The sequence below is a fragment of the Mus musculus genome, chromosome 16 (assembly GCF_000001635.26).
Source record: "Mus musculus strain C57BL/6J chromosome 16, GRCm38.p6 C57BL/6J".
Taxonomy (NCBI): domain Eukaryota; kingdom Metazoa; phylum Chordata; class Mammalia; order Rodentia; family Muridae; genus Mus; species Mus musculus.
The window spans coordinates 16389085-16677442 of record NC_000082.6 but is presented as its reverse complement, the minus strand read 5'-3'; the positions used below and the strand labels follow the sequence as shown (position 1 = coordinate 16677442).

The following is a 288358-nucleotide window of genomic DNA, read 5'->3' as shown; positions in this document are numbered from 1 at the left end:
ATTAAATAACATAATGGTTGAGTCAAAGAAGAAATCCAGAAAGGAATATAAAGATTCCTGTAAGTAAACTAAAGTGCAAACTACATAACAAAACCTCTGCCACAAAAACAGTTCTAAGAGGGAAATATAGCACTATATGCCTAAACTAAAAAATAATAAGGGCACAAATAGGTATTCTAATGATACAACTCAAGACTTTGGAAAAACAAGAACAAACTAAATCCAAATAGAATAAACAGAAAGGAAAAGCAAAAATAATAGGAAAACATTAAAACATAGAAATAAAGATAACACAAAGAACCACAGATCTAAGATCTGGTTCTTTGAAATGACCAATAAAATCAATGACCTCTGACATAATGTTATTTCATTTAGTTTCATAAGTCTAATATTAGTCCTCATGGTTGTGTATGTTTTCTTTAAATATTTTCAGTAGTGGTGACTTAAGTGTGATTAATTTCTTGTGTTTCTGAACATATCAGTTCTTTATTGATTTGAAATATAGTAATTTCCATCACATTAATTTCCATGCCATATATCTAACTCTTTGCCTGCTTTGTTTGAGCTTTGTGACTATAGTGAAAAGTTTTGAGTGCTTCCTCTTCTATAATATTATAATTGTTTTTTTAAAGGGAATTGTAGTGATTATGATTTGGAAAAAAAAGCGCAGGTGACCCCCTTCTTTTTAGGCAAGAATAATAAAATTTGTGGAGGTACTAAAAACTGTATACCCAGATCAAGTCAAGGCTTTGGAGGACTCATGAGACCTATTCATGTAATAGATACAAAACAAACATGAAGCAAGGAGTAGGCCAGAGTGATGTTGTGCTTTTACTTTTGAAAGGTAGACTAATACATAGAGATGAATAAATGAAGTCTGGTTTGCCTAACATTTAATCAGATGTCTTGGGAACAGAGACTCCACAAGAAACACATATTTCAATGAAAAGCAAAGTCCCATAGGAAAATTATGTAATCAGGTCTGGAGATGACAAGAGGGAAATATACATAATATGCAGATACACAGACCTTTAAGTACCTCCCCTGTCTTTGTCTCCACGTATGCAACACTGCTGTGGACAGAACATTTCCGTTTTCTTAAGGGTGTTCAGCTATCTTGGAAGCTGATTCATGACCCCTTCCTGCTGTCTTCGAACTATTTTCAGTCCTTATATTCAACTATCCAGGGGAAAGATTAGATTTCCAACAAGGGTCTTTTCATCCAGCAGCCCTATCCAGGTGAGTCTGAGGGCTCTGCAGGTGTGACAGAAGAGAGACCAAAACCAGAAACACTTACAAGGTCACCTGGCCAGGAGCTTACAGTTGTCAGCAGCAACTTACATACTTAACTGATTAATCCATTGATACAGCCATCTGAAGATAATGGGTGTTGTTAGGGTCTTAATAATTAATTTGATGATATGGAGTATTTCATTAAATGGGGAGGAACACACAATAAAGTGAGATGATCCACATCTCTGAGATGAAACAACAGTTTGATTAGCTTATACTTAACCTATGCCACATAGATTTTAGTTTAGGCTTTTTCTATTTTGTTGAATATGTCCCTCTTCTTACTATTGAGTTTTTGCAGCATTGCAGATAATTTTGTTCATGAAATCTACATGTAGATATTTTTAAATGTTCTTTCAGAATGTATGATTTGTTTTCAAAGAGTTTTTACTTCAGCTTGTAATATGTCTGCTAGAGAACCGATATTATCTTACTTTAGATTGAATCATATATCCAAGTAGTCATTTAAGTGCACTGAGACTCAATTCTCAATTAATTTAATAAATAGTTACTATGCACCACAATGTTTAAGAAACATTATGATATTCAATTATTTTTAGATCACTTCAACTTCAGTTTTCAATTCCTCTTGAAAACATTAGAGGAACTATGGGGACTACATATGCTCTTTCAATCAATGTTACTATTCTACTTAATTTTGTTTAGCACAAATGATTTAGAGTAAATTAGTTAAATCTGACCTTACTCCACTGCAATTACTTTTATTATATAATACCTCATTTTAAAAGCCTTATTCCATATAATACAAACATATTTCTCTAACTGTGAAAATAGAAATGAGAACAAAACAGAATACTTCTCACTTGGATATTTAGTTACAATTTCAATACGAAGTACACTGTTGTAAATGTGCATATGATGCAATGCCCTCAGGGATTAGGCATATTCAGTGGTTTGTTCTGATGGGTACACAGAATCTTATATAAGATCATGTGGAGATGCTTTGAGACTTTGATGATACCTGGCACAATTATAATGCTTCAATATTGTTTATCCAAATAGACAAACTTTGAAAGTCCACAATAAGACAGAAAATATCTCTATGGGGAAATCGGGGTCTAACCTGCTATTGTCTTCCTATAATCTTGGTGCACTCCACAGAATCATGCACACTAATGTTTCACTGTGGAACCTAACACATTTTAATTACAGAAGTTGAGTAAACTACTAGTTTTCAGAGGTTGAGGAGTGGGAGTTGAGGGGTAGGAAGCTTGAGTAGTATGTTAGAAAGTCACAGCAAGACATGAGAAGATCATGCCCTATTTTGTACACAGGGATAACTGTAGCTAATGAATCATAAACTTCAAAGTATCTAGAGGGGAAATATCTTAAAGGTTTGAACTACAGGAATTCATGTTGGTAAATATATGAAGTATGTAGACTAGGTTATTATGTCATGTATACATGTATCATAGCATTGTATTGTATAATTGGACATATTGAATTATTATGTATAAGTTAAAATTCAAAGTAACCTTGAGTGGTGCGGGAAACAATTTTATATTTCATTCACATGATGTGTTCTTTTCCCTCTGCATTTTTCACCAAATGGAAGCTCAACCTGTAAGTATGTGAGCACCAAATTGATAAAATAGTTTATCTTTTTAGAAGTTTGTTTTTATGTATTATTGTTTTGTGACTCCTCAAGGGATCAGACAGGGTTTGAAATGCAGCTTGAATCAAGAAAGTTTTTCTTCCTTTCTGTCTCTCAGGAACCACTTGAGCTAATTAGAAAATATTACTCCCTGGAGACTTGGTATTTTAAAATCTGTATCTATCATTGTTTGTGGAACTAATGTATTATGTTTAGTTAATCACTAGATAGAAATGATCATAGTAAAATATAATCTCAGGAGTATATATAGAGCACAACCAATATTAAATTGTATTTCCAACTATAACAAAGAATCCATTAAGAACATATATAATACAAGTCTTCTGGGGTAAGGGTTATAGTGAGATGATAGTTCTAAATAAGTCATACCACAGAATGCCCTAAAAAGCAGTACACTCATACACAAAACAGGAGTTACTGTCCTAACAATATGGTATAAACTACAGTTTTTCTGTCAGGTTAATGTTGCATAATGTTTTATTTAATAATGGAATTACATCAGGTTCCTTTCTCCTTTTTAGGTTTATTAGCTATATGGAGTTGAAAAATGACACACAAATTTCAAAATTTATTCTCCTGGGAATTTCAGAGGATCCTCTATGGCAACCTTTCCTTTTTGGACTATTTTTGTTCATGTACTTGGTCACTCTGCTTGGGAACCTTCTCATTATCATTGCCACCATTACAGATTCCCATCTTCACACACCCATGTACTTCTTCCTTTCCAACCTGTCCTTTGCAGACATCTGCTTTACTTCTGCTAGCATCCCAAAGATGCTAGTGAATATACAGACAAAGAACAAGGTGATAACCTATGAAGGTTGCATTTCTCAAGTATTCTTTTTCATACTATTTGGAGTTTTAGATAACTTTCTTCTAGCTGTGATGGCCTATGACCGATATGTGGCAATCTGTCACCCTCTGCACTATATGGTCATCATGAACTGCCGCCTCTGTGGATTTTTAGTTTTGGGGTCTTGGGTCACAACAGCATTGAATTCCTTGCTGCAGAGTTCAATGGCACTGCGGCTGTCCTTTTGTACAGACTTGAAAATTCCCCACTTTGTTTGTGAGCTTAATCAACTGGTACTACTTGCCTGTAATGACACCTTTCCTAATGACATGGTGATGTACTTTGCAGCTATACTGCTGGGTGGTGGTCCTCTTGCTGGCATCCTTTACTCTTATTCTAAGATAGTTTCCTCCATACGTGCAATCTCATCATCACAGGGGAAGTACAAAGCATTCTCCACCTGTGCATCCCACCTCTCAGTTGTTTCATTATTCTATTCTACACTCTTGGGTGTGTATCTTAGTTCTTCTTTTACACAAAACTCACACTCAACTGCACGAGCATCTGTTATGTACAGTGTGGTCACCCCCATGTTGAACCCATTCATCTATAGTTTGAGGAATAAGGACCTAATGGGAGCTCTGAGAAGACTCTTAAGAAGGAAGTCATGAGAGACACATTTATCAAGAACTGCCTATAGTCTGGGTAGCAGAACTGGCATTGTAACTCTTTAATCAAATTAAAAAAGAGAGGATTTCATCTTTCCACTTACTTCCTAGAGTTTTGATCTCTTTCAAATGCTTTACTAATTTTTCTGTAACATCATTAGTGTTTTTTTTCTTTTCTTGTACACAATGCTTTCCAATTTTCCAGTATTCTTCCCAGTATCATATCAGAAGCAATTTGTAGATTCTCATTTATTTTACATAAGCACGGCATGTGCTAATACTATGGAATCAACTATACTTAATGAAGTCCATTATGTAATCTTAATATAGAAGAATTTCTACAACTGTTTTTTTGCTGGTTTTATATTTTTGTGTTAACTATTCTTACAGTCTAGACTTCAATGTCACAGTAATTTGTATTTGTGTAAGTTCATAATCTTGATTAGGACAATATTTCTATATTCAATTTCTTATTCATAAGCCCATTCTGCTCTTTGGTTCAGAATACTAGTGTACTAATATAAAATATGCCTTGCATGTGTACTGGTGCCATTTGCCTGCCATGGTACCTGTTTTAATGATATTGTGATGTACTTTGCAGATGTCCTGATGAGTAGTTGTCCTGTTGTTGCTATAATTTACTATTATTCTAGAATAGTTTTATTGTTCATAAAATCTTTGTGTACAGAAACATAAATTTGCAAAAATTAATTGTCTTAATGTGGTTTCCAAGTCAGAAAAGACCTTCCATATAGAAATATTTAATCATACATTAAAATTTCAGTAATTTGCTTTCAATAAAATATCCAGTATGATATATGTCTGGTTGTCTAAATGTTAAATGTCAGTATCAAACATAAAGACATTTATTAAATAACCTGAAATATCAGATACATGTAAAATGGTCTCACTTTTTTATTTTAACAATTTTAACTGCTGGGCTGGAGAGATGAATCAGTGGTTAAGACAACTGGCTGTTCTTCCAGAGAACCTGGTTCAATTAACAGCACTCAAGTGGTGGCTCACAACCACTTGTAACTCCAGTTTCAGGGAATCTGACACTTTTCTGGCCATCACAGGCAATGCACTCATATGATGCACATACATACACACAGGAAAATAATACTATTTGTAAAATAAAAGCATGCAAATCTTTTAAAAACCTTTGAGAGCTTCCTATAAATTTCTTCCTTGCTTTAAATCAATAATATTTCCCTTTAAATATTTCCTCATAAACATGTTCTGTGAGTGAAAATATCTTTAAGCATTATTTTCATTTTGTCTCTTATGTTCTGAAATCTTTTCAGTGTACATGAGGAAAAAAAAAGGCCTACATAAAAACGTTATTTAGATTACACTATACTCACTTGTAACAATGAGGTGGGACAGAGGTTTTCTCTAAATAAACAATCTATATTTAAATTTCTGCAGAATAATTAAAATAGAAACCAAACAACAGTCAATTAAAAAAATTATTACATGAAAGCTGGTTGTTGGGGTTCCTTCTGGTTGGCATCAGCACTAGGCCACCTTGGGCCCGAACTCAGCAGACAGTCCCACAGTCTCCAGAGGACACTCCACCCCACAGGATCCCTAGAACGCCCAGGATCCTAGGATCACTGGTGAGTTGAACACAACATCTGTTCCAACAGAACCAGGTATTCGTAGGGCCAGCTAGAGCACAGACACAGGAACCCCGCCTGACTAGCGGCTCAGTTTCCTTAAGGTTGGCTCTGGTCTACCTTGGTTTCAAACTCAGTGGACATTCCCAGAGTCCCTAGAGAAGGCACCACTTCCAGGCTCGCTAACACACCCAGGATCTTAGGATCCCAGGATCCTGGATTGAAGGATCACAAGAACTTGCTCACACCAGGATCTCAGGGTCTCAGAGGAAGCTTGACTGCCAAGAACATACCCACAATCTCAGCATCACAGGACCCCAGAATCACAGGATCACAAAGAAAGCTGGACTGTAAGAAGTTCTGACTTAACTGGGATTACAAGAAGGGCAGGTTCCAATCAGATATATTGAGGGCAGGGAGCACTTGAGATAACCAGATGGCAGGAAACAAGCATAAGAACAGAAGCAACAGAAGCCAAGGTTACTTGGCATTATCAGAACCCAACTATCCCACCATAACAAGTCCTGGATACACCATCACACCAGAAAAGCAAGATATGGATCTAAAGTCACTTCTCATGATGATGATGGAGTACAATAGAGGACATAAATAATGCCTTAAAGAAATACATAAAACACATCTAAACAGGTGAAAGAATTGAACAAAACAATCTAGGATCTAAAAATGGAAGTAGAAACAATAAAGAAATCACAAAAGGAGACAACCCTGGAAAGAGAAAATGTAGGAAAGAAGTCAGGAGTCATAGATGCAAGCTTAATAAACAGAATACAAGAGATAGAAGAAGTGAAGAAGATACCATAGAAAACATTGACACAACAATCAGAGAAAATGTGAAAGGCAAAAAGTTCCTAACCCAAAAGAATCAGGTAATCCAGGACAAAATGAGAAGACCAAACCTAAGGATAATAGGTATAGACAAAAAGGAAGATTTCCAACTTAAAGGGCCAGTAAATGTCTTCAACAAAATTATAGAAGAGGGGCCAACTTGGGCGCAAACTCAGCTGATGGTCCCATGGTCCCCAGAGAACTCTTCACACTGCAGGCGCCCTAGCACACCCAGGATCTTGGGATCACTGGTGAATGGAACACAACATGTTTTCCAAAACAACCAGAAGGGGCCTGTGCCAGCAGGAACAGGGACAGAGGAAACCCTCCTGACCAGACTAGCTGCTGGAGTTCTTCTGATTGGCGCCAGCACCACACCACCTTGGGTGCAAACTCAGCGGACAGTCCCACAGTCCCCAGAGGACTCTTCACTACACAGGTGCTCTAGAACACCCAGGATCTTAGGATCACCGAGGAGACTCGGCTTCCAGAGAGGGCTCTGACCCCGGGACTCAGGTGAGAGCTCCATCTTGTATCCCAGGTCTCTTAGAGTCCAGTCTTCCCAGGACAGCATGCAGGTCACAGAAACAACAGAGCTTCTAGGACAGGGTCCCTTTGGGCCTTGATCCTAAGTCAGGAGGCAGAGATGAGACCCAGACCTCTGGGCACCTTCACTGCAACAGAAGAGCTTGCCTGCAGAGAGCGCTCTGACCACTGGGACTCAGGAGAGAGTTGAACTCCCAGGAGTGCTGACAGAGGTGAACCAAATCACAGGAGGAACAAGCTCCATCCAGAGACAGCTAGAACACCTAACACCAGAGATTACCAGATGGCAAAAGACAAATGTAAGTATCTTACTAACAGAAACCAAGAACACTGGGCATCATCAGAAACCAGTACTCTGACCACAGCATGACCTGGATACCCCAACACACCTGAAAAGCAAGATTCAGATTTAAAATCATATCTCATGATGCTGGTAGAGAATTTTAAGAAGGGCATTATTTTTTTTTTTTAAGTAAATAAGTACAATTTTATTTTTTTTATTTTTTTTTATAGTTCTTTTTTTTTTCTTTCCATTTTTTATTAGGTATTTAGCTCATTTACATTTCCAATGCTATACCAAAAGTCCCCCATACCCACCCACCCCCACTCCCCTACCCGCCCACTCCCCCTTTTTGGCCCTGGCGTTCCCCTGTTCTGGGGCATATAAAGTTTGTGTGTCCAATGGGCCTCTCTTTCCAGTGATGGCCGACTAGGCCATCTTTTGATACATACGCAGCTAGAGTCAAGAGCTCCGGGGTACTGGTTAGTTCATAATGTTGATCCACCTATAGGGTTGCAGATCCCTTTAGCTCCTTGGGTACTTTCTCTAGCTCCTCCATTGGGAGCCCTGTGATCCATCCATTAGCTGAGTGTGGGCATCCACTTCTGTGTTTGCTAGGCCCCAGCATAGTCTCACAAGAGACAGCTACATCTGGGTCCTTTCGATAAAATCTTGCTAGTGTATGCAATGGTGTCAGCGTTTGGATGCTGATTATGGGGTGGATCCCTGGATAAGGCAGTCTCTACATGGTCCATCCTTTCATCTCAGCTCCAAACTTTGTCTCTGTAACTCCTTCCAAGGGTGTTTTGTTCCCACTTCTAAGGAGGGGCATAGTGTCCACACTTCAGTCTTCATTTTTCTTGAGTTTCATGTGTTTAGGAAATTGTATCTTATATCTTGGGTATCCTAGGTTTTGGGCTAATATCCACTTATCAGTGAGTACATATTGTGTGAGTTCCTTTGTGAATGTGTTACCTCACTCAGGATGATGCCCTCCAGGTCCATCCATTTGGCTAGGAATTTCATAAATTCATTCTTTTTAATAGCTGAGTAGTACTCCATTGTGTAGATGTACCACATTTTCTGTATCCATTCCTCTGTTGAGGGGCATCTGGGTTCTTTCCAGCTTCTGGCTATTATAAATAAGGCTGCTATGAACATAGTGGAGCATGTGTCCTTCTTACCAGTTGGGGCATCTTCTGGATATATGCCCAGGAGAGGTATTGCTGGATCCTCCGGTAGTACTATGTCCAATTTTCTGAGGAACCGCCAGACGGATTTCCAGAGTGGTTGTACAAGCCTGCAATCCCACCAACAATGGAGGAGTGTTCCTCTTTCTCCACATCCTCGCCAGCATCTGCTGTCACCTGAATTTTTGATCTTAGACATTCTGACTGGTGTGAGGTGGAATCTCAGGGTTGTTTTGATTTGCATTTCCCTGATGATTAAGGATGTTGAACATTTTTTCAGGTGCTTCTCTGCCATTCGGTATTCCTCAGGTGAGAATTCTTTGTTCAGTTCTGAGCCCCATTTTTTAATGGGGTTGTTTAAGAAGGGCATTATTAACTCACTTAAAGAGATATAGGAGAACACTGCTAAACAGGTAGAAGACCTTAAAGAGGAAGCACAAAAATCCCTCAAAGAATTACAGGAAAACACTTCTAAACAGATAGAAGACCTTAAAGAGGAAAGACAAAAATCCCTTAAAGAATTACAGAAAAACACAACCAAACCTGTGATAAAATTGAACAAAAACATCCAAGATCTAAAAATAGAAGTAGAAAGAAAACCCAAAGGGAGACAACTCTGGATATAGAAACCTAGGAAAGAAATCAGGAACCACAGATGCGAGCATCGGCAACAGAATACAAGAGATGGAAGAGAGAATCTCAGGTGCAGAAGATTCCATAGAAAACATGGACACAACAATCAAAGAAAATGAAAAAATGCAAAAAGATCCTAACTCAAAACATCCAGGAAATTGAGGACACAATGAGAAGACAAAACCTTAGGATAATAGGTATAGAAAGAGTGAAGATTTTCAAATTAAAGGACCAGTAAATGTCTTCAACAAAATTATAGAAGAAAACTTCCCTAACCTAAAGAAAGAGATGCCCATGAACATACAAGAAGCCTACAGAACTCCAAGTAGACTGGACCAGAAAAGAAATTCCTCCCGACACATAATAATCAGAGCAACAAATGCACTAAATAAAGATCAAATATTAAAAGCAGTAAGGGAAAAAGGTCAAGTAACATATAAAGGCAGACCTATTAGAATTACACCAGAGTTCTCTACAGAGACTGTGAAAGCCAGAAGATCCTGGACAGAAGTTATACAGACCCTAAGAGAACATAAATGCAAGCCCAGGCTACTATACTCAGCAAACTTCTTAATTATGATATATGGAAAAAACCAAGGTATTCCATGACAAAACCAAATTCACAAAATATCTTTCCACGAATCCAGCCCTTCAAAGGATAATAAAGGGAATACTCCAACACAGGAGGGAAATTGTGCCCTAGAAAAAGCAAGAAAGTAATCCTTCAACAAACCTAAAAGAAGATATCCACATTAACAAAATCCCAAATCTAACAACAAAAGTAACGAGAAGCAACAATTACTTTTCCTTAATATCTCTTAATATCAATGGTCTCAATTCCCCCAAAAAAGACATAGAATAATAGACTGGCTACACAAACAGGAGCCGACATTTTGCTGTTTACAGAAAACCCAACTCAGGGAAAAAGACAGACACTACCTCAGAGTGAAAGGCTGGAAAACAATTTTCCAAGCAAATGGTCCAAAGAAAGAAGCTGGAGTTGCCATTCTAATATCGAATAAAATTGACTTCCAACCCAAAGTTATCAAAAATGACAAGGAGGGGCACTTCATACTCATCAAAGGTAATATCTTCCAAGAGGAACTCTCAGTTCTGAATATCTATGCTCCAAATGCAAGGGCAGCCACATTCATTAAGGAAACTTTAATAAAGCTCAAAGCACACATTTCAGCTCACACAATAATAGTGGGAGGCTTCAACACACCTCTTTCATCAATGGATAAACCCTGGAAACAAACTAAACAGAGACAAATTGAAACTAACAGAAGTTATGAAACAAATAGATTTAACAGATATCTAGAGAACATTTTATCCTAGAAGAAAAGGACATACCTTCTTCTCAGCACCTCATGGTACTTTCTCCAAAATTGACTATATAATTTCTCACAAAACAGGCCTCAACGGATACAAAAATATTGAAATTATTCCATGCATCCTATCTGATCACCACAGGCTAAGCCTGATTTTTAATAACTACATAAATAATAGAAAGCCAATATTCATGTGGAAGCTGAACAACATTCTATTCAATGATAACTTGGTCAAGGAAGATATAAAGAAAGAAATTAAAGACTTTTTAGAGATTAATGAAAATGAAGCCACAACATACACATACTTATGGGACACAATGAAAGCATTCCTGAGAGGAAAACTCATAGCTCTGAGTGCCTCCAAAAAGAAACTAGAGAGAGCATACACTAGGAGCTTGACAGAACAACTAAAAGCTCTAGAACAAAAGGAAGCAAATTCACCCAAGAGGAGTAGATGGCAGGAAATAATCAAACTCAGGGTTGTAATCCACCAAGTGGAAACAAAAAGAGCTATTCAAAGAATCAACCAAACAAGAAGCTGATTCTTTCAGAAAATCAACAAGATGGATAAACCCATAGCCAGACTCACTAGAAGGCACAGGGAAAGTTTTCTAATTAACAAAACCAGAAATGAAAAGGCAGACATAACAGAACCTGAGGAAATCCAAAGCATCATCAGATCCTACTACAAAAAGCTATACTCAACAAAACTGAAAAACCTGGATGAAATTGACAAGTTTCTAGACAGATACCAGGTACCAAAGTTAAATCAGAACCAAATTAATGATCTAAAGAGTCCCATATCCCCTAGAGAAATAGACACAGTCATTGATAGTCTCCAAACCAAAAAGAGCCCAGGACCAGATGGGCTTAGTGTAGAGTTCTATCAGGCCTTCAAAGAAGACCTAATTTCAATTCTCCTCAAACTATTCCACAAAATAGAAACAGAAGGTACTCTACCCAATTCATTCAATGAAGCCACAATTACTCTGATACCTAAACCACACAAAGATCAAACAAAGAAAGAGAACTTCAGACCAATTTCCCTTATGAATATCGATGCAAAAACAATAAAATTCTCACAAACCAAATCCAAGAACACATCAAAATGATCATCCATCATGAAGAAGTTGGCTTCATCCCAGGAATGCAGGGATAATCCACTATGTGGAAATCTATCAACATAATCCAGTATATAAACAAACTCAAAGACAAAATCACATGATCATCTCATTAGATGCTGAGAAAGCTTTTGACAAAATCTAACCCCCATTCATGATAAAAGTCTTGGAAAGATCAGGAATTCAAGGCTCATATATAAACATAACAAAGGCAATCTACAGCAAACCAGTAGCCAACATCAAACTAAATGGAGAGAAACTTAAAGCAATCATGCCACATCCACTCCAGTAGTGAACCGCATGAAAGGTCCAGAAATCTGGATGCAGTCCCAAGGTGAAAAGTTCATGGAAACTTAGTCTCCTGGAACCGTGGCCTCCTGTATAACGAATGCTTCAAATCTGTCCTTGCTTTAGTGAGAAAACGGATCTGTGTGCTTTCCCTCAATATTCTTTTATTATAATTGCCTTTAAGGATTGATTTTGACATATAACTGAGCCTCAGCTAGTGTTCCAATGTCCTAGAAAGCCCTTGAAGCTGACCCTGAGCTTGGAATTCAGTAAGAATGTTACCTCTTCTGTAACATTCAAATTTACTTCTAGTAGAGACAGTGAAACTAATTAGGCATCACAATTTACTTGAATAGAACTAGAAAAGCTCAGGGCTAGTCTGCATAGTAATTAGTTAGAACAATAGGGGAGTCACACCCATAAACAGGAATACACAATGGACTAGGAAATAGGTGAGTTGTAGAATTATTCATGAAAGGATTAGTAGAATGGAATTCCCCTGGTGCAGGTTTTTCACTAGGCCCAGAGGAATAGTATAATTAGGCATTTACTAAAGGACCCCTGGTGGTGGGTTTAACAATAGACTAGCATTGCATCAGAGCATTCACCTGCCTCCTGTGTTTAGCTGATCTTAAGGGTTGTTCCTATTCTCAGCTGTAAACATGGCCTGGCTCCCATCATCTTTTTATGTATGCATTTTCTTTGTTTTGTGTTAAGAAACAATGTACCTTAGCAAATGCATTTGCCTAGCCTTCTTGCTTTTCTTCTGTATTATAAGACTGGTGCTTGCTTTGAGAAAATACATCCAGATATGGCACTCCCTTGTGTTCGTATTTGTTTAACATTTCTTGCCAACTCCTTGTCCACCTGTCCAGAAGCCTGATTTTTCCACGGATTGAGGAAGGCAGACAGAGCCCAGTCCATTGCACAATTCCACTAAAATCAGGGGCTAGAGAAGGCTGCCCACTCTCTCCCTACCTATTCAATATAGTACTTGAAGTTCTAGCCAGAGCAATTCGACAACAAAAGGACATCAAGGGGATACAAATTGGAAAGGAAGAAGTCAAAATATCACTATTTGCAGATGATATGATAGTATATATAAGTGACCCCAAAAATTCCACCAGAGAACTCCTAAACCTGATAAACAGCTTCAGTGCAGTAGGTGGATATAAAATTAACTCAAATAAATCAATGGCCTTTCTCTACACAAAGGATAAACAGGCTGAAAAAGAAATGAGTGAAACAACAACCTTCAAAATAGTCACAAATAATATAAAATACCTTGGTGTGACTCTAAGGAAGTGAAATATCTGTATGATAAGAACTTCAACTCTCTGAAGAAAGAAATTGAAGAAGATCTCAGAAGGTGGAAAGATCTCCCATGCTTATAGATTGGCAGGATTAATATAGTAAAAATGGCTATCTTGCCAAAGCAATCTACAGATTTAATGCAAATCTCCATCAAAATTCCAACTCAATTCTTCACTGAGATAGAAAGGGCAATTTTCAAATTCATCTGGAATAACAAAAAACCTAGGATAGCAAAAACTATTCTCAACAATAAAAGAACCTCTGCTGGAATCACCATGCCTGACCCCAAGCTGTACTACAGAGCAATTGTGATAAAAACTGCATGGTACTGGTACAGCGACAGACATCGATCAATGGAATAGAAGTGAAGACCCAGAAATGAACCCACACACCAATGGCAACTTGATCTTTGACAAAGGAGCTAAAACCATCCAGTGGAAAGAAGACAGCATTACAGCATTTTCAACAAATGGTGCTGGGTCAAGAAGAATGTGAATTGATCCATTCTTATCTCCTTGTTCAAAGCTCAAGTCTAAGTGTATCAAGGAACGCCACATAAAACCAGAAACACTGAAACTTATAGAGGAAAAATGGGGGGAAAGCCTTGAAGATATGAGCACAGAGGAATAATTCCTGAACAGAACAGCAATGGCCTGTGCTGTAAGCTGAAGTATCGACAAATGGGACCTCATAAAATTGCAAAGCTTCTGTAAGACAAAGGACACTATCAATAAGACAAAATAGAAACCAGCAGATTGGGAAAAGATCTTTACCAATCCTAAATCTGATAGTGGGCTAATATCCAATATATATAAAGAAGTCAAACATGTGGACTACAAAAAACGAAATAATTCTATTAAATATTGAATAGAACTAAACAAAGAATTCTCAACCGAGGAATACCGAATGGCTAAGAAGCACATAAAAATTTTTTTCAACATCCTTAATCATCAGGGAAATGCAAACCAAAACAATCCTGAGATTCTACCTCATTCCAATCAGAATGGCTAAGATCAAAAACTCAGGTGACAGCAGATGTTAGCAAGGATGTGGGGAAAGAGGAACACTCCTCTATTGCTGGTGGGATTGCAAGCTGGTACAACCACTCTGGAAATCAGTTTGGCAGTTCCTCAGAAAATTGGATATAGTTCTACTGGACGATCTAGCAATACCACTCCTGGGTATATACCCAGAAGATGTTCCAACTTGTAATAAGGACACATGCTCCACTATGCTCATCGTAGCCTTATTTATAACAGTAAGAAGCTGGAAAGAATCCAGATGTCCCTCAACAGAGGAATGGATACAGAAAATGTGGTACATTTACACAACGGAGTACTACTCAGCTATTAAAAACAAATGAATTTATGAAATTCTTAGACAAATGGATGGATCTGGAGGATATTATGTTAAGTGAGCTAACCCAATCACAAAAGAATACGCCTGATATGGACTCATTGATAAGTGGATATTAGCCCAGAATCTCAGAATACCCATGATACAATTTGCAAATCACATGAAACTTAAGAAGGAAAACCAAAGTGTGGATTCTTCGAACCTTCTTAGAAGGGGGAACAAAATACCTATGGAAAGAGTTACAGAGGCAAATTTCGGAGCAGATACTGAAGGCATGAACATCCAATGACTGCCCCACCTCGGGCAATAATATCTCTCAAGAACAATGGATTCAGTTCCCCAGTAAAAAGTGTGAAATCAGGACCCATCATTCTGTTGCATACACGAAACACACTGTAGCAATATATATAGACATTACCTCAGAATAAAGGACTATAAAAAAGTTTTCCAGTAGGCTGCCTTGTTTGGCCTAAGTGGGAGAAGATGTACCTAGCACTGCAAAGACTTGATGTGCCAGTGTTAGGGGATACCCATGGGGACTCCACCATCTCAGAGAAGAATGGAGGGATAATGGGGGGAAGGGTTGTGGGAGGGGGTGACTGGAATGTTAAGTGAAAAAATAAAACATACATACATGCATACATACATACATACATACATACCTACACACATATATAAAATGAAGCTCAGGCTATGATTATTTTGTTTGGCTTTGACAATTATTGGGGGATAACCTTTAATCTACTTGTCTAACTGCTTGCCTGGTTACCTCTCCAAACACTTGCTGTTTGTCCTGGCCCCATGCTCATAGCACTTCTTTTTTGTGGTAGTCTCTTTCCTCTCTTCCTTCTCCACTCCCAACAAGGTAACTCAAAACCCATCTACCTCTAATCTCTCCAGTAATTTGCTATAGTCAATTTTATTTAACCAATAGTTTTAAATTAAGGAGCAAGGTTTGCACAACAAAAGTTTGTAAATGTGAGAATTCTCTCATAGACCTCAACCTTCCTGGTATAGCAATTTAGCATGATAATACATAGCAATAGACAGAACCTCAATAGGCAGGCTGCTTCCACAGGGACACATGTTTGGTTCCCTAAACCCCATATTGGATGTCTCTTGTCAGAACAGGATAGATCTTGAGGCGATGTCTCTGCCAAAGAACAAATGATAAGTAAATATCACAATTATTATTGAGAGACAGAATACACTACCAGTGGTCTGCCATATATGATAATGGAAGTCTGACTATGGTGGCAGCCAGTCACCCTTACCATGCCATGGTACCTGTGGCACCTGTTTTAAACAGATGGGACATTCAATGTCAGTATCTCCTAGCCCCTATATAAGACATACTATGACAAAGAAAGCATAAATCATGGCCCAGTGTGGACTACCATGGTGTTTTCAATGAACTCCTTGGGTTGGCAAAGTCTCTTAAGCAATGAAAGACTTTCACAGCCATCCTTGGAATCAAGGCCTTGGAAGTGGTATAAATGGCCAATCTGGGAAAATCATCACATCTTTATCTATTTTCTGTCATGGTAAAATGGCATTGGGGACCAGGATATTCAGACTGAGGATTTTGGAAGCAGAGAACTTGAGGAATATGTCTGCCCATCTCCCCTCAGTGACTGACTAAGCTGAGGCAATGTGAGGGGAATGTGTTCCTATGTGACTAGGTAACAATCCATTAAGGCCACCATCCAATAGGCCAGGCCAGTTCCTTTCAGCAGCTATAAGGAACCAGGCACCCTTTGCCTTGGGGACTTTGATCAGCAAAGGGCATGATCACCTGGGTGGCCCTGTGAGCCAGCAAATCCACATTGTAGTTGTTAATACAATTCATTCTATATCTTCTTAAGCTAACTTCCCAGATTCCATAGGCTACTTACCATGACAGAAAATTAGTAATAACCAAAGTCTTCCTCATTATGTAGGTTCCAGAAATATCTACAAACTATACAAGGAATATACTCAATCTCCAACTGCTCATAGTTCTGTACAGAGTTATGTGCAACAAATGATTGACCATCACAGAGGTCTATTATTGGTATACTCTCTGAACTATTAAATGCTCATGAGAGAGAATCTACCCATCAAAACTTCCCTTCTTTTGGAAGACATGGGAGCTCACTAAACTAAATAATTGTTCTGATGGCTGGCGAGATGGCTCAGTGGGTAAGAGCACTGACTGCTCTTCCAAAGGTCCTGAGTTCAAATCCCAGCAATCACATTGTGGCTTCCATTCCCTCTTCTGGAATGTCTGAAGACAGCTACAGTGTACTTACATATAATAAATAAATAAATCTTAAATAATCGTTCTAAAAACCTGAGGAGATGATCTCAGATCTATAAATAGAAGCCTTGCATGGCAATGTGACCTATACTATCATGCCTGTGCTGATAGGAGATTGACGATATCTGTGAGCACCCACTTCTGTATTTGCCAGGCACTGGCATCCCTGGGTGGGGTAGTCTCTGGATAGTCCATACTTTCGTCTTAGCTCCAAACATTGTCTCTGTAACTCCTTTCATGGGTATTTTGTTCCCTATTCTAAGGAGGAATGAAGTATCCACCCATTGGTCTTCCTCTTCTTGATTTTCTTGTATTTTGCAAATTGTATCTTGGGTGTTCTATGTTTCTGGGCTAATATCCACTTATCAGTGAGTGCATATTTAATGACTTCTTTTGTGATTAGGTTACCTCACTAAGGATGATATCCTCCAGATACATCCATTTGTACAATAATTTCATAAATTCATTGTTTTTAATAGCTGAGTAGTACTCCATTGTGTGAATGTACCACATTTTCTGTATCCATTCTTCTGTTGAGGGACATCTGGGTTCTTTCCAGCTTCTTACTATTATAAATAAGGCTGCTATGAACATAGAGGAGCATGTGTTCTTGTTACCAGTTGGAACTTTTTCTGGGTATATGTCCACAAGAGGTATTGCTGTATCTTCCCATAGTATTATGTCCAATTTTCTGAGGAAACTCCCGACTGACTTCCAGAGTGGTTGTACAAGCTTGCAATCCCGCCAGCAGTGGAGGAGTGTTCTTCTTTCTTCACATCCTCACCAGCATCTGCTGTCACCTGAATTTTTGATCTTAGCCATTCTGACTGTTGTGAGATGGAATCTTGGGATTGTTTTGATTTGCATTTCCCTGATGATTAAGGATGTTGAACATTTTTTCAGGTGCTTCACAGCCATTTGGTATTCCTCAATTGAGAATTTTTTTTAACTTTGATCTCATTTACTTTAATATTTTTATGAGAAAAAAATAGATGCAAAAACACTGGACAATAGAGTGAATAGCTCTGTTCTAACAATTATCTCTTTTTAACATTTGTTAATTTCAGTCTGATAAGATGGTTCAGTGGATTGAAAACCGTTGCCAGGCAAGCTGATCATCTGATTTAGATCATCATACCTGGAGGAAAGAGAAACCAACTCTAGAGCTGTTTTTTACCACTACACATGTGCCCTAGAACCCATATTCACAATCAGTCTGATCCCATCGCACCAATCTACTCTTCCATGGCTCAAAGTCTCACATTGTGACACATAAATATTTGTCTTTTTTAAAATTTTTAATATTTTTATTAGGTATTTTCCTCAATCACATTTCCAATGCTATTGCAAAAGTCCCCCATACCCACCCCCCCCCCCACTTCCCTACCCACCCATTCCCATTTTGGCACTGGCATTCCCCTGTACTGGGGCATATAAAGTTTGTGTGTCCAATGGGCCTCTCTTTCCAGTGATGGCCAACTAGGCCATTTTTGATACATATGCAGCTAGAGTTAAGAGCTTCGGGGTACTGGTTAGTTCATAATGTTGTTCCACCTATAGGGTTGCAGATCCCTTTAGCTCCTTGGGTAATTTCTCTAGCTCCTCCATTGGAGGCCCTGTGATCCATCCCATAGCTGACTGTGAGAATCCACTTCTGTGTTTGCTAGGCCCCGGCATAGTCTCACAAGAGACAGCTATATCTGGGTCCTTTCAGCAAAATCTTGCTAGTGTATGCAATGGTGTCAGCATTATGGGTTGGACCCCTGGATATGGCAGTCTCTAGATGGTCGATCTTTTCATCACAGCTCCAAACTTTGTCTCTGTAACTCCTTCCATGGGTGTTTTGTTCCCAATTCTAAGAAGGGGCACAGTGTCCACACTTTGGTCTTCATTCTTCTTGAGTTTCATGCGTTTAGCAAACTCTATCTTATATCTTGGGTATCCTAAGTTTTGGGCTAACATCCACTTATCAGTGAATACACATTGTGTGAGTTCCTTTGTGATTGTGTTTCCTCACTCAGGATGATGCCCTCCAGGTCCATCCATTTGGCTAAGAATCTCATAAATTCATTCTTTTTAATAGCTGAGTAGTACTCCATTGTGTAAATGTACCACATTTTCTGTATCCATTCCTCTGTTGAGGGGCATCTGGGTTCTTTCCAGCTTCTGGCTATTATAAATAAGGCTGCTATGAACATAGTGGAGCATGTGCCCTTCTTACCGGATGGGACATCTTTTGGATATATGCCCAGGAGAGATATTGCTGGATCCTCCGGTAGTACTATGTCCAATTTTCTAAGAAACCACCAGACTGATTTCCAGAGTGGTTGTACAAGCTTGCAATCCCACCAACAATGGAGGAGTATTCCTCTTTTTCCACATCATCGCCAGCATCTGCTATCACCTGAATTTTTGATCTTAGCCATTCTGACTGGTGTGAGGTGGAATCTCAGGGTTGTTTTGATTTGCATTTCCCTGATGATTAAGGATGTTGAACATTTTTTCAGGTGTTTCTCTGCCATTCGGTATTCCTCAGGTGAGAATTCTTTGTTCAGTTCTGAGCCCCATTTTTTAATGGGGTTATTTGATTTTCTGGAGTCCACCTTCTTGAGTTCTTTATATATATATTGGATATTAGTCCCCTATCTGATTTAGGATAGGTAAAGATCCTTTTCCAATCTGTTGGTGGTCTTTTTGTCTTATTGACGGTGTCTTTTGCCTTGCAGAAGCTTTGCAGTTTCATGAGGTCCCATTTGTCAATTCTCAATCTTACAGCACAAGCCATTGCTGTTCTGTTCAGGAATTTTTCCCCTGTGCCCATATCTTCGAGGCTTTTCCCCACTTTCTCCTCTATAAGTGTCAGTGTCTCTAGTTTTATGTGAAGTTTCTTGATCCACTTAGATTTGACCTTAGTACAAGGAGATAGGAATGGATCGATTCCCATTCTTCTACATGATAACAACCAGTTGTGCCAGCACCACTTGTTAAAAATGCTGTCTTTTTTCCACTGGATGGTTTTAGCTCCCTTGTCGAAGATCAAGTGACCATAGGTGTGTGGGTTCATTTCTGGGTCTTCAAGTCTATTCCATTGGTCTACTTGTCTGTCAGGATACCAGTACCATGCAGTTTTTATCACAATTGCTCTGTAGTAAAGCTTTAGGTCAGGCATGGTGATTCCACCAGAGGTTCTTTTATCCTTGAGAAGAGTTTTTGCTATCCTAGGTTTTTTGTTATTCCAGATGAATTGGCAGATTGCTCTTTCTAATTCGTTGAAGAATTGAGTTGGAATTTTGATGGGGATTGCATTGAATCTGTAGATTGCTTTTGGCAAGATAGTCATTTTTACTATATTGATCCTGCCTATCCATGAGCATGGGAGATCTTTCCATCTTCTGAGATCTCCTTTAATTTCTTTGTTCAGAGACTTGAAGATTTTATCAAACAGATCTTTCACTTCCTTAGTTAGAGTCACACCAAGATATTTTATGTTATTTGTGACTACTGAGAAGGGTGTTGTTTCCCTAATTTCTTTCTCAGCCTGTTTATTCTTTGTGTAGAGAAAGGCCATTGACTTATTTGAGTTAATTTTATATCCAGCTACTTCACTGAAGCTGTTTATCAGTTTTAGGAGTGCTTTGATGGAATTTTTAGAGTCACTTATATATACTATCATATCACCTGCAAAATGATATTTTGACATCATCCTTTCCAATTTGTATCCCCTTAATCTCCTTTTGTTGTCGAATTGCTCTGGCTAGGACTTCAAGTACAATGTTGAATAGGTATGGAGAGAGTGGGCAGCCTTGTCTATCCCTGATTTTAGTGGGATTGCTTCAAGTTTCTCACCATTTACTTTGATGTTGGCTACTGGTTTGCTGTAGATTGCTTTTATCGTGGTCAGATATGGGCCTTGAATTCCTGATCTTTCCAAAACTTTTATCATGAATGGGTGTTGGATCTTGTTGAATGCTTTTTCAGCATCTAACGAGATGATCATGTGGTTTTTGTCTTTGAGTTTGTTTATATAATGGATTACATTGATGGATTTCCGTATATTAAACCATCCCTGCATCCCTGGAATAAAACCTACTTGGTCAGGATGGATGATTGCTTTAATGTGTTCTTGGATTCGGTTAGCGAGAATTTTATTGAGGATTTTTTTTCATCTATATTCATAAGGGAAATTGGTCTGAAGTTCTCTATCTTTGTTGGATATTTCTGTGGTTTAGGTATCAGAGTAATGTGGCTTCAGAGAATGAGTTGGGTTGAGTTCCTTCTACTTCTATTTTGTGGAATAGTTTGTGCAGAATTGGAATTAGATCTTCTTTGAAGGTCTGGTAGAACTCTGCACTAAACCCATCTGGTCCTGAGCTTTTTTTTTTGGCTGGGAGACTATTAATGACTGCTTCTATTTCTTTAGGGGATATGGGACTGTTTAGATAATTAATTTGATCCTGATTTAACTTTGGTACCTGGTATCTGTCTAGAAATTTGTCCATTTCATCCAGGTTTTCCAGTTTTGTTGAGTATAGCCTTTTGTAGAAGGATCTGATGGTGTTTTGGATTTCTTCAGGATCTGTTGTTATGTCTCCCTTTTCATTTCTGATTTTGTTAATTAGGATGTTGTCCCTGTGCCCTCTAGTGAGTCTAGCTAAGGGTTTATCTATCTTGTTAATTTTCTCAAAGAACCAACTCCACGTTTGGTTAATTCTTTGGATAGTTCTTCTGTTTCCACTTGGTTGATTTCACCCCTGAGTTTGATTATTTCCTTCCATCTACTCCTCTTGGGTGAATTTTCTTTCTTTTTTTCTAGAGCTTTTAGATGTGTTGTGAAGCTGCTACTGTGTGCTCTCTCTAGTTTCTTTTTGGAGGCACTCAGAGCTATGAGTTTCCCTCTTAGAAATGCTTTCATTGTGTCCCATAGGTTTGGGTATGTTGTGGCTCCATTTTAATTAAACTCTAAAAAGTCTTTAATTTCTTTCTTTATTCCTTCCTTGACCAAGGTATCATTGAGAAGAGTGTTGTTCAGTTTCCACGTGAATGTTGGCTTTCCATTATTTATGTTGTTATTGAAGATCAGCCTTAGTCCATGGTGGTCTGATAGGATGCATGGGACAATTTCAATATTTTTGTATCTATTGAGGCCTGTTTTGTGACCAATTATATGGTCAATTTTGGAGAAGGTCCCGTGAGGTGCTAAGAAGAAGAAGGTATATCCTTTTGTTTTAGGATAAAATGTACTGTAGATATCTGTTAAGTCCATTTGTTTCATAACTTCCGTTAGTTTGACTGTGTCCCTGTTTAGTTTCTGTTTCCACGATCTGTCCATTGATGAAAGTGGTGTGTTGAAGTCTCCCACTATTATTGTTTGAGGTGCAATGTGTGCTTTGATCTTTACTAAAGTGTCTTTAATGAACGTGGCTGCCCTTGCATTTGGAGCATAGATATTCTGAATTGATAGTTCCTCTTGGAGGATTTTACCTTTGATGAGTATGAAGTGTCCCTCCTTGTTTTTTTGATAACTTTGGGTTGGAAGTCGATTTTATTCGATATTAGAATGGCTACTCCAGCTTGTTTCTTCAGACCATTTGCTTGGAAAATAGTTTTCCAGCCTTTTACTCTGAGGTAGTGTCTGTCTTTTTCGCTGAGATGGCTTTCCTGTAAGCAGCAGTATGTTGGGTCGTGTTTGTGTAGCCAGTCTGTTAGTCTATGTCTTTTTATTGGGGAATTGAATCCACTGATATTAAGAGATATTAAGGAAAAGTAATTTTTGCTTCCTTTTATTTTTGTTGTTAGAGCTGGCATTTTGTTCTTGTGGCTGTCTTCTTTTTGGTTTGTTGAGGGATTACTTTCTTGCTTTGTCTAGGGCATGATTTCCATCCTTGTATTGGTTTTTTTCTGTTATTTTCCTTTGAAGGGCTGGATTCATGGAGATATAATTGGTGAATTTGGTTTTGTCCTGGAATACTTTGGTTTCTCCATCTATGGTAATTGAGAGTTTGGCCGGGTATAGTAGCCTGGGCTGGCATTTATGTTCTCTTAGTGTCTGTATAACATCTGTCCAGGCTCTTCTGGCTTTCATAGTCTCTGGTGAAAAATCTGGTGTAATTCTGATAGGCCTGCCTTTATATGTTACTTGACCTTTCTCCCTTACTGCTTTTAATATTCTATCTTTATTTAGTGCATTTTTTGTTCTGATTATTATGTGCCAGGAGGATTTTTTTTTTTTTCTGGTCCAGTCTATTTGGAGTTCTCTAGGCTTCTTGTATGTTCATGGGCATCTCTTTCTTTAGGTTTGGGAAGGTTTCTTCTATAATTTTGTTGAAGATATTTGCTGGCCCTTTAAGTTGAAAATCTTCATTCTCATCCACTCCTATTATCCGTAGGTTTGGTCTTCTCATTGTGTCCTGTATTTCCTGGATGTTTTGAGTTAGGATCCTTTTGCGTTTTGTGTTTTCTGGATTGGTGTGCCGATGTTCTCCTGGAATCTTCTGCACCATCTCTTGTATTCTGTTGCTGATGCTCGCATCTATGGTTCCAGACTTCATTCCTAGGTTTTCTATCTCCAGCGTTGCCTCACTTTGGATTTTCTTTATTGTGTCTACTTCCCTTTTTAGGTCTAGTATGGTTTTATTCATTTCCATCACCTGTTTGGATGTGTTTTCCTGTTTTTCTTTAAGGACTTCTAACTGTTTGGTTGTGTTTTCCTGTTTTTCTTTAAGGACTTGTAACTCTTTAGCAGTGTTCTCCTGTATTTCTTTAAGTGAGTTATTAAAGTCCTTCTTGATGTCCTCTACCATCATCATGAGATATGCTTTTAAATCCAGGTCTAGCTTTTCAGGTGTTGGGGTGCCCAGGACTAGGTGGGGTGGGAGTACTGCGTTCTGATGATGGTGAGTGGTCTTGATTTCTGTTAGTAGGATTCTTATGTTTGCCTTTCGCCATCTGGTAATCTCTGGAGCTAGTTGTTTAGTTGTCTCTGGTTAGAGCTTGTTTCTCAGGTGATTCTGTTAGCCTCTATCAGCAGACCTGGGAGACTAGATCTCTCCCCTGAGTTTCAGTTGTCAGAGCACTCTCTGCAGGCAAGCTCTCCTCTTACAGGATAGGTGCACAGATATCTGGCCTTAGGACCTCCCTCCTGACCGAAGACGAAGGCCCAAAACAGGACCTGTCCCGAAGCTGAGTTGCTTTGGCCTGTCCCAGAAGCTGTTAGCTTCTGTATTCTACACTCTCACCTGTGCAGAATACTCTCGGAGGTGTCCTGGAACCAAGATGTCTGTAGCTGATGCTCAGTCCAAGCGCTCCCGGCCTGGGTGGACCCCTTTCTTCTGGCCGGATGTCTGGGGCCTGTGCAGAATACTCTCGGCTAGGTCCCGGAACTAAGATGTCTGCTGCCTATGCTCAGGCAAAGCACTCCTGCACTGGGCAGACACCTTTCCTCTGGTCGGATGTCTGGGGCCTGTGCAGAATACTCTCGGCTGGGTCCTGGAACCAAGATGTCTGCTGCCGATGCTCAGGCAAAGAGCTCCCGGGCCAGGCAGATCCCTATCCTCTGGCCGGGAAAGTGGCCAGCTGTCTGGGGCCCGAAAAGGGGACTGCCTTAGAAGCTCTGTGGCTCCCGCCTGTCCCAGAAGCTTTTAGCTTCTGTGTTCTGTACTCTCACCTGTGCAGAACACTCTCGGCTGGGTCCCGGAACCAAGATGTCTGCTGCCGATGCTCAGGCTTGTCTCTTTTTTTGCATAGTTTTTTTTTATTTAATATTTTTTATTAGACATTTTCCTCATTTACATTTCCAATGCTATCCCAAAAGTCCCCCATACCCTCCCCCCCACTCCCCTACTTACCCAGTCCCACTTTTTGGCCCTGGCGTTCCCCTGTACTGGGGCATATAAAGTTTGCAAGTCCAATGAGCCTCTCTTTCCAGTGATGGCCAACTAGGCCATCTTTTGATACATATGCAGCTAGAGTCAAGAGCTTCGGGGTACTGGTTAGTTCATAATGTTGTTCCACCTATAGGGTTGCAGATCCCTTTAGTTCCTTGGGTACTTTCTCTAGCTTCTCCATTGGGGTCCCTGTGATCCATCCAATAGCTGACTCTGAGCATCCACTTCTGTGTTTGCTAGGCCCCGGCATAGTCTCATAAGAGACAGCTATATCTGGGTCCTTTCAGCAAAATCTTGCTAGTGTATGCAATGGTGTCAGCTTTTGGAAGCTGATTATGGGAGAATTCTTTGTTTAACTCTGAACTCCAGGTTTTAATGGGGTTATTTGAATTTCTGGAGTCCAGCATCTTGAGCTCTTTGTATATATTGGATATTAGTCCCCTATCAGACTTAGGATTGCTAAAAATCCCTTCCCAATCTATTGGTGGCCTTTTTGTCTTATTGACAGTGTCTTTTGCCTTACAGAAGCTTTGCAATTTTATGAGGTCCCATTTGTCAATTCTTGATCTTACAGCAAAAGCTATTGCTGTTCTGTTTAGGAATTTTACCCCTGTGCCCATATATTCAAGGTTTCCCCCCACTTTCTCCTCTATTAATTTCAGTGTCTCTGGTCTTATGTGGAGGTCTTTAATCCACTTAGACTTGAGCTTTGTACAAGGAGATAAGAATGGCTCAATTCTCATTCTTCTACATGATAACTGCCAGATGTGCCAGCATCATTTGTTGAAAATGCTGTCTTTTTTTCCACTGGATGGTTTTAGCTCCCTTGTCAAAGATCAAGTGACCATAGGTGTGTGGATTCATTTCTGGGTCCTCAAGTCTATTCCATTGATCTATCTGTCTGTCACTGTACCAGTACCATGCAGTTTTGTTTTTTTTTTTATCACAATTGCTCTGTAGTACAGCTTAATGTCAGGCATGATGATTCCACTAGATGTTCTTTTATTGTTGGGAATAGTTTTTGCTATCGCAGGTTTTTTATTTTTCCAGATAAATTTGCAAATTGCCCTTTCTATCTCAGTGAAGAATTGAGTTGGAATTTTGATGGGGATTGCATTCAATATGTAGATTGCTTTTGGCAGCATAGCCGTTTTGACTGTATTAATCCTGCCAATCCATGAGCATGGGAGATCTTTCCATCTTCTGAGATCTTAAATCTCTTTCTTCAGAGACTTGAAGTTCTTATCATACAGATCTTTCACTTCCTTAGTTAGAGTCACACCAAGGTATTTTATATTATTTGTGACTATTGTGAAAGGTGTTGTTTCCCTAATTTCTTTCTCAGTCCATTTATCATTTGTGTAGAGAAAGGCCATTGATTTATTTGAGCTAATTTGATATCCAGCTACTGCACTGAAGCTGTTTATCAGGTTTAGGAGTTCTCTGGTGGAATTTTTGGGGTCACTTATATATACTATCATATCATCTGCAAATAGTGATGATTTGACTTCTTCCTTTCCAATTTGTATCCTCTTGACATCCTTTTGTTGTCGAATTGCTCTGGCTGTGACTTCAAGTACTATATTGAATAGGTAGGGAGAGAGTGGGCAGCCTTGTCTAGTCCCTGGTTTTCGTGGGATTGTTTCAAACTTTTCTCCATTTACTTTGATGTTGGCTACTTGTTTGCTGTAGATTGCTTTTATTATGTTTAGGCATGGATCTTAAATTCCTGATTTTTCCAAAACTTTTATAATGAAGTGGTGTTGGATATTGTCAAATGCTTTCTCTGAATTTAATGAGATGATCATGGGGTTTTTGTCCTTGAGTTTCTTTTTATATAGTGGATTACATTTGATGGACTTCCTTATATTAAACCATCCTTGCATCCCCGGGATGAAGCCTACTTGGTCATGGTGGATGATAGTTTTGATGTGTTCTTGGATTCGGGTTGCAAGGATTTTATTGAGTATTTTTGCATCGATATTCATAAGGGAAATTGGTCTGAAGTTCTCTTTCTTTGTTGGATCTTTGTGTGGTTTAGATATCAGAGTAATTGTGGCTTCATAGAATGAATTGGGTAGAGTACCTTCTGTTTCTATTTTTTGGAATAGTTTGAGAGAGTTGGAATTAGGTCTTCTTTGAAGGTCTGATCGAACTCTGCACTAAACCCATCTGGTCCTGGGCTTTTTTTTGTTTGGGAGATGATTGATGACTGCTTCTATTTCTTTAGGGGAAATGGGACTGTTTAGATCGTTAATCTGATCCTGATTTAACTTTGGTACCTGGTATCTGTCTAGGAAGTTGTCCATTTCATCCAGGTTTTCTAGTTTTGTTGAATATAGCATTTTGTAGTAGGATCTGATGATGTTTTGGATTTCCTCAGGTTCTGTTGTTATGTCTCCTTTTTCATTTTTGATTTTGTTAACTACTGTCCCTGTGCCCTCTAGTTAGTCTGCCTAAGGGTTTATCTATCTTGTTGATTTTCTCAAAGAACAAACTCTTGGTTTGGTTGATTCTTTGAATAGTTCTTTTTGTTTCCACTTGGTTGGTTTCAGCCCTGAGTTTGATTATTTCCTGCTGTCTACTCCTCTTGGGTGAATTTGCTTCTTTTAGTTCTAGAGCTTCTAGGTGTGCTGTCAGCCTGCTAGTGTATCCTCTCTCCAGTTTCTTTTTGGAGGCACTCACGGCTATGAGTTTTTCTCTTAGGACTGCCATCATTGTGTCCCATAAATTTGGGTAGCTTGTGGCTTAATTTTCATTAAACTCTAAAATGTCTTTAATTTCTTTCTTTAGTTCATCCTTGATCAAGGAATCATTGATTAGAGTGTTGTTCAGTTTCCACCTGAATGTTGGCTTTCTATTATTTATGTTGTTATTGAAGATCAGCCTTAGTCCGTGGTGATCAGATAGGATGCATGGGACAATTTCAATATTTTTGTATCTGTTAAGGCCTGTTTTGTGACCAATTATATGGTCAAATTTAGAGGAGGTCCCATGTGATGCTGAGAATAAGGTATATCCTTTTGTTTTAGGATAAAATGTTCTGTAGATAACTGCTAAATCCATTTGTTCCATAACTTCTGTTAGTTTCACTGTGTCCCTGTTTAGTTTCTGTTTCCAGGATCTGTTCATTGATGAGAGTAGGGTGTTGAAGTCTCCCACTATTATTGTGTGTGGTGAAATGTGTGCTTTGAGCTTTATTAAAGTTTCCTTAATGAATGTGGCTGCCCTTGTATGTGGAGCATAGATATTCAGAATTGAGAGTTTATCTTCGAAGATTTTACCTTTGATGAGTATGAAGTGCCCCTCCTTGTCTTTTTTGATAACTTTGGGTTGGAAGCCAATTTTATTCTATATTAGAATGGCTTCTCCAGCTTGTTTCTTTGGACCATTTGCTGGGAAAATTGTTATCCAGCCTTTCACTCTGAGGTAGTGTCTGTCCTTTTCCCTGAGATGGGTTTCCTGTAAGCAGTAAAATGTTGGGTCCTCATCTTGAGACTGCCACACCTGGGGATCCATCCCATAATCAGCCTCCAAACAATGACATCATTGCATACACTAGCAAGATTTTGCTGATAGGACCCTGATATAGCTGTCTCTTGTGAGGCTATGTCGGTGCCTGGAAAACACAAAAGTGAATGCTCACGGTCAGCTATTGGATGGAACACAGGGCCCCCAGTGGAGGAGCTAGAGAAAGTACCAAAGGAGCTAAAGGGATCTGCAACCCTATAGGTGGAACAACATTATGAACTAACCAGTACCCCGGATCACGTGTCTCTAGTTGTATATGTAGCAGAAGATGTCCTAGTTGGCCATCATTGGGCAGACAGGCCCTTTGAGGAGCTGGATTTGTGGAAAAATATTGTGTGAATTTGGTTTTATCATGGAAACTTTGGTTTCTCCATCTATGGCAACTGAGAGTTTTGCTGGATATAGTAGCCTGGGCTGGTATTTGTCTTCTCTTAGGGTCTGCATAACATCTGTCCAGGATCTTCTGGCTTTAATAGTCTCTGGTGAGAACTCTGGAGTAATTCTGATAGGCCTGCCTTTATATGTTACTTAACCTTTTTCCCTTACTGCTTTTAATATTTTATCTTTATTTAGTGCATTTGTTGCTCTGATTATTATGTGCCAGGAGGAATTTCTTTCTGGTCCAGTCTATTTGGAGTTCTGTAGGCTTCTTGTATGTTCATGGGTATCTCTTTCTTTAGGTTTCAGAAGTTTTATTATATAATTTTGTTGAAGATATTTGCTGGCTCTTTAAGTTGAGAATCTTTATCCTCATCTACTCCTATTATCCGTAGGTTTCATCTTCTCAATGTTTCCTGGATTTCCTGGATGTTTTGAGTTAGGATCTTTTTGCATTTTGCATTTTCTTTGATTCTTGTGTCCATGTTCTCTATGGAATCTTCTGTAACTGAGCTTCTCTCTTCCATTTCTTGTATTCTGTTGCTGATGCTCGTACCTATGGTTCCCGATTTCTTTCCTAGGTTTCTATCTCCAGTGTTGTCTCACTTTGGGTTTTCTTTATTGTTTCTACTTCCCTTTTTAGGTCTTGGATGGTTTTGTTCAATTTCATCACCTGTTTGGTTGTGTTTTCCTGTATTTCTTTAAGGACTTTTACCTCTTTAGCAGTGTTCTCCTGTATTTCTTTAAGTGAGTTATTAAAGTCCTTCTTGATGTCCTCTATCAGCATCATGAGATATGTTTTTAAATATGAATCTTGCTTTTCAGGTGTGTTGGGGTATCCAGGAAGGGCTGAGGTGGGAGTGCTGGGTTCTGATGATGGTAAGTGGTCTTGGTTTCTGTTAGTAAGATTCTTACATTTGCCTTTCGCCATCTGGTAATCTCTAGAGTTAGTTATTATAGTTGTCTCTGGTTGGAGCTTGTTCCTCCTATGATTCTGTTATCCTCTGTCAGCAGACCTGGGAGTCTAGCTCTCTTCTGAGTCTCAGTGGTCAGAGGACTCTCTGCAGGCAATTTCTCCTCTTGCCAGGAAGGTGTACCAATATCTGGCATTTGGATCTGCCTTCTGGCTGAAGATCAAGGCCCTGTTTGGGGCCTGTCCCAGAGGCTGTGTTGCTTCTGCCTGTCCCAGAAGCTGTGTAGCTTCTGTAGTCCGCACTCTCACCTGTGCAGACTATTCTCTGAGGGATCTGGAACCCAAGATGGCTCCCCCACCTGCTCAGTGGCAGAGCCCTCCCAGGCAAACACCTCTCCTCTGGCGGGGAAGGTGACCAGATGTCTGGAGCCTGAAACGGGGTCTGTCCCAGAAGCTGTGTCACTTCTGCCCATCCCAGAAGCTGTGTAGCTTCTGAGGTCTGCACTCTCACCTGCACAGACTAGTCTCTGAGGGATCCGGGACCTAAGATGACTCTCCTACCTGCTCTATGGCCGACCTAAAGGAATATTAAGATGCCAAGCCCAGAGGAAAATATTTACATGTCAATAAAAGAAAACAGGCCAGAGAAGGTAGGTCAGTTCATATATCCCTGCTTCAGGTCTTGTACAGTCTGAACAGACCAGCCTCAGGAAAAAGGGAGATACAGGAAGATTCAGAGAAACTGAGGAAATGTAGCAACAAAAAGCAAAGAAAGCTTGAGAGGGCCTTATCTGTAAAGTGCTCTAAGAATGATGCCTTGACTTTCATACCCACCTCCTTTAACAAGCACCTAGGTAGTCATAGGCCTGAAGCTCACCAATAGCAAGGTGGAGACCTATTGATTCCTGAATGTCATACAGTCCAGTCAGCCTAGCTGAACACTGAGACCTTGATATAGATGAGAGACCTCGTTGAAAACAAACAAATTAACCAACCAAAAGAAAAACCCACCAAGGTGAATGTGTTTGAGGAACAAACACGTCTACAAACGCATACACCAAATGAATTTATGTATACACATAGACACAGGTGCATCAATCTACATACCCAGAAACACACAGATGCGTGCACACATGCACACAAACATACATGAATTATTAGGAAAAATATAGGTCTTTTGCCCTTTTATGAAGTGATTTGTGTCCCTGGGAGCATTTTTGTTTTTGATTCTTTTGATATTGTAGATCAGTCTGAAGGTGTGCAAACCCTTTATGTATCTAAGGGTACCTCAAACTCCTGTAGCTCTTGCCTCCACCTCCTGTTTAGATTAAGTTTAATAGCCTTCCACATATTTATATAGTACTAGATCTTACTCAGAACATTGTGTATATTGGACCAGAAGTCTACATCTCAACTATACTCTGAACATATTTTCCAACTTTTATATGTAAGATATAACTCTCCTGGACTTGGGATCACTGTGGATGGTGTCAACTTACAATGTGTAGCTTAGTGCTGTCTTGGTTCTCATAGACACAGAGAGAGTCAGAAACTGAAAAAATGGTATGGCAAGATGAAGTCCAATGCTATTTCATTGAGACAGTTTCTCAATATCAACTGTACACAGAAATGGATCAATAGGTAAAACCAAATAAACACATAGACAGACAGACAGACAGACACACACACACACCAAGATAGAGGAGGGAAAGAGTGGGGAGAGGGGAGAGGAAAGAAGGGAGAGGGGAGAGGGAGAGAGAACACCATGGTAACTTGAGATTCCCAAAGCTCAAAGAGACAAGAAACAAACCCTTTTAGAGCCTCAGAGGAGACTATTCCTATTAAGAATGAGAACACCAGGATCTGTGCTGACCCCACTGAGTGAAAGATAAAGTATTCTGGTGACAGGATTTTTCTTGAGTCACCTTTGTCTTTTGTTCAGTGCAAAGGCCAAACTCACATTGACACAGATGGAATAGGTATCCCTAACCTCTTGTCTGGGGCCTTGGATATGCCCTTCTGCAGAATTCCACATTCTGAGTAACAGCCTGCTCATGAAAGTGACAGAAATAAACAATTATGGTGCATATTGATGTTAAGAAACTGGAACTAGAAGGTTGTGTTGGAGAAATGCCTAGGTTGATAAATACGTGTCAAATGAGGAACCATGTACTTATCTCCAAACCCATATGCAAAGTAGGGTACAGTAGCTCACAGTGGCAATCCCTACTCCTGAGAGATGTGAGAAGGAGATTAGTCTTCCTTCTTCTTGAGTTTCATGTGTTTTGAAAATTGTATATTGGGTATTCTAAGTTTCTGGGATAATATATGCTTATGAGTGAGTGCATATCATGTGTGTTCTTTTGTGATTGGGTTACCTCACTCAGGATGATATCCTCCAGATCCATTCATTTGTCTAAGAATTTCATAAATTCATTGTTTTTAATAGCTGAGTAGTACTCCATTTTGTCAATGTACCACATTTTCTCTATCCATTCTTCTGTTGAGGGACATCTGGGTTCTTTCCAGTTTCTGGCTATTATAAATAAGGGTGCTATGAACATAGTGGAACATGTGTCCTTATTACAAGTTGGAACATCTTCTGGGTATATGCCCAGGAGTGGTATTGCTGGATCTTCTGGTAGTATTATGTCCAATTTTCTGAGGAACCGCCAGACTGATTTCCAGAGTGGTTGTACCAGCTTGACATCCCACCAGCAATGGAGGAGTGTTCCTCTTTCTCCACATCCTCGCCAGCATGTACTGTCACCTGAATTTTTGATCTTAGCCATTCTGACTGGTGTGAGGTGGAATCTCAGAGTTGTTTTGATTTGCATTTCCCTGATGATTAAGGATGTTGAACATTTTTTCAGTGTGTGGATACTTTGTTTCTTCTTAGAATGGGGAACAAAATACCCATGGAAGGAGTTACAGAGACGTAAAAACTTCAGAGCTGAGATGGAAGGAAGGACCATCCAGAGACTGCCCCACCTGGGGATCAATCCCATATACAACCACTAAGCCCAGACACTATTGCATATGCCAGAAAGATTTTGCTGACAGGACCTTGATATAGCTATCTCTTGTGAGGTTATGTCAGTGCCTGGCAAATACAGAAGCGGATGCTCATTGTCATCTATTGAGTGGGACACAGGGCCCAAAATGAAGGATCTAGAGAGAGTACCCAAGGAGCTAGAGGGTTCTGCAACCCTATAGGAGGAACAACAATATGAACTAACCAGTACCCCCCAGAACTGTGTCTCTAGTTGCATCTGTAGCAGAGGATGGCCTAGTCAGCCATTAATAGGAGGAGAGGCTATTGGTCTTGTGAAGATCATATGCCCCAGGACAGGGGAATGCCAGGGCCAGGAAGCAGGGGTGGGTGGGTTGGGGAGCAGGGCAGGGGGAGGGTATTGGGAACTTTGGAGATAGCATTTGAAATGTAAATGAAGATATCTAATAATAATAATAAAGAATATTATATGGTAAAAAAGAGAAGATTAGGCAAATAAATAGGTGATTTTTAGAATTGGAAGGAGATAGTTTCTAAAAGACAACTACACAGAGAAATGGATCCACAGGTGAAAACACAGAGGGAGAGAGAGGGGAAGAGGGGGAGAGGGAGAGAAACAGATAGATGTTTGGAAATAGCTAGGATAAAACTGTAGCCTCCATAGGTGCTACCAACCAGCTGAACATGATGTCCATGTTCACAGTAGTTATGCATAAGGTATTTGAAGAAAGAAATTAAAGATTCAAGAAGATAGAAAGATCTTCCATGCTCATGGAAGAATTAACATAGCAATTAACATGTAAAATTATATATAATTAGCATAGTAAAAATTGCCACCCTACCAAAGGCAATCTACAGATTCAGTGCAATCTCCATCAAAATTCCAAAACACTTCTTTATACATCTTAAAATGTGACTTCTCAATTATGGAAAAACAAAACAAAACAAACAAGTAAGGAGAGAGAGAGAAAGAGAGAGAGAGAGAGAGAGAGAGAGAGAGAGAGAGAAACAGGAAAGCTAAAACAATTCTGAACAATAAAAGAACTACTGGAGGTTTTACCATCCCTGATTTCAACTTATACTACAGAGCTATAGTAATAAAAACTGCATGCTGTTGACACCAAAACAGACATGTTGATCACTGGAACCAAATTCAAGACCCAGACATAAAGTCACATACCTACGGACACCTGTTTTTTGGTTTGTTTGTTTGTTTGTCTTATAAAGAAGCCAGAAATACACACTGAAAAAAAGAAAGTATCATCAAGAAATGATGCTGGTCAAACTGGATGTCCACGTGAGAATAATGACAATAGACACATACTTTTCACCCTACATATAACTCAAGTCCAAATTGATGAAAGACCTCAACATAAAACCAGAAAAACTGAACTTGATAGAAGAAAGTGGAGAGTGGCCTTGAACTCACAAGCCCGAGAGACAACTTTCTGAACAGATCACCAATATCACAGGTAGTAAGGTTAACAGTTAATAATTAGTACCTCATGAAGCTGAACAGCTTCTGTAAGGCAAAGGATATTGTCAAGAGAACATAATGGCAGCCTATGTAATGAGAAACAATTTTTACCAATTCCATAGTCAATAGAGGTCTAATACTCAAAATATATTTTAAAAGATTAAGAATTTAGATATAGTAATCCAATTAAAACATACAGATCTAAGCAAAGAGTTCTCAATAGAGAAACCTCAAATGGCTGAGAAGCAGGTCAACATCCCTAGTCATCAGAGAAATGAAAGTCAAAACTACTTTGAGATTCTATCTTACACCTTAGTCAGAATAACTAAGATTAATAACACAAGTGAAAGCTCATACTTGAGGATAATGGAGCAAGGGGAACACTCCTCCTTTGCTTGTGGGAGTGCAAACTTGTACAGACACTATGGAAATGAATGTGACAGTCCTGCGATAATTGGGAATTGATCTACCTCAAAACCCAGTTTAGCACTCTTGGGCATATACCTAAAGTATACTCCATACTACCACAAAGACACTTGTTTACCTATGTCCATAGCAACTTTATTCATAATATTCAAAAACTGGAATCAACCTAAATGTCCCTCTACAGAAAAATGAATAAACACAATGTGGTACATTTACACAATGGAGTATTACTTGGCAGTTAAAAACCACAGCGTCATGAAAATTTCAGGCAAATGGATAGAACTAGAAAAAATCGTCCCGAGTAAGGTAACCCAGACCTAGAAAGACAACTATGGTATGTATTCACTCACAAGAGTATACTGGCTGTTAAGTAAATGATAATCAGGATATAATCCATAGTCCTAGAGAAGTTAGATAAAGAAGAGGGCTTTATGGAGGACATGTGTACCTCACTGGGAAAGGGAAATAAAATTAAATTTTACAGGTGTACTGGGAGGCAGATGTGGTTGGGAATGGGAAAGAATGGAAGGCATCAAGTAGAGATATGGAGGGAGAGAAGGTGAGGAAAGTCAGCTGGAATTGGGGAGAGTTTTGGGAGTGATGTAGAAACCTAGTACACCAGAAACTTCCTGGAATCTGTGAGGATAACCCTCATGAGGACTCCTAGTAATGGAGACTAACTATGCCATATTTTTGTAGCCTGGCAAGACTTCAAAAAGTGGGAATGAGTTACATTCAGTTGAGTTGTTGGTGTAGGGGATCCTGTGGAGATCCCTGAACAATCCAGGCTGATGCTAGAACAAAAGGTTGCTCTCTGAAAAGTGAGTGTCTCTCGAAAACCTAAAAACATGGGGATGGGGATGTTGGTCTAGTCTTAGTAGAGTTGGCTGTTTCCTGGCTGTCCTGGGTCTGTGGAGCCATCTGTAGGTAGAAGAAGCAGGTCCAGTAGAAGCTTCTGTGTCTGTGAGAATACATTGGAGCATCTGTTGAGTTGCTTCTCTGGAATCGTCCTGGATGTAGATTTTGAGTAAATGCCTGGACTTGACAAAATGCTAAACACACACACACACACACATTAGAGAACAAAGTTAAGTTCTTTGGAAGAAACATTTTTTCTTGTGTGTACATTTGACCCAATCCTAGGGAATAAGAGAGGAATCCCACCATCTGGAATAGGTAGTAGGTAGAAACATAGAGTATTGATTTCTGCTCTCTGATTCAGTTCTTTTTCTTACTCTTGCAAAACTCCAGGCCTGGGTGAACTATTCTCCTACCCTCCCTCCGGGGCTGGCCTGAGCTCAGCCACATTTTATCATGTGATAACATGATAAACATGATAACATGACAACGTGATAATCTGGTCTGGTCTCCACTATTTCTTGCCACCTAAATGGATAGATCGCTAACTTCTACTCATACAGTGGGTATCTAGTCTTCAACTGTGTCTCCAGGCTCCCTATTGGGATGCCTCCTGGTCTAATTCACAGGCTAAATTTGGTCCCATTGTCCACAAAGCATTGACTTTACATGGCTGCTTAAAGGCAATTTTACAACTCTTCACCAGTGATTCCTAGGCATTTACTCCCCCTTATTCTCTCACCACTTGCTCTCTACTCCCAGTTCCCCACCACCACACTGTCCCTCTCTATCCCTCACTCTTTTGCTGTTTGCTGCTGCTGTCTGACCAACCTCAGCTCTCCACTTTCCCCTTATTCTCTTGCTCCCTGCCTGAGCTGAATCCACAACAGCCAAGTCAGCTGACTAGAGTCCAAGAAACAAGTGTTAGACTAAATGGTGCACTCCTGGACACATCACAGCCAAGCCAGTACAGGCCTCACATGGGAGGCTTTATTAACAGAGGCACCTTTGAGGTGGGCCAGGAATTAGAGGCTTCATGTTGTTCCCTGAATTTATGGATGTCTGATTATAGCTGCTGGATTTTATTTCTCATCATTGTAGATTCATTGACATAGAGGCAGCATTCTTCTTGGAGAAACAGGCAAAGACCTCCTTCTTTAGCTAAAAGGATGTGTTGTCCACATCAGCTCTAAAGCATCACTGCTGCCAAAGAATCAATGTGTTTTTGGAGTAGAGGATGGTTTGGGTCACTTCTTGAAGACTGTTGTCAGTCTGGGAAGAGAACTTATTGTATAGGGTTATGGATGTAGTCAGCATTGCTGTTCTAGCACCAGCATCTATAGGTATTCCCACAGCAACCAGAAATGGCATGAACTGAAGTGCCCTTTTGTTATGTTGGGCAGGTATTGTGTCTACAACCAGTATTTGTAGAGGCTCTTTTCCATGGATTATTCCTAATACAGGGAAAAGAAACACCAACATTCAAACTTCTGACAAGCTGGCAGGTGCCACAGAGAATTGATGTGTTCTGAACTGCAGGGCACTGTGGCAGAGATGAGGTATCAAGTGTTCTGGTTCTATTCTAGTCTAGGGAGCTTATTGTTCCTAAAGAATATGTCCTGGATGTCTTAAAACAGTTTGCCACACCAAAAAGAGAGATAGAGAAAAGGTTATGTGGTCATGCAACATTAGAGTCGAAGCAGCTGATAAAAGGTGAGGTGAGGTTGCTTGGCAGGATCACTGGAGAAGCTGTAAGTGGAAATTGTGAGTTAGTTCTGGGGGGTACACACACCCAGCAATCTTTAAAGTGACCAGATCAGGTGATGTTAAGAAGTTGATAGGCTGAGGTCAGGGTCTGAAGCAGAAGGCAAAATGACAGGCTAGTACCATTTGTGGGGGGTGTCAAGGAAGTAAGAACCTCAGAGGAGTATTGGATTACTTTTCCTATTTTTCCAATATCTAGAGGTTGGGCAATTGAGACATATTTTCTTGCAAGATTTGTTTTACAATAGAGCTTACTAATCCCAGGTGCCTGTTTCCCACCTGGGATTCCATGGTTCTTAAATATAAAAAAGGGTCTTATGTTGTTGATACAGGTGATTGGTCTGTGATCCTAACATATATATCTGGATAGACCAATATGGGCAGCCTCCATATTTGTCTGGCCATTTTTTTTTTACATTCATCTTTTGTCTAGTCAAAGAGGAAGCAAACAAAGAGGTCATAATATTTAGATGGAATGGTGGATATAGGGATGACAGCATTTTGGATCAGCTCTTGGCATCTGGCTGTGGAGCAGTTTCCTGACCCTGTTTTGAAAGACTGTTTATATCAATAGGGGTTTCTTGAATCTCCAGATGGAAGGGCTACCCTGGATGGAAATAAACATCAGTGGGAGGATGAGAAACCCATATCTAATATAGTGGGGTGGAGCACAGCTGTTGGAGTGAGTCTCATTTTTCTGGGATTGGGGACAAGGTAGGTGGTCTCAATGTCTTCTAAGCTTAAGAAAGCAGGATCCTGTTGGGGTCGATGTGTAGGAAAAGATTAATTTTGAGGTGGAGGGGTGAAAGATTTGAGGTGAGACATATGGACCCAATGAGAGAGTCCTTTGAGTTTAGCAGCTGTAGAAGTTATGAGAATTACCTTGAAGGGGCCCTGCCATTTAGGAGAGAGAGGTGAGGGCTGATGATCTGGAGGCAAGAGAAGAATTTGATCTCCAGTGTTGATAGGAGGTGGGTATGGGAGTGTAAAGCCTGGTAGAGGGTAGTCAGCAAAGTTCCATAGGAGAGAGCAGAGGTGGCAAAGTAATGGGGTAAGATCAAGGAGGGGAGAACATTTAGGTTAAAGAATAGGAGTTAGGACTGGATGTCCATACATGAGTTCAAAAGGTAAGATATCATAGCCTAAAAAGAGTCAGGGGTAGGAGTTTTATCCAATCAAGGAAAAGTTCCTGTGACAGTTTGACAAAAGTGGTTTTTGTAGAGTATCTAGTTCTTTCTATCTTTCCTGAAGACTGGGAGTGATAGGGAATATAAAAATTCCAGGGGATAATGAGGAATTCAGATAGTTTGAGAAACTTGAGAGGTGAATTCAGAGCTATTTTCTGACTGGGGGGAGACTGGGACACCAAATGAGGGAATGATCTCTCAGAGAAGAAGACCAGAGACTGTCTGAGCCCTTTCGTTGTTAGTGGGGAATGCCTCCACCCACTCTAACATGTCCACCAAGACCAGGATGTGCTTGGCATGTTTGGCAGTGGGCATCTGGGTCAAGTCAAGTTGCCATATGGTTCCAGGAAGGGAGTATCTAGCCTGATTGGTAAGAAAAGGGGTGGAGTTGGAGTCTGACATCTGATAGATTTTGCAAGAGGCAGTGATAGATTTTAAGAAACATAAGTCCTCGGGAGTAGGCTGTAGGTGGGTTTTTAACAAAATAAGACAATGCTTGGCTGTTAGGATGAAAGAGCAAGTGAAGATAGGACCAAGTTTGATGAGTGTCAAGGTGTGAGAGAGGGGATGTGGCTTGTAGTGAAAGAGTGTCCTGGGGAGGGTGAGATGAGTCTAGGCCCCAAAGGGCCACAGCTCTAGCTACCTTGTCAGCTCAGTTGTTTCCCATGGAGACCGTAGAGTCATCCATCTGGTAGGGTCTACAGTGGACAATTCTAATAACTATGGGGAAATGGGAGGCCTTTAGCATGGCCATAATTTGGTTTATGTTAGTTATTGATCCTCCTATTGTTGTAAGTAACCCATGTTCCTTCCAGATAGCAGCGTGAGGCAGGAGGATATGGAAAACATATTTGGAGTCTTGTAGATATTTAGGGAATTGTGTGGGGAGCGGGTGTGGTGGTAGTCCCAAGATGGCGCCCAGGACTGCAGCCAAGACTTATGACTTACACCTGACTTCTTCATACACCTGAAAATAAGCCACATCCATCGTGAGAGCTGTGCAGGCGCACCATGATTTGACGAAGCCCAATGAACTGAGATTACGCGGACTGGGCTGATGGGGCATGATTAAGGGGTTATATAAGGGATTGTGATTGGGGGCTAGAGAAAGATTCCTGCTTGCATGTTGAAAGGTTCCTGAATAAACTGCTTTGAGAAGAATGCTGTGTCGTCGCTCTTTTCTGCTGGCTGGAGACAGAAGCAACAAATGATGGCCCGTACGGGGAAACTTCTCTTCCTTCAGAACTCATTGCAGTCAGGGCAGCTATCTGGTAAGGTTCTCAGTTTTGGGACGAGTTAAGTTCTCGGATTGAGACTATATGGTTCCCAGTTTTGGGACAAGTTGCACCAAGCACCATGGGAACTTGAGGTTTGCAGAGGAACAGGGGGTTTTACCAAAAGGGGTTTTGCTGCTCTGGAAGTTAGTGAGAAATTGCATAGAAGATAGAGAAAGATGTGGTGCAGAACTCCAGAGAGGTAATGAGGTGCTGAATCAGGTAAGAGAGGAGAGCTCTCAATTGGTTTGGGCGAGAGGATCTATTTGTGTGTTTCCTCAGGATCATCGACAGCTGCTGTGGGTCCCGGAGTGGTTGACCAGAGCAGTCCAAAATGAGTGGAGTGGGGATGGCATGGATGTTCCTGGTGTTGAGGATACTTCCCTTGGTGATGACTGAAGATCCACGTTGGGGAATCTTATCTGTGTTTCCCAAACCCAGGCCGTTGATGCATTCGGCACAAGTGTTCTCTCTATTTTTCACATCTAATGCTTCGCTGCAGTTACCCTTATTACCATGGGATGGGGAAATAGCGCCTGTGCAGGAACCGATGCAGCTTCAGTTGAGGGGATTGCTGTGCTTTCAAATGATTCAAAATATTTCTTAGAATAGTGGCTGCATTCAAATGTATAATCAAACAGTAGCATGGTTTGATATGCCAATTAATAGTTCTACTAAAACTAATGCCACATGGTTTCAAGGGGTGTGGCCTGCCAGTATTTCCAAAGGCAATGATACCATACCTCCCCAACCTAGATGGGCTCCCTTTTGCAAGGGTACCCGTGATTCCCTTCCGCCATGGTCTGGGTGTCAGTCTAGAAAGGCAGCTTGGGCTGTAAAGAAATATTTTATGTTTTCTCCTTATATTGGCACAGTCCATAATAGCTCATTTTCAGGATATAATTGGACCTATCAAAATCCAGCTCAAGTAGGAGCTAGTAATCCTTTTAATGTGTGGTTGTTGTGTGGTGTGAATGGTAGTTGCACAAATCTTTCTCCTCTGAGTATGCTAGTGGGAGGAGTATGGGGTAATGCAAGATTTATTGGAATGGGTCTAGTGTGTTTGAAACCTCTGTATCTCAACTTGCTGGAGAGCACAATGCTTCCTTTAAGGCCACGCCTGTTTGTTTGTGGCCTCCTTTTGTGTTTATTGTTTATAATGGTAGTTATGAGAATAATGTTGCTAATTGTAGTAGTGATATTTGTTATTATAGTATGTGCTGGAATGCATCTGAATATCATTTAACTGTTGTGATTAGGATGCCTCGCTTTGTACCTTGGCCTGTTCAAGCTCCACAAGTGAGCAGTGGTGGAGACAGGACAGTCTCCTCAAAGTGTGGCTTGGCATGCTAGAGAAGTAGTCAATGAAGGGTAAGACTCCTTGGGCGTGTCACCAACCTAAGACAGGGATCAAACCAAAGCTGTTTGTCTCCCAATGACGGGTAAGGGGCATTGCTGCAGGGGGCAACCTAAGACAGGCATTCTCTCTGCCAAAAAGGAAAAAAGGGGGAGATGTGGGGAGTGGGTGTGGTGGCAAGATGGCACCCGGGACTGCAGCCAAGTTTTATGACTTACACCTGACTTCCTCATACACCTGAAAATAAGCCACATCCATCGTGAGAGCTGCGCAGGTGCACCATGACACAAGATCAGGCCATTTGACGAAGGCCAATGAACTGAGATTACGCGGACTGGGCTGATGGGGCGTGGTTGAGGGGTTATATATGGGATTATGATTGGGGGCTAGAGAAAGATTCCAGCTTGCATGTTGAAAAGTTCCTGAATAAAATGCTTTGAGAAGAATGCTGTGTCATCGCTCTTTTCTGCTGGTCAGAGACAGAAGCAACAGAATTGTCCTTGTTCTAGTTGAAAGACACAGGTAAGGGCTGTTCAGCCTGTTCATTTGGTGGTATGAGCAGGGAGGACTTGTACCACACCTCTGTGTCTAACACTATAGCATATCCAGCTCTTCTGGACCCTTCATGTAAAAAGGAACTGCCAGCTACATACCAGGTATAGATGACCTGAGGCAATGAGCCCTCCTGTATGTGTGAAGGATGAGGTAATAGTTCCTCTAAGGTTTCAGTGCAGGAGTGAGATAAGGAATAGTTAGTATTTGGTCAAGGAAGAAGATTGAAAATATTAAGAGGCAGGCATGATTGGAAAGTAAATGTGGAGTCTTCTATTAGTGCTACCTGAAGGGAAAGAACCCTAGATTGAGTCTTAGCACCAAATGTTAGAATAAATGGCATATCCTGGAAAACCACAGCCAAGCCAGTGAAGGTCTTACATGGGAGGCTTAGTTAGCAGAGGCACCTCTGAGGTGCATGAGGGGCAAGAAATGAAGAGAAAGAACTATGGGTCAGGGTTTGCATCTTTTATCTGGGCCATGATGCAGGTGGTGCATGGACAGAGGGGTGTAAGAAGGGTGTTATGGCAATGGACGTAGGAGCAGCACTGTCACCTAGAGATGACATCGTCATTAGGTCTGGAAGCTAGCTGTAAACAGCTTCTGGCTGTTCAGGAATGCACCTGATGCTAACAGCAAGGACAGCTTGTACAGCATGCCGCTGCTGACACTTGCAATGTGGCTTGCTCACTTGCAGGCTCAATGACTGCACTCACAGGCCACGAAAGAGCTTGGACTCGTCTGCTCACTCTCGGGTCCTGCCTGGTACTCTGGTCAGCTGAGCCACTGCTTATGCTTCCTCACTCTGGTGGCCACTGCCCACCGCAAAGCCCCTCACACCCAACTTAGAACCCTCTGTATGTTTGTTTTTGCTATGCTTCTGCCATTTCATTCTAAGACACACAGTCACACTTCTGCCACTCCATTCTAAGATATAGCATGTGACTTTCCTCCAGACAGAGCTTCAGCATGATCTAGGTTTGGGGCAGACTCATGACTATCTGCCATCTTTGTTGTGGGCAGATAAGGTTTTCCTATACTATTGCTTCAGTGCCATCTTAGCTAAGGACAGTCACATGACTACCTGAGGATCTTTGTTATGGACATTTCCCGCTTCACTGCCTTTAAGAGAACAGCCTGACTTAAGGTCTCCAAAGACACTTCAATTAAGATAAAGTTGTCATAAAATTTCTATCCTGCCTTGATAATAATTTTAATATTACTTTAAAGATTTATAATAGTAAAAAGGTTAAAGACAACTGCCTTAAATATACATTTTGCCTTGTTTTTGCTACTGCTATTAAGTTACAATATACTTTATTTACTAGATATATTCTAGGACAAATAATTAAACAAACACAGGTTGTTATTAATAAGCTTAATAGATACTGGCTCTCAATCTTCTCAGAAATCTGCTAAATGTAATGTTAAATGTTTAAGCTTATGATAGACAGAGACTCCCAAATCCTGATAATTTACCACCCCCATCAAGGTCTCTGGGAAGATATGAGCACAGCAACAACAGTCAACCTATATTGTGGTATGATAACAACTGAGAAACACTGCTCCATTGCCCTGCTTGCTGCCAGGGCTTGGCCTATGCTGTGGACAAACAGAGGATATCCAGAGAGTTAAATATCTCATATTGCTTAAGACAAGGTGAGTCATTTCTTCCACATCCCTCCCCCACAGGAAAGAGCTTCTCTTATCTTCTGGGCCTGATGGCCAGATTGACTGTCTGAGTTGTGATGGAGACCACAGGGACCTGGAAACTGTTTAGGTAGTGTCTGTGGACCAATCTATGTTATTTTAATTAATGAATCTAGATTATAATTTATTCTTCCTATATTTCTGACTATATTGACAGCTAAGGTAACTGCAGCTTGACAGCTAAAAAACAGACCTCTAGCTCCTTACCCTAAGGCAATTCAAGACCTTACTAATTCATTAGTCAATTAGTTAACTAGCTGAGACTGCCAGATTTCTTATCAATAACAGACAGTTTGGCCTTACTTACAGATTTCATGATAAAATGATATACAAGTTCAGATGTAACCTTTCTTGGATGTAACCTTCTGCCACTTTATTATCTAAACTCAGTTTCTAACTAGTGACTAACTACTTCATATTTCCTCTCCTTGCTATGCCATTGTCCAAACAATATATCTTATGAATTAGCCTAACCCTAATAAAACATTCCACTATAAAATTCACTTTTATAATAACAAGTTCAAAATTTAAGTTTCCCTTGGTTATCTTCTAACTATAAACTTAAGGTGTTTCTAATGCTAAACTATATGATCAATTATCGTTATTTACAAGGTCATCAAATTTTCAAGTTTCCTTTAATTGCCTTTTAAATATATACTTAAAATTGTTTCTCATTATAATAAATTTATGTATATTCAGTCTCTTAGAAAGAAAGAAAAAGCCCACCTTCCTCCTACTCCATGAAAGGCTTGTTGTCTTCCCTAAGCTTGCTTACCTTAAGAACTGTACATACTGTTAACAAACTTATAAACTTAAGAGCTTCAAGAAACACACAGGGATCTAACACTCATGGACCAAACAGACTCCATTTGGATAAGTACACCTGCCAATTAATAGCATAAGTTCCCACTTGCTACCTATTCCAGAGGATGGGATTCCTCTCCTGTTTGCTGGGATTGGGACTTCCCTCACTCCAACCATAAAGAATTTAGGGTTTCAAATATATATCTAAGAAAAATTTTTGTCACCCAATTCTGTTTCTCTCTCTCTCTCTCTCTCTCTCTCTCTCTCTCTCTCTCTCTCTCTCTCTCTCTCTCTCTCTGTGTGTGGTGTGTGTGTGTGTGTGTGTGTGTGTGTGTGTGTGTGTGTGTGTGTTTCAGCATTTTGTCAAGTCAAGTTGTTTACTCAAAATCTCTATCCAGGATAGCTCCAGAGAAGCAACCCACAGATGCATCAATCTACTCTCACAGACACAGAAGCTTCTACTGGACCTATTCCTTCTACCTACAGATGGTTCCACAGACCCTGGACAGCAAGGAGACAGCCAACTCTTCTAAGGCTAGACCAACATCCTCACTCCCATTTTCTTAGATTTTTCCAGAGACATGTCACCCCAAAGTCAACAGGAAGTAGCTAAAGATCATGATAACCATATTACCTCTTTTTTATTAGTTATTTTCTTCATTTACATTTCAAGTGCTACCCCGAAAGTCCCAAATACCCTCCCCCTGCCCTCCTCTCCAACCCATTCACTCCCACTTACTGGCCCTGGCATTCCCCTGTACTGGGGCATATAATCTTCGCAAGATCATGGTCCTCTCTTCCCATTGATGGCCTACTAGGTAATCATCGGCTACATATGCAACTAGAGACACAAGCTCTGTGGGGTACTGGTTAGTTCATATTGTAGTTCCTCCTATAGGGTTGCAGACGCCTTTAGCTCCTTGGGTACTTTTTCTAGCTCCTTCATTGGGGGCCCTCTGTTCCATCCAATAGATGTCTATGAGCATCCACTTCTGTATTTGCAGGCACTGGCATGGCCTCACAAGAGAGAATACACAAACCATCACAGTCACTTATATATACTATCATATCATCTGCAAATAGTGATATTTTGATTTCTTCCTTTCCAATTTGTATCCCCTTGATCTCCTTTTGTTGTCGAATTGATCTGGCTAGGATTTCAAGTAGTGTATTGAATGGGCAGGGAGAAAGAAGGCAGCCTTGTCTAGTCCCTGATTTTAGTGGGATTGTTTCAAGTTTCTCTTCACTTAGTTTGATGTTGGCTACTTGTTTGCTGTAGGTGGCTTTTATTATGTTTAGGCATGGGCTGTGAATTCCTGATCTTTCCAAGAGTTTTATCATGAACAGGTGTTGGATTTTGTCAAATGCTTTCTCGGCATCTAATGAGATGATCATGTGGTTTTGTCTTTGAGTTTGTTTCTATATTGGATTACATTGATGGATTTCTGTATATTAAACCATCCCTGCATCCCTGGGATGAAGCCTACTTGGTCACGATGGATGATCATTTTGATGTGTTTTTGGATCCAGTTTTCGAGAAATTTATTGAGTATTTTTGAATCACTATTCATAAGGGAAATTGGTTGAAGTTCTCTTTCTTTCTTGGGACTTTATATGGTTTGGGTATCAGAGTAATTGTGGCTTCATAGAATGAATTGGGTAGAAAACCTTCTGTTTCTATGTTGTGAAGTAGTTTGAGGAGAATTGGAATTAGGTCCTCTTTGAAGGTCTGATAGAACTCTGCACTAAACCCATCTGGTCCTGGGCTGTTTTTGGTTGGGAGACTATCAATTACTGCTTCTATTACTTTAGGGGATATGGGACTGTTTAGATCATTAATCTGATCCCAATTTCACTTTGGTACCTGGTATCTTTCTAGGAAATTGTCCATTTCATTCAGGTTTTCCAGTTTTGTTCAGTATAGCCTTTTGTAGTAGGATCTGATGATGTTTTGGATTTCTTCATGTTCTGTTGTTCTGTCTCCCTTTTCATTTCTGATTTTGTTAATTAGGATACTGTCCCTATGCCCTCTAGTTAGTCTGGCTAAGGGTTTATCTACCTTGTTGATTTTCTCAAAGAACCAGCTCCTGGTTTGGTTGTTTCTTTGAATAGTTTTTGTTTGTTTGTTTGTTTGTTTCCATTTGGTTGATTTCAGCCTTGAGTTTGATTATTTCCTGCTACTACTCCTAGTTGGTAAATTTGCTTCCTTTTTTTCTAGAGCTTTTAGATGTGCTGTCAAGCTGCTAATGTATGCTCTCTCCAGTTTCTTCTTGGAGGCACTCAGAGCTATGAGTTTCCCTCTCAGGAATGCTTTCATTGTGTCCCATAAGTCTGGGTATGTTGTGGCTTCATTTTCATTAAACCCTAAAAAGTCTTTAATTTCTTTCTTTATTTCTTCCTTGACCAAGTTATCATTGAGTAGAGTGTTGTTTAGCTTCCACGTGAATGTTGGCTTTGTATTATTTATGTTGTTATTGAAGATAAGCCTTAGTCTGTTGTGATCTGATAGGATGCATGGGATAATTTCAATATTTTTGTATCTGTTGAGGCATGTTTGGTGGCCGATTATATGGTCAGTTTTGGAGAAGGTGCCATGAGGCTCTGAGAAGAAGGTACATCCTTTTGCTTTAGGATAAAATGTTCTGTAGATATCCGTTAAATCCATTTATTTCATAACTTTGATAGTTTCACTGTGTTTCTGTTTAGTTCCTGTTTGCAGGATCTGTTAATTGATGAGAGTTGGGTGTTGAAGTCTCCTACTATTATTGGTGAGGTGCAATGTGTGCTTTGAGCATACTAAAGTTTCTTTAATGAATGTGGCTGCCCTTGCATTTGGAGCATAGATATTCAGAATTGAGAGTTCATCCTGGGGGATTTTACCTTTGATGAGTATGAAGTGCCCCTCCTTGTCATTTTTGATAACTTTGGATTGGAAGTCGATTTTATTCAATATCAGAATGGCTACTCCAGCTTGTTTCTTTGGACCATTTGCTTGGAAAATTGTTTTCCAGCCTTTTACTCTGAGGTAATGTCTGTCTTTTCCCCTGAGGTAGGTTTCCTGTAAGCAGCAGAATGTTGGGTCCTGTTTGTGTAGCCAATCTGTTAATCTATGTCTTTTTATTGGGGAATTGAATCCATTGATATTAAGAGATATTAAGGAAAAGTAATTGTTGCTTCCTCTTATTTTTGTTGTTAGAGTTGGGATTCTGTTCTGCGGCTATCTTCTTTTAGCTATTTTGAAGGATTAGTTTCTTGCTTTTTCTAGGGCATAATTTCTGTCCTTGTGATGGTGTTTTCCCTTTATAATCCTTTGAAGGGCTGTATTTGTGGAAAGGTACTGTATGAATTTGGTTTTGTCATGGAATACTTTGGTTTCTCCCTGTATGGTAATTGAGAGTTTTGCTTGGTATAGTAGCCTGGGCTGACATTTTTGTTCTTTTATGGTCTGTATAACATCTGTCTTCTGGCTTTCATAGTCTCTGGTGAGAAGTCTGGTGTAATTCTAATTGGTTTGCCTTTATATGTTACTTGACCTTTTTCCCTTACTGCTTTTAATATTCTCTTTATTTAGTGCATTTGTTGCTCTGATTATTATGTGTCGGGAGGAATTTCTTTTCTGTTCCAGACTATTTGGAATTCTGTAGGCTTTTTGTATATTCATGGGCATCTCTTTCTTTAGGTTAAGGAAGTTTTCTTCTATAATTTTATTGGAGATATTTACTGGCCCTTTAATTTGAAAATCTTCTCTCTCATCCATACCTATTAACATTAGTTTTGGTGTTCTCATTGTGTCCTGGATTTCCTGGATGTTTTGGGTTAGGATCTTTGTGAATTTTGCATTTTCTTTTGATTGTTGTGTCCATGCTCTCTATGGAATCTTCTGCACCTGAGATTCTCTCTTCCATCTCTTTTATTCTGTTGCTGATGCTCACATCTATGGTTCCTTTCCTAGGATTTCTATCTCCAGAGTTGTCTCCCTTTGGGTTTTATTCATTGTTTGTACTTCCATTTTTAGATCTTTGATGGTTTTGTTTAATTCCATCACCCATTTCATTGTGTTTTCATGTTATTCTTTAAGGGATTTTTGTGTTTCTTCTTTAAGGACCTCTATCTATTTATCAGTGTTTTCCTGTCATTCATTTAGGGATTTTTGTGCTTCCTCTTTAAAGACGTCTATCTGGTTAGCAGTGTTTTCCTGTATTTCTTTAAGTGAGTTATTAATGTCTTTCTTAAAATCCTCAACCAGCATCATGTGATATGATTTTAAATCTGAATCTTGCTTTTCAGGTGTGTTGGGGTATCCAGGATTCACTGTGTTGGGAGTGCTGGGTTCTGATGATGCTGAGTGCTCTTGATTTCTGTTAGTGAGATTCTTACATTTGTCTTTCGCCATCTGGTAATCTCTGGCATTAGTTGTAATAGCTGTCTCTTACTGGAGCTTGTTCTTCCTGTGATTCTTCTAGCCTCTATCAGCACTCCTGGGAGTCCAACTCTCTCCTGAGTCTCCGCGGTCAGAGCCCTCTTTGCAGGCAAGCTCTCCTCTTGAAGGGAAAGTACATAGAGATCTGGAGCTCAGCTCTGTCTCCTGGCTGAAGATGAAGGCCTGACGGAATCCTGTCCTAGAAGCTATATTGCTTCTGCAGTCCATGCACTCCTGCTCAGACTGGTCTCTGAGGGACCCAGGATCCAAGATGATGTTCTCACCTGGTCCTGGGGTCAGAGCTTTCCCTGCAGGCTGACTCTCCTCTGGTGGGGAAAGTGCACTGAGGTCTGGGTATCAGCTCTGCCTCCTGCCTGAAGATGAAGGCTCGAAGGGACCCTATTGAAGAAGCTCTGTTGCTTTTGTGGTCCGTGCACTCTCCTGTGAGGACTGGTCTCTGAGTGACCCGGGATACAAGATGGTGTTCTCACCTGGTCCCAGGGTCAGAGCCCTCCCTGGAAGTTGACTCTCCTCTGTTAGGTAAAGTGTGCAAAGGTCTGGGTCTCATCTCCGATTCCTGGCTGAACATGAAGGCCCGAAGCATATATGAACTTTTGTATCATTTATCATGAATTCTGTAATAAATCTGGTAGTCTTAGCTAGTGAATGCATTTCTTAATGAGTAAATATAGTGGTGGGTTACCTTAGGGTTAGGAGGTAGGTCTGTTTTCTAGCTGTCAAGCTATAGTTACTTTACCTGTCAATGTAGTCAGAAATCTGGGGAAGAATATATTATAATCTAGGAGTCATGTATTAATTAAAAATGAGTTCATCTATAGTCCAAAGAGTTCCCAGGTTCCTGTGGACTCCATGGCAACTTGTGCGGAGTGAGTCTGGCTTTAAAGTCCAGAAGATGAAGAATTTTTTCTCTGTGGAATAGATAACACATGAAATGAGAAATGACTCACCTTGACTTAGGCAATATGAGTCACTTGACTCTTAGAGTATCCAGTCTTGTCCACAGTGTTTCTCAGTGGTTATCATACTACAGTCCAGGCAGTCTCTTTTAGTTGTGTCCATTATCTTCTCAGACATTGGGGGGCCAGCTGTTAGGCTCTGGGAGTCTCTGTCTGTCATAAATGTAAGTGTATTAACAACTAGCAGACTTGTGGCAAAATTGAGAACTGTATCTATTGGTCATCTTTGAATTAGACAACTTATGTTTGTTAAATTACTTGTTTGAGAATGTATGTAGTAAATATAGCACAGTGTAATTTAGTTGCAATAGCAAAAATCATTGACCAAGGCAGAACAGGAACAAAATCTTAATTGTTAAGTAACTTTGACAGGTTGCATAGTATAGAAAAACACATTTTGCATTAGTAGAGAAACACTTGGCTTAGAGTTGGTGTGGACCAGAATGTAAAGAAATAAGAGATCTGGCAGCAGTGGCGTGAGATCATGGTGACAGAACGTGTGTGTGTCTAGGTGGATTCAGGCCTGTGACATGAACTGAGTAGGCAGGCAGGCTGTGGGAATATGGAAACAGGCCTGGGGTGTGGGAGCATTGACCCCCTCCATTTCTGACTGCAAGAGGACAGAGTGGAGCAAGAAAGAGTGGAGGGAGCCAGCAGCCCCTTTTACGCGAGTCAGGCACACCTGGATGTTGCCAGGTAATTGGTGGGTGGAGTCTAGACAAAATGCTAACATACTGTCCAGTGGGTGTCCTGGGGTCCTAGGACTGTGTCTGGTTATCTTGAATGAGTTGATGTCCCTGGGTCTGTTGTCAGGAGCAGTCATGAGGATCCTGACTAAGCTATTTTTACTTGTCTAAAAAGAATTTTTACTATGCTCATTATAGTTCATCCCCTCGTCTTTGGGACATACACATTGCTGATGAGGACCACATGTAAGACTTATTAACAATTTTACAACAATTTGCAAATTTAGACCACAATTAGGAAAAGGAGATAGTATACAATAACTATTCTAATTACTAATAGACAAATAAATGCAGAAAACCAAATCTCAGTCACTAAACATACATTATTAGGCAAAATGTAGATCACAGAATATTGCCGTGATCTCTATGGCATATACATATTTTCCCAAATATATATTTTCTCAAGATTTTGTATGCATTAGATTTAAAATCACATTCAGAAATAAAAGATATTGTAATCACTTTCAAACAAAAATGTAAAAGAGGCATAGAAGGCTAGAGCTGTAGGACTCTGAGCTAAGCCAATCATATGGAGATCATTCTAACTTGATCATAATCAAGTAGGATGCCTTATCTCATTCTGCTTCTTCTCTGGGTATGCCTGGAGCACAACCAGCATGCCTGAACTCAGAGGGAGAATGAAGTCTGAATGGGAGTCCAGTCGGTGTTCTTCGCTGGACTGGAAGGGGAAACAGTGGTAACTGGGATGAATGCTATAGTTCCTGGTCTCCTCTCTTAGTTCCACAGCACTCCTGGTATACTGCAGGGAGTCAGGACTGGGGGTTGGGGGGTGGTAGGAAATGAGGGGTGGGTGGTGGTGGGAGTATTTTCTTCCCTGTAAAAATATTTATGGGGAATTATTCTGTGTGGTCCAGAAATATTTGGTGGTTGTTCTAGCTCTATGCCTAGTTTAATAACTTCTTTTAAGGGAGAATCTCTATTTAATTTTGGCCTTGTTAAAGCCTAGGTAAAATGTTAAGGCTTAGGTAACTGTTACCTGGCTATCTGCCATTTTGTGCTGATTCTGACATTATGAGGAAATCTTCTCAAATGTTGTTTCTGGTGTTACTAGGAAATTTTCTCATGTCCAAGTTGATTACATATTCTGTTATATTCTGTGCTCTTGGAACCCAATCAGAACAGAAGTCAGTTAGAACTGCTTTGTATATTTTGCCACAAAAGCTTGGACCTGAACCAACCACCCAGCAGCATTTTCTGCATCTGTGCATAAGCTTTTATGCTATTTGCTTTTATAAGCTTCCTCTGGGGTGGACCACAACATAAGAGAAATGCCTATACAAATATAAGAAACATCCATTTTCAGTAGGTGTCAAGAAAAGTTTACTAAAACTTCCCATGACCTCCCTAGGAAATGACATCCTACTTGGCAGAAAGAGACATGTATGTGGGTAACTGACATCCTGGATAGCAAGATAAGACATGAATATTAGACAAGGCCAGTTCTCTGCCACAGTTGCATACTGCAACCAATGGGAGTAGGGTAAGTATATAACAAAGACATGTTCCTAAGGAAATTCCCTATCCCTATCCTGATTGGTAGAGTAACTTGACAGTTTTGTTTTGTTTTGTTTTTAGATCTCAGGTGTTTGTAAATCTCAGACTTAAAAAGCCCTATAGGATCTTGACTCAATGTCATGGTTCAGCTCCCAAGTTTGACCTATGTCCCTGATTGATTGGTTTTGGGACATAAACTCAATAAACTATCCCTGTATGACTGAGATTGGTGTTCATTGTGAGTCAACTCCTGGACCCCAGTATTCTAGTATTTAGCCCATAGTATACAACTTCAATAGCTTTTCAAGAAATATCTTTGAGTTATAATAACTTGGATTTAAGCAGTTCATTTCATTTATCTATATTGCCTGATGCAGGTGGGTTATATATATGATGGCCACACCTGGGTCAGGATTTGTGCTGAATAAAGGAACTGCAGACCATTTGGGCCCCAACAAGTAGAACCTGTGGATACAGGTAAGTCTGAATTCCTGTAAGGTAAATAACCATGGAATATTGAGGCTGGATCTTCAAACAAAAGGAACTTAGGGTTGTTTTTTTTTTAATTTTTTGAATTTATTATTTTCTTTATATACATTTCAAATGCTATCCCGAAAGTTCCCTATATCGCCCCCCCCCCCCCGCCCTGCTCCCCTACACACCTACTCCCACTTCTTGGCCCTGGTATTCCCCTGCACTGGGTATATAAAGTCTGTAAGACCAAGGGGCCTCTCTGCCCAATGATGGCCAACTAGGCCATCTTCTTCTACACATGCAGCTAGAGACATGAGCTCTGGGGGTACTGGTTAGTTCATATTGTTGTTCCACCTATAAGGTTGCAGACCCCTTTAGCTCCTTGGGTACTTTCTCTAGCTCCTCCATTGGGGGCCCTGTGTTCCATTCAATAGCTGACTGTGAGCATTCACTTCTGTGTTAGCCAGGCACCGGCATAGCTTCACAAAAGACAGCTATATCAGGGTCCTTTCAGCAAAATCTTGCTGTCGCATTCAACGGTATCTGCATTTGAAGGATGATTATGGGATAGATCCCCAGGTGCATCAGTCTCTACATGGTCCATCCTTTCGTCTCAGCTCCAAACTTTGTAACTCCTTCCATGGGACTTTTGTTCCCAATTCTAAGAAGGGGCAAAGTGTCCACACTTTGGTCTTCATTCATCTTGAGTTTCATGTGTTTTGCAAAATGTATCTTGGGTATTGTACTGGCTAGTTTTGTGTCAACTTGACACAGCTGGGGTTATCACAGAGAAAGGTGCTTCAGTTGAGGAAATGCTAAGGCATTTTCTCAATTAGTGATCAAGGGGGAAAGGCCCCTTGTGGGTGGGACCATCTCTGGGCTGGTAGTCTTGGGTTCTATAAGAGAGCAGGCTGAGCAAGCCAGGGGAAGCAAGCCAGTAAAGAACATCCCTCCATGGCCTCTGTATCAGCTCCTGCTCCCTGACCTGCTTGAGTTCCAGTCCTGACTTCCTTGGTGATGAACAGCAGTATGGAAGTGTAAGCCAAATAAACCCTTTCCTCCCCAACTTGCTTCTTGGTCATGATGTTTGTGCAAGAATAGAATCCCTGACTAAGACATTGGTACCAGCAGAGTGGGGTATTCCTGTGACAACATGACCATGTTTTGGGGAGGACTGTGGAAGGACTTTGGAACTTTGGGCTTGAAGATCCATCCGTTGTTAAGAGCTCTGTCGGATGTTGTGTAGGAACTTGGAAGATAATGTTGAGAACACTGCAGAAGATGGAGGTCTGGTTTGTGAAATTTCAGAGGGAAAAATTAAAGACTCTTTTCAGGGCCATTGCTGTTTTGATTGTGAAGATTTTGTAGTTCTGGTTAGCTGGGGCTGAAGAATCAGCTGTGATTAACAAGATACCAGAACTACCAAAGCAAAAACTTTGCATTACTGGGACTATTGATGCTGGTTAGCTGGAGCTAAGAAATTAGCGGTGATTAAGAAGAGACCAGCATCATTGAGGTGACATCTTCTAGGAAGTGTTTTCTGAAAGCACAAAGAGGCTGTGTTCCAGAGATGGCCAAGGTTATACTCCTGATGCAGCAGGACTTGGAAATATGTAAGAGTCACCCAGGTGGTACTGGTTTTGAAAGCATGAAGGGATCACGCAAAGCAGCTGAGGCTTGGCACTGTGAGAGGCCATGGAAGGCCATTGGTGAAGGTGCAGCCTCAGTTGCAATTGAAGGCCCAGGACTGAAGGGGTCATGCAGTGTTTTGGAGATGCCTGTACCATGAGATGACCACCAAGAGCATCAGCAGCAGTGGAGGACAGGCATCTGGAGCCTAGAGGATGACGCATGTACTACAAAGGGCATGGCTGAAGAAGTGACCCAAGCCCTTGGAGGAGCCCAGAAGATCGTGAGTTGGATCCCAGACAGTGGACGGTTGGAGATTGACTTTTGCTTTTGATTGTGACTGTGCCCTGATATTTTCCCTCTTGAAGGAAGAAACTGTTTTAGTGGAGCCCATAGTTAAGAGACTTTTAATTGTAAAAAGACTTTGGATTTTAAAAGAGATGGATATTTTAAAGAGATTGAAATTTTAAGAATATGTAAAGACTGTGGGACTTTTAAAGTTATTTATATCTTGGGGATGAATAAGATTGTAAGGGTTGAGGCTTACTAGTGATGTGTTTGTGTGTCAAGTTGACAAGGGGTCAATTGTACTGGCTAGTTTTGTGTCAACTTGACACAGCTGGGGTTATCACAGAGAAAGGAGCTTCAGTTGAGGAAATGCTAAGGCATTTTCTCAATTAGTGATCAAGGGGGAAAGGCCCCTTGTGGGTGGGACCATCTCTGGGCTGGTAGTCTTGGGTTCTATAAGAGAGCAGGCTGAGCAAGCCAGGGGAAGCAAGCCAGTAAAGAACATCCCTCCATGGCCTCTGTATCAGCTCCTGCTCCCTGACCTGCTTGAGTTCCAGTCCTGACTTCCTTGGTGATGAACAGCAGTATGGAAGTGTAAGCCAAATAAACCCTTTCCTCCCCAACTTGCTTCTTGGTCATGATGTTTGTGCAGGAATAGAAACCCTGACTAAGACAGGTATTTTAAGTTTTTGGGATAATATCCACTTATCCATGAGTACATATTATGTCAGTTTTTTTTGTGATTGAGTTACCTCACTCAGGATGTTACCCTCCAGTGTCCCGTCCAGCAGGACTTAGTTATTCCACGGGTCGAGGAGGACCAAGGCCTGCAAGAGAAATGGGTGGAGAAAGGGAAGCGAGACCAAGCAAAGAGTTGTCAAGGTCTGTTTAATGAAGGCTAAGAGCCTAGTTATAAGCACACAATGAGAAAAAATAGGGAGGGATCGAGGGGGTATAGTAAAAACAGAGAAAGGGATGGAAATCTGGGTCAGATGCTGATTACAGGCTTCTTGCAGCTTATCTTGGAATGTCGGCCCTAGAACAGTCCCGGGCGGCCTTCAAACATTCTGCAGTTTATCTTGGAGTGCCAACCCTAACCAAACAGTCCCAGGAAGCCATCAAACATCTTGTAGCTATCTGAGAGTGCCATAAACAGTCCCAGGAACCAAACGAAGACATGGAGGAGGAGGTAAAGCCGCCTTAATCTAAGCAGTTCCAGGTGCCAAGTGGATACATGAAGAAGGGAGTGAAGCTGGCAGTCCCAGGTGCCAGGTGGAGACAATGAAGGAGGGGTGACATAATTCCCTTCAAAGGGTCAGCCAGATCTTCAGGGTGAGAGTTGCTGTGGGTCTAGTTTCCCACAGTTTGGTCTCTCACACTCCAGGTCCATCCATTTGCCTAAGAATTTCATAAATTCATTCTTTTTAATAGCTGAGTAGTACTCCATTGTGTAAATGTACCACATTTTCTGTATCCATTCCTCTGTTGAGGGACATCTGAGTTCTTTCCAGCTCCTGGCTATTATAAATAAGGCTACTATGAAGATAGTGGAACATGTGTCCTGCTTACCAGTTGGAACATCTTCTGGATATATGCCCAGGAGAGGCATTGCGGGATCCTCTGGTAGTACTATGTCCAATTTTCTGAGGAACCTCCAGACTGATTTCCAGAGTGGTTGTACAAGCTTGCACTCCCATCAACAATGGAAAAGTGTTCCTCTTTCTCCACATTCTTGTCAGCATCTGCTGTCACATTAATTTTTGATCTTAGCCATTCTGACTGGTGTGAGGTGGAATCTTAGGGTTGTTTTGATTGGCATTTCCCTGATGATTAAGGATGTTGAACTTTTTTTCAGGTGCTTCTCAGCCATTCAGTATTCCTCAGGTGAGAATTCTTTGTTTAGCTCTGAGCCCCATTTTTTAATGGGGTTAATTGATTTTCTGGAGTCCACCTTCTTGAGTTCTTTTTATATATTGGAAATTAGTCTCCTATCTGATTTAGGATTCATAACGATCCTTTCCCAATCTGTTGGTGGTCTTTTTGTCTTATTGACGGTGTCTTTTGCCTTACAGAAGCTTTGCAGTTTCATGAGGTCCCATTGATTCTCAATCTTACAGCACAACCTATTGCTGTTCTATCAGGAATTTTTCCCCTGTGCCCATATCTTCGAGGCTTTCCCCCACTTTCTCCTCTATAAGTTTCAGTGTCTCTGGTTTTATGTGGAGTTCCTTGATTTACTTAGACTTGACCTTAGTAAAAGGAGAAAAGAATGGATCAATTCACATTCTTCTACATGATAACCTCCAGCTGTGCCAGCACCATTTGTTGAAAATTCCGTCTTTTTTCAACTGGATGGTTTTAGCTCCCTTGTCAAAGATCAAGTGACCATAGGTGTGTGGATTCATCTCTGGGTCTTCAATTCTACCTGTCTGCTGCTATACCAGTACCATGCAGTTATTTTGATCACTATTGCTCTGTAATACTTCTTTAGGTCAGGCATGGTATTTCCACCAGAGGTTCTTTTCTCATTAAGAAGAGTTTTTGCTATCCTAGGTTTTTTGTTATTCCAGATGAATTTGAAAATTGCCCTTTCTAATTCGTTGAAGAATTGAGTTGGAATTTTGATGGGGATTGCATTGAATCTGTAGGTTGCTTTTGGCAAGATACCCATTTTCACTATATTGATGCTGCCAATCCATGATCATGGGAGATTTTTCCATCTTCTGAGATCTTTGATTTCTTTCTTCAGAGACTTGAAGTTCTTATCATAGAGATCTTTCACTTACTTGGCATCACACCAAGGTATTTTATATTATTTGTGACTATTGTGAAGGGTGTTGTTTCCCTAATTTCTTTCTCAGCCTGTTTATCCTTTGGTAGGGAAAAGCCAATGACTTGTTTGAGTTAATTGTATATACAGCTACTTCACTGAAGCTGTTTATCAGGTTTAGGAGTTCTCTGATGGAATTTTTAGGGTCACTTATATATACTATCATTTCATCTGCAAAAAATGATATTTTGACTTCTTCCTTTCCTATTTGTATCCCCTTGACCTCCTTTTGTTGTCGAATTGCTCTGGCTAGGATTTCAAGTACTATATTGAATAGGTAGGGAGAAAGTGGGCAGCCTTGTCTAGTCCCTGATTTTAGTGGGATTGCTTCCAGCTTCTCACCATTTACTTTGATGTTGGCTACTGGTTTGCTGTAGATTGCTTTTATCATGTTTAGGTATGGGCCTTGAATTCCTGTTCTTTCCAAGGCTTTTATCATGAATGGGTGTTGGATTTTGTCAAATGCTTTCTCAGCATCTAATGAGATGATCATGTGGTTTTTGTCTTTGAGTTTGTTTATATAGTGGATTACGTTGATGGATTTCCATATATTAAGCCATTCCTGCATCCCTTGCATGAAGTCTACTTGGCCAGGATGGATGATTGTTTTGATGTGTTCTTGGATTTGGTTAGCAAGGATTTTATTGAGTATTTTTGCATCGATATTCATAAGGGAAATTGATCTGAAGTTTTCTATCTTTGTGGGGTCTTTATGTGGTTTAGGTATCAGAGTAATTGTGGCATCTTAGAATGAACTGGGTAGAGTACCTTCTGTTTCTATTTTGTGGAATAATTTGCGAAAAACTGGAATTAGATCTTCTTTGAAGGTCTAATAGAACTCTGCACTAAACCCATGTGGTCCTGGGCTTTTTTTTTTTTTTTGGTTGGGAGATTATTAATGACTACTTCTATTTCTTTTGGGGATATAGGACTGTTTTGGTCATTCATATGATTGTGATTTAACTTTGGTACCTGGTATCTGTCTAGAAATTTGTCCATTTCATCCAGGTTTTGCAGTTTTGCCTTTTGTAGAAGGATCTGAGCGTGTTTTGGATTTCTTCAGGATCTGTTGTTATGTCTCCCTTTTCATTTCTGATTTTGTTAATTAGAATGCTTTCCCTGTGCCCTCTAGTGAGTCTGGCAAAGGGTTTATCTATCTTGCTAATTTTCTCAAAGAACCAGCTCCTCATATGGTTGATTCTCTGAATAGTTCTTTTTGTTTTCACTTGGTTAATTTTGTCCCTGAGTTTGATTATTTCCTGCTACTCCTTTTGGGTGAATTTGCTTCCTTTTGTTCTAGAACTTTTGGGTGAATTTGCTTCCTTTTGTTCTAGAACTTTTGGGTGCGTTGTGAAGCTGCTAGTGTGTGCTCTCTAGTTTCTTTTTGGTGGCACTCAGAGCTACGAGTTTTCCTCTTAGGAATGCTTTCATTGTGTCCCATAAGTTTGGGTATGTTGTGGCTTCATTTTCATTAAACTCTAAAAAGTCTTAAATTTCTTTCTTTATTCCTTCCTTGACCAAGGTATCATTGAGGAGAGTGTTGTTCAGTTTCCATGTGAATATTGCCTTTCTTTTATTTATGTTGTTATTGAAGATCAGCCTTAGTCCATGGTAATCTGATAGGATGCATTAGACAATTTCAATATTTTAGTATCTGTTGAGGCCTGTTTTGTGTCCAATTATGTGGTCAATTTTGGAGAAGGTACCATAAGGTGCTGAGAAGAAGGTATATCCTTTTGTTTTAGGATAAAAATGTTCGGTAGATATCTGTTAAATCCATTTGTTTCATAACTTCTGTTAGTTTCACTGTGTACCTGTTTAGTTTCTGTTTCCAGGATCTGTCCATTGATGAAAGTGGTGTGTTGAAGTCTCCCACTGTTATTGTGTGAGGTGCAATGTGTGTTTTGAGCTTTACTAAAGTTTCTTTAATGAATGTGGCTGCCCTTGAATTTGAAGCATAGATATTCCAAATTGAGAGTTCCTCTTGGAGGATTTTACCTTTGATGGGTATGAAGTGCCCCTCCTTGTCTTTTTTGAAAACTTTTGGGTTGGTAGTCGATTTTATTTGATATTATAATGGCTACTCCAGCTTGTTTCTTCAGACTGTTTGCGTGGAAAATTGTTTTCCAGCGTTTCATTCTGAGGTACTGTCTGTCTTTTTCCCTGAGTTGGGTTTCGTGTAAGCAGCAAAATGTTGGGTCCTGTTTGTGTAGCCAAACTGTTAGTCTATGTCTTTTTATTGGGGAATTGAGTCCATTGATATTAAGAGATATTAAGGAAAAGTAATTGTTGCTTCCTATTATTTTTGTTGTTTGAGTTGGCATTCTGTTCTTGTGGCTGTCTTCTTTTAGGTTTCTTGAAAGATTAGTTTCTTGCTTTTTCTAGGGCTTAATTTCCGTAATTGTATTTTTTTTTCTCTTTCTGTTATTATCCTTTGAAGGGCTGGATTCATGGAAAGATATTGTGTGAATTTGGTTTTGTCATGGAATACTTTGGTTACTCCGTTTATGGTAATTGAGAGTTTGGCTGAGTATAGTAGCCTGGGCTGGCATTTGTGTTCTCAGTGTCTGTGTAACAGCTGTCCAGGATCTTCTGACTTTCATAGTCTCTGGTGAGAAGTCTGGTGTAATTCTAATAGGCCTGCCTTTATATGTTACTTGACCTTTTTCCCTTGCTGCTTTTAATATTTTGTCTTTATTTAGTGCATTTTTTGTTCTGATTATTATGTGTGGGGAGGGCTTTCTTTTCTGGTCCAGTCTATTTGGAGTTCTATAGGCTTCTTGTATGTTCATGGGCATCTCTTTCTTTAGGTATCGAATGATTTCTTCTATAATTTTGTTGAAGATATTTGCTGGCCCTTTAAATTGAAAATCTTCATTCTCATGTATTATCCAAACCTATTATGTAGGTTTGGTCTTCTCATTGTGTCCTGGATTTCCTGGATGTTTTGAGTTAGGATTTTTTTTGCATTTTGCATTTTTTTTATTGTTGTGTCCATGTTCCCTATGGAATCTTCTGTATCTGAGATTCTCTCTTCCATTTCTTATATTCTGTTGCTGATGCTCGTATCTATGGTTCCTGATTTCTTTCCTAGGGTTTCTATCTCCAGAGTTCTCTCCCTTTGGGTTTTCTTTATTGTTTCTACCTCCATTTTTAGATCCTGGATGGTTTTGTTCAATTCCATCACCTGTTTGGTAGTGTTTTCCTGTAACTCTCTAAGGCATTTTTGTGTTTCCTCTTTAAAGGCTTCTAGCTGTTTACCTTTGCTTTCCTATATTTCCTTCTTAAAGTCCTCCATCCTCATCATAAGAAGTGACTTTAGATCCATGTTTTGCTTTTCTGTTGTAATGGTGTATCCAGGACTTGCTATGGTGGGAGAGTTTGGTTCTGATGATGCCAAGTAACCTTGGTTTCTGTTGCTTCTGTTCTTATGCTTGCTTCCTGCCATCTGATTATCTCAAGTATTTGCTGACCTCAATACATCTGATTGGAGCTTGTCCTTCCTCTAATCCCAGTTGATTCAGGACTCCTCAGAGTCCAGCTTTCTCTGTGATCCTTTGCTTGTGGGCTTCTGTGAACCTGAGATTCTGGGTGTGTCAGAGTTCTTGGCAGTCAAGTTCCTCTGAGATCCTGAAATACTGGTGTGACCCAGCTCCTGTTATCCTGGGATCCTGTTGTCAAAGATCCTGGGTGTGTTACAGTGCCTGGAAGTGGTGTCTCCTTTGAGGAGCATGGAGCTTTCTGGTCAGTGGTTCTAAGATCATGCGGAGAGTCCTCTAGGGACCTTGGGGTGTCTGCTGATTCTGCGCCCAAGGTGACCCAGTGCTGGTGCTGACTGGAAGGGACTTGTGCCCCTAATGCTGTCTCAGGTCCCGAGATTAAATTGGAGCAGAAGTTATGTTCCACTCACCAGACATCCTAAGATCACGTGGAGAGTCCTCTAGGAACCTTGGGGTGTCCGCCGACTCTGAGTACAAGGTGACCTGATGCTGGCCGAACTTAGAGTTGTTGACAGTTCAGGGATCTAATACTGATCCGTGTTTGAGAAGGCAGATGAGTGGTGTCTTTTAGGAATGGTTTGTCCTATCTGCAATGAGATGGAGGAGGAGCAATGGAGAAAAAAATCTTGGGTAAGCGTAGCCCTCCCACTGCCCTCATGGATGGGGGTGTCCAGTCTTTCATCAAGGAGCAGCTAGTACTGTCTAGCCTGTCCTTAGGAGAGGTTTGACTAAGTAGTGGGATCTGCTCTCAGTTTCCTTCTTCAGTAAACCACACAAGCTCTGAGAGAAACCAGAAGCTCAATGTCTATGTGATGTTCTCAGCTCTGTTCCAACCTCACATGACTCAGTGAAGAGATCCATATCCAGATGCAGAAAGCATTCAGGTGGGCTCTAGCCCATTAGTCCAGGAGCTGACACTTCCACCCATCAGTGAAGAAGTTCATGTCTAATCCCAACAGAAAAGAATCATGGCACAATTATAATCGGAAATGGATCTGTGCTCAATATCTGGGGCCTTCTCTAAATCTTCTGGGCTCTAAAGGGTCTAGGAAGCTCTACTTCTCCATCTCTGCCCTCCACAGTGCACAGCTCAAATCATAGCTCAAATCCACAACGCAGCTGCTGCTGTCCTTAGTGGTTATCCCACAACCTTGCCATTTCCAGTAGCTTTTATGCCACCCAAACCTGTGCCAAGTTAAAGACATACACATTACAAAATTTTGCTGAAAGCATGAGATGCAGCTTGGGTCTCTCTGGAGCACAGCTTTTTGTGTACTGATTGACTCTAAAGAAATAACTTAATGACACTGGTCTCTAATTAATCATAAGTGATTCATCAGCTGACCAGTATCTATTGTCCTAGTAAAGCAGAGGTTTCACTTCAGTGGTTCTGGCTTCTTCTTCATCATGGCCAATTCTTCAGCTCCGCCTGATCACATGAACAGCCTTCATGCAGTCTTTTTTTTATTTAATTTTTAAACTTTTGATTGATTCTTTGTGAGTTTCACATCATACAACCCCATTCCCAATCATTTCCCTGTCTCCTAATATCCACCCTTCACTGTTGCAACTTTGTTACCAAATAAAACACACACACACACACACACACACACCCAAAGCCTAGAAAAACATCTCATCATGGAAGCTGTAGTACATCATAATGTGTCTCACAGTATATCCCTCTGTCCACACATTTTCACTTACAAATGTTCATTGCAATGAGTCATTGTTCCGGTTCAAGAGCTCTGGCTTCTGTGACACCACCCATATTGGAACTCCATGGGGACTCCTCCTGGTTATCCTGTTGTTGCCTTGTACCATGAAGATTATCCAACTTTAGAAAAGTAGAACTGGCTCTTTTACCAATCCCTATTGTTTACAGATGATATAGATTTTAGGATGGGCCAATTCAGAGTCATCAATATGGGTCTGAGTGGTAGCTGAGTTGGTCAGCCCACTGGCTCTCTCTTATCCACATCTCCTGGGCAAGCTCTCCAGCACTGCTTCAGTTAGGCCACCCAATGCTACCATCAGCAGGAGGTAGAGTCAGCTCTCCTACTTTTATGTCCTGTGGGTCAGCTTATCCCACTATTGCCATGGTCAGTTCTGCTGTGCTTGTCCAGGCAATGTGCTGGATAGGCTCCCCTGAGTACTGAAGCTGGTGAGGAGCAGGGCTAGCTCTCCTGAGCTCATGGCCCTGTGAGTATCTTTTCTGACTGCCAGAGGTGGAGACTATCATCTCTGTGCCCATGCCACCCCACAGAAGACAAGTAGTGGGCCCAGCTCTCCTACACTCATGTCCTCAGGGTTGGCTCATCCACACCCCTGCTACTAGGAGCCAAATAAGCCAAAGAAAACCACAAAGCCCATATTATTAAGGATTGTGCCAGCAAAGTGTGGTAGTGTACATCTTTAATCCCAGCACTTGGGAAGAAGAAACAGGCAGATCTCTGAGTCTGAGTCCACCTTGGTCTACAGAGCGAGTCCCAGGGCTGCAAGGAAAAAACTCTGTCTCAAAAACAGAACAAAACCAACAAGAGTTATAACTATAAAAGTGTATAGAATGTCTAAGTTCATATTGTAAACACCAGTAGTGATTAAAGTCAAGGTGCATCATACTTGAGCATGATAAACTGGATGACAGTGAGAAGGGAAACAGAAATAATTCAAAGCAAACAATAAACTCCAGACTCCTTATGGGTAGGATGTCTATCAGTTGCAGGTAAGATTTTGTAACATCACATACATTACTTTCATTTTATAAAATTAACTGTGAAGAAGAATGTACTTGGTGCTGAATTTGTGAAGTCTGCTGTAATAGTTTCTTCAGGGTCCAGCAGCATTCCCTCAGTTTCTCATCATAATTCTGACCATCAGCATATGATCAGCTGAACAGCACTGTCAAAGCTATACCTGCTGGAACTGTAGGTGAGCCAACAAATATATGTCTTGTAAAGATCAAGTACAGAGGGCCAGAAAAGGAACCTGTTGAAACACCTAAGCACATGTGTCTATCCCTGCCAGCTGATTAATGAGTCGCTCAAAAGTTTTCAGAAAGCTGAGAAAGCAGTTCCTTGAGCTATGATGTGAGATGATGACCACTGTCAAAAAGTCCTAGAACACAGATGTGCCTGCTCACTCTGTTGAGCTCAGGTAAGGTGAAGCTCCTATTCTGTTGATGGAATACCCCTCCCCCTCAAACACAATCCTGTTATTACAATTATAAGCTACATGCCTAGATTAGACAGATATAATACTATATTAACTTATTCCACAGCTATAAGACCCCTTGCTACTTAGGGTTTTTCCTGGCCATGTGGTTCTGGTCCATTACAGCTTTCTTCTCCTCTTCCTCTGCCCTCTATCCTTCCCCTCTCACCCTCTTCTGAATCTCTACCTACCCCACTTTCAAACTTCTAGTCACACCTTTCCCCTCCACTGCCCAATCACAGGCTCTAGTCTTTATTGATCAGTTAAAATGGGGAGAAGGTTCACATGAGATCACCTGAGTATAAGATTATGGACTGTTTGTGGTGGGCAACTCTTCTTGAGGAAGCAGAACATCAGAACACAAACAGCACCAGGCCAACTCACAACACCATTCTCCCTTGCTTCTCAGTTAAGCAGTCTGTCCTTTTCCTGCTGTTCTTTCAGTCAGCACCATTGCATTGCATGGATTTGGACAAGCTGAAAGAAGTGAAGTTTTCTGACCAGAACTACTCCCTGGTGTTGACTGAAGTATCCTCTACCCCTGTCTAAAACCCAGCAGCCCATCGGCAAAGACTCTTTATCTAACTTCTTAAAACAAAAGCAACAAACCTGGTAATGCAGCAGCCATTTAAAAGCCACAGGGCAGCTGACAGTTCTTAAATCTGCAGGAAAGCTTAGCATTTGGGCCTATGTGGAATCCTGAAAAGCCAATAGGTCAAGGGAATGTTCCCATTGGACAAGTTATTTCTCCTCTTTTCTGTCATGAGCAACTCATCATTATCACATTTTTAAAAATCCCCCCAGGTCAGGGAGATATATGCCTTAATAAAATCCCATGGAATAAAGATTGCAAAAAACAAAACAAAGAGGCTGGAGAGATGGTTCAGTGGATAAGAGCACTGACTGCTCTTCCAGAGGTCCTGAGTTCAATTCTCAGCAACCACATGATGGCTCACAACCATCTGTAATGGAATCAGATGCTCTCTTCTGGTGTATCTGAAGACAGTACTCATATATATTAAACAAATAATATTAAAAAAAAACCAAAGTAGAATAACAAAAAACAAAACAAAACCAACAAGAACAAACAAACAAACAAACAAACAAGCAAGCAAGCAAACAAAAACCAAGCAAACCAACCAGCCAAGCCTTCTTGTTTGGGGAGGAAGTTCTTCAGATAGCACCATGCATGGCCAGTGGTAATATCTACAGCCCTGACTCATGTAACCGAATAGCTTCTATCAGCCGAAGCAGGGATACCCAAGAAGGAAAAACTGCTTCCCACAATTTTTTGCTGATCTTAGGACAGGATGATACCAACACAGCCCCTTCACCCCTCAATCAGATGAGCCCTAAAGACCACACTATTCAGATCTCACAGCCCTTACCCAACTAATAAGAGAAATAAAATCCATCTACCCACCCTTGCTCCCTTAACCCTCAGAGGAAACACTAAATAAGCCATCTGCTCCACCTGCTAAATAGTACATACAGAGCTAAATAGAGAAATCTTGAATAGCTGAGAAGCACTTAAAAAAATGCTCAACATACTTAGTCATCATGGAAATGCAAATCAAAATGACTCTGAGATTCCACCTCATGCCAATCAGAATGGCTAAAATGCAGATGACAGCAGATGCTGTTGAGGATGTGGAGAAAGAGGAACACTCTTCCATTGTTGGTGGGACTGCAAGCTGGTAAAGCCACTTTGGAAATCAGTCTGGCAATTCCTGAGAAAATTGGAAATAGCTCTACCTGAGGACCCAATTATACCACTCCTGGGCATATACCCAGAAGATGCTCCAATTTGTAATAAGGACACATGCTCCACTATGCTCATAGTAGCTTTATTTACAATAGCCAGAAGCTGGAAACAACCCAGATGTCCCTCACCAGAAGAATGGATACAGAAAATGTGGTACATATACACAATGGAGTACTACACCGCAATGAAAAACAATGACTTCATGAAAGTCACAGGCAGTTAGATGGAACTAGAAAATATCATCCTGAGTGAGATAACCTACACACACACACACACACACACACACACACACACACACACACACACACACACACTCACACGTGGTATGTACTAACTAATAAGTGTATATTAGCCCAAAATCTCACAATACCCATGACACAACCCACAGACCATATGGAGCATTGAAGGAAGGAAGACCAGCTTGTGGACACTTCAGTCCTGCATTGAGGAGGGAACAGGGAGGTGGGGGAAGTGGGGGACCTGGGAGGGAGAGAGTAGGAAGAGGAAATAAGGAGGGCAGTATCAGGAACTGGAGAAGATGTTAGAGAGGTACAAAGGGTCAGGAAATTGAACAAAAACATGTAGCAGGGGTGATGAGGAACTGGGGATAACCACTGGAGGGTCCCTGACACCAGGGAAACATGAGGCTCCCAGGACCCAATGGAGATGACTTTAGCTGAAATGTACAGAGAAGCAGGAGATAAAACCTGTTGAGACCACCTTCAGTAGATAGGCATGACCCCTTGTTGAAATGGCCACCCACCCATTTCAAAGTTTTTAATCCAGAAATGTTCCTGTCCAAAGGAAGAACAGGGACAAAAAATGGAACAGAGACTGAAGGAAGGGCCATCTGGAGACTGTTCCATCTGGGGATCCATTATGTCTGCAGACACCAAACCCAAAACTGTTGTAGTCAAGAGGCACTTGCTGACAGGAACCTGGTGTGGTGGTTCCTTGGGAGGTCTGGCCAGCAAATGACCAATGCATGTGTGGATGTTTCAAGCCAACCGTCAGACTGAGCTCAGGGAACCTGGTGGGGGAGCTGGTGGAAAGACTGGAGGAGTGGAGGGGAACAATATAAGCTGGCCTGACCACCTAGTTCTCCCAGTGTCTATACCACCAACCAAGGAGTGTATCTGGAGGGATCCATGGCTATATATATATATATATATGAGAGAGAGAGAGAGAGAGAGAGAGAGAGAGAGAGAGAGAGAGAGAGAGAGAGAGAGAGAGAGAGAACAAGCAGAGGATGGCCTTACCTGACAGCAATGGAAGGGGAGGCCCTTGGTCTTGGAGAGGTTTGATCCTCCAGCATAGGGGGATGCTGGAGCAGTGGGGCAGGAGTGTGGGTAGGTGGGAGAACACTCTCAACAGGCAAAGTGAAGGGGGAAGGGCAGATAGATGTGGGATGGGAGTTGGTGGATGGGGTAACCAGGAAGTGGGATATCATTTGAGATATAAATGAATGGAATAATTAATAAAAAAAGAAACAAGAAAAATAAATGAGCTTCCACTGGCCTCTCTCCCTACTCCACCTTCCCCTACCCAATGGGAGAGAGGTATCTACCACACCAAAACCTCAACCCTACCCCCAATCCCCAAGCCATGAAAGCCTACAAAACACTTAGAGAAAACCCACCAAACTTCATAGTCCTCCACCCTCAACTATCTACCACTCGACCACTTTATAATTTTCATGATTCTCTTGCAAAAACAAACCCTTTCTTCCATGCTACTCAGGACTCCTATATGGAGCTAGAATCCCCAAACACCTAAGCATTGCATGCTAATATTAACTCAAATCAAACTAAACCACTTAACTGGTATCCATTCCAAACCTCAGAACTCAGGCAGGCAGTGAAGGAAGATGGCACCCACATACTCTGGACAAAATCCTTCCTACAGAGCCATATTGCCAACCTAACCATGCCCCAAGATTGATGAGCTATTTGCCACTCCTCCCTTTCTGGTCCAATATTTTTACAGTAGCAGGCCCTATTTCAAGATGAAGGTCTTCAACAAATCAGACAAAATTGGGACTGAAGTGACACCCCATGGGGTTTTGATGAACTCTTTAGCCAGGATGACTTTTCCACTGGAGAACAGCAGGCAATGCAGCCAACAGGCTATTATGAACAGATCCGCCTCTGTGCAACTCAAGCTTGGGACAGGCTCACCCCTCCTTCAGTTTTAGAAGACCCTGTCTCCTCACTGCTCTTTCTCCTTCAAAAGCCAGGAAAACCCCTATCTGATTTTATCCTCAGAACTTGAACGAGCCTAGAAAGAAAAATCCTCAATCCCACAGACAGAGATCTTAAAAACATTGTCTAGAAAGGTATGACTTCTGAATGCAGACTAGCCTGCCAGGATCTCTACAATAGGTGGAACACTACAATAGGTGGATTATGACAACCCAGGACATAGGAACCACATAGTATCAGATTACATCTGTGGCTCAGGCACTTGTGGCAGCAATAAAAACAGAAGGAGTTTGCTTCAAATGTGGAAAGACAGGACATTGGAGGAATGAATGCCCACAAAATTCCATCCCCATAACAGATCCTAACTAAGACATTTTGTCTCTGCCAGAAATGTTTCCACTGATAAAGATATTATACTTCCCTGTATGATAAGGACAGTGAGCCACTGGAACCTTTAAACTTAAGAGAGGCAGCCCTCAGCCCTGACAGTAAGAGGGACAATTACTCCCTTAGAAGCCTTATGGGTGCCCAGCATTTCAGAAAACTCCCACCTAAAATTATCCATTAAAATAGATAACAAGTCATTTATGAGCCTTATTGATACTGGAGCAGACAAGACAATTTTAAGACAATAATTCCAACATAACAGGCAAGTGAACCCTGGGCTCCAGCTCCTAGGCATGGGGGACAGGGTACCTCTCACTCATTTATGACCAAACAGGCCTACAGGTGGGAGGACCCTGATGAAGCTACCAGCCTCATATGCCCTCTGGTAGTTCAAATAGCCACCAATCTTCTACGGAAAGATATCTTACAAGCCCTAGAGGTAGTGCTTACCACCCAACTAGAAAAAGACCACATCAAAATAGATGACAATACCTATAAAGAAAATTATGCCCAAGAAGACCCTAAAAGCCCTCCTCCAAATCACTCCGGATTCTAAAGGCCACTATTAGATTTGATACTCTCTGACTTGATTGGATCTCCAATGAAGCCATTTGGGTTCCACAGTGGCCTCTACTAAGGGGGAAGCTTAAAGCCTTCACACAACTGGTAGAAAAACAGCTTCTACTCCAACACATTCACTCCTCCCACAGTTAATGGAGCACCCCTGCATTCACTATTAAAAAAGAGCTCAGGGGAATGGAGATTATTTCAAGACTTAAGGACAATTAATAAAGCCATGTGAGTCTGGGGCCTTCCCCAAAGGCAGCTGCCCACATCTCAGCCATCCCTGCCAACGTCCCCCATTAGCAATCAAGTACATTTTTCTGTCTCTCTCCACCCCTAAGACTTTGAATGCTTTGCATTCTCAGTACTCCCATTAACAACTCTGGCCCAGCCTCACAATATGAATGGTCTGTTCACCCTTAGGAAAGAATAGACAAGGAATGGCTAACAGTCCAACCATTTGTCAGGGGGCTTTGGCCACTGCATTATAACCTTATTTAGACAAAGTACTCAATATATAACATTATATGAATGACATCTTAATATGGGGAGATTCTTCCACCTCCCCCCCCCCCCAAACTTAAAGACTAATACCTTCCCTATCTGCCCTAGGATTCAAAATAGCCCCTCACAAAATCTAACTTATTCTGCCCATTGCACTTTTAGGAAAAGAGATCTTCCCTGTCAAACCCACCTTTTCCTTCCCTCAAAAATCAATTCTTGCCTCCCTCCAGAGCTTTTTGGGTAACTTTAACTGGCTTTGACCCTGGATCCCCCACAAGCACCCTTCTCTTTAGCCTCCTAAAAGGAGATAAAAAGGCCCTCCTCCCCAAGAACACTGTCTCCTGAAACAAACCAACCTCTAAATTCTGTCAATGCAGCCCTAAAAGATATGACTCTTGCTAGGTATGACACAAAATTGCCCATACAGCTCCTTATCTTTAATTCCTCCTGTGTTGGAATTAGAGATGGTTGTGAGCCTCCGTGTAGGTACAAGGGACCTGAAACTGGGTCCTTTGCAAAAGCAGTAAATGATAACTTCTCAGCTGTAGGAAGCCAACTCTAAGACGGTGCCGGTTTCCGGTGTGCGGTTGTCATAAACAACACCACTGCGCAGGCGTTAACCCGAGATTGGCGCCAACCCCTCTAGAGCAGGTACATGCTAATTAGGTGACAGCGGTTCAACCTATCCCAGGAGGACACGAAGCCTTTCCCTGTGCTGGGGTGCATATAAGCAGACCTCCCTGGGTTCCCGGGGGTCCCCGTAGCAACATTGAGGCGTTCCTGCAATAAAGGCTGTTAAGAAGAATCCGATCGTGTTGTGTCTTCCTTGCCGGCCAAGATGGGCGCAACACTCAGCCAACTGTCCAGCATCCTCCCACAAACACATTTTAAGACAGTATCTGTCTATGTAGTTCTAGCTATCATGGAACTCACTATATAGACCAGGCTGGCCTCAAATTCAGAGATCTGCCTGCCTCTCTGTACCTCAGTGCTGGGATTAAAGGAGTATGCCACACTCCTAGCTTCCTACATACAATTTTTGTACATTAGAAAATATAAAAGTTAGGAACATGATCAATCCATAGCCTTAAAAAAAAAAACACTCCAAGTCTGACATTTTATGTTAATTCTTGAGGAAATGGCGACTTTTCTTCATTATGGTCTGCAATGTTAAAAATCCTTTGGCAATCTAACTGGAAGCTAGAAGGTCCTGTAGAATTTTCTAGCATTCTAACTGGCAGCTAGAAGGTACCATAGAATCCTCTGGCATTCTAACTGGTATCTAGCTCAGGGCTTCTTATGTTCTAAGCCACCTCTTTATTTTTTCCTTTCCTTTTTGTGAACAGAGTATTTGTATCCAGGACTGGCATTAAATTTCTAATCCTTCTGCTTCAGCCTTGTAAGTGTTGAACTGTAGGCAGGAGCGCTGACAATTGACTAAGCAAGGTTTCTCTCACTGAACTCCATCCTCATCTCTACAAGTGCAGTTTCAATGTTGTCTGTTTGCCCAAGGATAACTATTAAGAGTTTGGTTAGTATTCAGAATTGCCTCAGTCACAGAATAAGGTCTCAACATCTGTCTCTTGTGTTTGTTACTCTCTTTGATATCTAATACATTTCTCAGTCAATAGATGTTAGTGAGTTAGTGGGAAATAGCCTATTAGCTATATTAATAAAATGTTATGTTTAAACTACACAGCGAGATAATATCCAATGTTTGTTCTATCTTAGATAAATATAACTTGAAATAAAATAAAATCTGTTGATTCCATTCATTTAATGTGGTAAAACATAGTCACCAAAACGAGGTCCATTAGAAATGGTTTCTATTAGTTATGCATAGTGAGGTACTTCTCTAACCCCAGTGCTATAGAGATTCAGACAAGAGGATTTTGGCGAATTTCAGGCCAAGCTGAGCTACACAGTGAATTCAAAACCAGATGGGCCTATACAGACAATTTTGTCATAGAATATTTTACAATAAAAATAACCTCAGCAACTATGTATTGTGGTGTAAGGATGTTGTGTTAGCTCAGTTCCTGATGAAAGCTATCAAGCATTTCATGTGAAAACACAGGCATATATTGATGTGAACATATATGAGGTAAATGTGAATAACTTCTATCAAGAAACAGAATTGTGTATAATTTGAAAACCTTCAAATGAGACAGCTTGAAATTGTTGTACCAAATGCATATGTCAAACTTTCTTTTGCCCCATAGAAATGTATTTACTACAGAAAGAGAACTCTCTGCTAAGAAAAATGTTTTGTTTGACAATTTGTTCCTAAACAGAAGCTTGCCATGCCTCTTCTCACTTGAAAATAATTAAGCTATACTGCTAATGAAGTACCATAAAATACAACCAGGACTTTTTATTAAACATAGTGATATTTAACAGAAATTTGCATTTGAATTACATGTAATTTATACATATGGCAGCAAAAGATCTTTCTATATTATTTTATTCTGTTGCACTAGAGATAGTACCTAGGGTCTGAATATAGTAGGCAAGAATCCTTCCACTGAACAATATTTCTAGCCATCAAAAAAAAATCCTTTTCTGGAGACAGAATCTTAAATATTAGATAGGGTGATGATCAAGGTATTCCTATGCTGCCCAGGTTGACTCCAAGTAATCTCCGATTCCAGCTTTCCCAACAGCAAGGACTATAGGTTCTTACCATTGCAAACTACCAGATATACATTCTTTTGTGTGTGTGTGTGTGTGTGTGTGTGTGTGTGTGTGTGTGTGTGTGTGTGAAATTTAAAAGAACTTTAGTCAGGCTCCTTCTGGTCCGTGCCAGTTTACCTTGGGTGTTAACTCTGCAGCCAGTCCCACAGCACCCAGAGGAGACTCCTCCACAGGTGCTCTAGCACACCAAGGATCATAGGATGAGGAGTGAGTAGGACACAGCATCTGTTGCAACACCACTGGGAGTAACTAGAACCAGCAGGACCCAGGGAAGTAGGAACCCCGCCCGACCAAGAACACATTAAAATGATCATTCACCATGGTCAAGTAGTCTTCATCCCAGGGATGCAGGCATGGTTCAATATATGGAAATTGATCAATATAATCCAATACATAAACAAACTCAAAGAAAAAAAAAAACCACATGATTAGATGCTGAAAAAGCATTTGACAAAATTCAGCATCTCTTTATGTTAAAAGTCTTGGAAAGATCAGGAATTCAAGGCCCATACCCAAACATAGTAAAAGCAATATACAGCAAACCAGTAGCCAACATCAAGATAAATGGAGATAAACTTGAAGCAATCCCACTAAAATCAGGGACTAGACAAGGCTACCCACTCTCTTCCTACCTATTCAATATAGTACTCAAAGTCCTAGCTACAGCTATTAGACAACAAAAGGAGGTCAAAGGGATAAAAATTGGAAAAGAAGTCAATCTATCACTATTTGCAAATGATATGATAGTATACTTAAGCGACTCCAAAAATTCCATCAGAGAACTCTTAAAGCTGATAAACAACTTCAGCAAAGTGGCTGGATATAAAATTAACTCAAACAAATCAGTAGCCTTCCTCTACTCAAAAGATACTGAGAAAGAAATTAGGGAAATGACACCCTTCACAATCATCACAAATAACAGAAAATACCTCAGTGTGACTCTAACCAAGCAAGTAAAAAATCTGTATGACAAGAACTTCAAGATCTCCCATGCTCATGGATTGGCAGAATTAATATAGTACAAATGGCCAAGTTGTCAAAAGAAATCTACAGATTCAATGCAATCCTCATCAAAATTCCAAATTTTCATAGTTAGAAACAGCAATTTGCAAATTTATTTGGAATAACAAAAAACCCAGGGTAGCGAAAACTATTCTCAGTAATAAAAGAACTTCTTGGGGAATCACCATCCCCAACCTTAAGCTGTATTACAGAACAATTGTGATAAAAACTGCATGTTATTGGTACAGAGACAGGCAGGAAGATCAATGGAATAGAATTGAAGACCCAGAAATAAACCCATACACATATGGTCACTTGATATTTGACAAAGGAGCTAAAATCATTCAGTGGAAAAAAGACAGCATTTTAAACAAATGGTGCTGGTTCAACTGGTGGTCAGCATGTAGAAAAATGCAAATCGATTCATTCTTATCTCCTTGTACAAAGCTCAAGTCCAAGTGGATCAAGGACCTCCACATAAAACCAGGTACACTGAAACTTACAGAGGAGAAAGTGGGAGAAACTTACAGAGAAGAGCCTCAAACACATGGGCATAGGGGGAAAATTCCTGAACAGAACACCAATTGCTTATGCTCTAAGATCAAGAATAAACAAATTGAACCTTATAAAATTGCAAAGCTTCTGTAAGGCAAAGGACACTGTCAATAGGACAAAGAGGCCACCAACAGATTGGGAAAAGATCTTTACAAATCCTACATCCAAAAGAGAGCTAATATACAATATATAAAAAGAACTTAAGAAGTTAGCCTCCAGAGAATCAAATAACCCCATTAAAAATGGGGTACAGAGCTAAACAAATAATTTTCAACTGAGGAATATGGAATGGCTGAGAAGCACCTAAAGAAATGTTCAACATCCTTAGTCATCAGGGAAAGGCAAATCAAAACAACCCTGATATTCTACCTCACTCCAGTCACAATGGCTAAAATAAAAACTCAGGTGACAGCAGATGCTGGGGAGAATGCAGAGAAAGAGGAACACTCCTCCATTGTTGGTGGGATTGCAAGCTGGTACAACCCCTCTGGAAATCAGTCTGGTGGTTCCTCAGAAAATTGGACATAGAACTACCTGAGGACTCAGCAATACTACACCTGGGCATATAATCAGAAGATGCTCCAACATGCAGTAAGGATACATGCTCCACTATGTTCATAGCAGCCTTAATTATAATAGGAACTGGAAAGAACCCAGATGTCCCTCAACAGAGAAATGGATACAAAAAATGTGGTACATTTACACAATGGAGTACTACTCAGCAATTAAAAAAAATGAATTCATGAAATTCTTAGGCAAATGGATGGAACTAGAAAATATCATCCTGAGTGAGGTAACCCAATCACAAAAGAACACACATGATATGCACTCACTGATAAGTGGGTATTAGCCCCAAAGATCCAAATAACCAAGTTTCAATTCACAGACCACATGAAGCTCAAGAAGAAGGAAGACCAAAGTGTGGGTGCTTCTGTCTCCTTTAGAAGGAGTACAAAATACTCACAGGAGCAAATATGGAGATAAAGTATAGAGCAGAGACTGAAGGAAAGGCCATTCAGAGACTGTCTGACCTGGGGATTCATCCCATATACAGTTACCAAATTCAGACACTATTGTGGATGCCAAGAAGTGCTTGCTGATCAGAGCCTGAGGTGTCCATCTCCTGAGAGACCCTGCCAGAGCCTTACAAATACAGAGGTAGATGCTGCTGGCAGTCAACCATTGGACTGAACGTAGGGTCCCTAGTAGAAGAGTTAGAGAAGGGATTGAAGGAGTTGAAGGGGTTTGCAACCCCATAGGAAGAACAACAATATCAACCAACCAGCCCCCCCCCCAGAACTCCCAGGGACTAAGCCATCAACAAAAGGGTACACATGGCTCCAGCTGCATATGTAGCAGACGATGGCCTTGTCATGCATCAGTGGGAGAGGTCCTTGTTCCTATGAGGGCTCAGTAAATACCCCAGTGTAGGGGAATCAAGGGTGGGGAGTTGCAAGTGGGTGGGTGGGTGGGTAGAGGAACACTCACATAGAGGTGTAAGACCCCCTTTCGGGGACCCCCACTCTAGCCTCGGGAGAGAGAGAGAACCCAAAGAAACATGAGAATCCTTTCTTGTTGTAAACACATGAGGCAGTTTAATGACAGAGCTCTGGGTCAAAACGTATCTAACACAGGAGACAGTGGATTCGACCCCAAGGCTCGAAAACTAGGGGGTCTTAATGGGGTAAGGGGCTTAGGGGTGTGGAATTCAGCATAGTGACACACTATTGGCTTATTTAAACATTAACAGAAGAATTACATGTACGTGCAGGGTGTCAGAGTTCTGTGAGTTGTTGACTCAGTTCAGATAGCCTGTTATGTCCTCACATTCCTCTTTATCTTTAAGGTTAAGCTGTTCTCAGGAATGTTTTAGCTACGGGGCATACCCGGGTTTGTTTTTCTTTTTTCTCAGCCCCAGGCAGCCTCTAGGCTCACAAACAACCAGCAATTTCTGAGTACTTTATATGACTTACAGGTCTTGAAATTTCATCTTTCAGAGGCAGGGGGATAGAGGATGGAATAGGGGGGTTTCCTTTCTGGGAGGGGCGGAAACCAGGAAAGGGGATAACACTGAAATGTAAATAAAGAAAATATCCAATAAAAAAAGAAGAAAAAAAGAACTCTAAAGCACATTAGTGCATTATCACTAAATTCCTGAAGGCAGTGTTAGGAATGAGTTGCTATGGTCCATTTTCAGTATGAAGTGTGCTAAAATGTTCCTGAGCTGCAGATAAGCAGGCATCCCCAGGCTCATCTCTCTCCTCTCTAAAGGCTGGAGTCAACTTATCTCACAACTCTGTAGAGTTGGAAAATTACATGTAGTCTGTTATGCAACTAAGTCTAGATGAAAGAAGGAGGGCAATGTGAAGTCCTAAATTATTTTTTAAGTAAGGTACTATATCCTAAATCAATAAGATGGGGATTTGAGAGCAAGTCTGTTCATGAGAGAGAGAGGACAAACTTTTCTTGTATTTAGGGGACTTTAAAAGCTATTGTCGGGCTGGTGAGATGGCTCAGCGGTTAAGAGCACCCGACTGCTCTTCTGAAGGTCCTGAGTTCAAGTCCCAGCAACCATATGGTAGCTCACAACCATCCGTAAGGAGATCTGACTCCCTCTTCTGAAGTGTGTGAAGTGTCTTCTGAAGTGTCTGAAGACAGCTGCAGTGTACTTAGATATAATAAATAAATAAATCTTTAAAAAAAAAAAAAGCTATTGTCTTGAGCCAGGTAACCATGTTAGCTACTTTTGTCTTTTCTCTGTGGTCATGTCCTTTTTCTGCCGTGGAAATGTACATTGGAAACTGCTTCATATTCATAAATCTGTTGACTTTATTACTACATTATCTTTAACAGTGGTCATGATAAACTGGGTCTTGTGCTGTTCTGGAAACCAGTGTTATTCTGTGGATGAAATCTGAAGGGAATCTGTCTGCACCGACTGACTGGCTGGTTAGAACTTCAGTACTGTAGAGAGGTTAGAACGCTGCAAGCCCAGAGGCTAATTAACTTACCTTGGCCTAGCTTTAGCCCAGGGGAACAGTCATTTCTTGTCCACCTCTACTTTAAAACTAACATCCCATGACTAACAGATTAAACTAACCTTTGGAATCTATTGACTGACTTAGATGACTTCTAGCAACCACAAAGCTAAGAATGTCACGAGATAGTATCTCAAGCCTATTCAAAAACCTCCATCTTGCTGGTAACCGCCTCTCTGATATACCTACCAATGGACTTTAAACTTGCCTTGATTTACGACTTTCTTTGTTCTGTGAAACTCTAAGACTGCTTCCGCATTGGAACATGGAATTTGAGGTTGTCTAAATCTGTGTTCCTGGGCCATGGTTACTCAAAAGGGCTGCAGAAGAAACTTTTATTCCCTTTAAGGTGAGAGCTGCGCTTCCTTATTGCTTGAACAGCGCTCCCGGCAAGCTGATTCGCTTCTTCCAAGAGCCGGCGGTGCATCTGGAATTCCGGCTTCTCAGTCATTTTCAAAGCTGGGTTTCCTTACCTAAAGTTTGCAGCGCGGTAGCCTGGGAGACTTTGGCTCTTGAAAGTGTGGTGAGTAACAGCCAGACTGTTCTTCCAGCATCCCAGGGCGTGGTCGGTAAGTAAGCTGATGAGGCGTTTCTGAGGTTCAGGTGAGCCAGGCAGGTGCACTCTGCCTTCCCCTGGGCCAATGGGCGACGCCGGTCCCCCCCAAGCCTCTTCGGCGCTCGGGCGGGACCGCGCTGCACTCTGGCGATTGGCTGTGCAGCGGGGGCGGCCTGGGCCGGCCGCTGCCGGAGAGTCCGACGACGGAGTCGGAGCGCAGGCCCGGGAAGCGAGGCCTGCGCGGGGAGGGAGCGCAGGGAGTCGCGCAACCTGGACGCGCGCGGGGCAAGGCTTGCGGGAGTGACCGCAGGCCACCATGAACAGCGAGAGCGACCATAACTTCAGGCGGGTGGCCATCCGGCGGAAGTCAGGCTCCTACCTGCCGCCCGGGATCCCCCGGCCCTGGAGCAGGCCTTCGCCGCAATTGCGGCGCCTTGACCGTGTCGCGCAACCCAGCCAGGCCGCAGGTAATGCGTGGGTGAGCGGAGCGAGGGCGTGCCGCGTGTTGGGGGGCCGGCGGGGGGCGTGCCGCGCGTGTTGGGGGCGTGACGCCTGTGTTGGGGACTGGCGGAGGGCGTGCCGCGTGTTGGGGGCTTGACGGGGTGTTAGGAGTGGAGTGGGTGTGGGTGTGTGCCTTTGGCTGTTGAGGACCTGGGGGAAAGGGCTGCCTTCTGTTGTGAAAGGGATCCTCACAGGTTAGTTACCCCGCAGGACACTATTCCTAGTTAGTTTGTTCTTTCTCCCAAAGCTTCAAGAATATGGCCAGCTTGTTCTTAAAAAACTAAAGGTGTGCCCTTAGAAAAAGCTTTATTAGGAATTGTACAACCTATTTTTCAATATACTGCTGTTTAAGATTCACCAAATTCCTCTGCTCAGTTGACCTTAGTTCCCTGGCGCTCCCTTCCCGAGGGCAAAAGTCAAACACTCAGATAATGTTTATGTTTTTGAATATTTTGAATCTTAAAAAGAAATCTCACCCTTCTTTACTTTCATTTTGTAATGATTGAGCAAGCAGCTTTGTGTTTTTATCAATATGATCAATGTCGAGACTGGTAAATATGCTGTCTATTCCTTGTCCCGAAGCTATAGAAGGCACATGACAGAAAATCGTGATGGATGGTGTGTTAAGTGTGTGTTCACGTTAGATAAGTCAGGATGTGAGATGATGCATGAACTGGATCACGGAGAGTCCTCTGTAATCATTTCCTGTAGAAGTAAGAAACTGATAAAGTATTCTGGAGATCTCTTCCAGTTCTAGCTGTGATTCACCAAACTGAATGAAAATGTTATTAAGTGAAAATGGTTTGCTTTGTCATCGCATTTTGTCACCCGTTGTTTTCAGCACAGACACTGGTCTGATGCCTCTGTTATGTTACTAGATTTATTTTCAAATGCTTTGAAGAGACGATCAAAATATGAAACATCCTCTTTCAAGAGTCACAGTATAGTCTATAAATTATTTCTGCAAAGCAGCTATGCTTGTAGGAGAAAGGGTTCTGTTTGCTCTTTTATTTATTTGTGCCCTCCCCATTCCCCCACCCCCATACTGGGAGTAGAATTCAGGGCACTTGGGTAAGCAGGCTACTACTCACTATGCCCAGCTATCCTGGTTTTTTGTTTGTTTGTTTGTTTGTTTTTTGGTTTTTTTTCCATCCATTGCTGAAGTCTTCTCCTCCTAATTTTTAAATTTGGTCTTCTCCTCCTAATTTTTATTTTTATTTTTTTAAATATATATTTATTTGAGTATACTATAGCTGTCTTCAGACATACCAAAAGAGGGCATCAGATCCTATTACAGATGGCTGTGAGCCAGCCACCATGTGGTTGCAGGGAATTGAACTCAGGACCTCTGGAAGAGCAGTCAGTGCTCTTAACCACTGAGCCATTCCTCCAGCCCTCCTTCTAATTTTTAAATTCAAAGGGAATCTCTAGCAATTTCAGAAATAGAGTACCACCGGGCAGTGGTGGCGCACACCTTTAATCCTAGTACTTGGGAGGCAGAGGCAGGTGGATTTCTGAGTTTGAGGCCAGCCTGGTCTACAGAGTGAGTTCCAGGACAGCCAGGGCTATACAGAGAAACCCTTTCTCGAAAAACAAAACAAAACAAACCAACAAACAAAAACAAAACAAAAAAAGATTTATTTACAGGGATCCATACCATAATCAACCACCAAACGCAGGCACTATTGCATATGCCAGCAAGATTTTACCAACAGGACCCTGATATAGCTGTCTCTTGTGAGGCTATGCCAGTGCCTGGCAGATACAGAAGTGGATGCTCACAGTCATCTATTGGATGGAACACAGGGCCCCCAATGGAAGAGCTAGAGAAAATACCCAAGGAGCTAAAGGGGCCTGCAACCCTATAGAAGGAACAAAAACATGACCTAACCAGTACCCCCCAGAGCTGTGTCTCTAGTTACATATGTAGCAGAAGATGGCCTAGTCGGCCATCAATGGAAGGAGAGGCCCTTGGTCTTGTAAAGATTATATGCCCCAATATAGGGGAATGTCAGGGCCAGGAAGCAGGAGTGGGTGGGTTGGGGACCAGGGTGGGCAGAGGGTATAAGGGACTTTTGGGATAGCATTTGAATTGTAAATGAAGAAAATATCTAATAGAAATTTGTTTAAATAATAATAAAAAAAGAAATAGAGTACCTATGAACAGTAGAGAAGGCTCAGCAGGTAAATTAGATGCTTGCTTCCAAACGTATGACCTGAGTTCCATCCCTGGTACCTGCATGATGGAAGAAGAGAATCAGTTCTGGTGGGAGGTGCACACATGAGTGCTCCCCCATACAATGAGGAAATGCAGTTTTAAGAGAAGTAAAGAGCTTACAGCAGAGCCTTCTAGTTTTGTTATATTGTATCAGTATTGCCCTTCTAGTTTTGTTATATTGTATCAGTATTGCCCTTCCTGTGAGTCAGCCTTTTCTCGTATTATTGTCAACCTTGGGAAAGAATTACTTGTATCTGAATAGGTGTGGCTGCTCCCTTCACACAATAAAATCTGTAGCAACTGAAGGAAAAGGACCTAGTTTTCTAAAACACCTGTTGAAAGTAAAGAATGTAAGAAAAAAGTGTAGAATGTTTCTTCCTTTGAATCAAATCTGACTTTCCTTATTAAATCTCCCCAAACCATCCATTATTAAATAACTGTTTCCTTCATGGAAAAAATAAGCCAAATTAAATTCTTGGGAAGTGCCAGTTCCTTCGGGGGGAAAAATTTATATGTGGGAGCCGCACAATTGAGATGAATCAGAGTGGACAGTCTTCCAGAGGAATGTTACTTTTCTTAAGGAAGGAAGAAAGTAAAAGAAGAACAAGAACTTGGTGGAAACTCTTGTGGTTCCAGGATTTGGAAGACTGAGCAATGAAGGTTGCTGTGAAGGCCAGCATAGGCTGAGGCTCTGCCTCAAAACCAAGCAAGCAGTGACAACAAAATCAAAACAACACCACCAAGTGGACAAAAAGAGAACTCAGCTGTCACTGTTTAGCCACTGTTCTGTGGCTATGAAACTCTCTTTTAAACAGTACTCTTATTGTGTGTCAAAAATAATAAAAACAAAGTCTACAGACTGCATCTCTGCTTTTGACTAGATGTTAAGTATTCACATGAGGGAGGTGAAGTTTAAAATGTTGAAGACAGAAGTTTGGGAGTCATGTAGCACTCGTGAATCCGGTTCCATCACTAGCTATGAGATTCCCCTGCACAGTGGAAGTGGTGATACTCAATAGGACTGGGATGGTGAAAGTAAGGTTACACACATCAGTTGTCAGGAGCCATTTATTCATTCCTGTGTCTCCCCAAATCTGCCACTAAGAAATTCTTTAGTATCACTTGAACGAACAAATGACTATTCTCCCCCTACATGCTACAGTAGCTATTATCATAGAATGTCTTTTTTTTTTAAAAGAAATTTGTTGTGATACACATAAATATAGATGTACATAAATTTATTTCACAAAAATCATACTAGTAAGAGGATTGATGTACAAAGAGAGTCATTAAGTTGATTGGAGAAATTAACTGGTGATTTGGGGCCAGGATTCAAACCTGAAGGTGTCTAGCTTGAGGATGTTTACTATCCCCTTAGGCAGTGTTTTCAAGACTCCTAAGGAAGTGCTTGAGAGCACTCAGAATTAAGAGTAAGAGACTCAGGTAGTCCTTTGTCTTGGAAGGAGTATTTTGACAATTGTGGACCCACTGTTTAATTTTTAAAAGAATTTTATTTTATGTGTATTTGTGTTTTGCCTGCATGTTGATCTATGCACCATGTGCATGCCTGGTGCCCAAGGCGGCAGGAAGGCATTAGATCACCAAGTACTGGAGTCACGGACTGTTGTGAGCCACCGTGTGGGTGCTAAGAATTGACCCTCTAGTGCTCTGGAAGACCAGAGCACTTAACTGCTGAGCCATCTCTCCAGCCTCTGAATTAATGTTTTAAGATTTAGAAGACAGCCAAGCATGGTTACCTGTACCTGTAATTCTAGCATATGGACGCTGAGGCAAGAAGGTTATCATACTTTCAAAGCCCACAAGTGAGTTATTAGCTGCAGGTCAGTCTGGTCTGAAGACTGAGATTCTGTCTCAGACCAGCTCAAGAAGCCATTTGGTTACTCATGCTCTCAAGATCGATTTCTTCATGGGGAAAATTGGTCGTTGCAGAACAGTTTCTTCCCATGGATTCTAATTCGCAGCAGGAACTCAGATGACGTCTTCTCTACAGGCTTCTGGGTTGGTAGGAGGCATTCATTCACACACACCTGAAGTATTCACACCTCATACTTAAAGACATTGCTATGTTACACACAGAGGTGGACAGTGGAGGATGCTTATTGAGGGGTTAAAGACAGCCCAGGATAATTTGATTTATACATTCTAAAGAATACAGACAGTGTAAGATGAAAATGTTTTTGTTGACAGGTGAGATTTTTATCCTGTTTATATTGTAATTATTGAGTATTTATACTTTTACCATCTTATTTGGGGCTTTATCCAGCCTTTTTGTAGGCTTTCCTTTTTCCTCCTGTGGAGTGGAACATATGGAGGGCTTGGGATTGAGGCCATTGTTCCTACTCAGTGTTGTTTCTGCTAACTCAGTAGCTTATTTCTTTTCCTACCCCATTATCTCATGAAGTGCCTGCAGTGAGAACAACAGTCTGTAGAAAACGGAAGTTTGCAGGGGGAAAAAGTCTCTTGTATAGAGTTCAGCCCATGGTCGAGAGTCTACAAAGTTGATTGACTAATGAGAGTTGTAGTGTTTAGGGCCTTACGTCTAAAGAGGCTTTCCCATTGAGGGACATTGCATGAAGTGGGTAGAAAGGAGCATTGTATTCTGGAAAGCCTTTAATAACATAGTCTACATTTCTCAGCTGTCTCTCCATCTTGTTTTCTTCCCAGAAATGTGTTCTACTGGATTTAGCACTCATAGTCCAGACTGTAATTCCAGAGGTGGAAGTATGTATGGAGGCCCAGTTCAAGAAGTTTTAGAGAGAACAGTGTTTCTGTTGGTAGTGTGTGCCATTTTGGCAAAGAAAAGAATCTGTCTGTTTTTTGCCCTTGTCCTAAGAATTTACCCAAGGCTGAATTAAAAAGTAAGGGGTATCCAAAAACAAAACAAAACAAAACAAAACAAAACAAAACAACAAAAGAGCAGGGTGTGGTGGCTCACACCTTTAACCCCAGCACTTGGGAGGCAAAGGCAGGTGAATTTCTGAGTTCCAGGCCAGCCTGGTCTACAGAGTGAGTTCCAGGACAGCCAGGGCTATACAGAGAAACCTTGTCTCGAAAAGCCAAAACCAAAAAAAAAAAAAAAAAAAAAAAAAAAAAAGTAAGGGACAGGATTTTGGCAGAGAAAAAATTTAAGACTGTAAATAATGTTGAGCCTATAAAATGCTTATGCAGTTCTATAGAGCTCTTATGCAGCTCTACAGAGAAGAGCAAATGGGACTAAAAGAAATACAAAATATACAGTTTGGAGAAAAAAAAGAATGTTAAGAAGATTAATGCCTGTGGTGGTTTGAATATGTCCCAGGGAGTGGCACCATTAGAAGGTGTGGTCTTGTTGGAGTAGGTGTGGTCTTGTTGGAGGAAGTGTGCCACTGTGGGGGAGGGCTTTGAGACCCCCCCTAGCTGCCTGAGGAGTCAGTCAGTCTTCTAGCTGCCTTCTGAACAAGATGTAGCTCCTCAGCTCCTCCAGTGCCATGCCTTTCTGGACACTGCCATGCTCTCGCCTTGATGGTAATGGACTGAACCTCTGAACCTAGAAGCCAGTCCCAATTAAATGCTGTCCTTTATAAGAGTTGCCTTGGTCATTGTGTCTCTTCACAGCAATGAAACCCTAAAAAAAAAAAAAAAAAAATGCCACTAAGTGGCTATTTCCTCCTATGTACTAGAACATTGGGAAGGGTGCCTTCAGGGTAAGATCCCCTCCTGGCTAAGTTTACAACTTGTGAAAGAAGAAAGCCTAAGAGGTGGCTCATTTCTAGAAAGCAATTGCTTTAACATACAAAAACTGCTGCTAATGGAGTCAAAGAGTCTGAGAGTCCATCCTAAGTTTGCAGCCAAATTTGGCAGGATTGTTTATGTGTAACTGGCTTTGAAGGCATGAAAGATGCAAGAGAAAAGGACCTGATGGATATTTCCTGACAATTTTAGAGAGATGCTGAAGCAAGACAATACATTGCTGTGTAGTTCCTGTAAAGCAGTAGAGGCCATTGCATGAAACTGAAAGGTAAACATTTTGATGGCACCCCAAAATGTTAGATATGCCAGAGCCATAAGACTTCTGCCAGGGAGAGCTGTAGACTTGGAATAGAACCAGCCCAGGAAAGAATGTATGTTGTAGTCAAGAAAGCTGAAGGGGTGAAGCATATGAGCTGTGACACTGGGTATGGAGTTATAAGACCAATGTTTGCCCAGTTCAATTTTGGTTTTCCCACAGTCCAGTCTTTCCTCAATATGCCCTCCTTCTTCTATATTGGAATACAAGTGTACATTCTGTGTCATTATGTTTGTAATATATAATTTTTTTTATTTTACTGGAGGCTGTCTAGTAGTCTTGAAATGGTGTAGTCTAGGGGTCTTGATCAGGTTCATTTTCTCTGCCAGTTAAAAGCAGAGAATTAAAAGGCAGGAAATGTCTATAATATAAGTGGTAGCAGCAGAGAAATCACAAGCACTGCAGACAGAATCAGAGTTAAAGAATGTGTTTCCTGGGTGTGAGGAGACATATAAATGCAGCAATCACACAGAGAAAAGACCCTCTTCAAGGCAGAGTGGGGATTTGGAAAACTGACAGTCCAGTCTCTTTTACAGGCTTGGGGGGTTTCAAAGGCTCTGAAGAATTTTCTCTCCTATGTCAGGGTTGCTCTGTTTAGACACAGACTGGATGCTTGATTGGTCTGCAACTATGTGTGATATGTCTCAAACTGGCCTTGAGCCACAGGGGGCCTGCTTGTGGGAAACAAAAGCTGCTAGGCTCTTGTTTCAAGCCAGGAGGTCATCTTGTAAATTTACCACCCTTATTCCTTAGCCAGGCCTTTCCATGTGTCTTCCTACCAAGGAGTCTGTCTAACTCCTGGTTTCTCAGCCTTAGATCTCAAAAGAGACTTTGAACATTTGAACAGTATTAAGACTGTTAAAATTGTGGGACTTTTGAAGTTGGATTAAATAAGATAGCCATGAAACTATGGGAACCAGAGAATGAATGGGTGATTTGAAGGAGAAACATCCTTGTAGGCTCTGGTATTTGAACACTTGACATCCAGTTGGTGGGAATGTTTGGGAGTTTATTGACCCCTTAGGAGGTGCAGCCATGTTGTAAGTAATATAACAGTAGAGTCAAGCTTTGACAGTTTACAGATTTGACAGACTATCTGCTTCCTGGGTATGGATATGTACATTTCAGCTCTCTTCCTGTTTGGATGTATGCAGTGATGGACTTTTCTGGAGTAGTAAGTCAAAATAAACTCTTCAGCAAGTTGTTCTTGGAATTTTATCACAGCATGAAAAGTACAATGGCCAAAGAATATATAATGATCCAAAAATTTAGGTGACAGCAGATGCTGGTAAGGATGTGGAGAAAGAGGAACACTCCTCCACTGCTGGTGGGATTGCAAGCTTGTACAACCACTCTGGAAGTCAGTCTGGAGGTTCCTCAGAAAATTGGACATAATACTATGGGAAGATCCAGCAATACCTCTCCTGGACATATACCCAGAAGAAGTTCCAACTGGTAATAAGAACACATGCTCCACTATGTTCATAGCAGCCTTATTTATAATAGCCAGAAGCTGGAAAGAACCCAGATGTCCCTCAACAGAAGAATGGATACAGAAAATGTGGTACATTTACACAGTGGAGTACTACTCAGCTATTAAAAACAATAAATTTATTAAATTCTTGGACAAATGGATGTATTTGGAGGATATCATCCTTAGTGAGGTAACCCAATCACAAAAGAAGTCATTAGATATGCACTCACTAATAAGTGGATATTAGCCCAGAAACATAGAACACCCGAGATACAATTTGCAAAGCACAAGAAAATCAAGAAGAGGGAAGACCAATGAATAGGTAGATACTTCATTCCTCCTTAGAATAGGGAACAAAATACCCATGAAAGGAGTTACAGAGACAAAGTTTGGAGCTAAGACGAAAGGATGGACTATCCAGAGACTACCCCACCCGGGAATCCATCCCATAATCAGCCACCAAACCCAGACACTATTGTACATGCCAGAAAGATTTTGTTTAAGGGACCCTGTTATAGCTGTCTCTTGTGAGGCTATGCCAGTGCCTGGCAAATACAGAAGTGGATGCTCACAGTCATCTATAAGACAGAACACGGGGCCCGCAATGGAGAAGCTAGAGAAAGCACCCAAGGAGCTCAAGAGGTCTGCAACCCTATAGGTGGAACAACAATATGAACTAACCAGTACCCCCAGAGCTCGTGTCTCTAGCTGCATATGTATCAGAAGATGGCCTAGTCGGCCAACACTGGGAAGAGAGGGCCCTTGGTATTGCAAACTTTATATTCCCCAGTACAGGGGAATGCCAGGGCCAAGAAGCGGGAGTGGGTGGGTAGGGGAACAGGGTGGAGGGAGGGTATAAGAAACTTTCGGGGTAGCATTTGAAATGTATATTAAGAAAATATCTAATAAAAAAATATAATTATCCTTCCTTAGCATGTCATCTGGACTTTGTACTTTGGGCAAACTTTTTGCTATTCTTGGGTGATTTCCAATTGGAATATTTGCCCTCGTCATAGATCTTTTCTGCATTGCTGTTGTGCTTAGACCTACCATACCCTTTAATCTATGCTGATGATAATTTATATCCCATGTGTGTGCAGTGAGCTCAACTGACCTTACACTTCTGACCTGGCATTTACTCTCCGTTTTGTAGCCCTCCTCCTAATCTGGAGCACAGTGAGCAGTCTTAGCCAGCATGGGGCTTCTTCTCTCCAGTTTATGTTTTTGACACCTTTCTTGAGTTTTAGGCTACTATAGTTATATGGCTCTGTTTTTCTCCATTAATCTACATGTCAGTTTTGTGCCTGATTACTCCCTTGGTAAAGGTAATTCTTGGGGTTTTGTTTTTGTTTTGATGCTATTAATGAGATTTTTTTCCTTAATTTCTCTCTCTGCAAGTGGTTTGTACTGTAAGATCAAGAATTAACAAACGGGACCTCATAAAATTGCAAAGCTTCTATAAGGCAAAGGACATTGTCAATAAGACAAAATGGCAACCAACAGATTGGGAAAAGATTTTTACCAATCCTAAATCCGATAGTTGACTAATATCCAATATATACAAAGAAGTCAAGACGTTAGACTCCAGAGAATGAAACAACCCTATTAAAAAATGGGCTACAGAGCTAAACAAAGAATTCTCAACTGAGAAATACCAAATGGCTGAGAAGCACCTAAAAAGATGTTCAACATCCTTAGTTATCAGGGAAATGGAAATGAAAACAACCCTGAGATTCCACCTCACTCCAGTCAGAATGGCTAAGATCAAAAACTCAGGTGACAGCTGATGCTGGCATAGATGTGGAGGAAGAGGAACTCTCCTCCGTTGGTGGTGGGATTGCAAGCTAGTACAACCACTCTGGAGATCAATTTGGCAGTTCCTCAGAAAATTGGACATAGTACTACTGGAAGATCCAGCAATATCCCTCTGGGGCATATGCCCAGAAGTTGCTGCAACATGTAATAAGGATACATGCTCCACTATATTCATAGCAGCCTCTTTTACAATAGTCAGGAGCTGTAAAGAACCCAGATGTTCTTCAACAGAGGAATGGATACAGAAAATGTGGTAAATTTACATAATGGAGTACTACTCAGGTATTAAAAATGATGAATTCATGAATTTCTTAGACAAATGAATGGATGTGGAGAATATCATCCTGAGTGAGGTAACCCAATCACTAAAGGACACACTTTATATGCACTCACTGATAAGTAGATATTAGCCCAGAAACTAGGAACACCCAAGATACAATTTGTAAAACACATGAAACTCAAGAAGGAAGACTAAAGTGTGGATACTTTGTTTCTTCTTAGAAGGGGGAACACAATACCCATGGAAGTAGTTACAGAGGCAAAGTGTGAAGCAGAGACTGAAGGAATGACCACCCAGAGACTGCCCCACCTGGGGATCCATTCCATAAACAACCACCAAAACCAGACACGATTATGGATTTCAACAAGAACTTGCTGACAGGAGCCTGATATAGTTGTCTCCTGAGAGGCTCTGCAAGTGCCTGACCAATACGGAAGTGGATGCTCACAGCCATCCATTGGACGGAGCACAGGGTCCCCAATGAAGGATCTAGAGAAAGTATCCAAGGAGCTGAAGGGGTTTGCAACTCCATAGGAGGAACAGCAATATGAACTAACCAGTATCTCCCAAGCTCCCTGGGATTAAACCACGAACCAAAGAAAACACTTGGTGGGACTCGTGGTTCTAGCTGCATATATAGCAGAGGATGGCCTAGTTGGTCATCAGTGGGAGGAGAGACCCTTGGTCCTGTGAAGGTCATATGCCCCAGTATAGGGGACTGCCAGTTCTAAGAATCAGGAGTGGGTGGGTTGGTGAGTAGGGGAGGGGGAAAGGGATAGGAGGTTTTTGGAGGGTAAACTAGGAATGGGGATAACATTTGAAATGTGAATAAAGAAAATATCTAATACAAAAAAAAGGTCATTGAGGTGGGCAGCTAGCTCCAGATACCAGCATTCCCACTTCAGAAATTCATTCTTACAATTCTATTTTTCTAGAACTGCTTTGCTGACAGTTTATAGCATATGGGGGGGGTCTCTAGAGGAAGATAACCAATAAAGCAAATATATATCCAAGAAGATTTGATTGTTTTAATATGATACAGGCTGGACTGTCTAATATTGGCTGTGTTTATACTAGAGATGCTAAGAATCTGGTATCTGCTCAGTCCACAAAACGTCTCTCAGGAATGTCAATCTGATGACAAAGCCTGGAGGATTCCTGAAGGCCACTGTGCTTCCGTCCATGTTGGATGGCTGTAGTACTTGAAATGAGGATGAGTCTCATAGGCTCATATATTTTAATGCTTAGCCACTAGAGAGTAAAACTGTTTGAGAAGAATTAGAAGGATTAGGAGGTGTGGCCTTGTTAAAGCAGGTGAGGCCTTGTTGGCAGAACTGGGTTGCTTGGAGTGGGATTTGTGGTTTCAAAAGCTCACATTAGGTCCAGCGTCTCTGTCTTTATATCTCTGTCTCTCTCTCTCTCCCTCTTTCTGTTTTTCTGTTTCTCTCTGTCTGTGTGTCTGTGTTTCTCTCTTTCTGTCTACTGCCTGCAGATGAGGCTGTAAAGCTCTCAGCCACTGCTCTAGCACCATGCCTGTGAGCTTTCTGCCATGATGATGACCTGTAACAGTGTTATTTATCAAGGCTCTAGTTAAATGCTTTGCTTCATAAGAGTTGCTTTCCTCACTGTGTCTCTTCCCACCAATGGACCCGTGACTAAGACAGTCACCTAAGAAGTTGGTTTTCACTACCAGCTGCAGCAACTGTACAGTGTGAGCAAGACCAAGGATGAACTCAAGATCAGGGTAAATGAACTCACTAGTGAGACAGAGGCAGGCAGGCAGGCAGGCAGGCAGGCAGGCAAAGCATCCTCTTGTATACGGATTGTCTCCTCCAACCCTGCCCTCAAATACAGCTCCCATGTAAGATGACTCTTCCCTACATGTGAATATAGAGCAAGTTAATATATTGTATAATATTATTATAACATAATATAACAATACAGTTCATATAATAAGAAAGTGCCTCATAAACTCAGGTTAACCTAAAATAGATAGTTGCTCACAAGTAGGTCCAAAGGCCTGTCTTTTTTGCTAATTTTAAATACTGTTATTGGAATTACCCATCACACTTCCCAAGATTAGAATATATTACAAAGTCAATATTTCAGTGTAGGTCTTGTATGTTAGCTCTTTTTCATGATATATTTCTCAGATATATTAACAATGGTATTTGAAAATGCTAGTGACTAAGGTAAAGAAAACGACTGATTTTCTCTAATAAAATAACTTAAATTTTTATCATTATCATTATTGTTGAGTTTTAACATATGATTAATTGATTCTACACAAGAATCTAATGAATGTACTAGTACATATTATTTGTTCCTATGTCTGGGGTTAATAAGTTACTCATCATATTTAATATATTAATATTCCTATATTTGTTTTTGTTAGTACAATATTCAGATATAAAAAGTATTTTGGGGGAGTTAGTTTTGAACCAAATGCAAGTAGGATAACATATAAATGTTCAAGTAGCTAAAATGGCTCTTCAGTTGTGATGGAATGTGCCTGTAATCTCAGCTCTTAGAAGTCTGAGACAGAATTTTTACAGAGCATGGAGAAACTCCATTAAAAACAAAACAAAACAAACAAACAAAACAGAAAACCTGGCAAAGCTCTAAGAGCACTGTGTCTTTTTAAAGTGGATGTGTGTTCACATCATTTATAAACTGTGCTTTGTAATTGTTACTTTCTCATTGTAAAGCTTTAACTGTAGCCTTCTAAATTGTAATGCTGTTTTGGTTTATGGATATCAAATAATTTATACCAAGTTATCAGTGAGGTGTTAAATAACTGTGGTAGCAAAATATGGTGCCTTAAGGAGCCACCAGTGCTTATGCCAAGGTTTGCCATTTGGGTGCCATCAACTACAGATGTATTGTGATTTGGACACCTATTGTCTACTGCAGTTAGCAATTTTTCTTTTCTACTTTATCCTAATAGTATCTTTGTCTGGCTATCCATCGTAAACAGCAGATGCCTGTAATATGTAATCATCTTTATAGTTGGGTAGTAACATTAATGTTTAAAGTTATTTTGCACTAATATAAAATTTGACACAAAAATAAGAAAAATAATCCTGACTTCTCTTTGAATATAGCTAACCACACTTATAAATATTGACATCTTCATTCTCTGCCTTCAGGCAGTTAGCTTTCATTACCCGGTCATCTACTTGCTAAGGTTCGTGAGCCTTTTCTGCCACTGTATTCTAATGTGCTCCTATACATTAGCATTTGCTTTCTCTATTTTTCTTTCAGGAGGCAGTACTATATTCATTTACTTAAAATTAAACTCGAACCATGCATGGTTGTATACTCCTTTAATCCAGCACTCTGAGAGACAGAAGCAGAAGGATTGCTATGAATTTGAGGCTAGACTGAACTTCATATCAAGTTTCAGTCCTAAAAACAAAAACCTTTGATTTTTATCTAAGTTTCCAGATGTTAGTAAAAATAAAGAAAATTCTAGACTAGTATTAATGCAAAAATGTTTTGAATCTTCTCATTTACCCTCATCTTGGTAAGAAATCTGGTGACAGTAAGGGAGAAAATGCTACCAACATGTCCAAGAAGTACTAGTAATGGTGGATTGTGTTATCCTGATGTTGTACTCAATGAAGGTATTCTTCAGAGGCTCTGTGGAGTTATATCACAGGTGACTCAGGCAGTGGCAATCTGTACAAGATATCTGCTGTGAGGTGGTATCTTATGTACATGGTAGGGAATCTGCATTTATGAAATCTCAACAGTATGGTTGTCTGTACAACAGTAAGACCTGTAAATGGCAACACCAGTTGCCATGTCAATGTATACCGGTAGAAATCTCACAAGTCCCAATCCCTAGATAAAAACCTGTGGGCAACTAATGACTTGTTGAGAGACTGACATCATTCTTCTCAAGGGATGAACCCCTGATAGGTTTTTCAATTCCAAGTGATCAGACCTAAATGCATATACATTTTAGCAATACTAAATGACCTCAGGAAGTTGTTTTTGTAAGTTTACATGTATAATGTATTATATTACATGTAATATATATTATGTATATACACATTATAATTGAAGATATGGGGGCATGGATTTGAGCAGGAATAGGATGGCATGGGAGGAGTTGGAGGGAGGGAAGGGAGGGAAAATAATATAGAATACTCACATATAAACTTCTCAAAAAAGAAAGAAGCTATATTCAACTTGACATTTTAGTGACAATGGTTATTAGAAGTTTGAATAATTTTAAAAAGGGGCAATGGAGATGGCTCAGTGGGTAAGCATACTTGTTGTGCAAGTATAAAGTCTTAGAGTTACAATTCCCAGCACCCAAATAAGAAGCTGGGTATGGAGGACCATTGCAGCTGGCTGACCACCAGTCAGCCTCATCCTTAGTGTGAGGCTCTGTCCCTAGGAAATAATGTGGAGAATGATTGAGTTGGGCACCTGATGCCTCTGCTGGCCCTGAGTCTGCATACAAGCATGTTTACCTGCAAACCATGTGAATGCACAAAACCACAGACATACATTATAAATACAGACTAAATATTTTAAAACTATTTTCTGGATCTTTACCTAAACCAGGGCACTTCTTGTGCTAAGATAGTATTAAAGGGAAGTTTTGACACTCTTTGGGCAGTGAACTCCAAGACACATGAAGTAGTGATGAATATTGTAAAGGGATCCTGAGCATGACCTGGTTCCACTACTGCACAGGTCATGTGTTAATTCAAGCCCTCCCCAGCCCCAGAGTTATTCAGCAGAACAGCTTTGAGTCCATTGCTAGATGAAGCCACTTTCTGCTTTCAGGTTTCTTTAAAATCCTATGCACAGTGTATTTTACCATTTTTTAGTGGATGCTTCTGAATTGGAGGATTATATAGAAATGAAGTTTGTCTTCATGCAAACAAGCTTTGGAAAGATGAAGGACAAGTCCTTGTGTTTGGGCTCTGCCCTCCTTGGCTCTGGAATGCAAAGCTGATAGTAAATGTCTGTTAACAGAAGGCAGTATTTGATCTTCAGGTCTGTGAATCCTCTTGCCACCAGGTGGCAGTGGAGAGGTGACCTTCAGGCTAAGGAAGCCTGTCAGTGGCTATCAGGGTCTAGGAGGTAGAGTCACAGAACTGCATATGCAGTTAGCATTGCAATGCCTTAGCATGTGGTGCCATTTATTTGCTATTCTAAATCTCCTTGTGAAATGTGTTACTTGGGCCTTATCACTTAAAAAGCATGAATGTTAACTGTGGAAACTTGTAAATTCAAAGGAAGTCCACATGACAGGGAAGGTATCTCAGTCAGCACAGTGCTCGCCCTGCAGCACTTCAGTTCCTGGACTGACGGTTTTGGTTTGGTTTTGTGCCAGGTATTAGATGCAGGCAGATCTCTGGTGCTTGCTGACCGGCCAACCTAGCCTGCAGCCTGATTTGCGTATTAACAAGAAAACTTTTCTCAACACAAACAACAGACAAAAATGTTGAGACACAACTGATGTGAGGTTGTCCTCTGCATCCCACATGCACCTGCACATGCATGTACCTTCACCCACACCTGCACACACACACACACACACACACACACACACAGTCCTTGACAATCTTGTTGCTTGGTTTCTAGTTCATTCCAGTAGCTGTTGTCGTGCTGTTGCTCATGAGTTGTTATCTATGGAGAGGGGTTAGTGACTAGAACATGTTCTAGATCTGATTGCCCATAGTCCTTCACATAGGCTCTATATGGCTCAAGCCAGATCAACAAGTCAATATGTGTTGATAACTATACTCTCCAGTTCTCTAAATGTCAGAAAATAGGCTTTCTTACCGCACCATTCAATGTCATAGGAGCTATTGCACTAGGCTGTGTGTATTAAATAGGAGCCATATATGGAATATGTAGATGCTTTCCTTTCGTACCTGCCTACCCTTTTCCTAGTCATTCTTTTTTTTATAACTGTACTTATTTTAGTGATCTGTGTTTACAACCAAATCAAGATGAAAAACTTTTAAGATGAAAGCTTTTTAAAGCTGTCTTCCTTTTGTTTGTCATGGCAATAGATGTTTTTGCAGTAGTATAACTATAAAAATTGAATATACAATGCTTTTCTACTTGGTTGTATGAGAGCAGGCAGTCCCTTTAGAAGTAGCTTTGAAGCATTGTTCCCATAGTCTAATAGGAAGCTGTGTGTACTTGTGTTTCTAAATGTAAGTATCCTGTGAACTTCTGTATCTGCAGTAAATATATCTATTCTGTGTACCTGTGTCCAAACAAAGCAATATGAGACAAATAAGCAAGCAAGCAAACAAACCCTCCAAAAATACCATTAAATTCCTTTTGTTTTTGCTTTTTATATGCTGGATTGGGAACTAGCAGTGTAAGATTTGCAGCAGCCCTGGACTGGATGTTGGTAAAACACAGATCCCAGCAGGACTGCTAGGGATAACCATCAGTGCTAGACAAGTTGCCCCCAGTAGGGAGCTGCTATAGCAGGCTCTGCTGGGCCTTAATGCCTGAGGAGCCTTCTAGTGCTTCCTTCCCTACCCCTCCCTCCCTCCCTCCTCCTCTTCCTCCCCCCCTCTCTCTCCCCCCCCCTCCCGGCTTCCTCCCTCCCCTCCCCACTCCCTCCTTCCTTTCTTCCTTCCTTTCTTTCTTTCTTTCTTTCTTTCTTTCTTTCTTTCTTTCTTTCTTTCAAGAGTTTAAGAAGGATTGGTTTCAAAGTCTGCTAATATTCTGCTGGAAATCTGTCTGCACCTGTTTGTTTGGTTGGTTTTGAGTTGGCAGGATTTTTATTGCTGTCTTACTCTCCCTCTGTGCTGTGTCTCTGCTTAGATTGTTGGACTCTTCTTGATTTAACTTTGGCAGTTTGGATGAGTCAAGGAACTCATCCATCTCTTAGATTTTCCAACTTAATGAAGTACATGTTTTCAAAGTATCCCCTTATACCATTCTGTATTTCTTGGTGTGTGTTGCTTTCCTGTTCGTTTCTGATTATGTTAATTGGGTTTCTCTATTTACTTGGTTAGTTGGGCTAAGGATCTATTGGTCTTATTTGTCTTCTCAGAGAATAAGCTTTTCGATCATTGTTTTTTTTTTTTTTTGTATTGTTTTCATTTCTATGTCATTAATCACTGCTTTTATTTCTATTTTTTTTTCTTTTCTTTCTTTTTTTTTGCCATCTACTGTGTTTGGAATTGGCTTGTTCTATTACAGAATTTTTGTTTTGTTTTTTTCTCATTATTATTATTGTTATTGTTGTTACTTTAAATGTAGGCACTTAGAACTGTAGATTTCTATCTTAGACCTGTTTTTATGTGTAGTAGGAATTACATTGGTCTAACAAAGTGATACTAGTAGATTTTTTTCTAAGATCTGTCACCTCACTAACCCTGCGAAGCTGGCTAATATTTCTAGTCCCATACATGATTTGCCTCCTATTGAGTAGGACTTAAGCTTAATTGGATAGTTGTTACAATCAGCATGTGAGTGTCCCTTATTGTACCTTTGTGGTTATTTAGCCATGCTGATCAGTGTTTTGGTTCATAGGTATTGAGTCTGGATAATTGCTTCCCTCCTGTGGCTGCTTGTATAATATTTTCTGGAACCATGGAAACAAGACTGAAGGAAGAACATTTTCAAGTTGGATTCAGCTCATATAATCTGACTCCAGTATCTTAAGTGTGTAGTGTCTTAAGAAATACGGGCCCACCCTTAACCTCTAAAGGTAATCAAGGGCAATGGCAATTGTCTATATTATTTCAGAAATTACTTAGACTACCCTAGCCAACCATTTGAGAAGACACTTCTTGTACTGGTACTATGGCTTTTGTTAGTATAGTTTCTGTGAAGAGTATTGTAAGCTCAGAGGCATACACACATATAAATGTGTGTATATGTGTGTGTGTATATGTGTGTGTATTAATAAATTTTCCTTTATCAAACAACCCCAGCCTTTTGTTAATAATTTATGTATTTACTTTACATTCTGATCACAGCTTTCCCTCCCTCTTCTCTTTCAAATCCTTCCCTCTCAACTTACCTCCCACCCATCCACTCCTCCTCATCTCCTTAGAAAAGGGGAGGCCTACCATGGATGTCAGCCCTCCTTGGCTTATCAAATTGCAGTAGAGCTAGGCCCATCTTCTGCTATTGAGGCTAGACAAGGCAGCCCAGTTAGGCAAAGACCCCAAAGGCAGGCAACAGAGTCAGAGACAACCCCTGCTGCTGCTTTAGGAGTCCCACACAAAGACTGAGCTGCACAACTGTTACATGTCTGCACAGGGTTTAGGTCTGTCCTGTGCATGCTCTCTGGCTGGCAGTTCAGTCTCTGTGGTCCCCTAATGGCCCAGGTTAGTTGATTCTGAAGGTTTTCTTGTGGTGTCCTTGACCTCTCTGGCTCCTTCAACCCTTCCTTTCCTTCTTCCTCTTGTGGGTCTCTGCATCAGTTTCCATCAGTTGCTGGATGAAACCTCTCTGATGAGACTTATGCTAGGCTCCTGTCTGCAAGTATATCAGAATATCATAAATGGTTTTAGGGGTAGGCTCCCTCTCATGTTATGGGTCTCAAATTGGACCAGACATTGGTTAGCCTTTCCCTCAATTTCTGTGCCATCTTTATCACTGTGTATCTTATAATCAGGACAAGTTGTGGGTCTTAAGGTTTTGTGGCTGGGTTGGTGTCTCAGTCCCTTCACTGGAAGTCTTCCCAGGTTACAGGAGATGGCCGGTTTAGGTTCCATTTCCTCTACTGCTAGGAATTTTAGCTAGGGTTACTCTTAGATTCATGGGAGTTTCCACTGTCCTAGGTTTCTAGCTCTTCCCAGAGATGCCTCCTCACCCCAAATTCCAGTTGTCTCTCCCAGTATTCTCTTCTTCAGTTCTTCCTCCACTTGATACCTCCTGTTTCCATCCCTACTTCTCCCCTACACAATCCCCTCTCTTCATCCATCCCCCATGTCTATTCTATTTCCCCTTCTCAGTGAGATTCAAGTGTTCTTGCCACGGGCCCTACTAGTTACTTAGCTTTGTTGAGTCTGTGGATTGTAGCATGGATATTTTGGACTTTGTGGCTGATATCCACTTATCAGTGAGTGCATACCATGTTTGTTTTTCTAGGTCTGGGTTTCCTCACTCAATATAATATTCTCTAGTTCCATTCATTTGCCAGCAAATTTCATAATGTCATTGTTTTTAATAGCTGAATAATAAAATGTGGAAATATACCACATTTTCTTTATATAGTCTTCATTTGGAGGATATCTAGGTTGTTTCTAGTTTTTGGCTATTAGTTTTTTGGCTATTATGAGTAAATAGGCTATGAACATAGTTGAGTAGGTGTCTGCGTGGTATAATAGGGCATGTTTTGGGTATATACTGAGGAGTGTTATAGCTGGGTTTTGAGGTAGAACTATTCCCAGTTTCCTAAGAAACTGCCACATTGATTTCCAAAGTGGTTGTCCAAGTTTGCACTCCACCAGCAATGGAGGAGTGTTCCCCATGTTCTCTGTCCTCACCAGCATGTACTGTCACTTAAGGTTTTAATCTTAACCATTCTAAGCAGTGTAAGATGTCTGGGTTTTGCCTGTTTGGTTTTTTATTTGTTTTGTCATTGTTGTTGGTGTTTTGGGTTTTATTGGGGGGGGGGCTTCTATTTCCATTTTCAGGTCTTGAACAGTTTTATTCACCTCCTTCACCTGTTTAACTATATTTCCTGGATTTTTAAAGGGCATTTATTAATTTTCTCTTTAAAGATCTCTCTCTTCTTTCAAGATTGCTTTTAAGATCATTTTCTTGTGCTTTGGTTGTGTTTGGATACCCAGGGCCTGATGTAGTAGGATAGCTTTGCTCTGAAGGTGCCATATTGCCCTGGGTCCTGATTATGTTCTTACGCTGGCCTTTAGCCTTCTAATTGTCCTTGGGTATTCCTAGTGTAGCAGGTCTTGGGAAAGTAGACCTAACCTGTATGTTTCTGGTGCAGGAGGCCTCTGATGTTCAGTCTTGAGCTGGACTATGGTGCTCAGGGGGCAGTGTATGTTCAGGGCAGCTGGCCATCTACTCCTGAGCACCTGGAGGGCAGGGGCTTGGGGCAGGGGAAGGGTTTAACCTGGATGTTACTGGTTAAAATGTGTAGAGTAGTGGCTGGACAATGGAGCTTAGGGGACAGGGGGACATCAGGCAGTTCAGGGTAGCTGGGAATGTCTCAGGGGATTTGTAAGGCAGGGGATTGGGGCAGAAGACATCTAACCTGGAATTTCCTGGTACAGCAGGCCTGATGAAGGTGACAGGAGTGGTGCAGTGTATCTCTTGTATGCAGCAGAATGAAGGATCCTGCTTTCACATCCATTCTGTTACCCTATGTCTTTTTTATTGGGGAATTTAGTCCGTTGATGTTGAGAGATGTTAAAGACCAATATTTGTTAATTCTTGTTATTTTGATGCTTCCCTTATGTGGAATTCTCTTGTGTTTCACTTGTGTGGAATTATTTATTTCCTGTGTTTTCTTGGGTGTTTAACTTCCTTGAGTAGTAGTTTTCCTTTTAATATCCTCTGTAGCGCTGCTAGATTTGCAGATAGATATTGTTTAAATTTGTTTTTGTCATGGAGTATCTTGATTTTTCTTTCTATGGTGATTGAAAGTTTTTTCTGGGTTTAGAAGTCTGGACTGGCATTTGTGATTTCTTAGGGACTGTAAGGCATCTGCCCAAGCCCTTCTGGCTTTTAGAGTTTCTGTTGATGAGTGTAATTTTGATAGTTCTGCCTTTGTATGTTACTTGGTCTTTTCCCCTTTTAGCTTTTAATATCTACTTGCTCTGTTCATTTAGTGCTTTGATTATTAAGTGGCAGAACAGTTTTCTTTTCTGATCCACTCTATTTGGTGTTTTCTTTTTTTAGGTTAAGGAATTTTTCTTCTATGACATTATTGAAAATATTTTCTGAACCTTTGAGCTGGGAATCTTGTCTTCCTTGTATTCCTATTATTCTTAGTTTTGGTCTTTTCATAGTGCCCAGATTTAGTAGATGTTTTATGTCAGTAAAGTTTTAGATTTAACATTTTCTTTCACTGATGTACCCATTTCTTCTGCTATAGCTTCAATACCTGAGATTCTCCCCCATTTCTTGTATTCTGTCGGTGAAGCTTGCCTCTGCAGTTCCCGTTCAGCTTCCTATGTTTTGCATTTTTAGAATTCCTTCAGTTTGTGTTTTCTTTATTGCTTCTATTTCCATTTTCAGATTCTGAACAATTTTATTCATTTCCTTCACCTGTTTGATTGTATTTCCCTGTATTTCTTCAAGGGGTTTATTTCTTTCTTCCTTAAGGAAGAAAAGGTGAATGGTAGATGCCTCTATCATCTTTTAAGACTAGTTTTAAGGTAATTTTCTTGTGTTTCAGTTGTGTCAGGATACACAGGGTTTGATGTAGTAGGATAGCTGGGCTCTGGTGGTGCCATATTACTCTGGCTGTTGTTGATTATGTTCTTATGGTGGCCTCTGGACATCTAGGTTTTGTGGTTATTATAGGTTTAGGTGCTGAATTCTAAGTTCATCTTTAATGGATGGGGGTGGGGGTTTTATGTGTTTTCCTTTCATTTTTGTTTCCTCTCAGTCTTTGACCTGAGTGGTTTGGGGTTCTGATCACCAGTGCACTTACATGTCTAGTAGGATGTCTTCCCTGGGGTTTTGTATCCTGCGTAGCCTCTGAGTTTTGGGGTGCTAATGGTGCCTCTGGGGTCCCTAGTACTAGTGTGGCCTAGGGTTCCTGGTGCCAGAGTGGCCTCCTGGAAAGCAGGCAGGGACCTGGAGTGAGAAATGGAGTGTGGGGCACAGTTCATCACTGGAAACAATCCTAGTTTTATTTATCATTTGTCTCTCCTTTTATTTCTATATTGACTCCCCTTCTCCCTTTCCGTTGGAGACCTACTTCTCCCATTTTTCTGTTTCTCTGCTTCATATCTCCTGTACTTCATAAAATGGAGGAGGAGTGGATCTGAGGAAGAAGGAAGATGGAGTAAAACTAGAAGTGAAAGAGAAACTGGTCAGGATGCATGTATAAGAGAAGAATTTAAAAAAGAAAGAAAGAAAAAAATCATGAATTTTGCAGGTAAACCAATTGTTCCAGAAAAGATCATATGGAGTGAGATAACCAGACCCAGGAAGACAACTGTTGCATGGATTCATTCATCTGTAGTTCCTACTCCAACTCCTCTGAAGTGAGGGAATAACACAATATCTGCAAAAACAGGAAAGTATAAAGGAACCATGGGGTTGTGGAAGTTAAGAGATGGAGACTAGCAGAATACAGGTGATTTGTGTATGGGGGGGCATGGGATGGGGGTTGGTTGGTTTTTTATTCTGTACCAGGACTTGTGCATCTGGAATAGTCGGTTGGTTGAGTTTTCTTTTTTGGTTTTGTTTTCTTTTTTGTTTGGGCTACCTGCCCTCTTTCAGTGGAGATGTTTACCACATTCAGGAAAGGACTAAATCTTTGTGGGGTAGAGATGCCGTTTTCCTTTGTGGGTCTGGTGCAGGTAGTTCTGCAGCGACTAAGGTTGGCCTTAGCAAGGGAAGTCATGGTCTTCTACTTTGTGCAGAAGGCCTAGGGGGTCCTAGGAACTCTAGGCAGACTTTGTTCATGAATTAGGTGGCTAGTGCCTGGATTATGCTCCTAGTCAGTGTCACCAGGCCCAGTCAGTGGAAACAGTTGCAGAGTGCTGTGCAGGCTGGGTTCTTTGTGCAAGATGTTTCTCAGAGATGTAAATGGGGTCCTCTACATGATGTGGTAGTATGTGCTGGCTGGACTCCTGGTGGAGAAACTACATAGGTCTTGAAAAAGAGTAGTGTGTGAGGAATCACTATATCAAATGCTAAGATTTTTTTTTTAAATGTAGTTCAAAACTGGTATTGGAAGAGTGATAGGCAAATAAACAGTATAAAACCCAGAAAATAAACACCTGAAAATTGCAACAGTATTAACATCAAGGGAGGATGAAACAAAGTGTTTCCCACTAAATACTCATGGACCATGGAAAGAAGGAAGGAAGGAAAGAAGGAAGGAAAAGAAGGAAAAAACCCACTCACCTAAACTATGTGTAACCTTTTGACCTGGTGACACAATATTGTCCTCTACAAAGTCTATGCTGAGAAACCACACAATAAAGTCACCACAGTTCCTCTTGTACCAGCACAAGTTAACTGTACATTTTGCTTGTTTGAAGCTATATTCATAGCTAACCATAACCACATGTGACTGAGCCACAGGACACACATTCCTCCATGGACCTAGTACTACAGTGAGATCATAGAGATCACTGATCTAAATGTAAAACTTAAAACTGTCTTCATTTTTAGCAGGAGAGGTTTGATATATAGCCCAGACTAGGTTCAAATTCAGGATCCCTAGCTTCCTGTGTGCTTAGGTTACAGATGTATACTACCATACCTGGCTTACACTTTAAACTTTTAAAAGAAGGCATGGTAGAGGGTGCTGGCTCAGAAGTTAAGAACACAGGCTGTTCTTCCAGAGGCCCTAGCTTCAATTGCCAGCACCCACATGGCAGCTCAGAACTCTCTGTAATTCCAGTCCCAGGAGAGTTTGCACCCTCACACACATATATATGCAGGCAAAACATAAAATTAAATAAAAGAAGACATAGGAAAATATTTTTCTATGTGTGGCTTAGAAAAAACTCCTCAAACTGAAATACCAAAAGCATAATCTATAAAAGAAAATATATGATAAATTGAATCATCTAAATTAAAATTTTATACTTTATTTAAGACTATAGCTTAGTGAAAGTGTTCACTCTTAGCATATGTGAGGTTTGGGTTTAATTCCCTGGCATTAAAATAAAAGTATAAATTAAAAAAAATGAAAAATGGCCAAACAGCATAAACACATTAATTTACTCAAAAGGATAGTGGATAACATACAAAGCTAGTTAGATACATGTGTGAAAACACTCACATGTGAATGAGCATACTAATTATTTGTAATGGCCAAAGACTGTGGGCAATCATATCTTCTTTAGAATATGGTTGGTTAAGTCACTGGTGACACAGCCATACAATAGAATCCTATGTAAGAGGAAACATAGCAGTCTCATGCTCTTGATATTCTCAAAGTTCATATGTGATTCTAATTATGTAACAGTCTATAAATGACAAAATGATAGGGACAGACAGTGGAAAAGTGATTGCCAGGAGTCAGAGATTCCGAGAAGAAGGCTCCTGGTTTGAGAGAAGGTGGGATACGAGGGGAGTTCTTTGTGGAAATGCTGTCACTCTGTATATTGATTATGTTGGCTAAAAATCCACACAAGTGATAGACTGGCCTAGATTAAGTGGGTTGTGCCTATGCCAGTGGCTCCTTTTGATATCGATATTGTACTATGGTTATGTAAGATACAATCAAGAGAAAGCTGAGTGAGTCTGTGAGAACTGTCTCTGTAGCATCCTTTCAGTCTATTAAGGATTTCTAGTTAAAACTTCAGATCTTGTCATTAGACAAATCAGTCTTGTTCACCGCTCAGATGCTAACTCAGATGTTCAGTTTCAGTGCAATAAAGTAATATCTACATCAGTTCTTCAGTCTTGCAGTGACTGCCTTATTGTACAGCCAAGAGACACAGCAGCACAGTCAGCACGGCACTTATGTGCCTGTTAGTTATGTGCCTGTTACTTATGTGCCTGTTAGTTATGTGCCCTCTTTACGGCAGCAGATGGCACATGTGCTGGTGTTCACAGCCTGGAATGTGTAAGCCACGAAGAAATGGTCTTTTCCAGTAAAATTAAAGACTATAGATGCATTTGACACGTATTCTTTTCTAAGTATTGCCATTTTTAGTGGGTGACACTTAATACAGAGACTTATAGCTGGTCAAAATGCTGAGAATAAATGAACGTTAAATGTTTATCCCTAACAGAATATCAATATTTAAGTTCAGAAGATATTGCAAAAAAAAAAAAAAAAAAGTTCCACACAGATTTTAAGAGCTTAAAGATGGGAGAAGCATCCTGTGAAACACTGTTGATACAAGATTTTAAATTGTCAAAATGAAATTAAAATATTATTAACTGTTGCAATTTTGAAGGTGTTTTATATTTTAATGGGGAAGTGAATTACTTTGGTTCATGCCCCCCCAATTTTTTTTCTTTACTTACTGAAGCAGTTACACTCTTTCTCCAAATTACAACATAGCATATATGGGAGATGGGCTAAAAAGGAGAAGGAAATCAGTTTATGACCAAAATAAACTTCATTCAATGTGGAAAAAAAAAAAAAAAAGGAGAAGGTAGCAATTAGGATAAAAGGAAGTCAATTTTGAGTGTTTTTTTGTTTAATTAGATACTTTATTTGCATTTCAAATGTTGTCCCCTTTCCTGGTTTCCCCTCCAAAGCACCCCTATCCCCTCCCCCCCTGCTCCCACCCCCCACTACACCTGCTTCCTGGCCCTGGTGTTCCCCTACACTGGGGTATAGAACCTTCACAGACCTTTCCTCCCATTGATGATCAACTATGCCATCCTCTGCTACATATGCAGCTGGAGCCATTAGTCCCACCATGTGTACTCTTTGGTTGGCGATTTAGTCCCTGGGAGCTCTGGGGGTACTGGTTAGTTCATATTATTGTTCCTTCTATGGGGCTGCTAACCCCTTCAGGTCCTTGGGTCCTTTCTCTAGTTCCTTCATTGGGGACCCTGTGCTCAGTCCAATGGTAGGCTGGGAGGATCCACCTCTGTATTTGTCAGGCACTGGTGGATTCTCTCCAGAGACAGCTATAACAGGCTTCTGTCAGCAAGCACTTGTTGGCATACACACAAAAGTGTCTGGGTTTGGTGATTGTATATGGGATAGATCCCCAAGTGGGGCAGTCTCTGGATGGTCATTCCTCAGTCTCTGCTCCACACTGGCATGGTTGTGGAGAAAGAGAAACACTCCTCCACTGCTGGTGGGATTACAGTCTGGAAATCAGTTTGGCAGTTCCTCAGAAAATTGGACGTAGTACCCCCTGAGGACCTACTAGTACCACTCCTGGGCATATACCCAGAAGATGCTCCAACATGTAATAAGGACACATGCTCCACTATGTTCATTGCAGCCTTATTTATAATAGCCAGGAGCTGGAAAGAACCCAGATGTGCCTCAACTGAAGAATGGATACAGAAAATGTGGTGCATTTACACAATCAAGTACTACGCAGCTATTAAAAACAATGAATTTATGAAATTCTTAGGCAAATGGATGGAACTAGAAAATAACATCCCAAGTGAGGTAACCCAATTGCAAAAGAACACACATGATATGCACTCACTGATAAGTGGGTATTAGCCTAGAAGCTCGGAATACCCAAGATATAATTTGCAGACCAAATGAAACTCAAGAAGAAAAAAGACCAAAGAATACTTCGATCATTCTTAAATGGGAGAACAAAATACCCATGGAGTTTTTAAAATACTCTATGCTTTGTGTTGTTTGCTTTGGTGACTGACCACCCAGGGACAGCTTACCCCACAGAGGAAGTGCAAGCAAGCCTTAAGCCTAAAGTTATTTCTGGGTCAAAATGACCTTGAGGAAGTGATAATTCTCCTCTCAGTTTCCTTACAGCAAACCAGCTAATTAAGATTGAGGCAGCTCACAAGGTGGATACTGGGCTTCAAAATGCTAGAAGATGCTCCAGTTTCCCTAGGCTAGGTGTGAAACAAAATTTACAAGTAGATTAAATATGAAATGTTGAGGAATTGAGGTATGAAGAGGAGCCCATGCTTTCTAAAGCAGTTTGTCAGGCCTCAACAGTACAGCAAGAAAAACAGAATCATAGAGTCAGGAACCATCTGTGGGTAGCTCATTTCCCTTCCTGTGAAATGGGCCTGATAAGGCCTCTTAGTGAGGGCTGGAGAGATGGCTCAGCTGTTAGGAGCACTGAGCAAAGCTCTTCCAGAGGTCCTGAGTTCAATTCCCAGCAACCACATGGTGGCTCACAACCATCTGTAATGGGATCTGAATTACAGCTACAGTGTACTCACATACATAAAATAATTAAATAATGTTTTAATAAAAAAAAATCCTTCTCCTTGGAACATAACAGCAAGGTAAGACAGTGTCAGTTTATCCCCACAGTATGCTGCTATATCATCATTCTAAAGTATCCTGCCGAATACCTCAGGTACAGAGAGGGATCCAAAAATACAGACAATGTGGCTGAGCACATTGTCTCTTCTCCTACACCAGCAGTTAGTAAACCTGGATGAGGCTGGGGCCTGGAGTGGGTAAAGTTTAGAAAGCATCAGGCCCTGGCGTGGGCAGTGTGGGAGTTTGCTCTACCATCACCTCACAGAGATAAGCTTGTAAAGCTCATAATTTTAAGTGTTCACTGGCAACACATGATTGTTCTAGGTACATTGTTAACTCAAAATCTTCACCTTTTGGAAGTATTACACTGAATGAGAGAATACTTAAGAAAGGTGGGCTGTGGAGATGGCCAAGTGGAATAGCCAAGCCTAACAAGCTGATTGTCTTCCTGTAAAGACAGAAGCAGAGGACCCGTTCCACAAAGTTGTTCTCCAGCTTCTACACATTCCTGGTGCACAAGCACACTTATACCTCCCAACACAGTACACATAGACACAGTAACAATAAATATGTCTCTCACTATTCACATTGTCATGGACAATTGCAGTGAGAGAGTGTGTGAGAACCTTGAAGGGTGTACAGCTCATCTCCCTGATGTAATGTGTACTATCCGAGGTACCTTAATACAACAGAAATGTTCTAAAACGCCCCAACTGAGTTTGGATGTATTTCCCCAACTGGTCTCTTCTGTGCGCCTGCTTGCTGGTCCATAGGTTATTTTAAGTGTTCGTTTTACTGTACTCACCAAAATCCCTCAAGTACTCAAAGGTAGTATGTAATTTTTATCTTGGTCCTTTTTCAAAAGTACAGAAATTTATTGAAAAGATTATGAAACCAAACTGAGCCTATATATTATAGTTTGAATCTGATTATAACATAAAAATGTTACAAAGAAAGGGAAATTAGGATTTAGATTCTTATGTAAAAGTTGAATATATATATATATTCATATATATATATATTCATATATATATATATATATATATGAATATATATATATATATGATTACTATTTAGGTGTTCTAAGAATCCTGTATTATAAGTAACCAGAATATTCATTTTAACCAATAATATTTATTCCTAACAGGAATAGTGTTTTTGTTGTAATTCTAATGACTGTGCTATAGTTAACTCACATTAGCTAGCATCACCCTTCCTTACCCCACCCACGGTGTTCTCTCTTTCTGACCACATGTTGAAATACTCTCTTGGGATTTTGAAATATATTGTGTCCTCCTTTGGGGTAACTTCTCAACTCGGCCAGTTATGAAAGCCCTCTGTAGTTCCTGTTATTTATGTATTTGTCACATCCAATGTAAGATGCAGGCCTGCTATCTAAGACTGTAGACTGATCGAAAAATTACCTCCACATGGCCAGTGCAATTCCCTTTCCACAAGAGGCAGGAAATAATTTGATTGGAAGAGAAACAGGTGCTGCTAGCTGTTATTTGAAAAGAATCTTTAATGGGGTGCGGTGAGTACTGCCATTTTATGGCCACAGTTTCTGAACTATCTCAGGACAGAACAACAGAATTAGGGGGGTATATAGACTGAGTTGCCAGCATGTGGTTTCATTCAGTATTAGTTGATCATAACCATTTCTACTATGAGTGAAAGTTACTCTCAATCTTTATCAGGTTCTATGCCGCAGCCTTTTTTTTTTTTTTTCTTTTCAATATGTGTTACTTTTGTTTTCATTACCCAAGATCTAATAAAAGGAGCAGCAGTTTTCTCTGTGGCTTATAGTAAACAGTGCTTTCCAACAGCCATAGATATGAGTTAAAAAGACTGGAGTCTATCTGACATCCTCTTCTTCCTCCTTTTCCTCCTCCTTATCCTCCTCCCCCTGAGGCTTTCGTAAAATCACATATAATTTATCAGAATCTGACGGCTAGTTCATTTGACCAGATTTTCTCAATATTTTACTTTAGTAACCTTATATTCTCTTATATTTCACCAACTAACCTAACACAGAGGAAAAAAAAAACAATTTAGATGAATGGATTTATTTAGGATGAAAAATTTTTTTTAAAGATAAACTTTTGCTGAGCAAGAAAGATGGAGAAGAGAATGCCCCAGGACTATCTGGCATTACCTACTGGTAAAACTTTGAGGCTCTTCCATGTTCTACATGTACTTTGGTATTTATCACACCTCCATTACATAGTATTATATTATTTTTCAAGCTACTAAAAGTTATCTGGAAATGACTGTTTCAGTTGCTTTATAATGTATCACAGGGTAACTCCTTGAGTTGTTACATATTCTGTGTTGTGATTTTGGCTTATGAGTAACTTTGAGAAGAACACTGGTGTTTAAGACCATCTTGCAAGGTACCTTAGGGCAAAACCCTACTGTACTTAAATTCTTGATTATAGGATGGTGTATTAGTCAGGGTTCTCTAGAGTCACAGAACCTTATGGGCAGTCTCTATATAGTAAAGGAATTTGTTGATGACTTACAGTCTGAAGTCCAACTCCCAACAATGGTCAGCAGAAGCTGTGAATGGAAGTCCAAGGATCTAGAAGTTGCTCAGTCCCACAAGGCAAGCAGTCGAAGGAGAGAAAGAGTACATCTTCCTTCTTCCAATGTCCTTATGTAGGTCTCCAGCAGAAGGTGTAGCCCAGATTAAAGGTGTGTGCCTCCACACATTTAATCCCAGATGACCTTGAACTTGGAGATCTCCCTGACATAATCTTCTGGAATCTATAGCCACTATGCCTCAAGATCTCCATGCCAAGATCTAGGTCAGAAACTTCTATCTCCCAGCCTCCAGATTAGGATCACTGGTGAGCCTCCAATCCTGTGTTCCTGTTCATTCCAGATATAGTCAAGTTGACAACCAGGAATAGTCACTACAGATAGTAATAGTAGCTGACCCTAAATTTATAAGAGTAGGTATTGTATTCAGATTTTAAACATTTGAAGTTATGGATCTTACTTTTTCTTAAGCTTTTACTTCCATTTGTATCCACCAGCCTATGCTTTCTCCACAGTGACAAAGCAGGGTGAGATACAAAGGGGACATTTGCAGACAGGACCTTTGAGGAAAACTGAGTAAGGACTATAATCAAGGTTGATTCTGCTTTTCACATCTTTTTGAATGGAAGACCAGATCTATCTTGCGGGGTAAACTTAACACAGGTCATAAAGACACCGGTGCCTGTTAAGTACACAGATCCATGAGGCTTCGACCTAAGTTTTCCTTTGCTTTACTAGGTTAATAATAACTTGAGCGCTTCTCAGTAACTCAGTTTCAATAAAAGAAATGCCCCTTGTCCTCTAGATTGTCATCATTTATTAAAAATGCTAGCCTTTGGCCCTTAGATTTCAGTGGCTCTCCTGGTATTTTGATTGATAGTTATGCCATTTGGCAGTACCGTACTCAATTTAGATTCAGTTCTTTTTGTAGTTTTACTTAAATTATTTCAAACATAGACCACATTTTCTATTTCATATTATTTTGCCTAATATAATGCTCTCAGGACAGCACAGGACAATGATTTGTCAATCATTCAGAGTGGTTCTTACTTACAAGTGGCACTTGTTGGGTTTTAGCATTATGTAGAATGGAGACAAAATGGCTTCCTTTTGCTGAGTGGAAGCAAACTCTCAGGCCTTTCTATGCAAGAATATTCCTGTAAATCTTCATTGAAAGATCATGGGGCTTTGGGTTATGATCCCACTAACTGGGTTAAAAGAAAGTGTCTGTCCATCCAATCAGCTCTTTACTGCATCATTTGATGTGTTCAGTAACCTATACATAACCTATATATGGCAAGAGCCTTTTCATTTGTAAAATTTCATTGGTTTTTCTCAGTAACTAATTTTATCTTTAAGTAAGTATTAAGACAAACAGGTCCATGTATAGGACTTGGTTCTGGCTATGATAGAGTAATAAATGTTGGAAAACTTTCTTGCATAGGCCCAGCTAAAGGAGTAGGCAGGTAAAGGTACTTGCTCTTAAACCTGAGTGCACATGTTTTATCTCTGGGACCCAAATGGAAGTAGAGAATAGACTCCCATAAATTTTTGGTTTCTAGACATATGCCCTGATGTGTGTGTGTGTGTGTGCAATAAAAATGCAATAAAAATTTTATATTTATAATGAAAGTGATTTCAGTAGCATATTCTGTAGTTGTTTTGCAACATATGAGCTATTACACCTGTATTTAAAAATATTAGAAAGGTCTAAAGTCATTGGTGCAAGAATCTATGTAATGAACTTAGAAAAAGCAAATGAATTCTACTTGAAAGAAAACAGTAGTAAACATGAAAATCAAAGCTATACTATAGACAAAATAAAAGAAGAAAAAGGTAATCTCTTGGGAAAATCTTAATAGAATTGATAAGTATATGTCCAGGAATTAGAAATGAGAGGAAACAATTCTGTTGCATGGATTCAACTCAGTTGTAAGTGACTTTATTATGTCAGTGAACATAATAAACATTTATAAAATAGACAAGTTGCTCTGAGGGATATACATAGGGCTGGGAACATAGGATAGGGTAGAGTGCTTCTAGTGTGGCCAGGCCCTGGATTTAACCCCTGCCATTGACCTGTAGGACATACATACTTATTCAAGAAATACAGAAACATAGACTGAACATTCAAATTGCTTTAAGTGTGCTAAACAAATTGTATTTGTTTTTAAAGGATCTTTCAGTACACTCTGCCATGATGCTGATGGATCACATCTGAGAGCCTGTCAGGCTATGTGGCCTGTGAGCAAGTTAGCACAGCACTCTTGATCAATGCTTGTCCACCATATAGATTAAGTGACATGGTACAAACTAGGAGTATTAACCTTCGTAAAAACAGCTGATAATTATCCAATTCCTCCTTTAATTAGGAACATTTGATCTTTTCTCTAACTTCAGAAAATGTGTGTCTTTCCAAATGAGAGAGCTTCATTTTTTGTGTGTTTATGAAATTATATATGAATAAGTGTGTGTTGGGGTTTTCTGTGTTAACACATGAATCAGGCTGGGCATAAGTGGGGTTATACTGTTTCTGGACATGCTGCTCTAACCTATTGTGAGAATTAAACCAAGACAATGCTGTTTTTAGCAATAGCAATTTGGGTTTTGGTCCTAGAGCAGAAAGAGGAATAGAGTATCTATGTATATTTATATGTGTGTCTGTTCAAGAGAGAGAGAGAGAGTTCTTTCTCTCTAACATGGTCCTCTGTTCAAACACCAAATTAGAGGGGTATGGATGTAGTTAAGTTAGCAGAGAACTTCCTTTTATGCTTAAAGTCCTGGAATCTATTACTAGTACCTCAAGCACAGCATATTAGCACATGTTGTAACTCCAGCAAACAAGAGGAGGAGGCAGGAGGATGAGAAAGTCAAGTCATTCTGGGTTGTATGAGAAAGCAGCCTTAGCAAGCTGTGAAGAACATGTCAGTAACCAGCACTCCTCTGTGTTCTCAGCATTAGCTCCTACCTCCTGGTTCTCATATTGAGTTCCTGCCCTGACTTCCCTGGATGATGAATTACAAACTATAATGAAATAAAACAATTATTCTCAAAGTTGCTTTTGGTCAGGATATCTCAACACCACAATAGAAAAACCAACTAAGAAATTGGTACCAGGTCAAAGGATACTTACTGCTTTGACAAACTTGACCTTATGTTATTGAGGGGGTTACAGTGGCATTTGAATTTTGGGCTGGAAAAACTGTTAAGTGTTCCAGGCTCAGTGGGATGATCTGTGAGTGCTTGGAAGATAAAATGGGTCAAACAAATGTAGACAATGGAGGCATTGTTTGTGAAGGTTTAGACGGAAGCAAACACTCCATTAGCATTGTTCATGTGATAGTTTGAATTAAGATCCACTACAGTGAAACCTTTGCTTTACTAGAACAATTGATGTTGGTCAGAAGGAGCTGAGAAATCAGTAGTGACTAAGAGGAAACCAGCATCATTGAAGAGCATAAATCTGGGAATATTTCCTCAGGGCCAGCATATAGAAGCTGTGGTCCAGAGAGGTCAGAAGCTTGATCGCATGCTGGCAGCTGAATTAGTAACCTGTAGAGTCACGATGGTCCTGGTATTGGAGGTACAAAGGAGTCAAGGAGAACAGCTGAGATGTGGCACTGTGTGGCAAAGCTAGAGTCCCTGAAAAGAGACCGTGAGAGGCTGTTATTGAAAGTACAGCCTCAGTTGCAGAAAAAGTTCCAGGATTGATGGAGAAAAGTTGAATGGAGAAAAGTCATCATGGAGAAAAGTTGAAGCTTGGCACAATGTAGCAGGAATCAGTGAAGGTTCGACACCATCAGAGGCCCCAGCACTTTGGAGATGCCGGTAACATGGGACGAACAACAAAAATAGCAGCAGCCATGGAGTGGAGCCACAGCTGCGAGACAAGCTGTGTGTGCTGTGCCCTTTGGAGCCGACATCATGAGTCACAGACATCTAAGATTGAGCTTTACACTTCTTTCCTCTTAGAATAAGAAAGTATTCAACTTATTTTTTATTTTATAAGAACCTACAGTTATGAGAATTTGGATACTTAAAGAGTCTGAACTGTTAAAAATGTTAGAAATTTTAAAGACTATTGGCTTGTAAAAGCTGATATGTTTTATATTTGATGTCACTATTATGAGATCATGGGGGTGAACAAGAATAGAAAGGTTATGATTTAACAGTAATGCTAATGGTTTAATGTTTAACAATGTTTCAAATTGACAAGGAGTTCATTTATGGCTGTTTTTTATGTCAACTTGACACAGGCTACTATCATTTTGGAAGAGGGAACCTTGCCTAAGAGTATTGCCCAACTGGACTGGCCCATTGTGGATTTTCTTGATTGATGGTTGATGTGGGAAGTCCTATCCCACAGGAAGTGGTGTGACCCCTGGCTGAGTGGTCTAGAATGATATAAGAAAGCAGGCTGAACAATATGAAATGCATGCTAACAGCAGCACTCCTCAGTGAACTCTGCATCAGTTCCAGCCTCTAGGTTCTGTCTTGCCTGGATAAAGGGCTCCAAGCCGTAAAATGAAATAAACCATCTCCTCCCCAAGTTGCTTTTGGTCATTGTGTTAGTCACTGCTCTGTTTTTGTGGAGAGATGCCAGGACCAAGGCAACTCTTATAAAATAAAACATTTAATTGAAGTGTTGTTTACAGTTTTAGAGGCTTAGTCCATTATCATCATCAGATGATAGAGTGTGCCAGCAGGTAGTCATGGTGCTGGAGAAGTAGCAAGAGCTATATATATCTTGATCCCAAGGAGGGTATGTGTGTGTGTGTGTGTGTGTAGAGAGAGAGAGAGAGAGAGAGAGAGAGAGAGAGATAGAGAGAGAAAGAGAGAGAGAGAGAAAGAGAGAGAGAAAGAGACACTCCCAGGAACACACTTCCTCCAACAAGGCCATACTTCCTATTCCTTCTAATACTTTAAATAGTACCATTCTCTGGTCATTGAGCATTCAAATATATGAGCATATAGGGCTCATTCTTACTTAAGCCATCATAGTTATTATGTTTTATCTCATCAATAGAAAAGCCAGCCAAGACATGTATATAAGCCTTCTTTTTTTTTTTGTCATTAAAATGCGTGAGTTGGAGGGCATAGTAACATATCCAAAGCTTTGTTCTTATATAAACCAGGTTCAGATTTCAGTGGTAAAATCCATAACAAAATACTTAAAATCTGTATCTCAGTCTTCATCCCTAATAGTATGAGGATACAGATAATATCATACCTGAGGTTTACACAGTTGGAAGTATTTATTATTATAGCACATGACACATACCAAGAACTGAATAAATAGTGTACCATTATTAATAATATACAATAAACTTTGCCATATGTTTTTTGTGGTGGATTGTTATTGTTAAGTTTGTATATGATGTGTTCCCCCAAAAGCGCATGCATTGAAGGTCATATATACAGAGATAGGGCTTTGAGTAGTGATTGGGTCTTGAGAATGCCAACCTGAATGGAATGAATGGAAAGCCAGGACTACTTGAAGGAAATAGGTTACTGGTGTGTGTGTGTGTGTGTGTGTGTTTTAAGGTATTTTGTGCCCCCTGGTTGACTGTGTTTCTCTTCCCTACTTCCCCCCACCCACCTCTTTTTCCTCCTTTGTTTTTTTCCAGCAACCATTGTAGTCAACAGCTTTGTTTCACCAAATGTTCTTCACCTTGATTTTCTGTTTCAGAGCAGGTCTTATAGACTTTTTGTTTTGTTTTTGTTTTTGTTTCTCATATGTTATCACCGTAAGCCAAAGCAACATAATAGTCTGTACAAGATATTGACATTATTATTTGTATAGCTTAGTCTTATGTTGGAATCTTAGGTTACTTTTAGGTTTGCAATAAAGGAAACACTTATATAGGGCATTTTTAAAATTCATGCAACATATTTGGTTAGTGTTGTTATTAGACCCTTGGTACCGGTTGCCCAGAGTTTCACATTGCATACATAGCCTGTGCATGAAGGGCCCCCAGAGTGAAGGAAAATCTGTACAGATAACTCTGTCCGGGGGTGAACATCACCTCCACCCAAGCTAGTGAGGAATGTGGTGATAGGGCGCAATGACAGCTTCCATCTGGAAATCTCAGAGAAGGCAGAGTTGTAGGAGGTGAGTTAATAGAAGTTCCTGGAGCTAGTTATTTAGGGACTCTTAATAAAAGTGGAGGCAGAATCCAGTTAGGAATTTAGTAAGGAGTCCAGGTGAGGGTTGGTGTGCCTAAGCCTGGTAGGAGCTGTAGAGTTGGTAACAAACAGCTGGATTTGAAGAAACTACAGCATGTGAGAATTTGGGTTGGATGTGAGATGTCAGGGATAGATAGACAAGTATAGTTTCATGTGTTGATTAAGATTGATTGCAGTGTGGCAGAGTCAGGAAGCATCCAGGATGTAAACATCTGGGTACATCTGGGAGGCAGTTTCTGGACTGAGTTAGTTGAGGTTGAAGAACTGTCTCAAGCTTTGTGCCACCATTGCATGGGGATGTTTCTAAATTGGGCAAAGAGGTGACAGTCTGCTGATCAAGAAGTCTTCTTCGCCTCCTGAGTCTAGATGCAGCACGGCAGCTGCCTCTCATTACTGTTCCAGCCCTTCCTTTGAGCCAGGATTGACTGTGTTCTCTAACTGGGATATAAAACAAAGCCTTCCTCTCTTAAGTTGCTTTTATCAGGTACTTTGTTATAACAATGAGAAAAGGAACCAAGAGAGTTCCTAGGAGGTTAGCTTCTGTGTGAAGGGCTAGAGTAACCATATCACAGAAGGCTGTAGGGAACTCTGGGAGTTTTGGAGTGCTGTATGTGAGTTGTTTATTAACTGTCTTTTTTTTTTAATTAGATATTTTTTCATTTACATTTCAAATGCCATCCCCAAAGTCCCCTATACCCTCCCCCCGCCCTGCTCCCCTACCCACTCACTCCTACTTCTTGGCCCCGGCTTTTCCCTGTACTGAGGCATATAAAGTTTGCTAGACCAAGGGGCCTCTCTTTACAATGATGGCGCACTAGGCTATCTTCTGCTACATATGCAGCTAGAGACATGAGTTCTGGGGATACTGATTAGTTCATATTGTTGTTCCACCTATAGGGTTGCAGACCCCTTCAGCTCTTGGGTACTTTCTCTAGCTCCTACATTGGGGGGCCCTGTGTTCCATCCTATAGATGACTGTGAGCATCCACTTCTGCATTTGCCAGACTCTGGCAAAGCCTCACAGGAGACAGCTATATCTGGGTCCTTTTAGCAAAATCTTGCTGGCGTATGTAATAGTGTCTGCATTTGGTGGCTCATTATCGGATGGGCCCCTGGGTGGTTTATTAACTGTCTTAGGGTTTCTATTCCTGCACAAACATCATGACCAAGAAGTAAGTTGGGGAAGGAAAGGATTTATTCAGCTTACACTTCCACATTGCTGTTCATCACCAAAGGAAGTCAGGACTGGAACTCAAGCAGATCAGGAAGCAGGAGCTGATGCAGAGGCCATGGAAAGATGTTCCTTACTGGCTTGCTTCTCCTGGCTTGCTCAGCTTGCTTTCTTATAGAATGCTACCAGCCCAGGGATGGCACCACCCACAATGGGCCCTCCCACCTTGATCACTAATTGAGAAACTGACTTACAGTTGGATCTCATGGAGGCATTTCCTCAACTGAAGCTCCTTTCTCTGTGATAACTCCAGCCTGTGTCAAGTTGACACACAAAACCAGCCAGTACATTAACTATGTAGAAGAGTTACTAGACGGGGCATTTTAAGAGTCTTAAATTCTCAAGTCTTAAAGTAAGAGCTTTGGAAATTGAGAGTGTATTTATTTATAGTGAATTTTAGAAGCTTGGAATGGTCAATGATTTTAACCATTATACTATTACTTCTCTCACAAAATTTTCTTTAATATTTCCATCTTTTAAAAAAGTAGTCAAATAAGGAAGGAGACTAGCTGCATATGTATCAAAAGATGGCCTAGTAGGCCATCACTGGAAAGAGAGGCCCAGTGGACACGCAAACTTTATATGCTCCAGTACAGGGGAACACCAGGGCCAAAAAGTGGGAATGGGTGGGTAGGGGAGTGGGGGGGGGAGGGTATGGGGGACTTTTGGGATAGCATTGGAAATGTAATTGAGGAAAATACGTAATAAAAAAATTACAAAAAAAAAAGAATGGGTAATGGGAACATAAGATACAATATGTCATATTATACCTGAAGTCTAAAGAATAAATAAGCTTAAAACATTATAAATAAACTATGATCCTTTCTTTTTCTTAGGATCTTTGTACTGGATCTATCTGTCTTTCAACACCTTATACTCATTTTAATAATCTCTTGTAGTAAGAGTTTATGCTGTTTTTGCCCAAATAGTTCATCCACATTTCTTGACAATATTATTTTCAGGTTTCTTCTCCTTTTGTAGTCATTGTTGCTGAAATGAAATTCTGATGGGTTTTGTTTTTCAAGAGATATTAATAGTTGTGTGGTTTTCTCTCTCTAAAACTAAATGCTGACACTTTAAAGCAACATCCTACTTGGTTCTTTTGATTATTCTTATAGGGATAAATTTATTCCAGCTACAAGGGATACTTATATTTGTCCTTTTAATATTACAAATATTATATATTTTTGCCAATAAGAGAGCTCTGAAATGTTTGGTATAGAGTGCTGATAAAGGGAGGGAGGGCAGGTGAGCCTGCAGTACTGTGTGCAGTACTGATAAAGGGAGGGAGGGCAGGTGAGCCTGCAGTACTGTGTGCAGTGCTGATAAAGGGAGGGAGGGCAGGTGAGCCTGCAGTACTGTGTGCAGTGCTGATAAAGGGAGGGAGGGCAGGTGTGCCTGCAGTGCTGTGTGCAGTGCTGATAAAGGGAGGGAGGGCAGGTGAGCCTGCAGTACTGTGTGCAGTGCTGATAAAGGGAGGGAGGGCAGGTGAGCCTGCAGTACTGTGTGCAGTGCTGATAAAGGGAGGGAGGGCAGGTGAACCTGCAGTGCTGTGTGCAGTGCTGATAAAGGGAGGGAGGGCAGGTGAGCCTGCAGTGCTGTGTGCAGTGCTGATAAAGGGAGGGAGGGCAGGTGAGCCTGCAGTGCTGTGTGCAGTGCTGATAAAGGGAGGGAGGGCAGGTGAGCCTGCAGTACTGTATGCAGTGCTGATAAAGGGAGGGAGGGCAGGTGAGCCTGCAGTGCTGTGTGCAGTCTACCTGCTTTGTTTTCTTTTTATGTTTATCTTAACTTTTTTATCTTGTCCTTTTAAAAGTTTACTTTCTTGTAGTATTTTTAGTGCCCATGGAAAGAATTATCCCAGTGTGTGTTTTCTGTGTGGTAGGATTGATTTGCTTTTCATACTACAATCTTATTTTCTGACTTTTTAGTGAATGCAACTGAGAAACTGGCAGTTTCCCTGCTGAGTCAGCATGTAATCTTCATGTGTGCAGAAACAAATTTAAGTCAGTCATTGCAAACCTAAGATATTGCAAGCTTCTCATGAACACCTAAGGCTTTAGATATATTCATTAAAAACCTTCATAGCCTCTCCTCCCATTCAACAAAGAACAAAAAATAAAAATAAAAATAAAAAATAAATCAGTTTTTTCTTTAAACATTTGCTGTTTAAAACTTTACTTTATTTCCAATATAAGATATTCAGTATATTTAAATATATTTGTCTTTAAAAATCCCTAAACATACAAAACCAGTTTTCAGTTCTGTGGGCAATTATAGATCAGGAAATGACCCGCTGACGAAGCTTGCTTTTCTACACCATGCTATCTTGACTTTGCAAGTGAACTTTTCTGTTTGTGCAGTTATGTTTCTGCGACCTTTCATCCTTAGTCAGCAGCATGGCTCTCTGAAACATTAGGACTTTGTCCTGGCAAGCGTCAATTTGTAGAAAGCTTTTAGTTGGTCTGCACTGCCTGGTTTATATAGCCAAACACCTGCTGAGCAAGCCCTGTGAGTAACTGTGCATGCTTCTCCACTGGGGCTTTGCAGGGCGGGAGCACAAAGACTGTGATTGTTACCCAAGAAGCCTGAGTCACACACTTCTACCAATCGCCTTAGGAGGGCTGGTTACCATGGAATCCACCATCTGTTCACTCCCCGCTGCCGGAATGTGATTATCCTTTGGGGCTGGGAACATAGGGTTAGCAGGGGAGCCTGTGTAGTGTGAGATTATCGGCAGTGCACTGGGCTATTGGGAGATTTCATTCTGCTCACTGGAAGAACAAATGAAGGGAGTTGTTCTCCAGCCATTTGTGACTTGTAATCACAAGGAATAAATCAGCTTTTCTAAGGTAAGTAACCTAGCATTGCATATCTGATTTGTACGGCATTTAGTGTGAGCATATCTCTCTGTGGTCAAGGAAAGGAAGCACTAAGCTCTTGGGTAAGAACGCCCCCACCTCAAAGCTTGCACACTTGCCTTTTATTAATTTTAGGCAGCCTGTACAATTACATGTTGGAATTATCCTGTAATGCTTAAGAATATTTCCTGCCTGTGAATGTGTACTGTGATTCTTGAATGTTGCAGATAGACAGTCATCTCGTAATGGCTTCTACAGTGAATTACACCAGTGTTCTTGCTGAAATACACCCAGGGCTACAGCATGCTCAATGTTTGTTCTTATTTGAGAAATGACTCCATCAGTGGCATTTGTAGATTATACTCAAATTAAGGTTAATGTTGGGCCACATGTTTTAAGTGTGGTGCTGATGTAGTGTTTCAGAGCCTGTGGAAACAATGTGACAGGGCTGTAGTGACAGATGGCTCAGCCATAGGGAGGGGTAAACCAAGGAAGATGGCTTGCTTTTCAAGGGCTTCCTTTGTCATTGTTATTTCTTTTGTCCACAGCTACTTAAAATGTGTGTTGCATATTGTAAGCTGCGGATGGAAATTTTAGTTTTAACAAATGGATGACTGACATTTTTCCTTGTGGCTCAGAGGTTGGTAGCTCAAACAAGGCACTACTATGTCTTTTGTAAGGCAGCATTGTGTCTCCTTCCCCCAAACTGTGACCTAAATTATAAAAGTGTAAAATAAAACGAGCTGTATGCTCTGGAGACTTCTTTTGTGTCAGTGTTCCTGCCCTTGACACCCCAGCATTAGCACCCTGAGTTTAGCAGATCTGCCATTTTGTGTGCTGTATGAAAGACTGTAATTAGAGGTTTTGCCTGTGCAGTTCAGTCAAACTTGAACCATGTTGTATTCTTGGGTGTGCATCTTAGTGAGCCAGTGGCTACCTAGAGAACTAGAAACAGTCAGTGGGCACAGGAACTATGCTTTTTTTCTTTCTTTTAACAGGACAGAATGAGTTGACCGTAGTATTAGTCAAGGAAACATGCTTTATTTCATTAAGAGTTTTTGAAGACTGTTTTGTGGATTCCTGGTATTAACTCTAGTTGATGTAGTATTCTGCACTTACAGTTTTTGAAATATGCAAATTAATCTAGGTACATACTATCTTTAAGAAACAGCTTTCAACAATGGTAGACATGTATCTACTTGAAAGCTTCTTTAATAACTATAGTTTGAAGCTAATCTTGTGTAATTGAGGAAAAATTACTTCAAAATCAATAAACAATTTAAGGTTTATAAGGTCGAATCATGTACATTTGTGGCATTATTGTTGCTTTAATTACCCTGTATCTTGGAAACCAGAACTGGGGTAGTGGTGAAGTTGGGCCTTAGCTGTAGTTACTTAGGCCATGGAGTGGGTAACTAAAACCTCACTTCACCAGGTGCCTGTGTGTGAGTGAGCTGCTGCTTCCCAGTTCCAGTTAGCAAGGCGGTGCTTGTAAGTAGATGTCCGTCAGGGTTGTAGGTGTTGGCAGGTAGACTTGAAAGCACGTTCATTAAGATCCTGTTTGTTCAAGTTTCAAGCATAACAAATAATAAACACACAAAGTTTAAGTGTGATGAAAATCTTTTAGAAAAATCTTCACATAGAAAAGGAATAGGAAACATGGCCTGGCTTGATATAAAACAGTCCCAGTGCCCAGCTATCTTACCTACAGGAGCTCAAAACCCTCACAGAATCCCAGACAGATATGGACTAGTGGCAAGAAGGGCAATTAATCCTAAAGGGTTAATTGAGCAGTGATTCACTGACAACTTTATAATGGAATTTTTATTCTGCCTTATGTAAATAACCTGATGAGTATTTTCCTTTTCTAGAGTTAAAAAATATCTATATCTGGGTACACTTAAGACATACTCCATTGAAAGAATGGAATGAGATAATTTTATGCATCAGCATAATTCTGTACTGTCTTAGATGCAAAGCATATCTCACAGGCACGTGACAAGTGTAAGTCAGACAGAAGCCGCATGTGGGTGCGGCCTACACTTGCCTGATTCTAGTACTACTGTTCTGAGTTACCTTCTTAGGTTTCGTAATGACTCCTGAGCTTCTCTGCTCCAAAAAGACAAGGTTTAAGTATGCAGAGGGTGTGTGGAATGGCATGTGTGTGGGCTGCAAGGAACAGCTTCTCCCTCAGGTCATGTCACCTTACCCTTTAATTAGTGAGACTGAGTCCTGGGAAAGTGTCTAGAGACACATTATTCTTAAACAAGTTTTGTCTTTGCACAAATAAGCAGTGCTTTGCTTTTGTAATCATGTATTGAATTACTGACTTCCCCTATATTTCCTTATCTGTCTAAACCTCTTCTGGCTTTATTTATTTACATATCTGGTTTTACAGAGTACCTAGTCTTGGATTCAGAGTAATGAAACAGATTCACATAGATAGACCAATTTGTAGTATTTTTTCAGTCCCTATTATAAATCTCTAGATTGCACATTTCTGTAAAGATCCAGATAGAAACAGAGTCATTCTAGTTTGTAACCCAGTTTGATAGAAGAATTTCAGGCCTGTAAAAGACATTCCAGGCCTCAAAACCTGTGAAATTGCTCATATTGGTTATGGCAGGCTAAGTATTAAGACAAGAGCAAGGTCTCCTGATTTTGCTACCCTGATTTGGAGCAAGCAGGGCAGGAGGAGGTTCGCCCTAAAATCCAACTGGTAGAATTTCCAGAATTTAGAGAGACTATAGGTCTTAACATAATTTTCTCAATTATGAAATTACAAGAAGCACAGACTTCTTATTATAAATGATTGACATTTTAAAAAACATGACTATCGCCGGGTGTGGTGGCGCACGCCTTTAGTCCTAGCACTCAGGAAGCAGAGGCAGGCAGATTTCTGAGTTCGAGGCCAGCCTGGTCTACAAAGTGAGTTCCAGGACAGCCAGAGCTATACAGAGAAACCCTGTCTCGAAAAACAAAAACAAAAACAAAAAAAACCATGACTATCAAAGCAAACAGATACCTGGATGCTTAATTTGTGTTGTCTCCCTATTGCTGTTTCTATATGAAACTTTAAATGATGATCAGAATCTTGCTGGATGACTCAGAGGTTAATAGTGTGGAGTGCGGTAAACAGGAGGGAAAGACTGCAAAAGGCAGGGATGGTACCATTCTAGGGTACACACCAGTCACCAAGATCCTTGTCCTGTAGTGACTCAGTGGGACTCTTCTTTGGACATCAAAACGTTCAGCATTCTTAGTTTAACTTAATATCATTCCCTCTATTCCTTCACCAACCACATGTTCCACCTTTCCTAGGACTCCCTTCATGATATCAAGACATTCTTTCTTGGAATATGTTACCTATCATTAGTGTTAACTTTTCATTTCTGTAAAATACATTGTTGAACATTGACCTTGAGCTGTAGTATTGCACATCTGCAGGATTTAGTAGTAGGTGCAAGGCCATTAGTGAAATTCCTATAAAAGAGGGATAAGACATAATAAAAGTAAAAAAATAAGTGAACTTTAAGCAGTGTCAGTTCTGTGGAGACAGATACATACTGAGGGGTTGGGGGCAGTAGGCTTTAGATTAGATAATCGAGAATTGTTTATATAAAAAAGTCTCATTTAAGTGGAAAACATTAAATCATAAGACAACCACATGTAATTCAATTCAATGGGTGTGTTGTCCTCACTTTATGGGGAGAAGATGGAGGGTACAATCAATAGGATTATATAAAAGTCTTGCTAAAGGGCTGGTGAGGAGATTGTTTGGGGGCCCGAAGGGGGGTGTTAAAGATGCTTACTACCAGTCTTGAGGACTGAAGACTGATCCCTGGGCTATTCAAATGATCGAAGGGAACCCATTTCCTCAGCGTGTTCTTTCACATGATCGCCCCTTCTCCCAAACACAAACAAGAAAAATGCAGCTAGTCCATTGCGCTATGGACGAGCACTGCTGATCCATTTTCTTTCATAACTTAGTGCTGTGTATGTGTTCTTTTCAAACCAAGATGTTGATCAACATGCTTGAGAAGATATTTCAGGGCAGTGGGTTTGAACAGTCAGCATTTTTAAGTCCAGGACAAAGCCAGGCATCATGACTCACACTTGTAATATCAATACTCAGAAGGCTAGGGGACGAGGATTGCAGTGAGTTGAAGGCCATATCTTATTCTTGGTATTCATATTCTATAGTCAACACACAAAGTGAAACTTGTGTAGTCAGAAATGTCCTTGAGAAATTCCTTAGGAAGGCATAGCTGTGTAAATTAATCTTGTCAAAGTCCAACACAGTGGGTGTGAATCCTACTCTGTGTGAGATAAAATGATTATATTGCTTGAATTAAGAAGCTGTGCTATATTTTAGGTAAGTGTAGAATTAAGCTCAGTGTGCTGAGGGCTCACATTTGGAATCACAATGACCAGGAGGAATCAAGGCAGCACCTACTTTGTAGTCTCTCTCTCCTCTAGCACTCCATACATATCCACACCACACCAGAGGGCACCTTTGAGCATGCTCTTTCTCATATGCAGCTGCCTTATGTCCCTGCAAAACATATCTAGTTCAACTTAAGTAGTTTAAGTTTGATTGGAAGATGGACTTTGCTTCTTTACAATTTTTTGTGAATTCTAAATTATTAATAATGGTTTTACAGAAATTTATGATAAATATAAAAGCTTATAGGCAAATTAAAATTGGGTAATAAAGATAAGCCTCTTTAATTAGTGATTATAAGAGGCTATTTTGTGTTTTCACTAGAGATATATAGTAATAAGAACCTTAATAAACTCCCTAATAATTGTGCTATTTTTATTTTCTTTTCAGTCACATGGACATTCTATTTTTAGTTTTTGAAGAACCTTCATACTGATTTCCACAGTTGTTAACTTAACAATCCTACTAACACTGTGTAAGGCCCATCTCTCTCTCTTGAAGGCATCTGCCATTTATTTTCTTAAAGATAGTCATTCTGAATGAAATATTTTTTTCCAATTTTTATTAGATATTTTCTTTATTTACATTTCAAACACTATCCTGAAAGTCCCCTATACCCTCCCCCTGCCCTGCTTCCCTACCCACCCACTCCTACTTCTTGGCCCTGGCGTTCACCTGTACTGGGGCATATAAAGTTTGCAAGACCAAGGGGCCTCTCTTCCCAATGATATCTGACTAGGCAATCTTCTGCTACATATGCTGTACTATTTTTAAAGTAGGGTGATTTGTTAAAAAAACAAAACAAAACTATCATTACCATTTGTAGTCTGATAAAAATTGCACCAGGTGACTATGGAACTAAATGGCTTGTGAAGTGCTTCACTATCCTAATACTGTGTTAGCAAAATTCAGCTTACTCTGCAGAGATTATTTTTAAGATGCTTAGTTAAGTGATAGAGGAGGATCCCATGATATAAGCCACATAACTTTTGTGGAAGCATGCACAATAATGCAGAAGTCTTCAGTGTGTGGAATTAAGCAGCAGGCAGTGATTCATATCTTGAAGGCAGATAATGCTTGCTGGAAAAACTGTAGGACACTGAGCCATAGTTTTTATGTCCTGCGGTTGTCTTTTTTTCTCTCCTGTTGCTATGACCAAAGCATCTGAAGGGACAAGAGGCTTATTTTAGCTCCATTCCAGAGAGACATAGTCCACCATGGAGAGGAAGGCATGACAGCAGGAGCATGCAACCAACCTGGCAGTCAGGCAGCAGAGCTGAACTAGGAAGGGGACTCAAGCTGTGAAGCTTCAGAGCCTGTGTCCTACATCCTCCAGCAAAGAGAGCCGCCAGCTGGGGGCCATGTACTCAGACACTAGCCCTAGGGTGGACTTTTCACATTTAAACCACAGCAGTGACTGTGTTAAATTATGGCAGCAATGCACTGACAAGCTGTACTGTAAAACTGGCCTGCTTGTTTAACCTTCAGATATTACTATACCATATTAAAACCAAAACCAAACTCTATAATCTGGGAGAAAAGTGTGTGTCTGAACCTGGTTGGCACTAATGTGAAGTTGTGCTGCAGACATTCTTTTCTCTTGAAAAAAAATGACACAACTCCATAAAGAGTAAGCTGACCTCACCATCAAAACTTTTTTAATAAAGCTGACTTTTCTACTTTAACATAATTGAAGGACATGATATTTGCATAAAACTTCTAGTATTGAGCAGATCAAATGGAATCTTTCCACATCAAAGTTAGATGGATTAGTTTTCATGGCTATGATAGAGAAATAAAAATAGTCTTGCCCTCAATAATCTCACTTTAGTAACTGAAATGTATCAACACAAGGTTCTTAAATAACAGTGCAATGGTATGGGAAGGTGCTATGGCTGCACAGAGAGAAAAACGGGATCATGCCCTGTTCACAATCAGAAAGATGTCACTTTTGAGACAGCTATACACTGTCTCTTAAGAGTAATATGAGATTTGCTAGGTGGTTAAAGACTTCTAATATCAGACGAACATACATAAAAGGTCAAAGTTGCAAAAGAATAATACAGGTTTGCAATATAAGACTGATGAGATTGGGTGTAAGAGTGCAATAGTTAGGAACTAGAGGATAGAGTACCAGCTTTTATTGCTGTAAGCCATGTCTTGTGGGTGGGAGCTTGTGGAATGAACTCACTGAGATTGGTGAGCATTGCAGTCCTGTGTATATTCTAGAGCTATGACCTTGGCTGTTCTGTGGAGGGTGCACTGTGGAGGGTGCAAAGCCATGAGCAGTGGACCCAGTGAGCAGTGAGATGATAGGTCATCAGAATTAAGGCAGTGATACAAGGACATAGAAGAAGGGACAGAGCTTTCAGTAAAATTATTAGGACTTAGCAATTAATTGGACATGTGAGTAGTGTTGAAAGATAAAGAAGTGTTGAGAACAGCTTGAATGCTGTTGAATTCTAATTCTAATTCTTGAATGCTAATGAAATATCATTAGCTAATACTGGTGACACAGGACGTAGAGTTGAATCCCATGTTTGACTCCAAAGCTTCATTTCTCATCACATGTCTAACTGGTCATATACCAATTAAAAAATGGTATATGAAATATGTGCCCTTTACTTTTTACATAATTAAACTTGTTCTTTGATAATTTCCTACAGTGCATTCTAAAGATTGTCACCCTCACCTCCTTATGTCCCCATACCCTAGAGCCTATCCCTCCTCTAAGTCCCTTTTCTCTATATCACTTTTAAATTAGCATGTAAGGTTAGGTGTCATCATGGCACTTCTTAACAAAGTATGCTTTGGTGATTCTCCTTCCTTCCATTCTGCCCAGCCCGTGAGTCTCAAGTAAGGCCAGTGTTTTAGGTATGCTGGCCTGTCTCAGCATTGTCAGAGCTAGCAGTGCCAAGAAAGGAAAGTAAGAAATTTAAGAGTAAGTTTTTAATTATCTTCCTACGTTATACCTCTAAAAGGACAACATAAACCCCATTTGTCTCCATTTTAGGACCAGGCCTGATTTCAAAAAGAAAGCCACCAGTCCCAGGAGTTGGCCATAGTCACCAGCTCCAGGAGCAGACCATAATTTCCAGGAACAAGGTCATAAAACTCCCCTCCCAAAGAACAGCCTGGAGATAACCACAAGAATGGGAAAATACCTTATCTCAGGACGGGCCACCTGTACTGGACAGCCTTATCTTATCCTGTGATTAACTGTTCGTGACATAGGAATGCAGACCACTGACCACCTGGCACAAGCCAATCAGAAGCCAACCCATGTGACCTCCCCAGCACTCACCAATGAAATTTTAGATTACCTTACCCACTCTCTAAATATAGAAGAACTAACATAGTAGCCAATCAAGATTGTACTAATATCACCACTTTGGCCCCTAAAATCACATAAAAATTACCTATTGCTTCTAGAACATTCTCACAGCCCAGCATAAAAAAGGGCCTGTGAGCTCCACTGTAGTTGCCATTTTCATGAATGGTTGACTCTCACATGCTGGTTGTTTCTGCAGAATAAACACTCTTTGTCTTTATATGCTATTTGAGTCTGGGGTCTTCCTTCAGTGATTCTCAGACCCTTACACCTCTACATCTCACACTCATTACCATTTAAAATTGTTGACTGTAGGTGAAGGCAGGAAGCAGCGGTTTGTCTGAATTCATAGCATAAAGCTAATATCCACATACACTCATGGAAAGTCTGACTCTAATGAATTAGCTGCTGTGTCATGCATAATTCAGTTAGAAGATACTGAGGCAGTATGAATGTTGAGGACAAAAATGGCTATAAGATCTTGGGTTTTGTTGTTGTAACATGTTTAATATTGCCATTAAATTAAACTCCTTAAGCATACTCCTAAACTACCACTTTTTTTTAATTTTTGCCTTCTCTTCTCTGAATTCTCACAGTGCTCTAAAGTTTTATCCATCACTGCCATGCCTGAAGCTGTTCATGTAGGGCAGGGCAGGTCTATTTATAGTCTTTGGTTTTTCAAGACAGGGTTTTTCTGTGTAGTCCTGGCTGTCCTGGAACTCACTCTGGAGACCAGGCTGGTCTCTAACTCAGAAATCCGCCTGCCTCTGCCTCCTGAGTGCTGGGATTAAAGGTGTGCGCCACCACGCCAGGTTCTATTTATAGTCTTGACTTGATTTGGTTTGATTTGTAACTCAGTGAAGATGTTTGGAGACAAGCCACATAGCCTAGAAATATCAAAAGAAAAGAAAACACTCAGTATCTCACAAATGCATAAACTAATGGAAACAATAGTCTTTACCTTTCTCATATAAATCATATACAACTCTGTCTAAGATACAATGAGACTAAGTTAGTGATTCCCACCTTGCTCCAGTGTCTCTGTTTTTAGCTTACTAGAGAAAACTAGTTCTTCCAAATGTCAGATAGGCATCAGCTCATTCTTGCTCAGCTCTCCCTGATGATATAGTAGGAAGTGGTAGAATTTGCCTTGATGATCTGTGTATTCTTGGATGCTTACCTAAAGCCTTGTGGATATACACTGTAAGACAAGAAAGCATTTAACAGAAAGAATAAGAAAAAGTAAGTTCTACTCAGAAATCCTTAAAATTCTTAAGAATAACTAAGGAATCTTCGTTGGTGGATCTGGGAAATTGCAGTGAATGGTCCTCTTCTTGAATGAGGCAAGGCTTTGCATATTTGTTTTGCTTTTCCTACCTGTCCTTTTCTGGCTTGCCTTCTGTTGCTGTGAGAAAACAAAGAAACACATAAAAGACCAAAACCAACTTTGTAGGGGAAAAGTTTATTTGGCTTATAGATCCTCATCACAATTCATCATCAAGAGATGCCAAGATAGGAACTGAAGCACAACAGGAACCTGGAAGCACAAACTGCAGCAGAGACCACAGAGGACTGCTGCTTGTAGGCTTCATGATGGTTTGCTCAGTTTGCCTTCTTAAACTACACAGACCACTTGCACAGGAGTAGCACGGCCCACAGTGGGCTCAACATTCCTATGTCAGTCACTAATCAAAACAAAACAAACAAACAAACAAAAAACAATGCCCCATAGGCTTGCCTACAGGTCAGTTTTATGGAGTCATTTTCTCAATTGAGAGTCCCTGTTCCCAGATGACTGAAGCTTGTGTCAGTTTGACAAAAAACTAAGGAACACACATCCCTACTATTCTTTTAAGAATATCTCTGTTAGTATACAGCATTCTGCTGGTAATGACATTTTACATAACGTATCTGTTTCATCTTGAACTACTTAAAGCCCACTCCCTTCTGACAATGTTGAAAGCAATACAAGTAGACAGAAACTATATTTTTGCAGATGCTTGTGAGTACTTGTGTCTCTTAAATAAGGAAATAAGCCAAGAATGTACAGAGGAAGAATCTCACAGAAGGCAAACTTGTTTTGAATGTATTATTTTAAATCGATATTTACTCATTTTAAAGATGGAGGCAAATGAGCTCTTTCCTTTCCCCATTGGTGGGGGTCACATGTATGAAGGTCAGAGGACAGCTTTCAGGAGTCAGTTCTTGTCATCCATCACGTGGCCACTGAGGATTCAGGTTTTTAGGCTAGGGAGCAAGGACCTTTACTTAGCTGTCTCTGGTGGTCAAACAAAGCTCTTAATCAAGAGCATTGCAGTAATAGTCTTCAGCCAAAAGGGATAATATTTACTTCAATGATTAACTTGATTTTATTTTTCATTTTTTAACAAATGACCTCTTTGATTTTTAGTTTTGTATGTGTGTGTGTGTGTGTGTGTGTGTGTGTTTGCGCGTGTGTGCGCGCGCACAGTTGAGTGTCCTCAGAGACCAGGAAAGGTATTGAATTCTGCTGAGCTGGAGTTGCAGGCAGTTTTAAGGTACTTGATATAGAACACATATCAGGTCCTCTGCAAGAACAGCAAGCTACCTAACCACTCAGTTATCTCTCCAGCCTCTCTCATTTGTCCTTTTATTTGGTTAGTTTTGAAAGCATGGATTGAATTTATAACCTTGAGCATGATAGGCACGTGCTCTACCACTGAGCTATGCCATCCCACCCAGAAACCTGACTTCAGTACATAACTTACCACTAATCACAAATCAGTGCATTGGTATAACTAAATTTGCTGAAAGCAGGACTGAAATTATTCTCAGAAGCCAATTAAAAAAATAATAGTGTTAGTCAGCAGCAGAAGAAAAAAACCCCAACCAAACAAAAATGTAAACGTGCTCTGAAAGGATGGTACTAAGCTGCAAAGTGGAACTAACTTCCCCTCTGAAGCTGTGGTTAATATGATACCATGCCAACTTTGCCCGTAGTACCATGAGCCTGTGAACACCATTCTGGTTCATTATTTATTTAATGATGACATTGGTAAGGGTCATAAATACTGAACATGAATTCTTATATTGATGCTTGATTGATTGGGTCTGGTAAGAATAGGTCTATTCCCAGTTAATTGGGAAGCAAATGCAGGAAGGTTGCTGAACCCAGAGTCCAGGGTCAGCCTGGACAACATAAATTATGTCTAAAAAAATTGTTGTTATTAGTCTGAGGGATTTGTTCTAACTTTTATTGATCTTTATATCGATGGCTATTTCTTTGGAAGAACTTGCTTAAGGTTACAGAGGGAGGTAACTTGTAGTTTTTTGGTATGTTTTATTCAGTTGCTGTTTCAATTTATATTTCTAGGGATAAGTTAGATTAACAGTCTCTTTAGCATTGGGTTATGTAATTTATGACCATTTATTTGAATTCCAGGCTTGGAAATATTATTTTAATTTGTGCTTTTATTAATGATAATTTTTATTCAGACATTTTATTACCAGATGATCTTACTGCCTTTACATTTATTTATTGTTTTTGGTGCTGGGATCAAACATGGAGTCTTGAGCATAAATAACTCTACAACTGTGTTACATATCCAGCCCTCTTGCTTCTGGAAAAGAATTAGATGAGATTTATAAACTAATGAAATATGTTTAATTTTTTCATTGTAGTGAATTATGTCCCAGAATCAAATTATAATGTTAGATCATCCCCCTGCAATCTAGACTCATGAAGAGAATACAATTAAAATTTTGGAAAAACACTGCTTGAAATTATCTGACTGCTCAATGCTTTTGTAGGTAGGTGGCACATATGCCTACTACCTATATTGCATCATAATTTTAGCATTGGTGCTATAATATATTTAAGTCCTATTTTTGTCAGGAACTGAAACAGAAACCACAGAAGAGTGCTACTTGCTGGCTGGACCCTCTGGCTTGTGCATCTTTTTTTCTTATGCAGTCCAGTCCTACCTGTCTGGGATGATGCCCTCCACAGAGAGCTGGGACCTCCCATATTGATTATTATTCAAGACAATCCCTTACAGACCTGTCCACACAAAATCTGATGGAGGCAATTACTCTGTTGAGGTTCTCTCTTCCCTGGAGAATCCAGTTGTGTCAAGTTAACAGTAAAAATTAATCAGTACAAGTTGTACTTATAATTTATTTAAATCCTAGGAAAAATTAAATATTAAAGATAAAATGTGTAAAATCCTTGAACTATTTAGGAACCCAAATATGATTAACATATGTCTTCTAGATGTCATCTTCAAAGCAGTAGTATGTTGAATGTTGTGTGCACAGTCTACTGGGGACAGGAAGCAGGTGCCCAAATGAAATATTTTTCATGAAAAGTTAAAAAAAAGACTCAGTACCCACTCCCAGTGCCCATATCCACCAGGCCTAGAACTCACTGTATAAGCCTGCTCTCTGTCTCAAATCATCTTGCCTCTGAGTGGTGACATACAGGCCTGAGCCACCAAAGTTAGCATTTCTAATCCCAGGAAGTTCCCTGGCACCTTTGTTCCATATTTCAAATGTATCTAGTATATCTGATGCTTGTGAGGAGTTCTGGGAGAAGTGTAGAGGGTAAGCATACAAGTTCACTGTGTCCTTTGTGCCTGACATTTTACAATCTGCTAGTTATGTTGACTGACGTACATTATCTCAGGTAGTGGCATCTGCCAGTGTGGGGGCAGTGGGCATGGGGAAATAAAGAGAGTGGGAGAAAACGTGTCTTGCCAGAGTTCCGGTGCTCTGGGTGGGCGGATGTGGAAGGACTGCCGCATGCCTTCCACTCAGCCCCGGGTGGGTGTCTGGCTGTGGGAAGCCACGGAACCCCAGTTCCCCAGGGGCTGGACAAGGGGCAGCCGGAGGTCTCTGGGCCTCATGGAGGCCAGAGATAACAGGTTCTCAGTCTTGGGCATCCCAGACACTGCTGGACACCGCAGAAGAGCTGAGAACAAAATGGGGGCTCTGGGGGTGCCTTGGTCAGTCCCAGGGCTGAAGGGAGAAGAGGGCAGGGGGAGAGTGGGTACTGGATGGTTCCCATGCAGGCAAGAGTCCTTGGTCCGGTCCATGGCTGCAACGCAAGAAGGCCTTCTGGTGAGAGGTTAGACACAGCTCATTAAGAGAAAGCTTATCCCATCATTCAAGCTTGGCCGCCCTTGATGAGCAGAGACAGTCTGTAGTTTTAGAGCTTTATTGTAGAAAGGCAGTGAGAGAGAGAAGGTAGAAAGAGAGAGAGAGAGAGGCCGGCCATGGCCATGTTGGAGGGGAGGGGAGAGGGAGGGCTATAGATGAGAGTAACAAAGGTGAGAGCTTAAAGAGAAAGAGAGGGGAGGGGCCAAGCAGCCCCTTTTATATCTTGTAGGGTAGCTGTGGGGAGGAGCATCCCTGGCTATAGTTAGGTAACTATGGGGGTGGAGTCTAGCCAGAATGCCAGAAGCTTGGGGCTTTATCTGTGTGACTGATAGTCACACACCTCTCCTGTGGGGGCTGTAGGGTGATAACTTTGACAAGAGCCAGGGGTCCAGTAGACATTATTAAACACTTTCTGTCCCATGTAGGTGGAAATCACCACTCATCAGGTCCCTGGGGTTCCAGACCTTTGCCTGACTGGGGACCAGGCTGTCTGTGCGCAGCCCACTGCCCCACATGCCAGTACTTGGATTGTGTGACCATAAACATCACAGGTTACATAGTGAGCACAGGATTTAAACAAATGCCATACAAGAATTCTGAATGTTCTTATTTTGACAACTTTCCTGTGTAGTGCTGAGAAGTTTCCCTAGTAAATTATACAGTCTTTCCCTTTGAGGTCAAAGTGACATTTGAATGAGAAAGTGCTGAAAAAAATGTACTAGAGAAAATATTTTTAAGTGATTGCCTGGAAAGGTCTCTGTTAGATAGGTGTTAAGTATATCTCCCCCCCCCCAAAAAAAAAGCTGACTTCTTTATTTATACCTGTATTGAAGTAAGATTCTTTTAACTTAGTGAAAAGTATAAATCGTTAAAATCATTGTAATAGACTTTAGACCAAACTTTAAAAAGATAAATAAATAAAGCAACTCTTTGTTATCCAGAAGGACATGTGGAAAATTGTTAGAATTTTAGAAGAAACTTTTGTGTAGTTGGAAGATCAGAATTTATATTATCTATGATTTGGTTAGAAAGTGTAGCAGGGAACCCTCAGTCAGAGGAGATAGCAATACCATGTGTGGAAAAAAATCTGTAGATTGCTATATTCTGAACTATATAAGCAAGAATTTTAAAACTGCAGGAACATTTACTCAATGTTTTAGCCTTTTCTCATCTGTTGTTTCTTTTTTAGATTTATTTTATTTTATGTGTATGAATGTATGTGCACTGTGTGCATGCCTGGCTTCTGCACAGGTTAGAAGAAGGTGTCAAATCTCCTCAAACTGGAATTACAGGTGAATGGGACCTGAACAGGTTTTCTCAAAGAACAGCCAGTGCTCGTGACCACTGGGCCATTTCATTAGGCTCCTATCTTGAGTTTCATCTTTATTTTATAGTATGCATATGTCCACTGATGCATTAGGTACTTATGGTAGATTTGATACTCAAGGAGACCAAACAAAAAGAAATTTTGGCGAACACTTGCTTCTGACAGCCTTCCTGTCTAGAACCTATAACAAAAAAGGTCTCCAACCAAGCTTGTCAGTAACCATTTTCCTCAACTACTTTCCTTTTTTCTATTTAAGAAGAGACCAGTTTATAAGATTATATGCAGTGTTTGATGGAGGTGCTTACTGATCCTAACAATGGGCAGGATGGGCACTCACCATGTTCTCTGAAGCTTTGGGTAGAGTGAAGACAAGGACTAAAGAGCATCACAGGGCACCTAGCTAAATATTTTTAAAAATGTGTTAAAAAGAAATCAACAAAGGCCAGGACACTTAGTCATGTTGATCCCTTCTGGCCCTCAAGAATGATATAGTTGGTATGGCCCAAGGAACTGTGAACTTAGGGAAGAAATGAGCAGAACTTTATGTAAATATCCCCAGGGGCCTAGGTATGAGCCACATTATTATATAGAAGAAGTTTGGATTTAATTTTTAGATTTGATTTAAAAGATATTTTCTAGTTTGCTGCTGGTAACTCTAATGTTCTGGCAAATCTAGTTCTAAAAATGCTGGTAACTCTAGTATTTTTTTTTTTTTTTTAAAGATTTATTTATTGGTTATATGTAAGTACACTGTAGCTGTCCTCAGACACTCCAGAAGAGGGAGTCAGATCTCGTTACGGATGGTTGTGAGCCACCATGTGGTTGCTGGGATTTGAACTCCGGACCTTCGGAAGAGCAGTCGGGTGCTCTTACCCACTGAGCCATCTCACCAGCCCAACTCTAGTATTTTAAACCTTAATCTTTGGGCTAGAGAGAGGGCACAGTAGTTGAGGAAATTTGCTGCTATTTTATCAGGTCTAGGTGTGTTTCCTAGCACTCACACAGCTGCTGACAGCTATCTGTAACTCCAGTTCTGATGACTCTGGCCTCCTCTGACCTCCACGGGCATCAGCACGCACATGGTACACATGTATACATGCAGGCAAACACTTATACATATTTTAAAAAGGAACTTTAAACTTGAGTCTCAGCCACCTGTTTAGTACCCCATGCTGATGTCAACAGTGAGTTATATTTTAGTAGCAGTGACCTTGTTTACTTATATGAGACTATATTGAATTTAAGCAATGATTAATGTGCAATCAAAAATGTCGCATACATCAGTGCTGTATAAGTTGTATAATCATTAGGAGACTAACAACTACAGAAAATGAACCTCTGTTTTTAGCATTGCTGTTATGGGTAGCAATATATAGAGAAATTGACAGGATAATATTTAGAAAATTTCATGTGTTTTTATTTCTGGTCTATCAGATAAGACTCTAAAAAATGTGCTGGGGTGTGTTGTTGTTTAAAGTCGGCTATCTGCATCCTTGACCTTATTTCTCATTACAAAGAAAATGTTGGAAAACGTTATCTAGTTTTACTAATTTTCTCTCTTTGGGAATTTATTTATCACGATGCCATAGTAATAATCATATCAAGAGAAACTATGATTGACAGTATCATTATATGACAGAAGGGACAGAGAAAAAAATAAATGAGTATGCTAACTGGTTACATTTTTAGGTATGTTTTCTTTCACACCCTTACTGAAACCTTATAAAGAATTTTGCAGCATGGGTGAATGAAATGGATTAGCAGGGAAAAGCACTTTCAGTCAGCCCTGAGAACCCAGTGTCTGTCTCTAGAGAATCAGCCATTGCAAGTTGTTCTCTGACCTCCATAGTATGTATGTCCAAGCACACGTGCATACATGTGCACACACACTCAAATGCATGTGCGCACATGCACACACACACAGAGTCAATCAATCAATCAATCAATCAATGGATACATGTAAAAATGATTTTTTTTGTGGCCAGTACAAAAGGCTTTAGTGGCTACTGTTTACCCAGCTAGTGCTCTTGGAGAAGAGAAAGAATATTTAGAAGACATTTGGATCAGGCAGCCAGTAAAACCTAGAGAAATGAAAGCTGTTCCTTTAGTGTCCTAAGTTAGTACTATTGGCTGTAACTTATCCTTTGCTTCACATGATAAGAGCAAAACCTACATTTTATTTTCTTAAAGGCCTGCAGGAGGCTTCTCTGAGACCTGAGTCTTTATTTCAGAGTTGGGTTAAATATAAGTTCCTGTCAAAATTTCTGCAAAAAGTAAGTTTTCTTGACTTCCTTCTCAAAACCCAAGTGACTGTTGGGAACATATTTGAAGTACAGAAGGGAAAAAACAGGAGTGGAAAGGCAGGCAGGAGCAGAGCCTGCAAGCTTCCTGCAGAATGTGGGCTTTATCCCAAGTGGCCTGATTAGCCCTGGCCTGTAAGTATTGTGACACGGTTGGTGACCTCAACTGTAGAGACTTGCAAACTTAACAGAGTCCCTCACTATAAATTGTGAAGAAATGCTGTTTTCCTGCTTTTGCTACCTGAGGAAACCCTGCACGTCCTTCCAGACTCTCCTGAAACTTCAGTGGGGGTGCATTAGCCCGACACTGAAGCAGGAAGTGGAAAGGGAGTTTGAAGTGTACTTCACTGTGGAGGGACTGTCTACAGCCCTCAGGTCTGTCAGCTATCCAAAGAGGACAGAATCAAAGCCAACAGCTATTCAGAGAAATAACAAAAACAGTGGGGTGTTTGGTCAGGTGACTAAGCACATGGCTAGGAAGTAAGGAGAGGCTGGCTGGCCAAAGTGGGAAAGCATAAATAGGTAGACTGGTGGAAAGCATAGGTTGGTAGATGGGTAGACTATATTCTAGTTGTATTCATTTTTTATTATGATGATCCCATTTTATATTTTAATAATTTTTGTTATTATAATACTAAAACAATTTTTTGCTATAATAACTTCACTTTAAACCTTTTACTTAATTTTTTATTGAAAATATTTTCTCTCCTTTTTTTCAGTTTATTCCTTTTAGTAACTCATACACAACTACTTGCCTTCTGGTTTGTTGAAGCAGTTAAGTCAGACAACAGTTGCCACAGCAGTGCCTGTCAAAGTGGCTTCCCATGATAACTCCAGCACCACACTCATCAGAAGGACACTCTGGATGAGGTCAACTGATTGGCCATTTTCATCCACCTTTCAGCAGAGCCAACTTAACCTTCTTCCTCTTATGCTTACTCTTCTTGGGAGTGGTGTAAGACTTCTTCTTTCTTTTCTTAGCACCACCAAGAAGGCTCAACACAAGATGAAGGGTGGACTCCTTTTGAATGTTGTAGTCAAACAAGTATGGCCATCTTCCAGCTGCTTACCAGCAAAGACCAGCCTCTACTGATCAGGAGGAAGTCCTTCCTTATCCTGGATCTTGGCCTTTACATTTTCTATGGTGTCCAGGGGTTCAACCTCGAGCATGGTGCTCTTCCCAGAATGGTCTTCATAAAACTCTGCTTCCCAGCAGAGGCTCCACCCCTGACGGCGGATTGGAAAGGAAGACAAATAACTTTTTTCATGCAGTGTATTCTGATTATGGCGTCCTCTCTCCCATCGCCTCCAAGATTCATCCCCACCCATTCAACATTATCCTTTCTATTTCTCTCTCTTTAGAAACCAAATAAGCCAATAAAAGAACAAACAAGCCAGAATAAACAAAGCAAACAGACAATCAGAAAAGAAAAATACAAAACAAATGTACAAAACACGCACAGACACAGACACATAAAACCCATAAAAACACAAAATTAGACACCATAATAAATAAACAAACAAAAGCACTATGAAACAGAACATCTCCAAAAATACCATTTAGTTCAGTGTATGTGTGTGTGTGTGTTGGTCATGTACTGCTGGATATGGGACCTCCCTAAGTGGTCCCTTTTTATTATTATTATTCATGATTATATTGTTTAAGAGGCTTTTAAAATTTAAAAAAATTTTTAAAAAAATATTTTCTTCATTTACATTTCAAATGCTATTCCAAAAGTCCCCTATACCCTCCCCCCGCCCTGCTCCCCTAACCACTCACTCCTACTTCTTGGCCCTGGCGTTTCCCTGTACTGGGGCATATAAAGTTTGCAAGACCAAGGGGCCTCTCCTCCTAATGATGGCCGACTAGGCCATCTTCTGCTACATATGCAGCTAGAGACATGAGCTCTGGGGGTACTGATTAGTTCTTATTGTTGTTCCACCTATAGGGTTGAAGACCCCTTCAGTTCTTGGGTACTTTCTCTAGCGCCTCCATTGGGGGCCCTGTGTTCCATCCTATAGATGACTGTGAGCATCCACTTCTGTGTTTGCCAGGCACTGGCATAGTCTCACAAGAGACAGCAATATCAGGGTCCTTTCAGCAAAATCCTTGCTGGCATATGCAATAGGGTCTGCGTTTGGTGGCTGATTATGGGATGGACCCCCGGGTGAGGTAGTCTCTGGATGGTCTATCCTTTCATCTTAGCTCCAAACTTTGTCTCTGTAAGTCCTTCCATGGGTATTTTGTTCCCTATTCTAGGGAGGAATGAAGCATCCACATACATGGTCTTCCTTCTTCTTGATTTTCTTGTGTTTTACAAATTGTATCTTGGGTATTCTAGGTTTCTGGGCTAATATCCACTTATCAGTGAGTGCATATCAAGTGATTTCTTTTGTGATTGGGCTACCTCACTCAGGATGATATCCTCCAGATATTTGCCTAAGAATTTCACAAATTCATTGTTTTTAATAGTTGAGTAGTACTCCGTTGTGTAAGACTCTCCCAGTAAGACTCCTTGGAGAAAACTACTTTTTACTTTGTGAGTGGGTTTTCAATGAGATATAGGTTCTGGGTTAGGGATGCAGCACATGTGCACTTCCTCTCTCCGCTGGGGCACCATTTGGATTGGATATGAGCATGCTGCCATAGTCTCTGAGTTCATATGTACTTCAGTCCTGTTTTGTCTGAAAGACACTGTTTCTATGATATCTTCCAGCCTCCTCTTCCACATTTTCTCCCGAGCCCTGAAGGGAGGGGTTTGATGTAGACATCCCATGTAGGATTGAGTATTCCAAGGCCTCTTACTCTGCACATTGTCCAGTTGTTTGTCTCTGTTCTTGTTCCCATGTACTGAAGGAAGAACCTTCTCTGATGGTGGCTGAGTAAGGTGGGTAGAACACAGTGAGTCATTTTTTCTCTCTTTCTTTCTCCTCCTTTCCTTTCCTTTCCTTTCCTTTCCTTTCCTTTCCTTTCCTTTCCTTTCCTTTCCTTTCCTTTCCTTTCCTTTCCTTTCCTTTCCTTTCCTTTCCTTTCTCTCTCTCTCTCTCTCTCTCTCTCTCTCTCTCTCTCTCTCTCTCTCTCTTTCTTTCCTTCCTTCTAGCAGAATAGTAATATTTTGTTTTCTCCTAGGCCTATGACCTACCTAGTCTCAGGTTCTTGTCTAGCACAGCAGTGATAGGAATGGGTTCCAATCAGATAGTGGTTGGTTACTGCCACTGTTGGCAGCAGCATAACATACAGGTAGGTCACCATTGTAGATTTCAGAGTTTGTAGTTGGGTTGGTGATTACATTTTTTTCCTCAGGTAGTGTGCACAGTACCTTCCAGTACCATGAACACTAGTCAGTAAGGGGTGAAAGGTCTAGGTAGGTACCAGCTTGACTTATTTATGTTCAGTGAGTTAGGTATTGCCTTTAGCAATAGGAACTAATCATCAGTTAATTTTGTAAAGTCACCAATAGTCTTGACAATAGCCTGAGTTGTTTGGGGGGGTTTCTGTGGGACCATTTGACTAGTTGGTTAATTATATGGAACCCATTCCTGATACTTAAGGTTTCATTTGGTGATGAGAGATGTCTAGTTTGGACTTTGTCTTTTCCATTACTTGTTGGTTCCATTTAGATTTCTTCATATATGTATATATTTTAAGATGCTTATTCTGTGTTAAGATTTCCATCTGATCTCTCAAATTATATACTCTTTCTCCTACCTTAGTTTCTTCCCATCCCACTAGTCCCTTACACTATACCTAACCTTTCTAGTTCTATGGGTAGTAGTGTGCCTATCTGTGGGGTGGTGGGCTGTGCACATATAGCCTGGTTCCCGGTGGAGCAAAGGTCTGGAACCCAGAGCCCTGGCAGGCAGTGATTTCCACCTGCAGGAGTTCGGCCACACCACCTGGGAACCTGGCTCCTGTCCTGTAGCTACAGCCTCCTACAGCCTCCCTGCAGAGAGGTAGGAGGCAACAATCACATAGTAGCTGCACCAAGCCCTCCCACATGCAAATAAGGTTTCCCCAAACTCTCAGTCCAAGCCAATGAGAAGTACCTGCTGTCAAACCCTGAATCATCCCCAAAACTGTATATAAATCCTATCAAGAGAATAAAAGGCTTTTCCAGTTTCTGGCTTTTATAAAAAGAGTAGAAATGAATGTGGTTATGTGCAAATGTCTTTGGAGTAGAAAGAAGTGTCCTTTGGGTATATGTCTAAGATCAGAATAGCTGGTTCTTGAATGAGATTTAGACCCAGCTTCCTGGAGAATGTCCATACCAACTTCCATAGTGGCTATACAGGCTTGCAATCACACCAGCAGTGCCTTACACTGTCACCAGCATAAGCTGTCATTTGTTTTATTCATCTTGGCTATTACTGGTGTAGTAGTTTTGATTTGCATTTTCCTGATGACTGAGGAAGTTGAACATTTCCTTATGTGGTTTGTTTGTTTGTTTGTATTTTTAGCATCTTTTGAGAACTCTCCATTTAGTTCCATAACCCACTTTTTAGCTAGGTTGTTTTCTTGATGTCCATCTTTTTGTTGTTAATTCTTTAAATATTTTAGATATTAACCCCCATTTGGATTGTAATTGGTAAGATACTTTTCTATTCTGTAGCCTGTGATTTGTCCAAATGATGGTGTTGTTTGCCATATGGAAGCTTTCCAGTTTCATGAGGTTCCATTTATTAATGTTGCTGGTGGTGCCTGTGCGTTTGGTGTCCTTCAGAAAGCCTTTTCCTGGGCTAATGCATTCAAGATTAATCCTCACTTTCTCTTCTGTCGGAGTCAGTGTTTCTGGCCTAATGTTAAGGTCCTTGTCCGTTTGGAGTTGAATTTTGGGCAAGGTAATGAATATGGATATATTTAGATTCTTCTACATGCAGCCATCTGTGTTGACCAACACCATTTATTGAAGATGTTGTCTTGTGTGCCATGCATAATTTTTTGACTTCTTTATTAAAAATCACGTGTCCATAAGTATGTGGACTTACATCTTCGTCTTAGGATCCATTGGTCAATGTGTTTGTTTTTAAATCAATGCTATGCTGTTTACATAGCACAGAGATATTATACCTCTGTAGTACAGTTTAAGATTGGGGATGGTGATACCTCCAGTGGTTCTTTAATAGTCCGGATTGTTTTAGCTATTCTCTCTCTCTCTCTCTCTCTCTCTCTCTCTCTCTCTCTCTCTGTGTGTGTGTGTGTGTGTGTGTGTGTGTGTGTGTTTGTGTTTACATATGAAGCTGAACATTGTGTTGGAAACTTGATGGGGATTGTACTAAATCTATAGGTTGCTTTTGGTAGGATGGCCATTTTTACTATATTAATGCTACCAATCCATGCACACAGGGGATCTTTCTGCCTTATATTTTCTTTAATTTCTTTCTCCAGTGTTTTAAATAATTTATTGTACAAGGCTTTCACGTGCTTGGTTAAAATTATCCCTAAATAATTTGTTTGTGTGGCTATTGTGAAGGGTGCTGTTTCCCTGATGTCTTTCTCAGTCTGTTCTTTTTTGTATATAGGAAAGCTGCTGATTTCGTGTGTTAATTTTGTGTCCTGCTACTTTGTTGCAAGTGTTTATCAGCTGTAGAAGTTTCCTGGTGTCACTTATATATAAAATCATATCTGCAAATGAAGATGCTTTGACTTTTTCCCTTCCTGTTTGTACCCTCTTGATCTTCAGTTGTTTTATTGCTATAGTTAGGACTTACCTTTATATTGAATAGGTAGATATCCTTGTCTTATTAGTAGAAATGCTTTCAGTTTTTCTCCAATTAAATTAATGTTGGCTGTGGACTTCCTGTTAGCTGCCTTTGTTATGTTGGGGTATGTATGTCCTGTGCATGCCTAGTCTCTGCTGAACTATTATCAAGAAGGAATGTTGGATTTTATCAAAGGTCTTTTCTCTTATGAGATGATCATGTGGTTTTTTGTTGTTGTTGTTGTTGTTGTTGTTGTTGTTGTTTTTAGTGTGCTTATATGGCAGGAAGATGACATTTATCAATTTACATATGCTGAATCATCCTTGCATCTCTGAGAACAAGCCTACTTGATCATGATGTGTGTGGTCTTTTTGATGTGTTTTTGTATTTGGTTTACGAGATTTTTTTGTTTTTATAAATTGCTTATCTGATCCTGTTTTAACTTTAGTAAGCCATATATATCAAGAAAATGATCTTTTGTTTTGTTTTGTTTTCCAGTTTGGCAAAGAACAGATTTTAAAGTATATCCTTATGATTCTCTGGGTGTCCTCAGTGTCTGTTTTGTTGTCCCTCCTTTTGTCTCTAGTTTCATTACTTTGGAACTTCTTTTTTAGTTAATTTAGCTAAGAGCTTATCAATCTTACTGGTTTTTGTTTTTTTGTTTTTTCTTTTTTCTCAAAGAAACAGCTGTTTGTCTCACTAAGTTTTGTACTGTTTTGTTTGTTATTGCTTTTTCTACTTTAATGATTTCAGCCCTTATTAGATTATTTCTAGTCTTCTGCTTTGGGGTATTCTGTTTTCCTCCCCCAACCCCCCCACCCCCCCACCCCCGTCTTTCATGTGTGCTATTAAGATGCTAATGTGAAATGTTTCCAATATCTTATGTAGGTACGGAGTGCATTGAGCTTGTACTTAGGACACCTTCATTGTGTCCTGCAGGTTTGTTGTGTTTAGTACTATAATGATTTCTGTCTTGATCCATTTTTAATTCAGTAACAAGTTGGTCAGTTTCCATGTGTCTGTGTACTTTCTGTCTTTTCTCTTCTCATTAATGATCAGCTTTAATCTGTGGTAGTCAGATAGGAAGCAGGGGTTAATGTTCCTATGTCTGTTGAGACTTCCTTTGTGTCCATGTATGTGGTCAATTTTGGAGAACATTACACAACCTGCTAATAATCTTCTTTGGGTGAATTGTTCTGTAAGTACATTTTAGGTCATGTGTTTATGATGCTATTTGACTCTAGATTTATCTGTTTAGTTTTGTCTGGCTGACCTGTCTATTGGTGAGAATTGGGTCACCCACTATCTGTATGAGGGTCAATATGTGATTTTAGTTATAGTTGTGTTTCTTTTATAAACTTGGCTGTCATAGTTCTTGGTGCATAGACATTTAGAATTGTAGTGTCCTTTGGTCAATTTTTTGATGTATATATAATATCTTTTCCTATCTGTTATGATTGGTTTGGGTCTAAACCCTATTTTGTAGATATTAAGATAATATACCTGTCTGCTTCTTGCATGCATTGCTTATGAAATCTTTTTCTGTCCTTTTACCCTGAGGTAATAATAAGTTGTATTTCTTGGATGTAGCAGGACAATGGATCCTGTTTCCTCATCCAGTCTGTCAGTCTGTGCCTTTTTATTGGGGGAATTAAGACCATTGTTGTTGAGAATTATCAATGATCATTGTTTATTGATTTTGTTATTTTGTAACATGTAAGTCCCATCCCACCTTGTTTTTTTCTGAGGTGTAGTTAACTTCCTTGAGTTGAAGTTTTCCTTCTGTACAGCAGGCTTTAAGGGTAGATATTGCTTAAATTTATTTATAGTGGGTTCTCAGGAGATGTCTGCTGGCCTTGAGGGCTGGGATACTAGTGAGTATGGAGAAGGAAGATAGTAGAGAAAGATCTGTATGATCCATTGGAGATGGGGGATGGGTGGGAAGGGAGACTTCAGCAGGTTGTCTGGGGAGAAGAGGGGTAGGAGGGGTGGAGATCTGCAGTTAGCCTACCTGCTTTCCTGGCAGCAATCTAGCTGCAGTTTTAACTGAACATACCAACTAAAGAGGCAATAGACTATGTGAATGAAAAACAAAACAAAGCAAAACAAAACAAAACAAAACACCAGAAGCGAAATAAAAAGGAAGGAAAGAGCATCGCTGCTCCTAGGTATAGTGGAGGAGGAGGTTTATTATAGATAAAAGGGGCAGCATAGCCAGAGGTAGAGACGTCTGGGAGAGTCCAGCGTGAACATGACCCTGGGCCATGTGAGGAGAAGGGGAGGTCAAAGGAGCCACCAACCTAGAGGGGGCAGCCTAGGCCAAGGGACTCACCAAGAGAGTAGTCATATAATCACCAAAATGGCTGGATTATATAAGGAAGGGCAGCTGGGGAAAGGGCAGCCCAGCTCCTGGGTAGAAGGTCAGGTATGCCAGCTATAGCCTATGACTGGTAGGGACTGAGGGATGCTAGGAGAACCTCTTGGCCAGGTCTGCTTTGATATACTAAATAATCACCTCAGCCATGTGGCCAAGGGTTTGAGACTTAACACTACATTTTCATTTAAAATTTATTTAAACTAAAATAGTAGATATTCAAGGGTAATTTCTTTTTGAAGATTTATGCAAAAACAATTTAGTACAAAAAATGCAAACAAAGAGTTTGCTGGCTTATGTTTAAGGATTTCCAGGCCTTATTTTATTAAGGTTCACAGACATGCAAAGTGGAGATTGAATCTTGCACTTTTAAACTGTATTATTTTTAACTTCCAAGAGAACTGCTTTAATACCAATGCTATTTGGTGTCATTATATTGTTATTAGAATATTAATAAATACAAAATAGAATGAGATTGTTGGGGTCCAGGAATCATCTCACAAACTACATGAACACCAATCTCAGTCAGACAGGGAGAGTTCATTGAGCATATGCCCGGGACTGATCGACCAGGGGCATGGTTCCAGATTCAGGAACTGAACCATGACACTGACTTAAGACCCTACAGGGCTTTTATGTGCAAAATCTACAAATATCTGTGCCAAGTTATTTCAGCAATCGGGATTTAGGGGATTTCCTTAGAAATATGCCTTTGTTGTATACTTATCCTGCTCCCATTGGTTGGGGTATTCAACAGTGGCAGAGGACTTGCCTTGTTTAATATTCATGTCCTAACTTATCTACCAGGATGGGATTTATCTAATATTGATATCTTTAGCTTGTCTACCAGGATGTCAGTCACCCACGTACATGTCTCTTTCTGCCAAGTAGGATGCCAGTTCCCAGGAAGGTCATGGGAACTTTACTTGACCACTGCTTAAAATGGAAGTCTTATTCCAAATAGTTTCATATATTGAAATAGGTGTCTCTCTTATTTTGGGATCCATCCCAGGGGAAGCTTATACCATAAAAGTTGATACACAGGTGCAGGAAGTGCTGCTGGGTGGTTGGTTCAGGCCATGCTTATTGTGGTCAAACAGTTCTACTGACTTCTATTATGATTGCACAGAACATAACAGAATATGTAATCAATCTTGGCATTAGAAAGTTTCCTTATAATACCAGGCTAGCCAGGTAACAGTTACCTAGGCCTTAACATTACTTCTAGGCCTTAATATTTTACCTAGGCCCAACAGAGATTATATTTGTACTATAGAAATAGGTATTTCTCTCAGTTAAACAACATTTGAAAATAAGAGAATTTTCCTTCTCAAGTGAAAATCAAGTCTTCCATTATGTTTCCTACTGTCATTTTTATCTGAACAAAATTAAGTACTAACATCCACATGGTATAGTTTTTCTTTATTGCTAAGATATGTTTATTAATAATTTATCAAAGCTGGCTTATTATATTACATTACATTTAGTACATGGAAGTTTATTTAAAATATTATTTTATTTTTAAATTTTTTTTTACACTCCATATTCCATTCCTCGATCCCTATCCACCCTCCAACTGCCCCACATACCACACCTCCTCCCCACCCCACCCTGTCTCCATGTGGATGTCCCCACCCCACCTGACCTCTAAACGCCCTGGGGCCTCCAGTCTTTTGAGGATTAGGTGCTTCATCTCTGAATGAACACAGACCTGGCAGTCCTCTACTGTATGTGTGTTGGGGGCCTCATATTAGCTGGTGTATGCTGCCTCTTTGGTGGTCCAATGTTTGAGAGATCTCAGGGGTCTAGATTAATTGAGACTGCTGGTCCCCATAAATGATCACCCTTCTCCTCAGCTTCTTTCAGCCTTCTTTAACTCAACAACAGGGGTCAGCTGCTTCTGACCATTGGTTGGGTGCAAATATCTGCATCTGACTCTTTCAGCTGCTTATTGGTCTTTCAGAGGGCAGTCATGATAAACCCCTTTTTGTGATCGCTTCATAGCCTCAGTAATAATGTCAGGCCTTGGGACCTCCCCTTGAGCTGGATTCCACTTCGGGCCTGTAGCTGGACATTCTTTTCCTCAGGCTCCTCTCCATTTCCATCCCTGTAATTCTTTCAGACAGGAACAATTATGGGTCAGAGTTGTGACTGTGGGATGGCAACCCCATCCCTCAGGTGATGTCCTGTCTTCCTGCTGGAGGTGGTCTCAATATGTACCCTCTCCCTACTGTTTCATTTAAGGTCCCTCCATTTGAGTCCTGGGAGTCTCTGATCTCCCAAATCTCTGGTGCATTCTGGGAGGTCCCCCAACCTCATATTTCCTAAGGCTGCCTATTTACATTCTTTCTGCTGGCCCTCACAGCTTAAGTCCTTTTCCCTCACCCAATACCAGATCAGATTCCCCTCTCACCCCCACTTCCCCTCCAACCCCTTCCACTTTCCCTTTTAATTGTATGATATACCAGTTTATATTAGCTTTAAATAAAAATACTAAGACAGACAACTTGTTAACTTCTTAGGTTCCTATTCAGTAGAATTTGTGCTGAAATAGTATCTCTAAAGTGAGGAAAGATGAAGGGTAAGGTGGTGGCTCACTAAGGCTGCCTGCAGAGAGCAAGGAATTCTGTGAACAAGTATACCTGGTTAGTGTGGATTATAGGTATTCTCTACAGTGGTTTGCATAGCAAACATTTTAAATTAATGGAAGCAGCAGAACCTATTTATTTAGAAGAATTCATCCATGTGCTGACATCACTACACTGTGTTAAAGGGGTTTATTGTAAAGAGATAATTAGTTCACATTTCACAGTTTGTTCCAAGTTTTTAAAGTCTCAGAAACCAAACATAATCAATGTTCATATCTGTTCCTGAAGATGAGAAAGGCCATGAATGTACTAGACATTGAGATTCTGCTGTTAAAAACAAACTATCAGCCTCCTATTGTTTTTGTCTCAACGTTTTCTTTGCTTTGCAAATCTTGTCTTACTGGTATTTTATTTTGGTTTTTGTTGTTTTGGTTTGTTCATTTTGTGTGTGTGTGTGTGTGTGTGTGTGTGTGTGTGTGTGTGTGTTTGAAAATAGTCTATGTAGCCCAGATGGCCTAAAACTCATGATCTCCTATCTGGTCCTCATCATTGAATTTTTTGTTTGTTTGTTTTTGTTTTTCGAGACAGGGTTTCTCTATACAGCCCTGGCTGTCCTGGAACTCAATTTGTAGACCAGGCTGGCCTCGAACTCAGAAATCGGCCTACCTCTTCCTCCTGAGTGCTGGGATTAAAGGCATGCGTCACCACCGCCTGGCTCATCATTGAATTTTTTAAAGAATAAATTATTATGTGGTTATAAATTATTATGTTCTTATTATGTGATTTTTAACAAAGAAAGGATTTTAAACATTAAGATAACTCTTATAATTGTGAATATTGACCATACATATTTCTGTGTAAGCTTCATTTGTACTTAAATTTTTTCAAACCTTATTTTTATTGATGGTTCTTAAATGCTTTAACCTCCCTTTTGGCAGACCACCCACCTGAGATAGTGGGAAAGAAAGGTTACGAGGGTTAGGGAGGACATGGACCTGTTTAGAAAGGTTCTTTGGAGCAACTCCTGTCTGTGTTGTTTGGAAATTGGTAGTTCAGTTCATAGGTTAGCAGCAGCAGCTTGATCCACTCGCAAACTCTTCACAGATACACCAGCAGTCCAGTTCCGTAGAGTCAGGTTAACAACAACTGTGACATGACCTAGCAGAGACAGCCAGGCCTCAGTACTAGGCACAAGTCAGCAGGAGGGACCCGGAGGGACACCAGGAGAAGTTCTTAGCTATGCTACTCTCAGCAAAGGGAAGATCAGTGAAGACACTAGATCCACAAGCGTTACACAGCTAGCTGTACCAGCAAGCCCATCTCAGCCCCGTCACTATCCGTAGAGTTCTTTTATACTATTTCCAGACATCATATGTCCTCCACAGGTCTTGCCTTAGCTTATGCATCTGTCTCAGGTGACATCACTTTGCCAATCACCCCGAGTGCACAGAAGTGGTAAGAAACTGCAGCACACCACCATAAGGTTTTTTATTTGTTTCTCTCTATGATGTCCTGACAAATGGCGCTCAACTACACAATGTAAGGTGGACCAACACATGCGTATCCTTAGCAAAGAATCCTTCATTGTCTGTCCTTTCACATGTTTGCTTTAGTAGAACATCCTTTCTCCTGTATCTGCTTCAGTGAAATATCCTTTCTTGAGTCTGCTTAGCCTTTCACACCTGTGTCCACTTTAACAAAACATTCCTTCATGTGTTTGCCTCAGCAAGTTACCATAGAACCCTTAAGTTTCCACTTCACCATTGTCTTAGAGAACGCAGCTGTGACTCTGATCAGTCCTCCAAGGATAGATCTTCCTTTTTCTATAAGTTTTGCATTTGGATGTCATATGGACATAGGATGTCATATGGATTATCTGTTTCTTTTTGCATTGCTTCTCTAGTATGCATGTGATTCTCTGGTTTGCTGCTGTTCTTGCTGAGCTACACTATTGCACAGCAGTAGCTCAGAGCAGTGTCGGTCCAATTACTAGTGGAAAAAATTGGTAGTGTTCCTAGGCATTGGTATTTATGAATAAAGGCTCAGCTCACACCCCTTTCGTAGAGGTCAATGTTAGTTTGTTTTAGTGAGTACCTAGAAATTGGTACTTACAGTGTGAAGCTGCTGCTTACAGTGTACAAGTGCATGGTTAACTGGACAAGAAACTCCCATGGATAGAATTGAAAACCTAGAAACTATGTCTTTGTTTGATTATATTTGTACATTATCTACTTGTGGACAATTGGATTTCCATTTGTAGTTTGATGTGGGAGTGGAAGCCAGAGTCCCAGTTGTGCTAAGCATGATGTCTGCCATTGAAGTCTTAGTGTAACTTCACCTTGGTTGAGCTGTCACTTTTGAGAATGCTTTGCTTTTCTGGCTTTCGTCTATAAAGGAAAAGTGAATGCAATTATATCTTAACTTGTTACATTGGCTAGTTTGCTTGTTTGTTTTGTCCTGTTTTTGAGAGAATATATCTGTGTGGGCCTGACTGTCCTGGAACTCACTGTGTAGATCAGGCTGCCCTAAAACTCAGAGATCTGTCTGCCTGCCCCTGCCTCTTGAGTACTGGGATTAAGGGTATACATCACTACCATCTAGTTTAAATTAACTTCTTAAAGCTTGTCATTTTATTTGTATGAACAGCCAACCTTATTTTTAATTAGGTATTTTCTTCATTTACATTTCCAATGATATCCCAAAAGTCCCCCATACCCTTCCCCCCCACTCCCCTACCCACCCATTCCCACTTCTTGGCCCTGGTGCTCCCCTGTACTGAGGCATATAATGGTTGCACGACCAATGGGCCTCTCTTTCCACTGATGGCCGACTAGGCTACCTTCTGATACATATGCAGCTAGAGAAATGAGCTCTGGGGGATACTGGTTAGTTTATATTGTTGTTCCACCTATAGGATTGCAGACCCCTTTAGCTCCTTGGGTACTTTCTCTAGCTCCTCCATTGGGGGGCCTGTGATCCCTCCAATAGCTGACTGTGAGCATCCACCTCTGTGTCTGCTAGGCCCCAGCATAGCCTCACAAGAGACAGCTATATCTGGGTCCCTTCAGCAAAATCTTGCTAGTGTATGCAATGGTGTCAGCATTTAGAGGCTGATTATGGGATGGATCCCCTGGTATGGCAGTCTCTAGATGGTCCATCCTTTCGTTTCAGCTCCAAACTTTGTCTCTGTAACTCCTTCCATGGGTGTTTTGTTCCCAATTCTAAGAAGGGGGCAAAGTGTCCACACTTTGGTCTTCGTTCTTCTTGAGTTTTATGTGTTTTGCAAATTGTATCTTATATCTTGTGTATTCTAAGTTTCTGGGCCAATATCGACTTATCAGTGAGTACATATCATGTGAGTTCTTTTGTGATTGGGTTACCTCACTTAGGATGATGCCCTCCAGGTCCATCCATTTGCCTAGGAATTTCATAAATTCATTCTTTTTAATAGCTGAGTAGTACTCCATTGTGTCAATGTACCACATTTTCTGTATCCATTCCTCTGTTGAGGGGCATCTGGGTTCTTTCCAGCTTCTGGCTATTATAAATAAGAATAGTCAACCTTTAAAAACTCATAAACCTCATTTTCTCTTCCGTAAAATGATGATGATAAATTTTTATAGTAAGGGTTTAATGAAATGTCTCATAGAAAGAAAGTGCCTAAGAAGCACCTGGCACAAAGTAAATGCTATTCACAGAAAAGGAAAGCAAACCGAGTCTGTAATTTAAATATTGCCATGGAGGCTTACAACATTTAGGAGACAGAAATATTTGACCTTAACAGTGGTGAAACTTGACTGGGCTCAGTGGTGGTGTAAGCTGGGCTAATTTTTTTCCCCCTGTGCAGTGAGATTTAAATAGACATGGTAGAATTTACACAGAAAATAAGGGAAATTCAGACATCTCTTTGGCTTCTCTTCAAGCAATGCTAAAAGGATGCAGCAGGTGGCACTTATATATCTATGAGTTGTGTATTGTACGTACAATACTAAGAGAAAAAGGACCACACACAGCTATCACACACAGCTATTCCTCACAGTGAATCCTAGCACATGGAATGGGTTGGAGGGAAGAGAATGAGAAGGAAGTGGTATGGTTATACTTTAATTTAAAAGAGTGTAAATTTGAATATATATTAAAATTTTTCCATCTGCAGAAAACAAAAGTTATTTCTTAAATGCAAACAACCTGTAGTGTGTATGTGTGTGTGTGTGTGTGTATGTGGTATGTGTGTGTGTGTGTGTGTGTATGTGTGGTATGTGCATGTGTGTGTGTGTGTGTTGCTGACAGTTGGTGTTAAACATATGCTGCACCATTAAGCCACATCTCCACCCATATTAACCATACCTATAAACAATTATAGTTCATGTTAAAATGATTGCCATGAATCCCTGTCAAGTAGGCACCGTTACTAAGAGTCCCTTGTGAATGAATAGCTCTGCTGAAAGAAGAGAGCAAACTTCTGGAATGTCATGCTTGATGTTTTTCTGCTGGGTTGTCAAGTGCCTTTGCCATGCAGTTGCATGCACAGTTAAGCATGCACTCAGAGCTTGTAGGGACTGAGGCAGTCTGCAGTAAAGTACAGGCCTCGACCAGGGTTACCTGGGAGTTCATTAGAAATGAGCTGGGTATGGAGGCGCACAGTGCAGGGAGGCTGTGGGTGAGGCCAGCAGAGACTTCAGAATGAGCCTGTTTCAAACAAAAAAAGTCTGGCTTGTCTCACTGCACAACCGTGTGTGTGTGTGTGTGTGTGTGTGTGTGTGTGTGTGTGTAGTTTTCATGCATGCAAGGTGTGAAGACTATTATAAATGTGGGAAAATTAATCTGTCATCTTCTGTGGTATTATAAATACTTTAATATTTAATTCAGACAGTTTGGGTATTTTATTTATTTATTTTCAGTTCTTCAAGGCTGGAAGAAAAAAATTAAAGTCCTTTCCCAATTATGTAACATATATATTATGATGGGCAGTAAATATTTTTACCAGTTCATCTTCTGAAATAAGACTTTTTTTTTTCAGGAAATTGTTTTGTGCTATTTAGTAATTCTGTGCAGTTTGTTCTCCAAAATGAGTGTTCTGTGCTAAAAAATAAAGTTACAGTAACAAAATGGCACTTGAGGTCCATTCAACTGGAGATGTTAATCTTCATTTCCAGATCTCAAATCTGTAGCAGCTTTTGTCCGGGGCAGCAACTCGGGAGAGGAACAGCTGTGTCCCTGCAGCCTGTCCCAAGGACTGTTGCGCTTACAAAGCATCAGATTCTCAATTGTACTTGAAGATTCTGTGCTGCTCCACTGCGTATTTCACTGTTATAAGTAGATGTCTCTCCATTCTCATCTACTCCTTCCCTTGAGCAACACAGCAGCAGCCCAACCCCCAGGGAGGTGTAGCAAGTAATACATGGGTTGTCCTTACACAGTGAGGTCTAAGAATGCAGCAGTCGGCAGAACATCAGCGGAACTCCAGCCAGTTCCCCACTAATAAGTCACGAGATTTTAAACACATGAGCAGAGAAAAGCCAGATATTTTCTTATTAAATCCGAGTGGATTGTTCCATGGAGTTGTGTTCACTGATGAGGTAAGTAGGTGCATTTTCTAATGTACCTTTCGTGTTGTTTTTACTGTGTGGACTGCTGATGAATCCATGTGCCAGGCCAGAGTTTGGTTTTATTTAAAGTTAAAAATAAGCCTCAGCTTCTTGTTTTCACCTACAGGATTAAAATAACTAGTCCATCACAGCATTTGTCTTTTTTAGGAAGCTTTCTCGCACTTAGGAAAATAAAAAATTGTTTGGTTAATAAAAAACAGAATCCAACTAAAAATCTTGCTCAGCTGCCAAGAGAAGGAGTGCAGATGACAAAACCAGTTTCTCCGTTTGCTTCCGCTTCTGGTGTGAACAAAGTTTAGAAATATTTCTGATGGAAAAGAGGACGTGTGGCCTGTGGGTCACACAAATTACGACAACCTCAGTCTTGCCTAGATAAAGAATTCTGAGGGAGTTTCATGTTCCTTGTTTAGGCATGTGAGATAATGTTGTAGAGACTCGGTGTGGCTGTTGTTGTTTTACTTTGTTAATGGTAGTGTTAAGTCCCTGTGGTTTCCATGCATATTGCAGAGAGTGAATTCAGAAGAGACTAAGTCTTCTAAACAGAAATGAAATTCCACTGTAAAGTAAAAGCATAATCAGTTAGCCAGGCATGGTGCTGCACCCCCTAATCCTAGCACTTAAGAGAGAGGGGCAGGCATCTCTCTGTGAGCTCAAGGTCAGCCTGGTCTATGGAGCTAGTTTCAGGACAAAGAAACCCTGTCTCAAAAGACAAAAGCAAATTGTAATCATGTGATAGGAAGTTATCTCCTAAAAATATTGTTTTAAACGGAAATGCGAAGCTGGATCTGTTAGCTGGACTGGAGGGTTGCCATGGGTTCCCCAAGCTATAGAGCGAAAGAACGTGTCTTAGTGGCACCCCTCCAAAAAAACCCAAACACCAAAACTTTGAAATCTGGCTAAGAAGTGATTTTATAAAGCTTTCACCCCAGCACTTTTGAGCGAGAGGCCTTAGGGTCAGCAGGTCAAGGCCAGCCTGTGTTACATGAGGCCTTGTCTCAGAGGAGGAGAGCTGGAGAGCTGACTGTTACTCCAGAGGACCCAAGTTCAGTTTTCAGGATCCATGTCAAACATTTTAAAATCTATCTGTAACTGCACTCCAGCTCTACAGAATCCAACGCCTGCACTGGCCTATACACACACACACACACACACACACACACACACACACACACACACACACAATTGGAAAAGGAAATAGAGACAACTTAAAAGAATGGTTGACATGAACTTATTTTTTTCAGCTATTTTCTTTCTGTTGTGGTGTGTCTAGAGCCATATATTCTCCTGAAAAATGCCACATGATGGGAAATATAGCTGGGAGTCCTCAAAGTTGCCAAAATTCTCTTACTTGTGGCAACTTTCATTCCTTCCTTCCAGGTCAGAGGACACATTGCAGAAGTCGGGTGAGGCTATTCTTCCACAGCTGTCCCTACCTCTGAAGGACCCCATGCCAAGCCCTGCTCCTCTCCCTCCCAGGCAGAAAGCAGACTCCTGCTTCCACTTCTCTTGTGTGGCATTCAGGGCTTCTGTAAGGGCTCCCTGGTTGCTATAGTAACTCTACTTGTGAAATTTTAAAAGAAGAAATGCAGCAAAAGGGAAGTAACTTCTCTCATTCCATCCATTAAGTTCTGTTTTTCTTGAAATAACTTCTATCTTCAAGCAGTTTGTTATGGTTGGAACAAATCTATGTTCCCTCCTGGAAGGTGGTTCTGGGGCAAAGGGAACCAGTATTGGAACTGAGAACGATGCCAGCATTGACAGCACTGTTGGGGAGGAGCATGGCAGCAGTGTGGCCTTCATGGTGACCTTTCACAAGAAACCTAACCGAAAGACAGTAGCATTTCCTCATACATCAGTGGGTGATTTTATTTCTTTTAAGTCATGTAAATACATGTATATGGATTTAGTGTATCTTTTCTCATATTTTGTTTGAGTTCTTTCTATCTTTCTTTCTTTCTTTCTCTCTCTCTCTCTCTCTCTCTCTCTCTCTCTCTCTTTCTTTCTTTCTTTCTTTCTTTCTTTCTTTCTTTCTTGTTGGTTTTGTTTGGTTGGGTTGTTTTCATTGTTTGGTACTTTTGAGACAAGATCTGGCTAGCTTGGAATTGGATATGGAGACTGGGATGGCCTCAAATTTATAGCACAATACTCCTGCCTCTGGTGAGATTATAGGAATGCACCTGCAATTCTGGGCTTTGTTTAATCTTTTAAAATATAATTTAAATGTGTGTGGGTGTTTTGCTTGCATACCTGGTGCCTGAGGAGGCCAGGAGAGAGCAAGTGAGGCAGTAGGACTATTGTGCAGTTCCCTTAAGAGGTAGTAGTAAGCTGGTCTTGTTTCTTTGAACCTTAATTTTATTCACTTATTTCCTGTAGTATGATGTGAGTTCATGAGTGCAGGCAGCAGGTGCCATGATGCAAAGGGGGGAGGGGTGTCAGTGGACAACTTAGGAAGGTTTTCTCCTTCCACCATGGCATCTGTGCTGGAACTCAATTCTTTAGGCTTGTACTGTGTTGTAGCTTAGATTAGATGCTAACTTGACACACCTGGGAAAAGGGAACTTGGAGGCAGGGTCACAGGGGGCCTGCACTTTACATTACAATTGACAGGAAAAGACAAAATCTCAAGAATTATATTTATTTGTGTGTGTGTACACATATAAGTGCATGCATGCATCAAGCACACATGAATGGGACCAGTGAGTTACTCCATGCAGCTCATTTTGGTTTGGAGAAGTGCATAAGGAAAGACAAAATGTGCAGATAAACAAGACAGGGAAGTGGAGGCCAACAAGACTAGCTGAAGCCTGTTTATAGAAATTGATTGGCTAGTATTTTAGCAACTGGAAATTTAATTTGGAGAAACTTACCAGAAACACTAACTGGAAAATTAAATATAAAACAAATGAAAATCTACAAAGTCTGGAAAGATTTCCTCATAAAAAAAAGGATATATATTTTCTTTTTTTGTAAAGAAGCAGCGACATATTCCTAATAAATGACTTTTTGCAAAATGGGTGTATCGTAGGTTTTGCTTTTCTTTTTCAGAAGTACTATGATCTCTTTCAATTCATAGAACACTTCTGACACCAAACTTGAGCATCTTTCTCTAACACCAACTTTAATACTCCAGCCTTTCCTTTGACACTAACCAGGTGTCCCCTATTTTAATTCTGATACTACGATCCCCTAGAGTTAGCCTCAGAACTCAGAGGTTAAATACACAGATCCACAAGACTGCTTCCCCTTCTGACCAGCTGGCTGTGTGGAAGGTTCTGTTTCTTGCTAATGTCCATGACTTGATAGAATGGCTCACAGAACTCAGGAAAACTCTATACTGTCAAAGTTACAATAAAGGCACAGAAGTGTGTCAGGACACGGGCTCCACCTCCTGACATGTGGGTATGCATAGTCACCTCAAAGCTGTGGGAAATTGTCATTGACAGGTTCAGTCATGTGGACATGAATTGATAAATTCAGCCTCTCCCAGTGCTGCAGACCCTTTTGGTCCCTGTCTGCATAGAATGGGTCTCTAGTTGCAAGTGGACAAGGAGTTGGCGAATGACAGACAAAATCAACACAAGAGGTTGTGTAGAATCTGAATGTATTTTCACAAAGTGTACACCAGTCTTATATAATACAGAAAACAGAGGGTTAGGATGTCACAGCAGGCAAAGTACATTGAAGTTACCTGACACAAAACAAAGGAATGACTTCAAAAGGACTTACAGGAACCAGATAATATTTACAGTAAAGATAAAACAGCTCTGCTTAGGGTCAGCTAATGACAGGTAAGAATTTCACACCCTAGTCATAATTTGTGCTACTCCTTTGAGCCTTGTGAAAGCTAGCACCAGGGGATTCTGCTCTAGCAGACCTTCTCATGAATAATGCAATACCACAACCCCCCTATTTCCAAGGCCTTGATAAATTCTTGTATGAGTGTAACTTGGCTGTTCTTTTAAGTATCTATGGTGAATCATTTATCAGAAGAATTCACCAACTTGCTTCTAATGTGCAATGTAGCCTGCTATACCTGGCTGTAGAGAAGATCCCTGTCTCAGTGGGATTCCCTAACTCTTACATGGTAAACCCACCTAATAGCTAGGCCATTGTGTATTCCCTTGTTTGGATGAGACTGGCTACTGTCCTAAGTAATCACTCTGCAGTCTAGCTCTGAGCTATTCTGGCTCCGTTCTTTGTAATGCCTAATTAGTTTCACTGTCTCTACTAGAAGTAAATTTGAATGTTACTGAATAGGTAACCTTCTCACTGAATTCCTACTGAATTCCAAGTTTGTTGACTTCAAGGATTTTCTAGGATGATGGAACACTGGCGAAGGCTTAGCTATGTCAGAATTCAATCTTTAAAGACACTTGTAATAAAATAATACTAAAAGAGAGCACGTGGATCCGTACACCAGATTAATGCGGGGATAGGGTATGAGTATAAGGGTTATGAGAATGCCAAGGTTCCAGGAGGTTGGGTTTCCGTGAAACTCTTTGCCTCATGAGTGCTTCCAGGCCTCTCGGCCTGCCAAGCAGACTTCACTGGACTGTGCGTAGCATACCAGTTCTTCTTCTCAGAAATTGTAATAAAGGAATGGGATTTGAAAATTTGAAATTGATCTTTCTGCCAAGGAGCCCCACATGAAGCTATCCAGGGTCTGCCTTTATGGAAACACAAGAGGCTCCTGTCACCCAGGAAACTCCAAAGGTTTTTGGAACCCACTGTTAGGAGTATGTGATGCTACTGTTTCTAAGAAATTTTCAGGAGATGCTCTTGACAGAATCCAGAGACAAGGATTAAATACTATATATTTCTGTGGCACAAATCGATTCTAAAATCAACTACTCTTACTTTCCTCATCTATCCATGAAGAGGGATCCATGCTTGGCATATAAATATTGGCTGTGACTTAAACATGGTGCTATGAGTCTAAATAATTTCATGTAAAATGTTAGCAAATCTTTGTGGTACCTATCTTTTCTCATATTGGCAATATTTTAGCTTACTTGTTCAAAATCATAGGATTCATGTCATATAGCTTCCATTATAAATACTAATTTGATTTAAGCCAAGAACATAGTTCTCAGCTTGAGGATATTCAAATTTAGGAGAAAGTTTAAAACATCTCACCCCCATCTGAGAGTCTGATGAAACAACTTGGGGCTCAGGCAAAGTGTAGTCATTTCCTTTTTAAAGGTTCTATAAGTGATTCTAATGGTAGTCATTGCTGAGAACCACAAAATGTAGTTTTCCCATGCAGTACATATGTCAGGAAGGTACTTTTCACTAAAGACATTTGGAAAAGAGCTACACAAGGCAGGTAGGGTTTGGGACAATAAGAGAATAAATATAGCACTGCTATTCTGAGTGTGTGTGGAGTTGGTTGTAAGCTCAAGTGAGTTAGGTGCTATTAATGAGTTTCATGATAACCAAGACTTTTATTTGCCCAAGATCAGACTGTTAGTTAGGGACAGAACCAGGATTACAAACCAGGATTAGTTTGTTGCTTTTATTAGGAACTGCATGCAAATTTTTATATAAAAGGTTAGATCATGAGGACTATGTCCATAGAGTGAACAACAGCGCATGTGTCATAAATGAATGTAACTGTCCTCCAGTAACTGACAGAAGAGATGAATGTAACTGTCCTCCAGTAACTGACAGAAGAGGTGACTAGTGAGAACTAGTCTGTGGCCTGGACACTGCAGACCCATGACTACATATTGGAAAGTTATTTCCTTGACAGGGTAATGATCTTACAGATCCTCCTTGGTACCTCTCTTTGCTGAACTGTTTCTAGTATTAACCTTTTCTCCAATAGTTCTCATCCTTTGGTAGGAGAAAAAAATGGCACATATTCCATGTCTAGAAAGAAAATGATCTTGAGCAGAATTCTTAAAATGAATTTGAAATCTAAACTCACCCTGTGGACATTCATTATTATCTTGAGTTTTAAAATGTAAAACTCCATTTAAAAATCTGAAATTACTTTTTAAATTTGGTTTTATACTACAGTACAGTGTTTATAATGATTTTTGTGATTGGTGCTAAAGTCTAAAACAATGTTTTTATTTGCTCTTTAAAATCACTGTGCTAACCAATACCCCTCATAGTTTTGCCTCTAGTTGCATATGTAGCTGAGGATGGCCTAGTCGGCCATCAGTGGAAGGAGAGGCCCTTGGTCTTGCGAAGATAATATGCCCCAGTACAGGGGAACACCAGGGCCAGGAAGCGGGAGTGGGTGGGTTGGGGGGCAGGGCGGGGGGAGGGTATAGGGGGCTTTGGGGATAGCATTTGAAATGTAAATGAAGAAAATATCTAATTAAAAAAGAAAAAAAACAAAATCACTGTGCTACTTACAAAGTGATGAGTAGAATCTTTGTCAGTATGTAACTATAACATGGAAGTCTCTCTCTCTCTCTCTCTCTCTCTCTCTCTCTCTCACACACACACACACACACACACACACACACACACACACACACACACACTTATGATGTATTAAGAGTGTGACTGGACGTTCACTCAGCTTATCAGAAACTGCAGCCATGTAGCTCAGACCTAACAATCATGGGGAATCTGCCATAGCATGACCCTGGATTCTAGATAGAATTTGCAGGATTCTTTAATAGGGGCATTTTGTAAGCTTCAGAATTGAGAATCAAGTATAGGTCAGAATTAGGAGGATCAGGAAGTTTGCTAAAGGTCCAAGGACCTGGAAAGTAGGTGAGCCAGGGGCTCAAAGCTGGCAACAGAGGAAGTGACCTGCATTGTTCTTCCATCTGTTGAGTTATCTCAAATCAAGACTGGACTGTTCTCAGCATACATTGCTCTTGAATAGTTAATAAATCATTATTAATAAATAAATAAATACACGCTTTTTACTATGCATTGTTATTAAATTATTAAATGGCATTGTCTGGGATACTGGGTCTTTGAAGCTCCTGTCTATATCATCTGGGCAGAAACTGAGATCATAGTAAGCAGAAATATAATCAATGTAATCACCTGAGTATCATAGTAAAACCGAAGGATTTATAAGATGAAATGCAGGAGTGCCCGCAAACCAAACATGGACGTAAAATTTGATATCAACCTGTCCACTTAATCCTCTGTTGAATTTTTATAATGGACTTTATAATGTCCTGATTATATCATTCCGTAGGATTCTAGAGGGGAGAGAATAAAAGAAGGCATAAAATGTGCCTTGCAAACTTCATGCTTGATTCAGAAATGAACATTCAGTTTAGTTAGATACCATTGTTCTTATAATTTAATTTTGGTAAGAACTTTAGTGGTATTGAAAGCAAGAATCTTTGCAGCAGACTATATAAGTATTAAAGCAGTATGAAGGTCTAAGTCAGTGTTTCTCAACCTGTGGGTCATGACCCCTTTGTCAAACTTGTATCTCTAAGAATATTTCCATTATGATTCATAACATTAGCAAAATTAGTTATGAAATAGCAACAAAATAATTTTTTGGAGATCACTATAACATGAAGAATTGTATTAAAATGTGTCAGCATTAGGAAAATTGAGAACCACAGCTCTAAATTCTAATTGTCATAAGTTTTGTGATATTTGGCATATTTTCAAATGCACACAACTAAGGAACCAAAAGTTCCTTTAGGAAATTGGGAAACACCCAAGAAGTTCTGGAGCTTTCATCCCATGCCGTTTCTTCCTACATGGCTGGTGTTTGTGGTTGCTTTCAGCAAACTTAAGGACATCAGCCCTTAGAAGATGGACAAATGATTTAACCCATATTTGCTGAGAACAAAATAGAAAACAAAATAGATAATGAAAGGCTCAGTGATCTAGAATATCAGTCACTGAGTACATGGTTGTAAATTGCACCAATAAACTGCCCCTGCTTTTTCCCTTCTAACTATAATTTCTATTTCCATCTCCTCTTGCTCTGGAAGGTACATTTCACATTTTAAAATTTGTGTATGTATATATGGATATGGTGGTGCATAGCCATTATCCCAGCCATTAGGAGACAGGCAGGAGAATTGCAGTATGTTTGAGGCAATTCTTGATCACATGGTGAGTTTCAGGCCAGCCTAGACTACACAGTGAACCCTGTCATCTAACATAGTATATCTATGTGTACCCATACATATACATATATGATACATATTTATACACACATATATGTATGCATATACACACCATATACACACATACATATATACATATATTACATACATACATACATGTACATATATACCAGTTATCATGGTTTGAATGAGAATGGCCCTCATAGATTTCATATATTTGAATACTTAGTCCCTAGTTGGTAGAACTGTTTGAAAAGATTAGGAGATGTAGCCTTATTGGAGGAACTGTGTCACTAGGGGCAGACTTTGAGGTTCCAAAACTCATTTGCTATGCCATTGTACTACTGCTTGTGTCTTGAAATTGAGCTCTCAGCTGTCTGTAGCCATGTCTGGTGCTGCTGCCACCCTGCCTCCCATGAGAGGGATAAAATACTAGGTTCTGGAACTATAAATCCCAAATAAACTGTCTTTCTGCGATTAGCTTGGTCATGAAGTTTTACCACAGCAGTAGAAAAGTAACTAATACACACACACACACTTTTCATTACTGTATATTAATTGTGTGTACTGGGTTACATAAGGAGAGTTTTAAGTATGCATTGTTATTGTGCTTTAAGCATGTTCTGTCTCCCCCATCTTTCCTGCTACCTTTGTTCTTCTAGACAAACTCAATGCTATTTTCATATCATATATAAATACATTTATATATCTATGTTAAGACCTAGGAGCAACAAATGAGAAAGCATTTGTCTTTCTGAAACTGATATAATTTTCTTGACATGAGACTCTCCACTTGCATCTGTTTTCTTTCAAATAACTGACTTCTTTGTGGCTGAAATCTTTTCTATTGTACATATATGCCATATTTTGTGTGTTGATTCTTCTGTTGATGGACTTAGGTTGAGTCTGTAATTTAATATTGTGAATAATGATGCAATAAGCATGGATGCACATGCACCTCTGTGAAGTGTAGACATGAAATGACGTACCCAGGTCACATGCTAGATCTGCGTGTCCTTCTCAAAGAGCATCCATCCTGATCTCCATGCAGACGAGACTAGTTTACATGCACTGTATGAGGTTCGCTTTGTCCTTGCCAGCATGTGCTGTTGGTTTTCTTAACAACCGCTGTTCTGAATAGAGTAAAACAGGGTCTTAGTATCAGTGTAATTTTAGTTTACATTTCTTCAATGACTAATAAAGTTGAACATTTTTATCATGTTTACTATCATTTACATTTCATTTGGTTTTGAGAACTGTCTATTCATCAACCTGTTGATTGATTGGGTTGTTTGATTTATTGTTGTGTAGGCTTTTTTTATCAATTGATATTCTAAATCACAGTCCTGTGAGATGTAGTCTTCCATCCTGTAGCTGTCTCTTCATTGTTTCAACTGTTTCCTTGGCTCTGCAGACGACACCTTTTAATTTCACAATGTTTCATGGGTCAGTTGTTGATGTTATTTCCTGAGAGACTAGAGTACTATTTGAGAAGTCTATGCCTATTCTTATTATATCTTGAGGTGTTTTATCTATGTCTTTTCATTGGAGTTCATTTTTATATAAAGTGAGAGATAAGGTTATAATTTCGTCCTTCTGAACATACAGTCTGGCCAGCATTATGTGCAGAAGAGGCCATCATTCCTGCAGTGTGCATTTCTAGCATCTTTCCAGAAACATCAGATGGATGTAGGTGCATGACCTTGATATGGGTTCTCTCCTCTGATCCTTTTATCTTTGTTTTTTTTCCTTAGATTTTTCCATGTTTATAGACAGAAAAAAAATTAACAGTTTCATGATGATATTTTTTCCTAAATTAACTTGATTCAACATAATCCCAATGAGAGACCTATCAAGTTATTTTATGGTTATGTTGACCTGGACTAGCAGGTTGCTCCTCAACGACAAGGATCTGTAAAAGAGTTGCCAGGGTATAAGAAAGATAAAGAAGACAGACAATTTAGAAGATAAAATATGGGATCGAGTGGTCTTTTACAGACTTTATATTTTGCCAAGCAAGTTTATTTAGAAGTACAGTACTATATATGCTGTTTTTGATGGGTTGATGGATCATCAACATCAAGAATGAGCTATATCATATAATATTGGCAAAGAGAACATAGAACAGCTCAGACATAGCTGCCTAATGACTCTCAGCTATTTTCCTTATAGAACTCAGAGACATCTGAACCATGGTGGGCTGATCCTATCAGCCATTCACTAAGAAAACACTGCAGACTTGCTTATATCCCAATCCTATGTAGGCATTTTCTCAAATAATGCTTCTTCTTCAGTGAATATAGCTTGTGTAAAGTGGACATAATACTATCCAACCCAATATAACAAATTAATTTTAATAAATTTCATGAAGGTAATTGTATGTCTTGTTTTTGTGCCAGCTCTATACTGTTTTCTACCCTTTGACCCCTGCAGTACTGAGTATGAGCTTAGATAAGTTCGAGGTAAGTTCTTTACCAATGAACTACATCTCCCCTTCCATAGGAATGCACATATAATGGAATTTTAAAAAAGATATCATAGTAAATATATCCCAAAACATAAAGCAATGCAATTGAAACATTAGGACAAATTGCCAGTTTGGTTCAAGGACACCTAAACAAACAAATATCAATGCAGAGGTTGTATCCTGGATGATCTCCTTGTATTCTGAATAGTCTTTTATTGCACACCCAACTAACTGCTAGACTTTCAAGGAAGTCTCTGCATTTAGGAGAATGAGAAAGGGGGATCACAAGTTCAAAGCTATGTATTTTGGGACTACATTGCAGGAGTGAAAAATATTGGGGAAGTATTTAAGTGGTCTAGCCTCTGTGAGGTCCTAGGTTTAGTTACTACTATCAGAAAAACATTAAGGAAGGAAGGAAGGAAGGAAGGAAGGAAGGAAGGAAGGAAGGAAGGAAACTAAGTTGTTTTAGCAAATGCCTTAACTAGGAATATTCTTCTGTTTTTTGACTATACCATTGAGAAGAATCCGCTACTGTGTCTTTTATAACAGATGTAGATATATAAATTGGGGGAGGGGGTCATGCATGTGTGTACCTGTAAAATATATATTATTATATATAATATGTGTGTATTAAATATATATAATTACTTATATAATAGGTACATATTATATGTGTAGATATTAAGTAAGTCCCTTAAAATTCATCATTTTGTCATCTTTTATTATTTTATGCTTACTATAGAGTATTAAACTATCAAAGAATTGTAGGATATGTCTTTTCTTTAATATATCCTAAGTTATATATTTATGCCTTTCCTTTTCTTCACCTCAACACCTTCAACTCCCTATTCACTCTTTTTCTATGATTTTTTGCATATGTATGTATGTATACACATACATATTTAAATACAACCATTTTGTGTTTCGTTGTATTTTAATTGGTTTGGGTATTAGTAATTCTGGGATGTTTTCACAATAAAAACAGTGCCTAAATGTGCATTTATCACAATAACCATTTTGATAGTGAAGTGGAATTTATCTATTTATGTAAACCTTGCTCAACCTTCAAAAACTGATTAATATCATTCATCAAAGCAAAAAGGTAAATTTTAAAACATGCATAATGAGGTGAAGAAACAGTATTTGCTGGTATCCTGTATCCATTATTCATCATGAGCACTCAGAGTAAGTTAGTGACACTGACCAACCTTAGAATAAGACAATGTGCCTAGAGAACTAACATTAACCTCACATTTAATGTGAAGAACCAGAAATTTCCCATTAAAATAGGAACAAGACATCAGGGTTCCCTCTCATTGTGGATTTTCATTATAGTACTTGAAGTCCCAACTAATGTCGCAAGATCAGTAATGTAAATACAAGGTTCATATATTGAAAGACCAATAACTTATGCTCCTTGAATATAACATGATTGTCAGAGTAGAAATTCTGAATTTGTTCCTGAATATAACTTTATGCTATCAACCCATGACTGTAACATGCAGATGATCAGAGTGTGCACCAGTGATGGACGGTGAAACTTGATATTGAGTGTACGTCTGTTTCTGTGTGGCTTCAACACTGCTCACGCATAATCTCACACTGACACTAAAAGGGGGAGATGAAGGAATTCAGACAGTAACCAGAAAATATACTAAAAACTAAGAGACCACAGATGCCAATGAAGTCATTTCAAACTCTCTCTGTCTTATCCTAGCTCAGTAATATTGCTTCATAACTAATCAGCAAGGGTAGGGGGAACTTACATCCTTATGGAATTATCTATCTCTCCTTGCTACTTAAGAGTAAATTACTTGGTGTTTTCTATTCCTGGGGATTCTGAGAAAACAGGCACTTTACTTAGGGCTTTCACTTGGTGGGAGAAATAGGTAGGGGGATAGAATAAATTAAAGCATAATAGATTTTGTTCTACAGATGGTCATTGGATAGTCTCAAAGAAAAAAATCCTCAAAGCCTTGAGGTTTTTAAGTGGCCATAGCCACTTAAATATGCCTTTTAGAAAGTGAAACATTTTAACAAAAACTAGCAATTACAATAATGACAAATGAAGTTCACATAAAGGGAAGATTTTAAAAGTTTATGGAATCCAGGCTATACATTTACAGGAATGCAATATTATAGAAATATTGATTAGCAATGAGGTTTTCAGTGGGATTCACACTGTCTGTAACAAATTTTACTTGCCAGTTACTAGACATTATTTCACCATTATAAATTCTGAGATCATCCTTACTGAATAAGAGATATTTGCTTTTCCAGGCCTGTTCATTTTAAAACAATGAATTATTGTATTGATTTTCTTTTTTTTTTTTTTTTTTGTGAGTCATGAATCTTTAATATATCACACACAATGGCATACACTGAGTTCTTTCCCTTGCTCCTTACTTATTTTTTTTTTCCATTTTTTATTAGGTATTTAGCTCATTTACATTTCCAATGCTATACCAAAAGTCCCCCTTACCCACCCACCCCCACTCCCCTACCCACCCACTCCCCCACTTTGGCCCTGGCGTTCCCCTGTACCGGGGCACACAAAGTCTGCGTGTCCAATGGGCCTCTCTTTCCAGTGATGGCCGACTAGGCCATCTTTTGATACATATGCAGCTAGAGTCAAGAGCTCAGGGGTACTGGTTAGTTCATAATGTTGTTCCACCTATAGGGTTGAAGATCCCTTTAGCTCCTTGGGTACTTTCTCTAGCTCCTCCATTGGGAGCCCTGTGATCCATCCATTAGCTGACTGTGAGCATCCACTTCTGTGTTTGCTAGGCCCCGGCATAGTCTCACAAGAGACAGCTACATCTGGGTCCTTTCAGTAAAATCTTGCTAGTGTATGCAATGGTGTCAGCATTTGGAAGCTGATTATGGGGTGGATCCCTGGATATGGCAGTCTCTACATGGTCCATCCTTTCATCTCAGCTCCATACTTTGTTTCTGTAACTCCTTCCATGGGTGTTTTGTTCGCACTTCTAAGGAGGGGCATAGTGTCCACACTTCAGTCTTCATTTTTCTTGAGTTTCATGTGTTTAGGAAATTGTATCTTATATCGTGGGTATCCTAGGTTTTGGGCTAGTATCCACTTATCAGTGAGTACATATTGTGTGAGTTCCTTTGTGATTGTGTTACCTCACTCAGGATGATGCTCTCCAGGTCCATCCATTTGGCTAGGAATTTCATAAATTCATTCTTTTTAATAGCTGAGTAGTACTCCATTGTGTAGATGTACCACATTTTCTGTATCCATTCCTCTGTTGAGGGGCATCTGGGTTCTTTCCAGCTTCTGGCTATTATAAATAAGGCTGCTATGAACATAGTGGAGCATGTGTCCTTCTTACCAGTTGGGGCTTCTTCTGGATATATGCCCAGGAGAGGTATTGCTGGATCCTCTGGTAGTACTATGTCCAATTTTCTGAGGAACCGCCAGATTGATTTCCAGAGTGGTTGTACAAGCCTGCAATCCCACCAACAATGGAGGAGTGTTCCTTTTTTCTCCACATCCTCGCCAGCATCTGCTGTCACCTGAATTTTTGATCTTAGCCATTCTCACTGGTGTGAGGTGGAATCTCAGGGTTGTTTTGATTTGCATTTCCCTGATGATTAAGGATGTTGAACATTTTTTCAGGTGCTTCTCTGCCATTCGGTATTCCTCAGGTGAGAATTCTTTGTTCAGTTCTGAGCCCCATTTTTTAAGGGGTTATTTGATTTTCTGAGGTCCACCTTCTTGAGTTCTTTATATATGTTGGATATTAGTCCCCTATCTGATTTAGGGTAGGTAAAGATCCTTTCCCAGTCTGTTGGTGGTCTTTTTGTCTTATAGACAGTATCTTTTGCCTTGCAGAAACTTTGGAGTTTCATTAGGTCCCATTTGTCAATTCTCGATCTTACAGCACAAGCCATTGCTGTTCTGTTCAGGAATTTTTCCCCTGTGCCCATATCTTCAAGGCTTTTCCCCACTTTCTCCTCTATAAGTTTCAGTGTCTCTGGTTTTATGTGAAGTTCCTTGATCCACTTAGATTTGACCTTAGTACAAGGAGATAAGTATGGATCGATTCGCATTCTTTTACATGATAACAACCAGTTGTGCCAGCACCAATTGTTGAAAATGCTGTCTTTCTTCCACTGGATGGTTTTGGCTCCCTTGTCGAAGATCAAGTGACCATAGGTGTGTGGGTTCATTTCTGGGTCTTCAATTCTATTCCATTGGTCCACTTGTCTGTCTCTATACCAGTACCATGCAGTTTTTATCACAATTGCTCTGTAGTAAAGCTTTAGGTCAGGCATGGTGATTCCACCAGAGGTTCTTTTATCCTTGAGAAGAGTTTTTGCTATCCTCGGTTTTTTGTTATTCCAGATGAATTTGCAAATTGCTCCTTCTAATTCGTTGAAGAATTGAGTTGGAATTTTAATGGGGATTGCATTGAATCTGTAGATTGCTTTTGGCAAGATAGCCATTTTTACAATGTTGGTCCTGCCAATCCATGAGCATGGGAGATCTTTCCATCTTCTGAGATCTTCTTTAATTTCTTTCTTCAGGGACTTGAAGTTTTTATCATACAGATCTTTCACTTCCTTCGTTAGAGTCACGCCGAGATATTTTATATTATTTGTGGCTATTGAGAAGGGTGTTGTTTCCCTAATTTCTTTCTCAGCCTGTTTATTCTTTGTGTAGAGAAAGGCCATTGACTTGTTTGAGTTAATTTTATATCCAGCTACTTCACCGAAGCTGTTTATCAGGTTTAGGAGTTCTCTGTTGGAATTTTTAGGGTCACTTATATATACTATCATATCATCTGCAAAAAGTGATATTTTGACTTCCTCTTTTCCAATTTGTATCCCCTTGATCTCCTTTTGTTGTCGAATTGCTCTGGCTAATACTTCAAGTACTATGTTGAAAAGGTAGGGAGAAAGTGGGCAGCCTTGTCTAGTCCCTGATTTTAGTGGGATTGCTTCCAGCTTCTCTCCATTTACTTTGATGTTGGCTACTGGTTTGCTGTAGATTGCTTTTATCATGTTTAGGTATTGGCCTTGAATTCCTGATCTTTCCAGAACTTTTATCATGAATGGGTGTTGGATCTTGTCAAATGCTTTTTCTGCATCTAACGAGATGATCATGTGGTTTTTGTCTTTGAGTTTGTTTATATAATGGATTACATTGATGGATTTTCGTATATTAAACCATCCCTGCATCCCTGGAATAAAACCTACTTGGTCAGGATGGATGATTGCTTTAATGTGTTCTTGGATTCGGTTAGCGAGAATTTTATTAAGGATTTTTGCATCGATGTTCATAAGAGAAATTGGTCTGAAGTTCTCTATCTTTGTTGGATCTTTCTGTGGTTTAGGTATCAGAGTAATAGTGGCTTCATAAAATGAGTTGGGTAAAATACCTTCTACTTCTATCTTGTGAAAAAGTTTGTGTAGAACTGGAGTTAGATCTTCTTTGAAGGTCTGATAGAACTCTGCACTAAACCCGTCTGGTCCTGGGCTTTTTTTGGCTGGGAGACTATTAATAACTGCTTCTATTTCTTTAGGGGATATGGGACTGTTTAGAAGGTCAACTTGATCCTGATTCAACTTTGGTACCTGGTATCTGTCCAGAAATTTGTCCATTTCGTCCAGGTTTTCCAGTTTTGTTGAGTATAGCCTTTTGTAGAAGGATCTGATGGTGTTTTGGATTTCTTCAGGATCTGTTGTTATGTCTCCCTTTTCATTTCTGATTTTGTTAATTAGGATTTTGTCCCTGTGCCCTTTAGTAAGTCTAGCTAAGGGTTTATCTATCTTGTTGATTTTCTCATAGAACCAACTCCTCGTTTGGTTAATTCTTTGAATAGTTCTTCTTGTTTCCACTTGGTTGATTTCACCCCTGAGTTTGATTATTTCCTGCCGTCTACTCCTCTTGGGTGAATTTGCTTCCTTTTTTTCTAGAGCTTTTAGATGTGTTGTCAAGCTGCTAGTATGTGCTCTCTCCCGTTTTTTCTTGAAGGCACTCATAGCTATGAGTTTCCCTCTTAGAAATGCTTTCATTGTGTCCCAAAGGTTTGGGTACGTTGTGGCTTCATTTTCATTAAACTCTAAAAAGTCTTTAATTTCTTTCTTTATTCCTTCCTTGACCAAGGTATCATTGAGAAGAGTGTTGTTCAGTTTCCATGTGAATGTTGGCTTTCTGTTATTTATTTTGTTATTGAAGATCAGCCTTAGTGCATGGTGATCTGATAGGATACATGGGACAATTTCAATATTTTTGAATCTGTTGAGGCCTGATTTGTGACCTATTATGTGGTCAATTTTGGAGAAGGTACCATGAGGTGCTGAGAAGAAGGTATATCCTTTTGTTTTAGGATAAAATGTTCTGTAGATATCTGTCAGATCCATTTGTTTCATCACTTCTGTTAGTTTCAGTGTGTCCCTGTTTAGTTTCTGTTTCCATGATCTGTCCATTGGTGAAAGTGGTGTGTTGAAGTCTCCCACTATTATTGTGTGAGGCGCAATGTGTGCTTTGAGCTTTACTAAAGTTTCTTTAGTGAATGTGGCTGCTCTTGTATTTGGAGCATAGATATTCAGAATTGAGAGTTCCTCTTGGAGGATTTTACCTTTGATGAGAATGAAGTGTCCCTCCTTGTCTTTTTTGATGACTTTGGGTTGGAAGTCAATCTTATCAGATATTAGGATGGCTACTCCTGCTTGTTTCTTCATACCATTTGCTTGGAAAATTGTTTTCCAGCCTTTCATTCTGAGGTAGTGTCTATCTTTTTCTCTGAGATGAGTTTCCTGTAAGCAGCAAAATGTTGGGTCTTGTTTGTGTAGCCAGTTTGTTAGTCTATGTCTTTTTATTGGCGAGTTGAGACCATTGATGTTAAGAGATATTAAGGAAAAGTAATTGTTGCTTCCTGTTATTTTAGTTGTTAAAGGTGGCATTCTGTTCTTGTGGCTGTCTTCTTTTAGGTTTGTTGAGGGATTACCTTCTTGTTTTTTCTAGGGCGTTGTTCCCGTTCTTGTATTGGTTTTTTTCTGTTATTATCCTTTGAAGGGCTGGATTCGTGGAGAGATAATGCGTGAATTTGGTTTTGTCGTGGAATACTTTGGTTTCTCCCTCTATGATAATTGAGAGTTTGGCTGGGTATAGTAGCCTGGGCTGCAGTTTGTGTTCTCTTAGTGTCTGTATAACATCTGTCCAGGCTCTTCTGGCTTTCATAGTCTCTGGTGAAAAATCTGGTGTAATTCTGATAGGCTTGCCTTTATATGTTACTTGACCTTTTTCCCTTACTGCTTTTAGTATTCTATCTTTATTTAGTGCATTTGATGTTCTGATTATTATGTGTCGGGAGGAATTTCTTTTCTGGTCCAGTCTATTTGGAGTTCTGTAGGCTTCTTGTATGTTCATATGTATCTCATTCTTTAGATTTGGGAAGTTTTCTTCAATAATTTTGTTGAAGATGTTTGCTGGACCTTTGAGTTGAAAATCTTCATTCTCATCCACTCCTATTATCCGTACGTTTGGTCTTCTTATTGTGTCCTGGATTTCCTGGATATTTTGAGTTAGGATCTTTTTGCATTTTCCATTTTCTTTGATTGTTGTGCCGATGTTCTCTATGGAATCTTCTGCACCTGAGATTCTCTCTTCCATCTCTTGTATTCTGTTGCTGATGCTCAAATCTATGGTTCCAGATTTCTTTCCTAGGGTTTCTATCTCTAGTGTTGCCTCGCTTTGAGTTTTCTTTATTGTGTCTACTTCCCTTTTTAGGTCTAGTATGATTTTGTTCATTTCCATCACCTGTTTGTATGTTTTTTCCTCTTTTTCTGTAAGGACTTCTACCTGTTTGATTGTGTTTTCCTGTTTTTCTTTAAGGACTTGTAACTCTTTAGCAGTGTTCTCCTGTATTTCTTTAAGTGATTTATTAAAGTCCTTCTTGATGTCCTCTACCATCATCATGAGATATGCTTTTAAATCTAGGTCTAGGTTCTCAGGTGTGTTGGGGTTCCCTGGACTGGGCGAAGTGGGTGTGCTGGGTTCTGATGATGGTGAGTGGTCTTGGTTCCTGTTAGTAAGATTCCTCCGTTTACCTTTCGCCATCTGGTAATCTCTGGAGTTAGTAGTTATAGTTGACTCTGTTTAGAGATTGTTCTTCTGGTGATTCTGTTACCGTCTATCAGCAGACCTGGGAGACAGATTCTCTCCTCTGAGTTTCAGTGCTCAGAGCACTCTCTGCTGGCAAGCTCTCTTACAGGGAAGGTGCGCAGATATCTTGTATTTGGACCTCCTCCTGGCCGAAGAAGAAGGCCCAAAACAGGACCTTTCTCAGACACTGTGTTGCTTTGGCAGTTCCCAGGTGGTACAGACTCTCACCTAAGCAGACTAAATTCCTAAGTTCCTTGGAGTCCCGGGACCAAGATGGCGACCGCTGCTGCTGTGGCTTAGGCCGCCTCCCCAGCCGGGTGGGCACCTGTCCTCCGGTCCGGACGGTGGCCGGCTGTCCCCGGCCCACAAAGGGTGCTGCCTCAGCACCTCTGTGCTTCCGCCTGTTCCAGAAGCTGTCAGGTTCTCTGGCGCACCCTCTCACCTGTTCAGACTAATTTCCTAAGTTCGGCGGGTCCCGGACCAAAATGGCGACCGCTGCTGCTGTGGCTTAGGTCGCCTCCCCAGCCGGGCGGGCACCTGTCCTCCGGTCCGGAAGGTGGCCGGCTGTCCCCGGCCCACAAAGGGTGCTGCCTCAGCGCCTCTGTGCTTCCGCCTGTTCCAGAAGCTGTCAGGTTCTCTGGCGCACCCTCTCACCTGTTCAGACTAATTTCCTAAGTTCGGCGGGTCCCGGACCAAGATGGCGACCGCTGCTGCTGTGGCTTAGGCCGCCTCCCCAGCCGGGCGGGCACCTGTCCTCTGGTCCGGAAGGTGGCCGGCTGTCCCCGGCCCACAAAGGGTGCTGCCTCAGCACCTCTGTGCTTCCGCCTGTTCCAGAAGCTGTCAGGTTCTCTGGCGCACCCTCTCACCTGTTCAGACTAATTTCCTAAGTTCGGCGGGTCCCGGACCAAGATGGCGACCGCTGCTGCTGTGGCTTAGGTCGCCTCCCCAGCCGGGCGGGCACCTGTCCTCCGGTCCGGAAGGTGGCCGGCTGTCCCCGGCCCACAAAGGGTGCTGCCTCAGCGCCTCTGTGCTTCCGCCTGTTCCAGAAGCTGTCAGGTTCTCTGGCGCACCCTCTCACCTGTTCAGACTAATTTCCTAAGTTCGGCGGGTCCCGGACCAAGATGGCGACCGCTGCTGCTGTGGCTTAGGCCGCCTCCCCAGCCGGGCGGGCACCTGTCCTCCGGTCCGGACGGTGGCTGGCTGTCCCTGGCCCACACAGGGTGCTGCCTCAGCGCCTCTGTGCTTCCGCCTGTTCCAGAAGCTGTCAGGTTCTCTGGCGCACCCTCTCACCTGTTCAGACTAATTTCCTAAGTTCGGCGGGTCCCGGACCAAGATGGCGAACGCTGCTGCTGTGGCTTAGGCCGCCTCCCCAGCCGGGTGGGCACCTGTCCTCCGGTCCGGAAGGTGGCCGGCTGTCCCCGGCCCACACAGGGTGCTGCCTCAGCGCCTCTGTGCTTCTGCCTGTTCCAGAAGCTGTCAGGTTCTCTCTGTATTGATTTTCAAGAGTTATGATTTTTACCAGAAATTATCCAAAATGATGTCTTGTTTAATCGAAGCAGACAGCAGAAGCCTGGGCACTGAAGTGACTGTCACATGCTCAGGAATGAGTGAGTGTGAGCAGGTGCTGGGAGGTGAGAAAAGAGTATCTAAGCAGCAGCAAGGTTATCTGTAACAGACATGGCAACAGTGGGGAGAATGGGCACCCAGATAAATGGTAATAGAAACAGTTACTTGTAAAGCATTCACAATAACCCAGATACTGTTGTTCTTCCCTTCTGATGACAGTATGATGTTATGTGGGGCTCACAGAGCACAGACTGGGCATGGCTGTACATAATAGCAAGGAGCAATAGCCTTTTTAATGCTCGTAGCAGCAAGCTGACATCTGATATTGTTATTAAGGTGACCATCTGGGAAGTTTCATAGCTCTAGATGTTTACAAATTTGCTTCTGGAATGTGAAGAACATTCTTAAAGTTGAAGCTTTTCCTCCTTTTACCCTTACTTCTGAAAAATTGGAACTTGTATAGAAACAATGTTTAATGTTTCAGGTTTGGGATAAAAATTGGAAGTGTGTGGAAATACACTGTGAGTTATAATACACTTACATATTCTGCTATTGTCTAGCAAAGCATATTTAGGCAAGAAAAGAAATCCTTGCCCCAAAGGTGTCCAGAATTCATTTGTCGGGCATGTTTATCATGCACTACTATGTGACGGGTGGTGGTCAAGAAATCTATCCAAAGATGACTGAGTTCTATAGCTCAGATTCTGAGGAGAGAAAGCAGACAATGTACCACTTATTACATGGTGCAAGAGCTGCAGGAAAATGATTTGAAAAAGATTGTAGGAAGACCAGCTCTAGAAAGTAGTGTGTCAGAGTCTTCTGTATTGAGAAGGTGCAATTTGAACTAAGATTTGGAAAATATAAATAGGTAGCAAAAATCATCTGAAGAAGTATCCCAGCAGAGAACAGCTAGATCATAGAATGTGTTTGGCCAGCGTGTGAAACAAAGATTAATCCTAATGGAGTGATGTAAACAGAACAGTTGTAAATGATGAGATCCCTGATAATGAAGCCAAGGCTGGGTTGTGCAGTGACTGCAGATCACTGTAAAGACCTTGAGGCTTTCCTCCTGGTACAGTGTAGAGCCACCGAGGAAGCTTAAGCACGTGATCACCAGTAACCTAGTTCCAAGTTGTCGACTGTATTGGAAGTTAGAGAAGGAGTACGAAGACTCTGTGGATGGCTTGCTTTAATCCAGAGTAACAATAAAGGTAGTGATCAGCATGCAAAGTCTGGAGATAATTTCAATGTAGAGTTGGGTAATTTGAGTGTGAATGTCCCATATATTGGGCATTTGGATACTTGGTCTCCAATTGGTAGCAAGGTTTGAAGAAGTTTAGGTATGGAACTTTGCTGAAGGAAGTGTGTTGGTGGTGGCAGCTTTCAGAGTAAAAGCCTCATGCCACTGTCAGTTCATTCCGATTTATGCTTGTGTTGGAAGTTGTGAGTTCTCGGCTTCCAGCTCCTGCTGCCATGCCTGTCTGCCGCCATGTTTCCCTGCCATGAAAAACTCTTATCCTTTTGTAAGCATAATCACCAATAACTGCATATACACAAATGTACACGTGCGCACACACACACACACACACACACACACACACACACACACACACACATGTACCTTGGCTGTGGGTGTTTTATCATAGCAACAGAAAAGTAACCAATACACAGAGTCAACAGACTTTTCTTATGGACAGGATATATGATGACATAAGAAAGGATTCCAGTTGCTTCCAAGGGTTTTGACTTAGCATGGATGGAGTTGCATTATTTGAGGTAGAATTGTCAAGACAGTCATTTGGGGGAGCAGCTATGAGATGAGGTGTTCAGAATGTTGATTCTGGGGAGTGATGATTGTAAGATGAATTTTATGCTAGTAGCAATGCAAGGAGACAGATGCAAGTGCCACACTGGAGTAGGCCATGGGGAGGAGCAGTCTCAGGACTGGGAAGCCTTTGCCCATCAAGAAAGTCAGAACACAGCCTAGATAAACCACACACTCAAGAGATAGTAACATGATTGTTTGCTGTTAGAGATGACAGAAACTCAGGATGTGGCCTTTTCTTCATTATATAATATTTTATGATATTGTTTCTGGGGAGACAAGAATGAAGTCTGTTAACAACAGATAGATGAATGACAACAAACTAAAGTATGGACACTTCCAAAGTTCAACTTGGTGATCCAATGCATTTTATTAGATTCACTTACAGTAGTGTGGGAAAGTGGTTACTACAAGATCAGAAATGATTCAAAGACTCACCAAAGCCAACTCCAGCATGGGTGGCAGCTTGTAAAAGTTGGGAACCTGGAGCACACTGCAGACTGTTTAAAGAGTGCTCTCTCCAGGTGGTTCAGGTGGTCTGGCCATCTTCCAGGCAACTCTCTCCTGGCTGGTCTGACACTTGCTATATTGACCAGGCTGGTCTTGAACTTATAGAGACACCTCCTACACACACTCCTGTGACCTAAATGCCCCTAATTCCTGGAATTGCATGCATAAGCCACCATACTCATCCAAATGTTCCAATAATTAGATGGATGGGTGTTTACATATTTTTTTTAAAAAGGAGCCAAAGTCTATCCCTCAAATACACAGCAAGTGAAACTTTAAAGGGATTTGAGTATTGGAGTATTTATGTGTTATAGATGCCATGTGTTTCTAAGGTCTTGGAGCACTGTTTTTATGTGGTCAGAAGAATGTTAAATTATTAAATAATTGTGCTGTATCTCTGTATTTACCTTCTCTTTTCTTTTAAATTCTAGGCATCAATACTTGTGCAAAGGTTACTCCACCTTGTACGACAAGCAACACAACCACAGAAGCTCAGGGAATAAATGGGAGGACACCAGCAAAACGCTCCACTGCAAGTGCAAAGCCACAAGGTTTGTATCCTGGGGCTCTGCAATTGGTCAGGTTTAAGAAGCCGCAGAGAAGAGTGAATGCAGATAACCTATTCGGGTAGAAACAAGTATTTGCTCTGCTCTTAAAACAAGGTGTGCCTTCTTTATTATGATTCTTTGCATGTTGCTGAGTTGCTTTAAAAGTTCTTTGCTAAGGCTTTCTGAAAGAAACCTTTAAAAATGAGTTTAAAATAAGACCCAGTGGTTATGGAATTCTGGCCACTGTGTTCATAGTGGTATGAAGTATGACTATCAAACTAAGTCCCGTAAGTACTGACTTATATAATGAACCAAATGTGAGCCTATTGCCTTTAGTTCTGACCATATTTCCCTGTATAAAACTGAAGTGAATATAAAGACAGAAAATTTTTAACCATTATTTAAGCCATTTTATGTGCGAAACACAAGATAACACTTTTCTCATTTCTCCTGAGTCAAAAGATGAAAAATGAGTGTAAACTGAAATTCATGTAAGTCTGGTTTATTAAAAGAGGTTTGGTATTTTAAAGCCACTATGGCTTTGCATTGTTTGTAGAGATGCATGACTTTCCTACACTGTCTTCTAGTTAGAACACTGAGAAAAGCAGTGCAGTGACCTTTTTGCTACCACACTCCAACATATTCCTGTTATTGGGGAGACAATGCTTGGCCTTATTTTCATTGTTTTATAGTTTAATGGCTAAGTCAATATATTGGTTACTTCAGTAGGTACTTACTCCCTAACTTAAATACAGGCTAATTATATGCTGCTTTCTCTAACTACAGCTACTAAGTAAGTCATGAAGCAGATGCTTTTGTGGGATAGTCTTCCTCATTGGCCCTGGTCCTCATGGCTAACCTTCTAACTTATCCTTTATGCCGAATGACCCCTTACACTCCCCCATGTCTTTGTCTGTACTTCTATAACCAAGTATCACAAACTGGTAGCGACTTAACAAGAGCCGTTCACTTCTTGCAGTTTGGGTGGCTGAGGATCCTAGATCAGATTACTTAGTGATGAGAGCCTGCATTCTGATTCAAATGGCAGAAGAAGCCAATAATTTCTTTGGGATGTTTTCTAAGGTGCCTTAATTCCATTCATAAACTCTAGCCCCATGCCCCTCCTTTAATCATTATAAACATGTTCCAAAAGTTCTACTGTCTTATACCATTACTTTATAGTGAGAATGACACAGAATTGCTAAAGAAAGGTCAATGACAAAATGTATGAATGGAACATGGGACAGCTTGGAGACACCATGAAGCCTTAACTTTTAAATAATAGGACTAGAAAAAGGAAAATAGACAAAATATTTTCAAAAAAGTCATAGAGGAAATTTCCCAACAAAGATGAGCACTCAGGGTCAAGAAGCATCCTAAATGGTTTGCCTTGCCCAACTAAGATGTGTTGGCTTTTATATTATCTTATTATATTTTATTTTGTCTTGTGTGGTTGTTATCTCTTAGATGCCTATTGTTTCCTAATGAGAGACAGAGAGGGAGTGGATCTGGATGGAAGGGGATGTGGGGAGGCACTGGGAGGAGTGGAGAGAGGGGAAATTGTAATCAGTATGAGAAAAGGTAGTGGTAGAAGCCTACAGAAAGCCAAATAGACAGGACCAGAAGAGAGATGTCTGCTAACATGTTGTAGCTAAAGCACTAAAAGCACAGACTAAAGAAAGGATATTGAAAACTTCAAGACTGAAAGCCATGATTCTTACAAAGACAAAGCAATCCAGAGAAATGCTTGATTGCTCCATAGAAACTTTAAACCCAGAAGAGCTTGGAAAGATATCTTCTGAAATACTTCAACCTAACCTGTTGTGTCCAGAAAAGCTATTAAAATTTATAGAGAAGTAAAATAATAAAATTAATTTTTAATGATACCTGTGCTAATGTTTCAACTCACTAAAAAGACAAGGGACTAAGATTAGATTAGAAAACAGGATCCAGCTTTTTTCTGCCTCCAAGATCAATGGTAAATACTAACTTAGGGTAAAAGGACTGAAGTAGATATTCCAACAAATAGAACAAGCAAATACAGCTATTCTACTATCTGACAAAATCGTCTTCAAACAGAAAAGAATACTTGTTAATGGGTAATCCACCAAGAAGATATTTTAATTCTAAACATAAACTCAATTTTTTAAAAAACAAACTCTACTAGATGTACAGCCGTGGATTGACCCTAACACAGTGATAGTGGGTGACTTCAGTACTGCAATCTCATTTTTTTCCCCAGTAGACAGATCATCTAGACAAAAGCGAAACAGAAACAGTAGTGTTAAATGACACCATACATAAAATAGATTGAATAGACATCTGCCATAAATGTGGAGAAAGGCAAACCTTTATACATTGTGTAAGCTAGTATAGCCACCGTGGAACTCAGTCTGAAGGCTCCTATAAGAACCAGAGATAGCTATCTCACAGTGCCCATGTGCCTGAAGGACGCTATCTCCTGCTGCACAGACACTCAATGTTCTGTCTTCACAATGGCTAGGAAATAGAATCAACCTGCAGATGTTCATCAACCAGTAAATGGATAATAAAAATGTGGTACATATATATAATGGGATATTATTCTTTTTTTTAAGGAAAATGAAATATTCAGGTAAATGTCAAAAGAAATTATACTGTATAAGGTTATTCAGACCCAGACAGAAAAAAAATATAACCTCATGTTCTCTCTTATATGTGGACCCTATCTTCAGATCTTTGTTTAATTTGGAATAAATGTAGAATCTAGAAGCTAGAAATGGGCAATTGGAAGGATGTAATAAAGGGGAGAAAAATAGTAGAGAATAAGTAAAATGAAATTAGAAGAGGGGAGAGTGGACATAGAAAGGGTTAAGCAGGGAGAAGGGGAACTAACCAGGGAAGAGGGGCATTGTGGGGAAGAGTGGACATAGAAAGGGCTAAGCAGGGAGGAGGAGGATGGGGCATTGGAGAGTAGGGAAATGATTAACAAAATGGAAGGTGTGGCCGGGTGGTGGTGGCAGATTTATGGATTTATGAAGAAGCTGTAGGAACCCCATGTGCTTATAAACTAATAAAAATATAATGAGGGGGGAGGAGTTTGAAGAAAGGGATACTACACACATGGACCATGCTGACCAAAAGGCATAGGTTCTGAAACAAAAATCCGAGTCTGGACACAAAATGTCTCCCTATTAGTTTTTGGTCAGAGAGGCCCAAAACAACATAGGTTACTGCCAGTGTTCTTGGTTGCTCACCTTGACTAAACGTTAAGATTCTATTGCTAGAGATACTGCACACTTTGTAGGACATAAAAAATCAAGTTGTAACTGTTCAAAAAACTCTTCCTGCTGGCCAACTTCTGTAGTGTTGAAGGTGCTATGCAGGCTTCTTGGGGGAAAGGACAGCAATGTTCTTACCCAGTGATGGACTCTACATGCTATAATACTGACTTGCCAGAGCAAGATGTAACTGTTATAGAATAACTAGTGAGGCCTGCTCCACAGGAACACAGTTAAGCCTGGTAGTGTAAACCTGGTCAAAGCTGAGGAGGTCACGGGCTCTAGTTGGAGGCTACTGCACAGCACACTGTGGCTGAAGGACATAGAGCAATCAGTTTCAAGCTGACTAGGAACCTTCTTTCCAGCTGGCTGGCTTTCATTGTGCCAGAATGTGCCATGCAGGCTACTGAGGAAGAGGTCAGTGTCTCCTGGAGGGGACCCTCACATGCTTCATGCATTATCAACCAGCCAAGACAGATGTGCAATAGAAATAGGAGTGTTAAAGAATAGCAAGCTGTCTTTTAAGTTTGATTTGAGACTTAGACCACAGGTACACTACTAGAGGGAACACATGTCTGGTACAGTAAACTTACATAAAAACCTGTGGCTATGGAGGTCATAGTCCCTGGGGTACAACTTGCTATTGCTGATTTACTAACTAGTTAGGTTGTCAAACTACCATAGACCTGAGTTGCCCCCAACTTTGGTCAGAAAAGCTTCAGAATCATCTGAGAAGAATTGTAACAGAAAATACTTCCAAGTATTAGTCTGTAGTCAAGTCTGCAGAGCATTTTCTTCATTGAAGATGACAGAGAGAACCAGCCCATTTTGGATGATGCCTGGCTGGTGGTTCTAGCTGCCTAAAGAAAGCAAACTGAGCAAGCCATGAGGAAAAAGTGCATAGCCATCACCCTGTATGACCTGCATCAGCTCCTGCCTCCAGGGTCCTGCTGAGGTCCTTCCTTGACTCATTGATGGACTTATAAGCTGTAAGATAAGCTTTCTCTTCTACAAATTGGTTTTTGTCATGGTGTTTTCTCACAGTAATAGAAACCCTAACTAAGAAACCAATAGTGTGTCAAAAACTGGCCATAGGCTCCTGCCTACAATTTATGACAGACTTTCTTTGGTCTTAAAATGTCATGGTTCCTTAACTCTGGATTCTAAGATGCTTTTTCATTACATTATAGATTCTTTTGATTTTGTTTTTGAGAAAGGGAGTAACTATGTAGATCAGGCTAGACTCAGACTTACAGAGATCTGCTGCCTCTGCCTCTGCCTCTGCCTCTGCCTCTGCCTCTCATTCTGGGATTAAAGGTATATGCCACCACAACCAGCATATGATTTATTCTTAATCTTCAGAATGTTGATAAGTAAGAAAGGACCATTATTTAGTGCTAATTTCTAGTTCATCTAAACGTTTCGGGGAGTGAATGCCTCTTCTCTGTGCTGTCTGTGTGGGGCCTAGGACTTCAGCTGACATATTATAGATCAACAGCAAATAAAAGCATATATATGTGACCCAGACTCACAGGAGTAAGGGCCCTGAATGTCGAGGTTTCTAGCGGGAGGACCTGGGATCATTTAATACAGAAGACCAGTAGATGGGACCAGAAGGTTTTCACAAGCTGATGACTTATTACAAGAAAGCTTATTAAGAAATACAGCATCTTATATATTATTTGCAAGATGGAAAGGCCATGGTCAGCAAAAAGCTAAGTAAGACAGTGTTGGCAAGAGAGTATAGAATACCTAAAACACAGCTGCCTTAGCACTGATAACTGCAGCCCTTGAGAGAGAAAGCTGGTTTCCCAGGAGCCAAAACCTTAATGCCTCCAAAGTCCTGGCCCAAGCCCCAGCCCCAGGCCAGACCTTGCCAAGTTTGACACTGGGAAAGGACACAGAACTAGCCTGTTGTCCTTTTGTCCTTTCATGAAAGCCTCTGAGATAGTCTTGGATTAGTCTGGCTTCAAACAATATGGATATTAGAATCCACAACAAAAGGAGACTTCAAAAAGCTGTTTGGTCTGAATTTTTATATACTAAATTATATAGAGAAATAATTTATATTTCTCTAGAAATTATATAGAGAAATAATTTGTGTAAACATAAGAACACTAGAGGGCTTTTCCATAGGATATTGAGAGAAACTAGAAAGATGACGATTAGTTTAATAAGGTTTGTTGACTTATGTTTTTCCCAGCCTTAGCCTCCCATTAACGGAGCTTCTTTTCTTCTGTAATGAGGACAGCCGCCAAAGGGGAAAGAGATAAGGTCAAGATATTTCTCTAATGTCTTTGCTCAAAATAATCCTTAAAAGTGGACATTCTTTGGCAAGAATATTCTACTGCATATACTGCCAGGAACACATTGAATAAAATCACTGCAACTATAATAATTTTGAGATATTAATAGTAAATAATTCCCCATTTTTATTAAAAATTTTTATACAACATATTTTATTTCCCCTCCCCCAACTTCTCCTGTATTTTTGTCATCTCCCTGCCCATCCAACTTTATGTTCTTTCTTTCTCATAAACAAAACAAAATGAAAGGCAAAACAAAATACCTACTAAGATAAAAAAAATACCAAAACAAAACACAAAATAGCATGTCCTTTGGTTAAGGACACAACAAGATGTAACCCATTCCTGGCATTGGAGATTTGACTTGATAGCATGGATATCTACTTGGGGCACTGTCTCCCCCATTATATGGTGATTCTCTATAAAATGTGTGTGTGTGTGTGTGTGTGTGTGTGTGTGTGTGTGTGTGTGTGTGTGCGTGTGTATTTAAATTTATATATAATTTAAATTATATAATATACTATTTCCTCTTCCCCGTAAGATTTTTCTTCCGACTGATTCCTTATTAGCTGTCTATGCTCTGTGGTTATTCTGATTGAAACACACATATCTAGAGCTTAAAAGATATCAACTTATAAGAGAAAATATGTAATATTTGTTTGCTCTCACTTAGGATTGTTGTTTTTAGTTCCATCCACTTACCATTCAAAAATCTTAGTTTTCTAAGGAGCTGAATAATATTTGATTGAGTAAGTGTATCACTCTTTTATTATCCTATTATCACTTGATGAACATCTAGGCTGTTTACAATTAGTGTGGATGAGCAAGTATCTCTGCAGTAGATTTTAGAGTCCTTGGAGTATATGCCCACGAGTGGTGTAACTGGATGTTAAGGTAAATTGAGTTTCAGCTTTTTTAAGAACCTACACACTGATTTCCATAGAGGCCATAGCAGTACGCACTCCCACCAGTTCTCTTAGCCTGCATCTTCAGCATCAAATGCTGTCATTTGTTTTACTGATCTTGGCCATTCTCACCGAAGTAACATGAAATCTAATAGTAGTTTTAATTTCCATTTTCCTAGTGGCCAAGGATGTTGAACTTTTTTTTTTTTAATTAAGTGGTTCTTAGTCATTTCTGTTTCATCTTTTGAGAACATTCATCCTGATCCTTCTAGCTTTTAGAATCTGTATTGAAAACTAATGTCTCTGCTATATTATTAATGGTTCTGTTATATTAATGGCAAGATATTTCCCCTTGCAACTTTTAATATATTTTGTTCTGTACATTTAGTGGGTTTTTAAAATAATTCTTTTCTCTTTCTTTCTTTCTTTCTTTCTTTCTTTCTTTCTTTCTTTCTTTCTTTCTTTCTTCCTTCCTTCCTTCCTTCCTTCCTTCCTTTCTTTCTTTCTTTCTTTCTTTCTTTCTTTCTTTCTTTCTTTCTTTCTTCTGTATTTGTCAGGCTCTGGCAGAGCCTCTCAGGAGACAGCTATATCAGGCTTCTTTTAGCAAGCACTTCTCTCTATCCACAATAGTGTCTGGATTTGGTAACTGTATATGAGATGGATCCCTAGGTGGGACAGTCTCTAGATGGCCTTTCCTTCTGTCTCTGCTCCACACTTTGTCTGCATATTTCCTCCCGTGAGTAATTTGTTCCCCCTTCTAAGAAAGACTGAAGCATTCACACTTTGGTTTTCCTCCTTCTTGAGCTTCATGTGATCTTTGAATTGTATTTTGGGTATTCTGAGCTTTTGGGCTAATATCCACTTATCCATGAGTGCATACCATGTGTGTTCCTTTGTGACTGGGTTACCTCACTCAGAATGATATTTTCTAGTTCCATCCATTTGCCTAGGAATTTTATGAAGTCATTGTTTTTAATAGCTGAGTAGTACTCCATTGTGTAAATGTACCACATTTTCTGTATCCATTCCTCTGTTGAGGGACATCTGAGTTCTTTCCAGCTTCTGGCTATTATAAACAAGGTTACTATGAACATAGTAGAGCATGTGTCCTTGTTATATATTGGAGCATCTTCTGGGTATATGCCCAGGAGTGATATAGCTGGGTCCTTAGATAATACTATGTCCACTTTTCTGAGGAACTGCCAGAATGCTTTCCAGAGTAGTTGTATCAGCTTGTAATCCCACCAACGATGGAGGAGTGTTCCTCTGTCTCCACGTCCTTGTCAGCATCTGTTATCAACTAAGTATTTGATTTTAGCCATTCTATCTGATGTGAGGTAGAATCTCAGGGTTTTTTTGATTTGCATTTCCCTAATGACTAAGCATGTTAAACATTGCTTTAGGTGTTTCTCAGCCATTTGATATTCCTCAGTTTAGAACTCTTTGTTTAGCTTTATACCCCATTTTTTAATATGGTTATTTGATTATTTGGAGTCTAGCTGCTGCTGCTGCTTCTTGTTGTTGTTGTTGTTCTTCTTCTTCTTCTTTCTTTCTTTCTTTCTTTCTTTCTTTCTTTCTTTCTTTCTTTTTCTTCATCTCCTCCCTCCTCCTCCTCCTCCTCCTCCTCCCCCTCCTCCTCCTCCTCCTCCTCCTCCTTCTTCTTCTTCTTTTAGGTTCTCCTTCTTTTAGACAGGGTTTCTCTGTATAGCCCTGGCTGTCCTGGAACTCACTCTGTAGACCAGGCTGGCCTCAAACTCAGAAATCCACCTGCCTCTGCCTCCCACGTGTTGGGATTAAAGGCATGCACCACCACTGCCCGGCGGAATCTAACTTCTTAAGTTCTTTGTATATTTTGAATATTAGCTCTCTATTTGATGATATAGGATTGGTAAAAATCTTTTCCCAATTTTTGTCATATTGACAGTGTCCTTTCCCTTACAGAAGCTTTGCAATTTTATGAGGTCCCACTTGGCTGTTATTCTGTTTAGGAAATTATTCTGTTCAGGAAATTTTCCCCTGTGTGCATGTGTTTGAGGCTCTTCCCCACTTTATCTTCTATTAGTTTTAGAGTATCTGGTTTTCTGTGGAGGTCCTTGATCCACTTGGACTTGAGCTTTGTATAAGGAGATAGGAATGAATTGATGTGCATTCTTCTACATGCTGACCATCAGTTGAATCAACACCATTTATTGAAAATGCTATTTTCCACTGGATGGTTTTAGCACTCTTGTCAAAGATCAAGTAACCATAGGTGTGTGGGTTCATTTCTGGGTCTTCAGTTCTATTCCATTGATCTACCTGTCTGTCTCTGTACCAATACCATACAGTTTTTATCACAATTGCTCTGTAATACAGCTTGAGGTCAGGGATGGTAATTCCCCCAGAAGTTCTTTTATTGTTGAGAATAATTTTCGCTATTGTGGTTTTTTTTTTAATCTATTCCAAATGAACTTGCCGATTGCTCTAGCTCTATGAAGAACTGAGTTAGAATTTTGTTGGAAATTTCATTGAATCTGTAGATTGCTTTTGGCAAGATGGCCACTTTTACTATATTAATCCTGCAAATCCATAAGCATGGAAGATCTTTCCATCTTTTGACAGCTTCTTTGATTTCTTTCTTCAGAGACTTGAAGTTCTTGTCATACAGATCTTTCGCTTGCTTGGTTAGAGTCACACCAAGGGATACACTAGCAGCTTGACAGCACATCTAAAGCTCTAGAGCATAAAGAAGCAAATACACCCAAGACGGCAGGAAATAATCAAACTCAGGGCTGAAATCAGCCAAGTAGAAATAAAATGAACTATATAAAGAATCAACAAAACCAAGACCTAATTCTTTGAGAAAATCAACAAGATGATAAACCCTTAGCCAGATAACCAGAGGGCATAGAGACAATATTCAATTTAAAAACTCAGAAATAAGAAGGGAGACATAACAACAGAAACAAGGAAAACTTTAAAAATCATCAGATCCTACTACAAAAGCCTATACTCAGCAAAAATGGAAAATCTGGTTGGAGTGGGCAATTTTCTAGACAGATTTCAGGTACCAAAGTTAAATCAGGATCAGATAAACCATCTAAATAGTCCCATAACCCCTAAAGAAATAGAAGCAGTCATTAAAAGTCTCCCAACCCAAAAACAACAACAACAACAACAAAAAAGACCTAGGACCAGATAGGTTTAGTGCAAAATTCTATCAGACCTTCAAAGAAAGTCTAATACCAATACTTTTCAAACTATTTCACAAAATAGAAACAGAACGAACACTACCCAATTCTTTGTATGAAGCCACAATTATGTTTATATCTAAACCACACAAAGACCCAACAAAAAAGAGAACTTCAGACCATTTTCCCTTATGAATATCAATGCAGAAATATTCAATAAAATTCTTAAAAACTCAATCCAAAAACACATCAAAACCATCATCTACCATGATCAAGTAGGCTTCATCCCAGGGATGCAGGGATGGTTCAATATATGGAAAACCATCAGTGAAATCCACTATATAAACAGACTCAAAAGGAAAAAAAACACATGATCATCTCATTAGATTCTGAGGAAGCATTTGAGAAAATTCAACACCCCTTCATGTTAAAAGTCTTGGAAATATCAGGAATTCAAAGCCCATATCTAAGCATAGTAAAAGCAATATACAGCAAACCAGTAGCCAACATCGAACTTAATGGAGAGAAACTTGAAGCAATCCCACTAAAATCAGGGGCTAGACAACTTGTCTACTCTCTCCCTATCTATTCAATATAGTACTCGAAGTCCTAGCCAGAGCAATTAGACAACAAAAGAAGGTCAAAGGGATATATTTAGTGTTCTGAATATTGTGTGTCTTTGACATTTCTTTTATGGTTTTGGTGTTCTTTATGCCTCTTGTAGTTTTATAGGCATCTCTTTCTCTAGGTTTGGCAAATTTTCATCAATAATTATCCTATTACTCACAGGTTTGTTCTTTTCATAGTATTCAGATTTCCTTGGGGTTTTTTTCAGCCTCATTTCTTTTTTTAGAATTAATATTTTCTTGACTTGATAGTCAATTACTCTATATTGTCCTCAAGACCTGAGATTCTCTCTACCATGTCTTAGTCTGTTGGTGGCACTTACCTCTGACCTGAGAGTCTCTCTTCCATGTCTTTCAGTCTGTTGGTGGCACTTACCTCTGACCTGAGAGTCTCTCTTCCATGTCTTTCAGTCTGTTGGTGGCACTTACCTCTGACCTGAGAGTCTCTCTTCCATGTCTTAGTCTGTTGGTGATGCTTACTTCTGAGCTTTTCATTTGACTTCCTGTTTATCATTTTCACCTTTATTTCACTTTGGCTTTTCATTAGTGATTATTTCTTTCTAAATTCTATTTTCATTATTTCATTATTTCATTTATCTGTTTATTTTTTTCATTGTCGTTATAAAGGTATTCAATTCATCTTTGAACTAATTTTTATAAGATTTATTTATTTTATGTATATGAGTATACTGTTGCTATCTTCAGGCACACCAGAAGAGGGCATCAGATCCCATTACAGATGTTTGTGAGCCACCATGTGGTTGCTGGGAATTGAACTCATGACCTCTAGAATAGCAGTCAGTGCTCTTAACTACTGAGCCATCTCTCCAGCCCTGAACACATTCTTCATCCTTGTTTTCAAGACTTTGTCTTATATATCAGCTAAATTGCCCTTTCAGGGCCTAATGCAATAAGAGTTGCTGGTTTATACAGGAAAAGTATTGTGTTTGTTGTTCATATTTGTGGTTTTATTGGTGTATCTGGAATTAAGATATTTGAATTTTAGGACTTTTGGTGTAGATATATAGTGTTGCCTTTGTTGGTTGGGTGTTCCATTCTTTGGTTGCTACTGCCTACTCTGGGTCCTATCCAAATGTGACAGATGTGAAGTCCCTGTGAGAGTCACAAATGAATGATGGCACAGACCATTGAAAGGAAGATCTAGAGGTTCCCTTATCTCTGTGTCTATCCTAAGAATCTTACGTCCCAAGATGATGAAGGTGGATTGGGAGCAGGAGCTCAGGTGGTCAGGTAGCAACAGATTTAAGAGCAAGTCTAGAGCATCTATATTAGAGGGGGTGGGGGGCAGTGAATAAAGATCACCTGTCTGAGTCTCAACTCTGGGTTCCAAGTTGAGAGCCATCCAGTAGGTTGGTGGAGAATCATAAAGAAAGGAGATGGTTAGAAGGAATGGCTGAAAGGGGCAGGGCAGAAGAACCAGAGGTACCCTGGACTCTGGGTATACCAAAAGCTATTTTCCCATTTTGCATTCAAGGCAGACATTGCCAAATGATTCTACTTTTACTCTACTCTTGGGTTTCCTCAATTTTTAAATATAGTAACAATCAGAGTTATTGTTCTTAGCAAAAGTCAATGTGACTGATAATAAAATTTTCTTGTGGATAATAAAATTTGGTAGCTATATAACACCCATGGACTAGGAGCCTTTTGTTTGTATTGTTCCTTTTGCATCAAGAGTTTGAATGAAAACAATGAAAGCTATGAATATGAAAGATATTAAAGACTTAGAGTAGTGACCATGGACAATAATAAGAGTCTTAGACATATGATTTATAGTCATAAATGCTTTTATATAGAGTATTGTTAAAAGGAAGGCATCTCCCGTAGTACAGCAGTTCTCAATCTGTGGGTTTTAACCCCTGGAGGTGTCAAACAACTCTGTCACAGGAGTGACATATCAAATATCCTGCATATCAGACTTTTACACTATAATTCACAACTAGCAAAATTATAGTTGTAAAGTAGCAAAAAATGTATAGTTGATGGTCATCAGAATATGAAGAACTGTATTAAACAGTTGCAGAACTAGGAAAATTGAGAACCACTGATCTACTGGGTTGTGTTTCTATGAGTGCAATGCTTATGTTCACATGCATACAGCATTATTTTACAAATGGCTCATGCTCATCATACATTTGGAAAGTTACGTAAGATTGAATGATGTGAACAATAATAGAAACGAGTATATGTGGGTAAGCTAGCTTATGAAAACCTAGTAGATTAAGTTTCGGAAATAATACAGTAGAGTTGCTGCTAGGATGCTAAGGAGATATGCAGGAAACTTTTAGAAATGCTGACAACCTATAGCTCTCCTTCTGATAGGAGGTCAGCTGTGATGACGGGTGGAGTGGAGGTGCAGGGAATCATCCTTGGAGACACCCTCAGAAAGCATTGGTGCATGATAAAATTTTCAATGTGGATGAGTTAAAAAGAAGCTAGTACTCTTCTGTAAACATTCACAGGGACACCAAGCTTGCAGGGAAGGAATCCTGTAATGAATCCTGAAAGCTAAACTCCTAACTTCAATGCCTAAAGCACACTGGGTTCCCTGAAGTAGTAAATGTGACCACAAAGAGAAATTTCATTCTGTAATTTGAAGTTATTTCTTTGGTCCCGATGCTATTACTTTCTTTGAACATAGAGCTTTGAACTGACGCATAAGATCTTGGTTTATGTTTGGTTTTGATTTACATAGTGTCTCAGTACATAGCCCTGGCTGGCCTGAAACTGAAACTCTGAATGTAGACTAAGATAGACTTGAGCTCACAGAGATACCCCTAACCTCTGCCACCTGAATGCTGGCATTAAAGTTGGCAGAAGCACCATGCCCAGCTAAAATTCTGGTTGTATTTTAGATAAATGAATACAGAGTATACAGATATATTTTTCTTTGAAGTCAGCATTACAAGTCCTTGATTCCTATCAGGTCCTTTAAGTACAACACATACACACACTCACATACACACACACATACACACACACACACAAACACACACACACACACACACACACACACACACACACAATGAGATCTGGAGAAATAGCAAGAGCAAAATAAAGTTCTTCTTGGTTAGGTCAGTTCCACTTTGACAGACTCCTTTGCAATAGCTTACTAATGGTGAAGATTTTTGCACCTAGGGTACCAGAATCTTCACTGTAACAGAGAAAAAACAGTGAAATATTGAATTCTTTTCTTTTTCTACAGTGCCTCCAAAACCATTATATCTGCAGAATTCACCTTCATCCCATATTCCCCAAGTCCCCAGGCATAAAGCTTTACCTAGTGCAAAGCCAAGGATGGAGGAGTCTAATCCGGCCCCTACTTCTTGTACCTCAAAAGGGAAGCATAGTAAGGTATCGGATCTCATCAGCCACTTTGAAGGAGGCAGGTAAGAGTTACTATGTATGGGAGAAGGTGGGAGGAGGATGTTTGGAAGCCATAGTATCCTACAGTTACATTTTAAAGATAAATTATTTGGTCTTGCCTAGTAGACATTAGCATTTGCTATGTATGGATATGCCGTTTCTTATTTCCTGTGTGTGTGTGTGTGTGTGTGTGTGTGTGTGTGTGTGTGTGTGTCAGTCTGGGTTACTGCTGTCAACATGCTGCTGTCCAGGACAATGGGCTTGTCAGGAAGGCTGTGTGCCATCCCTATCTCTGTTTTCCTCACTCTCTGAGGGCCTGACTCCTGGGGCTTCTTGCCCTCCTAAGCCTCTCTAGTATTTCTGACCCTTTTCATATAATGAGAGGCCCCGATAACAGGTTAGTCTGTTTCCCTTTTCCTGTTATTACCTCATGGTAAGTTACAAAGAGATATCATTACAACACACAAAACTCATAGTAAATACCCATTTTATTCTCAGAAAGAGAATTTTATATTCTTTAGTTCTAATGTGTAGGCAAATGTGTTTTCTTATGTAGCTATAAAAATGGTTTAATATACAGAAATCCATCAACATAATCCACTATATAAACAAACTCAAAGACAAAATCCACATGATCATCTTGTTAGATGCAGAGAAAGCATTTGACAAAATCCAACACCCTTTCATGATAAAAGTCTTGGAAAGATTAGGAATTCGAGGCCCATACCTAAACATGATAAAAGCAATCTACAGCAAACCAGTAGCCAACATCAAAGTAAATGGTGAGAAGCTGGAAGCAATCCCACTAAAATCAGGGACTAGACAAGGCTGCCCACTTTCTCCATACCTATTCAACATAGTATTTGAAGTCCTAGCCAGAACAATTTGACAACAAAAGGTGATCAAGGGGATACAAATTGGAAAGGAAGAAGTCAAAATATCAATTTTTGCAGATGATATGATAGTATATATAAGTGACCCCAAAAATTCCACTAGAGAACTCCTAAACCTGATAAACAGCTTCAATGAAGTAGCTGGATATAAAATTAACTTAAACAAGTCAATGGCCTTTCTCTACGCAAAGGATAAACAGGCTGAGAAAGAAATTAGGGAAACAACACCCTTTACAATAGTCACAAATAATATAAAATACCTTGGTGTGACTCTAAGAAAGTGAAAGATATGTATGATAAGAACTTCAAGTTCTCTGAAGAAAGAAATTAAAGATCTCAGAAGATGGAAAGATCTCCCATGCTCATGGATTGGCAGGATCAATATAGTAAAAATGGCTATCTTGCCAAAAGCAATCTACAGATTCAATGCAATCCCCATCAAAATTCCAACTCAATTCTTCAACGATTAGAAAGGGCAATCTGCAAATTCATCTGGAATAACAAAAAACCTAGGATAGCAAAAACTCTTCTCAAGGATAAAAGAACCTCTGGTGGAATCACCATGCCTGACCTAAAGCTGTACTACAGAGCAATTGTGATAAAAACTGCATGGTACAAGTATAGCGACAGACAAGTAGACCAATGGAATAGAATTGAAGACCCAGAAATGAACCCACACACCTAAGGCCACTTGATCTTCGACAAGGGAGCTAAAACCATCCAGTGGAAAAAAGACAGCATTTTCAAGAAATGGTGCTCGCACAAATGGTAGTTATCATGTAGAAGAATGTGAATTGATCCATTCCTATCTCCTTGTACTAAGGTCAAATCTAAGTGGATCAAGGAACCCCATATAAAACCAGAGACAGTGAAACTTATAGAGGAGAAAGTGGGGAAAAGCCTCGAAGATATGGGCACAGGGGAAATATTCCTGAATAGAACAGCAATGGCTTGTGCTGTAAGATCGAGAATCGACAAATGGGACCTCATAAAATTGCAAAGCTTCTGTAAGGCAAAAGACACTGGTCAATAAGACAAAAAGGCCACCAACAGATTGGGAAAGGATCTTTACCTATCCTAAATCAGATAGGGGACTAATATCCAATATATATAAAGAACTCAAGAAGGTGGACTCCAGAAAATCAAATAACCCCATTAAAAAATGGGGCTCAGAGCTAAACAAAGAATTCTCATCTGAGGAATAACAAATGGCTGAGAAGCACCTGAAAAAATGTTTAGCATCCTTAATCATCACGGAAATGCAAATCAAAACAACCCTGAGATTCCACCTCACACCAGTCAGAATGGCTAAGATCAAAAATTCAGGTGACAGCAGATGCTGGTGAGAATGTAGAGAAAGAGGAACACTCTTCCATTGTTGGTGGGATTGTAAGCTTGTACAACCACTCTGGAAATCAGTCTGGCGGTTCCTCAGACAACTGGACATAGTACTACTGGAGGATCCTGCAATACCTCTCTCTCCTGGGCATATATCCAGAAGATGTCCCAACCGGTAAGAAGGACACATGCTCCACCATGTTCATAGCAGCCTTATTTATAATAGCCAGAAGCTGGAAAGAACCCAGATGTCCCTCAACAGAGGAATGGATACAGAAAATGTGGTACATTTACACAATGGAGTACTACTCAGCTATTAAAAAGAATGAATTTATGAAATTCCTAGGCAAATGGATGGACCTGGAGGGTATCATCCTGAGTGAGGTAACCCAATCACAAAAGAACTCACATGATATGTACTCACTGATAAGTGGACATTAGCCCAGAAACTTAGAATACCCAATATACAAGATACAATTTGTAAAACACATGAAACTCAAGAAGAACAAAGACCAAAGTGTGGACACTTTGCCCCTTCTTAGAATTGGGAACAAAACACCCATGGAAGGAGTTACTGAGACAAAGTTTGGAGCTGAGATGAAAGGATGGACCATCTAGAGACTGCCATACCCCGGGATCCATCCCACAATCAGCCTCCAAATGCTGACACCATTGCATACACTAACAAGATATTGCTGAAAGGACCCAGATAGAGCTGTCTCTTGTGAGGCTATGCCGGGGCCTAGCAAACACAGAAGTGGATGCTCACAGTCAGCTATTGGATGGATCACAGGGCCCCCTGTGGAGCTAGGGAAATTACCCAAGGAGCTAAAGGGGTCTGCAACCCTATAGGTGGAACAACAATATGAACTAACCAGTACCCCCCAGAGCTTGTGTCTCTAGCTGCATATGTATCAGAAGATGGCCTAGTCGGCATCATTGGAAAGAGAGGCCCATTGGTCTTGCAAACTTTATATGCCTCAGTCCAGGAGAACACCAGGGCCAAGAAGTAGAAGCGGGTGGGTAGGAGAGTGGTGGGGGGAGGTTATGGGGGACTTTTGTGATAGCATTGGAAATGTAAGTGAAGAAAATACCTAATTAAAAAAAAAACAAAACAAATCCTTATAAGTTCCATTCTTTTTTACTTATACTATCTAAATTGTTTTATCTTAGGAAAAAGATTTTGTTTATGTTACTAGAAATATAAACAAAATGTATATAATTTTACTTACCTACACACAAAGCCAAACATTTTCATTCATTGCAACGTAATATTGACAGATAATTTCCCATTACACAAATCTTTTAAAGAATTATTCCTTTTACTATTTGATATCTGTGGGTGTTTTGTGTGTGCCATTACATGAGCTTTTAAATGTTATTATTATGTATGTAATGACACCTTAGCTCAGGAATATTTGGGGGATGTCCTGGGAAGCATAACAAGCACGAAACTACAGTGTCCCTCATTCAAAATTTAAAAATGTAAGGATATACCATCTAGGGGGCATAGGCACATACTCACAGTACTCAGGGGACCAAAGCAGAGAGGTTCAAGAGTTTGAGGCGAGCTTGAGCCCCATTGTAAGACTCCTCAAAACAAAACAAGAAACTGAAATGCAATGTACTTAGAAAATATGCTTACTATAATACTGTTACAAATTTTGGAGAAATATGTTTAAAAGCTGTATTTAATTCCTGGGCACTTATATGATCTTCTGTAAATCTCAAAGTCCTCAGAAGGGAATTTGTAATGCCTTTGGGAGCTGAAATTATAGCAATATTTAAAACAATGTCTAAATTTCATTCAGTTTTTTTCTTCTCAGAGTTAATTGATTCAAAAACAGAAAAGAGAGCCTTCCAGTTTCCAGATTCTGTAGTCACCGCCATGAGAACATGAGGAGGTGGGAACCTGAGCCTGGTCTCAGTGCTGTCATGCCAGGGCCTGGGGAGACCTCAAAGGAGTCCATATTCTAAAGGCTGAGGTCTCTACTAGTTTTGTGGCCCAAATGCAAATTGTTTGAGTTTATCTCTCCGGGGGAAATGTGTACAGTTTTGTCCTTAATGTAAGGAAGGGCGTGCTATAATTCACGGTTTGTGTTTGGGCAAGCGTTTGCAAGGATTGTGCTTGTGGTGGAATCTATTGTAAGAACAACACTATTGGTCTGCTGTCATCCAGGCAGTACCTGTATTGTGGTGTTCAAATCCACCTGGAAAGATCAAAGACTTAGACTCAATTCAAATTTAGATTAAATGAAGTTATTTTTACTGCTTGCAGATGGCAGCCTTAGAGCCAAACAGCATGCCCTATGGAAGGGAGTGTGTGTGTTTAAGGTGGGGTTTTTAAATGAACAGCAGAAAGGTGTGTATTACAACTATGCCTGGAATCCACAGCTGGCCAGGAAAATTGTTTTACTTCCCTCAGTTTCTTATCTTTCCTTTATATAGTAATAAAAGTCCACTTCGTCCCTTTCTCATAGAGATAAGCAGGTTTTATAGAAGCAAAGGTAGCTGTTAATACCTCATAGCTTCTTGTCCTGTTCTTGTCTCACATGCTGGCCACTATGATTTCCCAGGCATTCCAGAGCAATAGGTCAATTGCCTTTATGGGATGCCTGGCTACATATATTTTCTTTACTCATAACAGGGACCTGCATAAATTATTAGCCATGTCTGAACATTTTAATGACTGGGATAGAGCAACTCATTTCTGAGCAGGCAAAGACGTCGTAAGGTTCTATTGTCCTGTTAGTACTATCAAGACTACATAGGATATCAACAGTAGTAAGGGCTTTCAAGATAAATAAAAGAAGATTAGAGAAGGTGGTAGAGTGTGATGCTTAAATAGACCAACCAAGAAAAGCCTCTCAAAAGACCTGAATGACAGAGGGGGAAGATTATGCTGGGCAGAGAAGAGCAGGGCTACTGACCCTAACATGCACACAAATGGAAAACTACAGGAATATGCAAGACTACAGTAAGGGGAAAGATAGTCCCAGGAGGTGGGAGATGGAGGAGCTGGGGAAGGTAGATTCTTTCTGATGTCCTGGAGACATTAGTAAAGTCTTGCATGTATGAGGATCTGATTTGTGAAGACAAGATTGGAGAGATCAAGAGCAAAATTCAAGCGAACCCTTAGCGATCTGTTAGCAGCTACTGCAGCATTTATAATAAAGGTTTTTTTTTCTTTTTAATGTTCCTACTTTTCAAATAAAACTAACTTGGTTTTATAGCTTGTTTATAAGCTAGAAACTCATGCTTGTTTTAAAAATGATTAAAAATTAAAGATCTTGGAAAAAGATAATCTCATTGAACGCAGATATTTCTTTCATCGCTATCTTTACTGAATAACTTGTATTAGTAAGAAGCTCATGGAAACACGCCAGCTAGGAAAAGCTCAGGCTCATCCATCTGGTTTTGGTTTGAGCTTAGCCTTTGGCAGCTGAACCATCTCTCCAACCTTCACCCTCTCTATGCTTGTTTAAATATGGCTTGTGTGCCAAGAATCTGCTTCTAAAACCATCATGTAGAAATGACGTCCCTTTTCACCTGGAATTGACTTGTCTTCATTCTAAAACTTTTCATCCTGATGTTTCTTTTTGTATTTTATCTTACAGTGTTTTGTCAAGTTACATTGATTTGCAGAAAGATTCTACTATGAACCTCAATATTCCTCAAACTCTAGGACAGCCTGGGTTAACCTCCTCACCTCCACGAAAATTTCTGCCCCAGCACTCTCCACAGAAGCAGGAAAACGACCCAGATCAGACTCAGGGGCAACATGGTTGTTTGGCCAATGGTGTAGTGGCTGCACAAAACCAGATGGAATGTGAAGATGAGAAGGAGACTACTCTTAGCCCAGAGATGGCTATTCAGACTGCTGCCGCCTCTCCTGATACACATGTGCTGAATGGAGAAAGAAATGAAACCATCACAGATTCTGCATCATCCATAGCCAATAGTCATGATGAAAATGCTTCTGACAGCAGCTGCAGGACTCCAGGGACGGACTTAGGGCTTCCCTCAAAAGAAGGGGAGCCAGGGATGGACGCTGAGCTCCAAGAGAGGGAAAATGGGGTGAACACCATGGGATTGGATACGTTGGACCAGCACCATGAAGTGAAGGTAAACTGTAAACCATCTCAGTGCAGGGCAAGCACTACCTAGCGCTTCACAGCACCCATGAGATGAATGACTCAGGTTACTCATGCCAGCAGAGAAACCATTTGCAAGCTTGGAGGCTAATGGGTTTTACTGCCTCTTAAAGGTGCTTCCTTTTTTCTTCTTACGTAGCTTCTTTTGATTATTTTGTTGTGATGGTTGTATTGTAGAAAAACCATAGCAACTGTGTTGTGTTGGAAGGCAGATGCTCTTTGTGGCTCTAGATGTTGCTTCTGTGGACCAGTTTTGTTTCCCTAGGGCAACAAATCACAAGTCTCCATAGGAATAAGCAGGAGCTACTAACTGCCACGCCCAGGGGTATTACTCTAGACAGGGTGGAACTGTAGGAACCTGGACCAGCACCCTGAGATGGAAGTGAAGCTGAGGCTTGGCCCACTACAGGCTGTGCACTGCCACATGCATTGCTCTTCCAAATGGTTTCTTAGCCTTTGTGCAATGGATAGCTCAGCTTTTTGGGGAGGCATAGTAAAGCTGAGTTCACATAAAACAGAAAAATTTGCTAGATGTATTTTGTCATACTGTTTATAAAATCTTCTTAAGATGACAAAATAAAATATTATTCAAACAGAACCAAAAACTCTTGAGACTATTTCTGGCCCATCTGTTAACTCACAGATATTTTTTACATGACTCTAACCAAAGGTTGCTTTGATCTTGTTTACATCAGCATCTTACTCTGGGGTTTTAATAGCATGGCTATCATGCCATACCTTAGATTTCTTGGTGTCATGTCAGTTTCATTCTGGATTTCCCTAATCTTTAACATGCTGTGTATATCTCTGAAACCATCCTTGAGATTTCTATTGCTCATTCTTTGTCATTGATTATACTAAATAAAATTACAACTTGGACAATTGTAGGAACATCAGCAAATGAAAAAATTCAAATCTTAAATCTATTTACGATAATTTACAGTTCTTTCCTGAGCATAGTCAGACAATCATAAGTGAAGGACAGATTCTAAAATATTAACGTGACTGACTGGTGGTTATATTAAGAACTTTAGCTGAAGGGCAATCAACAGAGATTATAATTTTAAGCAAATGGGAGAGAGAAAGTGACTCATGCCTCACCACGTTGTCTGGAGCAGCAAAGAAACAGCGCTCTGAAGGGAATCTCCTTGTGCCTCAACAGCTCAATAAAGCTCACTGCTTCCATCCTTACCTGTGGTGAAGGGAAGAGACACATAGGAGTGAGGCTCAGTGGTGTACCATGAGACAGTACCCCCAGCGAGCTTCTGCGGCACCACAGGCGCTGGTCCTATTAAAGGGCATTAGATGGTGGTTCCTGTGGCCACTGGCTAGTCCTCTTTCCACATTTTGTTATTTGTTGTATCTACTGTTAGATGAATCGTACGTGACTCGAGAAAGATGTAACACAGTTTTCTTTTTCTTTCTTTTTTATTGAAAATGGATATTTTTCATATAATATATTCTGATTATTCTGTACCTCACAGATCATCCCTATTTCCCCAATCCAGCCAAATTCATGCCCTTTTCCTCTTTCTCACCAGAATAGTAACAGGCATATAGAATAATAAGATAAAATAAAAACAAATAGAGCAGTGTAGGACAAAACAAACTTCTACTGTTAAGCTAATTAAGCATAGAGTACTACAGGGCCTTGACCGCATAATCAGTGTATGCTGTGTAGGGATGAGCTGTTGATCCAAACAAGATCCAACGTAAGCGTGGCGGTAGTATGCTGCCTGTGCTTTCGGCAGCTTGCCACATTGTGTTTCTTATCTCAAAATGCAATATATTAATGGTATAGGGGTAGTATGCTTTCTTAACTGTATTTTATCACAATTAGGAGTAAAAAAGTTCCTTTTAAAAAATATTAGTAGGATATTGTATACTAACCAGTTGGGGCCAGTCTATATGGAAAGGTATAATAGTTCAGAATTGTAATTTTATTAAAATATGCCATCAGTCATTATTATTGGTAATTGATAACTGACTTAAAAGAGTCTTTATGATTGCTACAAGCTGTGTTACTGATTTGACAGTATATTTTGAGCAAAAAATGACAACTATAAAATACTTTATTTTTGCCTTGTACTTGTATCTTGTACTCCTTAGGCTGCCCAGGTTAGCCTCAAACTCACTCTTATACCTCAGCCTACGGAGTGCTGGCATTACAAACATGTAGTACCTACCATATTCAACATGAAGAAATGCTAATAATTTGCAATATAGCCACACCCCTCAAAGTGAATATCTTTCAAACCTCAAAACTAAAAAATGAAAATAAGTTTAAATCATAAACATTTTGTTACATCTTTAGTTACTAGGCAATACTCTGAAGAAAGAAATGCTCTGAATAACTCCGAGAAAAGACAAACACAATATATTTGAGGGAAAATCTACTAATATAACCCTATAGAGTTTACCCTGTGCTCATGGAACTATAGAGAGATTTTCATTCACATGATTTTGTATCCGTTAACGTATATGTGCTTATAACATGTATCTATTAAAGCGTATGTACTTAAGGAATGGTAACTATTCCTAATACATTAGTTCTAAAATATAAACACATAGCTTTTGTCCCATGACAGAGAATGCTTAATTTAGTTTAAGCATTTGTGAAAATGAGACTTCTCATGCCAGACAGGAGTTAGAGTAGGGTTGCCTAAATGTCCATGAGTCCCGTTCTTTGTGTGTAAGACAAGAGAGCACACTAACGATCTGATATGCGACTTCCAGTCTCTCTTGTTCTGCGGTACTCATCCTGTGGGATGTGCTGTTTTGTTTTTAGTGTGTATGTAAATTCTAAATCAGAGGTGGGATTGGGTTGGGGACATAGTTCAGTTAGTACACAGCTAGTTCTAGCATGCAGTATTGTTAGAATATTAACTATAGAATTAAGGCATGACACACAAGCCAGATTTTCAGAATACAGACCAAATATAATGTCAGAATATCACTATAGTTTAACTTAAAATTGCCCTAGAGCCACATTTACATTTTGATGTCTGGCAAAGGCACTAAAACTGTGGCATCCAAACTGTGAAGCACCTTATGAATTAGAGAACACAATGTTTATTTCCTAAGTTGATGCCAATTTTTATGAGGGAACAGGCCTCAAGAAATACTGGGTGATATGTATACAAAGCCACTTCTGCTTTTGATGTGGAAGAATATTAGCAATGAACAATATGGATATAAATATCCTAGAATGGAGAATCATTTCACTTGTCCCCATAAAAGCCTAATGGTTTATATATATCTTTAACAGACACATTTTAAGTAAGCCCAAACAAGCTTTTGGGAGATAGGAGAAACTGCAATATATTTATAATTTCTGAATAATGATCAAAGGTTTTTTTTCCTGCTTAAAATGAATTGAAATCACATGTACTGAAGAGTTACACAGTGTAATTTCAGCAGCTCGCCTATTAAATACATATTAAAATTCACCATAGCTACAGACACTCTGTTGAGACAGTTTTATCAGCAAGTAATCTGTACCTCTCCAGTCTGTGCTCTTTGCTTATATCAAAGTCTGGGATTTTGCATAAATATATAAGAAGAAACTATTAAACTACGTAACAAATTATTACATAAAATCCTTTATGAGTAGAATTGATTAGTAACTGTGTGAACCAGCTGCCTTCAGCTCAGTATTTTTGTTATGTGTACAAGGCCTGCAAAGCAAAAATAAAACTTGTTCCTGTTTCATAGTTAAAAGGATAAGTCAAGAGCTAGACGTGGTAGCACGAGCCTTTAATTCCAGTCAGGGGCAGGCAGATATGTGTGAGTTAACAGCCAACTGTGGACTCAGTCTCAAGAAAACAAAGATGAGTGAAATTATGGAAAAATATCACTATATTTGACATGTGACATAAAATCTGCAACTACTAAATGTTAGCATCTCTTTGGAGTAACTCAAACCAATGCTCCAAAAGTCTGTAATTCCTCATCTGCACCACAAGATGCCTAGCAACTGTTCTGAGAATGCATATGAGTATGTGACTACACTGGATGCCAGTGAGCTCCCTTCTTCCATGTGTGTGAGCTTTGACAGGGCCTGGCACCTAATGTGGGCAATGGCTGTGTAAGAGCCTTTGCTGAGTGCTGCTGAGTGCACTGTTGGGTTCTGCAGAGTATAACCATAGAATTGGCCAAGTTCAGCTTAGGAACTTCTTGTCAGCAAAACATTGCTTCTTCTAAGCATCCTTCTTAAGATCCCATAGATCTGTGACCTCAGTGATGACCTCACTGTATGTCAGTAAAAAAGTGTGACCTGTCTGAGTATTTTATAGCCCATGAAAAGTTCTTTGTTATAGAAAAAAAAAAAAAAAAATCTGCTGAATTACTAATGTCAGGGACTGGGAGAAATGGCTTAGTGGATAAAACACTGCCTGCTGAGCAGGCAGAGGGCCTAGGGTTCAGATTCCGCAGAAGCCAGGAGTGGATGTGGTGACCGCCTATAATCCCACACTTAGGCACATAGATGGTGGGTCCCCAGAGCAAGCTGGCTGCAGAAGCCCTGTCATGTATTCTAGGTTTGATTGGGGAAAGGACTGAGAAAGATTCCCAGCATTTACCTCAAGCCTTCACACACATTTATAGACTCTCACACATGTACTACAAACACGTGAAAAGAAGTAAAAAAGATTGTAATATTTAGATGTAAACCATATAAAAGAATGTAAATCAAAGGTACAGCATCACTGTGAGATAAAATTAAGAACTTCTAATACAAGAAATAATGTGAATGTGTCACAAAGGAACCTCGGTGATTCCCCTTCATCTGATGCTCTAGAGAAGCACAGATCTGTGGTATCAGGAGCCGGACAAAGAGTCTAGAAGTAGAGAGGAGTTTAGCAGCCGGAGCAAAAGTAGAATCTAGGAATGATGGGAATATCTGAGCCTTGTTTGTGGTGGTGTTTGCAGGCTTATATGAATTTCTCTAAATTTCAAAAGGGTGTATTTTACTCTCAGAAGACGGAGCCCCTGTAGCTCCTCCTGAGTGACGTGTTAATGCAGGCCAGCATTTCTTGTGGATATAGAAGATAGTGCATTTCCATTTCTTCCTCTAAAGCGTATTCCTATGTACAAAAGCAAAGTTTTAGAGAGGTTCCTCGTGTAGCAATATGTAAGGTAAGTCACCGTGAAAAGATATTGGACTCAGAGGATATAGAAACTCTTGATTGGTGTGAGTTTGAAATAAGAGTTGGAAAACACTGTAGCAGTAAGGAAAACTTGGTTTTTTTTTTTATTTTATCTTTGAGATTATAATGAAGTTATATACTCCCTTCCCTCCCTCCTCACCTTTTCATATACCCCGCCCCACGTTCCTTCAAATCATGTTCTTTCAAATTCATGGTCTGTTTTTCACTAATTGTCATTTTCTGTGTGCATGTATGTATGTCTGTGGGTGTTGTGTATTCTTTGTTCATTCCTTTTAACTTTTTTAGGCATGACCATTCATAGGACTTGGTTGTCCAAATTTTATGGACTATAGACAGATAGATGAAATGGGATAGTACCAGGATGGGAGAGTTTATAGTTTGATCTTCAGGCAGAGGCTCTTGAAAAACAGCACTCTGACATCTTGTCAAAGTCATTATAATTACAAACAGTAGTTACATGGAAGCTAGCTACTAGTTGTATCAGCAATCTTTTATTGAATTCTGGGATTCTTATTGAAGCACTCTAGTTGATTAAAGGAGTTAGAAATCTAACAAGAAAAAAATCCTATTATCATGAAAAAAGGTTATACAAAATGACAGTTAAATAAATGTACCTATTTAAGGAGCAAACAGTAAGATTAGATTTAATTATAGATTAGATGAGGCCTGGATTACTGCCATACTTTAATCTCAGCATTTGGGAAGTAGAGACAGGCAGATCTCTGTGAGTTCAAGGTCAGCCTAATCTACAAAGCTAGGTAGTTCTAGGCCAGTCGGGACAGCACAATGATGCCCTGTCCCAAAAGATAAAAAAAAGTATGAGAGAGGTGAGAGGAGGCATAGCTGGAAGAAGATTGGGATAAATTGATAGTCGTACCTTACTATTGGGCACATGCTAATGCATTTTGCTGTTTTCTCTCTTAATATTTATTATCCTATATTTCACAATGTATTTTTAAAGGCAAAATGTTTGCTCTTTAATCCCAGCACTTGGGAGGCAGAGGCAGGTGAATTTCTGAGTTCAAGGCCAGCCTGGTCTACAGAGTAAGTTTCAGGACAGCCAGGGCTATACAGAGAAACTCTGTCTCAGAAAAAAAAAAAAGAGTTAGTAAATAAGACAGTGTGGTACTATATGTAAAAAGAAGGTAAGAGCAAATGAAGTATAGTGCTGGGTACCAAGAAAGACAACATTCTGAGAAAAGGGTAAACAGTAATGTTACCAGGCACAGACTGTACAGCTCTGATCACCCAGCTTCATGGTCCTGAAACATTTGGGAAAATCCTCTTAGATTGAGCTTTCTGATTAAGTGTTTGTTACTTAAGAAAAATATCTAAGCTGCCTTTTCTTATATGCAAATATATGTTTGATTTTTTTTTAGGAGACTAATGAACAGAAACTTCACAAAATAGCCACTGAACTTTTACTTACAGAAAGAGCTTATGTCAGCCGGCTCGACCTCCTAGATCAGGTAACGTTTTGCTGCCATTCATCGTTCGGCCCTAGGTATGGAAGCATTTCAGGAGCTGCAGTGCAAGCCTGGGTGGTTGGGATAGTAAAATTTACTTGCTTTAAGGAAATGTTCACAGCCTCACTGATAAATTTGCTGAATATAAGATGTTTGCAACTCCTAAGAGTGTAGGTTTCTATGTAAAAGTCTCAGCACAGCTGTGTTCCATAATGTCAAACATTCTTCTTATTTCTTGATGATTTCCTGTGCTCTTGGAAGGCATGTGAACTATTAAAATCTAAACAGGCTGGCTTACTTTGGTGACTCTGTCTTGTTTGATGTGTTGCACTGTGTCATGCCACGGGGCTTTGAGAGATCACTTGTTTAGCCTTGTATGGAACCTGGCTTCGTCATCCAGACAGTATATATTGTATACATGGTTCCACTGTATCACATTTTGTATTTTAATTGTGGTGCAGCCTTGAGCCTGGTCTCATCCAGACACTTTCAGAGTTCATGGGATCACTTAGAAATGCACTGAGTTCCTACACTGCTGCAAAGAGGAAGCTGCCATGTTTCAATGTTTGTTGTGAGTCTCGTTCTAGTTTGGCCTCTGGTAAATTGAGATTTCATGGAAACACATGGTCCTAGACACATCTTATTTTGGTTCCCAGGGTCAACCCTACACTGGTTGTATGGATTTTGTGAAACCAATTTAAAGTTTGTAATCTGTGCAACAGTGAAGTTGTAGTTCAGATTCTCTGTGTCAAGGAACTTTACCATGAAATAAAGTCAATCACTGTGGAGAAACACAGTCTTGGAATGTGAAGATGTTCCTATAGTGAAAAGAGGTCTTTTCTTATAGGCAAGTTGTTTCTTTCCTCCTCCTCTTCCTCCTCCTCCTCCTCCTCCTCCTCCTCCCCCACTTCCCACCTTTCTCCATCTCTATCTCTCTCTATCTTTCTATCTCTCTCCCTCTGTCTCCTCCCCCCTCTGGTGCCAAATTGATTTGACTACTTTTTTTATGTTTTAGATGTTTTAGTGTGTTAATTAGTACAGTGCACCATCTGTCAGAATCTTTAAGGATATAATTTTGTATGGCCTCCCAGTAGTAAAGTGCAGTTAGGTAAATTTAGAAAATTAATAGTCCTTTGGACATGGAGAAGGAACAGATTTCTGCCTGATTTTAATAAAATGGCAGTTAGGAATTGTAGCCCGAGCAGAGTATAGCCAAGAATTCAGGATGTTTGCTTTTGCCACTTATCTCTGTGGTACATGTTACAGGTGCAGAGGATCCCCGAACACACAATGCATTCACATAGTCAGGTATTATTATTTATTAAAAAGCAAATGAAAATCTGAGAACTAAAGGGGTTTGTTGGTTTTGTCCACTCATTGTCTCTGTTCTATGGGAACTAAGTTAGCGACTCCCCTTTCAAGATACATACAGTATCTATAGGTCTATGGGAGACAGCAGCAGACTTCTCCACCTCCGTTACCATCTGTTGCTGTGATGCAAAGCCTGAGAAGGACAACTTAACTTGACTAACAGTTTAAGACAAGGATACAGTCCATCATGGCAGGAAGGTCAAGAGGGCAGGATCTTGATGAAACACGTCACATTGTATTCATAGTCAAGAAGCAAAGAGCAACTAGAGTGTTGTTCTGCTCTGCATTCCTTCTCTGCTGATTCCAAGATCCCAGCCAAGGAGTGCTGCTACCCATGTGGGCAGGTTTCCCATCTCTGCCAATGCAATTAAGATAATTGCCCACAGAGGTGCCCAGAGGCCTATGTCCCAGGTGATTCCTTGACAATTAACACTGAACAGTACTCACAGGGAGAGCCATTTATAATAGCTATAGACATCATTCAAAACACAGTAAGTGAAAAACATCACACTGTATACATAATGAAATCTTTTCATAACCCTTAATTATAGCCATAAATGAAAATGTAAATCCTTCCGCATCAATTGAAAATTATCTGCACAGAAACACTTTATTAACTATCTACTTAAACATTCTGGAAGGAAAGGGTAAATAAATTTCATACAGGTAGGGGCATAGTTTTAGTTATAAATAAATCTTCCAAACCCTCATTTAAAATTCTTCAAAATCAAAACATATAGTTCTTCCTACATTTCACAGAATCATTGATTCTCTAAGCCGTAAGTTTCCCCATTTACTCATCAAGCTAATGTTTCCAGCTCAGGGCAGGCCAGCATGGTGAAAACTGGTTAGCCCACAAATATAAAGTGACATTTGCTTTATTCTTTCATTCAGGTATTTTATTGCAAACTATTAGAAGAAGCAAACCGAGGCTCATTTCCTGCAGAGATGGTGAATAAAATCTTTTCTAACATTTCATCAATAAATGCCTTCCATAGTAAATTCCTATTACCTGAGCTGGAGAAACGAATGCAAGAATGGTAAGACGGGAGAAATGGGACTTCTGTGCCTAAGATGTACATATAGGACGGTGCTTCTTAACTTTTAAAGAACAGCTGTACTTCACACCACAGCTATACTAACTATAGTTCCAAAGTTTTACATAAAAGCAACTGGTAGGTGTGGGACTGCATGTTCATGTTTTGCCCCAGATGAAATTTGCTTCTGTGCTCTAAATGGAGCTCTGACTAGTGAAGACCAAACTCAGGCATGATCAGCAACTCCAGGAGGTCTATAGGCTCTTTCTGCAGTTTCTTAGCTAACTCTTTTTTTTTTTTTTTTTTTTTTAAAGATTTATTTATTTATTATATGTAAATACACTGTAGCTGTCTTCAGACACACCAGAAGAGGGAGTCAGATCTTGTTACGGATGGTTGTGAGCCACCATGTGGTTGCTGGGATTTGAACTCTGGACCTTCGGAAGAACAGTCGGGTGCTCTTACCCACTGAGCCATCTCACCAGCCCTTAGCTAACTCTTGAAAGCTGTCTCCTGCACGTGTTAGAGCAGTGGATCTGATAGAGCAGATGGTGTGGAGTGGTACTCTATTTTCCAGCCTACAGATCTCCTTATTCTGTAAGAAATCTTAATGATATTTTTTATATTTAATACAGGGAAACTACACCCAGAATTGGAGATATCCTGCAAAAGTTGGCGCCATTCCTTAAGATGTATGGAGAATACGTGAAGGGATTTGATAATGCAGTGGAACTGGTTAAAACCATGACAGAGCGTGTTCCCCAGTTTAAATCAGTGACTGAAGAGATTCAGGTAATAGGACACTTTTTTTTCCTGGTCACAAGTTATTTTTTTCTGACAAGTTTCTATGTTCTTCAAGATCTAAAATTGAGATATAAGTATTTAGTATTTTTCTAAGAAATTTAGCTGAAATCTAACCTACTAAATTCTGCAAAGATAGTATCTAAAGTTAAGGCAGTAAATTGTGAAGCACACTTCATATACTAAGTGGTAGAAAATGCTCAATGTGCATTGCCTTTCAATGTCCTTTTTTTTAATCTGCTCAAAACCCTAAGAAATTTTATTTATTTATTTATTTATTTTATTGGTTAATTTATTTACTTACATTTCAAATTTTATTGCCCTTCCCAGTTTCCCCTCCACAAAACCTATCCCATCCACCTTGCCCCCTGCTTCTATGAGGGTGCTCCACTGTCGCATCCACCCCAACCAGCAGGAAAGACGCAACACCACGTTGTCCTTCTTCAAGCAGGTTTATTCAGGAACACTTAGCATTGCAATGCAGGAACAGGAATCCCTCGAACAACCCAGGGTGTGCCTTAAATACCCTACTGATTCCTCCAATTACCCCAGTCATGTAACGGCAGTCCATAGGTTCACAGCAAATGACGACACCTCAGGCGAGCTGACAAGGCATGGCATCTGCGAAGTGCAGGCGGCTGGGATGTGGCTAAGTCTGAGATAATGAGGAAGTCAGGCACAGGTCATAAGACCTGGCAGCCATCCCAGGCACCATCTTGGGGCGGCAGCCACACCCACTCCTCACACTCCACCACCTACCCACCCACTCACCCCTCACCACCCTAGCATTCCCCTATGCTGTCACATCAAGCCTTTATAGGACCAAGGGCCTCCATTCCCATTGATGCCAGATAAAGCAATCCTCTGCTACATATGCAGTGAGAGCCATGGGTTCTTCCAAGTGTACTCTTTGGTTGGTGGTTTAGTCCCTGGGAGCTCTGGGAAGGTCTGGTTGGTTGATACTGTTGTTCTTCCTATGGGGTTGCAAACCCCTTTATCTCCTCCAGTCCTTTCTATAACTTCTCCATTGGGGTCCCCAAGCTCAATCTGATGGTTGACCATACGTATCTGTATTGGTCAGGCTCTGGCAGAGCCTCTCAGGGGACAGCTATACCAGGCTCCTGTCAGCAAGCTGTGTTGGTGTCTCATTTGTCATGGGTGGTTGGGTGAAATTCTCACCTTTGTCCTTGGTCACTGCAGACCTCCTGAGAAGCACACCAGCTGCAGTGCTTGGACGAGTATCTCCTAGGCTGTTGATCTGGTCTAGTGTAGAAGTGGGTAGTATGGAAGATAGAGTGTGGATGGTCATGGGGTAGGTCCCATGTCAGCTGGGCTCTGTGGGTATCCCAGCTGGCTTGGCTATTTGGGCAGAATTCTCACCTGTGTCCTTGGTTACTGTGTACCTCCTTGGAAGCATGCAGGCTGTAGTGTTTGGGTGGGTATCCCTCTAATTTTTAATAGTGAGTAAAAGCCTCGTGTTGTGTGTCATCTGTAGCAGTAAATATTTGAAGTCCACTCTATTCTCCCAGCAGGTGTGTTCACACCTCCCACCCCTAATAGCCCTGGATTCAAGTATGAAAGACATGCACATATAACCTTTATATTTTAATATGCCTTAACCAGCTCAATAGCTGGGCCACTCCTGAACCTACACATGGCTAACATACTCCCCTCCAATATTCTTATTACTTTCTAAAATCTATACTTTATCTCTGCTACCCCAGACCCATTCAGGGGAGCGGCCCTTGGGGCCGCTTTTCCCTGATTCTTACATGGCTGATTCTCTGTCTTCCACAGCTCTCGTGTTTGCATCATCTTCCTTCTGTCCTGGCGATTCTCCTTCTCACTCTTCTGCATTTCCTCGCTGGGAATCCTCAGTGTCCAGTCTCTGTCCCCTTGAGCAGTCATTGGCTGTTAGCTCTTTATTGACCAGTCAAAAAAAACAAACAAACAAACAAAAAAAAAACAACTGCAGGCACCTGAATCGGACCTGTGAATTCCCATGTAAGCACAAATAAAAACTGCAACACACCCAGAAACAAACAAACAAACAAAACAAAAACTAACTGAAACCATGCCAAAATCTGCTCACAACAACAACATGGCAGAGGACTGATTCCTTTCTTAGGACTCTTAAATCAAAATGGATAACTTTGCTGATAATTATTACCTGTAGACAAAATGAGATGTGTTGAATTATCTTCCAAATCTTATTTGTCTCCATCTCCAGAGCATCTTGTGAAAATATTATAGACATGGGTACAGTGTTCTCCTCTCTACTAGGGACCATGAGAGAAGGGGAGGCAGTCAGGCTGCAGGGTAAGGGAAGTCTCAGGCCACTGATTTGACCCAGGTCAGGAAGCAGATCAGAAGGCATAGATTTTTTTTTTAAGTATGAATATTTCTCCCTGCCACTTCTAACTACTTTTTCTCTGAAGTATATTTTGTTGATATTAGAACAGCTATGCCTCCTTGTTCCTTAGCTCCGTTTGCTGGGAATACCTTCCCATCCTTTTATTTTAAGGCTGTATCTTATCACTGACAGTGAGTTATGTTTCTGGGAAATAATAAAAAAGATGAGCCCTGTTTTCTGATCCAATCTGTTAGTCTGGGTCTTTTTATTGAGGAATTTGGACCATTAATATTCAGAGTCACTGCTAAATAATGTGTATTAATTCCTGTTTTGTTGACTTTGCTGTGTTTCATGGCTCTCTTTCAATTACTTGACCTGGCACTAATTGTTCCCTGGGGTATGTTCAGTCTCTTCAGATGGGTAAATTCCTTCTAGTAGCTTCTGTATTATAGTCTTACTAGTAGTCATAATTTCTTTTAACCTGATTTTTATCATGCAGGGTTGATATTTAGTTTTATTTATCACAGGGGAAGTAGCTTCACCCTACTTCTAGTTATCTCTCTCTCTGCTTTGTGGTATGGTTGCTTTCTTCTCTGGCCGTGTGTATCCACGTTGTAATGAGCTCTTTACCATATGGAGTCATAAGCTAAAATAAACTGTAAGACTTTATTTTCAGTGTCAGTTCAGCTTTGGTTTTAAAAATTCAAGTGATTTTCATCTCTGTTTTGTTCATCTTTGTCTTTGTCTTTGTCTTTGTCTTTTCTTCAGTTGTTTGACCGTAGCTGTAATCACGCCTCTGAATTCCTGAGAGTTCTTTCATACCATTTCAACAGGACTCATTATTATTGGATTTATATTTGAGAGATAACACATGTTTTTTGATATTTTTGGTTGTGTGTTGTTGTTGTTTTGTTGTTTTTATTTACATGTTAAGATGTGCGCATCTAAAGTTAGTGTGTTCATTGAGTGTTTCTCTTTTTTCTTTTGTTCAAATCACCTTCTTTCATTAGGGGTTACTTATAATGTTTGGGCTGGGCAAATTTAAGGTAAAATTGGTGTGTTAGTTTCTTCAATTTGTCTAGTAGTTGGGGCTACATCTTCTATCCCAGGTCTCTCTTCATCAGCAGCAGCCTCGTACCTTCAGTGGTTTGGTAACAAGGAGCTTATAACACAATGAGCATATAGACTGGTCCTCGGTCTCAAGACTGGGTAGAGCACCAGGAGGGTTATAGCCAGGCAGCTGGCAGAGCTCTGAGAAGCATTGAAAGGGGGAAGTAGCCTGGATCTTCTAGCCACATATGCTGCCTAGAGAGTCCCTTGTAAGAGCAGGCTGAGAACTTGTGAATCCCAAAGGAGAAAGAGAAGACCATCTCTGGCAAGCAGTCATGGGCCTATCAGGATGGAGGGGATCTGTGAACTTGAATGTGAGTGGTCTACCTATGTCTGTATGCCAAATAAGCATGTCTAAGGGTAACTGTTATAGAAGGTTCTGGCTTCTAGTGAGTCCCAAAGGGTGGCACAGGGGCAGGAAGAAGACACTGTCCTTGGAGGCCAGAATGGAACGTAACTGTGAAGGGAAGCTCGGTATCTTTGTGTGATATTGGCAGCAATATGGGGTATTTAAACATTCATATTCTCTGGCTTCTTCTCCCAACACTGTGATTTGACAGACTGGGTAGGACTCAGAAACCTATGTTTTTCAAAGTACCCTTGTATATGATGCAGCTACACTTGGTAGGAAAATACTGCCTTTAATGACAGTTTCTTACTATATTGAGGTTTTAGATTAGTAAACCTAATTTTTAAATATTCTTTTAAAAACCTTGATTACAGGGGTTAGTGAGAGGGCTCAGTGAGTAAAGACACCTGCCACCAACCCCGATGACCTAAGTTTGCTCCCCAGGACCCACGTGGTACAAAGAGAGAACTGAATACTACAAGTAGCTTTCTGACTCAAATGCACATACAGTAAATAAATAAATGTAATGAAATATTTAAAAATAAAAATCTTGCTGCTTACAGAAACAGAAGATCTGTGGAAGCTTAACGCTGCAGCATCACATGCTGGAGCCTATTCAGCGCATTCCTCGCTATGAGATGCTCCTGAAGGACTACCTGAAGAAGTTGTCTCCTGACTCCCCAGACTGGAATGATGCAAAAAGTAAATCTTTTATTCTTCTTCAACAGCAGCATAATGATAAAGCCAAGCTTCCCTTTGACTCCAGAGATGTGGTTTACAATTTCATTAGTCAACAGTTACTGTCAGAAAATCATCTCACTAGAAATTGTTATTGGCACCTTAACTGAGCACTCCACTTTAAGTCAGGATCATGCCCATTTAAAGAAATGCAAATCATGGTTCCCATTCTGGATTCATGTTATCACCAACTGTGAAACCTAAAACTGTAGGCTTAGAAATCTTTGGATAGTGATACAAATAATAATATATAATAATATAATATGTAATGATAATATAATAAACCTTCTCATAGGAAGAACATGAGTATTTGGAACCATGGTGCTGCTGTCTACCAAGAGAGCTAAGAAGACATTTACTATGTAAATATAATTTATTAGCCTTACTCCCTAACATATATAAGACATGAGGAGCTTTATTGTCTAGTGATATTTTCCTCAAAAGAAGGGGTGGGGGGAACCCTGGCAGTGGTGATGCATGTCTTTAATCCCAGAACTCAGGAGTCAGAGACAGGCAGATCTCTAAATTCAAGGCCACCCTGGTCCATGGAATGAGGCCCAAGACAGCAAGGGCTACAAAGAGAACCCCTGTCTTGAAAAAAGAAAAAGAAAGAGTACAACTTTATTTCAATTGTATTGCTTGTCTTAATTATTTCATTAGATTAGAATGAAAGTTTTTAAAGGCTAATGAGTTTCATTAATTCTTTAGTTTCTCATGTGGTTTTAATTTTTTTGTAATATTAGAGATTGAGCCAAGAGATTTGTTTATCACATTATAATATGTACATGGTATGCCAAGTGTGGTTGCTTTAAATCTCTGCAATAGGGAGGCAGAGGCAGGTGGATCTCTGTGAATTCCAAGCCAGCTTAGGGATAAATAATAAGACTCTGTCTTAAAAAAGAAAAGGGAAAGAACACTTGTACCTCCAGGCCTCTAATATAGTTTTTTAAACCTCTCAAAAATTAGAAATGATTAAAAAATTAAGAAATAGTCATGGCTAAATATTTAACAATTACTAATAATGCTAATGTAGTCTGCTTTTTTTTCTTTTATTAGGTATTTATTTCATTTACATTTGCATGCTATGCCAAAAGTCCCCCACCCGCTCCCCTGCCCACTCCCCTACCAACTCCCCCACCCACCCATTCCCACTTCTTGGCCCTGGCGTTCCCCTGTACTGAGGCAGATAAAGTTTATACAACCAATGGGCCTCTCTTTCCACTGATGGCCGACTAGGCCATCTTCTGATACATATGCAACTAGAGACACGAGCTCTGGGTGGGTACTAGGTAGTTTATAATGTTGTTCCACCTATAGGGTTGCAGATCCCTTTAGCTCCTTGGGTACTTTCTCTACCTCCTCCATTGGGGGCCCTGTGATCCATCCAATAGCTGACTGTGGGCATCCACTTCTGTGTTGGCTAGGCCCTGGCATAGTCTCACAAGAGACAGCTATATCTGGGTCCTTTCAGCAAAATCTTGCTAGTGTATGCAATGGTGTCAGCGTTTGGAGGCTGATTATGGGATGGATCCCCGGATATGGCAGTCTCTAGATGGTCAATCCTTTCGTCTCAGCTCCAAACTATGTCTCTGTAACTCCTTCCATGGGTGTTTTGTTCCCAATTCTAAGAAGGGGCACAGTGTCCAAACTTTGGTCTTCATTCTTCTTGAGTTTAATGTGTTTAGCAAATTGTATCTTATATCTTCAGTATTCTAAGTTTCTAGGCTAATATCCACTTATCAGTGAGTACATATTGTATGAGTTCTTTTGTGATGGGGTTATCTCACTCAGGATGATGCCCTCCAGGTCCATCCATTTGCCTAGGAATTTCATAAATTAATTCTTTTTAATAGCTGAGTAGTACTCCATTGTGTAAATGTACCACATTTTCTGTATCCATTCCTCTGTTGAGGGGCATCTGGGTTCTTTCCAGCTTCTGGCTATTATAAATAAGGCTGCTATGAACATAGTGGAGCATGTGTCCTTCTTACCGGTTGGGGCATCTTCTGGATATATGCCCAGAAGAGATATTGCTGGATTTTCCGGTAGTACTATGTCCTGGGCTTTTTTTGGTTGGGAGACTATTAATGACTGCTGCTATTTCTTTAGGGGATATAGGACTGTTTAGATCATTAACCTGATCTTGGTTTAACTTTGGTACCTGGTATCTGTCTAGAAACTTGTCCGTTTCATCCAGGTTCTCCAGTTTTGTTGAGTATAGCCTTTTGTAGAAGGATCTGATGGTGTTTTGGATTTCTTCAGGATCTGTTGTTATGTCTCCCTTTTCATTTCTGATTTTGTTAATTAGGATGCTTTCCCTGTGCCCTCTAGTGAGTCTGGCTAAGGGTTTTTTATCTATCTTGTTGATTTTCTCAAAAAACCAGCTGCTCGTTTGATTGATTCTTTGAATACTTCTTGTTTCCACTTGGTTGATTTCGCCCCTGAGTTTGATTATTTCCTGCTGTCTACTCCTTTTGGGCGAATTCGCTTCATTTTGTTCTAGAGCTTTTAGGTGTGTTGTCAAGCTGCTAGTGTGTGCTCTCCCTAGTTTCTTTTTGGAGGCACTCAGATATATGAGTTTTCCTCTTAGAAATGCTTTCATTGTGTCCCATAAGTTTGGGTATGTTGTGGCCTCATTTTCATTAAACTCCAAAAAGTCCTTAATTTCTTTCTTTATTCCTTCCTTGACCAAGGTATCATTGAGAAGAGTGTTGTTCAGTTTCCACGTGAATGTTGGCTTTCTATTGTTTATTTTGTTATTGAAGATCAGCCTTAATCCATGGTGATCTGATAGGATGCATGGGACAATTTCAATATTTTTGTATCTGTTGAGGTTTGTTTTGTGACCAATTATGTGGTCAGTTTTGGAGAAGGTACCATGAGGTGCTGAGAAGAAGGTATATCCTTTTGTTTTAGGATAAAATGTTAAATCCATTTGTTTCATAACTTCTGTTACTTTCACTGTGTCCCTGTTTAGTTTCTGTTTCCAGGATCTGTTCATTGATAAAAGTGATGTGTTGAAGTCTCCCACTATTATTGTGTGAGGTGCAATGTGTGCTTTGAGCTTTACTAAAGTTTCTTTAATGAATGTGGCTGGCTTGCATTTGGAGCATAGATATTCAGAATTGGGAGTTCCTCTTGGAGGATTTTACCTTTGATGAGTATGAAGTGTCCGTTTTTGTCTTTTTTGATAACTTTGGGTTGGAATTTGATTTTATTTGATATTAGGATGGCTACTCCAGCTTGTTTCTTCAGACCATTTGCTTGGAAAATTGTTTTCCAGCCTCTCATTCTGATTTAGTGTCTGTCTTTTTCCCTGAGATGGGTTTCTTGTAAGCAGCAAAATGTTGGTTCCTGTTTGTGTAGCCAGTCCGTTAGTCTATGTCTTTTTATTGGAGAATTGAGTCCATTGATATTAAGAAATATTAAGGAAAAGTAATTGTTCCTTCCTATTATTTTTGTTGTTAGAGTTGGCATTCTCTTCTTGTGGCTGTCTTCTTTTAGGTTTGCTGAAGGATTACTTTCTTGCTTTTTCTAGGGCGTGGTTTCCATCCTTGTATTGGTTTTTTTCTGTTATTATCCTTTGAAGGGCTGGATTCGTGGAAAGATAATGTGTGAATTTGGTTTTGTCATGGAATACCTTGGTTTCTCCATCTATGGTAATTGAAAGTTTGGCTGGGTATAGTAGCCTGGACTGGCATTTGTGTTCTCTTAGTGTCTGTATAATATTTGTCCGGATCTTCTGGCTCTCATAGTCTCTGGTGAAAAGTCTGATGTATTCTGATAGGCCTGCCTTTATATGTTACTTGACCTTTTTCCCTTACTGCTTTTAATATTCTATCCTTATTTAGTGTATTTATTGTTTTGATTATTATGTGTCGGGAGGAATTTCTTTTCTGGTCCAGTCTATTTGGAGTTCTGTAGGCTTCTTTTATGTTCATGGGCATCTCTTTCTTTATGTTTGGGAAGTTTTCTTCTATAATTTTGTTGAAGATATTTGCTGGCACTTTGAGTTGAAAATCTTCATTCTCATGTACTCCTATTATTCATAGGTTTGGTCTTCTCATTGTGTCCTGGATTTCCTGAATGTTTTGAGTTAGGATCTTTTTGCATTTTGCATTTTCTTTGATTGTTGTGCCGATGTTCTCTATGGAATCTTCTGCACCTGAGATTCCCTCTTCCATTTCTTGTATTCTGTTGCTGATGCTGGCATCTATGGTTCCAGATTTCTTTCCTAGGGTTTCTATCTCCAGTGTTGCCTCACTTTGGGTTTTCTTTATTGTATCTACTTCCCTTTTTAGGTCTAGTATGGTTTTGTTCATTTCCATCATTTATTTGGATGTGTTTTCCTGTTTTTCTATAAGGATTTGCAACTCTTTAGCAGTGTTCTCCTGTATTTCTTTAAGTGAGTTATTAAAGACCTTCTTGATGTCCTCTACCATCATCATGAGATATGCCTTTAAATCCGGGTCTATGTTTTCGGGTGTGTTGGAGTCCCCTGGACTGGCTGAGGTGGGAGTACTGGGTTCTGATGATGGTGAGTGGTTTTGGTTTTTGTTAGTAAGATTCTTACGTCTGCCTTACACCATCTGGTAAACTCTGGAATCAGTTGTTATAGTTGTCTCTAGTTAGAGCTTGTTCCTCTCGTGATTCTGTTATTCTCTACCAGCAGACCGGGGAGCCTAGCTCTCTTCTGAGTTTCAGTGGTCAGAGCACTCTCTGCAGGCAGGCTCTCCTCTTTCAGGGAAGGTGCACAGATACCTGGCAGAAGATGAAGGCCGGAAACAGGACCTGTCCCAGAAGCTGTTAGCTTCTGTAGTCCACACTCTCACCTGTGCAGAGTAGTCTCAGTGGAGTCTGGGATCCAAGAGGTCTCCTGCAGATGCTCAGACAAAGCCCTCTCGGGCCGGGCAGACACCTATCCTCTGGCAGGAAAGGTGCCCGAATGTCTGGAGCCTGAAAAGAGGGCGGCCTCAGAAGCTCTGTGGCTCCCACCTATCCCAGAAGCTGTTAGCTTCTGTAGTCCACACTCTCACCTCTAATGTAGTCTTAAAACTATTCTTCTCCCTACATGTTCCTGACCTCTCTTATAAGCTGATGCTATTCTGAGATGAAGATCATAGACCCAAGATATCTTGGATACAGTCCATTTCCCACCATTCCAATGAATGACTTAGTGACCACAGAAACCTCTCTCACTTTTTTCCTTTTTGATATTTCCCTGACCTGGTACTTCCTGGGAACTCAGCTGAGCTTCTGGTGAATCAGAAGAAGGTTGTCCAGCTCTCTGTAAACTTCTCTCATTCACCCCAGCCTCTGTGACTTTGTTTTTCCTCATCCTGGATATGACACACAGAGAACTACCTGTGCCCATATAGTCCTGGCACCAATATAGATGCTCTGTCTTTTTCTTTTTAAGTAACTTTATCTTTTTACCCTGCCTTAGGAAGATTCATGTTTAGAAAGACAAATGGATCTTCAGAACCCATAATGTAAATTAACTAGGTCACCTGCTCAGGGTAAACAGAATCCGAAGACTGAAATTCTTTGTATGGTTGCCTTGAGGAACCAGCCACTCAACAGTATAGTATAGAATAGAGTTTATTCAGGGCATGGGGAGGGGAGTTAAGAGAGTAATAGAGGCAGAGAAAGGCAGAGAGAAGGAGAGAATAGAGAAGTAGAGACTGGCCATGGCCATGGGGAGAGAGGGGACAAGAGGCAAGAGAGAGGAAAGAGTACAGAGTGTAAGAGAGAGAGGGGGGCCAAGCAGACCCATTTATAGTGAGCCAGGCCTACCTGGCTATTGCCAGGTAACTGTGGGGAGGAGCATACCTGGTTGCTGCCAGGTAACTGTGGGGTGGAGTCCAGACAGTCCCCACTCACTCTCCTTACCATTAAATGCAGGACTCAACACAGCAAAGCCACAAAGAGATGTACAGCTGTTTTTATAGCGCCAGCTCAACAGGCTGGAAACACTTTCAAACAAAAATAATGTTAACTGCCCAGTTTTGAAATGCTGGCATTATCACTCCTAAGATATTGTTAGAGATCCCACAGAAATACTGAATAAAGTGGGGAACATAACTTGGTAGTGGCATGTCAGTTGCACACAGATTTCCTTTGTGAAGGCTCACTCCATGGCAGTTGTGCTGTGGCCAGCCTGGTAGACTTTCTGGACACTGTCTTCAGAATCTTTCTGCTGGTCCTCTTTCCTTTGTTCTTGGTACTGTCCTTATCTGGTTCCAAAAGTTCTGAGGGTTAGTCCTTCAGATTGCTTTTTAACAATCAGGAATATACATCCAGATGAATGTGTTTTCTTTTCCTCTGTGGGTTGTCATCTGCCTCCCTAGCTTTCCAGCTCCAAATGCAGAAAATACACTGGACCAAACCAGGCTTATTTTCATAGGACTGTGGATGGGGTCATCCTCAGCCATCCTCCCTGGGGTGCAGACCAGCCCTTCAGGAAGGGACAATTCTTACAGAAAAAAATAAAGTAGTCTTTGCATGGAGCTGCCAAGCTGCAGCCACAAGGAAAGCCAAGCACATGATTTAAATCCTGGGTACAGCACTACTTCAATACTCAGTATTCTGTATATAAATATTCATGGCTTGCCTTTGCTAAAGAAATCCTAGAAAGTATAAGATAAAGCACTAAAAGTATGTTCTGCTCAGCAATGCAAAAACACAGAAAACGTAGGCCTGAAGGAATGGGGCTGTCTTGTCATGACTTAGGCCTGGGAGATGCTCCCAAGGGGTGGCCAACACAGGACTCCTACTGTCCTTCACCATCAGCCACTGGAGCACCACACTCCACTCCTCCCTTTCCTTTCCATCCCAGGACCTGTTCCAGCAAAATAACTCCCAGACTCTCTCCATCTGACTCAGGCTATCATGAAAAGAAAGCTGTGCTTGTTTAGTAGGCAAAATGAAGCATTAGAAGTTTGAGCCATATGATCTAGGATTCATTTCTATGTGGAACAAGCCAAGTCATATCGCTTCCATCTTAAGGCAAAAATGAAAGAACTCTCCAACTGATAGACAATAGCTCCTCAGGAGATACTTTCCAGAATGATCTGGGAACTCCTTTAATTGTTATTAATACTAAATTTTATATAAATATAAATTATATAAATATAGTAATATTTTCCCTACATATACCTATGATAAGGTTGAATTTGTAAATTTTGAGATTAATGATATTAATGGAATAATTTTAACTCTATACTCTAATAAAACTTATTTTAAACTTATGAATTATTTTTCTGGAAAGCCCTTTGTGCTATTTTTGACCCACAACAAATTGACTGAGGCTGCAGAACTGCTGTTAATATTAACTTACCCCTGGCAAGGTTTCTTGAACTTGGTTAATATACATTATAAATGCAAGTCCATTTCTAAGTCTAAGCCTAATCATTTTATATATATATATATATATATGAGGTAAATATCCTGCAGGCTTAGATAAGCCATGAACAAATGACTTAGGAAACTATGTTATAGACTGTAGTGGGAACTGCTGTGACCTCCATTGTTTTCTGTCTCTATATTTATTTTACTCTAGTAGCACAGGAAGGACAAACATTTATTTACTTTTCTTTTTCCATTTAGAGTCACTTGAAATTATATCTACAGCAGCAAGCCATTCTAATAGTGCAATAAGAAAAATGGTAAGTGGCTTTTCAAGATCTAGGAACCTTCTGGCTAGACAATAGTTGATAGTATAGCCTCTCACTGTTGTAGATTTAAACCAAAATGAACAGATGCAGATGAGCAGAAAAGAATATTTATTATTTAGGACTCACTTTATTGATATGCTTTATACCAAATGTAACAGCACTCTCAATATCTATTAAATTATTCAGATTTTAGCTAAATTTGAATTACCTTCTTATATTTGATCTTGCTATATTTTGTTCTAACTTCCCAGGAGAACCTGAAGAAACTTTTAGAAATTTATGAGATGTTGGGAGAAGAAGAGGATATTGTAAATCCCTCAAATGAACTAATAAAAGAAGGACAAATCCTCAAACTAGCAGCTCGGAACACATCAGCACAAGAGCGCTACCTCTTCTTAGTGAGTACTATGGTGTTGGCAGACTGCATACCAGCCATTCACAAGAATTCTGTACATATCATGGAGGTGTGACATGCTTACTTACCTCCAGAATAACTACATCCAACCTGCTTTGGTCAACACTGTCAAAATTTTCTGTGAAAGAATATCTTCAGAACTGTAAAGAGTATGCCTTCACTCTGTGAGCTAATCAACTGCAATAGTTCATGCTGAAGCCTTCCATGACATGTGCACAGTTCACTTTCTGAAATCCTCCTTTGCTTGATTTTGGTTTTACCTTTCCTTGTGTCCTTATAGTCTAATGAGTATTTCTATTTTATGTTGCCACAGTTCCCTGTGACAGTCACCAGCCTACAGTATCTGTAGAAGGATGTGTGTGCCCCACAGTCCTCAGCACAGTCCACCCCTGCCCCATACTTAGCTTTCTGAAAATGGCAGTTCATCTCACCTCAAACAGGGACACACATGGACAAAATCCTTCTATCAGTGTCTATCCACATTACTTTTATTTTTTTATTTTATTTTATTTTATTTTTTTTTTTTTTTTTTGGTTTTTCAAGACAGGGTTTCTCTTTGTAGCTCTGGCTGTCCTGGAGCTCACTTTGTAGACCAGGCTGGCCTCGAACTCAGAAATCCGCCAGCCTCTGCCTCCCAAGTGCTGGGATTAAAGGTGTGTGGCACCACGCCCGGCTACCTTTATTTTTTTGTTATTAAAATAAATTCTGATTCTATACCTAAGACAGATGAAACAGACTCAAGCAGTGGCTAGCATGTAATAAATTAATACTGACTAGTAACTCAGCAAATGTCACCCATTATGACTATTAAGATAACTTTGTAAAGAGCCTGTCCAGTGACTTGCTTCCTTGATTCCTAGCATTCATTTTACAATTTATAATGAGTTGTCTTCACGGCCTGAGAAATTCTAGAAGATTTCTCTTTTTCTTTGAAAAAAAAAACATGCTAGAAATTATCATCCGAGAAATTTTTCATATCTTACAGTGTTTTTAAATTTTTTATTACATTTATTGATTTGTAAGTGTTTGTGTGTTAGTCTCTATATGAGTGTATATATGAGTGTGTATGTGTTTAAGTGTGTTTGTGAGTGAGTGGGAGGTTAAGAGTTGAGGTGGTGACCATATGTGGCTGTGTGAGTGAGTGGAGGGGTGTGTTGTGTGGGATGTGGTCAGTGTATGTGGGGGGTGAGTGTGTGTTAGGTGAGTGGGTGAGGGTGAGTGGGGGATGTGGTGCATGTATTTGCATGTATGTGTGTGTCCAGACCGTACAATGTGTAGAAGTCAGAGAAGATCTTACAGGAGTAATTTCTTTCCTTCTACCATGTGTATTGTGGAGATTGAGCTCAGGCCATCAGGCTTGGAGTCCAGCGTCTTTCCCTGCTGAGCCTTCTCAGCAGATGCACATTGTAGCTTTTGCTACCTTGCCTGAGCTCCTGGAATGGGCTGTGCTACCAGCCCCCACCCAGCTTCCCTTGAATCTATTGATAAAAGACACAGACGCACACATTATTCATTTTCAACTTGTCTTCTTGGCACAACTTCTGGGCACTGATAAATTCTCAAGGCTAGTGTCAATAATCAGTAATCTTACCCTGCACCTCCACCTTCCCTAAACTTTAGTTCCTCAGTTACATCTAGTCTCTGCCAAACTTCCTTGACCACCCACCTAGGCCACTCCATTTCAAGACCTTACATGGCTGGTCAACTTTCCTCCATCAGAAGCATTGTGAACTCCCCTTTCTCCTCTCCTTGCATCTCTCTGCTTGCCTCCAGGGATCCAGAGCCCTGCCTATCCCTTTCTCCCTACAGTTGGCCCATGGCTTCTTTACTGACAGATCAAGAACCAATTAGGGAACAGGACCTTAGCATCAGAACCATCCCTACAGCACATTTTTGGTTTTTCTTCTTTTTTTAAAAAAAGAACAGTTTGTTACCACACTACTCAACTATTTCATTCTAAGATCATTAACTCAAAAAATTAAAAATCAGATATCCATACAGAAGCAAAGTATGGTATACTCTAAGCAATGAAATTGTTATATCAACAAAGGTTAAATTCATGACTTCCTTCCCTTCTACTGCATCTATTTAGTGTTGCTTGTATCCACATGTGTTCAGGATTGATCACCCACATGTGATAGGATAAACCATCAGGGAACTTGTTCCTGAAGGAAACTAGTTTTCTCTTTCAGTAGCCATTGATTGTCTGTAGCTCTTCATCAAGGGATGAAAATTTTCTTGTAAAATTTCTTTATCCACATGGACATGTCAACTGATGTGGTCATTATGCAAATTCTATTTAAGTAACCATATTATTGAGATCTCAAGGGTGTAGCTTCCCTGTAAAGACAAAGTCTACTAGTAGGCATCCTGGTTCTCTGCCTTTTACAGTCTTTTTTGCATCTCTAGCACAGTGTCCCTTGAGCCATGGGTGTAGAGGTGATGTTGTAAATGTATCCATTTGGGTTGAGCACCCACAGGCCCTGATTCTCTACATTGTGAGCAGTTGTGGATCTGTGTGATGGACTCTTATCTGTTTCAAGAAAGAAATTTCTTTGATAAGGGGCAAGAGCTACACATATCTGGGAGTATAAAGCTAATTATTTAGTATTCATTTAAAAATTATATTATTTAGAAAAATGATAGTAGTAGAGTCTTGTAGGGTCTATGGCCTCTTCAGATTCAGGTAGTTGGCTAGGTTCAGAGTTACGAATTCTCTCTTGCTGAGTAGGCCTTGAGTTGAGTTAGGCAGTTGTTAGCTGCCTCCAAGATAAAAGTATCACTACTGCAGTATAGGAGATATTTTTCCCGACCAGTTACTCAATAATAATTATAGATAGTATCCAAATTCACTCTAAATTTTTTTCATTTTTTTCTAGGCAGAAGTGCTTTATTTTGCCTGGGTTATAGTTTTATACATAGCAAAATGGGAAACAGAAGCATACAATAATCATGCCAGGGTTCCAAGTTCTATTCAGAAGTCCATTGCAAAATGTAGGCTTCTTTATTGTTTAGAGCATGATTGTCATTGAAAGTACTGATCCCAAGAGGAGGAAGTATACCTACCATAGAGAGGAGAAACAGAGAAGCCCATGAAATCAGTGAGAAGAGAGCGAGAGAAAGCACCAAAAGTGAGCAAGAGCCTCTGTGATTTACAAATGAAACAAGGACCAAATGAAGGCTTAGAATTCCTGGTTTGAGCAGTTTCAGTGGGATGTGGAGCATAGGGGTCACTGTCCAGTACCTAGCCTTGGCTTGATGAGGGTAAGAGATGGTGGTTCAGATAAATAAAGAGTATCTGAATATTGCCTCTGGTTAGTTGACTAAATGGGAAGGCATGTTTTCATTTAGCACTGTGGACTGGAGTGATCCCTTTGGTGTCAATGAGGTATGAAGATGTCAAAGCATCAAATATGTGGAATAGAAAAACCTGCTTTTTACTGGACAGAAACTCTCAGAGTCAGTGCCTTCCTCCCACCATGGTCTCTTTGTACTTTCCTTGTTTTTGTGGATTCCCTAGTGACTGGCTGATTTTATGCTAACTTGACACAAGTTTGAGTTATTGGTGAAGAAGGAGCCTCAGTTGAGAAAATACCTCCATGAGATCCAGCTGCAAGGCATTTTCTCAATTAATGATAATGAAGGAGGGCCTAGCCCATAATGGGTGGACCCATCCCTAGGCTTGTGGTCCTGGGTTCTATAAGAAAGCAAGTTGAGCAAGCCATAAGAAACAACTCAGTAAGCAGCACTCCTCCATGGCCTCTGCATCAGCTCGTGACTCAGGGTTCCTACCCTGCTTGAGTTCCTATCCTGACTTCCCCAGTGATGGACTGTATAATCTGAAAGTATAAGCCAAATAATCCCTCTCCTCCCCAACCTGCTTGACAGTCAGGGTGATTTGTCACAATAATAGTACTCTGGCTAAGACATCCAAGTCACATCTGAAGAGTCTAATCTAGGATCCACAAATAAGTAAAGAAAAAAAACGTGCATTTATCTTAATGGGTCATTTATTTTCATGACTCTTCATTTTTTGAGTTCTTTGAATGCTGTGTATATCAATCCTTTGTCTGATATACATACATCTAGCAAGGAATCTCTTCCATGCTATGGGCTACCCTTTCACTCCTGTTTCCTTTGCCACATAGAAGCTTATTGGCTTGAGAAGGTCCCATTTGTCTACGATTGGCTTGAGATCCTGAACTACTGAAGTCCTATGCAAATAGTCCTTTCCTATAATTCTATCATGTAGGGTACAGTCTTTGTTTTCTTCTCAGTTTCACTGACTCTGGTTTCACATTGAGGTCTTTGATCCATTTGAAGTTGATTTTTGTGCAGGGTGAGAGGTCTGGGTCTGTTTTCATTCTTCTATATAGACATCTACTTTTCCTATCATCCTTTGTTGAAGTTTTGCCTTGTTTTCACTGAGTTTCTGACATCTTTGTGAAATGATATGAATACTCAGTTTTGAGTCTTCTATGTTGTTTACTTAGTCTCTATGTCAGTACTGAATTGCTTTTATTACTGTAACTCTGTAATATATTTTGAAATCTGGAATTTCCCTCCAGTCCCTCCTTTTGGTTCAGGATTGTTTCAGATATATAAGGTCCTTTGTAGTTCCATATGAAGTTTAGAATTTATTTTCTATTTCCATAAAGAATGATGTAAGCAATCTGTGAATGAATTTTGGGAGAGTGCTCATTTTCACAATTCTACCAATCCATACATAAGAGGCCTTTCTATTTCCTAGTATTTTTCTCAATCTCTTTCTTCAGAGATTAAAGGGTGTGTGTGTGTGTGTGTGTGTGTGTGTGTGTGTGTGTGTGTGTGTGTGTTGGTTTGAGGTTATTGTGAACGTTGGTGTGTTCTTCATCTCTTTGTCAGTAGAGGAGGCTATGAAGGATACCATGATTCTGTCCAGAAACCAGACAAGGGCCCTGAATGTTTTCTTTAGCAGGTTATTTTCGTATCAAAGGCTATCCCAATTTCACCAATATGGAGAAAAAAAAAAAAACAGTTAGCAAGTCTGGCCTTTCCTGGAAACCTCATTCCAAGTTCAAGGTCCACCTTTGGAATCCTGTACAGTGACAAATACAGAAATTTCAAGTTTTTAGTCTCAGTTTACTAGATAGAGTAAGCAACTCCAGATTCTGTGTTGAGTATGTAATAAGGTATGTGTACAATGTCTTTAAACATTATACTGACTAGATATTGAAACAAGTCCCTGTACTTCCTAACACTTTGGATTCCATCAGCATTGCAGCTTATACTTCCTAGTGATTATTAACATTAGTGCTCCTCCTTTGTGTAGAAGAGGAGTTGCTAATACACACTACACTCTCATCCACACTGCTGGCTGGAGTTTGAAGAACAGTATCCTCAGGGACTGTGACTAACACTGGAGAATGTGCTGTCTTTTCTTCTAACTTCCAAAAAGTCACTAATATAGAATGCAGAAAGATAACTGAGGAACAAATACAGTGGTTCTTGGGTTTTTTTTTTAAAGCTTCTTAATACTATTTCATTCACATCGATATTGTATTTCAATTATATTCAGTCCCTACTACCCTTTCTTAGCTGCTCCTATTAAGTTGAATCCCTCCTTCTTAGGCATCTCTCTCTCCTCTCTCCTCTCTCCTCTCTCCTCTCTCCTCTCTCCCCTCTCCCCTCTCCCCTCTCCCCTCTCCCCTCTCTCCCCTCTCCCCTCTCTCTCCTCTCCCCTCTCCCCTCTCCCCTCTCTCCCCTCTCCCCTCTCCCCTCTCCCCTCTCTCCCCTCTCCCCTCTCTCTCCTCTCCCCTCTCCCCTCTCTCCCCTCTCCCCTCTCTCTCCTCTCCCCTCTCCCCTCTCCCCTCTCTCCCCTCTCTCCCCTCTCCCCTCTCTCCCCTCTCCCCTCTCCTCTCTCCCCTCTCTCCCCTCTCTCCTCTCTCCCCTCTCTCCCTCTCTCTCTCTCTCTCTCTCTCTCTCTCTCCTCTCTCTCTTCTCTCTCTTCTCTCTCCTCTCTCCTCTCTCTCCTCTCTCTCCTCTCTCTCCTCTCCCTCCTCTCTCTCCTCTCTCCTCTCTCTCTCTCCTCTCTCTCTTCTCTCCTCTCTCTCTCTCTCTCTCTCTCTCTCTCTCTCTCCTCTCTCTCTTCTCTCTCTTCTCTCTCCTCTCTCTCCTCTCTCTCCTCTCTCTCCTCTCTCTCCTCTCCCTCCTCTCTCTCCTCTCTCCTCTCTCTCTCTCCTCTCTCTTCTCTCCTCTCTCTCTCTTCTCTCTTCTCTCCCCTCTCTCCTCTCTCTTCTCTCCTATCCTCTCCTCTCTCCTCTCTCTCTTTTTCCTTTCTTTCTTTCTGTTTTTTTTTTTTGGCTGACCTGATGACTTTAATTATAGTTATTTAGATAAGTCTGAGTGTGGAGCTATATACCAGAGTATAGAATACTATACAACTGAGGAAAATTACTCCTTTTTCCATAGGTGACGAGGGTTTTGGTTTTTTTTTTTTTTTTTTTTTTTTTTTTTTTTTAGCAGATGTCATCTTTTTTGCATGTCTTATGCAGATAGCAGCCATGAGTAGGTGATGGATGCAGGTGTCTATTTAGAGTTAACCTCTACACAATCATTTATTTTCAGCGACTTTAGCAGGCATGCATCTCTGCATTTACTACAAAGAGCTAACTATGAAGAAGAAGCTTCCAGCTCAGTTTTCAATTTCTCCATACTCTGCACCCAAAATGTATAATGTATTCAACAAAGGGGTCTTACCATGTGGTTTTGCTGTACAACTGAAACTGGCAACAATGTCTGTTGATGGTGCAGTTTTTTCCTGATAGAGTATATCCATTCCTAGCAAAAGAGGGTTTACTACGAAAATGAAACTCATGGAAATTATTAAGTGATATACATTATATCATTTTGGAAGAAGGAGAAAGTACAAAGTATATTATGTGGATAAGGAGGCTATTCAGATACATGATATGTTTTGTATGATTCCTACAATTATTTATGATTCTTACATTTATTCCCTGTTTTACTTTCTACTCTATAAAGAAATGCAAAATGTGTCCTCTTTTATTGTGTGATAGACCTCTGAATATTTGCTATTGTTTATCTTACAACTCAGTCACCCGTTAGTTCACTTATTATGAATTTGTTCAATGAGTATTTGATTGAATTCTAATAAGACAGGTGGTGATGTATGCCTATATCCCCAGCACTTGGAAAGCTATCATAGGACTATAAGTTTAAGATCTATCCTGGCTACATAGCATATCAATGGAGAAAAAAAGGAAGGTCATATGCTCTGAACAATAAATAAATAAATAAATAAATAAATAAATAAATAAATAAATACAATGGTATTTCTGTCCAGTTATATCAGTCAAGCTTTGTTTTCTTTAATCTTCCTTTTCATTAATTCATATTCTGTTTCTCTGCAGTTCAACAACATGTTGCTATATTGTGTGCCCAGATTCAGCTTGGTTGGCTCAAAATTCACAGTTCGAACCAGAGTTGGCATTGATGGAATGAAAATTGTGGAGACTCACAATGAAGAATATCCACACACTTTCCAGATATCTGGGAAAGAAAGAACCCTGGAGCTGCAGGCCAGGTGAGAGAGCCAGTCTTGCCAAAGCTTCCTGAAAACATCAGAATAGGTCATAAATGATCTGCTGCTGCTGCTGCTGCTGCTGCTGCTGCTGCTGCTGCTGCTGCTGCTGCTGCTGCTGCTGGTCACAAGCGAATACCCCCAAACCTCTGAAAATCTGACTAAGTGGAAATTGGGGTCATTGAGAGATTATCATGTCTTTCAACTGATCCCTGTATTGCCTATGACAGAGGCATACAGTAGGCATCAGTCAAGTGTCTGAAGAGCGGCAAGGCACTTAGGGAATGAAGCTGCTGCAATTTAATCTTGAGACCTGTAGGAAAAGACTCTTTCCTGAGCCTCCTCCTCTTAGAGCAATTTTTAACGATTATTATTCCATGCTGAAAATTTCAGCCCTGATAACAAACTGATACAAAGACAAGTCTGTGAACACAAGAGATAGCAGGAGATACCACAGGAGAAGCAGCAGCACACCACCAAGGAAAAATGCTGGGTCAACCTTACATACAAATTTCACACAAAAAAAGAAAACCTGAATTTAAAACAATAAAATGTGGGAGGAGAGGTGACCCAGGAGTTAAGAGCACTTGCTGTTTCACCAGAGAACTAGAGTTTGGTTCCCAGCATCACATCTCACAACTGGGTTCTGCAGGCCCTGCCCACACATAAGACATCACTTACATACTCAGGCATAAAATAATGCATAAAATAATGCACAAAATAATGAATAAATAAATCTTTAAAAATATATAAAATAAAAGTTCAACCAACAAACAACTCCTATGTCTCCTCCAAAATTTAGCAATCCTATAGTAAAGACCAACTTGAATAACTTCCAGACAAAGAATTTTTAAGAAACTTTTTAAATGAAATATATTCTCACTATGGTTTCCTTTTCTGCACCTCCTTTCTGATCCTTCCTGCCTTTCCACCTACTAACTCCATGCTCTCTCTATGTGTCACATACACACTTTCTAGATTTTTAAAACTAAAAGGAAAAAAAAGCACAAAGAAAGCCAGAAGTAAAAACAAAACAAGGGACTGGTGAGATGGCTCAGCAGGTAAGAGCACCCGACTGCTCTTCCAAAGGTCCTTAGTTCAAATCCCAGCAACCACATGGTGGCTCACAACCATCTGTAACAAGATCTGATTCCCTCTTCTGGTGTGTCTGAAGACAGCTACAGTGTACTTACATATAATAAATAAATAAATCTTAAAAAAAAAAACAAAACCACAAAATTGGAAACTATATATAACCAAAAGACCAATATGACTTAAAAAAAAAAAAAAAAAAAACAAACCAAACCAAGTGGTATGAGATGACAATGACAATCTATAAGAGTATCATTGAATTCACTTTGTGGTGGCCATCTTCTGCTAGGCATGAGGCCTACCCTTGGGTGTGGCTAATATCCCCAGTGAGAGTCCATTGAAGAAAACGGTATTTCCTTTGCAAGTGGAAGCAAAGTGAGACAATTCTTGGTCCTTATTTCATTCTCTGGAATAAGAAGCTCACTATTCTGCCCATGTCACCTCAATGCCATCCTGCTAGTAACATCCATACTTACACCTGCTGGGAGGAGGACTTGGCCCTAGCTTACATAAGGTGCAAACAAACAAAACCACTATTTGATGTCCTCAATTAAATCCTTCAATTTAAAGTTCTGACTTAATTCACAGTCCACTCAAAGAGATTTCCCAGGTTTGATATAAGCTTCCTACAAAGTAGAGGAAGTGCAACTTTTCTTTAGTTGGCAAAAAGCAATTTTAATACAATCAAGCACATTTCCCCCTAAGGAGAATTATTAATTTTCACAGTCCATTCAACTGTAAAACCCCCCATTCTGCTTAATTTAAAATGTTTGATGTTCTCCTTAATTTGTAATGGGTTAGGTATGGTATTAGCTGAGCCTTTTAGAAAGAGGCAAGCAGAATCATTTATCAAAAAAGAAGAAGCATTAAGTAGCTTCCCCAAAACTTTTCAAAGATCCTTTGCTTCTATTTTCTTTAATTTAATTATAAACAGAAGATTTTGGGTTGTTGTGGGGTGTTTTAAATGTCATACATGAACACTGTATCTACACCACTCCCACTGTTCCATCCACTGTCAAGCTCCTCATGTGTCCCATGTCCCCAAATTCATGGTTAATTGTTATTTGTTACATGTGTATACATATGTATATGTCTATATGTATCTATGACTATTTAGGATTGAACAACTTTTGTGAGAGTTCATTCGTGGGGGAAGCTAATTCTCCCTCTCTTAGCAGCAACTGACCAACTATAGCTCCTCCTCCAGAAGTAAGACTTGTAGATCTTCACTTGTCCAAGTTGGTGTTTCAACTGCTGTTGTCATTATGCTGATCTTGTTCAGGCAACCATATAGTTGAGAGGTCCTGGGTGTGTTGCCCTGTAATGCTTAGGGGACACTAATAATAGTTGGTCTGGCCCTTACCTCCTACAATCTTTCTACCCCCTCTTCCACAGTTTTCCTCAAGTCTTGGTATAATGGTCTCATTACAGATATATCTTTTGGAATTGAACACCCCATAGTTTCTTATCTGCATTTTGACCAGATATAGACTTCTGTTGTAGTGTCTATTCATAGCAAAAAAAAAAAAAAGTAGCTTCTGTAATGATGAGGGCTATAGTTACATAAAAATAAATATTTAGAATACCATGAGAAATTATATGTGTTAAGGAGAATAACAGTACTGGGTTCTGTTCTCCAGTCTATGACCTCTCCAGCCATGGTTAGCTTTACAGTACCAGACATGAGTTCCCTCCTATTGAATGAGTCTTAAATGGCTTTGTTGGTTACCCCTAAGCCCCTATTGGGCCACTATTGATCTTTTGCCAGCTTGGTTTTATTACAGTACATAGAACTTAATAGGTAGATCTATTCTTTGCTTTGCTCGCTTGGCAGCTCGGCATAGCACTTTCAGATACTATGAAAGCTAGTCTTTATACAGGAGACTTCCAGGTCATATCTAGCTCAATTATAACAAAGTTCTGTGTTCAAAGTATATTATCTTCAGTAGTGGAACTTACCTTTAAGTTCTGGAAGTAAACTCAAGCCAAAAGCAGTAGCCCATGTTGTTTTGGGGACCCAGATATTCCTCCAAACAACTTAACAGGAAATTTTCAATGACTAGCATTGGGTTTTTATTAGATAGTATGTAAGTCTTGGGAAGATCATCCCCTGATTTTGTATAACCCAAACATATATGTGTATGCATATATGTATATGTACACATATGTACATACACATAAATGTTTTTGTAGGCTTATACAAAAATGTTATCCCAGGTCTTTTCAAACATACTTAGTGTTATTTATCCTTCCTCCCTCCATCTCCCTCTATTACCGTCTCTTCCACCCTCACCAGTTAAAGCCCCCTCCCTATTTTTTCCACTTCCTCCTTTATAATATCTGTGTCTCAGTATCCCTACTCTATATTCCCTTTTAACTTTCCTGGTTCTTGTACTTACATCAGGTTATATATTCACGTCTGATGGCTTAGAACTAGGATCTACAAATAAGAGAGGATACGTGATGTTTCTCTTTCTGGTTTGAGTTCATATTTTCCACCTCCAGCTGTTCACTTGAAAATTATAAGATCTTTTTGCAGCTAAATAGTATTCTATTGTGTATATTAACACATTTCTGTTATCCATTCATCAGTTGACGGATATTTAAGTATTTTCCATTTTCTAGCTATTGTAAGGAAGCACCAGTGAGCATGACTCATGTATCTGTGGCATAGTCTTGGACATCTACCAAGGAGTGGCATGGCTAGGCCTTATGATAGATCTACTTTAGCATTCTGAGAATTCTCCAAACTATGTTCCAGAGTTACAGAACAATTTACACTCACATCAGCAGTGAATAAGGTTCTCCTTTCCCTGCAACCTCACAAGTGTTTGTTGACAGTTGTTTTCTTGATTTTCATCCATTCTGATGAAGGTAAGATGAAATCTTGGTTGTTTTAATTTGTATTCCCTAACTGCTAAACTTGTTCAATACTTTTTAAAATATTTCATAACCTATTTTATCTTTTTTAAAATTTAATCTTTTACTTATTTATTTATTTTATACTCCAGATTTCATTCCCCTCCCAGTTGGCCCTCCAACTGTTCCACATTCCATACCTCCTCCCCACTGGACTGTCTCCACAAGGATGTCCCCCACCTCCCACTCCACCAGACCTCTAAACTCCCTAGGGCATCCATTATCTTGAGGGTTAGGTGCATCTTCTCTGACTGAACCCAGACCCAGCAGTCCTCTGCTGTATATGTGTTAGGGACCTTGTATCAGCTGGTGTGTGCTGCCTGGTTGGTGGTCCACTGTTTGAGAGATCTTGGGGTCCAAGTTAATTGAAACTAATGGTCCTCCTACAGGGTTGCCCTCCTCAGCTTCTTCCAGCCTTTCCCTAATTCAACCACAGGGGTCAGCAGCTGTCCAATAGCATGGTGCAAATATCTGCATCTGACTCTTTCAGCTGCTTTTTGGGTCTTTCAGAAGGCAGTCATGATAAGTCCCTTTTTTGTGGGCACTCCATAGTCTCAGTAATAGTGTCAGGACTTGGGGTCTCCCCATGTACTGGATTCCACTTTGGGTCTGTAGTTGGACCTTCTTTTCCTTAGGCTCCTCTCCATTCCCATTCCTGAAGTTCATGCATTCTTATTGTTTGCTCCTTAAATTCTTTTCATTTTCTTTTTTCTTTCTTTCTTTCTCCCTTTCTTCCTTCCTTCCTTCCTTCCTTCCTTCCTTCCTTCCTTTCTTTCTTTCTTTCTTACTTTCTTTCTTTCTTTCTTTCTTTCATTCTTTCTTTCTTTCTTTTAGATATTTTCTTTATTTATATTTCAAATGTTATCCCCTTTCCTGGTGTCCCCTCTGAAAACCCCCTATCCCCTACCAATCCATCAGCTCACCAACCGACCTATTCCTGCTTCCTGGCCCTGGCATTCCCCTATACTGGGGCATAGAACCTTCACAGGACCAAAGGTCTCTCCTCCCATTGATGATCAAATAGGCATAGGCAGCTAGAGCTATGAGTTCCACCATGTGTTTTCTTTGGTTGCTGGTATAGTCCTAGGAAACTGTGGGGGTACTGGTTAGCTCATATTGTTGTTCCTCCTATGGGGCTCCAACCTCTTGAGTTCCTTGAGTACTTTCTCTAGCTCATTCATTGGAGACCCTGTGCTCCATCCAATGGATGGCTGTGAGTATCTACTTCTGTATTTGTCAGGCACTGGCAGAGCCTCTCAGGAGACAACTATATCAGGCTCTTGTCAGTAAGCTCCTGCTGGCATCCACAATAGTGTCTAGATTTGATGACTGTATATGGGATGGATCCCCAGGTGGTGCAGTCTATGAATGGTCATTCCTTCAGTCTTTGCTCCACATTTATCTCTGTAACTCCTTTCATGGGTATTTTGTTCCTCCTTCTAAGAAGGATCCAAGTATCCACACTTTGGTCTTCCTTCTTGAATTTCATGTGTTTTGCAAATTACATCTTTGGTATTCAAAGCTTCTGAACTAATATCCACTTATCGTGAGTGCATATCATGTGTGTTCTTTTATATCTGGGTTACCTCACCCAGGATACTTTCTCCAGATCCATCCATTTGCCTAAGAATTTCATATATTAATTGTTTTTAATAGCTCCATTGTGTAAATGTATCATATTTTCTGAATCATTCCTCTGTTGAAGGACATCTGAGTTCTGAGGAACAGCCAGACTGATTTCCAGAGTGGTTGTACAAGCTTTTAATCCTACCAGCAATGGAGGAGTGTTTCCCTTTCTCCACATCCTTACCAGCATCTGCTGTCACCTGAATTTTTGATCATACCCATTCTGACTGTTGTGAGGTGGAATCACAGGGTGGTTTTGATTTGCATTTCCCTGATGACAAGTATGTTGAACATTTTTAGGTGTTTCTTAACCATTTGATATCCCTCAGTTGAGAATTCTTTGCTTAGCTCTATACCCATTTTTTTTTAATTTTCATCTTGTAACTTTTAAAATTTTTTAAACAATATTTTTATTAGGTATTTTCTTCACTTAGATTTCAAATGCTATCCCAAAGGTCCCCTATACCCTCCCCCCACCCTGCTCCCCAACCCACCCACTCCTGCTTCCTGGCCCTGGCATTCCCCTGTACTGGGGCATAAAATCTTTGCAAGACCAAGGGCCTTTCTTCCCAATAATGGCTGACAAGGCCATCTTCTGCTACATATGCTGCTAGAGACACAAGCTCTGGGGGTACTGGTTAGTTCATATTGTTGTTCTACCTATAGAGTTGCAGACCCCTTCAGCTCCTTGGGTACTTTCTCTAGCTCCTCCATTGGGGGCCCTGTGTTCCATCCAATAGATGACAATAAGCATCCACTTCTGTATTTGTATGGCCTAGCCTCACATGAGACAGCTATATCAGGGTCCTTTCAGCAAAATCTTGCTGGCCTATGCAATAGTGTCTGCATTTGGTGGCTGATTATGGGATGGATCACTGGGTGGGGCAGTCTCTGGATGGTCCATCCTTTCATCTTAGCTCCAATCTTTGTCTCTGTAACTCCTTCCATGGGTATTTTGTTCCCTATTCTAAAGAAGAATGAAGTATCTAAGCGTTGGTCTCCCTTCTTGATTTTCTTGTGTTTTGCTAATTCTATCTTGGGTATTCTAAGTTTCTGGGCTAATATCCACTTATCAGTGAGTACATATCAAGTGAGTTCTTTTGCGATTAGGTTACCTCACTCAGGATGATGCCCTCCAGATGCATCCATTTGCCTAAGAATTTCACAAATTCATTGTTTTTAATAGCTGAGTAGCACTCCATTGTGTAAATGTACCACATTTTATGTATCCATTCCTCTCTTGAGGGACATCTGGGTTCTTTCCAGCTTCTGGCTATTATAAATAAGGCTGCTTTGAACATAGTGGAGCATGTGTCCTTCTTACCATTTGGAACACCTTCTGGGTATATGCCCAGGAGAGGTATTGCCGGATCTTCTGGTAGTACTATATCCAATTTTCTGAGGAACCACCAGACTGATTTCCAGAGTGGTTGTACAAGCTTGCAATCCCACCAGCAATGGAGGAGTGTTCCTCTTTCTTCACCTCCTCGCCAGCATCTGCTGTCACCTGAGTTTCTGATCTTAGCCATTCTGACTGGTGTGAGGTGGAATCTCAGGGTGGTTTTGATTTGCATTTCCCTGATGATTAAGGATGTTGAACATTTTTTCAGGTGCTTCTCAGCCCTTCAGTATTCCTCAGTTGAGAATTCTTTGTTTAGCTCTGTACAGCACCCCCCCCCCTTTGTTTTGTTTTGTTTTTTCAAGACAGGGTTTCTCTGTCCTAGAACTCACTCTGTAGACCAGACTGGCCTTGAACTCAGAAATCTGCCTGCCTCTGCCTCTCAGGTGCTGGGATTATAGGCATGCACCACCACTTCTCAGCTGGTACCACATTTTTTAATGGGGTTATTTGATTTACTGGAGTCCAGCTTCTTTATTTCTTTGTATATATTAGATATTAGACTCCTATCAGATTTAGGATAGGTAAAGATCCTTTCCCAATCTGTTGGTGACCTTTTTTATCTTGATAGTGTCTTTTGCCTTACAGAATCTTTGCAATTTTATGAGGTCCCATTTGTCGATTCCTGATCTTAAACTACAAGCCATTGCTGTTTTGTTCAGAAATTATTCCCCTGTGCCCATATCTTCGAGGCTTTTCCCCACCTTCTCCTCTATAAGTTTCAGTGTCTCAGGTTTTCTGTGGAGTTCCTTGATTCACTTAGACTTTAGCTTTGTACAAGGAGATAAGAATGGATCAATTCGAATTCTTCTACATGATGACTGCCAGTTGTGCCAGCACCACTTGTTGAAAATGCTGTCTTTTTTCCACTGGATGGTTTTAGCTCCCTTGTCGAAGATCAAGTGACTATAGGTGTGGGTTCATTTCTGGGTCTTCAGTTCTATTCCATTGATCTACTTGTCTGGCATTGTACTGGTACCATGCAGTTTTTAATCACAATTGTTCTGTAGTACAGCTTGAGGTCAGGCATGGTGATTCCACCAGAAGTCTTTTTTAATTTTTGCTATCCTAGGTTTTTTGTTATTCCAGATGAATTTGCAGATTGCCCTTACTAATTCATTGAAGAATTGAGTTGAAATTTTGATGGGGATTGCATTGAATCTATAGATTGCTTTCGGCAAGATAGCCATTTTTCCTATATTAATCCTGCCAATCCATGAGCATGGGAGATCTTTCCATCTGAGTTCTTCTTCAATTTCTTTCTTCAGAGACTTGAAGTTCTTATCATACAGATCTTTCACTTGCTTAGTTAGAGTCACACCAAGGTATTTTATTATTTTGTGACTATTGTGAAGCATGTTGTTTCCCTAATTTGTTTCTTAGCCTGTTTATCCTTTGTGTAGATAAAGGTTACTGATTTGTTTGACTTTTAGATTGCTGAAGTTATTTAACAGGTTTAGGAGTTCTCTGGTAGAACTTTTGGGTTCCCTTATTTATACTATCATATCATCTGCTAATCGTGGTATTTTGACATCTTCCTTTCCACATTTTATCCCATGGATCTTCTTTTGTTGTCTAATTGTTCTGGCTAGGACGTCAAGTACTATATTGAATATGTAGGGAGAAAGTGGGCAGCATACAATTAGTAGGATTGATTCAAGTTTCTCTCCATTCAGTTTGATGTTGGCTACTGGTTTGCTCTATATTGCTTTTACTATGTTTAGGTATGGAGACCTTGAATTCCTGATCTTTCCAAGACTTTTGTCATGAATGGGTATTGGATTTTGTCAAATGCTTTCTCAGCATCTAATGAGATGATCATGTGGGGTTTTTTCCTCTGAGTTTTTTATATAGTGGATTATGTTGATGAATTTCTGTATGTTGAACCATTCCTTCATCCCTAGGATGAAGCCTACTTGATCATGATGGACGATTGTTTTGATGTGTTCTTGGATTCGGTTTGCTGGAATTTTATTGAGTATTTTTCCATTGATATTCATGGAAAATGGTCTGAAGCTCTCTTTCTTTGTTGAATATTTGTATGTTTTAGGTATCAGAGTAATTGTGGTTTCATTGGGTAGAGTACATTCTAATTATATTTTGTGGACTACTTTGGTATTAAGTTTTCTTTGAAGGTCTGATAGAACACTGAACTAAACCCATCTGGCCCTTGGTTTTTTTTTTTTTGTGGGGGGGATAGTTAGGAGACTTTTAATGACTGCTTCTATTTCTTTAGGAGATATGAAACTGTTTAAATTGTTAATCTTAACCTGATTTAACTTTGGTACCTGGTATCTATCTAGAAAATTGTCCATTTCATCCAGTTTTTCCAGTTTTGTTGAGTATAGGCTTTTATAGTAGGATCTGAAGATTTTTTTGGATTTCGTCAAATTGTTCACTTCTGATTTTGTTAATTAGGATACTGTCCCTGTGACCTCTAGTTAATCTGGCTAAGGGTTTATCTATTTTGTTGATTTTTCTCAAAGAACCAAATGCTGTCTTGGTTGATTCTTTGTATAGTTCTTTTTGTTTCCACTTGGTTGATTTCAGCCCTGAGTTTGATTATTGTTTGCTATCTACCCACCTTGGGTGACTCTCCTTCTTTTTGTTCTAGAGCTTTCAGGTGTACTGTCAAGTTTCTGGTGTATGCTCTCTCCAGTTTCTTTTTGGAGTCACTCAGAGCTATGAGTTTTCCTCTTAGGATTGCTTACATTGTGTCCCATAAGTTTGGGTCTGTTGTGGCTTCATTTTCATTAAACTCTAAAAAGCCTTTAATTTCTTTCTTTATTTCTCCCTTGACCAAGATATTATTGAGTAGAGTGTTGTTCAACTTCCACGTCAACGTTGGCTTTCTATTATTTATGTTGTTATTGAAGATCAGCCTTAGTTCGTGGTGACCTGATAGGATGCATGGTATAATTTCAATATTTTTGTATCTGTTGAGGCCAGTTCTGTGACCGATTATATGGTCAGTTTTGGAGAAGGTACCATGAGGTGCTGAGAAGAAGGTATATCATTTTGTTTTAGGGTAAAATGTTATGCAGATATCTGTTAAATTCATTTGTTTCATAACTTCTGTTAGTTTCACTCTGTCTCTGCTTAGTTTCTATCTCCATCATCTGTCCATTGATGAGAGTGGGGTGTTGAAGTCTGCCACTATTATTGTGTGGCATGTAATTGGTGCTTTGAGCTTTATTAAAGTTTCTTTATGAATGTGGCTGCCCTTGCATTTGGAGCATAGATGTTCAGAATTGAGAGTTCATCTTGGTAGATTTTACCTTTGATGAGTATGAAGTGCCCCTCCTTGTCTTTTTTGATAACTTTAGGTTGGAAGTCAATTTTATTCGATATGAGAATGTCTACTCCATCTTGTTTCTTAGGACCATTTGCTTGGAAAATTGTTTTCCAGCCTTTTATTCTGAGTTAGTGTCTATCTTTGTCACTGAGGTGGGTTTCCTGTATGCAGCAAAATGTTGGGTCCTGTTTATGTAGCCAGTCTGTTAGTCTATGTCTTTTTATTGGGGAATTGAGTCCATTGATATTAAGAGATATTAAGGAAAAGTAATTTTGCTTCCTATTATTTTTGTTTTTAGAGTTGGGATTCTGTTCTTGCGGCTCTCTTCTTTTAGATTTTTTAAAGGATTACTTTCTTGCTTTTTCTAGGGCATAATTTCTGTCCTGTGTTGGTGTTTTCACTTTATTATCCTTTGAAGGGCTGGGTTTGTGGAAAGATAATGTGTGAATTTGGTTTTGTCATGGAATAGTTTGGTTTCTCCCTCTATAGTAATTGAGAGTTTTGCTTGGTATAGTAGCCTGGGCTGGCATTTTTGTTCTTTTATGGTCTGTATAACATCTGGCTTCTGGCTTCCATAGTCTCTGGTGAGAAGTCTCTTGTAAATCTAATAGGTCTGCCTTTATATGTGACTTGACTTTTTTCCCTTACTGCTTTTAATAATCTTTCTATGTTTTGTGCATTTGGTGTTTTGATTATTATGTGATGGGAGGAATTTCTTTTCTGGTCCAAACTATTTGGAGTTCTGTGGGATTCTTGTATGTTCCTGGCTATCTCTTTCTTTAGGTTAGGGAAGTTTTCTTCTACAATTTTGTTGAAGATATTTTACTGTCCCTTTAATTTGGCAATCTTCATTCTCATCTCTACCTATTATCCTTAGGTATAATATCCTTAGGCTTGTTCTTCTCATTGTGTCCTGAATTTCCTGGATGTTTTGAGTTAGAATCTTGAGTTAGGATCTTTTTGCATTTTGCATTTTCTTTTATTGTTTTGTACATGTTTTATAGGGAATCTTCTGCACCCAAGATTCTCTCTTCCATCTTTTGTATTCTTGGTAATGCATCTATGGCTCCTGATTTCTTTCCTAGGCTTTCTATCTCCAGAGTTGTCTCCCTTTGTGATTTCATTATTGTTTCTACTTCCATTTTTAGATCCTGGATGCTTTTTTTCAATTCCTTCACATGTTTGGCTGTGTATTCCTGGAATTCTTTAAAGGATTTTTGTGTTTCCTCTTTAAGGACTTCTGCCTGTTTACTTGTATTCTCCTGTAATTCTTTAAGGGATTTTTGTGTTTCCTCTTTAAGGACTTCTACCTGTTTACCTGTGTTCTCCTTTAAGGGAGTTAATTTATGTCCTTCTTAAAATCCTCTATCAGCATCATGAGATATGACTTTAAATCTGAATCTTGTTTTTCTGGTGTCTTGGGGTATTCAGGAATTGTTGTGGTGGGAGTACTGGGTTCTGATGATGCCAAGTAGTCTTGGTTTCTGTTGGTAAGATTCTTGTGTTTGCCTTTCACCATCTTGCAATCTCTAGTGTTAGATGTTCTTGCTGTCTCTGGCTGGAGCTTGTTCCTCCTGTGAGTCTGTAAGTCTCAGTCAGCAGCACTCCTAGGAGACCAGCTGTCTCCAGGGAAGACCAGTGCACAGAGGGCTGTGGAACAGTCCCATCTTCTCCTTGCTGATGTAGGCCTGTATGACCCTGTCCTAGCTGCTCTGCTGCTTCTGCAGCCTGAGAGCTCCTGAGTGGACGAGACTTAGAGAGTCACTAGAGAGAAACTGGAGATCTCCCCTGAGTCCCAGGGTCAGAGCACTCCCTAGAATCAAGCTCTTCCCTGGCAGGGAAGGTGCACAGAGAGCTGCAGAACAGCCCCACCTCCTGGGTGCAGATGTAGGCCTGTAGGACCTTGTTTCAGCTGCTTTGCCTGCTTTCTAAATTCTTAAGAGTATTCTAAATATTAGTCTTCAAGCAGCAGTATACCTAGCAAAAATTCTGTCCCATTTTATGAGCTTCCTCTTCACACAGTTGATTGTTTTCTTTAAAAAAAAAAACTGTTTGTTTGTTTGTTTATTACATGTAAGTACATTGTAGCTGTCTTCAGACACTCCAGAAGAGAGCATCAGATCCCCTTTTGGATGGTTGTGAGCCATGTGGTTTCTGGGATTTGAACTCTTTGGAAGAGCAGTCAGTGCTCTTAAGCCCTGAGCCATCTCTCCAACCCAGTTGATCATTTTCTTAGCAGTGCAAAAGCATTTTATTTTAATGAGATCTCATTGCTCAACTATTGGCCATAATTCCTGAGCAAATGCCAACAGTCTTTTCCTATACTTCTGTCGTTCCCAACCTTCCTAATGTGTAATCCTTTAATACATTTCCTCAAGTTGTGATGACCCCAACCATAAAATTATTTTGTTGCTACTTTATAACTGTAATTTTGCTACTATTATGAATTTTAATGTAAATATCTGACATGTAGAATATCTGATATCCCCGAAGGAGTCGTGACCCACAGGTTGAGAGCAACTTAGTATATCTACATATTGTAGGGTACGACCTATGTTTTCTTCTAGCACTTTTAGTGTTTAAGTTTTGACATTTAGGTCTTTGATCCATTTGAAGTTGGTTTTTGTGAAAGGTGATTGATACAGTTCTAATTTCAATCTTCTGTATATAGATATCTAGTTTTCCCAGCAACACTTGTTGCAAATGCTGCCTTTTCTTCAATTGCATTTTCAGCATCTTTGACAAACATGAGAGCTGTAATTATTAGCACTCATTTGGATCTTCTATTTTGTTATATTAATCTGCATATTTTTTAGTTCAGTATTTTGATGGTTTCATTAAAATACTTTTGTAATATATCTTGAATTCTGGAACTGTAAATCCTCCAGTGTTGTTCTTTTTGCCCATAGTTAATGTGGTAATAACAAATCTTTTGTGGTTCTTCATGAATGTAAGGATTTAGTGTCCATTTCTGTGAAGAATGTTGTAGGTATTTTGGTTAGGTTTATATTGAATCTGTAAATTCTTTTGATGTGATGGTGATTTCACAATATTAATTCTACCAATCCATGAAAATAAGAAGACTTTCCATCTTCTAGTGTATTCCTCTGTCACTTTTTGGAGAGATTTAAAGTTTTCATTGCAAAGATTTCTGACTCCTTATTCATGGGTGTGGTGGATTGAATTGTTTTTGTTTGTTTGGGTTGAGTTGGTTTGAGGGTTTTTTTTTTTAATTTGTTGTTTTAAGGCTACTGCTAATGGCGTGTGTGATCTCCTTTTCAGTATGTTTGCAATTGGTATATAGAGAAGCTACTAGTTTTTGTAACTTAATTTTATATCCTGCCACTTGGTTGAGGTCTTTGATTGTTGCTAGGAGTTTTCCGGTAGAATTTTTTGGGATCTCTTATGTACAATATCATATCATCTGAAAACAGGAAAAATTTGACGTCCTTTCCTATTTGTATTTCTTAGATTTTCTTGTCTTGTCTTTTGCTCCAGTGAGTCCTTCAAGTACTACACTGAAAAGACCTGGAATAGTGGACAGTCCTGTTTCATTCCACAATGTATTTCTTGATTGCTTCATGTTTTTCTTCTTTTAGAATAATGTTGGCTGTGTACTTGTTTTATTATATCTTTATTATATTAAGGATGTTTCCCCCAGTCCTACTCCATCTAGGACTTTTACTATGAGGACTTATTGGTTTTTATCAAATGCCTTTTCTACCTCTATTGAGATGATCATGTGATTTTTGCCTAGGAATCTATTTATGTTATATATTACATTTATTGACTTGTGCATATTGGAACCATCCCTGCACTTCTAGAATAAAACCAACCTGAGCATAGTTGATGATCTTGATATAAGCCTACATTGAGGCTACTTGTATCTATATTCATTAGTAATATCAATCTGTAGTTTGGGTTTTTATTTCATCTTTACTTGTTTTTCCTTTGTTTTGTGGTTTTTCTTATTGTTTTTTGGATTTTTGATTTTGTTTTGTGGTGAGGTTTTCTTTTGCTTTTTTAGAGTGAAATTGCTTCATTGAACAAGTTTCAAAGTGATCCTTCAATTTTTATTGCTTTATGTAATTTTAAAATGTAGTTTTGTGAAAGTCTGGTAGAATTCTACTGTAAATCCACCTGGGACTGGGCTTTGTTTATAATTAGAAGGTTGTTAATACTATTACTACTACTACCATTATAATTTTTTATTATTATTATCTATTATACTACTGTTTCGATCTCTTCTTTTTGTAGATCTGTTTAGATTTTTACTTCTTTTTGGTTTAACTTTAGTATTTAATGAATCAAGAAATCCAGTCTTACTCTCTAGGCCTCTTTCTCTCTCTCCCTCCCCCCTCTCTCCTCGTGGCCAAGGCCGGCCTCTCTCTTTTTCTACTTTCTCTCTTTCCCCCTGTCTTCTACAATAAACCTCTAAAACCATTTAAAAAAAAAGAAATTCATTAATTTCCTTCAAATTTTTCAACTTAATGTTTTAAGGTTTTTAAAGTATTCCCTTATCTGAATTATTTTGGTCTATTAGACTATTGTAATATGTCCATATTCTTTTCTGATTCTATTGTGAGTCTTCTCCTTAAATTTTTTAGTGCATAGGGTCTTTGATCTTTTATATCTTCTCCAAGAACAAGCTCTTAGAATCAATATTATTTGTATTATTTTCTGTTTCTATTTCATTAATTTTGCTTTGATTTTTATTATTTCTTGCTATCAACTGAGTTTGGGTTTGTTTTTTTCTTTCAAATTCTTTGAGTTGTATCAATAAATCATTTATTTGTAAATTTTTAATGTACAATCAGAGACTTCCCTATTTAAGATGCATTTATGTGAGACCCAGAAGCTTTGTTTTCATTTTCATTTAGTTCAGGGAACAATTGATTGTAATTTAGCTGCTGCTGCTGAACTCTGACCCCCTTCCCCCCAACCAATATGTTACAGATTTTTTAAGCTTGAAAACCACAAACATCTGGGCCAAGTTACAGTCACATGATTTAGGGACTTCCTTAGGAACATGTCTTTGTGGTACACTTATCCTGTTCCCACTGGTTGGGTTATTTAACTGTGGCAGGGTGACTTGTCTAGCATTCACGTCTCAAATTGCCAACCAGGGTGTCAATTACCCAGAGAGGACTTGGGAACTTAAATTTTATTTGACCCCTATTCAAAATGGAAGTTTTATTCAAAATGGATTCAGTTTGGTTCCTTCTTACATTTCTTTCTTTTGGTTTCTTCTTCAATTTATTAATCATTTAGCAGTAAGTTTTTCTATTTCCATTAGTTTATGTACTTTTTAGAGTTTTTCTGGGTGTTGATTTTAAGTTTTATTGCATGGTGGTCAAATTTGGGATACATGAAGTTATTTAATGTTTTCTGTATTTGTTAAGGTGTGTTTTGTATTCTAGCATGTGATCTATTTTAGAGAAGCTTCCATGTGCTGCTGAATAGAATGTGTATTCTTTGATGTTTAGATGGAATATTCTGTAGATATCTGTTAGGTCCATTTGAAGTAAGATGCCATTTGATCTTGGGGTTTTTCTGTCCAGATGATGTGTTTATTGGAAAAAGTGGAGCATTGAGATTGACTACTATCATTGGGTTTGTAAAATAGTAGGTTCTTTATGGAATTGAGTACACCAGGAGTTGGCATAATATGCTAATACTTTAATATTATAATTAATGATAATTTGTTCCCTTGATTAGAATGAAGTACCCTTCTTTGACTTTTCTGATTAATTTTAGTTTATAACTATTTGTGAAATATTAGGTTGACAATACCTGCTTAATTCCAGATTTCATTTGCTTGAAATACCTTTTTTTATTTTCAGGTGGTACCTATCTTTAAAGTTAGATGGGTTTCTTATAAACAACATAAAATTGGACTTTGTTTCTTAACACATTCAGCTAACCTAGTCCTTTGGTTGGAAAGTTGAGACCATGGCTGTTTAGAGTTATTATTGAAAGATGTGTGTGGCTCTTCTCCTCTGAGCAGGTGGGGCTCCCTGGGTATCACCCTACCCTGGCACTTCAAGTCTCTGCAAGGTTATGTGCTTCCTTCCCCAGAGGAAGCCAGTCAAGGCAGCCCAGCTAGGAAAACATATCCCATATACAGGCAGCAGCTTTTGGGATATCCCCCACTCCTGTTGTTAGGGACCCACATGAAGACCAAGCTGCACATCTATTACATATATGCAGGGACAAAGATAATTTTTAAGAGTATAAGAATAATTATAATCTTTCCTGAGATTAGATGTTGTGAATTTTAATTGTCATATATTTTTTAAAGTATAATATTATCTTTGATCTAATAGAAGATCATAATAGAATGTCAAACACACAGAATCATCTGGTAGATACAACTAGACAGTGGTTGTTAAGTCATGGTTTGCCATCAAATTGTAAGGGTACCAAAATAGGTATCAAGTGTATGGGTACCAAAGTTAGACAGCAGTCTCATCCTGTATTAAGAAGAACTAGAATCTCTTTAATTAATTCCAAAATACTTCTGTATTCTCTAGGAATCCAGAGTAACATTAAAATCATGCTTTCATTCACAAGTTGTAATTCTTAATGTTCTCTTCACTCATTTTAGCTTTCTTTTCTTTTAGTTCTGAACAAGACAAGGAAGAATGGATCAAGGTACCTCTTTTATTTTATTTCTGGTTTTTGGACCTACATGCATAAGAAATGTATACACTGGAACCTGGAGAGATAACTGGGTTTAATTTCCAGGACTTACATGGTAGCTCAAAACTATCCATAATTCTAGTTCCAAGGATGCAATGTCTTCTCACCTCTATGGACACCAGACATATGTTTGTTGTAAAATACATATGCCAGGCAAAATACTCATAAAATAATTTTTTAAAAAAGGAATATATACATATTTATATTTTAATATATGGTATAAGAACAAGTTCATTTAACTTTAAAGATGATTCCTATTATAGTTATTTATGTGATAAACATCTATTAATATGTGTATGGTACTATAATGTATTTTTGTATTTAATTTACATTTAGGCCCTTCAAGAAAGTATTGATGCTTTTCATCAAAGGCATGAAACTTTCAGAAATGCAATCGCAAAGGAAAATGACATTCCCCTAGAAGTTTCTGTAAGTTACTTCTGAAGTTAACTTAAAGATCTTTCATCTCTTGTGTTTTCAAAAGTGCTATTTAGTCATTTCATTATCAAACCTTTTCCCTTGCAATCCCAAAATAAGTTGTTAAGAAATAATGTCATTCTCTTAAGTGTCTAGAAGTGCTTTGAAATTTTTACTTCCCTTCCTAGATCTTGAGATCAGAACATGGTTTGAACAACATTGATAATGTACTATTAAAAGGAATGATAGGCTTGGCAGTGGTGGCTCACGCCTTTAATCCCAGTTCTTGGGAAGCAGAGGCAGGCAGATCTCTGTGAGTTAAGGCCAGCCTGGTCTACAGAGTGAGTTCCAGTACTGCCAAGACTACACAGAGAAATACTGTCTCAAAAACAAAAACAAAAACAAAAAAACAACAACTACAACAACAAGAAGGAATAATTTTTGTTCTATTAAAAGTTATCCTGTCTTTCCCATTTAGACTGCTGAGCTGGGAAAACGAGCTCCAAGATGGATACGTGATAATGAAGTGACCATGTGTATGAAGTGCAAAGAGTCCTTCAATGCACTGACCAGAAGGCGGCATCACTGCCGGGCATGTGGACATGTAAGTGAGGCATCCTCATTATCACAGCTGTTAGAAATGGTATATAGGTGAAATAAAACCATCAGCCTCAAAACAAAACAAAACACCATTAACAATCACTTAGTTAGGAAGTATGTTTTAGAGCTTACCATATGCAAAGTATTGTGCTGCCCCATGAAGAGAAAGAATATGGTCAACAAAATAGCTCCTAGCTTCATGGAGATTACATTGTGAAGAAGAAAATAGATAAGAATTCAAATAAGTATGATGGAGAAAGAAAGAACCAGAAAGTTGAACTGGAGAGTTCAGACAAAATTTAATTAGACAATAGAAGACTATGTGCAGGAGAGTAATATTTGCTTAGATGTCTAAATGGAAGAATGTCCTCATCCTATCAGGGGAACCAGGAGGAGCTTTGAACATATCCCTGCAGGAGGAAAGGCTTTATCCATGAGCAAAATAGCTAGGAAATTCTGTGGCTGGGCATGATCATTTAAAAACAAATCAACAACAACAAAAAAGTAACAGGGATGTAGTTAGAATGTGAATAATCAAAGAAGTCGATGTGTTTGAAAAGGCAAGAGACAGAAACTGCAGTACAGCTTCCAGTTGGCACCAGCACTGGGTCACCTTGGGCGCAGAGTCAGCGGACAAACCCCCCCCCCCAAGGTCCCTAGAGGACTCTCCATGTGATCTTAGGACCACGGGTGAGTGGAACACAACTTCTGTTCCATTCCAATCTCGCAGGACCAGCATTAGGGAAGCAGAAAACCCAGCCTGACCAGGGTCACAAGTCCCTTCCAGTCGGCGCCAGCACCAGGTCACCTGGGCAAGGAGTCGGAGGACACCCCCAAGGTCCCTAGAGGACAGCTACTGAGGCAGACCCCGTTTCGGGCTCCAGAAATCCAGGCACCTTCCCTGCCAGAGGACAGGTGTCCTCCCCACCTGGGAGGGCTTTGCTGGAGCACCTGGGGAAATCATCTTGGCTCCTGGATCCCTCTGAGACTAGTCTGCATAGGTAAGAGTATGGACTACAGAAGCTAACAGCTTCTGGGCCAGGCCAAAGCTACACAGCTTCTGGGACAGGCCCTGTTTCAGACCTTCATCTTCTGCCAGGAAGCAGGTCCGAACCCCAGATATCTGTGCACCTTCCCTGCAAGAGGAGAGCTTGCCTGCAGAGAGTGCTCAGACCACTGAAACTCAGGAAAGAGCTACTCTCCCAGGTCTGCTGTTAGAGGCTAACAGAATCACTGGAGGAACAAGCTCTAACCAGAGACAACTATAACAACTAACTCCACAGATTACCGGATGGCAAAAGGCAAACATAAGAATCTTACTAACAGAAACCAAGACCACTCACCATCATCAGAACACAGCACTCCCACCTCACCCAGTCCTGGGCACCCCAACACACCTGAAAACCTAGACCCGAATTTAAAAGCATATCTCATGATGATGGTAGAGGACATCAAGAGGGACTTTAATAACTCAAAGAAATACAGGAGAACACTGCTAAAGAGTTACAAGTCCTTAAAGAAAAACAGGAAACCACAACCAAACTGGTAGAAGTCCTTAAAGAAAAACAGGAAAACACATCCAAACAGGTGATGGAAATGAACAAAACCATAATAGACCTAAAAAGGGAGGTAGACACAATAAAGAAAACCCAAAGTGAGGCATCGCTGGAGATAGAAACCCTAGGAATGAAATCTGGAACCATGGATGCCAGCATCAGCAACAGAATACAGGAAATGGAAGAGAGAATCTCAGGTACAGAAGATTCCATAGAGAACATCGGCACAACAATCAAAGAAAATACAAAATGCAAAAAGATCCTAACTCAAAACATCCAGGAAATCCAGGACACAATGAGAAGACCAAACCTACGGATAATAGGAGTTGATGAGAATGAAGATTTTCAACTTAAAGTGCCAGCAAATATCTTCAACAAAATTATAGAAGAAAACTTCCAAAACCTAAAGAAAGAGATGCCCATGAACATACAAGAAGCCTACAGAACGCCAAATAGACTGGACCAGAAAAGAAATTCCTCCTGACACATAATAACCAGAACAATAAATACACTAAATAAAGATAGAATATTAAAAGCAGTAAGAGAAATAGGTCAAGTAACATATAAAGGCAGGCCTATCAGAATGATATCAGACTTTTCACCAGAGACTATGAAAGCCAGAAGATCCTGGACAGATGTTATAAGGAAACTGAGAGAACACAAATGCCAGCCCAGGCTACTATTCCCGGCCAGACTCTCAATTACCATAGATGGAGAAACCAAAGTATTCTACGACAAAACCAAATTCACACATTATCTTTCCACGAATCCAGACCTTCAAAGGATAATAACAGAAAAGAAGCAATACAAGGACGGAAATCATGCCTTAGAACAAGCAAGAAAGTAATCCCTCAACAAACCAAAAAGAAGACAGCCACAAGAACAGAATGCCAACTGCAACAACAAAAATAAAAGGAAGCAACAATTACTTTTCCTTAATATCTCTTAATATCAATGGACTCAATTCCCCAATAAAAAGACATAGACTCACAGAATGGCTACACAAACAGGACCCAACATTCTGCTGCTTACAGGAAACCCATCTCAGGGGAAAAGACAGACACTACCTCAGAATGAAAGGCTGGAAAACAATTTTCCAAGCAATGATCTAAAGAAACAAGTTGGAGTAGCCATTCTAATATCGAATAAAATCAACTTCCAACCCAAAGTTATCAAAAAGACAAGGACGGACACTTCATACTCATCAAAGGTAAAATTTTCCAAGAGGAACTCTCAATTCTGAATATCTATGCTCCAAATGCAAGCCAGCCACATTCATTAAAGAAACTTAGTAAAGCTCAAAGCACACATTGCACCTCACACAATAATAGTGGGAGATTTCAACACACCACTTTCATCAATGGACAGATCCTGGAAACAGAAACTAAACAGGGACACAGTGAAAGTAACAGAAGTTATGAAACAAATGGATTTAACATTTTATCCTAAAACAAAAGGATATACCTTCTTCTCAGCACCTCATGGTACCTTCTCCAAAACTGATGATATAATTGGTCACAAAACAGACCTCAACTGATACAAAAATATTGAAATTGTCCCATGCATCCTATCAGATCACCATGAACTAAGGCTGATCTTCAATAACAACATAAATAATAGAAAGCCAACATTCACATGGAAACTGAACAACACTCTTCTCAATGATACCTTGGTCAAGGAAGGAATAAAGAAAGAAATTAATGAAAATGAAGCCACAGCATACCCAAACTTATGGGACACAATGAAAGCATTTCTAAGTTGAAAACTCATAGATCTGAGTGCCTCCAAAAAGAAACTAGGGAGAGCACACACTGGCAGCTTGACAACACACCTAAAAGCTCTAGAACAAAAGGAAGCAAATTCACCCAAGAGGAGTAGACAGCAGGAAATAATCAAACTCAGGAGCGAAATCAACCAGGTGTAAACAAGAAGAACTATTCAAAGAATCAACCAAACCAGGAGCTGGTTCTTTGAGAAAATCAACAAGACAGATAAACCCTTAGCCAGACTCACTAAAGGGCACAGGGACAGCATCCTAATTAACAAAATCAGAAATGAGAAAGCAGACATAACAACAGATCCTGAAGAAATCCAAAACACCATCAGATCCTTCTACAAAAGGCTATACTCAACAAAACTGGAAAACCAGGATGAAATCGACAAATTTCTAGACAGATACCAGGTACCAAAGTTAAATCAGGATCAGATTAATGATCTAAACAGTCCTATATCCCCTAAAGAAATAGAAGCAGTCATTAATAGTCTCTCAACCAAAAAAAGCCCAGGACCAGATGGGTTTAGTGCAGAGTTCTATCAGACCTTCAAAGAAGATCTAATTCCAGTTCTTCACAAACTATTCCACAAAATAGAAGCAGAAGGTACTCTACACAATTCATTCTATGAAGCCACAATTACTCTGATACCTAAACCACAGACCCAACAAAGATAGAGAACTTCAGAACTATTGCCCTTCTGAATATTGATGCAAAAAATCCTCAATAAAGTTCTCGCTAACCGAATCCAAGAACATATGAAAACAATCATCCATCCTGACCAAGTAGGTTTCATTCCAGTGATGCAGGGATGGTTTAATATATGGAAATCCATTAACGTAATCCACTATATAAACAAAATCAAAGACAAAAACCACATGATCATCTCCTTAGATGCAGAGGAAGCATTTAACAAAATCCAACACCAATTCATGATAAAAGTCTTGTAAAGATCACGAATTCAAGGCCCATACCTTAACATAATAAAAGCAATCTACAGCAAACCAGTAGCCAACATCAAAGTAAATGGTGAGAAGTTGGACGCATTCCCACTAAAATCAGGGACTAGACAAGGCTGCCCACTTTCTCCCTACCTATTTAACATTGTACTTGAAGTCCTAGCCAGAGCAATTCAACAACAAAAGGAGATCAAGGGGATACAGATTGGAAAGTAAGAAGTCAAAATATCAATTTTTGCAGATGATATGATAGTATATATAAGTGACCCTAAAATATCCACCAGACAACTCCTAAACCAGATAAACAGCTTCAGTGAAGTAGCTGGACAGAAAATTAACTCAAATAAATTAGTGGCCTTTCTCAACACAAAGGATAAACAGGCTGAGAAAGAAATTAGGGAAACAACACCCTTAACAATAGTCACAAATAATATAAAATACCTTGGCGTGACTCTAACTAAGGAAGTGAAAGATCTATATGATAAGAACTTCAAGTCTCTGAAGAAAGAAATTAAAGAAGATCTCAGAAGATGTAAATCTACAGACTCAATGCAATCCCCATCAAAATTCCAACTCAATTCTTCAACGAATTAGACAGTGCAATCTGCAAATTCATCTGGAATAACAAAAAACCTAGGATAGCAAAAACTCTTCTCAAGGATAAAAGAACCTCTGGTGGAATCACCATGCCTGACCTAAAGCTGTACTACAGAGCAATTGTGATAAAAACTGCATGGTACTGGTATAGCAACAGAAAAGTAGACCAATGGAAAAGAATTGAAGACCCAGAAATGAACCCACACACTTGATCTTTGACAAAGGAGCTAAAACCATCCAGTGGAAAAAAAGACAGCATTTTCAACAAATGGTGCTGGCACAACTGGCAATTAACATGTAGAAGAATATGAATTGATCCATTCCTATCTACTTGTACTATGGTCAAATCTAAGTGGATCAAGGAACGACACATAAAATCAGAGACAGTGAAACTTATAGAGGAGAAAGTGGGGAAATGCCTCAAAGATATGGGCACAGGGGAAATTTTCCTGAATAGAACAGCAATGGCTTGTGCTGTAAGATCGAGAATTGACAAATGGGACCTCATAAAATTGCAAAGCTTCTGTAAGGCAAAAGACACCATCAATAAGACAAAAAGGCCACCAACACATTGGGAAAGGATCTTTACCTATCCTAAATCTGATAGGGGACCAATATCCAATATATATAAAGAACTCAAGAAGGTGGAATCCAGAAAATCAAATAACCCCATTTAAAAAATGGGGCTCAGAGCTAAACAAAGAATTCTCACCTGAGAAGCACCTGAAAAAAATGGTAAGCATCCTTAATCATCAGGGAAATTCAAATCAAAACAACCCTTTGATTCTACCTCACACTAGTCAGAATAGCTAAGATCAAAAATTCAGGTGACAGCAGATCCTGGTGAGGATGTGGAGAAAGAGGAACACTCCTCCATTGTTGGTGGGATTGCAAGCTTGTACAACCACTCTGGAAATCAGTCTGGTGGTTGCTCAGAAAATTGGACATAGTACCAGAGGATCCCGCAATACCTCTCCTGGGCATATATCCAGAAGATGTTCAAACCGGTCAGAAGGACACATGCTCCACTATGTCATCGAAGCCTTATTTATAATAGCCAGAAGCTGGAAAGAACCCAGATGTCCCTCATAGAGGAATGGATACAGAAAATGTGGTACATTTACACAATGGAGTACTACTCAGCTATTAAAAAGAATGAATTTATGAAATTCCTAGGCAAAAGGATGGACCTGGAGGGTATCATCCTGAGTGAGGTAACCCAATCACAAAAGAACTCACATGATATGTACTCACTGATAAGTGGATATTAGCCCAGAAACTTAGAATACCCAAGATATAAGATAGAATTTGCAAAACACATGAAACTCAAAAAGAACGAAGACCAAAGTGTAGACACTTTGCCCCTTCTTAGAATTGGGAACAAAACACCCATGGAAGGAGTTACAGAGACAAAGTTTGGAGCTGAGATGAAAGGACGGACCATCTAGAGACTGCCATATCCGGGGATCCATCCCACAATCAGCCTCCAAACGCTGACACCATTGCCTACACAAGCAAGATTTTGCTGAAAGGACCCTGATATAGCTGTCTCCTGTGAGACTATGTCGGGGCCTAGCAAACACATAAGTGGATGCTCACAGTCAGCTATTGGATGGATCACAGGGCCCCCAGTGGAGGAGCTAGAGAAAGTACCCAAGGAGCTAAAGAGATCTGCAACCCTATAGGTGGAACAATAATATGAACTACCCAGTACTCCCCAGAGCTCGTGTCTCTAACTGCATATTTATCAGAAGATGGCCTAGTCGGCCATCAGTGGAAAGAGAGGCCTATTGGTTGTGCAAACTTTATATGCCTCGGTACAGGGGAACGCCAGGGCCAAGAAGTGGGAGTCAGGGTGTAAGACCCCCCAAAGCTGGGTCTCCACTCAAGTCCTGGGATGAGCTGGTCAGCACCCCAGTGACCTGAGAGAAAACCACACCTGATGCAAACTGCAAGAGGTTATTTTATCAGCTAGCTGAGGACGAAGTCCCTTCACTGTACAGGGCATGGGAGTTCTACCCTGAATGGTGACAGTAGTGGGCTTTTAACAGCCTACTGAGGAATTGGGAGGAGTTGGGAGGAGAGTTGGGAGGAGTTGGGAAGAGTTGGGAGGAGTTGGGAGGAGAATTCTTCTCTTCTGGGTGTCCTTGGTGAAATTTACAAGGCAGGAGTGGAGAGTGAGTTCTTTCTGAATTTTTATCTCCGTGTCCTCGGCACAGGAAGGCAGGCATCTCTGGTTGTAAAGTATAGAAACAAAAAGGCTTTTTGCTGGCTATAGAGAACAAAGAGCTTCTTTCTGGCTGTAGTTTTAGAGATCAGGGAAAACAAGCTTGGGGAATGTCCAGGGGCTAAACGTTCCAGGGAGAAATGCTCTGAGTCGGGAAGTAGCGGGGGAGGGTATGGGGGACTTTTGGGATAGCACTGGAAATGTAAATGAAGAAAATACCTAATAAAAAAATTTTTTAAAGAAAGAAACTGCAGTACAGGTAAAAGTTACAGCTTTTGCAGGGTAGGGCAAAGTCCTCTCTTTGAAAAGAAGGGAGAAAGACAGATGCAAGTATGATAAATGAATTGGAGGGAATTTTACTATTTGGGCATGTTAGTAGTGAGAAATGGGGGTGTTTAAGGTCAGTGTTATATTTTTATTGAATTGGACAGAATGGTCAGCTGAAAGTAAGGGAAAAGGGATGTGTATATAAGAGGAGAGAAAGTGAATGTTGCACTGACACAGGTGGACTCATTCCTCTTTAGAAATTTCTAGTTAGAAATCCAGACAGATGCCAGGCAGCTTAACAGCAATGATTTTTTTTCCATAGCAGAATTCAGCAATGCAGGCCACAGAAGGTAGAAGACCAGGTTCATGAATAAGTGTAATGAAATCACAAAGGAGGATTGTAGATGTTTGCCTTGGGTAAATAATGGAAGTCGTGACAAAATATTGGAAACAAAGATTTCTGTAGTTCAATGCTGCATAGTAATGGACAGCTGGAACAAGTTGGAAAAATGAGGCATGTTGGGAAATGAAGAACAGGTATTCCAGGTTGACAATGAGTCCCTGGTGATAATACATTTTTCAGTGGGTAACCCTAAGAACAAAAAGCTAGAGCAGACTGCCTGAGAATAGCACCAGCTGCAGACACCTAAAGTCTGAGTCAATAAGGTAGTCACATGAATGCTAAAACACCAGGCACTGGAGTGAGCTAATGATACGCTCATTCTACCACATTAGATCACTGATGCTGTCATCTCAAGTGCTCTCAAGGCCTATTCCTGAGAGCTACTGGGACCTTGATAGGCCTTGGAAAATAGGCAGAAACCCTGGGGCAGAAATTGAGGTACAATGGGATTAATTCTGTCTCTGAGATAAGAATGGGTAAGCAGACCTGGTAATGTGATTCCAGCTTCCTACTCTGGTATCATGGCATCCTATCAGACAGCATAAGTCTAAGGTTGTTCTCCTTCATACTTAAAGTTTCCTGAATTTCTTTTCCTGACACTGAGATTAAATGTAGTGAGGCCGTTTATAATCAAAATTAAATAATAAAGAAACAACTACCTCAGAATAAACTTTAAATTGATCTTTAGGTTTGTTTAAAATGATTTCTGGTACTGACATACTTGTACTTTGGTCAAAAGATAAAACGTGTTTGTATATAGATTACCAAATGATATGATTTGAAAATAGATTAGTTGAATTGAGTTTACAGATATATGTATGTCTACCATTAAACCTCCAAAGTAATTTTGTTGTTATAATCAGAATACTATGGTACATATCAAGGTTGGGTAGAAATTGAACCCAAGGCTTTGAACACCAAGGCTGTGTTCTACTACTGAGCCTTTGACCATTGTTTTTCTGTATTTCAACTGCTATGAACATACTCCAAATTGTTTACTTAAAAGCTCATACATTTTTAAATGAACTTTACCTACTATAAGGTTGAGGCAAAAAGTACTTTCCTAAGCAAGAAAGTAATGATTTAAACCTAAAAAAGAAGTTCTAGACAATAGTAATAATTTGAAAAGCACCATTTACTCATGCATTTGCATTATGCTCATCTACATTGACGTTCTGTAGCTGTTGTGTGTGGTGAAAAAAATATTTTAAAGCAACCTCCTGTAGAACTTCATAGGAGATGGGCAAGTAATACACAAGTCTATAGTTAAAACTTCACCATCGCCAGGCTCTGTTCTAAACACTAAAGGAAGAAGAAGAGAATTTGAGACTTCAAGGACTATAAGAGGTGGAAGAAGAGGGGAGCATGGCATTTTGGGGATGTAGGAAGTCAGTGCCATTGAAGATAGGCCAATCAAATATAATATGTATTACTATTAATATATAATATAGCTAATACTTTTTTTCTTTAACCAGAAACAAAGGAATGACTGAAGAATTGTTTTTTACTTGTTAGTTTTGGTTTGGCTTTTTTTTTTTTGGTTTGGTTTGGTTTGGTTTGGTATATTTTAGACAAGGTCTTACTGTCTAGCCCTTACTGGCCTGGAATGCTCTATTCTATGTAGACTGAACTGGCCTTGAACTCACAGAGATCTTCTTGCCTCTGTATCTACTCATATTGTGTTGGGACTAAAAGCATGTATCACAATGCATGGTTTTAGATCAAAGGATATTTAAGTATAAGAGGAACATACCAAACTTATAAGACTTCTAGCCTAGACTTGAAAATTTTGTTCTTGTATAATGTTAGGTAGAACTTAAGGATGTGGAAAGGACCACTCAGGCTCTGAGAGTCCAAATGTGAGTGCTAATAACTTAAAAGATTGAAGACCTTTAGAAATTAAAGTCAAGAGGACATAATGTGCTGCATCTATGAAGGTAGGTAAGTAGTCATCAGAAATTACCTGCTGTTATATGACTGTACTATTTCCTCTGAGATGTGGAACTAGGAGAGGAGATGGATGGTATGGTACATCCAGGGCAAAGGGCCTTTAGAGGTGAAAGTGGTGCTCAGATTGTCACAGACATTATTAAAATACTCTGATGTATTCAGTATCTTTTGAAATGTTCTTAGACTAAAAAAACATAACTTTTATATTTAACCTTCTCTTGTATGTATGAATATTTCCTAAATCTAATTGTCTTAATTATTCCTAGACCTAATTATTCATTTTAAATATCCTTTTTAAAATTAAAGGTGGTTTGTTGGAAATGTTCTGACTACAAAGCTCAGCTTGAGTATGATGGTGGAAGATTGAACAAGGTTTGTAAAGACTGTTACCAGATAATAAGTGGATTCACAGACAGTGAAGAAAAGAAAAGAAGGGGCATTTTAGAGGTAAAAATAGTGAACTCTTCATATTCTTAGATGACAAACTCTCTTAGTCATAAGGATGCAAATAATGTGCCTTACTTGTTTTTGCATTCACATTCAGGATAACTGTGAGCAGGACACATACTTTTATTTTAGTTTGTTGACACCCTAATGGGTCATGCCCCACAGGTTGAGAACTCATTCTCTAGAGGAACAGAACTGGCAGAATGAGTATGTATGACAGAGGACCTGATAGCTCTTCAGTTCAGTACCTCATAGACCAGTCTGGCACTGAAGGCCTGCACAGTTCTTAGAAAGTTGCTGATTTTCAGCCCAGGTTGGAAGCCAAGCAGCAAGAAATGGCAACAGCAGCAACAATGGAGAAGGCATCTTCCCAGCAAGAAGCTAAGCACTGCTTTCCCTCTGACTCTTAGTAGTCTAAGCTGCTGCCAATCTGCCTCAATTAATACCAGATCCGTTTGGGTTAACAGTCAAGATCAACTACCACAAGTACCATAAAAAAATCAAATTGCTTTGAAGTTTTCCATTGTTGTTTTGTTTGTTGGTTTTTGTTGTTGTTGCTGCTGCTGCTGTTGTCTTGAGACAGTGTCTCACAAAGTTCTGGTCCTCTAGAAAGGAGTTCTCAACCTGTGGGGGCATGACCCATTAGGGTGTCAAATGATCCTTTCACAGGGGTCACCTAAACTGGCCTTGATTTTAGCCAAATGTGACCCTGAGCTTTCTCCCTCCACCTCCCAATTACTGGGGTATAGGCATGCAGCTCCATGGCTGATTTGTGTTTTGTAGTTTGAAGAGTTTGAAAAGAAAATGTTGCCTTCTGGCAGTGACATATTTTTACTACTAGATCTATATTATATAAAAGTCTACATATTTAAATTTTATTTTTAATTTTATAAATATTAATCAGTTAGGATATGTTTGCTTTCTTCATGTGTAAGTACCTATATGGTGGCCTTGATTTGGACTCTGACCTTTTTTAGAACTGTTTGCTGACTGCTAATGTGAGCCAGTATCAATTGGCACAAAGTAAGGCCACACCATTATCCCCCTTACATCATGTGGACAACACTGAGTAGCAATACCCTTCATAGGAAAAGAAGCAAAACAGTTTATTTCTAATAAAGCTCCTTAGCCAAATGTTTCTGTTTCCCATCATCCAGTACTTAATATATTAGTAAGCGAAGTTTGCTCTAGTGAGACTCTTCTAATTACCTTAATACTAAAGGTAACTGATGGTCACATCTTGCCTTTTTGACTTTATATTCTTACATTATTGGAATATTAGATTCATAGGTTGAGTGTGTTGATTCCGGCTGACTGAGCTCAAATTCTAGCACATCAAATTCTAAGTATGTACTCTTTAAGAATCTCATTAAAAACTCTGAGCTTTAGAAACAATGAAAGCACTTACCTTGTCAATGCTGGTGTGAAAATATACATCTCAAGCAAAATCAAATCTATATAGTGAACAGTCAATAAATGTTGACCATTTATGTACTGAGTCTAATAATAAAGAGTTAAATATGACCTCAGAGTAGTTTTATCCATCATCCCGATAAAGAAAAACTAGTAAATATAATATACCTTTTTAAAAGACAACCAAAGGAGACATGCTATATACATATACTGTACTTTATAAATACTTCCCTTAAGGCATGTTTCATCCCCATTTGATTCATTGTGTTTATTCTTTTTCTCCATTGTATTTTCTAGATTGAATCAGCAGAAGTATCAGGAAATAGTGAGGTGTGCAGTTTCCTTCAGTACATGGAAAAGTCAAAGCCTTGGCAGAAAATCTGGTGTGTGATCCCCAAGCAAGACCCCCTTGTGCTGTACATGTATGGCGCTCCTCAGGTAACTAAGCCATGTGTATTTGAATGGTGTGGCCAGGACAGAGGGACACGTGTGGAAGCCAACCCTCAGGAGAACAAAGAGCTCAGGCAGTGTCACTGTGGCCTATCTTAAAATAAGGAAAAGTTGATTTTGTTGATTTAAACTGATATTCTTCTTATAGCTGCTTAATATGCATTTGATAAGTCATATCCCTGTTCATCTTTTATTCTTATTTAGTAGATGTGAGAAAAGGCAAGTTGAATAAGGAGCGTAGGAGTGAGTAGAAAGGAGATGAAGAAAGGGGAGGTAAAGAGGGGGAGCAAACGGTTTGTAGAGAGTGGAAATACTTGGTCATTTTGTGTTTGGTTTTATTTGTTGACAGTACTAGAGATGTAAGAACAAAATCATTGAAAGAAAGGAGTCACCATAAGTCCTGGGGTAATAATACTCAGCAATAAGTTCTCGTGACCCATATGTACAGCTAAGCTAGAGACCTGGGGTCAGCTCTAATGCTGGCTTATCTTCTAGTATAAGCCAGAACATGGTATGTAGATTGTTTTGCTTTGAAAGTGAACAACACTTAAAGCAATTATATATTCCTGCACTTTAGAAACATATTGTTTTAAATTTGTCAGACTTTATTTAGCCTCATCCTACATCAAGATCTAGAAAACATTTTAAGAAAAATCCCTAGAACTGTCTAAAACTATTCTACTTTTCTGTTTTCCCTGACAATAATTAAGAAGAATGAATCATTAAAAAAAATATTATTTTTAATTCTTAGTAATGCTGGTTTTAAACTTTAAGATTGCTGTTATTCACCCTCCATCTTGGCTTTTCACTGAGTGGAGAAAGCACGGGCTTTGAATGAGCTTCCCACAGGAGCAAGCTTTGCACCAGGACGATTTTGCTCATCTGGTGTCAGCTCTACTTCCTTTATCTTCTTCAGCCAACACCATTGTTGACCCCATCGACAGACACTAAAATCAGCCTCCATCCAAAGAGAGTTCCTGAGCGAGGATGTGTGGGACAGTAGGCAGGGAAGAGTTTGTAGGAGTAAGGACCACATACACCTATGTAATAATATGTCTTATATGTACAATGTCCTTTCCTTAGGATGTCAGAGCCCAAGCGACCATACCCCTCCTGGGCTACGTTGTGGATGATATGCCTAAGAGTGCAGATCTGCCACATAGTTTCAAGCTGACCCAGTCCAAGTCTGTGCATAGCTTTGCTGCAGACAATGAGGAACTGAAACAGAAATGGCTGAAAATCATCCTTCTAGCTGTCACAGGTGAGACACCAGATGGCCCAAGTGAGCATCTAGCCACCTTGAACAATCTCCCTGGACCCAAGAAAAAGTCAGAATGCTAAACTTCAGCAGCTGCTAGTGTGGAGTTTCCAGTAATACACATAGCTCAAGACATCCCCAGCTCTCCTTCCTTGTCTCTTAGCACTTTGCATTGAGAAATATGGTTTCATAAACACATCTTTTGGGGACTTCTTTCATATGTTTATATATAATAAAATCAGTATGCAGAGCCATTCTTCTGTTGAAGTTCTAAAATAATGTGGAAAATGGAACCTTTTTGATAAGCTATTCCTTAACTGTGTATGTTTGCCTTGAGTGGGTTAAAAAATGTTAACTGTCGAATCACTACCTGGTTATAATGGGCCTTTCATTTAAGAAATCCTTCATTGTCTTGTTCACATGTAGAACTTGTAAGAGTGTGAAAAATATACCTCCATGTAACCAAAATAGATCTATGGTAAAAAGTACAGGGACAGTTTAGAGTATTGTATGAACTTGTCTAGTTTGTAAGTCTCATGCTATGTAAATAGTTTCTGTTCTTATACAACACAAAAAATTATAGGTTCCTGATGTTGATACTTTTTGACTTAATATAATACTTGTTTTGTAGAATTACTCCTAATAATAAAATATCTAAAATACAAATCAATTTGCCTGTATATAATATTGAAAATAAGTATGAATATGTCAGCTTTCTCTTCAGCTTTAGTTTTGTTTTCACTCTGGTTAATTCTTTAAATATAAAACCTATTTTATTTCTAAACTTAGCAGTGTTCTAAATTTAAGAAAAATTGGTAAGTTATGTTGAACTGATTAGAATCTAAGTGTATTGATATTTTTATAGTAAAAAAGAGTAATTTATGTGGTGTCAGATATAGTGTGAATTTCAACAGTATTTTTAGAGTACTATTTTTCTTTTGTTCTGTACCTATTTAAAACAGTGCCTCTCTTAGAAGGTGCTATTAATTCTTATTTAGATAAAAGATGAGGGTTTAGTAAATAGTAACTAAACATTATTATTTTTAACTACTCTGCTTATTCTCAACTTAAGTGCACTTTGGTCACAGAGATTAAAATGTATGGCTTACTTTACATTTTATATTAACATAATTGTCATGGTAATTTAATGTCAACATATGCAAAAACTTCCTAAAACTATATAAGACATCTGACCTTATAGAGCCCTGGGATATATGGAAGACGCTGGTTTACTGTTTACTGTCCTCCTTTCCATTGGACTGTTATGGACGGGTAAATGAGGACAACATCTAATAAACACAAGGTGGCTGGGTGAGCTTTCCTTCTGTCAGCTACAAAGCGGAGCTCATGCGTGTGCCAGCTTATCTGGGAGAAGAGAGTTATTAGTAAAGGAAATTTATGCTTAATCATTCACTAGAAAAGATAGATGAAACCAGGATTTCAGAATCAATAATGGCAGATTTCTATGAGATGGGAAGCACTAAAGAAACTGCAGAATTCTCCCTTTTTATCCCATGGACTCTCAGATGAACTATGGCTGTCTATTAGGTTGTGCTTGTGACTAAAATCTTATGTTGAGTTTACTGTTTAAGTTAATACTTTTCTCATATTAGACTTTTTTCCTTTCTTTTCCATTCTCCAAACATTACCACTTTTACTGTACTGTTTACTAGGAATCCATAGAATGTCTTCACTACACACAATCTTTAAGGGCTACACTTGAGATGTAGAGTACAATTTATCAGAAATTGAGACCACCATACATTTATACACCTCATGTTGCACAAGAAACGTCTCATTTTTTTTCTACTCCAAAGGAGCAAGGGAACCAATTAGGTTGCTTTCCTCCATGAAATACCAGACATGAACATTAACATTAAACCATCTATTTAGAATCACTAATGGGCAAAACACAAAGCTATCTCCTTATTCCCTACTAAATGAGAGTCATATAGAAAGAAATTGTACATTGTTTCTCTTTTCTAGTTGTCAGCATTGATGCTGTGTTTGAGTGGGAGGAAAGAAACCAGGTGTGAAGGGTACCTATTGATAAAATTAAACAATAACTATACATCTTACTTTATTTTTCATATTTCAAGAAAAGAAAAGCAGTAAATATGTAGAATGACTATCAGAATAAGGATGACTTCTGTAAATATAAGCAGAATAATGAGTGAACTGTCTCACTTAGAAGATTTATGTCAGATAATATTTAAAAAAAAAACTATTTGATCAGCAAGAAGAGTACATGTTTGCCTACCAGCAAATTCTTGAATAGAAGGAATATGATTAGATATTCAGTGTAGTTCAACTTAGATTATTGAAAGGATACTCATAAAAAGAATGTTAGCATGCTTCTAGTGTTCATTCAGTAAGGAGTGTGAGTGCCAGAAGAGGATCTTCTCTGGTTCTCACCTTTACTTCTCCCCACACTGAGCCAAGCACAAACCACTTTCCCCATCTCTCTCAAAATAACCACAAATACTTTTAGTAGGAGAAAAAAGTAATAGAATAATATTAGTTACTTATTAAGAACTCAACTCTGGGGCTAAGGAGAATTCTATGCAAGGATGAGAAACAGTTCAGACAGGTCTCCGGAGACCACATAAAGGCCAGGCAAGCAAGGGCAACAGAGGTGGGGCCAGGAAGTTTTGGTGAAGGTGCTCTATCCAGGCAAGTCAGAGCAGCGAGTGCAGGAACAGTAAGTAACCTTGCCTCAATGATGAGGTAGAGAGGCACCAAGGAAGTCACCTGACATAGCCTCAGATCTCTCCACATTTGCACAGTTCCCTAAATATATGTGAACACACATGCATGGACAGTGTGCATGCACATACACATTAAAAAATCTAATTCAAATAAACTCCAATCCAAGAGGTTGTTAGAATAACTAACCTCTTTTTGAGATAAGTAGGGTTTCATGATAAACTGAGCCTGAACATAGTATCAGTTCCTTTCCTGATCAAATAAATGTTTCATATGGTTCTTAATTTGTTATTTTCTCTAGCTTAGTGTGTTCAAAAGTAATCTTTAAGAAAAATGTCCTTCCTTCAAATTTAAGAAAATATTTCTTTGGTAAAATTGTTATTCATTCAAAGCATTTCAACTTTCAACATAATTGTTGCTTTTGTTGAAAGTCTACCATTTGGAAAAGGTGAGATGTGGTACATGCTTTTATCTAAACTTTTATGTGGAGTTCAATAATGAAAAATGCCACTAGCCACTTTTGTAATAATACCAAGCAATAAAACTCTCCAGTATGAGTTTATACCAAAAGTTTAACATGAAGGCCCTAAGCTACAGCATATAGAGAATCAACTTCTGAGAAGTGATATGATAGTCCAAATTGCTGAGCACAGGGGAAAGAAGGAAGGCATCGTTCCATGGCTTCAGGCATATCAACTGTGTTTAATTTCTTTTTTTTTTAGATTTATTTATTTTATGTATATGAGTACACTGTCACTATCTTTAGACACACCCGAAGAAGGCATCAGATCCCATTGCAGATGGTTGTGAACCACCATGCGGTTGCTGGGAATTGAACTCAGGACCTCTTAATTGCTGAGCCATCACTCTAGCCTTGTGTTTAATTTCTACAAAGGCTATGTATAATGAAGCAGTTTGTTTGCTCTGCTCTGTTTTATCAGCTGTGTTGTACATTTCTGTGAATTGAATTCAACATAAAGGTTGCCATACTGTCTTCACTGGATTACCTACACCATTTTTTAAATATAGGAATTAACCTTGTAAATGTTCCCTGCTGAATTTTCTAAACAAGAGTATATGTTGCCATCAGAACTGTTTAACTATAATTCCATGGTACTTCAGGGTTGTTGAAGAGCCACTGATGCCTTCTAAAATCCTCTACTCAAAAATACTTCTGGAGTTCATGATTCTGTTTTTTGGGGTATTTGGGGAGATTGATTGTTTTCCTCCTTTTGGTTGAGGTGGAAGGGTTTTCCCTCCTTCAGTTATTTTCAGATATCATTTGTTTATTTCTAAAGCTTTAACTTATTCAGAGTGTATTGTCTGAAATGGATTCTTAATCCTCATATCTGTCAGTGTGTTGTCATGGCAAATGAGCATGAATAAGAGTAAATCAATTCCCAGAAAGCACAGGTCTTATTTATCTCTGTTGTTTTAAGAGTAGAAGGTAACTTAGCTTTCCTACATCACATGATAAGCACATGGTATGTATAATCTAAAATTTGAAAGACAGAACAATCTTAGTGTTTTATTTAATGTTGTGATCTTCAAGAATGTATGAATATAAGAACTGAGGCTAAAGAGTTCCTCTTATTAGAGTTACATTCACATTTGTAGTGGATCCTGTCACTTTTTCATTCTAAGTTTAATTAGAATCAAGTTTTTTATTTTCATATAACTATCAAACTATAGGTTCCCTAGATTTTAAAAGAAAAGCATTAGACTACTAGATCTATCTAAATACTCTCTGTGACTTTATATGTATAAATGTACAAATTATAAATCTTCAATTCTCACCAAAGAACAAAATGTTATGTAAAATTTAATTTAAGTATTTTAACAAAATTATTCACATGTGTTTTTAATGTTATAATTCATCTTTACCCAAGCCCATCAGTCTTGCTAGGTTACAGGAAGAGGCAATGTTGCTTTTGTTGCAGGTATAGAGAGAGCACCTACCTTAGCACATGAAAGGAATGAATGGAGCTGGATAAATGGGCTGACTACTTGTATCCATGTGAACTGCTCGAGAGAAATAAGTTAGAAGATGCCTATGTACTTGTTGGTGGATGAAATCCTTGTGCTCAGGATTTGACCTTGGCATCTAAATTATACATGATATTATCTTATCATTACTTTATTTCTTCTTTAAGCTTTTACAAAGTAATCTCATTCTATAAGCCATTTTTCTGCTATTTTTCACTCTAAAGTCAACTTTCTAAGAGAAGGGAATGGCTAAATGCTGTGTCTTTTCTGTATTTCAAGATAAAATAACACATGGCTTCTACAAGATAGTTTATTTGTTGGAAGTGGGGGTCACTGAAAGTTACATAAAGATCATACTTTGCCCTAAAATTCATTGTGATCAATTTGATAAAAAAAATTAAATCAAATTTTAGTATATTTTAATAAGTGAATACTAAATGCATCAAGTAAATACAGACCTTATAGCCCATTATGATGAGAAAATTGAATTGTGTATTATGAAATATGAAGACTCAAATATATACTATATATTATTTAACATTTAATCATTCATATATAAAACCAAACTGCCATTTCATATTTTAAGAGACAATTAATTGTTTTGTTTTGGTTTTGGTTTTTTGGTTTTTCGAGACAAGGTTTCTCTGTATAGCTGTCCTGGAACTCACTTTGTTGACCAGGCTGGCCTCGAACTCAGAAATCCACCTGCCTCTGCCTCGAGTGCTGGGATTAAAGGTGTGTGCCACCACACCCAGTGCTAATTGTTATTTAAAAAACTAAGAATTATTTTGATTTTTCTTTTGACATGTTTACTGAGTTTCAAAGGGCACATCAGAATTTTATAGTTGTGAAAATATAAACATCCCTATTTTGCAGTGGTGTGAATGTACAATACTTAGATATGCTGTATATATAGTGTAACATCTGTATATTTAATCATAAAGGCAGATAATTGAAAACATTGTAAAATTAAGCACTTCAATTCTTGTTAAATATGAAACATTTGTATCTTGTAAATAAAGACATCCTTAAATTGGTTTTGGAGCCTTGGCTGTTATTTCCACCAGTATTATATGTACTGAGTATGCATGATTTTGATTTTCTGATCAGAAAAAAGGTTATTTCAGCAGGATATTGGTACTTCTAGTTTCTAGTCATCAAAAAAAAAAATTTGAGAAAATCCTAAAAAAATGTCACAAGTAAAAAAAATGTTTCCAGCAGCACTATGAGCAGATCTTGGACACTAGCTCTGCATCCAGTCCCACAACACCCAGAGGAAGCTCAAATCCCAGGCACTCTAACATGCCCAGGATCATAGGATCATAGGTGAGAAGGCCACAACATCAGCCCCAACACCAGGGAGGGACTGGAACCAGCAGGATCCAGGGATGCAGGAATCCCACCTGGCCAGTGTCACCAGTTCCTTCCGGTCTGAGGAGGTACCCTGAGCAGACCTTGGGTGCTAGCTCTGCACCCAGTACCACAACACCCAGAAGAAACTCAACTCCTAGGTGCTCTAACACACACAGGATCTCAGGATCTCAGGAGCTTGGTCATACCAGGATCTCAGAATCCCAGAAGCAGCTTGGTTCCAAGGAGCTTTGACACACAAAGGACCTCAGGTTCACGGGATCACAGAATCACAGGATCACAGGGACAACTGGACTCTGATGAGTTCTAACACAACCAGGATTAGAGAAGGGACAGGCTCCAGTCAGATACAGTTGAGGGCAGGTAGCACTAGAGATAACCAGATGATTAGCAACAAGTGCAAGAACATAAGCAACAGAAACTGAGGGTACTTGGCAACATCAGAACCCAGTTCTTCAACCATAACAAGTTCTGGATAAATCATCACACTGGAAAAGCAAGACATGGATCTAAAGTCACTTCTCATGTTGATGATAAAGAACTTTAAGAAGGACATAAAGAACTCCCTTAAAGAAATACAGGAGAACACAGGTGAACAGGTAGAAGAATTTAGAGAGGAAACACAAAAATCCCTTAGAGAGTTACAGGAAAACACAACAAAACAGGTGAAGGAATTGAACAAAACCATCCAGGATCTAAAAAATGGAAATAGGAACAAAAAAGAAATCACAAACAGACACAACCCTGGAGTTAGAAAACCTAGGAAAAAGATCAGGAGACATAGATGCAAGCATCACCAACAGAATACAAGAGATAGAAGAGAGAATCTCAGATGCAGGAGATACCATAGAAAACATTGACACAACACTCAAAGAAAATGCAAAACATTACTAACATAAAACATTGAGGGAATCCAGAACACAATAAAATGAAACCTAAGAATAGGTATAGAAGAGAGTAAAGATTCCCAACTTAAAGGGCCAGTAGATATCTTCAACAAAATTATAGAAGAAATTTCCATAACCTAAAGAAAGAGAAGCCCACGAACATACAAGAAGCCTACAGAACTCCAAATAGACTGGACCAGAAAAGAAATTCCTCCCATCACATAATAATCAAAACACCAAATGCACAAAACAAAGAATATTAAAAGCAGTAAGGGAAAAAGGTCAAGTAACATATAAAGGCAGACTTATCAGAATTACAACAGACTTCTCACCAGAGAATCTAAAAGCCAGAAGATCCTGGGCAGATGTCATACAGACCCTAAGATTAAACAAAGGCCAGCCCAGGGTACTATACCCAGCAAAACTCTCAATTAACAAAGATAGAGAAAACAAGATATTCCATGACAAAACCAAATTTACATAATATCTTTCCACAAATCCAGCACCACAAAGGATAATACATGGAAAACACCAACACAAGGAGGGAAACTACACCCTAGAAAAAGCATGAAAGTAATCTTCTTTCAACAAACCCAAAGAAAGCCACAAAAACATAATTTGACCTCTAACAACAAAAATAACAGAAAGCAACAATCATTTTTCCTTAATATCTCTTAACATCAATGAACTCAACCCCCAATGAAAAGGCATAGACTATCAGACTAGATACATAAACAGAACCCAACATTTTACTGTGTACAGGAAACATACCTCAGTTACAAAGACAGACACTACCTCAGAGTAAAAGGCTGAAAACAATATTCCAAGCAAATGCCCCCCCCAAAAAACAAGTTGGAGTAGCCATTATAATATCAAATAAAATCAATTTTCAACCAAAATTTATCAAAAAGGATAAGGAAGAACATTTCATACTCATCAAAGGAAAAATCTAGCAAGATGAATTCTCAATTCTGCACATCTATGCTCCAAATGCAAGAGCACCCACATTAAAAAAAAAAAAAAAACTTTACGAAAGCTCAAACCACACATTGCACCTCACACAATAATAGTGGGAAACTTCAACACCCCACTTTCAACAATGGACAGATCATGGAAACAGAAACTAAACAGAGACACAGTGAAACTAACAGAACTTATGGACCAAATGGATTTAACAGATATTTATAGAACATCTCATCCTAAAACAAAAGAATATACCTTTCAGCACCTCATGGTACCTTCTCCAAAATTGACCATATAATTGGTCATGAAACAGGCCTCAACAGATACAAGAAGACTGAAATAATCCCATGCATCCTATCAGATCACCACAGACTACAGCTGGTCTTCAATAACAACAAAAACAACAGCAAGTTCAGATACACATGGAGGCTGAACAATGCTCTACACAATGATAATGTGGTCAAGGAAGAAATGATGAAATTAAAGACTTTTTACAATTTAATGAAAATAAAGGCACATCATAACCAAACTTCTGGGACACAATGTAAGCAGTGCTAAGAGGAAAACTCATAGCTCTAAGTGCCTCCAAAACTAAACTGGAGAAAGCATACACTAGCAGCTTGACAGCCCACCTGGAAACCCTAGAGCAAAAAGAAGCAAATACTCCCAAGAGGAGTAGCTGGCTTGTAATAATCAAACTCAGGGCTGAAATCAACCAAATAGAAACAAAAAGAACTATAGAAAGAATCAACAAAACCAGGAGCAGGTTCTTTGAGGAAATCAGCAAGATAGATAAACCCTTAGCCAAAATAATGAAAGGGCACAGAGACAGTATCCAAATTAATAAAATTAGAAATAAAAGGGGAGATGTAACAATAGAAACCAAGGAAATTCAAAAAATCATCAGTTCCTACTACAAAAGTCTATACTCAACAAAATTGGAAAATCTGGAAGAAATGGACAATGCTTTAGATAGATACCAAATGCCAAAGTTATATCAGGATCAGATAAACCACAAAACAGTCCCATAATCCCTAAAGAAATAGAAGCAGTCATTAAAAGTCTCCCAACGCACCCCCACAAAAACAACCCAGGACCAGATGGGCTTAGTGGAGAATTCTACCAGACCTTCAAAGAATACCTAATATCAATAGTCTTCAAACTATTCTACAAAATAGAAACAGAAGGAACACTACCCAATTCATTCTATGAACTCACAATTATGCTTATACCTAAACCACACAAAGACCAAAAAAAGAAACAGAACTTCAGACCACTTTCCCTTATGAACATCAATGCTAAATACTCAATAAAATTCTTGCAAACTAAATCCAAGAACATATCAAAAAGATCATTCACCATGATCAAGTAGGCTTCATCCCAGGGATGCAGAGATATTTCAATACACAGAAATCCATCAATGTAATCCACTACATACAGAAACTCAAAGAAAAAAAAACATATGATTATTTCACTAGATGCTGAAAAAATGCATTTGACAAAATTCAACATCCCTTCATGGAAAAATCTAGAAAGATCAGGAATTCAAAACCCATACCTAAACATAGTAAAAAGCAATATACAAGAAACCAGCAGCCAACATCAATCTAAATGTGGAGAAACTTGAAGCAATCCTGCTAAAATCAGGGACTAGACAAGGCTGTCTTTCTCTCTCTCTCTCTCTCTCTCTCTCTCTCTCTCTCTCTCTCTCTCTCTCTCTCTCTCTTCAATATAGTACTTGAAGTTCTAGCTAGAACAATCAAACAACAAAAGGAGGTCAAAGGGATACAAATTGGAAAGGAAGAAGTCAAAATAACACTATTTGTAGACAATACAATAGTATAAATAAGTGACCCAAAAATTCCACCAGAGAACTCCTAAAGTTGATAATCAACTTCAGCAAAGTGGCTGAATATAAAATTAACTCAAATAAATCAATAGCCTTCCTTTATTCAAAGGATCAACAGACTGAGAAAAAAATTAGGGAAACAACGCCCTTACAATAGTCAAAAATAGTATTACATACCTTGGTGTGACTTTAACCAAGCAAGTGAAAGATCTGTATGACAATAACTTCAAGTCTCTGAAGAAAGAAATCAAAGATCTTAGAAGATGGAAAGATCTCCCATGATCATGGATTGGCAGGATTAATATAGTAAAAATGGCCATCTTGCCGAAAGCAATCTAGAGATTCAATAAAAAATTCCAATTCAATTTTCATAGAGTTTAGAGCAATTTGCAAATTTATTTGAAATAACAAAAAACCCAGGATAATGAAAACTATTCTCAACAATAAAAGAACTTCTGGGGCAATTACTATCCCTGACCTCAAGCTGTACTACAGAGCAATAGTGATAAAAAAACAAACAAACAAACAAACAAACAAAAACTGTATGATATTAGTACAGAGACAGACAGGTAGATGAAAGGAATAGAATTGAAGACACAAAATTACACCTACACACCTATGGTCACTTGATCTTTGACAAAGGAGATAAAACCATCCAGTGGAAAAAAGACAGCATTTTTAACAAATGGTGCTGGTTCAACTGGCAGTGAGCATGTAGAAGAAGGTAAATTCACCCATTCTTAGCTCCTTGTACAAAGCTCAAGTCCAAGTGGATCAAGGACCTTCACATAAAACCAGATACACTGAAACTTATAGAAGGGAAAGTAGGGAAGAGCCTCAAATATAAGGGCACAGAGGAAAATTTCCTGAACAGAACACCAGTGGCTTATGCTCTAAGATCAAGAATCAACAAATGGGATCTCATAAAATTGCAAAGCTTTTGTACAACAAAGGACACTGTCAATAGGATAAAATGGCAACCAACAGATTGGAAAAAGATCTTTACCAATTGTACATCCAATAGAGGGTGAATATCCAATATATACAAAGAACTCAAGAAGTTAAGACTCCAAAGAAACAAATAACCCAATTTAAAAACAGGGTACAGAGCTAAACAAAGATTTTTCAACTAAAGAATACTGAATGACTGAGAAGGATCTAAAGAAATGTTCAACATCCTTAATCATCAGGGAAATGCAAATCAAAAAAAAACCTTTGATTCCACCTCATACCAATCAGAATGGCTAAAGTAAAAAACTCAAATGACAGCAGATGCTGGCAAGGATGTGGAGAGAGCACTCCTCCATTGCTGGTGGAATTACAAGCTGGTACAACCACTCTGGAAATCAGTCTGGTGGTTCCCCAGAAAATTGGACATAGTACTACTTGAGGATCCAGCTATGCCATTCCTGGGTCTATACCAAAAGATTCTCCAACATATAACAAGGAAACATATTACACATGTTCATAGCAGCCTTATTTATAACAGCCATAAGCTTTAAAGAACCCAGATGTCCTTCAAGAGAGGAATGGATTCAGAAAATGTGGTACATTTACACAGTGGAGTACTACTCAGCTATTAAAAACAAAAATTCATGGAATTCACAGGCAAATGGATAGTACTTGAAAATATCATCCTGAGTGAGGTAACCTAATCACAGAAGAACACTCACTGATAAGTGTATATTAGTCCAAAAGCTTGCAATACCCAATATACAATTCACAGACCACATGAAGCTCAAGAAGAAGGAAGACCATTGAGTGTGTGCTTTGGTCCTTCTTAGAAAGGGGAACAAAACACTCAGGGGAGCAAATACTGAGACAAAGTGTAGAGCAGAGACTGAAGGGAAGGCCATCTAGAGACTGCTCCACCTCAGGATCCATCCTATATACAGTCACAAAACCCAGGCACTATTGTGGATGCCAGAATTGCTTGTTGAAAGGAGCCTGATATAGCTGTTTCCTAAGAGGCTCTGGCAGAGCCCGACAAATTCAGAGGCAGATGCTCACAGCCAACCATTGGACTGAACACAAGGTCCCCAATGGAGGAGTTAGAGAAAGGACTGAAGGAGCTGAAGGGGTTTGCAGCCCAATATGAAGAGCAACAGTATCAATCAACCAGACCCCCAGAGCTCCCAAGGACTAAGCCACCAAACAAGAAGTACACATCGAGAGACCCATGGCTCCAGCTGCATATGTATCATCAATGGGAGGAGAAGCCCTTGGTCCTGTCACGACGGTTCAGTACCCCAGTGTAGGGGAATGTGAGGCCAAGGAGGTGGGAATGGGTTGGTGGGTGGCGGAATACCCTCATAGAAGCAGGGGAGGGGGGTGGGATAGAAGGGAAAAAGACTAATTCACAATTTATCAAATACTATATAAAAGCAATTGGCCTTGGGTAAAGGATTACTTACAATAAACATAGTTCTTGGCTCATCAACATTTGGTTTCATGGGTTTTTTTTCCTAGGTGGGAATTTGTAGAGAGCACCAGTGCATGCTACTTAAGAACTTCTCATACTTTGTACAGGCTATCATGTTAAAACAGAGGCTGTATCTTAGTGGCCCGAGGCAGAACTTTAACTGTCATAGATCTGGATGCTGCTCCTCAGTAGCACTGCAAGAATGATGAGCCTGTAGCCAGCAGAGCTGTGTCAGAGAGGCTGACTGGGAACCTGCTCTGTCAATTACTGTTCTGACTTCACACATAAACTCTTTCTTGAAGAATGGTGTGACATAGATGAGACAAAATGTTATTCCCTGGCCACATGAAGCATTGGCTTCTTATTACTGGTATTAGAGATCACTTAATACAGAAGTTTTCAGGCCTTGACAGTATGATATGTGATCACCTCGACATCATTCAAACAGACTGAAGTCTTAGATCCACTGAAGGTTCCTAAGGCCTGATGAGAGATGAAACAAACACCAATCTCTGGGTATAAAGATGATTAGGGGACAGTTTAATGCAATTTAGTGGAATGATAGTAGTAAGTTCTTCCCGAGGGCCTATTATCTACCCACCACATGTTCTTGGCCCAGTTGACAGTGCTGGGTATAAGTTTCATCTTTTGAAACAGGCCTTAGGAGCAGTCTAGTAGACACCAGCTGTAAAACAGTGACTTCTGGACATGAGAGGGCCATTGCACACACAGGAACTCAGAGCAGTTGTGACTGCAGATACAAAACTTCCTCAAGATAAAAGCAACTACAATTCCAGCACAAGGGTAGAAGAAGGCCATGAGGTCACATCCCTAGCTGAGAACTATTAGCAATTCATGGCTGCTGGTGAAAGGAACACACTAATTTTTTTGAGGGCTGCAACATGTTCTAAGGGCTGGCACTACATCCATTCACATGCTGGAAGCACTAAGTACACCCAGTGAGTTTAAAATGACAGTTGTGAAGGGCAAGTGGTGGTGAGACAATGGGGGATGTGGATTTATTCAAAACCCTACATGCAGAAATGAAATTTCCAATAATAGTTCAGGTATCTTTTACCTCCCCGTATTGCCCCCATTAGTACTTTTAACTCATTCTTGCCCTTTCTTTGAGGTTAAAAAAAAAAAGCTTCAACAAGTTTCAATCTAAAGATAATTGAGTTGTCAACATGCTAATGTTTTCACATAAGATTTGGAAAATTAGACAGGAAATTTATATTTTTAAAGAACTCAGATTTCTGTTTTCCTCCTAATACCTAGCTTTAAGCAATTCTCATATGTCAGCCTTCGAAGTAGTCAAGGGTAAAACAGCAAGTTCATGCCACTATGTTATAAGCTATAAGTTAGTAAAAATAAAATGGTGAAGTAGATTTGTGGTAAAATATTTTCTATAATTTAATATGAAATATAATATGATCCTAATCCTTAGCATGGAAAAAAAAGAGTGCCACCCCCTAGAAAGTTATGACAAAAAGGACATTTATGTCATGTGAAGGCAATTCGGATAACTACTCATATCTTTAAAAATCACTTCTTTCTCTCTTCATTCTGGATTCTTTGGAGTATTCATAACCTTGCTGTGCCCTCCACCTCCCATGCTACCCTGAGATCTGCTTCCCAGCCCACAACCATTCCCTTCAGACTATGTGAAGACTCAGAGAACCTCTAGTTCTATCTCAGAGGCCTCTTTAACCAAACCTCTCATCCCATCTAATCCTCATGAATTCCTACTGCCTCACAGAGCCTTTTTCTAATGAGGGCCTGACAGCTGCCACACACCAGGCAGGTTACCTGTGCCCTCTTTCATCTTCCATTATGGACTCTTCAAAGTACTCTTACTATAATCACTACCGAAGGAAAAAGTTTTTATCAATATTACTGAGAAGTGAACCCTGTGACCTACACTAGCGACCTGCCTGTAAGATGTCCTGTTGCAATAATGGCAGAAATGTTATGGGAGTAACTATCACCTTTTTACAATTCAACTTAAGATGTAACCCATTCCTGACACTGCTAAAGTGGTTTTGGGCCCAAGACTAGATGGTTCATGTGTCATAGAGGGGAAAAGTACTACTATTATTGTGCTAAATGAACGAACATAGTAATAAAATTACTCCTATGATATATTTATATATCCCATAAATCAGTAAACTGGGAACTGCATCACCCTCACTAGAGACACTGTTTCTTGCATGATGTGATGATTAACACAAAGACTCATAACTAGACAGAGAATAAAAGACTTTGGAGCACACATTCCCAAATGTGATTTCTTTTTTAACCATGACTCCAAGAAAACTGCATTCCAGACACAACAGGACTAATGCCATATGAAGTTACAGGGACTTTGAAAGAACACACAAAACCTGCATGAGCTAGACAAAAATTCCAGTACAGAGATGGAGAAGTATGTACAAAGTCCCATACTTAGCCAAAAATAATTTTACAATTGATACTGGCTGGGAGAATTAAAATCAGCTTTCTCCCATGTAGTGACATTGAGTATATCAACCACACCCCATGCTCAGGAGTTTTTGGCCAACACTAACTGAATCCTCTATTTTTTCTGTGTGCTTTTTTTTTTCATTTTTGTTTGATATGTCCTGTCTTTTTAGGTATTTATTTTATTTAATTTTGTGATTTTTTTTTAGAGAGGGGAGGAAGAGTATAAATTTAGATGGGTAAGGTGAAGAGGATCTTGGAGGAGTTGAGAAAGGAGAATAATATGATCAAATTACAATATGTGAAAAACTATTAAGCCAATAGAAACATACAAAAATATACACAAGGAAAATTTTTGTATCACTGTATATAAGAAACCCACTTATCTACCTTGTACTTAGAGAACCATTAGATTATTATAATCCCTTAGAAAATATAGCAAAACACTAGAGTATTTGGGGTTTTTGTTTATTAATATGGAAGATATCTAGTAATAGATAATTGAACCCCTACATTAAAAGGACTTCGATTATGAGTTAAAAAAAAGACTTATACAATAGTCTCATATTTATGTGAACAATGAAAAGTGTAAAATATCAACAATATTTCCCATTTGGAAAATGTAATTAGAGCTAAAGAGCTTTTCATTATATTATTCACTTAACAATGTTATAGATCTAATGCTGTGGTATCCTCCAAACCAAATTTAGTTCTAAAGTTGGTCCTAATATTGACTACTTTATTAAGAAGGTAATGATAGTTAAATAAAATCATGAGAATGGGCTCTAGATAGAGTTAATTCTTAAAAATAAGAGGTGACATCTGTAGTCACTTGTTATGACTTTGTGCATGCAAAGGAATGCAAGTCAAGTCGGCCATCTGTTAACCAGGAAGAGGCCTCACCATCAATCAAGACTGTTGGCAACTGATCTTGAACTACATGTCTTAGACCAACAGAAAAATTAATGTATGTTGTTTAAGACACATTTAAGATGTATGTTGCCATCTTGCAAAATGAACCAATTAGCAGATGTATAGAAAGTTTGGTTACATGTTCAAACTAATTTATAAAGAAAGACACTTGTCTTTCACCTGCTCAAATAAGGAGCAAATATTCATCTTTACCTGATCTATGCACATTGTATGTTCCAAACATTATGTTAATATAGATATATATATATTATCTCTAAAACTTTTATGTTCATTAGAAAACAAAAACCAAGAATACAGCCCTGAAAAAAATTCACCCTCAAGGATGCTGAAATACTGAAACCTGTTGATCTAGCTCCCTGATAAATCCTGCCTCAAACTGATACTGTGTCCAGAGACATTCTTCTAGAACAGCTTCAGAAAGGACTGCTAATCCCAAATGACCAAGATACAAGAAATGGAAGAGAGAATCTCAGGTGCAGAAGATTCCATAGAGAACATCGACACAACAGTCAAAGAAAATACAAAATGCAAAAGGATCCTAACTCAAAACATCCAGGAAATCCAGGACACAATGAGAAGACCAAACCTACGGATAATAGGAGTTGATGAGAATGAAGATTTTCAACTTAAAGGGCCAGCAAATATATTCAACAAAATTATAGAAGAAAACTTCCCAAACCTAAAGAATGACATACCCATGAACGTACAAGAAACCTACAGAACTCCAAGTAGACTGGACCAGAAAAGAAATTCCTCCCGACACATAATAATCAGAACAACAAATGCACTAAATAAAGATAGAATATTAAAAGCAGTAAGGGAGAAAGGTCAAGTAACATATAAAGGAAGGCCTATCAGAATTACACCAGACTTTTCACCAGAGACTATGAAAGCCAGAAGAGCCTGGACAGATGTTATACAGACACTAAGAGAACACAAATGCCAGCCCAGGCTACTATACCCGGCCAAACTCTCAATTACCATAGATGGAGAAACCAAAGTATTCCACGACAAAACCAAATTCACACAATATCTTTCCATGAATCCAGCCCTTCAAAGGATAATAACAGAAAAGAAGCAATACAAGGACGGAAATCACGCCCTAGAACAAGCAAGAAAGTAATCCCTCAACAAACCAAAAAGAAGACAGCCACAAGAACAGAATGCCAACTCTAACAACAAAAATAAAAGGAAGCAACAATTACTTTTCCTTAATATCTCTTAATATCAATGGACTCAATTCCCCAATAAAAAGACATAGACTAACAGAATGGCTACACAAACAGGACCCAACATTCTGCTGCTTACAGGAAACCCATCTCAGGGAAAAAGACAGACACTACCTCAGAGTGAAAGGCTGGAAAACAAATTTCCAAGCAATGGTCTGAAGAAACAAGCTGGAGTAGCCATTCTAATATCAGATAAAATCGAATTCCAACCCAAAGTTATCAAAAAAGACAAGGAGGGACACTTCATACTCATCAAAGGTAAAATCCTCCAAGAGGAACTCTAAATTCTGAATATCTATGCTCCAAATGCAAGGGCAGCCACATTCATTAAAGACACTTTAGTAAAGCTCAAAGCACACATTGCACCTCACACAATAATAGTGGGAGACTTCAACACAACACTTTCATCAATGGACAGATCGTGGAAACAGAAACTAAACAGGGACACAGTGAAACTAACTAATGGTTTAATATACGAAAATCCAGCAATGTAATCCATTATATAAACAAACTCAAAGACAAAAACCACATGATCATTTCCTTAGATGCGGAAAAAGCATTCGACAAGATCCAACACCCATTCATGATAAAAGTCTTGGAAAGATCAGGAATTCAAGGCCCAAACCTAAACATGATAAAAGCAATCTACAGCAAACCAGTAGCCAACATCAAAGTAAATGGTGAGAAGCTGGAAGCAATCCCACTAAAATCAGGGACTAGACAAGGTTGTCCACTTTCTCCCTACTTCTTCAACATAGCACTTGAAGTCCTAGCCAGAGCAATTCGACAACAAAAGGAGATCAAGGGAATACAAATTGGAAAAGATGAAGTCAAAATATCACTATTTGCAGATGATATGATAGTATATATAAGTGACCCTAAAAATTCCACCAGAGAACTCCTAAACCTGATAAACAGCTTCAGTGAAGTAGCTGGATATAAAATTAACTCAAACAAGTCAATGGCCTTTCTCTACACAAAGAATAAAGAGGCTGAGAAAGAAATTAGGGAAACAACACCCTTCTCAATAGTCACAAATAATATAAAATATCTTGGCGTGACTCTAACTAAGGAAGTAAAAGATCTGTATGATAAAAACTTCAAGTCCCTGAAGAAAGAAATTAAAGAAGATCTCAGAAGATGGAAAGATCTCCCATGCTCATGGATTGGCAGGATCAACATTGTAAAAATGGCTATCTTGCCAAAAGCAATCTACAGATTCAATGCAATCCCCATCAAACTTCCAACTCAATTCTTCAACGAATTAGAAAGAGCAATCTGCAAGTTCATCTGGAATAACAAAAAACCTAGGATAGCAAAAGCTCTTCTCAAGGATAAAAGTACCTCTGGTGGAATCACCATGCCTGACCTAAAGCTTTACTACAGAGCAATTGTTATAAAAACTGCATGGTACTGGTATAGTGACAGACAAGTAGACCAATGGAATAGAATTGAAGACCCAGAAATGAACCCATACACCTATGGTCACTCGATCTTTGACAAGGGAGCTAAAAACCATCCAGTGGAAAAAAGACAGCATTTTCAACAAATGGTGCTGGCACAACTGGTTGCTATCATGAGGAAGAATGTGAATCGACCCATTCCTCTCTCCTTGTACTAAGGTCAAACCTAAGTGGATCAAGGAACTTCACATAAAACCAGAGACACTGAAACTTATAGAGGAGAAAGTGGGGAAAAGTCTCGAATTTATGGGCACAGGGAAAAAAATTCCTGAATAGAACAGCAATGGCTTGTGCTGTAAGATCGAGGATTGACAAATGGGACCTCATGAAACTGCAAAGCTTCTGCAAGGCAAAAGACACCGTCAATAAGACAAAAAGACCACCAACAGATTGGGAAAGGATCTTTACCTATCCTAAATCAGATAGGGGACTGATATCCAATATATATAAAGAACTCAAGAGGGTGGACTCCAGAAAATCAAATAGCCCCCTTAAAAATGGGGCTCAGAGCTGAAAAAAGAATTCTCACCTGAGGAATACCGAAAGGCTGAGAAACACCTGAAAAAATGTTCAACATCCTTAATCATCAGAGAAATGCAAATCAAAACAACCCTGAGATTCCACCTCACAACAGTCAGAATGGCTAAGATAAAAAATTCAGGTGTAAACAGATGCTGGCGAGGATGTGGAGAAAGAGGAACACTCCTCCATTGTTGGTGGGATTGCAAGCTTGTACAACCACTCTGGAAATCAGTCTGGCGGTTCCTCAGAAAATTGGACATAGTACTACGGGAGGATCCCGCAATACCTCTCCTGGGCATATATCCAGAAGATGTCCCAACCGGTAAGAAGGACACATGCTCCACTATGTTTATAGCAGCCTTATTTATAATAGCCAGAAGCTGGAAAGAACCCAGATGTCCCTCAACAGAGAAATGGATACAAAAAATGGGGTACATTTACACAATGGAGTACTACTCAGCTATTAAAAAAATGAATTCACGAAATTCCTAGGCAAATGGTTGGACCTGGAGGGCATCATCCTGAGTTAGGTAACCCAATCACAAAAGAACTCAAATGAAATGTACTCACTGATAAGTGGATATTAACCCAGAAACTTAGTATAGCGAGATATAAGGTTCAATATGTAAAACATATGAAACTGTAGAATAACGAAGACCAAAGTGTGGACACTTTGCTCATTCTTAGAATTGGAAACAATCACCCATGGAAGGAGTTACAGAGACAAAGTTTGGAGCTGAGACAAAAGGATCCATCTAGAGACTGCCATATCCAGGGATCCATCCCATAATTAGCCTCCAATCGATGACACCATTGCATACACTAGCAAGCCTTTGTTGCAAGGACAGTGATATAGCTGTCCCTTGTGAGACTAGGCCGGGGCCTAGCAAACACAGAAGTGGATGCTCACAGTCAACTATTGGATGGATCACAGGGCCCCCAATGGAGGAGCTAGAGAAAGTATCCAAGGAGCTAAAGAGACCTATCAGTGGAACAACATTATGAACTAAACAGTACCCCAGAGCTCTTGACTCTATCTGCATATGTATCAAAAGATGACCTAGTTGGCCATCACGAGAAAGAGAGGCCCATTGGTCAGGCAAACTTTATATGCCCCAGTACAGGGGAACGCCAGGGCCAAAACATGGGAATGGGTGGGTAGGGGAGTGTGTGTGTGTGGGGGGGGGGGGGGCTTTTGGGATAGCATTGGAAAAGTAATTGAAGAAAATACGCAATAAAAAAAAAGAATGAAATAAAGAAAGAAATTAAAGACTTTTCAGAGTTTAATGAAAATGAAGCCACAACATACCCAAACTTATGGAACACAACGAAGGCAGTCCTAAGAGGAAAACTCATAGCCCGGAGTGCCTATAAAAATAAACTAGAGAGAGCATACACTAACAGCCTGACAGCACACCTAGAAGCTCTAGAACTAAAGGAAGCAAATTCACCCAAGAGGAGTAGACGGCAGGAAATAATCAAACTCTGGGGCAAAATAAACCAAGTGGAAACAAAAAGAACTATTCAAAGAATCAACCAAACCAGGAGCTGGTGCTTTGAGAATATCAATAAGATAGATAAACCCTTAGCCAGACTAACTAGAGGGCACAAGGACAGTATCCTAATTAACAAAATCAAAAACGAATAAGGATACATAACAACAGAACCTGAGGAAATCCAAAACACCATCAGATCCTTCTACAAAAGGCTATACTCAACAAAACTAGAAAACCTGGATGAAATGGACAACTTCCTAGACAGATACCAGGTACCAAAGTTAAATCAGGATCAGATTAACGATCTAAACAGTCGCATTTCCCCTAAAGAAATAGAAGCAATCATCAATAGTCTCCAAACCAAAAAAAAAAAAAAAAAAAAAAAAGCCAGGACCAGATGGGTTTAGTGTAGAATTCTATCAGACCTTCAAAGAAGACCTAATTCCAACTCTTCTCAAACTATTCTACAAAATAAAAACAGAAGGTACTCTACCCAATTCATTCTATGAAGCCACAATTACTCTGATACCTAAACCACACAAAGATCCAACAAAGAAAGAGAACTTCAGACCAATTTCCCTTATGAATATCGATGCAAAAATACTCAATAAAATCCTCGCAAAACGAATCCAAGAACACATCAAAATGATCATCCATCATGACGAAGTAGGCTTCATCCCAGGGATGCGGGGATGGTTTAATATATGGAAATCCATCAATGTAATCCACTATATAAACAAACTCAAAAAAAAAAAAAACCACATGATCATCTCGTTAGATGCTGAGAAAACATTTGACAAAATCCAACACCCCTTCATGATAAAAGTTTTGGAAAGATCAGGAATTCAAGACCCATACCTAAACATAATAAAAGCAATCTACAGCAAACCAGTAGTGAACATCAAACTAAATGGAAAGAAACTCGAAGCAATCCCACTAAAATCAGGGACTAGAAAAGGCTGCCCACTTTCTCTCTATCTATTCAATATAGTACTTGAAGTTCTAGCCAGAGCAATTAGACAACAAAAGGACATCAAGGGGAGACAAATTGGAAAGGAAGAAGTCAAAATATCACTATTTGCAGATGATATGATAGTATATATAAGTGACCCCAAAAAATTCCACCAGAGAACTCCTAAACCTGATAAACAGCATCAGTGAAGTAGCTGGACATAAAACTAACTCAAATAAATTAGTGGCCTTTCTCTAAACAAAGGATAAACAGGCTGAGAACAAATTAAGGAAAGAACACCCTTCACTGTAGTCACAAATAATATAAAATACCTTGGTGTGACTCTAACTAAGGAAGTGAAAGATCTGTATGATAAAAACTTCAAGTCTCTGAAGAAAGAAATTGAAGAAGATCTCAGAAGATGGAAAGATCTCCCATGCTCATGGATCGGCAGGATTAACATAGTAAAAATGGCTATCCTGCCAAAAGCAATCTACAGATTCAATGCAATCCCCATCAAAATTCCAACTCAATTCTTCACTGAGATAGAAAGGGCAATTTGCAAATTCATCTGGAAAAATAAAAAACCTAGGATAGCAAAAACTCTTCTCAACAATAAAAGAACCTCTGGTGGAATCACTATGCCTGACATTAATCTGTACTACAGAGCAATTGTGAAAAAAACTGCATGGTAATGGTACAGTGACAGACAGGTAGATCAATGGAATCAAATTGAAGACCCAGAAATGAATCCACACACCTATGGTCCCTTGATCTTTGACCAGGGAGCTAAAACCATCCAGTGGGGGAAAAAAAAAAAAAAACAGCATTATCAACGAATGGTGCTGGCACAATAGACAGTTATCATGTAGAAGAATTAGAATTGATCCATTCTTATCTCCTTGTACAAAGCTCAAGTCTAAGTGGATCAAAGACCTCCACATAAGACCAGAGGCACTGAAATTAATAGAGGAGAAAGTAGGGAAAAGCCTCGAAGATATGGGCACAGGGGGAAATTTTCTAAACAGAACAGCAATGGTTTGTGCTGTAAGATCAAGAATTGACAAATGGGACCTCATAAAATTGCAAAGCTTCTGTAAGGCAAAAGACACTGTCAATAAGGCAAAAAGGCCACCAATGGATTGGGAAAGGATCTTTACCAATATTAAATCTGATAGGGGACTAGTATCCAATATATATAAAGAACTCAAGAAGCTGGACTCCAGAAAATCAAATAACCCTATTAAAAATGGGGTACAGAGCTAAACAAAGAATTCTCAACTGAAGAATATTGAATGGCTGAAAAGCACCTGAAAAAATGTTCAATATCCTTAATCATCGGGGAAATGCAAATCAAAACAACCCTGAGATTCCACCTCACACCAATCAAAATGGCTAAGATCAAAATTTCAGGTGACAGCAGATGCTGGGGTGGATGTGGAGAAAGAGGAACACTCCTCCATTGTTGGTGGGATTGCAAGCTTGTACAACCACTCTGGAAGTCAGTCTGGAGGTTCCTCGGAAAATTGGACATAATACTACCAGAAGATCCAGCAATACCTCTTCTGGGCATATATCCAGAAGAAATCCCAACTGGTAATAAGAACACATGCTCCACTATGTTTATAGCAACCTTATTTATAATAGCCAGAAGCGGGAAAGAACCAAGAAGTCCCTCAACAGAAGAATGGATACATAAAATGTGGTACATTTACAAAATGGAGTACTACTCAGCTATTAAAAACAATGGGTTTATGAAATTCTTGGACGAATGGATGTATATGGAGGATATCATCCTTAGTGAGGTAACTCAATCACAAAAGAAGTCATTGATATGCACTCACTAATAAGTGGATATTAGCCCAGAAACATAGAACAACCAAGATACAATTTGCAAAACACAAGAAAATCAAGAAGAGGGAAGACCAATGGGTGAATACTTCATTGCTCCTTAGAATAGGGAACAAAATATCCATTAAAGGAGTTACAGAGACAAAGTTTGGAGCTAAGATGATAGGATGGACTATCCAGAGACTACCCCACCCGGGGATCCATCCCATAATCAGCCACCAAACTCAGACACTATTGCATATACCAGAAAGAATTTGCTGAAGGGACCCTGTTATAGCTGTGTCATATGAGGCTATGCCACTGCCTGGCAAATACAAAAGTGGATGCTCACAGTCATCTATAAGATGGAACACAGCCCCCCAATGAAGAAGCTAGAGAAAGCACCCAAGGAGCTGAAGGGGTCTGCAACCCTATAAGTGGAACAACAATATGAACTAACCAGTACCCCCAGAGCTCGTATCTCTAGCTGTATATGTAGCAGAAGATGGCCTAGTCGGCCATCACTGGGAAGAGAGGCCCCTTGGTATTGCAAACTTTATATGCCCCAGTACAGGGGAATGCCAGGGCCAAGAACCGGGAGTGGGTGGGTAGGGGAGCAGGGTGGAGGGAGGGTATAGGGAACTTTCGGGATAGCATTTGAAATGTATATAAAGAAAATATCTAATAAAAAATTTTTTAAAAAGAATACAATATTTAGGGTCGCCATCTTGGTCCCGGGACTCAGCAGAACTTAGGAAATTAGTCTGAACAGGTTAGAGGGTGCGCCAGAGAACCGGACAGCTTCTGGGACGGGCGGAAGCACAGAGCCGCTGAGGCAGCACCCTTGGCGGGCCGCAGACAACCCGCCACCATCCGGACAAGAGGGCAGGTGTCCCCCTGGCTTGGGAGGCGGCCTCAGCCTCAGCAGCAGCGGTCGCCATCTTGGTTCCGGGACTCAGCAGAACTTAGGAAATTAGTCTGCACAGGTGAGAGTCTGCACCACAGAAGCTGACAGCTTCTGGGAACTGCCAAAGCAACACAGCTTCTGAGAGAGGCCCTGTTTTGGGCCTTCTTCTTCGACCAGGAGGAGGTCCAAAAACAAGATATCTGCTCACCTTCCCTGTAAGAGTGCTTGCCAGCAGAGTGTGCTCTGAGCACTGAAACTCAGAGGAGAGAATCTGTCTCCCAGGTCTGCTGAGAGACGGTAACAGAATCACCAGAAGAACAATCTCTAAACAGAGTCAACTATAACTACTAACTCCAGAGATTACCAGATGGCGAAAGGTAAACGTAGGAATCCTACTAACAGGAACCAAGACCACTCACCATCATCAGAACCCAGCACTCCCACTTCGCCCAGTCCAGGGCACCCCAACACACCCGAAAACCTAGACCTAGATTTAAAAGCATATCTCATGATGATGGTAGAGGACATCAAGAAGGACTTTAATAAATCACTTAAAGAAATACAGGAGAACACTGCTAAAGAGTTACAAGTCCTTAAAGAAAAACAGGAAAACACAATCAAACAGGTAGAAGTCCTTACAGAAAAAGAGGAAAAAAACATACAAACAGGTGATGGAAATGAACAAAACCATACTAGACCTAAAAAGGGAAGTAGAAACAATAAAGAAAACTCAAAGTGAGGCAACACTGGAGATAGAAACCCTAGGAAAGAAATCTGGAACCATAGATTTGAGCATCAGCAACAGAATACAAGAGATGGAAGAGAGAATCTCAGGTGCAGAAGATTCCATAGAGAACATCGGCACAACAATCAAAGAAAATGGAAAATGCAAAAAGATCCTAACTCAAAATATCCAGGAAATCCAGGACACAATGAGAAGACCAAACCTACGGATAATAGGAGTGGATGAGAATGAAGATTTTCAACTCAAAGGACCAGCAAACATCTTCAACAAAATTATTGAAGAAAACTTCCCAAATATAAAGAAAGAGATACCTATGAACATACAAGAAGCCTACAGAACTCCAAATAGACTGGACCAGAAAAGAAATTCCTCCCGACACATAATAATCAGAACAACAAATGCACTAAATAAAGATAGAATACTAAAAGCAGTAAGGGAAAAAGGTCAAGTAACATACAAAGGCAAGCCTATCAAAATTACACCAGATTTTCACCAGAGACTATGAAAGCCAGAAGAGCCTGGACAGATGTTATACAGACACTAAGAGAACACAAATTCCAGCCCAGGCTACTATACCCAGCCAAACTCTCAATTACCATAAATGGAGAAACCAAAGTATTCCACGACAAAACCAAATTCACACATTATCTCTCCACGAATCCAGCCCTTCAAAGGTTAATAACAGAAAAAAACCAATACAAGAACGGGAACAATGCCCTAGAAAAAACAAGAAGGTAATCCCTCAACAAACCTAAAAGAAGACAGCCACAAGAACAGAATGCCAACTTTAACAACAAAAATAACAGGAAGCAACAATTACTTTCCCTTAATATCTCTTAACATCAATGGTCTCAACTCCCCAATAAAAAGACATAGACTAACAAACTGGCTACACAAACAAGACCCAACATTTTGCTGTTTACAGGAGACACATCTCAGAGAAAAAGATAGACACTACCTCAGAATAAAAGGCTGGAAAACAATTTTCCAAGCAAATGGTATGAAGAAACAAGCTGGAGTAGCCATCCTAATATCTGATAAGATTGACTTCCAACCCAAAGTCATCAAAAAAGACAAGGAGGGGCACTTCGTTCTCATCAAAGGTAAAATCCTCCAAGAGGAACTCTCAATTCTGAATATCTATGCTCCAAATACAAGGGCAGCCACATTCATTAAAGAAACTTTAGTAAAGCTCAAAGCACACATTGCACCTCACACAATAATAGTGGGAGACTTCAACACACCACTTTCATCAATGGACAGATCATGGAAACAGAAACTAAACAGGGACACACTGAAACTAACAGAAGTGATGAAACAAATGGATCTGACAGATATCTACAGAACATTTTATCCTAAAACAAAAGGATATACCTTCTTCTCAGCACCTCATGGTACCTTCTCCAAAATTGACCACATAATAGGTCACAAAACAGGCCTCAACAGATTCAAAAATATTGAAATTGTCCCATGTATCCTATCAGATCACCATGCACTAAGGCTGATCTTCAATAACAAAAAAAAATAACAGAAAGCCAACACTCACGTGGAAACTGAACAACACTCTTCTCAATGATACCTTGGTCAAGGAAGGAATAAAGAAAGAAATTAAAGACTTTTTAGAGTTTAATGAATAAGAAGCCACAACGTACCCAAACCTTTGGGACACAATGAAAGCATTTCTAAGAGGGAAACTCATAGCTCTGAGTGCCTCCATGAAGAAACGGGAGAGAGCACATACTAGCAGCTTGACAACACATCTAAAAGCTCTAGAAAAAAAGGAAGCAAATTCACCCAAGAGGAGTAGACGGCAGGAAATAATCAAACTCAGGGGTGAAATCAACCAAGTGGAAACAAGAAGAACTATTCAAAGAATTAACCAAACGAGGAGTTGGTTCTTTGAGAAAATCAACAAGATAGATAAACCCTTAGCTAGACTCACTAGAGGGCACAGAGACAAAATCCTAATTAACAAAATCAGAACTGAAAAGGGAGACATAACAACAGATCCTGAAGAAATCCAAAACACCATCAGATCCTTCTACAAAAGGCTATACTCAAAAAAACTGGAAAACCTGGACGAAATGGACAAATTTCTGGACAGATACCAGGTACCAAAGTTGAATCAGGATCAAGTTGACCTTCTAAACAGTCCCATATCCCCTAAAGAAATAGAAGCAGTTATAAATAGTCTCCCAGCCAAAAAAAGCCCAGGACCAGACAGGTTTAGTGCAGAGTTCTATCAGACCTTCAAAGAAGATCTAATTCCAGTTCTGCACAAACTTTTTCACAAGATAGAAGTAGAAAGTACTCTACCCAACTCATTTTATGAAGCCACTATTACTCTGATACCTAAACCAGAGAAAGATCCAACAAAGATAGAGAACTTCAGACCAATTTCTCTTATGAATATCGATGCAAAAATCCTCAATAAAATTCTCGCTAACCGAATCCAAGAACACATTAAAGCAATCATCCATCCTGACCAAGTAGGTTTTATTCCAGGGATGCAGGGATGGTTTAATATACGAAAATCCATCAATGTAATCCACTATATAAACAAACTCAAAGACAAAAACCACATGATCATCTAGTTAGATGCAGAAAAAGCATTTGACAAGATCCAACACCCATTCATGATAAAAGTTCTGGAAAGATCAGGAATTCAAGGCCCATACCTAAACATGATAAAAGCAATCTACAGCAAACCAGGAGCCAACATCAAAGTAAATGGAGAGAAGCTGGAAGCAATCCCACTAAAATCAGGGACTAGACAAGGCTGCCCACTTTCTCCCTACCTTTTCAACATAGTACTTGAAGTATTAGCCAGAGCAATTCGACAACAAAAGGAGATCAAGGGGATACAAATTGGAAAGGAGGAAGTCAAAATATCACTTTTTGCAGATGATATGATAGTATATATAAGTGACCCTAAAAATTCCACCAGAGAACTCCTAAACCTGATAAACAGCTTCAGTGAAGTAGCTGGATATAAAATTAACTCAAACAAGTCAATGGCCTTTCTCTACACAAAGAATAAAGAGGCTGAGAAAGAAATTAGGGAAACAACACCCTTCTCAATAGTCACAAATAATATAAAATATCTCGGAGTGACTCTAACTAAGGAAGTAAAAGATCTGTATGATAAAAACTTCAAGTCTCTAAAGAAAGAAATTAAAGAAGATCTCAGAAGATGGAAAGATCTCCCATGCTCATGGATTGGCAGGATCAACATTGTAAAAATGGCTATCTTGCCAAAAGCAATCTACAGATTCAATGCAATCCCCATCAAAATTCCAACTCAATTCTTCAACGAATTAGAAGGAGCAATTTGCAAATTCATCTGGAATAACAAAAAACCTAGGATAGCAAAAACTCTTCTCAAGGATAAAAGAACCTCTGGTGGAATCACCATGCCTGACCTAAAGCTTTACTACAGAGCAATTGTGGTAAAAACTGCATGGTACTGGTATAGAGACAGACAAGTAGACCAATGGAATAGAATTGAAGACCCAGAAATGAACCCACACACCTATGGTCACTTGATCTTCGACAAGGGAGCTAAAACCATCCAGTGGAAGAAAGACAGCATTTTCAACAATTGGTGCTGGCACAACTGGTTATTATCATGTAGAAGAATGCGAATCGATCCATACTTATCTCCTTGTACTAAGGTCAAATCTAAATGGATCAAAGAACTTCACATAAAACCAGAGACACTGAAACTTATAGAGAGGAAGTGGGGAAAAGCCTTGAAGATATGGGCACAGGGGAAAAATTCCTGAACAGAACAGCAATGGCTTGTGCTGTAAGATCGAGAATTGACAAATGGGACCTAATGAAACTCCAAAGTTTCTGCAAGGCAAAAGACACCGTCAATAAGACAAAGAGACCACCAACAGATTGGGAAAGGATCTTTACCTATCCTAAATCAGATAGGGGACTAATATCCAACATATATAAAGAACTCAAGAAGGTGGACTTCAGAAAATCAAATAACCCCATTAAAAAATGGGGCTCAGAACTGAACAAAGAATTCTCACCTGAGGAATACCGAATGGCAGAGAAGCACCTGAAAAACTGTTCAACATCCTTAATCATCAGGGAAATGCAAATCAAAACAACCCTGAGATTCCACCTCACACCAGTCAGAATGTCTAAGATCAAAAATTCAGGTGACAGCAGATGCTGGCGAGGATGTGGAGAAAGAGGAACACTCCTCCATTGTTGGTGGGATTGCAGGCTCGTACAACCACTCTGAAAATCTGTCTGGCGGTTCCTCAGAAAATTGGACATAGTACTACCGGAGGATCCAGCAATACCTCTCCTGGGCATATATCCAGAAGATGCCCCAACTGGTAAGAAGGACACATGCTCCACTATGTTCATAGCAGCCTTATTTATAATAGCCAGAAGCTGGAAAGAACCCAGATGCCCCTCAACAGAGGAATGGATACAGAAAATGTGGTACATCTACACAATGGAGTACTACTCAGCTATTAAAAAGAATGAATTTATGAAATTCCTAGCCAAATGGATGGACCTGGAGGGCATCATCCTGAGTGAGGTAACACATTCACAAAGGAACTCACACAATATGTACTCACTGATAAGTGGATATTAGCCCAAAACCTAGGATACCCAAGATATAAGATACAATTTCCTAAACACATGAAACTCAAGAAAAATGAAGACTGAAGTGTGGACACTATACCCCTCCTTAGAAGTGGGAACAAAACACCCTTGGAAGGAGTTACAGAGACAAAGTTTGGAGCTGAGATGAAAGGATGGACCATGTAGAGACTGCCTTATCCAGGGATCCACCCCATAATCAGCATCCAAACGCTGACACCATTGCATACACTAGCAAGATTTTATCGAAAGGACCCAGATGTAGCTGTCTCTTGTGAGACTATGCTGGGGCCTAGCAAACACAGAAGTGGATGCCCACACTCAGCTAATGGATGGATCACAGGGCTCCCAATGGAGGAGCTAGAGAAAGTACCCAAGGAGCTAAAGGGATCTGCAACCCTATAGGTGGATCAACATTATGAACTAACCAGTACCCCGGAGCTCTTGACTCTAGCTGCATATGTATCAAAGGATGGCCTAGTCGGCCATCACTGGAAAGAGAGGCCCATTGGACACACAAACTTTATATGCCCCAGAACAGGGGAACGCCAGGGCCAAAAAGGGGGAGTGGGCGGGTAGGGGAGTGGGGGTGGGTTGGTATGGGGGACTTTTGGTATAGCATTGGAAATGTAAATGAGCTAAATACCTAATAAAAAAATGGAAAGAAAAAAAAAGAATACAATATTTAGTCCCAGTTCTTTTAATAGCTGTATTACAAACTGTTTAAAATAATTAAGTAATGCAAATTAATAGCCAGTCAAACTCATAGTCATGTCAGATATTAATCTAGATCATCATTGAAATATACATCCTGGGTTGAGCAAATAATAGGTAGCTAGAGATAGTTAATGTTTGCTTCTTCATATATGCTATGACTAGATAGGTGGTCTTCAAAAGCCTTAGAGATCCACAGAATATGGCATTTAAAATTATTTCATTATTAAAAGATCTCATGACTGTTTTCCTTGCCCCATTGCACTACTGAGAAGATGATGAGCAACAATAACCTCCATGTGAAGTTGTTCCAATCGTGGCAAGGTAGCCACTGGGCAAGAAGTGCCCTAACTTCATCTACGGACAGAATCCTATCCAAAAAGGACAAATGGATGCAGGATAGTCAACTGCTAAGCTCTGACAATGCAAGGTAAAGTAGTCCTTCATAATTCCTGCTTCACATAAGATCTGTCAGATATTCGGGCTGGAAGGCTGAAGATAAACTCTCCAACATTATAAAGAATATTAGGAACTATCCAGGCAATCAGCTGTTACTATTTCTATAATTTTTGGAAGCTGCACTTCCTGCATACTCAAGTAATATTTTTTTCCTTCTCATGTCTCTGATGGGGTTGAAGACTAGATTAGTCATGGTCTTACTATATACTTAAATTGTTTAGCATTTTAAAAGATGTTCTAAATTTAAGAAAATAATTTAATTTAATAATACAGATTAAGATAGAAAATTATTTTGATCCAGAACCCTAAATTCACCAAGAGAAGATAGATGATAGAATACACTATCTAAGTTGTCAAATGGAAATAGACTGGACATTATAAATGTATATCATACTTTATAGTTTTCATAATTGTTATAATTATATTCAGTTTATATCTGAGAGGGAAAGAAAACTTTATTGTATTAAAAAGAGGAATTGTTGAGGTTTGATCTTTTGCTATGTATTGTAATGCTAAATATTGGCCCTGAAGGCCTGGTTGCCTCCAATGATGAAAGAATCTGCAAGTGACACTATGTGACCTTGTCCCCCCAAGTTATCTCTGATTGGTAAATAAAGATGCCTACAGCCTATAACTGGACAGAATTGAGATAAGTCGGGCTTGGGTTTCCTGATCTTGGAGTTTCCCACAAGAGGAGAGAGAAAAGGAAGAGAGAAGGTAGACACCATGGGTTAGGTGAGTCATAAAACCATGGCCATGAGGGCAAGCCAATTGAAGTTAAGAGCAGCCTAGACAGAACATGACAAATTATATTTCAGGGTTATTAATGGGGAAATAGATTCTAAAAGCTTAGATGGTAAATATCTGCCCAGCTCTAGTTCTCATTAAAGTTTATAAAATATAAAAATTTTGTATCTTTTATCTGGGAAATAAATGATCAAAGGTGGCATAGAAGTTATTGTTTGAGATTAAATATTTTCAACAATAGGTTTTTATTCTTTTTAATTTGTTTATATATGAAATGCTGCCCCTCTCCTGTACTCCCTCACAGGGTCCCTTCCCCATCCCCCCTTTTCCTCTGAAAGGGTGCCTCCCCTTAAGCCCCCACTCTGGCACATCGTCTCTGCAGGATTGGGTACATTTTCTCCCACTGAGGCCAGACAAGACAGTCCATTTAGGGGAATGGATTCCACAGGCAGGCTACAGCTTTAGGGACAGCCCCTGCTCCAATTGTTGGGAAATCTACATTTTGATAGAGCTACATGTCTGCTACATATTTGCAGGGGCCCTCAGTTCAGCGTTCCCAGGGGTCCAGGCTAGTTGACTTTGTTGGTCTTCCTGTGGAATTCCTATCTCCTTCAAGGCCTTCAATCCTTCCCCCAACTTTTCCATAAGAGATTCCAAGACATCCGTCCATGTTTGGTTGTGGGTCTCTGCATCTGTTTCAGTCAGCTGCTGGATAGAGTCTCACAGAGGCAGTTGTGCTAGGCTCCTTTCTGCAAGCCTAACAGAGTGTCATTAATTGTTGTAGACCATACCGTGAGAAAGCAAGCCTTTCACTGTCTCCCACCCTGACAAGCCAAATGGCCTTGTGCTAGGAGCCGGTCGTCACTCCCTTCTTCCTGTTCCCTTCCTGGCACCTGAAGCTGTAAAAGCTGAATTATAGTCCCCTCTTCCTTATCTCTTCCTGACTCCAGTGACATCCAAGGACATGAGTTACATGCTGAGCCTGGCTTGACACCCTAGGCTGTTAAGGAGGATTCCACCTTCCGGAGATAAGACACAGAGTGCCCACCGCCTGGCTCCTGACTTCGGCCCTCGTGTCCCCTGATGCCCACTTCTTTGTTCTTTGTTAATTTCTCCTCTACCCCTCCCTATTCCCCTCTATGTATGCTTTAAAAACTGGCGTTTCAGCCTAATAAACGAAGACCTTGATAGGAACGATCTACTTGGTCTTCGCTTCTCTTTTCTCTCCCATCCCATTTTCTCCCAGGTTTGCAGTCCCCCTCGCACCCACGAATAACTGAGTCCTGCTGGACAGGACAATTAATAGTGTCAGGGATTGGTATTTTCCCATGGGATGACTCTCAAGCTGTGCCAGTTATTGACTGGCCATTCTGTTGGTCTCTGCTGCATCTTTGCCCTTGCATTTAGACAGGACAAATTTTGGGTCAAATGTTTTGTGGGTAGGTTGGTGCCCTTATCCCTGCTTGACTATAGGAGGTGGTCTCTTCAGGTTCCATATGCCCACTGTTAGGCATCTCAGCTAAGGTCACCTACATTGACTCCTGGGAGCCTCCCTCATCCCAGGTCTCTGGGACTTCTTAGAGATCCCCTCCACCACTACTCCCCAACCTGGCAGTCAAAATTTTCTATACATTCTCCTGGCCCTCTGGCCCTCTTTCCTGCCTCTCCCTATATGATTCTGAACCTTGATTCTCCTCCCCCTCCCACCTAACTCCCTCCCTCCCTCTGTCTCCTATGACTATTTTATTCCACTTCCTATGTGAGATTCAGGCATCCTCATTTGGGTCTTCCTTCTTGTGTAACTTCTTTGGGTCTGTGGGATGTATTATATGGGTATCCTGTACTTTCTGGCTAGTATCCACTTAAATCAGTAAATGCATATCATACATGTCCTCTGGTGACTGGGTTACTTCACTCAGGATAATATTCTCAAGTTCTATCCATTTGCCTGCAAAATTGATGATATCCTTGTTTTTAATAGCTGAATAGTATTCCATTTTGTAAATGAACCACATTTTCAGTATCCATTTTTTTGGTTGAAGGACATCTGGGTTGTTTCCAGTTCCTGACTATTATAAATAAAGCCTCTATGAACAGTGGAGCACGTGTCCTTGTGGTATGGTGGAGCATCTTTAAGGTATATGCACAGGAGTGGTATAGCTGGGTCTTCTGGAAATTAACCAGGTGGTTTCTTAGAAAATTAAAAATAATTCTAGCTAAAAGTCTGTACTCTTAATCTTGGATATTTTTTGTGGAACCAGGTGTATTTTTATGAATAATTTTTACTT

The 288358-nt window shown here is 39.8% G+C and overlaps 2 protein-coding genes and 1 pseudogene across 13 annotated transcripts; 2 read left to right on the top strand and 1 right to left on the bottom strand.

Moving 5' to 3' along the window:
• Nucleotides 1-3463: 3463 nt before the first annotated feature.
• Nucleotides 3464-4393, top strand: Olfr19 (olfactory receptor 19). The gene has a single exon (NM_146335.1). The coding sequence runs from the start codon at nucleotides 3464-3466 to the stop codon at nucleotides 4391-4393; it is 930 nt and encodes a 309-aa protein (NP_666447.1).
• Nucleotides 4394-76908: 72515 nt separating this feature from the next.
• On the top strand, nucleotides 76909-260533 carry Fgd4 (FYVE, RhoGEF and PH domain containing 4). Of its 11 annotated transcripts, none has more exons than XM_006522027.4 (17): nucleotides 77103-77211; nucleotides 173227-173346; nucleotides 186837-187020; nucleotides 192846-193353; nucleotides 199930-200019; nucleotides 202282-202427; nucleotides 203060-203216; nucleotides 207601-207739; nucleotides 215384-215442; nucleotides 215703-215849; nucleotides 223279-223451; nucleotides 240403-240433; nucleotides 240818-240910; nucleotides 241377-241502; nucleotides 251536-251676; nucleotides 253387-253527; nucleotides 254623-260533. In XM_006522027.4, exons 3-17 carry the CDS (start codon nucleotides 186929-186931, stop codon nucleotides 254878-254880), a joined length of 2301 nt encoding a protein of 766 aa, XP_006522090.1. In that variant the 5' UTR covers nucleotides 77103-77211; nucleotides 173227-173346; nucleotides 186837-186928; the 3' UTR covers nucleotides 254881-260533. The 11 variants fall into 11 exon arrangements, 10 of the variants coding, with proteins under 10 accessions (XP_011244176.1, XP_006522090.1, NP_001288746.1 ...); NM_001301817.1 differs by lacking the exon at nucleotides 77103-77211 and adding an exon at nucleotides 77465-77665 and having other exon boundaries at nucleotides 254623-260528; XM_006522023.2 differs by lacking the exon at nucleotides 77103-77211 and adding an exon at nucleotides 106042-106133.
• Nucleotides 134671-135204, bottom strand: Gm16139 (predicted gene 16139; annotated as a pseudogene). Its single transcript, NR_165273.1, has one exon. The product of NR_165273.1 is annotated as a predicted gene 16139 (transcript).
• Nucleotides 260534-288358: the final 27825 nt, after the last annotated feature.

What these genes read in the sequence shown, in the direction of transcription:
- Fgd4 (NM_001301817.1), top strand. Translation starts at nt 77,515, where the DNA reads ATGAACAGCGAGAGCGACCATAACTTCAGGCGGGTGGCCATCCGGCGG. An exon ending in GAGAAACGAATGCAAGAATG is followed by an intron (nt 202,428 to 203,059) that starts GTAAGACGGGAG and finishes TATTTAATACAG; the next exon opens with GGAAACTACACCCAGAATTG. An exon ending in CAGTGACTGAAGAGATTCAG is followed by an intron (nt 203,217 to 207,600) that starts GTAATAGGACAC and finishes TGCTGCTTACAG; the next exon opens with AAACAGAAGATCTGTGGAAG.
- Olfr19 (NM_146335.1), top strand. Translation starts at nt 3,464, where the DNA reads ATGGAGTTGAAAAATGACACACAAATTTCAAAATTTATTCTCCTGGGA.